Here is a 274,216-nt window from a genome sequence, read left to right as displayed (position 1 = left end):
TTAGAAATTTTTGAAATTTTGAAAAAAAAAAAAAAAAAAATTAGTACTCCCATCATCTAGTTCAAAGTATTATTTTTTTATTATTTTTGTTTGTCTCACTTTAAATATTCATTTTCTATTTTACACTAATACAAAATTACTGTTTTTCTTTTGCTTGAGTTTGAAAAATTTTGGTTTGAGTTTGATATTAAAATAATGCTCGATGAGATATTTTACGAGAGAAAAAATGTATTTTCTTTGGGAAAGATAGAGTCCAAATGGTAAAATTTGAAAAAAAATTGTCAAAAGAAATATACATTTGCTTCATAAAACAAAAATATCAAAAAACTCTTACACATTTTTACTAACTAATACTAAAATACTATTATTTTTTAATTTACTACGAAATCCTAAAAAATTCCTTCAATTTGAATATAAGAGAATATTTAATTTGATGTTTTAAAAAATAAAAAAATAAATAGTAACAAATGAATTAAAGATGATTGTGTAAACAAAATCTTATTATTATTTTTTTAATAAATATATTTTTTAAATATGAAGAGGATGACAAAAACAAAATTGAACACAAATTCTCAATCTCATTTTCCTTTCCGATTCCTTCAAGTTCGGACCGCTCAACATAGAGAAGTGAACAAACTACAGCACTTCCTCAGTATCCCCGCAGCCTCGAATTTTTACAACATTAATTACCTTATTATTCCACACAAATAAATAAATAATAATAATAATATTATTATATATCTATACTCTGAAATCAGTGCTGTTCTTCCCGGCCACACTTCTTTCCTCGAACCTCGTATATTTGTACCACTTGGCGCAGACCACATATACGACAAAATCCGCCGCCGTCAGGACAGCCAGCAGGTAATAGAACATGTCGAGACGACCTCTGTTGAGATTCCTCGGAATCCATCCCGGCAGGTCGTCGGCGGTCGACACTTTCATCACTATCGTCACTATCAGGCTGCTGACGTAATTTCCCAGCGATATTGACGTCATGCTGAGCGCGCTGCCAAAGCTCTTCAGCCCGTCGGGGGCTTGGCTGTTGAAGAACTCCAGCTGCCCGACGTACATAAAAACCTCCGACGCGCCGATCAGGACATACTGAGGGATCTGCCAGAAGATGCTCAGGCTGCTCGAATCCGGGCACTCCGGGCAGCCGGCGTCGGCGTGCTTCAGGCGGAAGTGCTCGACGGCCCCGGCGGAGAGCATGGCGGCGACGGCGATGATCAGACCGATCCCCATGCGGTGGAGCTCCGTTAGACCGCCGGTTTTTCTGAGCCGGGAGACGAGCGGTTCGATGAGGCGGCGGTTGAGGAAGATGAATGTGGCGACGCTGAGGATGTCGAAACTGGACATGCTCGCCGGCGGGATGTGGAAGCCGGCGACGGTGGTTTCCATGGCGGCGCCTTGCTCGACGAAGAGGGACTGCATTTGGGTGAAGACGACGGAGTAAAGAATGGTGCAGAGCCAAATTGGGAGCAGTCTCAGAATGCATTTCACTTCTTCCACTTGCGTCACCGAGCAAAGCCGCCATAGGTTTCGCCCGCCGCCATCCGCCGCCGCCGCCGTCTGACTCTCACCATCCTCATCTGTTATTACAGCCGCTCTGTCCAAAAACCTGCATCAACACCACAATCAACTCCAAATTCAGTCTCTATCCATTTAACACTACAAGAAAAATTCATTTTTGTAACAAAACGTTTTTGTCTCTAAATCTATTTTTTCCGTTACTAATGATATCAGAGACGAAAATAGAAATGGAATTACGTTAGCTACGTGAACTTTAGGGACGGAATTCTGTTACAAATATATTATTTTTTTTGTAGTGTAATACTCATTTATTAAATAACAAGACTCTATTTATACAGTCAATTTTAAAAATTTTACTATTAGTCCGTTACTATTTTTTTTAAAAAAAATACTATTATATCAAATATTTTTCTTCTTAATTAAAAGACTTTTTGGTCTGTATTAGTTATGTTAATATTCACAATTTTGATTGTCAATTAAATTATACATAAAAATTTTGAATTTGTTTCTTTTTTAACTCTAAACCTAGCTCTGCATTTTTTTATGAAAAAATATATATATTCTTTCTCTAAGAAAACATCTCAGCCTCTATTATTTTAATAGCAAATACAATTTTTTTTTTTTTCAAACTCATAAAAAAAACAAATACTAAATATTCACCTATTACTATTTTTTATTATTTTATCTTACTATTATAATTTTTTAATAATATTTTGTAATATTTCATTACTTTTTATTTACCTATTTTATAGTATTAAAATATAATTAATTTTTTAATTCTCATATCTAAATAAAATAGGATAATTATTTCATACCGAAAAACAGAAAATTTCGAAACTATAGCCTAATGGATTGAATCATACTACTAAATTTAATTAATTACCCACCTGAAGCCTTGGGTGTGAAGAATCTTCCTGGCGCCAATCTCCTTACCGTCGCTCCCCTGAACTTCGAACAGCTCATCATCATTCGACGGCACGTCGGCCTTCCACTTCCGACAGGCAGCAATAAACACCTGGCAGAATCTGGACAGGGGATTCCCCTGCGGCGTGAAATGCCGGTAAATAGGCGTCCCAACCAGGAACAAAACCAGCGCCGTCGCCGCCGACCCAGCCGACGCCCAAAACCCAATCGCCCAGACACCCTTATCCTCAAAGTACCCCAAAATCGTATTCGAAAACAGACACCCAAGATTCAACGCCAGATAGAAGTAGCTAAAGAAAGCAACCTTCGAATGGCTCTCCGTCTCATGGTCCTCGTCGAACTGATCCGCCCCAAAAGTCGCAATCGTCGGCTGATACCCGCCGTTGCCGAGGGCGACGAGGTAAATCGACGTGTAGAAAAGCGACACGTGTAATCTGGAGTGCGGTCCGCACGGCGCTTCCTCGCCGCCGCACCCGTTGGGCTTTACCAGAAACAGGTACGACGTGAGAGATAGCGACACTAATCCCTGTCGGAAAATTGAATCAATTATTGATTAATCGATAATTAATTAATGAAGGAATTGACGGAGGATGTAATAATGGACTTACGACGACGAAGATGGCTTGGAAAACGGCGCAGGTCTTGTAGCGTCCCCAGTAAGAGTCGCTGAGGAAAGCTCCGAGGAGGGAGAAGATGTACACAGTGCCCATCCATTTACTGATGTTGTTTGCTGCGCTGGCGTTGTCTTGACCCATCACTCGTGTAAGAAACAGCACGAGGTTTACTCCTACCCCAAAAAACGCCAGCGTCGCTAGCCCTTGGTTCACTGCACCAATTTTAAAAACAATCGATTATCTTCATAATCTCAACTTTCTACAAAAATATGAATCGAGTATGTAGAATTAATTCAACGGATTTTGATATATAATAATAATAATAATAATAATAATAATAATATGGTTGTTATTACCTAGTAGTAAGCCACCGGCAGCCCATGTTCCCGTTTTCGATCGAATGGCCGGCCGGCCGCGGCGATCGACGGATCCATCGAGAGTGTATTCTTCTTGGTGTTTAACAATTTTCTCTGCCATGTCTTGATCCTACAGGAAGAATTTTATTTTATGAGATATTGTTTGTAAAAGTTTGAATTGTGTGTATTATGTTTTGTGCAATTATTACATCATATATGCAAGAAGGAAACATGATAAAAGATATCAAAGCAAGGCGTCCAATATATTAGATCTATTACATAAGCATCTAATAATATCCCGTTTATTGATTTATTTATTTATCTATTTTTACATCACGGATATCATGTGAAGGAAGGAAGAACGACTGCTATTGCATGCTAGGAATAATATAAGTTAGTTACGTATATATATACACACATGCATACGTATACGAGTGTGTATGTATATATATAGAGAAATAACTTTTTTCCTCATGTCACGGAAAACATCGAATTAGAGGAATCAAATAGCAAATTGCGTTTGACAACGTTATAATTATATATATGTGCAAAAATTACACGTCATGTGGAAGATACAAGAAGAAATGAACTAATTAATACTTCTTGCAGAGTATGTAGCCTGGAAGCAACTATCCACTTCTTTTTGTAGTAGTATTACAAGAATTGGTTTGGACATATATCTATGTACTAATTTACACAAGTAATTTTTTTAGTTTTGTGATATTATTATTACACAAAACTCGATTTCACTTTCATGCTTCACCAAAATGGACAATCAGTTTTAAGACAAATGAAAAGCCACCCGTACCGGTCTCAACTTCTGGCCTTCTTACAACACACTAGATTCATTCCTTATCAGCATAACAACTCAAACTCCTTTCGCTATATATACATATATGTGTCCATATATATATCTATATCAAGTTAAAACAAATTAGGCTTTCATCTACCTGCATTTCTCCGATCAATTTACGGATAAGATGGAGAAACATCCTAAATTATGCTAACAATCGAATTTCTTACCAGTAAAATACTGTGTGTATGTATCTCTCGGTGCGTGTGTTAATAATTTAGATACTAACCAGTAAATTGCAGTAATAAAGTTGGATCAGCAACAGATAACGATGAAGATGACGATGAGGAATCTATTCTGGAATTATCGGAGCTGCTGCAGTGATTGATAACTGATCTGCAAAGGAATTTAGGACAGAGCTAGTGTGTGTCTGAAAATTTGGGAAACTTGAATTTGTTTCTCTGCTCTGACTCGCTTTGGCGATGAGAAAAGAAGGCCGAAACGGTGCCGTATTTATAGAGCGCGAAATTGCGTGTCGGGATTGACTATCGTCCATTTTTCAGGAATGGTTAATTATGATTTTTTATTTTTTTTTAAAAATTAAAAACAATATATATGTGTAGTATAAGTATATTAATATTACCACTTTTTTTTATCTGTTATAGATATTTGTGATGCTCTAAAATTTCCGTTCCTTTTTCTTTATTTACAAGCAAATTTATTTTAATTTTTAATAATTTACAAACATTCTAAATAACACACAGTATTTTAGGAGGGATGTAATGAGTAGATAATTAAAAATATATTAGTAAAAATAATTATCTTATAATATAAATAATTATGAATTAAGATTAAGATAACTAATTAGTTTAATTAAAATTAAAAAAAAATTAAAAAAATTAAAATGAAATTAAAGTGTATAATTTTGCAATAAAGGAAAGTGACATGGTAGGTGGGACAGACAGAAATAACAACATGACATGATATTTAGAACGGAGGGAGTACTAATATATAATTGTAAAATTGATAATATAAATATATTTGTATGTGTGTGACGACTATGAGGTGACGAAGCAAGCAATAGGGAGAGAGAAAGACAGTGATATGGGAGCTTTGTGAAAGAAGCGTGATTTGGTTGAACACATGATTAGCTATAAATGTGCATATCCAAACTGTAGTTTATATTATTATTATTATTATTTTATTATTGTTATTATAGCTGTTGTACTATGTATGTATGTATGCATTGTTGCCAACCTGTCCTGATTGCGACATTCTCGAAACATGCATGCGCTTTTGGTGCGATCTCTTTTTTCAAACACGCTTTCTTCTTTTTCAGGTTCCGCTTTTTCGGTTTTCTTCAATATAAAACGTGACTTTCTCTGCTCTGCAGTCGCGGTTCTTTCCTGCCTTTGTTACCAATTTTTGTTTTGTTCATCCGTATTACATATATATATATATATATATTTATATATTAAGTATATTAATTATTTCATTATTATCTTTTAATTTTTAAAAATTCAAAAAAAATTATCTATACAAAGCATTAGTTTTGTATCATATACTTTTTTTCATTTCAATTCAAAATATATTTTTTATTATTTTTTTATTTAAAAAAATAATTATACATTAATATCAAAATACAGTTAATTGTTACTTAAATTACACACATACTATTACATATTCAATTATTTTACATAGAAAGTAAGTGACAAAATATCAAAACCAATAAAATACTACTCCATTTGTTCTAATTCAAAATACCATTTTTATTATTTTTATAGGTCTGATTCCAAAGTATATATTTCCCATTTTAGAAAAAGTAATACATTAATACCAAAACACCTTTAATTTTTACTTATATTACAAATATATCATTACATATACAATTACTTTATACATAAAGTCAAATAACAAAAATATCGAAAACTCTTACATAATTCCACTAACTAGCAAAATACTATTATTTTTTAATAGAAATAAAATATTATTTCTTAATATAATACAAAACTCCAAAAAAAACTCCTTTAAATTGGGACCGAAGGAGAAAATATAATATTTTTAAAATTTTACGCCAAAAATTATTGTAAATATTTTAAGGTGTATGGAGAAAATACTGCATACTAGTAATTCCATAAGCCAACAACATCGTCACTGTTGAGATATTTTAGATATTCAGTTTTAGATTTAGTAGATTTATATCTGGATTTGATCTTATTCATATATTAAATTACTTAGATTTGAGCCTGTCGAGTCTGTTTTGTATTGTAGACTCCTTATTTTGATGATCAATAAGACAATTTCATTATTTTTCCCCCAAAATTTCTGATCGTCACTGAATAAGTATGTGTGCAGTTTGATTATATTTTTTTGTTATAATTTTTATTTAAGTATAGTTTAGATACAATATTTTATAAGTAAAAATATAATATGTTTTTTAATTAAAAATATAATATGTTTTTTAATATATATATATAATTAATGTACACTTAGAAAATGAACATTAATTTCTAAAATAACACATATTAAATGTGCAGTAGAACTTTAAAATAACATGCATTAAATGTTTTTTATGCAGTACTATTATTAATTATATTTTTATAAAATAATTTATTTTAGTATGTATTATGTAGCATTTGTACATCTTTTTATTAAATAGAAAATTAAATATAACTATATAAGCTTAGAATTAAAATTAATTAGTTTTTTAGGACCTTGAAAAATAAAATTGTTGTGGTACGTATATAATTATGCTAATTAATTGATAATTTATGGTGCGGTTATAATGACGTTGAAATGGAATGACCTAACTAATGATGTGACAGCATTTGAAAAGATAATACGTAGACAATTAAAGCTAATGTGGAAAATCAATAGCTGCTTTTTTCTGTATATATTGGTATTTAATACTTTTTCAATCTCATTTTAATTGATAATTATTTTTTTATGTTTAATAGAGATATTTTATAATTTTTTATTTTAAATAAAAATTACTAAATTAAAATAAATTTAACAAAGATAAATTAATTTAATTAACTATATAACATCATATATTTAAGTAGGATCTATCCAAAACTCATTTATTTATATATTTTTTCAAAATAAATATTTTTATTTATATTTAAAATTTCATTGTATAAAATTATTTTATACTTAATTGGAAATAAATAAACATATTTTTTTATTTTATTTTATTATAAAAAATTTTATTCCCTGCAAAATGATACTTATATTCCATATACTCCCTCTGTGAGTTAGACTTTTTGGTATTTTTTGGTATTTAGTCAAGAGTTAAAATAAAAATTGGAAAGTTTAGTTGTGGATGGAGGGAATATTTTTTATTGTTATATAATTTTTAAAAAATAAATTTATTTTCTAATTTTTTAATAATATATTATATTTATATTAAAATTACAAATATTATTAATTACGTAAAAAAAATAATATCATAATTCAGTACTTTTAACTAATTAAATATTATTATCTTAAATATTGTGTCACTGATTAAAATATTTGTGCTAGACGAAAGGAAGTATAATACTCTTACTCATTATGCCATGTGGCAATGACCTATTTAGTTAGAGACACAAATAGTCATTTTTTATGACACAGCTAAAAAAATAAAAAATTATTTGTAACGGGACAATAAAAATACACGTTACGTTATCTATGATTTTAAATATATTTTAAAAGTTATAGTTATTTATATATTTTAATTTTGATCTATTAATGTACATTGTAATTTTTTTTTATCTAAAAAGGTATATTTAATTATTAATTTTTTATTTAAAGTGTAAATAACTCTTTGTACATGCTCTAGTAATCTTTTTATAGACCTATTTGAAGATTTTTAAAATTAAAGCTTAGGTATAAGAATTGTAAAGGTTTATTTTGGAAAAAAAAATATTAGTTTATTTATCATAATTCATAATTCTTTTCTTTGGGTTTATTTTGATTTTAAACTATTCAATCTTTACATTATTCAATAAAAATATATTTTTCTCATAAAATAATTAAATCATTGTTTAAATAAAAATCCAAAATCCAAACTAAAATAAAATCCAAAAGTAACAAAGCTTCAAATTCTAATTGAATAAATTATTATTATTATTATTATTATTATTATTATTCATTAAGCACTTTAACTTGTTCCTTTTTATGTTTTGTCATTTGTAACATTGTATAGTTTCATTATTTCAAATAAAATATATCAAATTCGCAAAAATTATTTTTATTATAATGATTAAACTTTGAGGAAAAAAAATTGAAATGCTGACACTTTTATTTGGTTTGTTAGCCAAACAGATAATAATAAAGAATTGTGTAAAAAATATAAAAATAATAATATATATAATTTATTAATTTTTTTAACAAAATCGTGTGAAAAAAAAATATAAAAAGAACAAAGCCTATATTTTTTGGGAGATGATCAAATGCTGAAAAAATAATTTTCAGCACATAGCTGAATAACTAAAAAATAATTATATTAATTTATATCATTAAATCATTTAATTAATATAATTATACATAATTTGATTTTAGGTATTCAGCATGGTGCTGAAATATCCATGCTGATATTTTTTACTATTTAATGTGTATGATTTTAAGTAAAAATTTAATTATGCTTTCGTTTAGTTTGTTAGTCAAACTTAATTTTTTACTATTTAATATATATTATATTAAGTAAAAATTAATTATTTCCTCTTACGTCCTTCCAGAGACACTAATTATAACAGATATTTTATATATATACATATATATTATAATATAATATACTTAATTTATTATATATACATATTGAATAAAAAAAAATAACTAATTAATTAAGTTAGATCATTCAATAAAAATTATGTAGTGGCTACAAATGAATTATACATGAATGCAAAATAAATTCCAGCATAAGAACGTGCCCTATAATTAAAGTACATAATCTATTACATACTCTAATATAATGTACTATTACATCAGTGGTCTCATCTTTGTGAATCAAGAACTGCTCCCTCCATCCCATGTAATATGAGTGTATTACCGTAAATATGAGAATTTAGGTAAAGTATAATTAGTAAGTAATTAAGAAGTGCATTAGTAAAAATAATTATAAATTAAGATTAAAATAAGTAAATAGTTTAATTAAAATTAAGAAAATTATAAAATTTAAAATGCGATTAAAGTGCATAATTATATTTCCAAAAATAGAAAGAACAAATTACGTGGGACGGACGAAAATAGAAAATAGGGACAAATTACGTGGGACGGAGGGAGTATAAAATACATAATAAATAAATTTTAAAAATAAAGTCGAATAAAGCAATTTTTTCAAGTGTCTCTAAAATATATGGGCGTACAATAAAATATCATAGTGTGTTTTTTTAAAATAAAAATAAAAATAAAAAACTTATTTAATAGTATTTTATAAGTTTTTTTTTTTAAAAAAAAAAACCCATTAAATATATAATATTTATATGAAAATGAGTTATAATATATTTAATAGTTAAAATGGAATGATACATTATATAATTCATTTTAAAATAGTAATTATATTAGTAATATTCTTAATAATGACTAGAACATTAAATCATGTTGGATATTATTTAATTAAACAAATGCTACCCATTAATTAAATATGCTCAGCATATTTTTATTTAACCAAACACTAATTTGGGGGTTTAATATAAAACCCAAAGCTTATTATTGACAATGAAGACTATTGAACGAAGATCAAAATAATGGGAAAAAAAAAAAAAAACCACCTTTAACTAATAAAAAATTAAATTTTAATTTCAAATTGGGACAATAATTTAACACACATATATATTAGAATTTGAATATTTATTTTAGTTGAATAATAATTTGAATTATATATATATAAATAAATAAACGCACATTTGTACTAGTCAATTAATAATTATAAAAAAACAGTCATATTTGGTGCACACTATAGCAAATAAGCCTGACCAGAAAAAGCCTTTATTCAAGAAAAGAGCCACTTATTAATATTAATGTTTTTTTAGTGGTAGGTCACAGCTCATTAAGCAATTGCCTTTAATTAGGAACCATTTTATATATATATATTATTGCATTGCACAAATATAAATTAATATTTTCAATATAACAAAATAAATTAAAAAAATAAAATAAAAATGTATATATACGCATTTATAAAAAATGATTAAATACAAATTGTTATTTACATCAATTTTCTCAAAAACATTAATAATTTTTATATTTATTTATTTATCAATGAAACGTGAATAAGGAAACGAGACCCAACAACAATTGTCGTATCCACGTCATAATCACCATGTTTAATTAATTAATTAATTAATTATTTAATTATTTAATCTCTTTTGCCTAATTATAGAATCATATCAAAGTATGTAATGTATCGATTAATTAATTAAATTTAGGTGAAAAGCACTGAATCCATAATTGTTTCGATTAATATTTATTAATTATACTTTGTTCGATGTTTTAATATGTATTATAATAAAGTTTTTTTAAAAAATAATAAAATAAAAAATAAAAAGAGAAGAGGAAAAAGATAGAAAATTTTGAAAATTTAAGAAAATGACCAAATTAGCTTTTCTCCGGGTGACCTAACTTTGTGACTTAGCAAATTATTAAAAGCAAGACTGCATTAAATAAATAAAATAAATAATCAGTGATATAATATGATAATTTATTTATAATTTTAATTAAAACAATACATGTATTTTATATTGTATATATATTTCGTTGAATTACTACTTCATATTATGTGTTATACAAGAAAAGATACTAATGTCTAATTAATTTTGTACTAGTTTTTTAATTATAAAAGTTTGTTTGGTTGGGGTTTGAAATCGATTTAAAATAGAGTCGTGATTTGAGATTTTTTTTAAAGTAATATTTTAATATAATATTTTGTGAGAAAAAAATTATATATTAATTAAGAAGATAAACAAATTACTTTGGTTAAAAATAAAAAAAAAAATTAAAAAAATTTACTATCCTATACTAATCAATTTTGTGCTTTTTTTTTTTTTTTTTTCCCTCTTAAAATTCCTAACTCTTAGTTACTTTTCGTTATCAGTCTCTACTTACAAATTCTTTTCTTTAAACTCCCTATTATTTCAGATAGCTCCCTATTTATAAATTTATTATACAAACATCATATTTTACCATTTAAATAATATTTTATTTACTTTTTGTCCCCACTCTCGTACAATCTAAAAAAAATCAATTCATCTATTTTCAGGTGTCTATTATTTTAGTTACAAAAATTAAAAAAAAAATTCAAATGAATATTTATATTTTAAAAATTTATTTTTAATATTTTTCTATACTGTAATCAATACTTTAAATAATATTTGAAATTATTTTTATTACTTTACTGATATTTTATTCATTTGAGATATTATATCATTATAAATATATTGCATTGTTGTTTAAGGATTACAATAATTATTTTTAATTATTTTTCATAGTATGAATATTTGTATATTAATTCAATTGACTTATTAATATTATCAATAGTATATCATATGTTAGTATATAATTATTTTTTAAATATATTAGTTTTTACAACATTAATTTTTTATACTCCATTATCTATTTTGTGTATCTATAAGAGAATATATATATACTTTTTCAAATAAATTATTGCACAATTAAGTTTTACTCTATGTATTATTAACAAATTCTCTTTTTTAAACTGTTACAAATTTACATCATTAATGTTTTTTTTTTTTTTTTTGTCAATATTTATTTCATACAATTATTTATTTATTATATGTATATATAATAAGAAAGTAAATTTATAAGGTAAAAATTAAAGATTTATACATGAAGACAAAATGAAAAATACAATAGATATGCAAAATTAAATAAAGGTATTTTACAATTTTTAGATAAATAGGGAGTGAAAAAGAAAAAATTCATAAAAATGGGTGATAAAAAAGAACAAATTAATGTATAGTGAAAGTTGCCCCCTTTCTTTCTTTTTTTTTTTTTTTTTTTTTTTTTTTTTTTTTTACTATCATTGGGAAGTATTTTTCATTTTTATTATTAAATATAGGTTTCTTCACTCAGCATAATCTTTTAGCGATACGATTCCAAAAATATATATATATAATATGATCTATTATCTTTAAAATAAATCAATATTTAATATAAGATATTATTTTTATATTAAAAATACAATTTTTTTTATTTTACATAAAAAAAAATTTAGATTAAAATACTAAAAAAATAAAAATATTAATTACTATTCATCAAAATTTATATATAAAAAAAAAGACGAGTATATATATATATTATATAATAATGTAAGTAACGTAGACAAATCAATATTTAATTCGAAGCGAATTTTGAGTGCTAATGTGGCACAAAAGTCTTTTTAGTAGTACATATGAAAAGGAAGAAATAAATAAATATTCATATCTATTAAGTAGTTACAAAAAACCAAATTCACTTTTGAAATTTCCAAAATTATGGTGAAATTTAAAAAATGTCGTCTATTATTCCAAACAGTACATTAAATACACCAAACAACACATGAAGATAAAAGAAATAATATTTGTACTATAAAATATTAATATGTGCTGTTAATTTTATTATATATATATATTTATAAAACTGTCAGTTGATGTACTATATTTGTATTATATAAATATATATCTTATATATATAATATATATATTGTTATTATATGTTCGGTATATTAAATCAACACAGTACCAATCTATTATATAATAAATATAATTTGACATTTTCAAATCTACCTAGCGTGTTATAATTAAATTAAATTAAATCAAATCAATAATTTAATTAAATAAACGTAGCCAAGCCAATGGCAAAGTCGCATTTCACAAATCCCTCACCCCGACGGAACAATTAATAATAAAAATAGAATATAAGTCGCATTTGGATTAGGCACGACTTCAATGTAACTATATAGGTTATTTGTCCTAGTGTCTGTCCCATGCATTAGATACATACACGCAAATCCAATTAACAATAACCGAAAATTATTATTATTATTAATATTATTATTATTATTATTATTATTATTACTAAACATGTTTAGTATGTTAGCTATTAGATTTTTTTATATATAAAGAAAGCATAAAAATTAGAGAAATTTTTCTAGAATTTTTTTAAAAAATATATTATTATTTTTTATAAATATGCTTCGAATTATTTAAATTAAAAGTTAAATTAGAATTTTAAAATAAAAATTATACTGTTGCTATTGCTCCTATTTATTTATTGGTGAAATATTTGCCAAAAAGTAATAGTAGTAGCATAAAAAAATAAATTAATTCTTAAAATTTTCTTAATAATAGTAATAATAATAATAATAATGAGTGCATAAGGCTGTGCTTTTTGTTGGATTAAAGTTTGGGTTTTGAAGAATAAATTTTTTAATTTAATTAGTAGTTTGATAAGATATATAAATGCCTTAATGTTATTTTTTTAATGTAAAATTAAATTTTGTAAATTATATAACACTTCTTATTTTATCGTATTTTAGTAAAAATGCATAAAAAAATATATATTATTTATTGAGGGAAACTTTTTATTTTAATTTAAAATTTTTATAAAATATTTTTTTTTTTGTCCAAAATTGATGTTTGGTTGTAAATACAGACCATGCAAGTTTTATATAAATAAAAAAAAAGTAAAACATTTTAAATATTTTTTTTCAATAAAATAAATAATTGATCAACATTTTATTTTTATAATTTTTTATAAAAATTAGATAATAATTTATCTCTAAAAAACTATTAAATATATTTACCTATTTTATTTGTATAGAATCTGCATAATTAAATTCGTATTTACAGCCAAATATCAGTTTTGAACGAATATGATATTTTGTACAAATTTTACATTAAATAAATAAGAGAGTTTTACATAATAAATAAAATACATAATGTATTATACATTTTTATTAAAATATAAAAAGTGTCGTATAATTTACCTAATAATAAATAAAAAAAAATACGTATTTTATTTGATTTTTTTAAAAAAAATTAAAATTAAAATAGTCAATTTTCATCTTTACTTAAAAGTGGAACGAATTTTTCATTAAAAAAACATTATTTGTAAATTAATATTGTAACAATGTTATATCAATTTTAAAATAAAAATTGAAGGAAAATAGCGTGGTCATTTGCATCTATATTTTCTTTAAAAAAAAAAAAAAAAAAAAAGTATTCAATCACGTTTATATATAAAAATATTAAAACTAAAAATTAAATATTTACATAAATAATAAAACGGCGGTGAACTGTGCACAGCAAAAGCATCTAAAAACACAGCAGCAAAGAAGCAGTATAAATGATCCATTTCCATATGGTCCAAATACTACGAACTATTCAACTATATATGTGGATGGAGTCAATGATACTGACTGAGTGAGCTGATAAGCATAATCATTACAGTCAAATTCGACTGTCTGTCGTCTAAATAATATTAATATTAATAATGAGGTTAGTGTTATTTGATTTTATTTTCTTTTATAATGTTTATTGTTTTTTTAATGAAATATACTCTATTAATTTGTCCTTTTGGCCTAAGTATATAACTATTACTCTTTTGTACCATCATGTTAACGATATTAAAATTTAGATAAAATATAATTAATAAGTAATTGAAAAATATATTAATAAAAATAATTATAAATTAAAATTAAAATAAATAAATAATTTAATTAAATTACAAAAATTTTAAAATAGAATTTAAGTGTATAATTTTTTAAAAAAAAATAAAAAATTACATGCAACGAATGCAACGAAAGAAAATAAAAAAAATGAATATTTTATATATGAGACGGAAGGAGTGCATACAATAATGTTTTATTAAAAAAATAATTAAATAGATATAAAAATAGTAAATCAATAATTGTTGTGTGTGTGTTTGTTCATATTCAATTTGTCTATTTTATCAAACATTTACAAGTGACAAAATGAATGTTTGAAGGAAAGTTAATGGATGTAAGCTATATGGAAACTCACTCCACCCCATTTCGGTGCCAAAAAAATTTATGAGGAATTTTCATAAGCAAAGACTGTAGGATTGTAACACAACCCGACAGACTGCAAGGCTAGTTGTGAGTGAGTTTTGAGAGTGTATTTTAGAAAAAAAAATAAAAATAAAAATTGTGTAATGCTCTCACCTTTGTCCATCTTAATTTTCCATAGTTTGAATGAGTGTTTAGGATTAAAATTTAATTTAGAATTTATCGAAGATTGGAGTTAAAGGAGTTCAAACTGAAGAAGATAATTAGACTCTGAGTAGCTTTGCTATATAGTCGTTGTCCATAAGCGTTTGTGACAACGTGAACCGGTTGACGTATTTTTCAAAATAGGCTATGATAGGAGATTGAGTTGAAAGAATTGTAGTTATTTTATGTTCTGTAACTGATCAGTAAAACTTCTCCTGAATTGAAATATTCAAATCTAATCTCAAATATAAGTTAAGTGAATTTTCCGCGTTTCAAAAATTGACCCTAGTTCTAATTCACCATTTCCCAACAATTTTATCTTACAAAATAACAAGTAGACGTATACGATTAAAAAAAAAAAAAAAAAAAACTAAAGTAAACTCCACAATGAATCATTTCGCTTGTATAATTGGAATCAAGATAGTATGAATACACAACAATAAATTAAAAATTAAATTAAAAAATTATATGAAATATTTATTTATGACATCCCATACCAAATCCCATTTTTAATTCAAAAATTTAAGATTCCACCAGTCAATTGAGCGTTAGAACGTAGAGGAGAGGGCTGGAGTGGAATCAAGTTGAGTGTGTTTGTTTATGTATAAAATTAAAATACAATAAAAAGCTTGGAGTGAAAGCGAAGTTGAAAAGAGCAACCACGTATTCAATTGCCTTACGTCTTATCAATCAGACAAACACCAACTCCCAAAACAAATAAATAAAATAAGTAAATAATAAACGACAAAAAAGGATAAGTAGCTGTAGTTATCTATCTGTGTTCCCTTCCATTTTTACATTTTACAACATGATCACACACACACACTCACACTTCCGCCAGTGCTTATCCCTCTGGACACCATATTTACCAACTTGCATCAATTAAATAATAAATTAAACATTTAATAATAATAATAACATATTAAAAATGGGTTGATGTAGTTGTTGATATTATCTCACAATTGTAAAGAAATGTGGACAAAATGTCGTCTGCTTGCGGTGGCTGCGGGACTCCTGAGTCAGCAGCAGCCTGGAAATGGACGATAATTTCTGGATAATGCTTCCAACAAATACACTTCCATAGGATATTAAATACGACATGATTTTCTAACCTTGTAATGAATGCCACATTTGACTAAGAGGTACCAAAAGTAATATTGAATTACACAAATACCCTCGGCCCAAACCTGACTTATTGGGCGCCAAATATGAAATTACCAAACAAGTGAGACGTTAGTTGGAGAAACTCACTCTACTTCATCAATAATAGTACTTTTTCTTTTTCTTTCTTTTTATAATTTCAAAACTTCTATCTTAACCGAGCCTTTCCAATTGTATACCTTTTGATCTCCATTCCAATTCCTTTGGAATGGACAACGTCGATACCAGCTGCCATAATCGATACAAACATTAAAATAACTCAGGTTGCAAGAATAGCATGACAATGTGTATGTGTTATGTAATTATATACCTTGGAGTAACATTCCAAGATGTAATGTCTCCAAATTTGTTGGTGCTTCCTTATCATATACTGTCCTTCCAAGGATGACTCGATCGACAATAGAACATTCTTTCTTCTTATCAAATCAAACCCATTTCCTGGAGTGGCACATGCATTAATCTTCGAAAAATCATCTAAACAAAAATATAGTTGCACTCTTATTATTATTAGCTCATGAGGTCAAGATGATGAACTTGCATACGACTAAATATTTTGGTATCAGAATAATTAATGAACTTCGAAAAGAATTGACCATGTTGTTTAGAGTTAATACCACATTAGAGAAGATTGACAAAAAAACAGAATCGACCCTAATTATAGCTAAAACCATTTGAGAGCATATCAGATGATTCAATCGTGATAAATCGAACTCTAAAAAAAGTACACATGCAACATAGATTCAGTTATGTGTGATAATAATCCTCTCTGAGAAAAGGAAGGAGGAGGCAAAAAGAAGTAAGTTATTATGGAGGAAAGGATTGTCCAATCATCAATGTAAATATAACGATAATTACGAAATGATTCCAATGTATTTGGAGATACCATTATTGGGGTTAAAAGTCAAAAAGACATGCTCAATCAGGTGTCTTGCATTTAGCTTCTGCCATGGACAACAACTACACTTAGGGTGTGTTTACAGGATTATAATTTCTAATATTATTTCAATAAATTATATAATCATGAGATTTATTTAATATTATATTTACAATCTATCCAACCTTATCACCTTAAGAAAGCACACCCTTAATAAATAGGGAGCTTTCTAAGTCTCAAACTAATGCATAAATAAACCACAGGGAATTCCAGTTCATATTAAGACAATAACAGAGCATATTTCAAATGTAAATAGTATTGCAAAGCTGCAGAGACTATGTAGTGTGTGTACTTGTACCCAGAAACTCTGCAGGGTGTGTGTTAGATTGGTGCTGTAACTTTTCCCATCACTACCATATTTCATTAAACCAAAACTAGTAACCTAGGGTCACCTTCCTGTTTAAAAACGCCTCAGCTGATAGATATACCTGAAAATGGTCGAAGCTAGTTTTAGCAGGCACAATTGATCACACAACACACATTTTCTAGGAGAAAATGATAACAAGATGTGGGACTCTTTCATAATTATAACGAAAGTGTTTGCTAACTTAGATGGAATTCATGTAATGAAATGCAAAGGGGTGTGCAAATTATTGAAGGTTTCCATGCACAGTTATGAAAAAGTGGAAAAGGTCTGATGATATCAAATTTTCATCTGCTGCATAATATATAAATTTTCATCCTTTTCATTGTGTCAGTAAGATACTTTCAAACATGCTCACTTAGTTGCAGCACCATAATCACTGAAGCTTTAAGATTTGATGCACAGATCAATTAAGTTTAGTAAGGATGTGAGACGGAGGAAGTAATACCAATGTTTAGACAGGGTGGAATTCTTTCAAGGTATGCGCGTGTGTTCGCCACAAATCAAGGTACTGTGGAATTCTGTAAGCATTTAAATCATGATATACTTTATGATCTTTGGAATTGCAGTGGCCAAGAGCTTGTGCTATGTTGTATGCAACTCTCACACTCATTTCCCATGGCAGTAGCTGTTCATCCCTTGCAGAAAAAGGAAAAGTGTTCACTCAATTGATTTAGATGTGTGCACAGAAAAATGAAATAGAGGATGACCTGCACCACTTAAGTAATTCACATGCTGCGATGATAAAGAGCTAGCAAAATTATTATTTGAGACTTCACTAATTTGACTATTTTTTCTAAGCAGAGGAAGGAATTGTAGTGGGCAATATGGGATCAAGATGTGTAAAATAAATGTTCCATTATAAACTTATATGTCTAACCGAATCAAAATCGAAAAATGGAAATAACCAAACAATGAAAGAGATGATTTAACTGTGTATCATTAGACATTCATCTACTTCAGCACAACATCCAATTAAGTTCACAGTCTATCATTCTGCCTGCAGAGTAATCACATTATCAGCAATGTCGAGCAAAGTTCATCATCAATCCAAATCAATTGCTCGTGATGAACTGCTACTATTTCACATATATTACTCATGATGAACTCACCACAAACTGCTGAAGATCTAGCTAGTACTGATTCGAGAAGCGTTTAATGGCAATACGTTGTTCCTCTCCACACTCAGAAACAACCAATTCACTGCTAAAACCATTGGCTGCGGCAAACAGCTCTGCACGCTGAAATTCCTTGGATTCACATCATCAAATTTCATTCATTACAAAAAAACATACATGTTCTAAATGTAGTAAGTATTATACAATACAAATCAGACGCATATCACACTCATTGTTGTTCCCCTAAAACCACAAGCTCAATGCTAAACTACAAATTGAGCATAAAGCAGATTAGCAGGGTCGGGAGCGTGTTCAAAAGGAATCAGAGAACGAGTTATTACACAAAGAGCTCTTAGCAACCGCTAGTACACATCAATTAAAGAAGAACAGAGAAACAGTGATCACCTAGATCTGGTTTTTCTTCGGGAGAGTGGACATTTGCATGCAAACACCTCATCCTCAATCCAACTACATTCACAGTTCCCCTGCTTGTAAAAATACTCGGAAAGCCTCGAACAACAGGGAAGAATCTCCGCAGCTGAATCGACACGGGTAAGCGAATGATTCGACCTTTGAGAAGGCAGCGAGCGAACTGAAGTGGAAGAAGGTGAGGCCGTGAGATCAGGACAATGACAATGGCGGATGATTGGCACGTGAGAGAGCGAGAGACGGAGGCATGAGTCATGCAGTTGTCACGTGACATAGAAGGTCAGTAGTGCAGTGCTTTTTCTTGGGGGACTTTTGGGTTTTGTAATCCCCAATAAATCGTCACCGTTACTTAGATGGGCCCACTCAATTAACGGATTGGAGTCGCATTAGAATCCTGGGCTTGTTCGCTCTTTAATTAACTACAAACAAAAGATATTTATTTTTTTCTCTGTAACCTAAAATGGCCCAACCTGATTCATAGGCCCAATTAGAAAGTTACAAATGTAATACATAGCTCATTGGCTGCAATTTATATTCACTCTCTCCGTCCGTAGACACTACATCCACGTTGCCGTTTTTGTCCGTCTCACATATCATGTTACTTTTCTTTTTTGAAAAATGATACACACTTTAATCTCATTTTAAATTTTTAATTTTTTTTTAATTTTAATTAAATTAATTAGTTATCTGAATCTTAATTTATAATTATTTATATTATAGATAATTATTTTCACTAATTCATTCTTAATTATCTACTAATTACATCCCTCTTAAAATATCGTGTCTACAGTGCAGCAGACACGGTATTTGGGACGAAGGGAGTAATATTTTAGTTTAATTTAATAAAATTTAACATTTGTAATAAATTTATTTTATAGTTCAATGTACAATGTTGTTATAGAATTTACTACCTCTGTAGGTATTACCTGCTTTTTTTTTTTTCTTTTTTTCTTTTTTTTATTTGTCTGTACTTTTTATGATGTTTTGCCTGTTTGTCGGGTTGGATTTGACATTTCTTTTCAGACCCTTATCTAATTTGATTTCACTTCACTGCTTAGAGTAATTAATGTAAAAATATGTAATGTTTGGTAAAGCTATTTATGCAATTATCACTTTGTTGTAAACAATTGGAGCAATGGGTGTGATTCATACATCATTTCAAGAATCTTCGATGTGACTCTACACTCACTGCCTGTGAATATATTAGACTGTATTTACATAAATAATTTAAAATATTTTGACTCTAATTTGTTAACAATATATATATTTTTAAATATCATATTAAATATTTATATTGTCTTAAAAAATATTATATGAAACATTTAAATTTTACTGTTTTAAGATTTTTTCAAAAATTAAAAAAATAATAATAAAAAAAACCCTCTATTTAAATGAAACTTAAATAATTTATTTGAAATACAGTATAACATAAAAATTTAGATGATGTTTAAATGTACTTTAGAAGTATTTAGAAAGTTTGAGTTAGTTTGGAAATAGTAAAAACTTGATCATAATTTATATTTTTTACATCATATAAATCGATATTGAATGTTATATATTAATGTAATATTTTAACTGAAAAATATATATTTTTTTTATTTTTTAAAATAAATAATATAAAAAGGTTTTGAAAACATAAATAAACATTATAGTCTAATCCACCAAACTACTTACAAAACTTGTAAAAAAAAATTACTTATATCTTTTGAAAAAAAAAAAAACAAAAAAACATTAATAAGCAGTACCAAAAGTTACAAAAGTATTACTCCCTCCGTCCCATGTAATATGAGTGTATTACTGTGGACACGGAAATTTAGGTAAAGTATAATTAGTAAGTAATTAAGAATGTATTAGTAAAAATAATTATTATTTAGTAAAAATAATTATAGATTAAGATTAAGATAAATAAATATTTTAATTAAAATTAAGAAAATTATAAAATTTAAAATGCGATTAAAATGTATAATTATATTTCCAAAAATAGAAAGGACAAGTTATGTGGGACGGACGAAAATAGAAAATAGGAACAAATTATGTGGGATGGAGGGAGTACATTTCAAATAACCTCAAGTAAATATGAAATTTTGTATCATATGTTTGAAATTTCTAATAACAATAAAAAGAAATACATACTTAAAAAATAAAAGAATTAACAATTTCTTGACCTCATATGACATACACACAAAAATACATTCAATTTATTTTGTATATATATAAAATAAAAAAAAACTTAAAAAAAAAAAAACTAAGTCAAGTTAAGTTAGAATAATCTAGTTAAATTAGCAAATACTCTACTATATATATTTCTACAAACTAATGATCTGAATTCTTCAATGTGACACTTAGGTTGTAATTAAACAGAACACGAAGCATTATCCATCAAATGATTGGACGTGGTGTTTTGTTTTTAGTTTGATTTCAATTTAGTTGGTCTGAATATATATTCATTTAAATGTAATATTTTATGATAAAAATATATTTTTATAAAAACAAATGTAGATGTTAAATGAATTTAAAAAATAGAGCCGTAATCGGGGGCGGAACTACACTAGGGCTTGAAGGGTCACTTGACCCCTCAAGCCAAATTTTTTATAATTTTTTTAGTATTAAAAATATTAATTTTTATATATTTATATACAATTTGTCTCCAAAATTGTCTAAATTCATATATAATTTTGTCATTATTATTTATTTAAATTTATTAATTAAATATTAAATAAATTATAACATTTTGCCCCCGCCCAAAATTTAAATGCTAGTTTCGTCGTCGCTGGCTGTAATGCCTCTTCATACATACGTACATATATATATATATATATGTGTTGAAAAGTAGCAAGACATGTGGGCTGCACTTTTAACTTGGACAAGATCTAACATGTTGCACATGCATCCATAATCACGGATATACCAATACATGTCGTTGTGTTGTAACGTTCAAGTTTCAGAATAATCGAACAATTTTTTTGATGTGTTTTTTCAAATTTAAATAAAAAAAATGATTTAGCTTAAATTTTATATTTAAATAATATTTTATTTAATATTTTGTGAACATAGAGTTCAAAAAATAAAAAATTATAAACAAAAGTTTAAAAGAAACATACTATTACACTATATATGTCTAGATGTTTTTTACTATTTGAATTATGTATTTATTTTTTTTTAAAAAAAAATATTTTTTCTTTCGCAAAATATCTTACCATGTATTATATTAATACTAAACTCAAATCTTGATTTTCTGTCTTAACAAATTAATGTCAAAAAATGTAAGCACCTTTAGAGCTTGTGGCAGACATTTAAAGATGCTCAAAAAGGAGAGGACTGATGTATAGTTTTGTGGGTCATTTTTATTGTCATTACATTTTGACAGTAAATCGATGGTTTCCTCATCTGGTAAAAAGCAGACAGACAGCCAAACATGATTAGATGAGGTTAGGACACAAACAAGAATTTTTTTTTTTTTTTTGTTGTTGTTGTTGGTGTGTGTTTTTCTTTTAGTATATAAAGCTGGCCCATTTCCAATTTTATTCCAACACTTAATAGCAATGAAACAATAGCAGTTTGTTTGTTGAGGATTCACTGGATAAAATAGCCTCCACGCACTTTGTTTTGGTTCCACTTATTCGATTCAAGAATTGGATAATATTGGATTTGTTTAGACAGAATTATTTTTTGGAGGTTTTTAGAAATTTGAAAATTTGAAAAAAAAAATAAAAAATTAATATTTGATTCGATGTTTTGTGAGAAAAAAAAAAAGTATTTGATGTGATATTTTTTTAAAAAAATAAATAGAAAAAATGTGTTTGTGTAAACAGAGTTCTTATATAGATTAATTAATATTCATTGCATTCGTATAAACTAAACCCACTATAAATTTCAGGTTAATTAACTAGTCATGTCTTGTTCTTACACTAATCCACACTTTTTTAAGAACCAAAATATTAATGTAAATCATGTTATATTGTGAAGCTCCAGCTAAAATCTGTACGTCCAAGTCCTATAACAAAATTTGTAGTCTGTCCATACAATTAGGTTGTTATTTGTATATGTTTATAATGGCGCAAAATATCCAAGTGAATGTAATTTACTATATCTCGTCCAGTTCTTGTATCTTTTCTTTTAAAAAAAAATAATTCAATTTGTAACTGTATAAGTTAGTTGCAAACTCAAGTTCGACATTACAATTTAAATAAAAATTTACATTTTATAAATTTTACTAATACGAAACATTTTAGAGAAAGTTCAGATACAAAACAATATCAATATCATACTAATGTTGCGTTAGACTTGGTCCTAACAATATAAGCATATTCATTTATATTTTTGTTAACCCACAACACCAAACCATTTTGTTGTGTTTTAATTTGTCAAGAAAGAAGGTGGCATGTGAATCTGAGATTCCATTATAAAAAGAGTACAACCATTGGATGTATGTGGTGACCACATTCCAAATTATAAATATATATATATATATATTCTTTCTAATATCACAATTATATCAAACTCCTACATAAATAGTTGGTGAGTTACGAGGAGGGTTTTAGAACATAAATATTTATTTATTTAAAAACTTCCGTAGAGTTTATAAAATATTGAACTGGATAAACCTACTTTTAATTTAAATAAACACTATTATTACAACCATGCTAATTACCAAATTGGACATTAATTCCGTGCCAGTTACACACACATAAAAGTCGGTCAGTCGGGCAGGAAGAATACGGAAAACTAAGCCCGACTGGGTGATTAAAAATTTAAAATGAAGAAATTAATTATTAATAAATGAGAGATAAATGCAAGAAGAAGAGAAGTGACCAAGTAAAAATAAAAAAATAAAAAAAAAAATAAAAGAAAATAAAATAGTGTAATTGAATTGTTAATTGTGTTGTCCCACCTGATCCTGTTGTCGAATGTCCAGTGGGTTGAGTGGGAGGTGGCCTGGTGGATTATATATTGTATTTTTCTATCTCTATTTTTGTATCTATCCAAGACAAAACACCCAATCCATTTTCTGGCCAGGTCAGGTCACTAAGTCAGTCTCGATATCTCAGATTTATAAAATACTAAATAGAAAAAAAGTCAAGTCTCATATATACTGAGGGAATGGTTAGGACTTATTAATATTAATTAATCTATTTCTATTATATTAATATTAATATAAATTATATTTATATTATACTCCATTTCTATTATATTAATATAAATTATATTTATTTATATATATATATATATTAACGTTTCTGTTTTCCTCACCCACCCATGTATATATGTATATACAGGGGTACAAGTTCCAAATAGGAGTAAGTACACACTAGCATACAATGAATGCACCAAACGGACAAAACCCCTTTTCCCCAATTCCGGCCGGCACAGATTTTATTACATCCTCTTTCCCAAGTTCACATTTTTCAACAATCCCTACCCCCTTCCTCTCTCTCCTCTCTCTCTCTCTCACCAACCCCAATTCTCCCCCGCTATATATCTCCCACCATTTCCATCCCCATCCCCATCGTCTCACAACGGCAGCACAAGAAACCAAAAACAAAACCAACCAAACAGTCTTAAGCTCCAAGGTTTGCTGCAATGGCGGGGTGGGTGGTATGGGGCGTGTGGATCACAATGGCTATGGTGGCCCTGAAATGGGCTTTGCGTCGTGTCAATTACTGGCTTTACGAAGCGAAATTGGGTCCTAAAAGATTCAACCTTCCCCCAGGTGATATGAGCTGGCCTGTCATTGGCAACATGTGGCACTTCCTTCGAGCCTTCAAGTCCAACAATCCTGACTCTTTCATCTCCTCCTTCATTCGCAGGTACAAAGAAAGAAACTTGGGAATCATTTGCTGTAATGATTCTTCCATAGGATTTTTTGAATTTTCGAACAATTTAATCTCGATTACCTCTCTACTGTCTTTTTCATACATGTACGAGGTTTCTCCCAATTATTACATCCTCACGGATGACTATGCTTAGTCCCTTTCACTCTTTTTATCAATCGATTTTGTCGTCTGATTTTGGGGCAGATTTGGGAACACGGGGATGTACAAAGTGTTCATGTTCGGGAACCCCAGCATTATTGTAACATCGGCGGAAGGTTGCCGGAAAGTTCTCTCCGACGACGAGGGATTCAGGCCCGGCTGGCCGGCGTCCACCGTGGAGCTCATGGGAAGGAAGTCGTTCGTCGGAATTTACGACGAGGAGCACAAGTGGCTGCGGAAATTGACGGCGGCGCCGGTGAACGGACACGAAGCTTTGTCTGTTTACATTACTTACATCGAGGAGAATGTCATTAGGGCTTTGAACGAATGGTCCAACATGCGACAAATCGAATTTCTTACCGAGCTCCGGGGGCTGACGTTTCGCATAATTATGCACATTTTCCTTAGCTCTGAGAGCGAGCTCGTGACGAAGGCGTTGGAGAAGGAATACACGGTGTTAAATTACGGCGTTAGGGCTATGAAGATCAATTTTCCTGGATTTGTTTACTACAATTCACTTAAGGTTCTAATTCGACAAATTTTGTTTTTAATTATGTTGAAAGAGTTTGTAAGATTTTAATTGTGCTTTTATGTTCGATTTTCAGGCAAGGAAGAATCTTGTTGGTGTTGTTCAATCCATCGTGACGAAGAGAAGGATGCTGAGGAGGGATAGCTCTGCAGCAAAGAAGAAGGATATGATGGATGCTTTAATGGATGTCGAGGACGATAAGGGTCGAAAATTGACCGACGAAGAAATTATCGATATTCTTATCATGTATTTAAATGCTGGACATGAATCTTCCGGACATATTACAATGTGGGCTGCTGTGCTTCTGCAAAAGCATCCTGAAATCTTTAAGAAGGCGAAGGTATTGAGTTATGTAATAAAATTTTTTTTGATGTGTAAATTTGATGAATTCTATTGCTAAATGTTTCTTACAATTTTTTTTCAGGCTGAGCAAGAGGAGATCTTGAAGAAGAGGCCAGCTGGGCAGAAAGGTTTGACACTTCGAGAAATCCGACAAATGGAGTATCTTTCCAAGGTTTGGTTTATCCATTTTCAGACATGTTTGCTATGTAATAAATTGTATTGATGTTGTTTTCAAGAAATAAAAATGTGATCTTTCTTGCAGGTTGTTGATGAAACTCTTCGTCTTGTCACTTTTTCACTCGTTGTCTTCCGTGAGGCTAAGAAAGATGTCAATGTTAGCGGTAAGAGCTTCATTGTTGTTGTTCTTGTTGATTCTATTTGATTAGATGAATAAATGTTGTTTGTATTTATTCATAGGTTACCTTATACCCAAGGGATGGAAAGTGTTGGTTTGGTTTAGGGACGTTCATTATGACCCCGAGACATACCCTGACCCCATGAAGTTCGATCCTTCCCGTTGGGATGTGAGTTTTAAACCTTATTGAATCCTCAAATCCTATGTTGTCCTTAGAAAATGTTGTAGGTAATAATAACTAATATGTAATTTTGTATGTAGGATTTTACCCCGAAAGCTGGGCAATTCCTCCCGTTCGGCGCCGGAAGCAGACTCTGCCCCGGAAACGACCTGGCCAAGCTCGAGATTTCCATCTTTCTACACCATTTTCTCTTGAACTATGAGTCAGTACTCGTTAAATTGTTATTATTATTTCTTTAATGATGTTCGATAATTTTAAGAACAATAATTTGGTTGGATTGTAGGCTGGAGAGGTTTAATCCGGATAGCCCGCTGATGTATTTGCCGCACACAAGGCCGAAGGACAATTGCCTTGGGAGGATCCGAAGAGTCTCCTCTGTGGCTTAGATTTTGCTTTGCTTTTGCTGTTGCTGTTGGAACTGCTTCTGCAATAAGTGATTTGGAATGAAGTTTGGTGTCTGTTTGTTTTTGTTTCAGTTTCAGTTTCTGTTTGGGTCTGTCGTTCTGTGGGATGATGGTTTGGTGTCTAGCTGGTGATGTGTTGTGTATCTATCTAGCTACTGTTTATTACCGTCTCAATAAAAGTATGGTTAGCTTTCTTTGATTTCTGGTTGCCTCTAATAAAGATTTCTTAGATTTTGGCAAAGGGTGGCATTTGTTTTTTGCAGATATATTTTTGAATATTATTATTATATTAAATTGTAATAAAAAGAGTATTTATTATGTTAATTAGGTAATGATAATGTTAAGAATTATATAATGTATTATTTTAAAGAAATCCTACTCAATAAAGTTGGTCCTTATTGGGCCTTTATGCCAATGAAAAAATAGCTTCTTCTGTATGTACAAAGATTTTTAATAATGTTAAATTTTGTGAAGAAAGGTTTTTTCTGTCCCCAAAAAATGTAAAAAAACATTTAATTTTTATATATTTAAAAATAGTTAGTTTTACCAAAAAAATTGAAAAAATTCAAATTCTAAGTTAATAAAAAAAATAAAAAAAAAAAATTGATGGAGATGGTTGAGAAGAAAATCTATAAAGCCGGACATATATATATTTACCAATATCTCAGCGTTAGATCTCATTTTTCGGAAACCTATCTATCTCTACGGACATTCTTATCCATTCCAACATTTTATATAATTCTTGCCATAAATAATTTAAATGTCTGATAAAAAATCGAAAAAAGCAAAAGTAGTAACAATGCAGGCCATAAAGGAGAAGTTCAACGACATGAAAGCCATGCGGCAAGCCAAGGCCGAAGCCAGAGAGGAGGAAAAGGTACGGAACGACCTAGTACGACGCCGTTTTAAAAGTTGTGGTAAAACGTCGTTTTCTGTACTGTGATTTCAATTTACGCAGGCGGAGAAGGAGGCGGCAAAAGCGAGGGTGGAGGCGGCGCGCGAGATGAGAATGGCGAGGGAAGCCGAAGCTCAGAAGAATCTCCACGTCAGCAAAGCCGTCGAGAAGGTGGAGCAGGAGGAGGAGCGCGGCAACGACGCCGCCATGCCTCCGCCGTCTTCCGGTACTAACGCCGCCGCCACCGCTGCCGGAAATCACCACACAGCAGCTCGCAGCAACCTACCTTAATTAATTAAATCATTTTATTATTAATTAGGTGATGAAATGCAGTTTTAATTAATTAGTCATTCAATTACGTTGTTTTAGAGTTTTATCTTTTTTTTTTTTTTTTTTTTTTTTTTTGAGTGTGTTATTTGTTGTTTTTATTTTAAAAATCAATAAGTACTATTAATTTGGATACGATTTTATCATTTTTTACATTTTGACAGTGGGCCCAAATAAGTACTGGGCTTACAAAGAGTATCGGTTTGGGCCTCATAAAAAGCAAAATTACTTTATTTTCTTAACTATCATTTCTTAAATTTATAGACCAATTATAATAAATACTAATATTGTGACAAAATTATATTTATGTGTTATAGCTAGATTTATTATTATTATTATTAATTTTAATTTCTAGCATCTTTACATCTACACGTGTAAATTTATATTAACGATTTTAATTTATTTAACATTGGTTGATATTTTAATTTATTTATATTAATTTGCAAACGATTTTATTAAATTTTTTTTTTGGAGAGTTGGTTCGATTATATAATGGATCTGATAAATAACACAAGTTATTAGAGGCAAGAATCTATATTAATCATAAATAAATATATATTTTTATATAAATTAAAAATTCTATATTTTTATAAAAACTAGTTTATATTAATCATAAACAAATAAATATTTTTTTATTTGTTTATTTTATATAAAATTGTATTCTCTACAAAATAACATTTATATTGTATATATTTTATTAAAATATACTAAAAGTATTAAAATATTTAAATACATATACTAAATTTTTTAATCATATATATTAATTCATATTTTAAAAAATACCAACATCACTCAGTATAAAAAATTAATAGCATAACTTATTATTAATAACTTACTAATATTTACTATCTAAATAACCGTATCAATGGAGGGAGTGCTCATATAGAATATTCGGTTGACTTATTGTGAAACAAATTTCAATTTATACATTTCTCAAATGGTAATATTTTGGATAAAAATAATATGTAATATATTAATTAAAAAATTACTCCTAATATATAATGTGATATTTTAAACAAAAAAATTATGCAAATACATTCTAATAAAGTAGAAAAATAGGACCAAACAACATTATATTTAATTTGTATTTAGGGATAGTCTTAATAATTTGGAAAACAATTATTATTATTATTATTATTATTATTATTATTATTATTATTATTATTATTATTATTATTATTATTATTATCCATAAAAAGTACATAGAAAAAGATTGATTTGAAATGATTTTATTTATATAATCCCGTTTGATATTTTAATTTATTTATATTAATTTATATAATGGATCTGATAAACATCACAAGTAGTTAATTTATAAATTATCCTCTAATTGGTTGGGAATATGTAATAATGGTAACATTTATAATTTATTTAAGAAAAAGCAACTAACCTTTTAAATTTATAAAGTAAGTATAATGAAATAATGAACTGACCAAATTATTTACACTAACATTTTATTCTTTCAATATTTCAAATAAAAATTAATACTATTCACTTTATATAATTTTCAATAAAAATTTATTATTCCTTTTTTTACAAAACATAATGTCAAAATATTATTTAAATAAAAATTCAAATTAACATACTATTTCAAATCAATTTCAAACAGTATATAACCCAATAAACCTAAATTATTGAGTAATAAATAAAAGTAATTATAAAATTCATAAATATACACAATAAGGATAAATTAATTTCCTTTAGTATTACAAATGTAAAATTTGCGATATAGTATGCGATAAGATTGCTACAATATTTTGACAACTCGATCGATAAAATCTGATAGTTTACGGATATCTTGTTATCATTATGTAAACATAAACTACGCTAATATTTGCAAGTAGCCACATATACTCAACGATAACTTAAAATGGGCATTAATATATTATTTATTATCTTTTTATTGTTATTAATTAATATCGTAACTTCTAGACTAAAAGATATTCGATGAAATCAATACTTCCATATTCTATATTATTTTGTATCCACGCGTAAATATTTATATTAGAGATCAATTAAGTTTAGTGTCGTAAATTTATAAATTTTATTTTTAAACTATGGTTTTTCGCGGGAACATACATGTATATATTTTTAAATGATAATTATTTGAATGCATTTATATTGTAATTTGATGTAAATAATATAATATTTTTTCTTTCTTAATTTTGCTTTAGTGGTAATTATTTGAGTACAATGTACATTATTATGTATAATATTTTGATGTTACACAAAGAATTTCATGCATTATTATTAACGTAACAATGTTTATTTATTTTATTATACTTTTAAAATTATTTTTCCTATGATTTTTATTTGACTTAGGGTTTATTTGATTAGATAGTGTGAATTTCTTTATTATTAATGTATTCTAAGAAGAGATAATCATTATTATTATTATTATTATTATTATTATTATTATTTACATGATTCTATCGGATTTTTCATTTAGAATATGTGCTCACTTATAAAACAATACATGTAATTTAGGGTGTGTTTGTTGCAAGTTGCGAGTTGTTAAAAAAATCATAATAATTTTAATATTGAATAATATATTTTTGGTTATAAATTAAGTTATGATAAATTAAATTTTTTTTAAAAAATTATAATACAAATAAAAAAAAATTGCATTCATATGTAATTAATAAAAATTACTTCACCCGTCTCATTTACTGTGTGCACATTTCTATTTTCGTATGTCTATTTAGTCCGCCACTTTTCTTTAGGAAAAAAATTATATACTTTGATGTCATTTTAAATTTAATTTATAATTTTTTCAACTTTTATTAGCCTAACTAGTTATCTCAATCTAAAATTATTTTTATTATATAATAATAATTATTTTCACTAATACATTCCTAATTATTTACAAATTATATCCCTCATAAATTTTCGTGTCTACAAAGAAAATGCGGAGGAAGTACTTTATAAACTTATAGGAAATTTCAAACATATATTTGTACAATTGAGTCTTATTCAAAAAAAAAAAAAATAAAAAAATTGAAGAAATAATTAAGATGAAAAAAATAATAAAAAAAATAAAAAATGAAGGGACCTTTAATTTCTAAATTACCCTTTCATTAGTTGGGAATATATAATTATCGAAACATTTATATTTTTTTTTGCGTTATTATATTTAATATTAAAAATATTTTTATATTTATATAATATTTTCAATTTGTTTTTTTCATATTATACAAAGGTATTTTATATTTTATTTTGATTTGTATTACGTATAAATATAATTTTAATATTTAAAATTCAATATGTATAATGAATAAATCAACTAACCTTTTAAATTTATAAAGTAAGTATAATAAAAAATGAATTGACCAAATTATTTACTTGGTTGGTTTACCATACTCTTAATTAGATTGTTGAGTAATAAATAAAAAGTAATTTTAAAATAAAATATATTTATAAAATATTCATAAAAATATGAGGAAGACTAAATTAATCTACTTTACAATTACAAATATAAAATTATATAGGTGACATAATACATGATAAGATAGCGACAATATTTTGACAACTTGATCGACAAAATCTGATAGTTTACAAATAGCTCGTTACATAAATATAGGCAATGTTAATACTTACAAATGGACAAATCGACCTCGATGATAACTTAACGAGTGTTAATAGATTATATACTCTATTTATCATCTTCTATTTATGCGATCTTTTAGTATAATCGAAAATGATCATTATAAGTAATAATTTCAGATTTTTATTGCGTCCACGTGTAAATATTTATATCAACGACAATTTCAATTCAACTTAACAACGATTATTTGAATTTACTTCAACGGTACTAACGAATATTTAAATTTAACATTTTAAATTTTTAAATTTCAAAATTTGATATTCGAGCCATATTTTCAACAGTATTAACGAACATTTAAATTTAACATTCTAAATATGATATCCCAACTATATTTTTTAACGGTATTACGGAACATTTAAATCTAACATCCTAACTATTATAAATTTCAAAATTTGATCTTCGAACCATATTTTTCGCGGCATATCATTAAACCATACATTGATTTATTATAAATCAAAATTCAATTTCTTATGCTATTCTAAGTGATATTTATTTGAATGTGTTCAAAATAAAAAACAAAAACAAAAACCCTAACCCCAGATTTTCATCTCAATGTTTCTCTTAATGATTTGAGGTAAGTAATTTGTGTAAGAAATTGAAATTGATTGGTTGTTTCTTGCATACATATTATTTTTTTATATCATCATATTATTGTTTTGTATTTGCAAAAAAATTAAAAATAATAAAAGTAAAAAACCATAGGAAATTATAAAATAAAAACGACTGATAGTATTTCAGATAGAACTGACTGGGATTTCCCCGTAGGAGGAAAATCCTTACATTCGACACACAAATGCAGAAAAACATAAACAGACAGACACTAATCCAAACATGGATCGACCCTAAAACAGACAGACAGACAGACACTGATACTCATACTCATACTCATACTGATACTGATAGTACTGATACTGACACATACATATACATATATATGTATGTATATACATACATACATATGCACATATATAGGCATACAGACAAGACAGACACTACTGCAATACTGAAATTCGAAACGACCTAAAGCACAGACAGACAATAGCAATAACAAAGACGGCAACAGTTCATCATCCAGATCTATTTGGCGGCGGCGGCGGTGGAGGTGGAGGCGCCGGCGGTATCAACCCCATCGAAGTTGTTGAAATAAAACGGCATCAGCAAGCTGTCATAGTAATCCCACGAATAGCCGCCGCTGTAGCCGGCGGTGGCCGTCGGCGTCGCCGTCGGGCTCTCCATCACGTCCCACGGACACTGCTCCCAGATGTTACCGTTATCGTAGGTCGGCGTCATCGCGAAGTCGTACGCCGGCAGCTGAAGCGGAGTCAAGGCCGGAGGCGGATACTGAACCGGAGCCGGCGGGTCGGGGATATAAAGCGGAGCCGGCGGGTCAGGGATGTAAACCGGAGGCGCCGGTTCGGAGAAGAAAACCGAAGCGGGGGGGTCAGGCATGTAAAGCGGGGGCGGGAAGGAGGGAAGGTAAACCGGAGGGGGCGGGTTGGCGAACAGAACCGGATTGGGCATGGGGTTGGTGAATAAAACCGGCGGCGGGGGTGGGGCGAAGTACATCGGCGGCGGCGGCGGCGGGACAGGCGGCAGGGATGGGTCGCGGGCTCTCATGGCCTCCATCTTGGAGTTGATGTCGCGGAGCGTCTGGTTGACGACCCACGCCATGTCGGCGGCGTCGCGGACGTCGAAATCACGCAGCGCCGCCGTGCCGGAGAGGCAGCGGTACATGAAGGTCTCAAGGTCACGGCGTTTGTTGTCCTTCCGGGAACGGCGGAGCTGATCCTCCGCCTTTTTGATCCGCTGACGGTTGAAGCTCTCCTGATTGACCATTTTGCGGGTCTGGTCCATCTGGGAGAGCCGCCGGAACTTGTTGAGCACAGCCGTTGCCGCCTCCGGCGACGGCCAGACGACGGGCTCCGGCTCAAAGGGGCTGAAAATGATGGCGCAAGCTTCCACGCCACAGAGGATTGTCAGCTCCATAACTTTTTTGAGGAAACCCTTCTTCCTCTTTTTGTAAGAAGCTTTTCGCTCAGCATCGTTAGCAATGAAGGCCAATGTGACTTTCTTCCTCGTCATGTTTTCGAGGATTTTAAGGTTTTTAGGTTTTTTTGGTGTGATTTTTTTGCAGTGTCTAGGGTTGTTTATATAGGCGGGTTTTTGGGGGGTGGTTGGGGAGGGGGGGGGGGGGTGAGGTGGGGTAGGGGGGGATTTTTTGAATTTTGCTTAGTTGTGATGAGTAGGATGAAAATTGAAATGATTCTTTTTTTTTTTTTTTTTTTGGGTTACAATAAATGTGGGATTGTATTTGGTCGGAATTCTTGAGGATTCTTGAATAAATTACTTACCCTATATTGTTATTTTTGAGTCGATAATGAATTACGCGTTTTTTAATAATAATAATTATTATTATGACAATGATAATTATAATAACAATAATCATAGTACCTACGTTTTTATTGCATATGCCCATTTAATGAGGGATGACGATTTAAAAATATATCCAAATTTTGTATGGCGGGGTAATGATTATAGTTGCATATAATGGAAAATTGCAATATTCGTGTTTTTTTAAATAAATTATTATGTAATTTTGTGTGATGGTATACATAATCAAAATATGAATGACGAAATCATTGGGAAAATTTGATAATAATTTGTTTATATACTTGATCAATATTGAAATTTTTTATATATGTAATGATAGATGAAACATTATATTGGATTTTGTTTGACATTATAGAAAAGGGGATTTCGTGACTAAAATCATTGGAATTTGTTTTTGGTTTTTGAAATATACTTATTTTCCATTAATTCAAAGAATAGAGAATTATTTAATTGAACGGTCTGATTTTTTCTTTTTAAAAAAAATGGGTATAAAGATTTAAAAAATATATTGTGCCAAAAAGGAATTTAGATTTAATTGTTTATTAATTTACCTTGTATTATTAAAGAAAATGCAATTTGGTTGAGATTTTATCATGAAATTAATTGCTTATATTCAACTAACTATATATGCATTTTGTTGAAATTTTAGAATGGAAAGTCATGAAATTTATTAGATGGTTGCAACACAATATAGATGTGTTCAAATGAATGCAATTTTATCAATGTAACACCTTTCTTGTTACCAATATTTGATAAATGGTTAATAGAATTTAATTTAATTTCAAAAAAAATCATCATAGGATCGCATGCATTTTAATATGTAAATCGTTTTAGATTTTTATTTTTGAAAACCATAATACTATCCCACAAACATGGACAATATAATTAAATTTCAAAGTCTTAAAAATTATAATTTTCAAAAATAATAATAGTCCAAATCCTTTTAAATAATTGGGGTTTTGATTAAATGAATGAAAGTGTTTTTTTTTTTTTTTTTTTTTTTTTTTTTTTTTTTATATGAAAAATTACGTTGTGATATAAAAAATATTTCATCTGTCTCACATTTCATGTCACTTTTATTTTTTGGAAAATGATTACCCACTTTAATCTCATTTTAAATTTTTTAATTTTAATTAAACTAATTAGTTATCTTAATCTTAATGAATAATTATTTTCACTGATACATTCTTAATTATCTACTCATTATACCCCTCCTAAAATACTGTGTCTACGGTGTAGCAGACACGGGATGAAGGGAGTAATATTTTCTTTTATTAAATTGTAAATTTATTGTGAATGCATAAAATATATATTGTATCAATATGTACGTATATTATATTTTTTAAATAATATTTAAATAATATTTATGGATCTAATGCGAAGATTTTTAAAATTAATATTTTATTAAAAATATGATAAAAATAAAAATATAGTTAAGAATTAATAAAAATAGTGACAATTACAGTAAATAAGTTTAAAATGAGGTATAATAGTTAAATGTTAAAGATTTAATTTTGTCAAAATTAGTAACGGATTAAATTTAAGACACGGTCTAATAAAGAAAGTAAAAATAAATTTATTTGTTTTATTATTTTTTATTTTGTAAGTTGTGTTATTGACAATTTTAAAATATAAATTAATATATATGATTAAAAAATTTATAATGTGTTTAAATATTTTAAAAATCATACCTTAATATATATATATATATAATATATCATTCTATAGATAATATATTATGATATTATTTTATTATTTATCTTTTCTAAGTTGTATTATTGACAATTTTAAAATATTCGTTTGCCACTAAGGGTCACATTTAAATTTTACGTCATTGTATTTAATATTAAAAATATTTTTATATTTGTATAATTTTTTTTTTTGTACAAATGTCCTTCTATTAGTATATAACACACTAATTGAAGTATTTGTGCAATTTTGTCTTGATTTGTATTACGTTTTGATATAATAATTTATATTCAAATACCTACGCTAAAAAAGTAAATGAAATCCGTAGAGTCGGACGGAGATAATATATGATTAACAAATTTATAATATTTTAAATATTTTAAAAATTATATCTCAATAAAATATGTATAATAGAAATATCATTTTATAAAGAATAAAATTTAATATAATAGAAATAAATAATATTTATTTATTTATTTATAATTAATATATAAGATAATTTTATAAAAACATGGAAAGTTTTAAATGTGGCATTTGGCCCTGCTCATGCAATATTTTTAAATGAATTGATTTTTTTATGTGTGGTGCACAAAATTGTATTAAAAAATTGTATTAAAAATATAAAATATATTATTTTAAATTGAATATTTGATTTTTTTTAAATTTTTTATAATGAGAATTAAAATATTCTTTTTCACCTTTTGATTTTTGTAAAAAATATTTTATATTGTTTATTATTTTTTGGGGGGAGTCAATTGAAATAGTATTGAGAGAACAAAAGAAAAATATTTATTTATTATGGAGAAAACAAATATAGAAAATTTTATGTTGGATTTATATAATATAAAGTTTAAAAAGTTAATTTATATTTATTAAAATATTTTTAAATTATTAAAATTATTCAAAAATAGAATGTGTCAATTTTTATAAATAAACTAAAATAAGAAAATGTGTCCATTGTTACAAAAGAAAAAATATATTAAAAAAAATTATATTTGGCAAAATCGACTTCGATGATTATAACCTAACTAATGTTATTAGATTATATACTATATTTATGTAATCTTTTTAGTATTATCGAAAATGTTCGTTATAAGTAATAATTTCATATTTTATTGTGCCCACGTGTAAATATTAATGTCAACGATCAGTTGAATCTAATTTAAAAGTAATCATTTGAATTTAACTCAACGATATTAATGAAAATTTAAATTAAACATTTTAAATTTTTAAAATTTGATATTTGAGTCATATTTTTAACGATATTAACAAAACATTTAAATTTAACATTCTAAATTTGATCTTCAACTTATATTTTTTATAAACAGTATTACCGAACATTTAAATCTGATATTCTAAAGCTATAAATTTCAAATTTTGATATTCGAACTATATTTTTGAGCAGCAACATATATTGATGCATGCATATTATTAAATATTAACTATGTAGTGATTTATTATAAATCAAATCTCAATTTCTTATTTTCTTATGTTTTTCTCAAATGATATTTATTTGAATGTATTAAGGGAAAAAAAAGAAAAAAAAAACCCAATTTTTCTATCTCAATATTAGAGATGTGCTCAAATGAATGCAAGAGTGTTATTGGTACGGAGAAATAAGGTAAGGGAAATAAAAATAATCCCATTTGTATTGTTTTGTTGAGTCAAAAAATTGGGGGTAATTTATGATTTTATTTTTTTTGTCACATATAGAAAATTGTAAATAATTAAATATTCATGTAGTATATTTATTTTAATTTTTATTTTTAAATTTTTTTTACTGTTTAATTTTTATAATTTTTTAAAATTAAATTATTTTAATTTTCAAAATATTATATACTTTTATTTCCTCTGTCCTATTACAAAGTATCCATTTTTTTATTTTAGTCCGTCTCATAACAAAGTATTTTTAGTAACTGTACTATCTATCTAACATTACAAATACCCTTACAATTACATTTATATCACACATACTAATAAGGTTATTTTAGTTATTTATACTTTATTCTTATTATATCTCAATATAATATCAATATTTTTAAAACCACTTGCAAAAAACATATTTACTTTTTGGGATGGAGGGAGTATTATTTAAGTATTTAATTCTTATGAAATTACACCAAAATTTAATCTTACAAAATATTGTATATGATTTATTATTTAAACAAAAAATTTGACCAAAAATATTTTTTTTTTGTAAATTTTCATTCGCTAAAACTTTCTCTTGACTGATTAGTCATTTATTCTAAATCGATCCATTCATATAACTACACTTTTTTTTTTTTTTTACAATTTTCAATTAAATTATCTGTTTACCAAACAAAACAATTAAAGTCTCCGAATTCATTTTATCTGTAATTCCATTTTTCTTCAATTCCATTATCGGTACTAAACGCCTTCAAATTTATAAATGTAACCCCTTTATTGTTACCAATATTTGATAAGTGGTTTAATGAAATTTAATTTAATTTTTGAAAAAAAAATAAAAAATAAAAAATCATCATAGGATCGCATTTCTCTAATAGGTAAAATTGGTCTTACATGTTTTCATTTGTTTTTGATATACTATCTCACAACATGGGCAATACAATTAAATTACAAAGTCTTAAAAATCAAAATTTTAAGAAAAGAAATAGTAATAGCCCAAATCCTTTTAAATAATTGGGGATTTGATTAAATGAATGGAAGTGTTTATTAATAGGCATTTTAAATAATAAACATGCTATGAACATTATTGTCCAATTTAGGCCCATAATGTTAAAAGGGCCTTATGTAATGGGCCACCAAGATTTTCAAATATCTAATACCCAATAAGGAAATTAATCAACTTATGTATTAATTATGGGCTAGACTACAACCTTTTTTTTTTTTTTTCCTTCAAAAAAATTATACAATTTATAATATATATATAGTTTTAATCTCTTTTTATTTTTACATTTCATATTTATCGTTACTATTTAACTATTGCATATACATATTTCTAATGCATGTGTTAGTTTGGTTCTATATTAATAAATAAAATACATATTAGTTTTAATTTAATTTAAATTTCGATTGTCCTAATGAGACTATAATCTAATGCAAAACATATTTAATCAATATTAGAAAGCAAATTTTCTACCTTCATCACTGTTATATTTGTGTTTATTTCTGCATTTGTATTTTGATTTATATATAAAATGGTGTCTTTTTTTGGGTTTGGAAGATTTATTTAGGTTTGGTATTTAAATAATATTTGAGGCAATATTTATTTAGAAGAATTTATATATAGATATTTAAAAAATACAGAATTAAAATGCTAAAATTTGGAAATTAAATCCCAAAGAAACTTGCATTATAATAAAAATTATATACTATAATTATAGGAAATGGTGTATTACAGAAATTGTTATAACAATGATATAACATTTATTTTACAAGTAAAGTATAAAACGAATATATCTGGATTTGAGATGATTAGTGGGCAGATTAATGCTAATTAACACTAGTCAACATAAAAAAAACTTTGAAATCATGTGGTGATCTTTATGAATATATTTTATTTGCCAAAATCAATAATAGTTCGTGGAATGTGAATATATTATCAATTTATATGTTGTATTATATTAAATTAAACATGTATCATAAATTAATATTTTATGTGTTAATTAATCTTCTGTCTCGATTTATAATTATAGAAATTCAAGATTTATGGGGCAGAATACATACATATATATATATAAAGATATAATTTATTTCTTCTAAAATTTTTGATGTTATGAATATATGCATGTTTAATTTATTTATGATTAAAGTTTTGAGAAGAGCTACAGATGATATTGAACCAATCGAAACCCCAAAAATTTTATCAAAAGAAATCCAACAAATCGAAGGAAATTAAATACGATGAAAGTGCAATGTTTGTTTTAAAATCACAACCCAAAAAAAGAGAAAAAAAAAAAAAAAGCAAAGTGGAGTAACAATAATGACCTAAATTTACACGATTTTTGGGTGAAGACGATGATGTTGAAGAAAAAGATAATCTACGGCTGATATTTGTTCTGACCTTACTTCTCCTAAAACTGCTGCCGCCCGCCGCCGCCGCCGGAGGTATTCCCCGCCCACGCGCCGTCCATCGCCGGCATCTGTCCGTTCGGCATATTCAATGGCAAATTGAAGAATGGAAGCCCCAGAGACGGATCGGGGAACTGACCCTCCCCGTCACCGCCACCGCCGGGCGGCTGAGACGGCGGCGGCTGCATCTGCAGGCCGTCGTCCTCGTCGAGCGGCAGGCGTTCGTAGGCGACGTTGGTGAAAGACGCGGCGATGATGATGACCGGCCCCGACGCGATCAAAGCTCCCATAACATTCCCTCCGACGACCTGCCCCTGGCCGCCGGCGAGGTATATGGTGAGGCTGGTGGCGCCGGGCGGGGCCGGCGGCGGCAGAAATGAACCGGACAGCGAGAGAATCTCGAACCGGCCGTGTAGCGCCACGACCCCGCCGGCCGCCGCCGGCTGCCGCAGGCTGACGTTGTTGACCGTCCCGGTGCCGCTCAGGATGCAAATCCCCCGCTGCCGCCGCCGCGCGTAGGTCGCCACCGCCTCGAAGACGTCGCAGCCGCCGCTGACCTCCAGTATATGCGCCCGGAGCGTGTTGGCACTCTCGCGCGTGATTATGACCGGCGGCTTCGGCTTGTTCTTCGACCCCGGCGGCCGCCCACGCGGCCGACGCGCCGACGCGTCCCCGCCGTCGGAATTCGTGACCAGGTCCAGCCCTGGATATGAGTGGTCGTCCGTATTCTCGCCGGAAAATTGATCCCTATTGGATTCGTGGTCCTCCGCCGGCAGCGGCCGCCGCAGATGAAGCTCCGGCCGGTGGAACTGAGCCGCGAAGTGCGAAGCCGATCCCAAGTCCAAGCCAGCCATTATTACATACAACAAAAAAGTACTACAAGCACCAAATTAAAGCAAGAAAATTAAAATTAAACAAAAACAATCGAAACCCTAATAAAAAATCACCTAATATATTTATATATATAATCAAATAATCATATCAAAAGCAGCAAGAAACCAAAAAACCAAACCCTAGAATCTAAACCAAGGAGGAAGACAAAGAGAGAGGAAAGGTTGAAGGAGGAAATAGTAGAGAGAGAAATAGAAGCAACCATATGAATTAATTATAAATTAATTAATATATATTATTCAATGTGAGCATATTCAAAGATGAGAGGTGGAGTTTATTATAATGTATAATGTCTGCTACAGTGAATAAAACAACACTATATAAATATTATATTGTTAGAGCAATAAGTATGGTGTAATAATTCAGAGGGGTTTTGTACATTTGAAAAAAATATATATTTATATATATTTGGGCATTGTTGCAATAGTGATGATGATGATGATGATAAATTAATTATTAATCATATAAAAATAGGTTGTGATGGGCATTGTTAATTAATTATTAATTTTTTAATTGTTTTCTGTTCCATTGAGGCTCTGAAAAGACACAATCATATAAGTTACATACTTGCTGCATGTATAATTTAAAATTTTGAGTTGAAAGAACTACAACAAATTCATACTATTAAATAAAAATAATAATTAATCCATAACTAATCAAGTTTCTATATGATATGTTACAACAGACCATTATGTCCGAATAATGTAACTATTCAATTCACATTTATTGGATTAATTTCAATAATATTATTGCTGATAGAATACCCTATAAGCGTAATTAAACATGTCAATAAATATTTATTTAATATATAACATTACAAATATATTAATTTGTGTTACGTACGAAATTTAGAATTAGGTTAAAAGCCCAAGGTAAAAAGAAGAATGGGCCTGACAATAGGGTTGATTGAACTGGCTGAAGGACACCGTGAGGAAATCAAGGAAAATAAATTTATTTATTTATTTCTAAGGAAAATACAGGACGGAAGGACCTCAGGTCGGTAGGTCCTCAAGACGGAAAGACCTCAAGTCGGAAGGTCTTCAGGTCGGGAGGTCCGCAAGACGGAAAGACCTCAAGTCGGAAGGTCTTCAGGTCGAGAGGTCCGCAAGACGGGAAGACCTCAAGTCGGGAGGTCTTCAGGTCGGGAGGCCCTCAAGATGAAAGACCTCAAGTCGGACGGTCTTCAGGTCGGGAGATCCGCAAGACGGAAAGACCTCAAGTCGGAAGGTCTTCCGGTCGGGAGGTCCGCAAGACGGAAAGACCTCAAGTCGGAAGGTTTTCAAGTCGGGAGATCCTCGAGACAGAAAGTCGTTGAGATGGGATATCCGCAGGTCGGGTAAACTGTAGGTCGGATAGAAGGAGGAGTCGGACAAACACGGAGGCCTTTGATCAAATATAGGGGGCGGTTGATATGGAGGTCGGCCCAAGTGGGGTCGGGCGAAGAAGTAGGTCGGACGAAGGACGAAGTCGGGCCAAAAGAGCGGAAGGTCTGTAGTTGGCTCAAGGAGTGAAATATAGGGATTTTTGGTCTGCTGGGGACACGTGTCAGCATAAGAAAGGTTGGAAGACGGTTGAGAAGGAGACGTTGTAACCGTTCGGGTGACGGTTTTCAGTACGGTTTCCCAGGGAATATTTAAGGATTTGGATCATCATTTGGCAAGGCATCTTCAATCAACTTCAACAAAGCAAAGTCAGATTTGGGGATCACCACTTTAAATTTCAGTATTTTATTTTCCAGTTTAGTTTCTGTACGTTACAGTGTTTAGAGATTCCTAATCTCAGGCACTAATTAATCAAGTTTAAGGATATTTTCTATGTCTTTGAATTTTACTTTATTTTTGTTGAAAAAATACATCAACAAATTGGCGACCACAGTGGGAGCAAGACAAAATTGCTCATCCCAATTCCGGCGATAATTTCATACGTCTTAGATCCGGCCGAATCATCGGAAGGGTTATGGCAGGGTCACAACCGCAAGCATCTTCGACACCGGTGGGAGAATCCGTTCCACCACCCATTGTGCCAAATGCCGGGGAAATCCCACAACCACCAACTGATTGGTGGTCTTATGTTCAACAAATGAACAACCAGCATACCTTGGTTATGCAGAATATGTTGCGTGAGCAACAAACGAACATGTTGCGTGAGCAACAGAGTCAGTTGCAGAACATGATAGATCAAGCATTGTCAAGGGTTAGTCTTCAACCCACTCAAACGCCACCAGGAGTGTCACCGTCCGGACCACAGGCAAATTTCGCAGGGCCATCATTCGTGGATAGTACATTCCCAAGTGCCACAAATCCCAACCGAATGGATCGGGGAAAAACTCCTTTGACTTTTCCCAACAATGTTCCACTGGGACCAAGGGTTACCAATTCGCAACCGAACAATACACGGGAGGACAGGCCTGAAGGATATATACATGATCCGATTCATATTCCTGTGCAGGACCCGTTCCAGGTTCCTGATCATCAACGCTTTCATGTAGATCCTGATGAGATTGCACATATATTAAGGGATCAGTATGGATTAACTCCTCAGATGGCTAACCGCCCTGCATATCAAAGACCTTTCCCAGAAAGGATCATTCATGAACACCCTCTCCCAAGGAATTTTCGACCACCCGACTTTCATGCATTCTCAGGGGAGGACGGATCTTCCACCATAGAACATGTTGGTCGGTTCACAGCACAATTAGGAGAAGTTGGCAATAACCCTTTTTATAAGTTACAGCTGTTTGGTTTGTCCCTTACCAGAACGGCGTTTTCATGGTTTGTAAGCCTACCTCCTGGACAAATTCAGACATGGGAAGGACTGGAGATGGCATTTCACGCTAGATTCTTCAATCCTTTACCAGTTGTGTCTTTAACTGATTTACTTGAATTGAGACAGTATCCAGAAGAAACTGCTTCACAGTTTATAGAAAGGGTACGATTGATGAAGGGACGATGTCCTACGGTAATCAGTGAGAAAGAGATGACCAATTTAGTGGTCCGGAATATGCATAATCGTTTAAGAAAGGCACTCACTGCCCTGGATGTTGAGGATTTGGCAAGTCTTGCATCCAAGGCAGGACGTCTAGAGTCTTTGTTCAGAGAGGAAGATCAGCATAACAGGCGTAATAGAGGCCAACATATGGCGAGTATGGGAACAGAAACATGCGACTTTGATTTTAATCAGTCAGAAGAGATGGCAGCCGAAATCCTTTCTGGAAAACCGTATGTATGTCCTAAATTGAAGCCAATACCAGGATCTGAAGGAAAGGAGCAGCCGACCTTTGATAGTTCGAAAGCTGATGAAATCTTTGATATTCTACTGACTGACGGGCAGATCCGTATTCCAAAGGGCCAAAGACTTGCCACTAAAGAAGAAATCAAAGGGAGACCATATTGTAAGTGGCATAATTCTTTCACACACACTACAAGTCAGTGTACTCATTTTAGGAAGGAAATTCAAAAGGCCATCAAGACAGGTCGGCTCAAATACATCACTTTAGGTGTAGACCAGCAACCATTTCCGAAAGTAACAACGGCAATGGTTGACATCCAACCAAGTTCGGAAACAGGGAAAAGTTCGGTCAATAGTGGACAAACAGGGGAGCAAACTCAGGCAAGTCCCAGAAAAAAGAAAGGGAATCAGCCAAACAGCAGCCGAACGGAAGAACGACTCAAAGTTGTTGAAAGGCCAGTCGCTGAAAAATGGGACCGTCCAGACGGTTCTTTTAATGTGGAAGTGAAGGAAAAGGTTTTAGTGCGAGACCACCCGACCAGAAAAACGGGTTCAGTCGGGAACGATTGGGCTCGAAATAAAAAGCCTTTACCCGTTGATATAGATCCTCGTTTCCCAGGTATGAATCGTACACAGATTCGCAATGCCAAACGCAGGTATGCTGCAAAGTATGGGAAACGAGTTCCTGCAGTACAACAAAGAACCGACGAACAAAATGCAGCCGACCACTTGACAGGAGATCAGTTCATTAGAGTCTTTGCAGAACAAACGACCGACGAGCAGGGAGCGGCCATTCAGTCTCCAATAAGTCGGTCCAGTCGGGTCTGGTCAGGAAAGCAACCGAAGGACGGATTAGGAGCTTCCGACTATACCAAAAGAAGTTCGTCGGGACAGGGGAAAGGTAAAGGAATGGCAGATGAAATAATTAAAGGTTTTAGATGCCAACATTGTGAACGGATCAACATCAATCCATCTCTGGAAGAATTTCGTATTGAATCCTTGACGGTTCAATCTCGAAATGAGACGAAGGAAGAAGTGGTGCCTACAGAGGAAAATTCAAGATCTGTTAAATCTCGTCTGGGACCACGAATCCCTTGTCGAATGACAGAGATTAACCAGATGAGTGATGAACCGACGTGGGCGAGTCTGGTAGATGATACTATGGACGAACCTTTATGGGCATTCTTGGCAGATGACGAATTAGAGGAAACAGAGTTGGCAAAGATTACAGATTCTGAGCCTCAGTCGGAAGCACCTTCAATTGTCTTTCCTCCTATTCCAGAGGGTGCGAACTCCCATTTGAAACCGCTGTATGTTAATGCTCACATTTGTGGGAAACCAATCACAAAGGTGTTCGTGGATAATGGAGCAGTCTTTAATGTTATGCCATTGAAGACTCTCAAGAAGCTAGGGAAAGGAATTCATGATCTGTCCCCTGTGGAATTCGAAATGACAAGTTTTACAGGGCAGCCGACCAAGCCTGAAGGTATGATGGTTGCCACAATTGAGGTCGGACCAAAGAAAATTTCCACTGTTTTCTTTATTGTGGACGCAGATACTACATACTCTCTTTTGCTGGGACGAGATTGGATTCATGCCTCTCAATGTGTGCCATCAACCTTGCACCAACAGTTAATGTTCTGGGAGGGAAATCAAGTCTTCAAAATGGAAGCGAATGACAACCCATTCGATGTAACCGAACAAGTTGAAGAGTCAGTGTTTTATTCCAGTCAGGTGGCTCCGATGTCTCAGTTGTACATGGCCAGGGAATACCCAATCAAGGGTTATAAAGTCACTGGCCAGAACTCGATGTTCTATTAAAAGAACACCTTTATTGTATGGCTCATGATAAAGCCACACCCATTCCCGTATAATTTGTTTGTAATGGAAGATACAAGCTTAGAAGTATGTAGTTCTCTTATTAATAAGTTCTATTTAAAGCAGTTATTATATAAAGCAGAAAATAGTAAAGAGATTCTGGATGTTCACCTCCAAGAAGATGAACAATTTCGCTGGCCCGACTTATTAGAAAAAACAGAACCAACAGCTTCATCACAAGACCCATTATTGGAGTTTAATTTAGGAACCGAATTGGTTCCAAAAGTGATCAGGTTAAGTGGTTATTTGTCTAAAGAGCAACAAACAATGATGCTCGAAGTTATTAGAAACAACATTGATTGTTTAGCATGGGATTATTCAGAGATGCCTGGTTTGACAAGAAGTCTAATAGAGCATCGATTGCCCATCAAAGAAGGTTGTAAACCTTACAAACAACCTCCAAGGCGAATGAGTCCAGATCTGATGCCTCAAATCAAGGAAGAAATCCAAAAACTTCTCAAAGTGGGTTTCATTCAACCTTGCCGTTATGCGGAGTGGCTGGCTAATATTGTGCCAGTGGTCAAGAAAAATGGTAAGATAAGGATATGCATCGACTTCAGGGATTTGAATCTAGCTACCCCTAAGGACGAATATGTGATGCCTATGGCCGACATGCTGATAGATGCAGCAGCAGGGCATAAAATCCTTAGTCTGATGGATGGTTATGCAGGTTACAACCAAATATTCTTGGCAGAAGAAGACATTCCTAAGACAGCATTCAGATGCCCAGGGGCTTTGGGTATTTATGAATGGACAGTCATGCCATTCGGGTTAAAGAATGCAGGGGCAACTTACCAAAGAGCCATGAATTCAATCTTTCATGATTTAATTGGCAGATCTATGGAAGTGTATATTGATGATGTTATAGTTAAATCTGCCAGTTTTGACGAACATTTTAGGGATCTTGAAGAGGCATTTGAAAGAATGAAGAAGTACAAGTTGAAGATGAATCCAACCAAATGTGCTTTTGGAATATCAGCCGGGAGCTTTCTAGGATTCTTAGTTCATGAGAGAGGAATTGAAATTGATGCCAACAAGGCTAAAGCCATTCTTGATAGTCGGTCACCCAAGACGGTTACAGAAATCCAGAGTCTGTTGGGTAAGGTGAATTATTTGAGGCGTTTCATTTCTAATGCTGCTGGCAAGGTCAGACCTATTACTAAATTGTTGAAAGCTGGAAAGATTGCCTTTGAATGGGGGCCCGACCAACAAACGGCTTTAGATGCTATCAAGCAGGCATTGGTTCACCCTCCAGTCTTGATGCCTCCCAAACAAGGTCGGCCACTCAAACTTTATTTGGCAAATACATATGAAGTGGTTAGTTGTTTATTGGCGCAGGATGGTGATGACGGGAAGGAAAGGGCAATTTACTATCTCAGTAAAACCCTTACAGGACCAGAATTGAATTACACTATGCCAGAAAAAATGTGTTATTCATTGGTCTTCGCTTGCACTAAACTCGAGCATTATTTGCTGCCCAGAAGAGTTGAGGTCATATCAAAGGTGGATCTCATCAAATTGATTTTACAGAGACCTACTATGAAGGGCAGACTCATGAAATGGGCCATCAAATTGGCTCCTTTCGATCTTCAACATTCCCCGCTGAGGGCAATTAAGGGACAAGCAGTAGCCGACTTCTTGGCAGAATTCTCACAAGTCGGGTATTCTCTTTGTGATAGTGTCCGACCATTTAGTTGCTCATCATATCTGGATAATCTACAGGTCGGATGTGTGCCATATATAAGTACCAGAACATGGTTGATGTTCTTTGATGGTTCTACCTCTGGAAACAAATCAGGGGCAGGGGTCTTTTTGCAAGGACCTGATGGTCAAAAGATCAACTTACAATTACGATTGGAAGCCATGACCCATAATTCGGCAGAATATGAGGCTTTAATTTTGGGTCTGGAGGCTTTAATAGCCAGGAAGGTCCAGTCTGTAATCATAAGAGGGGATTCTCAACTAGTAATCAACCAGGTAAACAACCAATATGTTTGTAATTACCCTCATCTCCGTAGATACAGGGACATTGTGGGTCGGTTACTGACGAAAATCTCAGAAGTAATAATTGAGTTCATTCCGAGGAAAGAAAACCAACGTGCCGATGAGTTGGCTCAAAGGGCTTGTAAAGGAATTCTGGAGGATATGTGGTCGGAGATCAAGTCGGGCATAGAAGAAAAGACAGACCCAATATATGACCAAACGGTCGGGCAAGAGGCTATTGGACAGGATCCCGACTGCAAAGTTACGGTCGGGCAAGAGGCTATTGGACAGGATCCCGACTGCGAAGTTCTGGTCGAGCAGGAGACTGTCGGACAGGAGCCCGACTGCGAAACAGTGCCCGATTGGAGAACAGAGCTTATCCTGTATTTACAGAATCCTGGTGCGAGTGTTTCAATTGCGACACGATTGAAGGCTTTACGTTTTCAATTGATAAATGGAATTTTGTATAAGAGATCATTTGAAGGTTTACTTTTGAAATGCTTGGGATCTAAAGAAGCTCTAGAAGTGATGACAGAAGTACATGGTGGGATATGTGGAGCTCATCGGGCAGGTCTCAATATGAGATGGGCCATTCATCGCTTGGGGTTTTTCTGGCCAAAGATTTTTGAAGACTGCATACAATTTGCCAAAGGCTGCCAGGAATGTCAGAGACATGGAAACTTAAACCATTTGCCAGTAACCGAATTGCAATTCTTGGCAAAACCATGGCCTTTTAAATCATGGGCTATGGATATTATTGGTAAGATACATCCTGCTTCATCGAAACATCATTGTTTCATATTGGTCGCGACTGATTACTTTACCAAATGGGTAGAAGCAGTTGCTTTGAAAAATGTGGATCAGAAAGAAGTGATAGACTTCGTTTTGAACCAAATTATTTACAGATATGGTATTCCTCAGTCTATAACAACCGACCAAGGCTTGGTCTTTACAGGGGAAAAGTTCTCCAATTTCTTGGCAGAATTCGGTGTTCGGTTACATCATTCTTCACCTTATTATCCCCAAGCCAATGGACAGGCGGAAGCAGCAAATAAGATTATCATTGGGATTATAAAGAAGATGATTGAAGGGAACCCAAGAAAGTGGCATTTGTTATTGTCTCAGGCTTTATGGGCACATAGAAATACCAGAAATACGGCCACAGGGTTCTCGCCGTACCAACTTACGTTTGGCCAAGATGCTGTTTTACCAGCCGAAATTCGGGCATCATCCGGCCGAACAGAATTTACTGATAGTGATCTTACAAAGGAATACCAACAACTTATGTTGCAGCAGTTAGAAGATTTGGATGTTAACCGTCTCCATGCAATAGATCGAAGTGTGAAACAGAGTGAAATCAGAGCAAGGAGTTACGGAAAGAAAGTTCTTCACAGGACATTCCAAAAAGGAGACCTAGTCTGGAAGACCATTCTTCCTACATATAAGAAAACTGATCAATTGGGAAAGTGGTCACCGAATTGGGAAGGACCATACATTGTTCAAAAAGATATTGGAAATGGCGCGTTCATTATTGTAAATCATGAAGGTAGAAGAGTACATGATTGTATTAATGCTAAATATCTGAAGAGGTATTATCCTGCCTTTTCAGATAACAAAACTGCCTGAAACCACATATTATTCAGAACCCATTTATGGGGTTTCGAACCTACTGGAAGGTTCATTTCTGTTAGTCATCGTGTGGTTGTGAGAACTTTTCTGTCTCTGAATCAGACTTTTCATCCCAGTGAGTGGATATTAGCTCTGGTTCTTCTTCAATAAGATCTTCCAAGTCTGGTCGGTACCTTTCCCATTGGCTTTGCATGTCATCTAGATCTTGGTGGGTACGTGCTTGCATGTCTGTTAGGGCTTGATGTTCACGATCAACGATGGTCCGCAATCTTGAAAAGACTTTTCGTTGGTTGGAAAATAGGTTATCCCAACCAAGATCTGGAAGTATGTTTGCTGCGTGATTTTCGATCATTTCCATGTGATGATGGAGATCAGGGATTCGGCTGAGGATGTCATGAAGAGGTTCATACCCCTCAATGACTTTTTCCATCAGGCGGATGACGCGATGAATAGTTCTTCTACCTCGTTGGGAGAATCGGAATTTGAAGTCTAGTTGCTTGAGTATATGTAACAAGTCTTCTGCATGGCCTCCAATAGGGTGATTACCTACAAAGAAGGGTTGAAGAACACCCTCCCAGTTGCTTGATGGAACATGAGGTCGGTCATTCGCCATGTTTGTTAACACTTTCAGTGTGCCTGGGAATGTGTTTCTTGAAATGTGAGAAACAATGTTCTTTTAAAGAAGGAGTTTGGTTCGTTTCCTATAAAGCTGGGAATTGAAAGGTGATCCTTGTTTTGAGAGAAGAAAGAAAAAATGGATTACTAAGTCAGTTGTTGTTACAAAGGGGGAAATATTACAATAGTGCCCCTAGGGCAGTTTTTATCTGTGTCCATTTGTTTTCATCCCTGGATAGCCTTCTGGTATTGGCAGCCGTCTGATATCTTCTGATGAATTGGGATCGGGCTTGGGTTTTCAGCTCTTGATCCAATTCAGCCTCATTTTTGGTATACTTCTCAAGCAGATGCTGTTCATTGGTAATTTGCTTATCCAGGGTAGACTGTTCTTTCCTCAGCTCCCGCAATTCTGCCTCCTTTTTCTGAATGGCATCATCAACCAGAGCTTTCGTGCTAAGGAGACCACCCAGTCTTCCAGTAGTTTGCTGAAGGGATTCTCGAGTCTTGGTCAAAGAATTCTCCAGCGTTGTTTGATCGAAGTCGGGCTGGGGGGTTTCGGCTGACAGAAGGCCAATGACTACCACTTCAGTCTTGAGCTCTGTAAGTCTTTCCATCAGCCGATGCAGAATGGGGACGGCTGGTGATTCCGTTGGAGTGTAAAAAAGAAGGCCACCAACCGTCTGAATGAGTTTGTCCAATAAGTCGGACCTTAGTTCGGACAGGGGACGGTTAATGGCCTCAGTGAACACAGTCTGGGCCTCCGCTGGAACCGGAACAGTCGATAGGACAGCTAAGTCCGAAGGCCCCTGCAAGTCCTACAATGTCAATACATATTCCAAGGGAGTTGCAAATTTGTTCGGAGAAAATATGTGGTACCTCTGGGCGGACTGCTGTCAGTGAGGGGGGCAGCAATGAGGTCGGTCGAGTTGGGCAGACAGCTGGTATAATAGCAGCCGACTCGTCGGCTGCTGCGAATGGTCGCTGAGGTGCCGACCTGGGTCCCTATAGAAAGTAGTATTGGAAACAGTTAGTGTTTTTCGAAAGAAAAGTTATGACCTGGATTGGTTTAATCTTACCAAATTCACAGAAGTCTCCGAATCGGATGAAGACATTTCTCCCATTTCTGGAGGTTGGGCTGCCACGGGTGGTTCTTCTGCCTGCCATTCGATGGCTAGAGGGAGTGCCGCTGCTGGTAGGGCGGCTGCAGGTTGGACGGCTACCTCTAGAGCCACTGCAGCCAGGATCTCTGGGGCACCTTCGATTTCGGGATCAGCAGCATCAGGGATGTCGTTTTGAAGGTCAGTTTCGGCGAGGGCGGCTGGTTCTTCCTTTGATATAGATGAGTCTGATGCCATGTATGGCGGCCGACCCATCTGGGAAGTAGTCCCCTCGCTGTCAGAAGAGACCCCTGCTGCTGATGGGATGGGTGAAGGTGTCTGTGGAAAAATCATGAAGATGTTTGTTGTTAACTATATCAAGGTTGATCATTAGAATACTAAGGAGTGCTGGTGAGAGAACTTACTGGTTCTGTAGGTACTGCTGGTAAAGATTGTCTCCTGGTCGGGGGCCTGGCCCGACCACTCCTCGGTGCGGGAGGAAGAGTTTGCCTCCGCGTCGGGTCCTCCGCCCGATTGCTCATTGGCAAATTGGTCTGGACCAAAGGCCCGATTGAATGGTCGGTTGGTGCTGGCGTCGGTTGCTTGGTCGGTGTCACCAAGGTCGGTTCTGGGGAATGAAATGAGTAGAATCAAAGTTACGATTTAGTGAATTGGTTCACGGTGTTAAGAAACATTACCAATTCGGGGTCGGGTCCTTGCTGACGTCCTATTTATTCCAAGGTCTGCTAGTGTTTGTTGGTCGGTCTCCGAGGTCGGGGGTGTTTGCAATTGGGAAGTTTTTCTTTTGCGCGTGGGACCACCAGATCCGATTCCCGGGGCGGTTGTATGTTTTTGGGTGCTAGTATGTATCGCCGTCCCTAGAACCAGTCCTTGGGGAGGGAGGAGGACGTTCAGCAACCGACTCTCATCAGGGGATATCAGGGACCATACGACCGACCACCATTCATTGAAAGTATCTACGATCTCAGGGTTGGAGCGGAAAGGAATATAAGAATTGGAAATTATATACGTGGTGAGCTGGGAGATATAAGAAGGGATTGAATTAGGAAGGACTCGTCGGTCGGGGCTTTGAAAAATTATTTGGGGACACGCGACGGGTCCAGGGATACCTTGGCAACAGCCGAACTGGCGCGCCATGAATTGAGGTTCATAGTTAAAAGTGTAAAAAGTTTTCTGCCCTTTTTTATCAAGTTTCTTGCTACTAAAAAGAGACCTGGGTTTGAGGGCGACGTCCCAGGCGAAAGGATAGGTGGGATGAGGACAAGGCTCAGGAGTCGGAAGTGGGTTTGGTACTGGAAAGGGCCAAAAATGGTCGGGAGCATAACCCGCATATTTTTTATACATAGAAAATCGAGAGTTACTGCGGGTATCTGTTAAAATGGCAGTTATTATTGGGTCGGATGATTGGAGTTTATTGCGTCCTGAGCAGAGTCGGTTGAGGACTAATCCTAAATGTTTTTCAGACGTTGGCATAGTGGGCGGAGATCCTAAGTTAAACGCGTTGGGAAAGTAAAGACGGGACCAAAGTTCTAAAAACCAAAAAGGACCCGACGCGGCAGTGTCTAATTTCCTATTATCGTTATCTGTTAAACGAAGGCTAACCCTGGTGAGTCCTTCGAACAGATTGGCTAAAAATAGAGTACCAAGGGAGAAGAACCGACCTGACGCAATATGAATGGCCAGGTCGAGGTGGGAAGGAAGAACACTTTTGGAAGGAGAAACAATGATGTACCTACAAAGCCAGAACAGAATAAAGGCAGTATGCTCCCGGTCGGTTACAGGAGTCCCTGGAGCCCCTTGCTGGTCGGTTGCGAACTTTGTCCAACCCCATTCCTTCACACTTTGTAAGGACCATCCCGGATGGTCTTCTGATGGCTCCTGCCCATCTAGGGCTCCCATTACAGGGTCTTCACCCACGATTGGGAGATGTGCGATCATGGCCACGTCCATAAGAGTTGGGCCAAAGGGGCCTGATGGGAAGAGGAAAGTCCCATTTTCCGCATTCCAGAAGGCAGACATGGCCAACAACACCTTCTCATGCAGGTTGATAGGCATGGTGGACAGCAATATTGCTTGGTCGATTTTTTGGGAACGCCATTGGGTCTGGAAGTGTTCTGCTACTCGTCGATACCAAGCGCGATACAGATCTTTTGGGTCTGTGAGATGGGTCTTGATGCTGTCCCGGATGCGAACTGCTTGGTAGTTGGGATTGTTGATAGCCAAGGGGTTGCGAGATTCCAAAACTTCCCTCATCCGATTTGAATCTTCAGGAGTAGTGCAATATGGACGGATCGTCGGAGTTAGTACTTTCGAAGCTGAAAATGGACCTTCTGGAAGGGTTCCGTCGAAAGGAAGGGCAGGCATGTATTGATTCGCCATAGTTAGAATGTTTTGGGATTGTGATTCACACAGGCTTGTATTGCGAAGAAGGAAGTTTATCAGGAGTGTTGCAGTAACTGGTGCAGTTGCTAAGGGAGTTTTTCAAGAGGGTAGTGATTTATGAACTTCCAAACATTGATTGCTAAATGGCGTTTGAAAGTCCCTTGGCGGCGGGCAAGTTGTTACGTACGAAATTTAGAATTAGGTTAAAAGCCCAAGGTAAAAAGAAGAATGGGCCTGACAATAGGGTTGATTGAACTGGCTGAAGGACACCGTGAGGAAATCAAGGAAAATAAATTTATTTATTTATTTCTAAGGAAAATACAGGACGGAAGGACCTCAGGTCGGTAGGTCCTCAAGACGGAAAGACCTCAAGTCGGAAGGTCTTCAGGTCGGGAGGTCCGCAAGACGGAAAGACCTCAAGTCGGAAGGTCTTCAGGTCGAGAGGTCCGCAAGACGGGAAGACCTCAAGTCGGGAGGTCTTCAGGTCGGGAGGCCCTCAAGATGAAAGACCTCAAGTCGGACGGTCTTCAGGTCGGGAGATCCGCAAGACGGAAAGACCTCAAGTCGGAAGGTCTTCCGGTCGGGAGGTCCGCAAGACGGAAAGACCTCAAGTCGGAAGGTTTTCAAGTCGGGAGATCCTCGAGACAGAAAGTCGTTGAGATGGGATATCCGCAGGTCGGGTAAACTGTAGGTCGGATAGAAGGAGGAGTCGGACAAACACGGAGGCCTTTGATCAAATATAGGGGGCGGTTGATATGGAGGTCGGCCCAAGTGGGGTCGGGCGAAGAAGTAGGTCGGACGAAGGACGAAGTCGGGCCAAAAGAGCGGAAGGTCTGTAGTTGGCTCAAGGAGTGAAATATAGGGATTTTTGGTCTGCTGGGGACACGTGTCAGCATAAGAAAGGTTGGAAGACGGTTGAGAAGGAGACGTTGTAACCGTTCGGGTGACGGTTTTCAGTACGGTTTCCCAGGGAATATTTAAGGATTTGGATCATCATTTGGCAAGGCATCTTCAATCAACTTCAACAAAGCAAAGTCAGATTTGGGGATCACCACTTTAAATTTCAGTATTTTATTTTCCAGTTTAGTTTCTGTACGTTACAGTGTTTAGAGATTCCTAATCTCAGGCACTAATTAATCAAGTTTAAGGATATTTTCTATGTCTTTGAATTTTACTTTATTTTTGTTGAAAAAATACATCAACAATTTGTATTTCTATTCTAGTTTTTGTCCTATGCAATTTAAATCGAAATACTTTTTAGTTTCCTTCTAAAAATCATCATTTTTTTTTTTAGTTTAAATGTTTTTCTTTTAAATATATTTTCTAAGTGAAATAATGATATGATACATTGTTTATAATAAAAAATATATAGAAGTTGAATATAATAATTTGTTTTGGTAAAATTGAGGGATTAAATGATGTATAAACATATTATGCATGCGGGTTTAGATAAAGACTTTTCGGGTTTTGAAAATTTTAAAATTAAAAATAATAATAATAAAATTAATACCTGATATAGTGTTTTGTAAAAAAAAAAAAAAATAGTTAATGTAATATTTTCTAAAAAAATTGAATAGTGTCAAAATTATAAAATATTGTGTAAACAGTGATATTTATGAAACAGTAATTTGAATAAGGAAAATCATCTTAATCGTTACACGTGCACAAAGAAATATAATTAACAGGTTAAATCATAAATCTTATAATATGATTAACAATTCTATTGTAATTAACATGGTTATTTTTTATTTTTATTTTTGTCACTTTTGTTATAAAGCATATCATTATATTCATAGGTAAGCATGATTCTTCTACTTTGCAAAGTTTGATTAATCAATTTATTTAATTAGCAAAAAAAAAAAAATCGATAAAACAATATAAAAATGCTAAAGCTCAACTAAGGGGTAAAATATTGCTTTCACATGCACATACAATTAACCATTTAATTTAAACTAATGACTTTGGTAATAAAATATATGGTAAAAGCACGCACACAATATATGCATATTAAAAAAAATTATTTGAATATTATATTTGTAGCTTGGGATGAATTAAGAATCACTAAAAAAAAAAACCCATGATGTGATTTAAGTTAAAATAATAAAAAAAACAAGTGATATTTTTTTATAGCTTTATTTATAATTATCTTTTTAAACTATCATGACCCAAAATACAAATATAATAAGGTAATAAAGGGAAAAATAAAATCTATGTAAGGCGACATCTAATAATATTATATATATATATATTTATTCACTATCTGCATATCATCAATAAATAATAAACAATTGTAGTAATATATATATATATATATATATTACTAAACACATAAAATATGATGAATGTATATTGGGTTTTTATTATATGTATATTCAGACAAATAAATATGTAATATTAAATTAGAGGGGAAAGGTTACCTATATTATATATTATGCGTGTGTGACAATATTATATACTAAATTTATTTTATAATTATATTGATGAACTGCATTTAAAAAAAATTGTTAAACAATGTAAAAAGATTTATTGAACCACCAACAAAATGGAGGGTATCTTTCGAAAAAATTCCAAGAATGCATGACTATATTATTATAGAATTTAGCTTCAATTTTATTAGTTATACTATTTTCATGACCTCTATAAAAAGAATTTTTTTTTTTCTTTTCCAAAAAATATTAAATTGAACCATATTTGAAAAAAAGAAAAATAAAATAAAAAACCAAACTACAGACATGAACAAAGAAAGAATCTGATAGCAATAATCACGCAAGTGTTTGGTTGTAAGTTTTTATTATTCAAAAAACAGATCTCATATCTTCTTCCTCCCTCATCACTCTCTCTCTCTCTCTCTACTGTCCATCTCTCTCTCTCTCTCTCTCTACTGTCCATCTAATACACAGTCATATTAAATGAGATTCAGATTGTGCGACGACATGCATGTCGAAGCAATGAGTGGCAGCTGAATTCGATTTTGTCGTAATTATACATACATACAGACATATATACTTATTTATATATACAAATTATATATACACTGCTCACATTCATCAAAAAAAAAAAAAAAAAAATAGTATATCAGAATTTTGTCTATAAATTTCACGTAGTTAACGCAATTCTCTTTCTAATTTCGTCTCTAATATCATTAGTAACGGAAAAAAATATATTTAAAAAAAAAAAATTGTTACAAAACTTATATTTTATTGTTGGGATTTATACCCTGCTCAAGCATTTACTTTCACACATACACACGCACACATGTGGGTGTGTGTGCTGCTTTCTTCTCCATTCTGGGTGGGTGGGTGGTTAGGTTGAGAAATTGATAGATGGATGGATGTGTTAGGAGTCACGTGCGGTGCGGTGTGGAGTTGACAAGTCAAAAACGTACTTACCATTAATTGATTCAAGAAACCTATCTATCTGGTCAAACCTCTGTTAGGTTTGACCAACTGACCGGCTGCCCCTGCCCTGCCCTGCCACCTCCACTGCACATTCACACTTCACTAACAACAATTTGCCTCTCCTTCTATAAATGATTTCCAACCTTGTTTTCTTTCCTTATTAATAAAAGTTTTGATTAAAAAAAATAATATTTTATTAGTAAGTAAAAATACGTAAGATATTTTAATATTTTTATTTATGTAAAAATTAATTTTATATATATAATAATATATTATTTTTTTCGTTCGAATTTAAAGGTCTCATTTATCTTTTGCGTCATCGTACGTAATATTAAAAATATTTTTATATTTGTATAATTTTTTTGCACAAATGTAATTGTAATAGTATTATAAAGCACTAATAAAAATATTTTTATCATTTTTCCTTATGTTTTCATATAATAATTAATATTAAAAATTCAATACACAAAAAGTTAACAGACTCCTAAAGCCGGATGGAGATAGTATAATTTAAATAAAAATTTAAAATATGTTGGTACTAGTGTATAATTATTTTGTTTAAAATAAAAAATAAATAAATATTTTTAAGTAAAAATGATAAAAACAATAAAGATGATATTTTGAGTTGAGATTAAAAAAGTTTATTTTTTTCTTTAAAATATTAAATTTAAATAACTATTTAATTTTTTTTTAAAAAAAAAAACTACAAACTAAACACGAACTACTATGTGTGTTTAATAGTAATAATAATAATAATAATAATCTATGAACACCGGATTTAACCAACACTCAAATTGATTATTTAGACACATGCGTATGTTTATGACAAAGAGACAGCATTTTAGCTGATAGTTAAAGAAAGATGTGTGACATATTTTATTTTAGATATTCAGTTTCGTCCCATAAGTAAATATTTATTTGCTTTTTATACGTAGTTTTAGAAATATTAGTATTACAGTGGGATATAGTAGGAATAAAGTAGAAATAACTAAAATAACCTTAATAGTATGTGTGATATAAAAATAGTGACATTTGTGTAATATATTGTAAGTTGTAAGGGTATTTGTAATGTTAGGTAGATAATTTAGTTACTAAAAAAGAAAATAGATACTTTGTTATGGGACGGATTAAAATGAAAAAATTGATACTTTATTATGAGACGGAGGGAATATTAGATTTGATTTTATCCATGATTAGATTACTTAAATTTAAGTCTGTTTTGTATTTTCTGTATATATAAACCTCTTATTTTGATAATTAATAATATAATTTCATTATTTTTTCCAAAAATTTTTAAGAAAAAAAAAAAAAGGAAAGTTTTATCCAATCAAGGTTAGAATATTAGGTAAAAGGAAGAACAAAAGTATTACTATGAGATTTGCAGGTCACATACTTACATACATACAATTATTTAATAAATTAAATTTGGTTGCAACCTTTGCTGGATCCTTAAGTTATGCTGATGCTTAATTACACAATTTTTTTATATGATATTCTATCATTCGTTGAAATTTATATTTATTTATTTTTTTTAGATTGTGATTAAAAATTATTCTTTTTTTTAAAAATAAAATATTATTATATTTTTGTAATTTTTTTTACTATAAAAAAATAACAATTATTACTCATTTTTATTAAAATTCGTGCTCAGTCAAATGATCACACATTTGCATAACCAATGGAGTAATAAATGTACACATGTGTGGCCTGTAGTAACTATTGTAACTATTTTTTTCTATAAAAATAATTTTAATTTGAAATGTTATGTTATAGTATAATAATTTTTATTTTGAAAAAATCGTAAAAGTAATTAAAAATAAAGAAGAATGAAAAAGTGAAATGATTATTAATGTGTAGATGGTCCACCCCCACAAATTCCGGGGGAGTATGCAGGCTGCAGCCACACTGCACTCACTCTCAGTCAGTCAGTCAGTCAGTCACTCTGTCTGTTGCTCTGAATGCCCCAATTAATTAATAATCATATCCTTAATTTATTACTATCATTTACTTTTTATATTTTAATCAAATACATTCAAAATAAATAAATAAATATTTATACATAAACCATTAACGTAATTTACTTTTATATATATATATATATATTTTTTCCCTCTCGTATTTATATATTTATTTATTTTTAATACAAAATTTTAAAAATATTAATATTATATTAAATTATAATAAAAATAAAGATAAAAAATTAAATTATATTGTATGATATAAATGTAATTATATTTGTATAATATATTGTAAATTAAAAAAATATTTATAATGTTAGATAAATAAAACAATTATTTTTAAAAAAATTATTATAATTTGATTGGGTAATATACTGCGCACAAAATTTAAACAATATTGATATTATATTGATAATTGATAAAAAATATAAATAAAAATTTCTTTGCTTTTATTAATGTATTAATAGTAAAAACAGTAATTTTTATTATATAAATATTTATAAAAATAAAACTATTATTTTAAAATAAATAAAAATAATAAATAAGATTACGGGAAGCAGTATAAAGGAGATATATAGTAGTAGTGACCAGAGAGGCAATCATGTCCGTCCATCACATCACATCATAATATCATATCAGATCCTGTCCACATCAGACATCAACATCACACAATCTTAAAATATCTCTACACCACTGCATTAAAATCACAAAATTAATATGCATTTTTAATGAATATATAAACATAGGTTTTGGTCTTTTAGTATAATTTTTTTTAAAATAATTTTATTATTGATCAAAAAAGTTTATATTATATTCAAAGCAAACACACTTTTTTTCTTGCTTACAAATTTATACATATCTCTTGCTTCGTATTTTGATTTTAGAATGAATTGAAATATTTCCTTGAATTTAATATTTTGTGAAAACTTTATTTAATTTTATAAAAGATAATATACTCTTTCTGTTCATAAAAAAAAAATAAATAAATAAATTACTTAACCATATTTTATTTTATGAACGAAGAGAGTAATAATTAATTAATAAAAAAAATTAAAATTGAATTCTAAATAAATAGAAAAGGTGTAAAAGGTGGTTGATGCGTGGGGCTCGTAACCTGATCATGATTGATTCATATTTTGAAACTTTAGACATATTTTAATTTAAAAATAATATATTCATAAAATTTTGGAAACTTTCGTGTTGCTTAATAATTAATTGGTTCTAAAATGAAGCAAAATTAATAATCCCCTTGGTAAATGTAGAATTTCGTGATTCATGTGACTTTCAAGCCTCACAATTGCGTCCATTTACTTATGTTTCTAAATTTATTCATTATTTTTTTAAAGAAAATATTAAATTAAATATATATTTTATTTTAAAATATTATACTCCCTCCGTCCCATTTATTATGGACGTATTACTGTAGATACGAAAATTTAGGTAAAATATAATTAGTAAGTAATTAAGAAGTATATTAGTAAAAATAATTATTGTATAATAAAAATAATTGTGGATTAAGATTAAGATAACTAAATAGTTTAATTAAAATTTAAAATGAGATTAAAGTATATAATTATTTCCAAAAACGAAATTGATAAATTATATGGAATGCACGAAAATAGAAAATAAGGACAAATTACTTGGGATTGAGGAAGAGAATCTAACTATTGTAAGTGAAATTTATGCTTAGTTTATGTAAAATAAATACTTTTATTCACTAGTATTTTCATTACCTCTATTTAATCAATTCTTTAATAAATATTTAAACAAAATTTTAAATTAAAATTATATTTCGAATCAATTTCAAAACACAATCAAACGTACATTATTATTATTATTATTATTATTATTATTATTATTATTATTGAGTGTCTTTTACAGGCGCGGCTAAGCTTTTGTCGTATAGTGCGATTAAAATAAGGTGATGATTGAATTAATTAAGATTATTTTTCGATAATCTCAAACAAATGAAATTAAAGTCAGCATTGGCCAATCAGAATGCGTATACGGACGCAAATAAAGTTATTAATTTCTGCTAATCAATGGCTTAAGGTCCGGTGGTCCCCACCATAAACTAAACCAAACAACTATTTTACATATAATTAAATAAAAAAATTATTTCTTCTTGGCCAACTTTTGCCCATTGCATAAAATTAATTAATTAATTATTTAAAGTTAAGCCAAATGAGGCATTGTTAAGTAAGTGTCTGCAAATACCTTAAAAAACACAATTTAAAATTATGCATATATTGGGAATTTTTGTTAATATAATAGTTTGAATTCTAATATTATCATAATTTAGATATTAAATTATATATATATATATATAATTGATGGATAAAAATTTCAACTATAAAATTTTCAATTCATCTCGGAAATTTTTTCGGAATAAAATACTTAAAACAATTTGTGTGACAAAATATTTCTTAAAGACAAAGATTGTCTTAATAGTAGTTCAATAATTAAACAATTTTTAGCACAACATTGATATGATAAGTTTTCAAATAATAGCAAAAAGTTACGGACAAAGTTCAAGAAAATCATTGAAAAGTCCTCATCATTTTTCATATATTCATACATATAGCTCGAAGCAATTTCACATAGATTGTGACATAAATTTTGTAGCAATATAATAATATATTTTATTTTATTTTTTTCTAATGTGACAAGTTGTAACTATTAATTTTTAAAATCGAACCTAATTTTGTAGCAGTGGAACATTATCTTATTTATGTAGGTGTGTGTTCTTTTGAAACATAATTTAAAATTTTTATTTTGTGTGTGTTATTTTTTAATTTTTAATTTTATTTAATTAGTAATTTGAATTTAGTATTTTACAAAATTTAATGTATTTTTATAAAGAAATATAAGGATTCCAGGGTAGAAAAAACTAAAATCAAATTCTTATAGAAAATTACTTAAAATTCTTTACTTATATTTATTGATTGATTTATTTGAAAGGTAAGTGTATGATGGGCCTTCGAGATGTTGATTAGCCAACTTTTTGTGGTGATTTTAAGGTTTTGTCTTGTAATTGCAAATTAAATAATAATTCTCAGACAGCTGGCTGCGACATCAAAATTATTTCATTTACCTATATATTAATTAAATATTATTCCAATTTGTTGCTACACCCCATCCACTAAATATATATATGAAGAATTTCTTGGTGACATTATAATAAATTATTGGAAAAGGCATTTTTGGGCAAACCTGAAACGTGAGGTTGAGATTTCATTGCCTTGCACAAATTAAATTCCATTTAAAATAACAAATAAATAAAAAGAATAAAAGGGCTCAAGATTCACATGTATATCATTTTGCTTAAGAAGTATTTTGAATATCTTTCAAATCTTTCTTTTTTTATATTTAAATGAAAAAAAAATAATTAAATTAACGTGGGATATTTGTGTGGTTGAAATATCATGGATTTCAGCATTATATGTATAATTTAATTAATAATTTATTCAACAAATGATAGTATACATATACATAGATATATATATATATATGCCTTCTTGGATATTTTATTACACTTTCTGTTATATTATATGCATTACACATTAGGACATTATGTAACCTTATATTCTTTAAATTGATATACAAGTCTCAAACATTCGATTGGGCAATTAATTAACAAACCGACATAAAAGCATGTTCTTTTTTCTTTTAGTATTTTTACTATACAATTGACACGGTTTAATTTAATTTAATTTTATTTTATTTTTAATCAAAATTTTATATTAAAATAATATTTAAATTAAAATTCAAATAAAAAAAAAAAAAAAAATTCAAACTCAAATACAATCTAAACAATTTTACATTAAAATAATATTTAAATTGAAAGAAACACATTGGGCCCAAGTGTCGTTTCTTCTAGTCTAACTTTTATTGCTATAAAGGAACACATCATTGTCTCTACTTGTGATTTTGACAAAATATGTTTTCACATATATACACATACAGTGACATATATATTGTTATTATTATTTGGAAGAATTATTATTTTGTCATGACAAGAATATATATTTATTAACTTTCAGGTATTATATGTCACTACAGATAGAGTGTGCTTACTAGGAAATTTGTTTTTTTTTTTTTTTTTTTATTTTTTTTATTTAAATAATAATATATATAATGTTTTTACAAGAATTGTATAGTAAAAAGAATAAAAATAAAAATCCAAGTGAACACAATAATGTATTCTAGTTATTTATTGTATGTGTATATATACACAAATTTGGCATTCAAAAAAAAAGAAAAACTTTAGTGTACGTTTTTTTTCGAAACGATTGGGCTGACATTTAGACCTACAAAATCTCAAAAGGTCCAAATCATATATCTATTAAGCCCAATAATCCTCCATACAGGCCCAATAAGGCCCACACAGTGTTTCGCGGTTGAATTTGGATGACTAATCGGCACCGTTAATTTAAGTGGACCCCGCATAAAAAATGAACGGTTTGGATTACCCCATCATCATCACCAGGCGACGCGATTCTTGCTCCCCAATCAAAACGATCTTCCCAAATTTATGCCCCAAAGGGAAAGACTGTAATCAAACTATCAGATCTAATTGAATCTGTCAATAAATTTATAAAAGAAAATATATAAATATGTGTACATATAATATATATATAAACCCTAAAACCTCTTTTCCATGATTCCGCAGCCATTGGCCCATTCCTCATACTCACCATTGTTGTTTTTCCTGTAGAGAATAATCCAGGGAATAGCTGTAGCCTGCTTAGGAACGCGAGCGATGGATTCGTCGTCGGAAATCACATTTGACGGCGAGCAGCGGATCGGAATTCAGAAACGTTCCGTCCGGCGAAGATTCCAGGCTCTTCTAGAAGAACTGACGGTTATGAACGTGCAGTCGGTGGCTGATCGAATGGCCGAACTGAATCCGATCGAAGGAAGATCGCACTTCTGCGAAGCGGTTATGAGATCTCAGATGCAGTTTCCCCAATCCACCAACGTCTACGCCGCCCTTGTGGCGGCGATCAATCCCCGATTTCCCGACGTCGGCTATCTGGTGGCGAAGAGAGCCGCCGTCCGGTTCAGGGAGGCTTGCGACAGCCGCGACAGGGACCGGACGGAAACCGCCGCCGCGCTGGTGGCGCATTTAGCAAATCAGGCGGTGGTTCACGCCGCATTGGCGTGGGATGTCCTGATGTATTTATTGACTGTGTATCCCATGGACAACACTGCCGCTGCCGCCGGATTTTGCATTGAATGTGGGTCGATGCTGCGCGCCTCCGCGCCGCAGAGATTCACCGATATAGTGGGAGGCTTCCGGAGGTTGCTCCGGGGATTGGTGGTGGATAAGCCTCTCCGGAGGCGGATTTTGAAGCTTATTCAAGCAGATGAATCGATGTTCGAGGATTATCCGGCGATCATCTATGAACTCGATTTGGTCGAGGCCGGGGAACAGGTTACTCACATGGTGTCTTTGCTGCAACCTATTGATCCAGAGTACAGCCTCGACAGTAGTATTTCGTCGACTTCTGAGATCGCCGGCGGCGGCTACGGCAGCGACGAAGAAGTGTCTTCATGTTAATATGTTGAATTAGTTCCTATAAACGATGATAGGAGCTACAAGAACCTTAAAACATTATATGAATCAAGAATCAATTTTTTAGCAAAATCATTGGGAGCCTAACGCACCTGATTCCATCGAAACTCCAAAATTAAACGTGTATACACTCACCAATAATCACCGCAAGAACATGACCCATTGGCGCAATGGTGAAACCGGTTGCGGTCTCTCATTATAATCTTCCGTCGCGTAATCTTAGACATAAGTTTAATGACAGCATGACAATCCGGGCAAACTCGAAGGTTCTTGACAATCTTGATCGTTGTCCCCGGTTTCGTGCTAACAAGCCCGAATGCGAGTGCAAGCTTTTCACTATGAACCTCAAGCGATCGCTCTTTCTCAGCGTCCTCGATGTCGTGTAGAGCTGCCTCAGTCTGCGACACGTACCCGTAAGCCTTGAGCCACCGATTCATTTGCTCGAGCATCTCGTAAATTTCTTCCATATTAGGATGCTTCATTTCGCCAGCTCGAAATTCATGCACTCTATTATTCACTTCGATCGAGCTACACCCAGGTTCCTTTGGGACTCCGCTTTGCTTCATCATAGCCCTCATTCTTGCGACGCCACTCCAATTACCGGCCGTCGCGTACATATTAGAGAGAAGAACATAAGTTCCCGAATTCGCAAGGCCACGATCATGAAGGAAGTCGACAATTTTCTCTCCTAAAGCTACGTTTCGGTGAAGCCTACATGCAGCAAGCAATGTTCCCCACATAACAGGATCCGAATCGAAGCTCCGGCCCCAAACAAGCTCATAAGCTTCTTCTAGATGCCCGGCTCGACCTAGAAGATTCACCATGCACGAATAATGCTCAACCTTTGGCTCAACACCGTAAACATCCTTCATTGCGTTGAAAAGCTCCCGGCCTTCAGATACCAATCCCGCGTGTGCACAAGCGCTTAGAATGCTAATGAAGGTTATGTCGGTAGGGTCAAGACCGACCTCAATCATCTCCTCGAACAGGTTCAAAGCATCTCGGCTGAACCCATGAACTGCATATCCCCCGATCATTGCATTGTAAGCAACAACATCCTTGGATTTGATCGCGTCGAACACCTTCCTTGCATCGTCTAAACTTCCACATTTGCTGTACATATCGATCAGAGCAGTACCCACCCGAGCAGTAGACGATGAGTTATACCCGAGGTAAGAATGGATCCACTGGCCCGATTCCAGCGCTCCCAACTGACCACAAGCCGAAAGAACTGCCACCATAGTTGCTTCGCTCGGCTTCTGGCCAGCCTTCAACATCTGCCTGAAGAGAATCAAGGCCTCATTCGGTCTTCCGTGTTGAGCATACCCATCGATAATCACATTCCAACTCACCACGTCCCGGTCCTTCATTCCATCGAACAACACTCTCGCCTCATCAACATCCCCATTCTTTACATACCCTGTAACCATTGCTGTATACAGAACCAGACTTTTCTCAAGCATCGTGTCAAAAAGCTTACGAGCAGAAACAAGATCCCTGCCTTTTGCATAAAGATCGACAAGAACAGTTCTGACATAAACATCCGACTCAAAACCAAACTTATGAGCATGGCCATGGAGGGCTCTCAGAGCTTCCGATGTGCACGCTTTGAGGATTGTCGACATTGTAAAGGCATTAGGCTCAATGCCTTCAACTAGCATTTGCACATAAAAATGAAGAGCTTGTTTATAGAGACCATTAATGACATGGCCTTGGATCAGAGCAGTGTAGAAGTAAACATTCGGATCCGGCGTACCATTAAAGAGCGCGACCGAATGTTTAATATATCCTAGAGACGAGTACGATCGCTGAAGCTTGAAGTTCAAGATAGGGTGACTTTCGAGGCCATGGCGGATAAGGAATCCATGGATTTTGCTAAGCTGTTTGATGCTTCTACTTTTATCTATAATCAAGGCAAGTTTCTCAGGTTGTGGACTTTGGATTTGCTTCGTGTCCGCAGAAAAACGCATAGGTTGCAACAAAAATGGAGAAACCGAAGACATCATCACATTTCAGAATTAGCAAGCTGATAAAAACTGCAGACACAATTCACGGCTTGAGTTTCTTCTTAGAATTGCAAATCGATCCACATTCACAAGGACGTTCAATCCAGCACCTTCAATCACCATGAACGAAAAGTAACCATTAGAATAAAATCCATATGAGCTGAGCTCGAGTTTGGTTAGCATAAACTACAGAAAAAATCACACCAAATTCAAAGCGGCATTTCATCGAACATGTTCCGTTCAGTGGCAATCTATTAACAACATTTATTTCACGTCCCTGAAATTTCAATCTGCACTAGAATAACTAGAAATTGAACAGAAAATGATGATAAATAACTTCCATTGATACCTGAATCAATTGATTCTTCCTACTGACGCGGAGGATGAAAGGCTATTCCGCCGGGTAATGACGCTACTTGTGCTATAATTGTTGGAACGGAGATTGGAGTAACATCGCACGAAATCTTCCACGGATTACTTGTATCGAACGTGATCGGCCACAAAAGGATGAGCTGAAAGCGGCGGCGATTCCCGATGTGGCGAAGTGATGGTGGACTGAAAACTGGTTCGACAGTACGGCGGAGACGGTGGCTGTTACACCTTTTGGATAATAATATCTATAATAAAAAATATATTTTTAATTGATAGTAGTATTATTCAAATAAAAGTAAAATAAAAGATATATTTGACGATAATATTTTTATATGAAATTTATTTACTATATAGTTTGCCATATTAAAAGTAAATATATTTAAAAATATTTATTCGATTATACATGTATTGTTTTAATTAATCTAAATGATTTGATTTATAGTAAAATCCCATTTGTGTTTAGAACAATTTAAAACCCTTTGCTATAGTCTAAATCTTAATTTCAATTGCATAATAATAATACTTAAAGTTGAATCCAGATAAAAATGTTAAAGTTGACATTTTTATTTTTTATTTTTAAGCTGAATTAAAATAAACATTGGTAAGTCACTTTTGTTGAGCTACACTGAACAAACTACCCATATTATAATTACCTCGGGAGAAAGTCCCGAGACACTCTAATGATGCCTTAATCATGATTATTGAGACTTTTATATGACTAACCCTCGTTGTTTGTTTGTATTTTTATTATTTAAATTATAATATATTGTTATTATTTTTTTTTAAGAAATATTATATTCAATTTATATATTAAACATTAAAGTATAGATTCAATTTTATTTCGTCCAATTTAGAATCTAAGCTATAAAACTTTTTATTTATTTTAATTTGATATAATTGTATTAATGTAAATTTAACATATTTTTATAATATATAGTGAGATTATGCTTATTAAAAATGTATATTTTGTATTTAGACAAATGAAACTAGCAATATATATATATATATATATATTTTTATGAATTATTTATATTTTTTTTATAAAAAATAAAAATCCAATTCATTCAACGGATACAAATTTTTTGTGAAAAGCAAAATATCCCTTCTTTTTAGAAAGGTGAGAGACATCCCCTAAGGGTAACTTAGGGCATATTGTGGTTCTCTCCTCCACCACACCACTTTTAGTAAACCACAAGTCTCTCTTCTACTTTACTTTACTCTCTTCTCTCTCTATCTCTCTCAACAAACTGACTTGGAAACAAAAACATGTCATGTAATAATAATAATAAAACTAATCTTATTACCTAAAGCTATACATATAATATATACTCATATAGACAGATTTTTATTCATATATATTCTGTCAAAGAGGCGAGTCGTCCACATATGTTGAAAGCAAAAACAACCCTTTAAAAAAGAATTGCAAAAAATCCAGCAATGGGGTCCAAAATCCACCTGTGTGTCAGAGATCCAATGATGGAAGATGATGAATTCTTGAGATCCGGGACCTCCCAAGAATCACTCTCCTTTTACCTATCGAAAGAGACAACAAGTAGATGAGGAGCAGTACTGACGACCATACATTCGATCTACAATCATATCCTTACTTATATCAGATATATGGATTTCTAATAACACTTTGAACCCATCTCTCGTAGAAATTGATTCTTGCAAAATTAGGGTTTCTGTCCACTTTAGTTTCCTTCCCTTCTAAGCTCAGATTTCATATTTCAATTCAATTCCCAACAAATGAATGCCGACAATACACTCTCTCCTCTTTTATTGCAGATCTGACCGTCGATCGGACATCGATCATATCCGCCATTGATGGGCTCTGTCGGGAACCAGAACCCCTTCTCCTCGTACGACAACTACCGGGATTGCTCCCAGGGGATTTGCAGCATATACTGCCCCCAATACTGCTACCTAATCTTCCCCCCGCCGCCGCCCTCCGACGACGGCGACGGACCCCCTTTCTCGCCGCTCATCATCGCCGTCATCGTCGTGCTAATCTGCGCCTTCGTCCTCGCGAGCTACTACACCTTCGCCACGAGGTACGCCACCGATAGGGCGGCGGCTGCCGGTACTGACCTTCCCGGCGGAGGCGCGGAGGCCGCCGGCCTCAGCCACGACGAGGCCGGCCTGGATCAGTGGGGCAATCCGGCGGCGGCGCCACCCGGATTGGATGAGGCGTTGATTAAGAAAATAACGGTCTGCAAATACCAAAAGGGCGACGGCCTAATTGAAGGAACAGAGTGTGCTGTGTGTCTCTGTGAATTTCAAGAAGACGAATCCCTCAGGCTTATGCCTAAATGCAGCCACGCCTTCCACCTCCCTTGCATCGACACGTGGCTCAAATCGCAGTCCAATTGCCCCATGTGCCGCGCGGCCGTCGCAGCTTTCAGTTCGCCGCCGCCTGCGGCGGCGCCGGTCGTCAGCATGAGCGCCTACGAGAGGCCGGATGACCTGACAGTGGTGGTCGATGATGATCAAGAAAGAACCTCCGACGAGCACGCAGTTGTTGTCGAGGAGGGTTTGGAAGATGCGGAAATTGATCGAGGGAATCCCGAGCACGCCGGAAGATCGATAGCCTCGCCACCGCCGGCGCGGCAGCTCCTGATATCGGATATACTTAAGTTCGAGGACATTGAGGAGTACATGAAAGCCGAGAGCGATCATCTTTGGAGAGGCACGGGATCATCTAGTGGGAACCGGAGCCGGGACGGGGACTTGCTTAGATGCCCCGTGGCAACCAAGAAGTTTAGCCCCGGCGGGGGATTCTTGTTCGGCGCTAATGGCAATTAAATCCAGAATAGTTACCTACGTCATTTTGATTTGAATCCCGGCGGGCGCGCCGGAGTTTTGCGCCGAGCGGCGTCGCGTTGTGACATACTTGAAATTCAGTGTAGGATTGGAATATACAGACAGTATTGTGAATTGCGATTCTTGGAGATTTGATGCAGGAAATGGAATTTGATTATCTGTAGAAAACAATATATATGCTGTTGTGTTCTTGATCAAGTTGGTATTTTTTTAGTCCATAATGTAGTAGGTTTCTACAGTTCATTGTTCTGTCCACAGAAAAGTCCAAAGAGAACACAAATTGCAATTTGAGTTGTTAAGTTCTTACTACTTTCCAACTACCCCTACCCCTACCCCTGTTTTTTTACTCTTGCAGCTTCATTGATCACTAAACCATTGCAAAAGCTGATCAAGAAACCATGTCTGAAAACACCACAGATGAGTATCCGATCAAGACAGTAGTAGTCCTAGTCCAAGAAAACAGATCCTTCGATCACATCCTAGGATGGATGAAGTCCCTCAACGCCGAAATAGACGGCGTGACAGGGGAAGAATCCAATCCTCTGTCGGCATCCGATCGCATCCACTTTGGCCACCGCGCTTCCAATGTTGTCTCCGACCCCGGCCACTCATTCGAGGCCACGTTTGAGCAGGTCTTCGGCGTCACATTCAACGACGCCCCGCCCAATCCGGCGCCCACAATGGAAGGCTTTGCTCGGCAGGCGGAAACCATCCAAGAAGGCATGGCTGAAGTAGTCATGAACGGGTTCACCCCCGAATCTGTGCCCGTGTTCAGACAGCTGGTTTCGGAGTTCGCTGTCTGTGATCGCTGGTTCTCCTCGGCGCCCACTTTGACGCAGCCGAATCGGCTGTTCATACACTCCGCCACGGCCTACGGCGCCACGGCCAACGACACGAAAATGCTCGTCCAAGGTTACCCTCAGAAGACAATCTTTGAGTCCATGGAGGAGAGTGGCTTCTCCTTTGGGGTTTATTATCAGTATCCTCCTTCCACCCTCTTTTACAGGTTAACATTAATTCTTACATCGTTTAAATTCCGCGACAATTAAAAGTCATGGATAGCAATTATAAAGTATTCCTGTTTCTACAATAGGAACTTGAGAAAATTGAAGTACGTAAGAAACTTTCATCAGTTTGAGCTGAGTTTCAAGAGGCACTGCAAGGAGGGGAAGCTGCCAAACTATGTGGTAATAGAACAACGTTATTTCGAGACAAAATTGGTGCCCGGAAACGATGATCATCCGCCCCACGACATCTCCGAAGGCCAAAGATTTGTCAAGGAAGTCTACGAGGCGCTGAGGTCGAGCCCGCAGTGGAACGAAATCTTGTTTGTGATTATATACGACGAGCACGGTGGATTCTATGATCATGTCCCGACGCCGGTTGCTGGAGTCCCGAGCCCTGACGACATCGTTGGGCCCGAGCCGCATAAGTTCAAGTTTGATCGGCTCGGAGTCAGAGTCCCCGCCATATTGGTGTCTCCCTGGATCGAACCCGGAACAGGTACACAATAACTAACAAACATCAATTGTACTAAATTTTGTATAACGATTTGTGTACAGATCAAGACAATGTTGATCACCATAATCAGCGCATATGAATATCATCTGTTGATCTGATCAAGTCAGTGTGGTGCTGATTTGACTGAATCAACATATGTTATAAGGGTGATCAGCGTATATTTATACGTGTTTCATCATATGTTAGTCAGTCATATAATATATGTTGACCTGGTGAAATCAGTACTATACTGATTTGTTCGAATCAATATAATATAGATTTGCATCCAAAGGATTCTATGTAATTTCAATTTACAAGACATGTCTAAGTGAATTGAAATTAAGTACCAACAATTCGTACTTTAGGAGTATGCTATATGAACATATTATATGTGCTCCAACATATGCGACGATAGCGCTATCGGTATATATTTACACAAATTTTTATTGTTGATTTATATTTCAATATCTATATTTGAGGTGTTGTCGACACTATATTAATATTAGAATGATATATTCATTTAGTGTACTAGCAACATCAAATTAATGAATACATAGAGCATATAAAATGTCTTAACAACGGTTGATGCAGTGCTGCACGGGCCGTCGGGACCTTACCCGACATCAGAGTTCGAGCACTCGTCGATTCCGGCGACGGTGAAGAAGCTTTTCAACCTTAAAAGCTTCTTGACGAAGAGGGATGCTTGGGCAGGCACGTTTGAGTGTGTCCTAAACAGAACAGCTCCTCGTACAGACTGTCCAGGTAATCAATTAATTAGTTACATTATTGTTGGTTGGTTTGGAAATTTCGAATATGTATGTATATGAATGAGTGTTAGTTAGAATGGTTGGTGCAGTGAGTCTGCCGGAGCCGGTGAAGACGAGGGAAGCTGCGGCGGACGAGGAGGCGAAGCTGTCGGAATTCCAGGGAGAGCTGGTGCAGCTGTGTGCCGTGTTGAGAGGCGAGGATGCGAACACGGGCGTGTTCCCAGCTGGGAAGGCAGCGGAAGGCATGAAAGTGGTTGAGGCAGCTGAATACGTGGGTAGTGCCTTCCGGAAGTTTCTGGATGACTGCGACGATGCGCGGCGGAATGGAGCCGATGAATCGTATATTGTCTGCGCCGCCAAGCCGCCGCCGAAACGTCGCTCTAAATCGTTGGCGGGAAAGATCTTTTCTTGCATCACTTGTGGAAATAATTGAGGTGTAATGGCATGAAATAAAAGTATGTACGGTCTAAGAAAATCTTAAATAAAAATTTTAAAAATAAATAAATTGAAGTTTGATTGCCTTGGTTGTTTTTTTATTTGATTCGCCTTGTTTAGTTTGCAGTTCCTAAAATCAATTATATAGTTAAGAATTAGAAAAAAAAAAAAAAAAAAAAGTTGTAAAAAAACACACCATTATCATTAATATTAAACTTTGATTCATTACAATGACTGCCCTTTAATTAATTTTGATTTCAAATAATCTGTATTGTAAAATAATATTGCGAAATGAGCAATGTGAAGAAGCTAAGTATATATAAAGTAGTAAATAACTTAAATCCCTTTTCCACAGAAAAGATTTATTGTTCAAGAATCTGTTCTGCCTTCAAACATTAATTTATTAAAAAACCCATCTTTATCTATCCTGTCTCCTTTTGGCTTCTTTTATTTTTATGAGTTAGGTTGGTTTTGGTATGACATGCATAATTTAATAATTAAAAATTGCAAAGAATGAAAATTTAAAAAAAAAAAAAAAAACATATTATACAAAATTCTAATTTCTAAATTGAAACGCTGTAAAAAATTTATAGACTTACAATCAGCATGTGCAAATAAATACTTCATTGAAAGAAATTAGGTAACTTTAATGGAAGTTGGATATAAAAGCTTTTATTAGGAATACTAAAAACTTAAACCAAAATGATATCTTTGTTCTCTCTATGCTAATTATCATTATTTTGATAAAATAAAATCAGTTAATTAATGATGATGAACTCAATAGTTAAGACTTTTTATATATTTTTAAATATTTTGATCTTATTCATCAATAATATATACTTTTTTTTGAAATATTATATCAAATACATACTTTATTTCATAATAGGTTTAATTAATATTTTCTTTCTTTTTTTTTTTAAATAAAAATACTATTTACTCTAATTAGAGGCAAATATTTGAAAAACACTATGCATTTAGACACCTTGTTACTGTTTTGTACATTTTTTCTATTGTTATGATAATGTATAATTGACATTTTTACCCTTTGAAAATATATTTGTTCCACTTCAAAGAATTTTTGTGAATATTACAGTAGATTAAAAAAAAAAAAATGATATTTGTGAATATTATAGTAGATTAAAAAAAATAACAGTATTTTATTGATAAGTAAAAATATAGAGCAAAAATCACTTGTAATTGTCAATTTTAGTCTTATTCAAAAGAATTTATCAAATTTGGTCTCACTCAAATAAAAATTTATCAATTTTTGTCCCAAGATAATTGACTAGGACTGAACACGACCATGTTGGATAACTTCTGGTGATTGGGCCTCCAAGACAGCTAACACGGCCGTGTTGATTACCCCATACTTATGAACACAGTCCGTGTTCTGAATACAACTCTGTTTATATCTATGTTTATGATTTTATTATCAACACAACCATATTTTAAATCATGTTCATAACTATATTTTCAATACATCTATATTTTACGCAATGATTACGATCATGTTTTTATAGGTAGTTTATATATAAATATTTGGTAAAAAATATATTTTCAGTTAGAATCTTAAATTGAAAACCTTTCAAAACCATAAAACACAAGTATTTTGATTTTTTCTTTATATTTAAAAAAATTACTTTGTGGAGACGCATACGCAATCCTACTCATGGAGTGACAAGTAGGATGGCCCTCCTGTATTCCTCTCCACGTAGGCCCCACATTAAAATAAATAAATAAATAAATAATAATAACGGCGGAGAAAGGGACAGGCCAACTAGGAGATTCTCGGGCAGGGCATTAGGCATATCCACCAGCAATTTCAGCAATTAATTAAATAAATAAAAATAAAAATAAATAATAATAATAATAATAATAATAATAGTTGTGGGAGTATTGTTGTAATGGACACAAACTTGTAACTAAAATGATTAAATTATATTGAATATTTTTTATGAATGCATTATGCAATATTATCTTTCATTGGTGGGTTAATCTTTTTCCATAGTGATTCAATATATTACTATTATATCAACTTTTTTTCATTTCAATCCACTAATGAATTTAATGATTGGGTGAACGAATTTTAATACATATCTTGTTTAAGTTTGCAATAATATCTTAATTAGTTGTCCGGTTGGTATAACCACTTTACAATCCCAGTGTTAATAACAAGTACATTACCCCACTATTGACTCATCAATTAATTATTTACTAACATCAATATGCAATTAATAGAAAACCAATTTTGCATTTCCCCAAATTTTCCATGCAAAATTAAAATTATTCATTAAATAATAAATTACTTATTTTTTAACATACATAAAAATTAATACTAATAAATTCTTAGAACAAATACAAATATTCATCAGTTGGGAATTTTTCTATGAGTAATCCTTTTTTTTTTTTTGGGGGGGGGGGGTAGTGAAATAGTGGATTTTTTGCAGTAACATTTTTTTTTGGATTAGGAAACACAATATAATCAATTATAAAATAGATAATGTCTCAAAATTAAATCTTGAATCAAATGTGAATTTATATATGTGTGTACGATAAAAATAGTGGAAATTGATCATTTCATGCATGAAATTGAACAAAATTTGTCTTGTTCTAATAGATACACACAAGTAAATATGTTCTGGTACGTATTTATGCTTCAATATTTATTATTGTTTAAATAATTTTTATAGAAAATAATCGAATATGTATTATATTATATATATACCCATAAAATAAAACGACAAATAATACCCTTTTCAAGATTGCTGTAACACCGCTGTCCTCTTCAATATTCGATTTTAAATTTACTTAGGACAAATTGTTGGGATGGAATAAGTGCAACCCCAATAAATTCTTGTACACTTTTCCAAATGGGCCAACTCCCGAAGCGTGGTAAAATCACAGTTGTAACATTATCTTGTCAACGAAATAAGGGCAAAATCCAAAGCAATAAAAGACAAGATATTTGGTAACCCGGTTCGGTTATAACCAACCTACATCCGGGGGATTCCAATCCAGGAGAAGTTCACTAATCAAGGTTGATTATGAACTAAACAGCCCAAAACTCCTTTATCCCATACTATAACGCAAACCACCTAGGAAAATCCCTCCACAGGTATAAGTTGTCACGAACTCGTACTGACAACTAGCAAATAGCAGGGTTGCTCAGACTTTGGACGAATCTCCTGATCGGATTTCCAATCTCTTCTTCCTCCGACGATGTCTCCGGCAAGTAAATGTGACAAGCACTCTTTCAATGCATGGAGAAGGGAAGGGTTGAGGTTGAGAGGATTTAACTTACTTTCTCTCACAACAGTTCTCTCTCTCTAACCTATGCAACAACCACAAAACTTCCCACATAACAAACCAAGAAGCAGACAAACAAGGCATACAGGACAACCTCAATTAAAACCCTTTGCACGAAAGTGGAATGATGTAATCCTGCATGAATTCTGTCAAAGGTTGACCACCCCAAAATTCATTCTTTTTGTCTCTTCTAAGGTTCCCAAATCGAGAAGAGTAGACCATCAGAGTTGCAGGCAGTCTGTTGAAATGACCTGAATGGAAACAGAAAAAGGCAGCATGAGAAAAGCAAGAAGAACCATATGCCAAAAAAAGTTGGAGAAAAATATTGTTCCAACATTCTCCCCCTTTTTGGCATATGGGACTTCGCCCAATGTGCAGGAGAATCACTCCCACACCAAACCAAACAATCCAAACAAAAACAGCAGTAAGTCATCAATTTGTTACAGGCCAGCAGAAAACAAACACAGGCTACAGGCAGCCTGGCAAACAAAATGAAATAGTCAGTAGCAGGAAACAGTAGCAAAGCAGCAAACACACCAACACCATGCACATCTCATGCACATCTCTCCCCCTCGAGAGCAGATGCCAAAAAGGGATGGACGAGCAGTTCAGAGAAGCGAAGGGTCCTCCTCTTCATCAGCAAGTACAGAACCAATCTTCGGCATGAGGTTGACCGCACGGATGATTTTCTGACGATGCTCTCCCAGAGTGATGCGGATGGCAGCTTGTTCTTGCACCACTTCTTGAAGAATTCGGCGGGCTTCAAGAAGCTGTTCGGTCGCATTTCGGGGGATGTCGTCAGTAATGTCGTTGTGCAGACTGAGAATATTCGGTTTGGGCTGAAACACCTCCAGGTTGATGACGTCTTCGGCAGAATCCGGAACAATGCCGTTTCTCTTTAATAACAGCGTGATCAAGGCAGGATACGGTAGGTTCGTGCCTTCCGTTTTCTGACCGCGAGAGAACTTGACCATTTTTGACATCACAATAAAACCAAAGTTAATGTTAGGACAAAAGCGATCAATGGAATACATTAGTTTACCCATTTCAGAACCAATAGTGGTTCCATTGCTGGTTGGAAGAATGTTTTTGGAGCAGAGACGGAAAAGACATTGAAATCTCAGTGAAAGCTCAGAGGCACTGAGTCCTTTTCTACCAAAGTCCACTGACTTGCGTGAGGACAGGAACAGGGCAACATCTTTCGTGGAGTCTTTCAGAAGATCAGAGGGAAGCTCTTCAGGATTGTCAAGAGGGAGCTTTAACAGCTTGTTGATGACCCGCGGGCTTAGCTCAAAAACCTTGCCACGCACATAAGCTTTATGAAACCAGGGAGAGTCTTGATCTAAGACATGAGCAGAAAGGTTAGCGTAAAACTCCTTGACCAATTTTGGACAGTACTTCCGCAATTTGACAGCCCAGTGAAACAGTCCTTTCCGGCGCAGGTAATCGGAAAAACCAACCTCCACATGCTCATTGCTCGTGAATTTCTTTTCAATCACAAATTTTCGGTCGGCGAGAATGTCGTACTCAAACACTTCAGCAAGATCATCAAAGTGTGTAGTATCCATAGCTTGTTGTGCAGTAATGGAATGAGATCCGAGAGCCTTTTGACGAGTTTTGGACTTCTTCCCTTTTATGACTTTCTTTGAAAAAGGTCGTTTGAGCCTTTTTCGAAAAGACCCGGGAACACCAGCAGACGACTTCCTCTTTTTGGAGGGTTGTCTCTTTGACGATGATGGAGTAAACTCAGCCTCCATGGCCTGTTCTGCAGATGGTTGTTGTTCTGATGTCGCAACAACCTCTTCACTACCTTCCACCATTTTTCCAAGTAACGGAGAATCAGGGACTGTGTCTGGTCCAGGTGTTTCGGAAGATGACTCCTTATCTTGAGAAGGAAGCTGACTCACGACCTTGTCAATGAGAGCATCAAGATCTTCAGAAGAAGAACGAGGCTCAAGATTTGTACCTTCTGTGTCAACACCATGAACAACTTGTTCCGTAGGAACTTCTTCTTCAGCAACCACTTCATCTATCTGTGTGTTAGGGACCTCATGTTCAGCAACGTGTTGTGGAACAACTTCCTCAGCATCACCAGCATTTTGAACTTCTTCAGTAACCAGGGGCTCCTCAGCAACCTTTTCGAGTTCTTCAATGGGGGCTTCGCCAGCGATAGTTGGAGGCTCTTCTTCAACAGAAACTTCACTTCCAGTGATGATACCTTCATTTGGACAGACATTTTCCTCTAGAACCTTCGATTGTTCGTTCAAGGACTGTAAGGTTTGAATAACAGTGTCGTCCTCTGTTTTCTTCAGATTTCCCTCGGCCAGTGGCGGAGGATTATTAATCGATTCAGAAACCTCCATGGGATCGGGAGAGGGACTAACAGTTTCACTTCGACGACCACGACCTCTGCCTCGAGTCCCAGCACGCCCACGTCTACCACCTTCGGCTCCGGCGTGACGAACATTCCCAAAACGTGTTCGAGCCATGATTTTTCGCAAGAGAGAAAAGAATGAGGGAAAACCTTGTGACTGGAGGGGGTTATCTCCACAAACGACAACTGCCAAAGGAAATAGCCAGGGTAGAGAGACGATCAGAACACGCCTTTGAATATTCAATTACGAATTCTCCCCCTTAGTCAATCAATTCCCCAAAAGGCTGTCTTGACTCAGTAGCTGCAGCGTTACTGACAACTTTAAGTCACTTCAACTTCTGCAACTTAAATCCCTCTCTCTGGAATGATCCTTATCACCACGATTCCCAAAATCCTATTTCCAGAGTATTTGATTTCTCCCCTTACATATATAAATAAATATATATATATATATCTCCAATATTCATCAATGAAATCATAATAAATTGGAGATAAATAATTTTTCACCTATGCAGTGAAATTCAGAGAGGGCATGAACACATACCCAAGTTCCTCCTTAACTTCTCGAATCGGTCTCCATCCAGAGGCTTTGTGAGAATATCTGCTTTCTGTTCAATTGTTCCAATGTGTTGCAGATCACACACCCCATTTTCTACCAAGTCTCGAATAAAATGATATCGAATGTCGATATGCTTTGTCCTCCCATGCTGAACTGGATTCTTGGAAATATTAATAGCACTTGTGTTGTCACAGAATAGAGTGAATGAATCCTGAATAATTCCATAATCATGCAGCATCTGTCGAATCCACAACAATTGAGCACAACAGCTTCCTGCAGCAATGTACTCAGCCTCAGCAGTGGATAGAGCAATTGAATTCTGTTTCTTCGAACTCCAACTCACAATATTGTCCCCGATATAGAAACATCCACCAGTTGTGCTTTTCCTATCATCGCAACATCCAGCCCAATCTGAGTCCGTGAATCCAATAAGATCAAGACTAGATCTGTTCGAATACCACAGTCCAAGTTCAGTCGTCCCTTTGACATATCTGAGAATTCTCTTTGCAGCCTTCAAATGAGATTCCTTAGGAGCTGATTGGAACCTTGCACATACGCCAACACTGAAAGAAATATCAGGGCGACTAGCAGTCAGATACAGCAAACTCCCGATTATACTTCTGTACAATTTCTGATCAACAATCTTCCCATCATCATCCTTGGATAGCTTATCCTGTTGTCCTAAAGGAGTCCGGACAACCTTTGAATCACGAAGGCCAAATTTCTCAACCATATTCTGAGCATACTTCGATTGACTCAAGAAAATTCCATCTGCTAGCTGCTTAACTTGTAATCCCAGAAAGAAATTGAGCTGACCAATCATACTCATCTCAAATTCAGCTTCCATGAATCTCACAAATTCGTTCTTCAACGATTCAGCAGTTGATCCAAATACGATATCATCTACATATACTTGAGCAATCATAAGATCTTTTCCTTGCAGCTTGATAAATAGGGTCTTGTCTGTTGATCCTCGAACATACTTCTTTTCAAGCAGGAAATTGGACAGCCTCTCATACCAGGCTCTTGGTGCTTGCTTAAGACCATATAGCGCTTTCCTCAGTCTGTACACATGATCTGGATGAAAAGGATCCTCGAATCCCTTTGGTTGTTCAACATAGATTTCTTCTTTAATCCATCCATTCAAAAATGCTGTCTTGACGTCCATCTGGTAGAGAGTAAATCCCAAGGAACATGCAACAGATACCAGTAATCTCACTGCTTCAATACGTGCAACAGGAGCAAATGTTTCATCGTAGTCAATGCCTTCGATCTGTGTGTACCCCTGTGCAACTAACCTCGCCTTGTTTCTGGTAACATTCCCGTTTTCATCAGATTTGTTCTTGAAGATCCACTTAGTTCCGATGACATTCACATCAGTTGGTCTTTCAACCAGATACCATACTCGATTCCTTGTGAACTGATTCAGCTCATCTTGCATTGCATTAATCCAATATTCATCCTTGAGGGCATCGTCTACTGTCTTTGGCTCAACTGTGGAAATAAAACAATTCATCCCAGACAAATTCTTAAAATCAATTTGTTTACCTCGAGTTAATCTTCCCCCTTTTGGATCACCAATGACTGCATCAATTGGATGGTTTTGTGGAACTCTGGAACCATATCTTCTTGTTTCCGTATCAGATTCACTCTCTGCAGGTTGTAAGTTGGTTGTGGTAATATCGGTTGAACACTCTGGTTCTGACCAATCAAATCTGAATGAGCTCTCTGCAGCATTGTCACCAGTCTGAGGCACATTATTCTGAATCTGAGGAACATTCTGAACATCTGGATGACTCTGAATTATTTTGGTGGGAGTGAATTCATCATCATCATCACTCGGATGTATGGATTTCTTTTCCGAGAGGGCATCATCAAATATCACATTCACAGATTCCATCACCTTTTTTGTTCGATTGTTAAAAACTCTGTAGGCTCTGGAATTCAGAGAGTATCCCAAGAATATACCTTCATCTGATCTAGCATCAAACTTATGTAGTTGATCTCTGTCCTTCATAATATAGCACTTACACCCAAATGTATGAAAGTATGAGACATTTGGTTTCTTTCCAGTCCAGATTTCATACGCTGTCTTTTCTGTGTGGGGTCTGAGATACACTCGATTAATCACATAGCAAGCTGTGTTAATAGCTTCAGCCCACAAATATTTGGCAACTCCCTTGGCATGCATGATTGACCTTGCCATTTCCTGTAGGGTTCGATTCTTTCTTTCCACCACTCCGTTTTGTTGTGGAGTCTTTGGGGCAGAAAATTCATGCTTAATTCCCAATCCATTGCAGAATTCAGCAAACCTGCGATTCTCAAACTCCTTTCCATGATCAGTTCTCAACCTGTCAATCTTTGATTTCTTCTCATTCATAAGCCTTGTACTCAATTTTTCAAAGGCATTAAAGGCATCACTTTTCTCACGTAGAAAATCTACCCATGTATATCTTGAAAAGTCATCAACACAAACCAGGATATACTTCTTACCTCCAAGACTGCAGACATCGACTGGACCCATGAGATCCATATGCAACAGCTCCAGACAGTTACTGCTGAAACGTTGTTCCAGTGAGGAATGTACAGCTCTCTTCTGTTTTCCTCTCGCACAATCACCACACGTAGTAATCGGGATCTTTGAAAAATTGGGTAATCCTCTGATAGCTCCAATTTTGCTAATCCTCAATAGATTCTGTGGATTGACGTGACCCAATCTGGTGTGCCACAGCATAGATTCATCATCTTTCAATATCAATGCTTCCATTTGAGGATATTCCAGCAGGTAACAATTGTTCTTTGATCGAACTCCAGTCATCACGCATTTTTGTTCCGTATCATATACTTCACATGAATTTTTCGTGAACTTCACATGTAAGTCATCATCACAAAGTTGACTGATGCTGATCAAGTTTGTACTCAGTCCTTCAACATAGTAGACTTTCGACAACTTTGGAATTCCTTCTTTTTCAAGAGCGCCATATCCACTGATTTTTCCTTTTGCACCATCACCAAAGATAACATCTCCACTTCGGTCTTCAACATAATTTTTCAGAAGTTCTTTTTGATTAGTCATATGTCGCGAGCAACCACTATCAAAGTACCATCGATCTGCCCTGGTAGACTCTTGACTTGACAGAATCACATTGCATTCCTCCTGTTTCAGACTTTCCTTAGGCATCCACACCAATTTGACTTTGATGCTATGTTTCAGACCTTCTGTAGGCCATCGAATGTGTTTCCCATTGATAACATCCTTTGCCAGTTTGAAACACTTCTCAGCTGAATGACCAGGATACATGCAGTACTTGCAGTCAGTAGGCTGTAATAACGACGATCTGTCATTCTGAGTTCTTCTGCGATATCTGTTCCAATTTCTGTTTTTGCTCTTCTTTGGATTCTGTTTCTTTACAGATACTGAATTCTTCTCTGGAAATTTGACATCAGTTAACAAACCACCACGCACAAATGTAGTTGGTTTACTTTGAGAAGATTCACAGAATCCCAATCCTTTGTGATCACCAAATGGTTTACCAATCGAAAGGACTTCATCTAATTTTTCCTTTCCTTTCCGAAGTCTATCATTTTCATCCTTCAACTTCAAATTCTCTGACTTCAACTTCTGTGATTCAGCAGATTTATCATCAGCAATCTTTCTCAGTTTTTCAAGTTCATCCTCAAGTTTTTCTTTTTGATCTTCCAGACGATAGATTGTTTCCAGCATCTCCTTGTTCTTCACTACAGCTTTCTTCTGTTCGATTACCATTTCCTCATAGGCTTCAATCAACTCTTCAGCATCAAGTTCCCTTGACTCATCAGCAGCTTTCGGGTTGGATTCCTCATTTCTTTTACTGGTTTCACCAGCATTTGCCATAAATGCCACCACTTCATCACTTTCTGTCTGTTCCTCACCTCCAGCAGATTCACCATCTTCATTGTCACTCCATATGGCTTGATAAACTCTCTTTTCCCTCTTCTTTACTGTTGGACACTCTGATTTAATATGTCCGACTCCACCACATCCATAACAGGTAGGTTCTTGAACCGTCTCTGGTTTTGCAGACACCACAAACTTCTTCTTAAATTCCCCATCGAATCTTTCTTTTGGCTTGTTGTATGTAGTTGGTTTCTGCTCAGGGTATTTTCGTTGAGAACTGGATGTTCCTCCTCCATGATAGCTATTTCTGTTCTGAAACTTCCCAAACTTCAGCTTGGCAGCTCGTTTCTCACTAATCATTCGTGAAAGTTTACGGCTCAGCAGTGCCATTTCTTCATCAGACTCTATCATCTTCAAGTCTTCAGCATTTAGAGCCATGCTTTTGGGTGCTTCATCTTCGATATAGTTCATTTCATAGCTCACCAACGTACCATACAGTTCATCCAATGTCATATTTCTCAGCTTTGGTGGTTCATCAAGCATGATCACTTTCGGTCTGAAATTTTTTGTGAGACTTTTAAGCATTTTCCTCACCAGTCTCTTTTCTTCGAAGTGCATTCCAAGAGCTTCAGCTTGATTCACAACATCCATGAATCTGTTATGATAATCAGCAATCGTTTCATCTTCATTCATCTTCAGTCCTTCAAACAAGGTTTCAACATGATCCAGCTTTGATTCTCGAACTTGTACAGACCCTTCGAATGCATTTTCCAGGATGTCCCATGCTTCCTTAGCAACTTTGCAGTTGGATATCAACTTCGCTTGAGTTTCATCTACAGCATTAAAAATCGAGAAAAGGGCTTTCGAGTTGGCGATTGCAGCCGACTTTTCATTGAGAGTCCATTCTCTTTTCGGTTTCTTCACAAGAGAGATGTTATTATCTTCATCTTGGATGGTCTTCATGGGATGAGACCATGCAGACTCAACAGCTTCAGAAACATCTTCACCTTGTTGCATCAGGAAAGCTTCCATCTTGTTTTTCCAACTTCGATAACTTGTTCCATCAAACAATGGAGGTCTCGATGTAGATCGACCTTCCTTACTCATCTTTTCAACTGTGAAAGAATCTACTCAGCAACTTAGAGAACACCGCTCTGATACCAAATGTTGGGATGGAATAAGTGCAACCCCAATAAATTCTTGTACACTTTTCCAAATGGGCCAACTCCCGAAGCGTGGTAAAATCACAGTTGTAACATTATCTTGTCAACGAAATAAGGGCAAAATCCAAAGCAATAAAAGACAAGATATTTGGTAACCCGGTTCGGTTATAACCAACCTACATCCGGGGGATTCCAATCCAGGAGAAGTTCACTAATCAAGGTTGATTATGAACTAAACAGCCCAAAACTCCTTTATCCCATACTATAACGCAAACCACCTAGGAAAATCCCTCCACAGGTATAAGTTGTCACGAACTCGTACTGACAACTAGCAAATAGCAGGGTTGCTCAGACTTTGGACGAATCTCCTGATCGGATTTCCAATCTCTTCTTCCTCCGACGATGTCTCCGGCAAGTAAATGTGACAAGCACTCTTTCAATGCATGGAGAAGGGAAGGGTTGAGGTTGAGAGGATTTAACTTACTTTCTCTCACAACAGTTCTCTCTCTCTAACCTATGCAACAACCACAAAACTTCCCACATAACAAACCAAGAAGCAGACAAACAAGGCATACAGGACAACCTCAATTAAAACCCTTTGCACGAAAGTGGAATGATGTAATCCTGCATGAATTCTGTCAAAGGTTGACCACCCCAAAATTCATTCTTTTTGTCTCTTCTAAGGTTCCCAAATCGAGAAGAGTAGACCATCAGAGTTGCAGGCAGTCTGTTGAAATGACCTGAATGGAAACAGAAAAAGGCAGCAGGAGAAAAGCAAGAAGAACCATATGCCAAAAAAAGTTGGAGAAAAATATTGTTCCAACACAAATAAATGAATACACATAACTGATAATATACATACACATTTTGTAAAAGTGAAGAAAAACATTCATTCAAAAAAAAAAAAAAAAAAGAAAAAAGAAAACATTTCTTGGTTGGAAATCAAGAAATGATTCCAAAAGTGATCCATTCCTCTCCTATAAGTAACAAAAAACACAAACATGTAAATATAATATATATATATATATATTTTTTATTTATAAAGTAAAAAAAATATGTTTAAAAATGTATACAAACAAACATCCCCTTAATATATCCAATTGCGTGTTGAATAGCAACAAAACTGGCAATTCATGCAAGTCTTGCAATGACAACTGTAAGTTGATAGCAAATTATGATATTATTACTATTATTATTTTAATTTGCTAATTCAATAATACTAATTTAATTATAAATTAAATTAATGTCCACAAATTATTTCCGACATTGTTCTTATCGTCAACTGCAATAATTGCTCAATCCCAGAAAAGGATTACTCTTCTTCCTCTTCTCCTTCAAAAATAACAAAATATTTTAAAAATTAAAATAAAATACTAATAAAACAACCTTAAAATCTAACAAGTTGCATCGAGTGTTCTGATCTAGCCACGTGGACAGCTCCTTTTTAAATAAAATATTAATTTTTATACCAAAGTCGTAGCCCCGCCCATCGTCATGTTGCATGTAAAAATTCATACAGAAAACCGTCACACCACTTACGATCATTTTAATCAATAAATAAAAATATAATATTGATTTAGATATACGGCCAAACTTAATTTAATTGACAGCCCCAGTATAATTAATTAAGGGGCAGTTTAGTCTTTCTACACATATTTAATTTTCTTTTGGTCATACTGACTTTTTGTATTTAGCTATTTCGAGTATCGGTACAATGATTAATGGGTTTGCTGAATTTTAAATTATAACAGTATTAAAAATTATATATTGTTATTTTTTTTTTTTAAGAAATTGAAATTATGAATTTTAGTTTTAATATTTTTCTAAACACTTTGTGTATCCAAATCTTTAAAATAATAAGTAAAATCACTTTCACTTAAATTAATATTAAATATTTCCTATTATTATTGCTATTTTTGACTTTTTGGTGCAATAGATTAACGTTATGATGCCTTAATTAAAAGCTAATTAGTACAGCTAACCATATTGATTGATACTTTACAATAATGTCACAGTCATTTGAATAATTTTTTTTACTTTTTTTTTTAATCGAATAAGGGTTCAATTTCAACTTTTGATAATTTGTAGTGTATAATTTAAATTTTGTCATGTATGTGATAATTCACTATTAGAATTTATAAATAAATAAATATTGATTAAAAAAAAAGGTGTGGTCGCATCAATTAAAGCAGCTTTAATATGCCTTAATGAGTTATTAATTGGTTAATTATTTCTTCCTTAAAAATGAGGGCAACATTCTTTATTTTTCTTCACTTTGGATACTCATGTACATATATTTATATTTTTTAAATCAATAAATAATAGGATTATAAAATTTATCGTACCATAATCAGTTCAAGTAGTATATTGAATTCCTACGTATGTGTTAAAAAAATATACTTAGTATATTTTTTTATTATTTATAATAATAATAATAATTGAACGAGTCTTCACTTCCTGCGAATTTCCAAATATGCCCTCGCATGTAGCTCTACTACTTTTTCTTATGTCCACTGATTAAACAATTCATCTTCATCATCTTCCCCTACCACCCCCAACCCACCCACCCCACCCGCATATACATATATATATATGTATATAAGAAAGGAAAGGAGGAGTTTGTGAGTGTAGAGTGCGTGCAATTACAAAAGCACAGATGGAGCATAACATACGACTGCGCATACTCCTCGCCGTCGCCGCCGTGGTGGTGGCTCATCACTTTCCGGCGGCGGCGGCGGCGAGCTTCGGCAACGTCTCCACTATTCCTTTCTCAAAAGGCTTCAGTCCAATCTTCGGCGACGCCAACATCTTCCATTCCTCCGACGATCGCTCCGTCCAGCTCCATCTCAACCAATACACAGGTACATATACATACATACATATATACATATATATATATATGTAGAGTTGTGTTTCTCTGTGATTGAATTTTCCTATGGTGAAATAACAGTGTATAATTTCTTACAGGATCAGGATTCAGATCGTCGGACCTCTACAGCCACGGCCTGTTCAGCGCGAAAATCAAATTGCCGTCGGACTACACCGCCGGAATCTGCGTCGCCTTCTACGTAAGTTAGTTTATTAATTTTCGATCAATTGATGAACTCGAATTCAAATTGAAATTCGAGTATGTCTGAATTTTGATGATCGATCAGACAAGCAACGGAGACATATTCCGTAAGACGCACGACGAATTGGACTTCGAATTCCTGGGGAACATAAGAGGCAAAGCATGGCGGTTTCAGACAAACATGTATGGCAATGGAAGCACCCACAGAGGGAGGGAAGAAAGGTATTCCCTCTGGTTCGACCCTTCCAAGGATTTCCATTCTTACACAATCCTCTGGACCACCACCCTCATCATGTAAGCAATTACACAATTTAATCCAATTTAATTTAATTTAGTTACTTCTTCATCTCAAATTTGACCATTATATATATATATATATATATATATATATACACATATAGAGATTGCTTCGCCCACGAAACTAGCTCTTACTTTATTACCATATTTTCACTGTTTAGTATCCATACTTTTCAAACTTCACATGTCTGAAGAATAAAGAAAATATAAAGACAATTCAAGATCATGGAAAAATTTCCCAATTTTTATTTTTTTGTCACATGCAATGTAAGGAAGGCCTCAAAAATTGATTTTGCAAAGTTGGTTTCTTTTGCGATCATAATTTATGTATAGGTACGAGCCCGTGAGCAGAAATTAGCTAGGACAAATATTTGGACTTCTTATTACAGTGGAACCAATCCTATGCTATGTTCATCACTAATAAATTACCATCAATGTTGACAAGTACTGACTATTAGGTTCAATAATTCCTAACTAATTTATTTTATTTGCTTGCAAATTACGTTACGTACGAGACCAAATCAAATCAAATTAGAATTTTTGATTTTATATACTTCTTTATAATGGCTGTGGAATATGGGCTTAGTTTGGACATTATGAGACACGCAGACAGAACAGTAACCTAATCCCACATGTGATATTGGATAAGATTCTCTTTTTTTAAAAAAAAAAAAAAATTTCTTCGCAGTTTTTAATAATATTTTATTTTATTTTTTATTGTAGATTTTATATTGACGATGTCCCAATTCGGGAGATCGTACGGAAAGACGAAATGGGCCATGATTTCCCGTCAAAGCCCATGGGCCTATACGCTACTATTTGGGACGCTTCTGATTGGGCCACGTCAGGCGGCAAGTACAGAGCAAATTACAAATATGCCCCTTTCGTTGCCGAGTTCACCGACCTCGTCCTCCACGGCTGCACCTCCGATCCTCTCGAGGAGGTGGTGGCTCCCGCCGGCTGCGACGGCGCCGGCGACCTCCTCGACCGAGCTGACCTCGCCACAATCACTCCCAAACAGAGGCTCGCCATGAAGAGATTCAGGTCCAAGTACATGTACTACTCCTACTGCTACGACACCGTCAGGTACCCGGCGGCGCCGCCGGAGTGCGACGTCGATCCGGAGATCAGGAGGAGGTTTAAGGAGACCGGCCGGCCGAAGTTCGACGAGAGCCGGCGGCGGCGGAGGGCGGCGAAGAAAAGGAGCCAAGCTGTGAGTGCCAGAAATTATGGGAGTGAAGATGAGGTTTGAAGATAAATATTATTTGGTATAAATTTAATTGTTGTGTAAATCGAATATAAAGTTTTTTTTTCTTTTTTTTTTTTTTTGAATTTTCATTTTCATTTTTTGGGTATTTTTTTGGGATTGAATTCTTTATATTTGTATAGAGATTGTATGTAAAATAAAAATGGGGTGGAGTGATTTATACAGGAAAGTAATAAAAAGTTGTATTGTATTGTGTTGAATTGATTTAATTTTTTTTAATGGGAGGATTGTATACTGTTTTAAATATTTTTACTTCTTTTGTATTTAGAATATCTAAATAAAAAGCAAAATTGAGATTAAAAGGTAAAAATGAAATCCTTGATTTATTCCGACACGGGCGTGTTCTATCGCGTGTTGAAAAAAGAAAGAAAACAGTACTATCTGTTTAATACACGCACAGTTTAAGATTTTCCTTCCCGCGAACATCACTGTAAACATCAATCTGGTTAATGGCTTCCGAGTCAAGGGAATGTACGGACGGCGAATCCTGGACTCAGATTCGTCATGGCGGCGGTGTCGGAAGTCTACTCGCCGAAGAACTCTTTCCCGAACAGCTCAATGTCTTTCACCTTGGTCCAGACTTTAGGGATTCAACTGCAGGTCGTCGGCCGGTCCATCGTCGCAATCTGCTGTTATTTGATGGTAAAATCAGAGTTATGAAGCAAATATTGTAATCAACGCATCTATATGCTATATAAAACGTGAGGTAATATGTGTTTTACATAATTTATTAGCCAAGGAAGAGTTCATCCTGAAAAGGTTTTATACAGCATTCATGGCTGTAATGTAGGTAGCTTTATGCCACATAAAGCTAAGTTATTCGTCGTGTTTAGTCTTGTTTTTATTGGGGCATAGAAACTTGAGGACATTGACAACAGGTGTTTGTAAATGGAATGATAGCAGAAAATTTGATTATGAAGTCATAAAGAAGCCTTTCTGGATTGGATGGATGTTGTTCTCAGTCAGACCTCCATGTTCTTGATAGAGGAGGAACCCTTATACCAGCTCATGAATCGTGCGATAAACTCTGTCGAAGGAATACAGGTAGTCAGTTTGTGCCATGCATATATATAGAACAATCATAGTTTCCAATTGACCTAACAAGAAGAGAATGCAACTGATAAAACTTGGAACTCATGATACTATCTATCATAGGAGATTTTTATTTTCATTTGTAATTGGTAAAATTAGTCGGTTTTTCAGTTGTTTCTACCATGGTTATAGCTAATGAATCAGAAGAAAATAAGTAGGTTCCCGTTGGATAAGCTAAGCTTTGTCTAGATTGTGACAAGGAAGTTGCTTCGTGTATTAAGGAAAGATATCTATATCTTTGTAAATGCTTCCCCTGCTTTTTTAATTTAAATGTTAGGCAAACACCAAATCGTTTAGATGATGTTTCTAAATTTACTACGTTGAATAGTTATGGCAGAAATAGGATTCACATCTATCTCTTCTAAGACTAATTTTCCTCTTGTCGATCTTTGCATTATGAGATGTTACAATATTCCTCTATTTAGGCCTATCCTAAGTGATTAAGGCAAGACAATCATAAGAGTTAGGATTAAGAGGGGGCATGTATAACTTCCATGCCACACCATTCATTTGATGGATGCTGGCCTTACCTTCAATCTTCATAAACCTTTGCACGTTCTTTTTCTGATCATGCTGTCTTTCACTGAGCCCTTCTTCCACGTCTCCACAGAGCATGCCCTTCTTCGCACTATTATTGTTCTGTGAATCAGAATATATTTAGATTTTATATTTGGCATTAATGATAGTAGACGATTTAGTAGGAGGTTTTTACTTGATATTCTTCATACAGCTGGATAAACTGCATCTGTAGCTTTTCAGGTAAAATCTTTTGCAGCTCTTCCTTTAAAGTCTGCCAAAAAACCGAATTACATTGTGAATTATAAGCTTTCATGTAAAAAACACTGAAAAATTATCTGATCTTACTTGGAAAATGTACTCTGGAGCTACATTGTGCTCTATGAGATTTTTAATTTCTCCACGGATATAATACAGCCTGTTGAGAAGAAACAATTGTGCTGTTTAGCTTCAATTTCCTCCAACCAAATGAGTATTCGATGTGTGTTAAAAAGTACTTACTGCATTGGGCTTTGCTCTTCTACAACGTTATTAGCAATATTAGCTATTTTATCCTCCCACCCAGTTTTGATAATTTGATCTTCCTTCAAAACAGCTTGGCACCCACTTCATTATATATGCAAAATATTAGTCATAATGGAGAATCTTAGCACAATTCTGGACTTGTGAAATCATCAAAAGTTTTATTTTTATATTCCTGAATAGCTGGACATACCTGAAGTGCCAAGTGGCTTCAAAGGAGCGTATGGCTTGTCTCAGGTTATTCTTGGAGCTGTTAGCGATCTTATTTGCCAGCACTTGAGGTAATTCTATGTTTTCCTCTTTTGCTATTTTTGTCAAAACTTCAAGAATCTACCAAAGATGGGTTTTTAAACAACTTTGAAGCCAGACTGAGATTTGATAAGTTGGGAGGTTTTAAAATGTTATGCTACTACCTCTGTCACTGACGGTTCTAGGAGTTGAACAGATGTGCAGATCGGTTTTATGACCTGAAGTTTTTTGGCATCACTGCAGCAGAAGAATACCTTATTACAGCCTTCAAACTTCCCTAACATCCACCTGATATATGACAGTGCATCTATAGATAGCTTGTCTGCCTCATGCAGAATTATAGCTGCATCCATTGATAATACAAAAATGTCATTGTTCTTTAGGAAAAGGAAACACATGCTTTAAAGACTACACTAATACCTTTGCACTTTGCTTCTGTGGCACACATGGTTGCATCAGACATCAAAGGCTTCCCTTTGATAAGTTCAACAATTACATGTTTTTCGTACCCTTTGAGTTCAGAGAGGTTCACTTCGACATGATGTGGTGATGCAGTTAAATTTACTTGAATGCTAGGCACTGCTTCCCCCTGTGATCAAATAGGTTAGGTCATTGCAATGAAACCGGCTTGTTCGAGAACCATGATCCTGTTTTTTCTCTCATTAATGGAAAATGATGGGTAATTTATTACGTGTGTTCTGTTGCTACTTATAACCTTAGTTATTTTCACAGTTGGTCCTTGGTTAGAATTCTGTTTCTGTCTTAATTTTTTTTCGTTTAAATGTTGTTAAACTTTATTAATGTAACACAATTTCGTGATTAGAAATTTAGAATAGAAAGCACTTTTACACATTGAATCTGCTTGAATATCAAGCATGAATACAAGAGTTTGTGTTATGAAGTTGATGTATTGAGATGAAGTACAGTTATATTGTGTTCTTAGCTAGATGAATAAATGATACATATGATGCTAAATCAATCGAAGATATTGTACGGAATATTGAATATACCTTCAAGTAAAATGTCCTGCTTTCTTCTTTTGCCTGTGGCAAAGTATACAGGAAGTCAGACACAAATCATAAGACATAGCAAGTCGATGGAAATAATTCAATCACTGCTATTATGCGAGTCTGTTAGTCTTATTGCTTTAATCTCTTGCTTTAAATTTGAGTTATTGTTGGAGTGTGAATTACAATCTGAATACTCATTAATATTCACAATGGTTTTACTGTTTCAGGTTTCCGGCATATCTACCAGAGTTTGTACATATACCTCGACTTTGTCTTTTCCAAATATCTCCCTAAGCAAAGCCCACATCATGGTTCTCTTCCCCACGCCGGGACTTCCTTCAAATATGAAGTGTCCGCATTCTTCGGGTCGGTCATGCCAACCCCTTGCCATGGTTTGCAGTGAAAGCGCTGTGCTCCTATTGCAAAGAAAATGTTGCAGCTCAACAGGTCGATATATGTCTGCCCAGACATATTTTCTTTCGTTGACTATTGTCTTAACATCCCTTTCCTCATATTCAAATTCTCCAGCTGCCGATATCTGTGGTTGTGGTGCTTGCACAGCTGGTGGTGGAAAAGGCTGCGGTGGTGGTGGTGGCGGCGGTGGCGGTGGTGATGTTGGCGGCGAAAGCATGCCAACAGGTGATGGTAATATCTGCTGGGGTGGATACGGTAACGGCTCCGGTTGCAGCAGCACAGACCGCTCAGAATCTCTCTCCCTCAATGGCTTCTCCATTGTTGATGATATGAAAGTACCCTGACTCTCAAATTCGAGATCGTTTCTTGTCACCCTGGCCCTCATTTTCGTCACCAAGATTCCACTCTCATTGATCTTGGACGACGAGGAGGAAGAAGATGAAGTCATGAACCTTGTCTCGTTGGAGCTTTTCGTCCAGGACGAGCTCGACGAAGAATAGCTTCTTTCATGCTTCTTTGGCGCAAACCAGGAAGAAGTCCATCGAGGCCGGCCACCGGTTTTCCCGCCTGAACTGACATAGCTCTCCCTCCCTGGACTCGTTTCAGACAATTTTTGTCTATGGATATCAAGAGAAAAGTCTGTAAGACCCTTGGAATAGGGGCTGCTGCAAGCATATCTTTCTTCAATCAGTCGATTCCTTCTGTTGAATTCCAGGAGGCCTTTCTCAGTCAGGTCTGAATTAGCCTTCCATTTGAGGAGATCACTGAGCTTCTTCGGCCAGGAGATTATCGGCGATCCCGTCGATCTAGTGGTTCTTACTGACTTGCTGGAAGCCAGTATGTCGGATGGTGAATTGGGGCTGGCGATATCGATATCGGGGACCGATTTCGATCGCGGGATGATAGGACTCGGCATTGAGCAGGTGAGACTAAATGCTAATTGTTCTTTCTCTTGGCATGGTTTCTGCAGAGTGGCATATTGTGATATTCTGATGGTGACAGGGGAATACAAATCTGGATTGACATTACAATGCGGCGAATATTACAATGTTTTCAACTGGTACAAGGTTCGAACACAAACTCCACCTGTTTTAGTTTTCTTTTCTTTCTCATATTCTTACATGTTTCTTAAATTATTATTTGCATGGAATCCTGGAAAAATCTTGAGATTTGTTCTGCTTTTTTAGAGTAAATGATGCTTTTCTTAGTGGGCTTTATCCATTTAATTATATTCTTCTGCCTGTTTTGAGGGTTTGACAAATTGAGCATCGTGATCCTAATAGGAATGGCATATATGCTTGCAATTGCAACCCTTTTAATAAAGTTGGATTTTTGTTCATGAAATTTGTTTTATTTATTCAATTAGGTGTTATAATTGGCATGTCTGGCATCGTTACATACAACTAAATTGGAAAAATGTGACTAGCACCAGAGTGTTCCATGGCTGTCATTTCTTGATTTTGTATACATACATACAAGAGAATGCTTCCACAAATGCTTCACTGTGTATTTTATTAGCCATTAGTTATCTGCAGTAACCCTAATTTGATTTTTGGCAAATTATAGTATTAATTTATATTGCCCTCTGTTTCCTAGAGAAGAAGAATTGACATGCACCCTATTGGAGAAGGATCAAGTCATTTCTTTATTTATTTATTTTATATCTTGATGAATGAGTGGTAATATATAGTAGTAATTGAGTCACTGTCATTCTTGGTGATTCCGAAACTTATTTGTTTAGAAGACTTACGTGGAGAAAATAACATGAAGTGTGAAAAATCTATCTTTGGTGTGTCTAGATTTTGGAACATAGGATTTACTTGGGATGATCACCACATCTAACATTACTTTAAGGTTATGGGGGTGTGTCCTTATTCTTAGGTACCATTAGTTTTTCATTAGTTTTCTTATTCTAGAGTCACTACTTTTTTAAAGTCATTGTGATTTTTAGGGGATATTGAGTGAAATAACAAAAATGATCCATATGTTAATAGAAATATTAATGTTGGGACTGAGCTAACTAATACTAGTATGATATTGTTTGGTTGAGTTTGCACAAATTTGTTTTTGTACTTCTTACAAAAGACCTCGTAGGGAAGTTTACGTAGAACTTAAAAAGTGTTAGATCTTCGTCACTCTTCCAATGTGGAATTTGGGTTTGCACTCTGAACAACTAATAACATATAATGATAATTTACACAGCGTATGTCACTATTTGATCTAGGGAAGTTTACGTAGGACTTAAAAAAGTATTAGATCTTCGTCACATTTTTCAATATGGAATTTGAATTTGCATTCGAACAACTAATAACATATAATGATAATTTACGCAGCATATATCACTATTTGATCTCACAACATGCTATATAATAATATATATATAAGGAATGTTTGGAGTTGTGAAACAAAACACAAGTCAAATATGACTAACCTATGTAAGGATTGTAAGTTCCCAGGTTCTTACATTGGAGATATATATATATATATATATATGTATGGAGTTTTATTTCTTGATTGAATTGGTCAAATGGCTGAATTATTCCATTTGGTGAATTTCATATGTTTTGTTAATACAAAACAAATTTGTTATATATATCCAGCATGATTATTATCAACAAACATTAATCTGGTATATATATCTTAAATTCATTGAACATGTCTGTCATCTTGCATTCCTTAAACCTACTAGACCTTTGTTTTATTCGTAATTTTTTCTCAGTTCAGTTTGTTTATTCAAGAGATATCAAAATTTTATTTGGTTTGTGTTTGTGTTTTAAATTTGAATTTTTTAATTTAAATAATATTTAAATTTAATATTTTATTAGAAAAATAACTAAAAAAGGTAATTTGTGCATTGCCAAGAGAAGGCACCTCAAGACTCAACCAGGTCTTCGATAATATATTAATTAAAATATATCTAAGTAGATTAAAATTAAAAGTACATGAAAGAGTTTAATTTGAATAGGATTGAAGCCCAAAAATATTAAAATTGAAAGCAAAATCCATGGCCCTAAGCCCTATCGATTGGGCTGTTTGTTGTGATTTTGATTTGATTCGATCTTATGTGCTGTTGCTGTTGCTGTTCTTCCGGTTTTGACTCCTTTGAACAATTCATTCTCATACTGCAATGCTCTGACTGAATCCTTTTCCAATTACAATTTATTATTATTTTAGCCAATGCATTATCTTTTATCTCCATGGCGTAATGGTGAGGAGTACTTTATTACACATTCATGCTTTCTGTTGCTTAATTCTCCTCCCTTCGTTCACCCACTTTGCTCTTTGCTCGTAGGAATTTGTGTGCTTGTAGCAGTGATTGATTTGGATTTGGATTTGAATTCATTGCGCACTCACAAGGTGGTGTTAATTGATACATTTTTCATGAATGAAATCTGCAAATGCTGAATATCCTTCAAATCGATCCTTATCATTTTGTATGGCAGTGAAAAGTGCAGTCCAAGAAAGGGTATGTGTAATACAATTTCATTTCAATGAAATGGCAGCCAGAAAAGCAATCATAGAATCTCCTACCTGGTAAACAATCTGCTCCTTCTCCTTCAAAAAGCTTCCATTATTCAACAATGGCGACAGATAGATATAAATAATGTAACAATCCCCAATTCTTCAGGAGGCCAAGGTCCAGATTCACATCAGAGGTCCAGCTTCATCTCTGTGGATCACATTTCACCCTCGACAAGGTAAAAATTTCAAATAATTTCACTACAGACACACATATATATATATATCATCTTGGTTTTATTCAGGAGCTTTTGGCTAGCAAATCGGCAAAGGTATCGAACCTGTTGGAGAGGAATCCATATGAGGATCTTTCGGCGGCACTCCGCGACATCCCGGCTGATCAAGAATCGATGGAGCTTGTCGGGAGATTCTGCCACGGCTTCGAGATCAACCTGTCAACAGAAAACATAGTCCGCATCGCTTGTGTCGCGCATTACCTCGAGATGACGGACAGCCATTGCCGTGACAATTTGTTGAGCACGGCTTTAATGTTTTTCGAGCGCTGCATAGTGACGAGCTGGAACAACTGCATCAAGGCTCTCAAGAGCGCCGAGAATGTCCTCCAACATGCAGTGAAGCTCGGCCTGGTTTCCTACTGCGTGGAATCGATAATCTTGATGGTGTTAGAAGATCCCCATTTGCTCGGAGAACCGCTCGCGGATCCAAACTCAGACGACGAGGATGATGACGAAAGTGACGATGAGAATGAAAACACTCACCAGACTCACCAGCCTATCGACCGGGAGAAACTCTTTGGGGTCGAATGGAAATCCGAGGATCTAACGACGCTGTCGTTGAGACTTTATATGCCTATAATTCGCGCGATGGCTCAGCGCCACGCCCCGGAAGAATACGTAGCTGCAAATCTGTGTCAATATACCCAGAAATGGGTATTTTCGAACGTTAAAACAGGAGAAAACTTGCCAATCTACAAGAAGACTTCTTACAAGGAGACAGTCGAAGCTGTCGTAAGTCTGCTGCCTCAGCAGCGAGACGTTGTTCCTTGCTCGTTCCTGTTTGAACTGCTCCGCTACAGCGTCGCCCTGGATGTTACCGCAGATTGCAAGAACGAGTTAGAGATCAGAATCGGAAAGCAGTTAGATCAGGCAACCGTCAACGATCTGTTAATACCTTCACAAGGGTACGCGAAGGACGAGCAGTACGACACCGAGCTTGTACGACGGATCCTCAAGCATTTCTACTGCAACTACGTCGGGCCACATGCGTGCGGGCTGAACACCGTGGCTGACCTCATCGACGACTTCTTGGCGGAGATCTCGGCCGACATCGACCTGAAAGTGAGCACGTTCCTCGAGTTTGCCGACATATCGGTTGCAGCGTCGACGGGGACTCCGAGAACCTCGGATGGAATATACAGGGCCATCGATATCTACCTCGACAAGCACCGGTACCTGACAGAGTCGGAGAAGGAGGAGCTCTGCAAGGTGTTGGACTGCAACAAGCTGTCAATCGAAGCCTGCGAGCACGCCGCGCAGAACGAGAGGCTCCCGGTGCGGATCATCGTGCAGGCGCTGTTTGCGGCGCAGCTGAAGCTGAGAGAGGTGATACCTAAAGAAATGCAGAGCAATGGTGAGACGACGGCAGCAGCGGCGACGCGTGAGGAGATAGAGAAGATGGGGAGTAAGGTGATGGAGCTGGAGAGAGAGTGCAATGCAATGAAGAGGGAGATGCAGATAGAGAAAAAGAAGAGTGGGGGTAGAGTGAGAAAGAAGAAGAAGAGAGTGAACATATGGAAAGAAATGAAGAAGAAGATGGGGTGTAAGAGTAAGACAACAAATGTGGAGGACTGCAATTGCCATGTAAAGAAGAAGGTGCATCCAAGCTAAGATTTTTTTACCTCTTAAGTCGAACAATACACAGCCATTAGAGCAGAGCAGAGCAGATTGAATAAGTTGTTTGTTTAGGACAGAATCCGATCGTACTTTTCTGGAGCTTTGAATTTTTGTGTGTATGTATCTGCTGCTCATCACTCCAAACTTGGAATCAATGGCCGAAATCAAAGATAATGAGTATTTTGGTGAAATAAATTTATGAAGACATTATTATCGACTACTCATTCAACCATTATGACAAAAACGATTATGATCATCTCGACATTGTAAAGATTAATATAAATTTTGTCAGCTTTGCAAGAATGTAGCTGATTCAACAAGAAAAGCAACGGATTGTAATCTGAAAGTTCAACCAGAAACTCTCGGGATAAGAGGATCGAAGATGTTAAGACGGGCTTGGCTTAGCTTTTCGGCAGCCTAGCTTTAGCGCTTTCCAGTTGTTCTACGCAATCATCGACATGTAACAGTTTTAATACAAATAACAACAACACGAATGGGTAATTTCATGAGACTTACTTTGCTCAAAAGCTGTTGCTTTTGGCACAGTTGTCCGGAAGAATATATTACCATTTCTTTGATAGACTACCTGCATCAACAATGGCTGTTAAGCAAGTCATGGAACTGTGCTAATATGAATTTTCTACCTATTTAGGCCAGCTATCATCAAATTTGTCGAAGGAAAGAAAAAGACATACAACAAAATCTGTCCATGAGAAAGTAAACACACTAACACAAGTATATAATCAGATTCCCCTTTGTAAATTTGAAAGTATGTTCAACCTAACTCCAATGGTTTGCGAAAAATTGCATCAAACTGTTCGACTCTCCCAATAAATCATTTAATCAAGTTACATGCTGATAATATACAAAAATTAGCTCTGGTAAAAGCTAAATATTTACAGAAGTAAAAGGGTGGAAAGGAGAAGAATATAAAGCCCATTCACATCGGAAAATAACTTCAAACTGAAGCTCTTGAAGCTGCAGCACAGTCAATCTCCAAGTAAAGCTGTTAAACAAACCAAGCTAAGCTGCACTTTTGGTTTTAAACTCAAATCTAACATTTATCAAGATGAACTCAAGCTTGCTTGATTTAGTAGATAAGCTTGAGCTTGACTCAATAAAGAAATTTTTGGTTCAGAAGCAAGTTTGAGCTTTGTCGGGACTAATCAAACCCCATACCAAAGAAACAGAAAACTAAAAGCATACCCAATTTAACAACCTTTATTGAGCAGGTCATTTATCTGTATGAATCAAACTTGCTTGGCTCCAATAATTACCGAGCAATTTTCAACTCAAGCTTAGTTAATTATCCCGAAGAGTTCATATTACTAAGAGAACACGTAGAAGCTTGTAACAAGAATGACAGACTATTAATTACGAAATGCAATAGAATTTGTCTCCAGTTGTGAATATTCTTGTCACTTACTAATAGTTATACATCAAACTAACACAAATTTCTTAGTCCAAGATAGTATTTTCAAGCTTTCGAAGGGAAAACAAAATTTAGATAGAATTGAAACTTCATACAGTTGAACCTTGATGGGATTGCATAATCACAGAATACAACAAAGACATCAATGGATAATGATTGAAATAATTTACAATTGGCAATACAAGCGAAATTGAAACAATTAAAGTTTTTCCCAATAAAAAACATCAAATCCAAGACTAATTTTTTTCATTTAAAATATTAGGTCAAAAACATATTATCTATTCAAAATATCACACATCCTATTTACATAATCTCCCACAGCTATTTCTTTCCCCAAGATTTTACTATTTACAAAATAATTTAACATACGGCAACACTATCAAAACATATACGAACGAGTTCAAGTAAGAAATTCCAAGTGAAAAGCGACAGAAGATGATCAAAAAGCATAAACTAAATTACAAGCTCACAAACTCGTACTCGAGAAGAAGCAAGGCTACTAAGTTCAGCCAAAGCAACTTCATGATTCCTCACCTGCATTCGCATAATTGTAAACAATAATATCATCATCGTCGTCACAACCAGAATTTTAACTTCACTGAATTAGCGCTCCAAATAAAATTAAATCAAGTACAACGGGGAAGGTAAAAAACTTGAAATTTTTATTTTTATTAGAAAATAAACCTCCTTTTGGAGATCGGAGGCCGATTGCGCCTTCGAATCTATGGGAGCAGACATTCTCCGGTGAACCCAAATTATACCAAGTAAAAGTCGAGTTTTATTTTAACATAATTTAGATGTAATTTATAGTACTCTCTTTGGATCCTGACCCGACCCGAATATGTTTGAATACTGGTCCAAACCAGATCCGAATTCCTTTGGACCGACTCTATCCGGGCGGGTCTTGGACAATGGGCGAAAGCCCATCCATTGGACCCGACCCGAAGCTCCAACAATACCGGGACGGCCAGAAACACGGGCGATGGCCACGGTGGCGGAAGACAGGCTATGGAGGCGACACATCAAAGTGTTTTTAATTCAAAATACTCATTTATAACAGGAAGATCAATGTGTGTATGTATGTGTTTTATTCAAAGCCTGCAGCTTTTTAGACATAGCCTGCAGCTACTACAACAGATCTGTATATGCCTCATGTAAAGACCGACCTAAACTCATGGCAAGATAAGATGACAAGCAATAATAATGGAGTAGTAAATGAGAAGGAAGATAGACTGATCCAAATGAAGCACTGAAGTGGGGCTGTGTTGGATTAAGCTGCTCATGAAGTGGGGCTGTGTTGTGTCTTTTATAAGACAAGAACATTAGATTATATCTGGAAATAAATAAATACTATGATTGAGAGGAGGAAGCCACAAATCTTCTATGTTTCGATCTCATCTCTACACCTGGAAATTAGTAGAAAAAAACGTCTGCAGTTAGAGAGAGGTTAGTTGTGTAAATGAAAAGAGTGTGCAGGATTAAATAATCAGTTAAGTATCAGCTATATATACCACCAAAATTGCAACCAAACTATCCATCACACAGATCAAATGGATTCCACAGGCACAGCTCACGTTCTTCCCCCAAAACCAAAAAGGTCAGCACAATACAAACTAGTACTAGTAGTAGTAGTAGTAGTACATACCTTGGTGATTTCATTCTGCTTCTCAAATGCTTTCAGATCTCTTACCTTTCTTTCCTGTTTCTTCTGCAAAGTAGACTGCCAGGGAAGGTCGCCGTCGTAACAGGTGGAGCAAGGGGGATCGGGGCTGCTACGGCCAAGGCGTTTGCTGAAAGCGGGGCATATGTTGTCATTGCCGACATCCTCGACGAGCCAGGCGAAAAGCTAGCAGATTCCATTGGAGCCAGGTACATCCACTGCGATGTGTCGGTTGAGAGCGATGTGGAACGTGCGGTCCAGCTAGCTCTCGACTGGAAAGGGCGGCTGGACATCATGTTCAACAATGCCGGCATAGGCGGTCCTTGCGGGAGCATCACCAATCTCAAAACTGAGCAGCTGATGGCTCTTCTGGAAGTGAATCTGTTCGGGGTGGTGCACGGGATCAAGTACGCTGCGCGCGCCATGATCAAGGGGAAACACGGCGGATCCATCATATGTTCGTCGAGCTCTGCAGCCGTCATGGGCGGCCTGGCATCCCATGCCTACACAATGTCCAAAGATGCCATCCTTGGCGTCGCCAGGACAACCGCCTGCGAGCTGGGAGTACACGGGATTAGGGTGAACTGCATTCTGCCGCACGGCGTGCCCTCCGAGCTGCTCCTGGATCCCTACAGAGTGCTGATGGGGAATCCGGATCTCCAGCCAGAGGATGTGACCAAGATTGTGGGTGAGAGAGCAAGCCTTATCAAGGGCAGGGGAGGTACCATGGAGGATGTTGCACAGTCTGTCCTGTTTCTGGCGAGCGACGAATCGGGCTTCATTACGGCACACAATCTAGTCATCGATGGGGGCTACACTGTGGCAAACAATCTGTTGAGTTTCATTTACCAGGATTTCAAAGACTAGGATTCATGGTGGAACCTGATCCATGTTGTCTCCCTGATTCATTCTTTCTGCTTGCAAATAAACAATGTCAGATACTTGATTTCTTATTATTTCAAACGAGAATTTTGCTGAATGAGGCACAAAATAGAGTGCAGAAATCATATTGTGATGTAGTCACACAAATTTATTTTTTTAAAGCAAAGTTGGATCCATATATCCAAATCTCAAGTAGAAATGGTTAATGATTCACTCGCAGGTCGTCGAAGTATGGATGCTTTAGTGCATCAGCAGCAGTAATCCTTTTATGTGGATTGACAGACAGCATTTTCTGCAAAAGCCAAATACTTAGAGAGTGAACAACATTGATTTCCTAAAGAACTTAAAAAGGAAACAGATTCTTCTTAAGAATCTAAGATTGAATTTAGAGAGCACTGGCTTACAATATGTACAAAATACTATATTTTGTTCCAAATCGAGCCAAAAACTTACTTCTAAAAGGTCTAATCCTTCAGGATCGAGGCGAGGGACAATGCTCTTAAGGGTCTGTGTGGATGCAGTAGGTACTGCCTGTTTGCAAGGGAGAAAAAAAAGAGCCAGAACGCCACAAAAAGATATGGTAAACATAAAAAAATCGAATATTAAGTTGATTTATGAGACTTTGATTCTCTTGATAAAACTACCTTTGAGCCTAAATTCTTTGACAAGGCAGATGCTCCTTCTGGCCAGTAGCTTGAATCAGGCAGACCAAACAAGCTGAAAAAAGAAATGACAAAATCAAGAGACTTTCTGAAGATAGAGGCAGAAGTTGCAGTTCAACAATTTTTAACCTGACAATGAGCTGCAACATAAGAGCATCACTTGTCCCTGGAAAGAGAACTTCCAGTGTCACCAACTCAGCAAATATACATCCCACAGACCATATATCTATAGCAGAAGTGTATGGTAGGCCAAGCAGGATTTCAGGTGCCTGAAATGAAAGAGTTGCTACCTATGCAGATGAAGATCCACGTGTTACACATCGAAGAATCAATCATAAAATTTTATAGAACAAGATTCTTCAGGTACAAAAGAAACTAGAATCTCAGAAATGGTCATCTTCTGAAGTGATTACTTCTGTCGGTTTGATATAGAAAGTGAATAGTTTATAGACTTTCTAATTTATGAATTATGACAATGAGATATTTATGCTTCTAGCACACCAACATTACAGATTTGTTGCCTAATTATACAGATGGTGTCTAAGAGTTCATACCTGAATTTGGTATCACAATTTAAAACATGAACTAAGATGGTTGTACTTAAAATAAGTCATTTTCTTGTTGATAAGTACAGGATTATGTACTTTGATATATTTAATGCTTAAGATCAGACGTTCTTGAAAATTGAGTTGCATGGAAGATAATGAACCTAATGGTACTAAAACCTGTCAAAGGAAAGATAGGTGCTAATGTGAACATACATCCTCGGAATAGCTTGAAAGGAAAACATCAACTGTCCTGGCGAAACCAAAATCAGCAAGTTTTATAGTAAGGTCAGAATTGATGAGCAAATTAGGAGGTTTCAAGTCTCGGTGCCAAACTTTTTGAGAATGGCAGTAAGAGACACCTTCAAGTATTTGGAGCAGTAGTTTCTGCAACAAAACAGTCACGAAGGTTATGATGGTTTGTGCATTTCACAATTCATGAAAAGGACAATCTAAGTATGTCAATGTCCAAAACACAAGACAAAAAGATGCAAAATAAAATGTGAACTGTAATCATTGTAGCATTTCAATTGAGTTACATTTTGAGAAATCAATCTGAGTTTGACGACCAAAGCTTATTGCTTCTCTTGAAGTTGAGCCAGAAAGTATAACTCAAAGTGCAGTTAACGAGCAAACAAAATTTGAAGAATTAGCACACCTTTTCATCATGTTGAACTTTCCTTGTAAAGTTATCAATGAGAATTGTTAAATTCATTTAAGATACTGATTAAGGTATGCTTATTCCTAGATTCAGATCAGATCAATAGAGATAGATGCAGTGACAGACGAACAGATAAACTTATTTACAGATTATCTAGCATCATGATAAAATATCCACCGAAATCTTCTGCATCACATCACTACAAGGATGTCTTCTTCATATTGTACCTAAAACCTTCTGAAGGAAGAAAGAAGTTTACTCACTTTTATCACTAGTGGATCCGCAAAAGTTTCTGGATGAGCTTCCATGAACCCAGAAAGGTCATAGTCCATGGATTCAAAAACAAGACAGCAGCCAAAGTTTGCCAATTCAACATCCAACAACCTGCTCGTAAACTTCTTTCTTGAAATTACAAAATTCTTCTTTTGCTTGTTAACCATCCATTTTGTATTTATGAATATACGGAAATCCTTGAGTAATAATTGATTCTTCCATGTATAAAAAAAAAAAAAATTGAAAGGACGACCATTCTATCGTACCTAATATTTCTAGTAAAATCAAAATTTTTATGCAACATCATAACTCTGCATGGTCTTTGACCTGTACATAAGGAAATGTGATTTTCTCTGCTTGCTTCAGATTTATCTAATTTGAATTTTTATAAAATATGAAAAAGTTGATTTCATAATTACATCATCAGTAAGATATTTTAAACATTAGCTCTATTCAAGATGACTTCTACAAGGTATGGAAAAGGGCATTAATATCTTCCACTTTCTTTAATCTTCTAGTTACTCCAAGAAGTTAGATCACTATCAGGATTCAAACACTTCAAAACCTTCCTTGAAACAATGGAAAACCTTATTGTGGAATCGAAAAAGTGCTAGGTTCCGTACTCATGCCAAGTATATGGGACCAAATAAATAAGAAAGTATCACCTTACAACATTGGCATGATCCAACTCCATCAACACAGAGATTTCCCTTAAGACTTCACTGGGCAGGCCTGTGTCTCTATGCTGAAACTGAATGATCTTAATAGCAACATTTTCCCTCGTCTTTGTATCATATGCCTTAAATACATCACCGAAGCTCCCATCTCCAATCCATTGGCCAATTTCATACTGAAGATAAGAAAATAGTTAAAATTTAAACTCCCAAAATTTAGGATAAAGCAGATTTGAAAGTTCATGAAATTAAAAAGGAAGCACGAACCCTCTTCATTTGATTAGATCCAGAAAGAGTGCTACAGCAGGAATCAATTGAAAGCTGCTCTACAGAGCAATTGAAGGCAGGCACATAAAAAATATATAGATAAGAAAAAAGTTAAAATTTAAACTCCCAAAATTTAGGATAAAACAGATTTGAAAGTTCATGAAATTAAAAAGGAAGCACGAACCCTCTTCATTTGATTAGATCCAGAAAGAGTGCTACAGCAGGAGTCAATTGAAAGCTGCTCTACAGAGCAATTGAAGGCAGGCACATAAAAAATATATGAGTTTAAAAATAAAAATAAAAATAAAAACTCTTGGAATTCAAAGCGAACTACAGAGAAATTGAATAAAACTTCAAAGCAAATCACTATGTACTGATTTCTACTTTTATGCTAATGTTTACCATTCAAATGCAGCATGAACCTTCTCCAACTCACAGAACACTGCTCGTTAAAGAAATTTCAGGTCTTGGAATTATAAACCGGCATCAAATGTGCTCCGGTTTCACTCATACCAGGGGATTAAAAAATCCAAATTCTCTCTAGAGATTTTTTAAACCGAACACATTCATCAACATCACAAAAATTGGAAATGCAATGATTACTTTTAAAAGTTGAGAATCCGCGCTACGCTCAAACAATGAAGGAACGATATAGGATAATTTCCGATTTCCAAAAATATCACAATTCAATGATAAACGAAATTATGTTCATCAAAAACCTACATAAAGCCTCAAAGTTAATCCTGAAAATTAAACAACAACAAGGCGATTCGCCAACATCGGAAACATAAAATTGGCACACGATGAAAGAACATCTCCAATGCACATAGCTTATAATTCATAAACGAAGCGACGAATATAATCATTCACTCACCTAGGAACAAAAAATCGGCTCAGCGTCTCTACGTAGTCCCTTCTCCACTGAGACTGTAGTACAAACGAACAGGAAACAAACACTCATGTGTTTTCTCTATTTAACAATATATATTTATTGTGTGGAAATATTTGTAAATTAAAAAAATATACATTTAATATATTAAAATAAATAATTATGGAAATTATTAGACTGATCTGATTTTGATTTAAAATTGATTTTTTTTTTTTAAGTTTTGTTTTAAATAGTAATTTGATATTTTATTTTTACAAATGAAACACACCTATTCTTTAATTATAGAGATTTAATAATAATCTCACATTTAATTTCTAATTTTCTAGATAATTTTTTTTAATCTAATTTCATGAAAAACTCGAACATTTCTACGCAAACACTACAAAGAAATAAAATTATTATTGTATATATATTTAATTAATAGCCATTAAATTAACTATTTCATTAATTGTCATTTTAAATTTATCTTTTTTTTTATAATTTTAGATTTTAATTAAATTATTAAATTATTTTAATTTATAAAATAATACAAATAATTTATTCTATATGAAATTATTAAAAATACTCATCTCCACACAATGTAGATGTAGATGCAGTTTATACACTTATTAACACCCTATTTGCAGTCCAATAATATCCAGTGTGATGCAAGCGCTTACATCATCATCACCACCAACAGCCGGCCACCAAAATCATCGATGCAATTAATGATCATTAATACTAATATTAAAATCAGGCCCCCACAGCCACATAAAAATTTAAGTAATAAATAACCTCCTGAACTGACAGACAGGCGAGATTAAGATTACGAGTGATGGCAGAAAGTCATGAAAATCTGAAGCTGTTCAGGACATGGTCGAGTCCGTACGCGATGAGGGCCGTACAGGCGCTGAAGATCAAAGGCCTGGAGTACGACGCCGTCTTCGAGGACATCAACAACAAGTCCACCTCTCTACTCCAATACAACCCCGTGCACCGCAAGGTCCCGGTCCTCCTCCACAACGGGAGGCCCGTCTGCGAGTCCCTAATTATCCTCGAATACATCGACGACACGTGGAACCAACCCCACCCCCTTCTTCCCCACGACCCCTACCAAAAAGCCATCGCCAGATTCTGGGCTAAGTTCGGAGACGACAAGGTACCTGCTGTACTTAATTAAAATTTTGATATTCGATTCCAAATGTTTATGTTCGTTTTATTTTGTTATAGAAAAGTACTATGGAAATTGATAAAGAGTATATGCATATACTTTTTCTATAAAGTTGTCAAAATATAATTTTGAAAAAAAAAAAAAATTAATTATAAAATTTTGAACAGTTGCTGCCGTCGGTGTGGAGAGTGTTCGTGGCGCAAGGGGAAGAGCAGCGGGAAGCGGCGGTGGCGGAGGCCGCCGGAAACCTAAAATTGGTGGAGGAGCAGCTGAAGGGGAAGGAGTTCTTCGGCGGGGAGAGGATAGGGTATCTGGACATTGCGCTGGGGTGGATGGGCAACCTCGTCGGCATCCTCGACGAGATTGCCGGAATCCAATTGGTCACCGGCGAGGCATTCCCGGAGCTGTCGGCGTGGATCGACCGGTTTGCCGGACACCCGGCGATCAAAGAGCTGTGGCCCCCACACGACAGAATGGTCGATAAGTTTAAGGCCATGAGGGAACCACATGTCAAAAAATCCCAACATTTAGTAAATTAATATACGATATATATATATATATATATAGCTGTGTTTTCATGGAGTTTCTGAATAAGCAGCAGCACACACAGACGTGTTTGATGTTTGGATCATGATTACATCAATAAAAACCATTTTAAATATATATATTGATATGATTTTAATCTAGTTTGTCACTTCATTCACTGAGTTTTTACCGGTCTTAGCTAGTCGGGGTGAAGCGGGTGAAATTCCCTTGACGTGGGTCCGAGAGCGCGGAGTGACCTCCGGCGGAGGGTATACAGTATTGGACTATTAGGTTTTGGAATTAGTATTGAGCTGAATCTGTATGTAACCTTGCGGTTGTGAACAAACTTTGTTCTCTGTTTCTCGATTTATCATTGCGAATAAATTTATTTTTTGTTTCTCATTTTTGCCCGTGGATGTAGCCAACACTTTTTTGGCGAATCAAGTAAATATGTGTCATCCTTACATTTTTGTTTTTGTTTGTTATTCAATTATTAATCTTGATCTGTCACAACAATATATATTCATATTACTTTTTTTTTTAGTTAATTTTTTAATATTAATTATTATATTAAAATATAATATAAATGAAGAAAAAATGACAAAAATATACATATTAATTTCTTATAATACAAATACAATTATATTTTTAAAGTAAAACTATATAATAATATTTTTAATGTCAAATATAACGACAAAAAATTATTAGCTTACTTTTTAGCCAGACAAAGTAGTAACATTTAACTTAAAAATTTTCAATGTAAAGCAAGAACTTTATTGTATATATATTTTTATCCATAATTTACAAGAGTTTAGCAGAAACTTAATGTACTTAATTTATTGATAAAGTGATGTTTTTTTTATTAGGATTTTAAGAATGAATCATATTTCCATTCATATCCTTATAATATTTTATTGGTAATATTTACTTAAAATAATTCAATCCTTAATTAGCTGCAATCCGATGGCTTAAAGGAAACCCTCATCTTCTTCAAGTCAAACCCTATCTTGAAATTCGACTGCGCTAGATTCCCGTACACCGGCACCATCCCCTCCCGGGGCGCCGATTCAAACGCCAGGCACACAGTTCCCTCTCTGGTCATCGTAAAACAATTATAATTTCTCAACTTCAAATTGCCACCTCGGAAATGGGCAGTCATTGCCGGAAGCTTCTCTAAATCCGCAACTGTCAGATACTCGTAGCACATCCTCATCAACCCCATCGGATCCGCCATTTTCCTCAGCTTCACCTGGCTGTGGACGGCGGCCGCCAACGGTTCGTACAATTCCGGCGGAAGGTAGGTAATGGTTGTTCCAGTGTCTATGGTTATGGTGCCATCGTAATTCGACGCATAGGAGCCGTTGGATGGAGCCAAATTCAGCCGTCGATTCCCCACCGTTATTCCGTCCAGCATCAGGTGGTAGTGAGTGGAACCTGGTTTCTGCACTAGCGGCGTCGACACCACCCCCCACCCCGAAACGCCGCCGCCGAATATCATTTTGCTCATTTTCCGTGGCTCTAAACTGAACGACGCCTGTGCAAGGCAGTAGGAGAATTTGCCCTCGATCGATTTCCCTAATTGATTTATCAGCGACGCATCTCCGGCGCCGAGGCCGACGATTCCGGCGGCGTATTTGCTGAAAGCTCCCCGGTTATCATGTCCGCATCCGATGACGATGTTAGGGGCCGACAATTTTCCGACCGCCACCGTTTCGGTGGCGATTTTTCCGGCGGAGGTCGACCCATCTCCATAACTAATAGAGTAGTGACACGTGTCGTCTGTGCCGGCGCGGGACATCCGCCCCAGTGACCTACAAGTCGGCGTGTCAGCGGCGACCGGCCTGTAAGAAGACGATCGTCTCCGATCGAACAGCGGCCGAATATGGTCGAAGCTGTGGACGCAGGGCTCGCATTGGATCCAGATAAGGTTGCTGCCGGTATCAGCGGTGGCTAGGAATTCAACCGGCGGCGTGCCGACGGAGAATTTCATGAGGTATTCGCTGTCGTCGTACACGACGTCGGCGGTGGCAGCTAATTTGTGGGCGACATTAGAAGCTCCGGCGAGGAATCCGGCGCGTCTGAACGATCGTAACAAAGAATTTTTGATACGTTCTGAGGGTGTCAGGGATTGATTGAGCAAGGAATCTATGGGGATGAGATCGACGGTGACGATCGCTGCATCAATAATCATAGAAACCCTAGAAATTGAGAAAAGAGAAATTAGGGCAAAATATAAAAAGATTTTGTAGGGTTTAATGGTCCTCGCCATGGCTATGAATCTTGATGAATGGAAGTGTTTGAGAGAGGTTTGTTAATATATATATATATAGAAATGAAGGGTGTGAATTGATTGGAGATATAATGTGTCTTCTTTGCATTAATTAATATTTGCATTGCTTAATATTGTGTTTAAGTTAACTGAATTTCCAATCAATTTACACACTAGATTTTAATTTTTAGAGATTTTCCTCTCAACACTTTCTTCATCAAGATTCATGGCTATGGCGAAGACGATGAAATCCCACACAAAAACACTCTTACAAATACTTTACTCCAAACTTTTACATTACTTTTTATTATATATATACATCATTAAAAAAAATCCAAAAATATTTCATTTAAACTTGAACTTTTATTAATTCTTGTAGTTAACTTACGGGACAGCTTAAGCACCAAATATCAAACAAATGCAAATATGAATTAATGCAAGAAATCTCAGCCGTCCATTACATTCCCAATCAACTCACACCCTTGATGATATCTTCTATATAATAACTAGCAGCAATGCCCTCACCATCTTAATTTCCTTCGTCAACAGCTAGCCATGGCGATTGACATGAAACCCTATACAATAATCCTCTTCTATTTTGCCCTAATTTCTCTCCTCTCAAATTTCAGGGTTTCTATGATTATCAATGCCGCAGCAGCTAACATCACCGTCGTCGATCTCATCCCCAGAGATTTACTGCTCAATTCATCACTAACACCCACGGATCGTGTCAGAAATTCTCTGCTACGATCGGTTAGACGCGCCAAATTCCTCGCCGCCGGAGCTTCCAACTTCAGCCGCCGCGAATTGGCCGCCGCCGCCACAACCGACATTGTCTACGACAGTAGCGAATACTTCATGAAATTCTCCGTCGGCACGCCGCCGGTGGAATTCCTAGCCAAAGTCGACACCGGCACCGACCTCACCTGGATCCAATGCACCCCCTGCACCAACTGCTACCACCAGACTCAGCCGCTGTTCGATCGGAGACGATCATCGTCGTACAGGCATGTCCCCTACAACTCCCGGACTTGCACGTCGTCTGTCGACTCTCCTGGCCTGGTTAAGTACTCCAGGGGCTCCGACGACAGGTGCGGCTATTTAATCGGGTACGGCGACGGCGCGACCAGCGCCGGAGAAATCGCCGCCGAAAGGCTGACGGTCGGACAATTGTCGGTGCCTGAAATCATCTTCGGATGCGGACATGATAATCGGGGAGAGTTCAGCGAAGGCAGCGCCGGAATGGTCGGCCTCGCCGGCGGAAGTTTGTCGTTGATAAATCAGCTAGGGTCTTCGATTAGGGGAAAATTCGCCTACTGCCTACCGGAGGCGTCGTTCCACGCAGAGCCAGATTTGGGGAACCTGAGCTTCGGCGGCGGCGTTTCGGGGCGGCGCGTGGTGTCGACGCCGCTGGTACGGAAAGCTGAGTCGCCGTACTACTACCTGACGCTGGAGGGGATTACGGTGGGGAACCGCCGCCTGAATTGGGGTTCATCGAGCAGGTCGTCGGACGGCGAAGGCAACATAGTTATAGACACAGGAACGACGACGTCGAGACTTCCGGCGGAGCTGTACAGACAGGTGGCGGCGGCGGTGGAGAGGCAGGTGAAGCTGAAGAAGAAGAGGGATCCGCAGGAGTTTTTGAGCGATTGCTTCGAGGTGAAGACAAGCGACGACTATGAGAAGCTTCCGACAATGGTTTTTCATTTCCGAGGTGGGGACGTTAAGCTGAGGAATTACAATGGTTTTGTGGAGACGGGGAGGAGAACTGCTTGCTTGGCGTTTATGGCGGACACGTATAACCTGCCGATATATGGGACTTTAGCGCAGGGGAATTTCATTGTAGGGTATGACTTGGAGAGGATGACGGTTTCCTTTAAGAGATCTCGTTGCAGCAGCGAATGGTGAATTATATAATTGATTAATTGAAAGATGGATATATATTATTATATGTGGGTGATTGATATTCTAATTTAAATTGTTATTCTACTCTATGTAATAAATGTGATCGAATAAACATGTATGGGTGTACTATCTTTTTTAATTAGTGTCACATTTTATTAATGCATGTATTTATTGACAAAAATTGGGGTAGATACATAACAAAACTAACAAAGAGAGGGTTTCTGGAAAAAAATTTGATTTCAATTTGATATTAAAATAATATTTGATGGAATGCTTGTGAAAGAAAAATATATTTTTTCAAAATCTAAATAGTAAAATTAAAACTAATAAATTTGGGCTAAAGAAACGCATCGAAAGTAATCGGAACTAATATGAAGAATTTGCACGTGGACGATGAAGAATGGGTGGCGGACTCAAATACGGATGTTTTGATTCTCGTATCATGTTAAATAATTCTTACTTAAAAATTTAAACTTAAAAATACACACCATCTATTTATTTATATATTACAAACTCAACCAAAATGAATGATTGATTTAACAAGGAATGAGTGATACAAACTGCACCAATAATCATAGAAACCCTAGAAATTGAGAAGAGAGAAATTAGGGCAAAATCGAAACGATTTTGTAGGGTTTAATGCATGGTCCTCCCCACGGCTATGAATATTGAAGAAGGGATTGAGGTTTGTTAATATAGACATGATCAAGGTTTGCATTAATAAGTATTGCATTCCGTTTCATTTAGTGTTTAAGTTGTACTCTTAATTATAATAATGTTGATCAATTAGAAATTAAATAAAGTTGAAAAACTTTTTAAGAGATTTTACGGAATGTTTATTTTATATAATTAAATAAATTCATTAAAGATGTAGAATATAGAGGGCACGAATATCATTGTGAATATAAACTAACATTTTATATATATATATATATTTTTTGCCTTCAGTAACTAAGTATCTATTTCCTGTTAATCTTTAAATATTAATTATTATATCAAAAACATATTACAAATTAAAAAAAAAAAGTAACCAAAACACTACTAGTAGTGTGTTGTAATACTAATAGAAACACATTTTTTTTATAAAGTTATATAAATATAAAGATATTTTTAACGTTAAGTACATTGACACAAATAGTAAATTGATACTATATCACAGCAGATTTATAATATAGTATATGTTATGTTCTAACTCAATATATGTTATATTATATATAAAAAATATTATTTTGTACACTTCAAAATTTAACCGGGCCGATCCAAGCAGGTGCAGAGGATACGGTCCATGAGAAGGCCCATATCAATAAGGCCCGTGGTCACCATGATAAAAACATAGTTTGAAAATAAAAAGAGATTGAGGAAGTTGGAGAAAAATAAGGGATGAGAGCATTATTCGAATAAGATTAGGGAAATAAAAGGAAAAAGAGGTTAGGGACGCCGCCGGCCATCAATTCATGTTGTCCTGCATTGCGTTAATTTTTTCTCTGTAATTTTAATTTCCTTCATTATTTTTGAGACTTCTACAGTTTTTTGTAGTTAATTCCGATTTAATTTCCCAGTGTTCATTCCAACTGTGTACCTTCTTCCTTAGTTAATTTTTTTCGGTTATCGCATCCGGCGGAAACCCTACGATCAAATCAATTTCAACAGATTTTTTCGATTAAACCGTCGGTGACAATTTTTTGACGACAACAACTTCATTATACATATTGATCCGATCAAATAAGTACTGAATCCACTGAATCCATGCCCGTATAGACACATACATGTTTATTTTTCCACATTTATTAAATACAATAGAACAATAATTTAAATTAGTATTATCAATCATCCATCTTCTTAAAGTCTCCATTCGCTGCAAGGAGACTTCTTAAAGGAAACCGTCATCGTCTCCAAGTCATACCCTACAATGAAATTGGCCTGCGCAGTACTCCCATAGATTGGCAGGTTACCAGTCTCCTTCACAAACGCCAAGCACACAGTTTTCCTCCCTGAATCCATGAAAGCGTTGTGACGACTCAGCTTAACGTCGGCGCCGCCTCGGAAATGAACAATCAATTTCGGAAGTTTCTTATAATCGTCAAGCCTATTGACCTCGAAGCAATCGCTGAAAAACCCGTGCGGATCCGCCTTCGTCTTCAGCTTCACCTTCCTCTTCACCGCCGCCGCCACTTGTTCGAACAGCTCCGGCGGAAGTGTCGTCGTCGTCGTTCCTATGTCTATCGCTATGTTGCCCTCGTCGATCGATCTGCTCGATGATCCCCAATTCAGGCGTCGATTCCCCACCGTAATCCCCTCCATCGTCAGGTAGTAGAGCGGCGACCGAGTTTGCATTACGATCGGCGTAGACACCACTCTCCGGCCCGGAACGCCACCGCCGAAGCTCATTTTTCCCATTTCCGGCTCTGCGTGGAACGACGCCTCCGGAAGACAGTAGGCGAATTTGCCCCTGATTGAAGATCCTAGCTGATTTATCATCGACGTACTTCCGCCGGAAAGGCCGACCATTCCGGCGCTGCCGTCGCTGAACGCTCCCCGGTTATCAGTTCCGCAGCCGAAAACGAAGTTAGGGATCGACAATTCTCCGACCGCCAGCCTTTCGGCGGCGAGCTCTCCAGAGCTGGTGGTGTCATCTTGGTATCTGTCCAGATATTTTTCTTATTTAATTTATAATGATTTTGATTAAATTTTTATTATTTTAGGGTTTGTTTTTTTGCAAAATTTCTCCGAATTTTACTATTTGACACTGTTTTCAAAAAAAAAATTTCTCTCACAAAATATTTCATCAAGTATTATTTTTATACCAAACTCAAATTAATTTTTTTTCAAATTTATCAAAAAAAAAAACACACCCTAGATTATACTCTTTCCGTCTTCATAGTAAATTAAAAAATAATAATATTTTATTAGTAAGTGATTGTTGCAAGAAATTTTAATATTTTTATGTTTTTAATTGTTTGTATAAAATAATTATATTTATAGTTATATGTTTGTAATTTAAGTAAAAATTAAAAATATTTTAATATTAATATATGATTTATTTTTAAAAAAATATTTTTTGAAATAAAATCAGCAAAAATGGACAAACTAGCAATTTGATTTGTACCAAAGCATTCCAAATCAAACTAGTCTTTTAAAATTTTGTAATAAAATAAGAAATAATAATACTTTATTGTAAGAATTTTTATATTTATGTCATTCCACTTTATATATAAAATAATTATATATGTAATAAAATATTTATAATTTAAATAAAAATTAAAGATATTTTAATATTAATAAGTTATTATTATTTTTTAAATAGGAAAGAGATAAATAATACTCCACTTTTAGTTGAAAAGAACCTAATTGAATAGCCACACGTGTGACTGCCACCACCGTTCCTGGCTAAGAACGTCTGCACACCAGGAGGCGCGTGAGTTGACCTACAAGTCTCCGATTCAAAGGGGACCCGCCGGTATGACGACGACCGGCTCCGATCGAACAACGGCTGAGTCTGGTGGTAGCAGTTGACGCAGGGGGCGCATTGAATCCACGTGAGGGGGCTGCCGGTGTCGGCCATGGCTAGGAATTCCACCGGCGGCGTGCCAATGGAGAATTTCATAAAGTATTCGCTTCTGTCGTAGACGATGTCGGTGGTGGCGGCGGCGGCCAATTCGTGGCGGCTGAAGTTGGAAGCTCCGGCGAGGAATTCGGCGCGTCTAGAGGATCGTAAGAGAGAATTTCTGAGACGTTCGGAGGGTGTTAGGGATGAGTTAAACAGTAAGTCTCTGGGTATGAGATCGAAGGTGATGATAGCTGCATTTGTAATTACCAAAGAAACCCTAAAAATTGAGAGAATAGAAATTAGGGCAAAATAAAAATAAGGAATGGTTTTGTTGTAGGGTTTAATGATGATCGCCATGGCTGTGAATGTTGACGAAGGCGGGGGCATTTTATATATATATATATATATCATTTCTCATTTATTTTGAACTTCACTTTTATAATTAATTGATCTCGTAAAAGCTTAACTTACAATGCAGGTTAAATACCAAATATCAAACAATGCAAGTATTAATTAATGCAAAGAAATCTCAGCCGTCCATTATATTCCCAATCAACTAACACCTTATATCATTAGTTACTATTTTTATTATACATAGTATTTTTATAGTTTTTTATATTTATTTTTTTTTAATTTAAATTATAATAAGATTGTTGATGTATTTTTTCAATAAACAAAAAGTAAAATTCAAAGATATGGAAATATCTTTAAATTATGATATTAGGAATGTCGATACATAAAATAAATTAGGAAAATAAAACTACAGACTGGGAAATAAAGTGGTGATTCCAAAAGCAATTCTCTTGAATTTGATGTCGATTCAAGATGATCTGCCAGTTGCTGACCCAAATCCTTAAATATTCCTCAGAAGAGACGTTTCAGAACCGTCGCCAGCAACCGCCGTCAACCGTCCACAACGAAACGTTTTGAAACGTTGTTTGGTCGATTACGGCAACCGTCTCGCCAACCGCATAACCCATCCGACCAAATCAGAGACTAACTGGTCGCTAGACCAAACGACTCCTTGGTCGCCTCATCAAGCGATCACCCTCTGGTCTTTCCAAACGATTTAATGGTCGCCCCAACCAAGCGATTGAACTATTGTTCACTTAATTAGGCGACTGATTAACAGACCTTCGCTTGGTCCAGATTACGCATTGACCGACTCAACCGATGGCGGACCAACCGACTGTGAACCAACCGACTGCAAACTATCCGACTTATTGATCCGACCTGTTGACTATCCGACTTGCGGACCTTCCGACCTGAGGACCATTCGACCTGTAGACCGTCCGACTCGCTGACCATTCGACCTGTAGACCGTCCGACTCGCTGACTATCCGACCTGCGGATCTTCCGACCTGCGAACCAACCGACCGAGGACCAACCGACCTGACCAACCAACCTGAGCGCAAATTTTTTTCTTTTTTCACCCGACTTCGTGTCTAACTTCCTTTAAGATCCTGCTATCATTATTTTTATTATTATTGTTATTTTTTGTACCTAACAAAGATAATTTGCAATATTTATGCCTATAAATATAAAATATTTATTACTAAAATTTTATTTATTTATTTATGACTTACTTTAATATATTTTTATTAAGTTTATTTTTTTGGATTTAGATTTTTTTTTTCTTACGATTTTTCATTTTTTATTAGTGAAATTACAATATTAATTTTATAATGAACTATTTTTATTATATATAATTAATTTTTTTTTTAAAAAAAGAAAAACTTAAAATTAAGTTCCTTCTTAAACTCTTTTATGTATATATACTAGCTGGAAGACCGTGCACAGGTCAAGGTCAATGAACCAAAAAAAATTGTTATTTATTTGAAAATACATTTATAGAATTTTTTATTACTTTTATATATTTATTTTTAAATATTTTCATATTTTGGAAAATATGCAATATAAATAAGTCGTATAAAAACAAAATTATAGTACTTACTAAAATATAATTATAGAAGATAAATTATCTAATAAAATATAAACTTAAAAACCTAAAATGAATACATGGAGATAAATTTTTGCTAATCAAAATTAATAGTTCAATTTTTTTATTGGATACAAAATCAAACATAAATATTTTTTTCAAGTATAAAACAATATTTTTTCAAGTATAAACTTAAATTTATGGTAAGATAAATTATTTAATAAAAATATTAAATTTAAAAAGTAAAATGAAGGAGATAAAGTTTTATAATTATTAGTAATTACTAAATACACATGAAATATTCTTTTAAAAAATTCTTAAAATGAATGTAAAAAAAATATTGGATAATTCTTTCTACATTTCATGTGTATTTAAGAATTACTAGTAATTGCAAAACTTTATCTCCTTCATTTTACTTTTTTAATTTTATATTTTATTAAATAATTTATCTTTCCATAAATTTAAATTTATATTTTTAAATAAAGAACAATTTTTTGGTAGCACGGGTCTTCCCTAGTCTTCTATATAAATAACTAAGCAGCAATGCCCTCACCATCTTAATTTTCTTGGTCAACAGCTAGCCATGGCGATTAACGTGAAACCCTATACAATAATCCTCTTCTATTTTGCCCTAATTTCTCTCCTCTCAAATTTCAGGGTTTCTATGATTATCAATGCCGCAGCAGCTAACATCACCGTCGTCGATCTCATCCCAAGAGATTTATTGTTCAATTCATCCCTAACACCCTCAGATCGTGTCAGAAATTCTCTGTTACGATCCCTTAAACGCTTCAAATTCCTCGCTGCCGGAGATTCCAACTTCAGCCGCCAAGCATTGGCCGCCGCCGCCACAACCGACATTGTCTACGACAGCTTCAATTACCTCATGAAATTCTCCATCGGCACGCCGCCGGTCGAATACCTAGCCACCGCCGACACCGGCAGCGACCTCACCTGGATCCAATGCACGCCCTGCCGCAACTGCTTCGAGCAAACTCAGCCGCTGTTCGATCGGAGACGATCGCCGTCGTACAGGCCGGTCCTCCACAACTCCGCAACGTGTCGGTCCACAGGGCTGGTTACAAACCCCAGGGGCTCCGGCAACACGTGCGGCTATTCTATTCTGTACGGCGACGGCTCCACCAGTGCCGGAGAAATCGCCACCGAAAGGCTGGCCGTCGGACGATTATCGATCCCTAACTTCGTCTTCGGCTGCGGCGACGATAACCGAGGGTTCAGCGAAAGCACCGCCGGAATATTCGGCCTCGCCGGCGTCGCAAGAGTGTCGCTAATGAAACAAGCAGAGTCCACGATCAGGGGCAAATTCGCCTACTGCCTTCCCGAGTCGTCGTTCCATTTACATCCGGAAATCGGAAAATTGAGCTTTGGCGGCGTCGTTTCAGGGCGGGGAGTGGTGTCGACGCCGCTGGTACTGAAACCTCGGTTGGTATACTACCACGTGACGCTGGAGGGAATAACGGTCGGAAATCAACGGCTGAATTGGGGTTCGTCGAGCAGGTCGAACGAGGGCAACATAGTGATGGACACAGGAGCAACATTGACGAGCCTTCCATTGGAGCTGTACGAACGAGTGGTGACGGCGGTGGTCAGGCAATTGAATCTGAGGAGGAAGGCGGATCCGCAGAATCTGTTGAGCGTTTGCTTCGAGGTGAACAGAAATAGCGACTACGAGAAGCTTCCGACAATGGTGGTTCATTTCCGAGGTGGGGCCGATGTTAGATTGGGCAATTACAATGCGTTTTTGCAGAGCGACTCGAGAACGGTGTGCCTGGCGTTTCTGCCGGACGGCGATAACCTTCCGGTGTACGGAAGTATAACGCAGGCGAATTTTATTGTGGGGTATGACTTGGAAAGGATGAGGGTTTCGTTTAAACAGTCTCCTTGCAGCAGAATGGAGACTTAAAAAAAGATTAATAAGACTTTACAAAATTATGACAGTATCATTAATCGGAATATTTTTTTTATGAGCACACAAATAGCAGCGTCATATAATGATTATATGTTAATCAAAATACAAGTATTATGTAATTAATCTCATCATTTAAAGGAAACCGTCGTCTTCTCCAACTCATCGATCATACACTAAAATGAAATTCCGCCGGTGAACGGAAAAGTTTCCAGTCTCCGATCACGCATTTCTCAGGCAGTCTTCACGCAATATAATCACCATCCTCAGCTGCAATCAGATCGCTTAAAGGAAACCCTCATCTTCTCCAAGTCAAACCCTACCTAAAAATTCCCCTGCGCAACATTCCCGTACACCGGAAGCCTCCGATCCTCCGCCATCGCCAGACACACAGTTCTCCGGTCGATCTTCATGAAAGCATTGTAATTGCTCAATTTCACGTCGCCCCATCGGAAATGAGCAATCATTACAGAAAGTTTCCCCAAAAGGAATCCCTCACGGCCTCGTAGCACACTCTCAGCAACCGCCGCGGATCCGGCGATCTCCGGAGGTTCACATGGCCGATGACGGCGGAAGGTAAGTTACGGTCGAACCTGTGTCTATCGCAATGTTGCCGTCATTCAACACATCGAGCCGTTCGATTAAAATCAAAGACAAATCCAGCCGCCAATCCCCACCGTTATCCCCTTCAGCGTCAGGTAGTATAATTTGGACTCAGGTTTCCACACCACCGGCGTCTTTACCACGCGCTGCCCCGGTAGGGATTTGATGATTGGTTGTTATTTTATACTGTATTAATTAATATTTGCATTTCTTAATATTTGGTTTTTTTAACTTGTTTCTAAGTTATTTTTAGATTAATTAATCAAGACAATTTACTAGTTTATGATGATGAATAATTAGGACTGAAATGTGTAGGCTTTAGACTTGAATTTGATTTGTTTGGAAATTAATTTGGAAATTTAGTAAATAACTGTTTGTTTTGTTAAATTGTTATAAATAAAAAAATTTTAAGTAAGATAAAAAAAATTGTATAAAATATATAAATATAATGAATATATATAGTGTATTAATTTTTTTAAAAAAGAGATTATATGAAAGAAAATAATAGAAAGAATTGCGGAAGCTGAGAAGAACACAGCCAAAAATTGTTAATTGCATTACGCTAAAGTCCCTAGCTAGAATAAAAAATAAAATAAAAAAAAAATAAAAAGTCCCTAGCTAGAATTCCGGAGGCTGAGAAGAAATCGTGTTTTGGGATGAGAAAAACGTGTTACCATTGTTTATTTCATGACTTATTTGTAACTAAGTTTACAAAGGATCAAGTCCACACAGCTGTACTATCATTCAATCATATCCAACGGTTGAAATGCTTCCGGATCTGAGATCCCGGTCTTCCCAAGAATACTCAAAATTAATCGGAAGTCCCAGCTCTGTTTCGTCAAAAACCTGATAAATAGCGATGATGAATCAAGAAAAGAAACTCCATAGATGCACAGCTTAGAAATTCCTGCCAAGAAAGAGACTTCTGTATGGATCCATTCCGCCATGGATGCTCCAAGCTCTTCACCCTCCTTCTCCTCCTTTTCTGCCTCCTCTCCTCAAACCAGTGCGCCGCCTCCGGCTTCGGTACTCCTTTCCTTCCGCCGCCGTCAACCGCTCTCATGGCCGCCGACTTCCTCACTTCAAGAGGCTACTCCATCTTCGGCTCCCTCCTCCTCTCCATCTCCACCGTCACTTCCAATTTCTCCGGCACCATCTTCGCCGCGCCGGATTTCGCATTCTCTTCCACCACCGCAAGATTCTTGCACCGCCGCCGCGCTCCTCCGCGCCCCTCCGTCGATCTCCTCCTCTACCACAGCCTGAAGCCGCCGCAAGTCCTCACCTGGCTCTCCCTCTCCGCCGTCGTCGACGGCGACGAGCTCCCCACTTATTACAACAAGTACTGTCTTTACCTCTTCAGAAACCTTTACAACGGCGAAATCTCTATCTCTTCTTTTCAGGCCAACAGTCCCATCGGAACCGTCCATGTCCGGCAGCCCGATCTTTACGTCGACGACAACATCGCCATCCATGGAATCGACGGCGTACTGGACTTTTCTTTCGCTACAAGATGCGCCTCCCCGCGCATTCCTCCGGCGGTTGTGGGCGGTTCCGGTCTGGTGAAACGGCCGTTGGTGGACCGGGTGATCAGGAACTTGAGGAAAAGGGGTTACACTGTGGTCGCCGCCGGCATGGCGTTCAGGAGATCGGAGCTGCGATCTTTGGATTCCGCCACCGTCTTCGCCGTCTCCGACAAGAACTTGTTCGAGAAACCCGATGGCTTCCGATTCGACTTTCTCCACCACGTCCTGCCGATGCGACACCTCATCGCAGATTTCGCTGCGAATTCCGGCGGATCGGAATTCCCCACGCTGTCTCCGAACAAGACGGTCACGATTTTTGCGGTGGACGGCGCCGTCAGCGTCGACGGCGTTGCGGTTAGTACAAAGGCGATCTATCGTAACAGTAGGTTTGTGGTATTCTCCTTGACGACGTCGTTGGACGACGACGACGCCGTCGACGCTCAGGGAGAACCTCCAATTACAGACGGCGGCGAAGTTTCCGTTGATTTGGCTCTACCTCCGACTGCATTGCCCGTTGTTCTTCAGTCCGACACTTCATCTCAAGTTCCGGCGCTGTCGCCGGTTGATTATGCTAGAGAATCGATCAGTTCTCTTCCAATTGATGCTGGTTTTATGGAGGATAAATCTCCGAGCCCAGATTCCGCCGGAGAATCGATCGGTTCTCTTTCAAGTGAGGCTGCTGTTATGGAGGATATATCTCCGAGCACTGAAAGCCCTACCATGGATGCGTCTCCTGCTCCGGTGACAATTCAAAATTCAGATATTTTCCCGATGCCGTCTCCAGAGGCGGAAGAAGTCACCAACAAGCATTGTGACTTCAGCTCCGGTGATTCCCTCTGGGAAGGTGGGGTGGATGTTGATTGTGCGTCGGCGGCCGCCGCTCGGAGATTGCAGGAGGAGACGGAGACGGAGAGTTTGAGTGATGATGACGTGGACACATACGAACCGTTGGATGAATTTGGTCATCCTACAGCGGATTTGATTCAGCGTGATGAGATCAACATTGCTGACGATCTGTTCTTCTACATATGATTCTTGCCACGTGGCAGCACATATTGTTTTTTTTCTTTTTTTTCTCTTTTCCTTATTATCCTTCCTATTGCTTGTAAATAAATTTGTAAATCGAGCACAGATATTTTGCATAATGAACAAAATTAAAGAAATTTCGGTATATAGTCTCATCGTTGATTTTCCAGCACACAAACTAAATAAAAAGTAACGGTACTAATTTGCAATTTTTTAAAAAAATGTGCCATGTTATACATTTCGAAAATTAACCGCTATCCAACGGTCACAAACCGCCACTTTCCCTCCACTTTATATACAATCTTCCTTTCAGAAATCCGCCTGAAAATTCTCAGAGAAGACAAATTTCTGCTGTTGAAAATCAGATCAGTTCTGGCACGCGCCGTCAATCCAGCCACCAGTCCGCCGCGGCGCTTGGTCCTCCCCGGGCGTCGCCGCCAGCCGCCGCCGCGCTCAATCAATGGAAACATTTACTTTTGAAGAAATCCCGTACATCAATCCGTCCTCCTTCTTCCCCCCTGAAAACCCTAATCCTAATCGGAGCGTGCAGGAAACTCTCAATTACCCTAATTTTAACGAATTTAACAATATTTTGGACCCGGAGGATCCGTTGTCGGATCCTGTCCTTTGGTCCTTCTGCAACGAGATTGACGACATCGATGTGGCGGAGACCTCCGGAGCCGGGCATGGACCTTCTAAGTTGACCGGAGAGGGCTGCAGCCATGGCGGCATTGAGTTTTTCGATATTCCTGATATCTCCTTTCCTTGTGATAATTCAACGCAGACGCCTTCGTACAATTGTATTTGCTGCCAGAAACTTCGGGTGATTACTCACACAAACGGTGAGTGCAACGCCCCCCAAATTCTAGGGTTTTCAGAAAGTAAGGTTATGATCAATTTCTGATTCGATTTTCAATTCCATTGCAGGCATGACAGTGAAGCGCCTCGAAATCCATGGGCGATGGGGAGTGATTGCTCATGCGGTCCAGGAGATTCACTTCCACCATTCATCGTCGTCAAACAATCAGGAAATGGTGATGTTCGAGTAAGTTCAATCTCATCATCTTCCTGCAATTCATCCTATTACTTACAAATCTTCATTCCTCACATCAAACTCTTTCCAAAAAAAAAGTTTCCAGAAGGAGAGTATGGATACCGTAAAGAACTTCCTGATCCAATATTTCCAGGCCTGCAAACAAGAGGGCTTCTCGACATTGCAGGATCCTCTCTCGAGCTTCTATGAAGCCCTTTCTGTTGGATTGGATTGCCACCGCAACCTAAATGATTCCCTTCTCTCCCAACCTCAAAACACAGGTGAGAATATACAATGTGTTCATACCAAAATTCATCGTCAAAATTCAAACTCTTAATTAGCGTGTACATATATATATATATATAACATACAACATTTGTTTTGATTGCTTTGATAGTTCCTAGTAACCAACTCGCGACGTGGATGAGACAAACAGACGGCGAAGCCGACCAAGGCGACACTGCAAAGATCCCACTTTCTGTGCAGGTAACTCTTAGTTTCTGGTTAATCATTGTAATGTCGAACGAAGTCGAAGAGAGAATTTTAAGTTTGCTGTAAGATTTTGTCTGCTTTGGTGTCTATGTTGATGGTGAATTTCTTCAAACACAGAGGGAAAGAACAAAACATCTGAAGCTCAAGGACTTGATCGATTATTTCAACCTTCCCATAGAAGAAGCTGCGCGAAGATTGAACGTCTGCCCTACTGTGATGAAGAAAGTATGCCGAAAAAACGGAATGTCAAGATGGCCTTACAGAAAGGTTTCCACTCTTAATTCATATCACATTAATCTATACGTGTATATATATATATATATTAATATCGAAAATCAAACTGCAGATAAAAAGTCTAGAGAGGAAAATATCGATCAATGTCAATGTGTTGGATTCGAGTCGGGGAGACGATAGAGCACAGATTCTGGAGGACATACAGAAGCTTCAGCAAGAACTCGCCGGCATCTACGCAGTATTCGCCGAGTAGATTGGATTGATCGGAGTCCTATGAAAAACAGTTCACATATACAAGTAGGGCAGCAACTATATGCCTTGTGGGTGTAATTAATTAAACATCCCTTTCTTGCATTCTTATCTATGGCAGAGTCATTCTTTCTGGTCTCAGAAATGGTGCACTGAAAAATTACGACATTCAAATAAGAACAGTGTCATGAGTTACAAAACGACAATGACGACAATGGAAAATTACTCGAGGAAATAAACTAACTTTACATTCATCACCAAGAATGGCGGCTACCTCCCCGCCGGATCTTCCGCCGGAACGGTCTGCAAGCTTCAATGCTAAGATCGACGGCGGCTGCCAGCGCCATGAAGATGGCGGCATCCTCCACGCAAGTAACATATCGCATCGCCAGCTGCACCAACGGCCGGCTGCACTTGCCTTCCCCTCGCACGCGGCACCGCATCACAAACCCACCGGAAACAGGGCTCAGAGCCGCGAAATCGCCGCTGCTCTGTGGGCTCGTCAACGGAGTCGCTGCCGACCGGATTTGCCTGTCGGTATCAATGAAGAACTCCCCGCCCTTCTCCGCGCCGATCAGTATCTCCGACACGAGAAGCTCCCCGCCCTCCTGCCCGTTGGAGAAAACGTGGAACCGGAAACAAATCGAGTCGCGCATTCCTCGCTCCCGCCACGCCTCCAGCTTCCCCCACGGCTGCCAACTCTCGGCCATACACGTGTCGGGTCGAACGATCAACCACGCCCCCGGATTTGACTTCGCCACCCAATCACAGCCCCCTGAAGGAACAAACGGCGTCGTGATAAAGGCTGCAGCCACGGCCGAGCCGGAAAGGTCATGAATTTTCACCCTCCACCCCTTCCTTTCGCGCCTCTCGACATCCTCCTCGGCTGCGCCCGACCAGAAAGCGTTTGGCGCCTCCAGCTGCGACACCCTGAAAAATTTAATCGATCGATCAATCAATTATCAATGCCGGGTTATCGATGTTGTTTTCGATGGATTTCTTCACCTGTCTCGACTAAATTTGCAGCTGAAAATTGGCTGCTTCACAGCTCCTTGAAGCTGAACAATCTGAGGGCTTAATTTGGTGTCTTCTTCGAACTGAAACACGTATCGTGGATCGGGGTCTAGCTTCACTCGAACATGAAGCTCGACACCGGGTTTTCCGTTCTCCGGCCTGTTTTTTCCGATGACCTTCCAGCCGTCGAACAGAACCGCCGGCTTCCCGTCGGTCCATTCAGGGCCAACGTTCAATTTAAATGTCCCAATCTGCTGTCTTTTGATCCCGACACCACAATGTGTAGCTTTCCTCCCTGTAAAAACTGATATTTCCAACCCAGGTTGAGATGCAGAGAAGCATCCAGGCGCCAACAGGGCTTTCAAATCTGATTCATCGAGGTAAAAGCTCGAAGCAATGCCATGAGAGGCAGGGGTTGCTTCAGGGGACGACACCAATGGAATTGAGGTTGTCTGAACAGGGAATCCGCGGAGACGGATGTCGCATGTGCACGGGGAAGAAGACGCCGGAATACCACCGGATTTTGGGGCGGCGGCGCCGGAAAATCTGAGACCGAGGGAGCCGATGGATAGCCTAATAAACGCCTGTGGATCCATTACTGTCACAAGAACTTTCCCATTTGGTCGAAGATTGGTGTTCTTGGCAGAAACTTACAGACCTAAAGTGTAAGAAATCATTTTGATTAGGAATCCAACAAAAGCAGGCAATAATTTATGAAATTAAAGAAACCAGACATCGATGAAACAATACAGCAAGAATTTTACAAGAAAAGTGAAAATTTGGTGAAATTCAATTCAATTTACAATGACTCTGCACTGCAAAAAGAAGCAACAATCACAGCTACAGAAGGAACAGAATTATCCTTCAAGCTTAAAAGTAATCAATCGCATTTACTGTCCATTTCAGACATATGTTTGCTAACTTAGAAATTAAACACAAAATCTGAAGCTCTGAGCACCTCTGACCCTCAACAGAAACCCTCAAATCTGCAGAGGGTAAATCATCTTATTCATGGCACAATATTCCCTGTCCTAAACTCACTCTGCTAGTCAGCTCCAACTTCTTACATTTCCTCAACAAAACAAAAGCAATTAAAAGAGAGCAGTGCTAAAAACACACATTTCAAGACCACAGAAAACAACCAAAAAATATAAAAACCTTACCCATATCCAAACAAAACTTAAAAAATATAAAGCAATCTTTCTTCACCAAAACCCCACCCCCAATTATTAACCCACTCAAAAATTCGCCCCATAAAAGCTGCCAAACTGAGATCTCCCACAAATGAAAAAGCAAGGATCCTTTGGCTCTTTGTTAACACACTATCTTTTCAGGTCTCAGGAACAAAATGGGCTGGGCTCGGATCCACCCTTGAACTTCCATTAATTCGATCTGCAGATCCGAGAAAAACAAAAATGGCAGAGTGGGGAAGAAAGGGGGAAAGGGGTTTCGAGAAAGCAGGAAATTGGGGGTGCGATTAACGGCGGGGTTGGAAGCACAAAACACAGAGCCCAAGAACAATCACATAGACAGCCGTGGACTGGGCACGGATCACGAGAAATTTCATACTGTTTATCAACCTGTTCTTCGGGTTTAGCTTTAGCAAGTGGATTTGTGTGTGTATTCTTGTCTATGTACATTCTCGCCACTATGATTTTTATTTTATTTTTTTTTTGAAGAAAAGTAGAGAGAGAGAGAGAGAAATTCGCACACAGCTGAATCAGTGATGTGCGGTAAATTTTTTAATCCGGAAAAAAATTGATATGAATTTAGTGTAAAAATAATGTTTTAAAAATACAAAGTGTAAATAGTAAAACTTGAAAAAATATTGATAAAGAAACATACCCTTAATGCATGCATCATGTATGTATATATATGTGTTTGGGTGTTTTTAGTTTTAGTTGAGTGCATGAATTTAGGTAAGAATTGGGTAAGATTTTCAGTGCAGGATCAGTATCTGTATTGTTCTTTTAATATGCACAGATTTCCATCGCAGTCAAAACATTTTTTATGGCTAAATTGTCAGAAATAGAAAAAATAAAAATGGTATCTTTGGAGCAAACGAATTATGCATATTAATATAACAGAAATGTATGGTATATTATAAAAATCAATCTTTAATAAATAATAAAAAAATAAAAAACTCATCTTTTTATCCTTTATTTTAAATTCGACTCATCTCGTTAATTTAATTTTGATCTTATATTTGTATTGTTAAATTTATTTTTGGATTAGATTATCTTGATTAATAAAAAGCTGCGTTATCCAAATTCTACCCTAATGTTTCCAAAATAAGTAAATAAGCACATAGCTTTCAAATCAATAACAAGATTCATTACCAACGAAAGTTGGTTTCAATAAAAAAAATAAAACTCAAAATATTGTTGACTAGTTAGTTCAAACTTATTTTCAGATACGATTTAATAGATAGAAGAGCATTTGATAAGTCATAATTTCATAATAAATCAATTTATATTGGGCTTGTTTGTTTGGCTGGTTTTTCTATGTCATATTTAAATTAAAAATAGATAGTTAAATCTAATAAAAAATTTGAAGAAAATAAATACTATCAATTAAAAATAATAATGGATTAATAGCTATGGTGTTGATCAACATAATTCAGTTTCATATAGATATCGTATGATTTATTTTCGATAATTAAAAAATATATATCCATATAATATATGTTACAATTTTATTATAAATCAATTATTTATTTATTTATTTTTTATGTCGTATTTTCGCTTTATGTGCAAAGGCGAGAGGGGTGGGGCCGTGTTTGGATGAGGAAAATTGGATACAGCTGTGAATAGAGATTTTCCGTATTTTTACAGGAATAGAAAGAGTGGCTTCCAGACACGCCTCTGCCACGTGAGAATGACTTCATGCCCATCTTCTTCTAAAATAATTTATTTAATAGTAATAAAAATATTATATTCAAATTTATTATTTTTTTTTAAAATAAAATAAAATAAAGAGAAGCCCACCCATATATAATTTGTAATAAAAAAAAATATTTGTTAGTTTGGATTTTGTATAACAAATGCTACTATCATTTATTAAAATATTCTTACTTGGTAGAAGATACGCATAAATTTTGTCCACATTACTACTATTCTGTGCTGCATATGTTGTTAGGTACTTACATTATATATATATATATATATATTTATTTCTAAAATTATTGCCTTTTATTTAAAAAAAAATAAAAATATATCCCTATTGTAATAAATAATAAAAAAAAATAATCCAGACAACAGTGTTTCAACAATAATAAATTTAAATAAGTGATGAATGTGGACTTTGAAAGAAGCCAGCCTGTATTTGACTATTGTGTGTTTGGTTGTGTTTTTTTAATCTATTTGTGTTATTTTAATTATGAATTTTTAAAATAAGTAAAATGATATGATAATTTTAATAACTCGTAAATTTAAAATATATATTACATGTATTATTAGAAAAAATATTATCAATATAATTATGTATTCAGCAGCTTCATGTATTTATAGCTTTTTTCTTTTATCTTTTGAACTATTTTTACATAAAAAATCATTTGTTCTTTTATCTATATATATATATGCACACGTCTTTCCATTTTTTTTAAAAAAAAAATGTTATTTTTTCTTATCAAATATTTTTAAAATTATAAAAATCACTCACTCAAACAATATTTCAATTTTTCAAAATAATTTCATAATTTCAATAACTAACAACAAAAGTTCTATAAAATGTAAAATTCTATATCTATATATATATATAAAAGATCGTCTTTGATTGCATTGGCCATTTTAATATAATAATAATAAATGTTTTGTGAATTAAAAAAAAAATGTAAATATTTTGAAACATTACGAATATAAAAGAAAATTTAAATTTTAAAATTAAAATAAATAATGAACATGTTATGATTAAGCTGATAGAAAAATATATATATAAAATTAAAGATATTATATTTAATCATCAGCAAATCATATTTCTCTTTAGTATAATTATATTTTAGGAGATTGTTTGGTACAAGAGAAAAATGATAGCAAAGAAATAAAAGGGTTTGCTCCTGAGATTCACAAATAAAAAATAATAATAATAATAATAATAATAAATTATTTCTCTTTTTTTTTTTTCTTTTTTAGTTTCAATTCTTTCACATATGTAGAAAAATAGGAAAAAAAAATGTAAACATGTGAGAGAAAAAATTTTACTACAATTTATTTAAAATATTTTTAATTACACATAAAAAAAAAAAAATATTATAGACTTTATTATTATTACTACTATTGATTAGCATCTTTTGAAATTACTAGTTTGTGTATCTTTTGTATATATATAGATGAATAGATGCTAATTAATTTTCTATTATATTTCTCCATTGGATTATTTATTTTTACCAATTAGAAATTTCCATTTTTAATTTCTAGACTAATTTTATTTCTTTGTAATTTTATTATCACTTCCAAAAGACGTAGTGAAAAAGAATTAAAGCTTTTTTATTTTTATTTATCGAGTATTTTATTATTATGGTATCTTATTGTTTCTAATAAACCACACTGTTATGAGAAAACGAAAAAGAAAGCAAATAAATAACACAGAGGTTTTACGTGGTTTGGTGATGGTACGTCAACTTACGTCCACGGGCAGGAACCAAAGAGATTTTATTATACTGACACCCTAAACCCTAAGCCAATTTGTTATTAATTAGGATAAGCCCAAAAGGAATCCTACCCCCTTTCGTTTTGGTTTAGGGTCGGATAGACCGCTAAATCCAAGTCACGTTTCAACCACACATATTTTTTGGTCCAAAATTTTATATTCGATTATTATTTACTTAAAAAAAAAAAAAAACACAAAAACATATGTTATTAAAAATAAATAGACCTTGTAATACAAAAAAAAAAAAAAAAAAAAGCAGCAAGTAGTGGTTGGCAACATCTACAAAATTTGTGGGTTCTTTTTCCTTCTCATTGGATGGCTTTTCCTATTCATAAAATAATTGGATTTGTAATTTGTATGTCGAATAAATTAATGAAGAATGATGCGTAAAAAAAAATAAAAATAAAAATAGAATTAATACTACCACAAAAGACAAATCAAGAGGATAGAAACAAAAGACAATGTCATGTCCGGATTTTATTTAAGTTTGATTTAAATAATATTTGAAGGTAATATTTTTTTAAAAAAAATGTGTATGTTTATATCAATATATATTTATATAAAATAAAACAAATATTTCAATTAAAATTTCACTTTTATTATTGTTTATATAATATTATATTTAAATTATTATTTAAAATAATAATTTAAAGTCAAAATATAAATCAAATTACATGTAAACGAACCCAAATAATGTAAAAAATTAAAATTTAAATAATGGAATATATTATTTTAATTTTTCCTAACTCCCACCACGGTGGGTCCAAATTGCAATTATAAAAAAGAAATGACAACCAAAAAGAACCCTTTTAGCGTTACTTTTATTTCTTTAAATAAATTCACCACCAATAGGAATTTTTACGAATAAATAAATACATAGTAGATAATTATTAGGGAATAATACACATAAAAATAAAATAAAATAAAAAAACAAATATATAGTGGTAGAGGAAAAATGGATAACATTAATAAGGGTCAAATCTAGTTTTAATCCTTTGTGTTGTTTCATAAAATTTATTACTCTATTTTAAACTTACATTTTTTTTTTTATTAATTCATCAAATTTTTAAATAATTTTATCATTTGAAATATATATGTATAATAAATCACATTAAATAATTTTTTTATATCAAAATATTAAAATTTAAAAATATATAAAATCTACTAGTCTATCTTCAAATCCTAAATTGTACTCATCAACAATTAATTTGTTATGTTACATTTGAAAGAATACATTTACTTAAAATAATAATATTTTTATTTTAATATTTCAATCACATCAACCAAAAAAAAAAACATTAAACAATCATTTTCACTCTAAAATATATAAACACATACAAATGAACAAAACCCACAATTTGACCTTAATAATTGGAAGGGTTTGTTTGATTTGATAGTATAATATTTTGTATAAAAAATTTAGTTTTTTAATTAAAATTATATATTTTTTATTAAAAAATAAAAATACAACCTAATACTTTCCTTAAAAACAATAGTTAGAAACGATGGGTCCCAAAAGAGCGACTTTGCCGGCAAACATCACATGCGACTTCAATATACAAACACTAATTTCCTCAAAAATAATACTCTTTCCATTAATTCCGTACAAGACACAAATTTTTAATTTTTTTTATATATTATATACTACTCCCTCCGCCCATATACCTTCTATTTTAGAAAATTGTGTAATTAATAGATAATTAAAAATATAGTAGTGTTAAAATTAAAAAAAATAAATTTAAAAATTTAAAATAAAATTAAAGTGTGTAATCATTTTTTTTCAAAAAAAAAAGACATAAAATATGGGAAGAACAGAAACGACAACGTGAACATGATATGTGGGACTGAGGGGAATATTATCCTTTAATTTTAAAATTAAATAAATATGTGTATATATATATATATATATGCATGAATTTGGAATCCGGATAGTTCTTCTTTTTATTTCCTTACGGTGTTTTATGTAATAATGGTTTTTGTTTTTACAGTGGTCCTCAAAAGAAAGAAGGAATAAGAATGAGGAGGAGGCAAGTAGAGACACAACAGTCATTCATGCTTATGTGGGGACTGTTGCTTATTTTTATTTTTATTTTTATTTAATAATATTTTGATTTAATATTATATGAGAAAAATTATGAATATTGAATAATAAATAAGATGAAGAAAAAAACAAAAAGAATCTTAATTCATTTTTTTATCTTTTTTTAGTAGACAAAAAATATATACATATTTGATTTTTATAAGAATCACAATTTACAAAGTAAAAAATAAAAATCAAATTCTAAATAACATAACTTAAGGGGTTATGAAAATTCCCAAAAATAATTAAAATTTACTACTCCGTCCGTCCCAATTAAATAGTCTTGTTTACTATTTTTTTCTTGTCTCAAAACAATAGTCTCATTTCCATAAATAAACATATCACAGTAAAACTATCCATATTTTTTTTCATTATTATTACACAATCGTCGCTATTTTTTACACTAATATACTCAAAGGGGCAAAAAAGTTATTTATTCTTACTTTTTACCAACTATCAATATAATATCAATATTTTTTAAATCTTGTGTTCAACGCAATAAGACTATATTTTTTGGACAGAGGGAGTAGTATTTAATGTGATATTTTATAATAAAATAAATATTTTACATGATTTTTTTTATTTGAAAAGTTTAAAATTTTAATGAAAAACTAACTTGCTATCTTCTGGAAACATTACTATTATAAATAAACAATATATAAAAAATAAAATTTGAATATATGTAAAGAGAGCTTTTAATTTAATGCTATAAGAAATCCCAGCTACTGTCTCCTTTTTGGATGTGGTCTGTGGACAGGGACGCCGCCTCAATGGCTTTCCCCCCTTCCCTTTGTAATTTATAACCTAATAAATAAGGTTGAAGTTAGATATGTTTTCTTTCAGGGTGTTTTTAATTAATTAGGTAAGGTTAACTAAAAATAAATATTTGATGTGATATTAATATATTATAAATATAATTTTTTTAATAAAAAACAAACTGTTGATATAATGATTTAAATAAAAATTAGAGTTTGAATGTAATAATGTTCTAGAATAAAGTTATTTCCATTTCCTTTTGTGAATGATATAATCAAGAAGCATTGTATTATATTGTATCTACCTTCAAAAGTTACTATGCTTAAGTTGTTTAATAATTTATGATTTATTACTGTTGTCAATTTATATACTTAATTTGTATTTTTTTAACCTAAATCAAAACACAAACCAAACAAATTTAGACAAAAATAAAAATAGATTTTTTTAAAAATAAAATAAAAATAAAGATTAGGAAAGCATTTATGAATGGTCGAACCAACTGTTCTTAGAAAAGACAGGAGCACATGCAAGTCACAAGATAAGAAATGGGGTTTCAGAGCCGCCATGGATGGATAATATGAATAATAACAACAACAATAATAATGATAAAAAAGGGCAACTTGACAAATGAAATCAACAAAGACACCCTGATGTTGAGGCAGCACCAACAAGACTCCTTACAACCATTCTTGTCTGAATCCATCGATGTTTTCTATTATAGCTAGTTTGAAACATAACCAAGCCTTTTATTCATATATAGATCATTCAGACAGCAGCAATTCTACCCAGAATTAAGCTGCATAAGGCTATTGTATCCATGCCATGCGGTCTTAAATTAAAGCGAGAATCTTGTAAAAACAGGCTAATGTAAGAACAATGGTACTGTAATAAGAGCGATAGTTGGCGCCGGGGCGAGCGAATTATGTTTCCGGGGTGGGATTATCACTTCCATTTCTTGAACTTATGCTTCCCGTACATCCCGTGATTCCCGAACTTGCTGTGTTTGCCAAATTTGCCGTGCTTGAACTTCCCGTGGTGGTAGCCACCATATCCTCCGTGTGGCATGTGGTGGGCGCCGTATGCAGCTGCTGCTGCCGCAGCACCTCCCGCTAGGATTGCTCCAAATCCCGGCCCTGAGAATATAAGTTCATGCTGAACTAAAATCTCAAAGATTGGCTTAAAAAACGAATCAAGATTCGAGGAATTCAATGCCAGAAAAATGTAACAAAACAAGAATCTGACTTTCAAACAATGTATATTGTCTAATTTACCTGAATGGGAACCGGGATAGCCGGATGGGTACTGCCCGTGAGGATATGCAGCCGGGGGGTAGCCTGCCCCGGGGTAGCCAGCTGGGGGAGGGTATCCAGCTGGTGGATAGGCGTGCGGGTAGCCCTGTGGAGGGTATCCTTGTGGAGGGTACTGAGGAGGGTATGCTCCATGAGGGCCGGCGCCATAGGATGCAAGATTAGTGTAGAATCCTTTTTCCTGACTATGGTGCTTGTCCTTTCCACCTCCCATCCTTCTTCAGCTCGAACACAAACTACAGTGAATCGACAAATTTGGCAAGAGTTTTAAGCGGTGAGAAATTTAAATCCAGCCAATTCTACGCACACTCGGTGACTTTGAGAACTCATTTCTAGAGAAGACATAAAGGTTGGGAAATTCCTAGATGAGACTTGCAAAGGGGATTTGTATTAGGAGCTTCTGTGATTTCTATAAAGCTCGAAATCAGGCAAGAGAGGGTAGCAGATCAGACATGGAATATCGATCAATGCCAAGTCCAAACCTAACCATCATGTAGATTACTCTTACAATAGGAGAGTCTCCTTCAAATAGTCACAACTAAGAACAGATAAAAGATTCTAATTTGGTGATCGATATCTAATACACCAATACACAGATTCATACGATAAACCGAAACCGAAGAAACTGCAACTCGTTGCTCCTATTGATCTTCAAATAATAGAACACTCAACAACGTGAAACTATGATTGTCAAGACAAGATTCTTGGAAAAAAAAAATCAGCACCACCAAATAAGACACCAAAACACGTACTCACATGCATGAACGTAGTCATCATAAAATAGTTTGCTCTAAGCAAAATCTCTTGCAGCAAACAAGAAAACCGACATCGTACAAACCCAGTAAACAACAGCAGCCAAAGTTCCAGTAACAAACAAATACGCAGGAATCGGGAGCATTTCAAGAACTCATAAATGAAATTAAATTAAAAATTAAAAAACAAATCATCCAAGCATGAATTCAAGTTCAAGTAAGGCATACATACCTCTGGAAAGTCCACTTCTTTCTTCTCTGGAAGACGAATGGCTGAAAATAATCGTATTGGGTCACAGCAGAAGTGCTCCAATGCATTTTGCACTTATCTTCACCATTTTTCTTTCGCGTTTCTTCTACGCCTGTTCTTTATTCCATCCCTTTTTTTCTGGTGGGATTCTTTGGTCAAACAAAGGTTGACCTCTACTGATTGGTGGCTTTTTTGTTTTTGCATATTATAATTGTGACTAGAGAGCAATCAAATCTTCAAGAAAAATATTACTGTTAGGCATTCCATTCATTCATCTCATGAATTCCTTTTCTATATTTTTAGGTTCAATAATAACTTGACAATTGCATAGCTATAAGAAAAGCCACAAATCATCCAAATAGTGTGTATAATCATTTGTCTACATTTTTGTCCAATTCACCACCATTTGCATTTACTTACACTACAAAAAATCCTCCCTTTATAACAATGAAATATTAGCAGATTTCTTAACATAATTGGATTCTTTGTCAAGAAACATAATCTTGTCTGGTGAACAATGGATGCACCAACTCTTCGATGGTATCAAGGACAACAAACATTGTCAGGTTGGGTGAGATTATGTTTGTCCTCTCCTGTCTGATTTAATTACAGATGAAGCCAGAGTGGGGAAAGGAAAGGACAACCAGGAAGTAGACTATATATGTTGTATTCTATCCAAATAGAGAAAAGGACCACAAGACACAAATTTGCAGAGAGGCAAAAAGCCATGTAAATGCATCCATTTTCAAATTAACAGAAAGAGGGAACAAAACAAGCATCAAGTCTTGTCAATAGATCAAATCATCCTCCTACATAGTCTCTGTACTGACCATCAAACAACAATTTCCAGAATACCTAAAGCAAAGAGTTTGAACACACTTGGGATCAATCAGGTTACAGAGAGAGTTAAGTGGCTTCTTCTTGACAGGATTGTGGATGAAATTACCATAATATGGCTGCTCAATCAGCAGCTATTTTGTCTTCAGAAAATGCGGAGAAAGCAGCTTTGCAACCTCAAGAAACCCCACCTTATCCTTCCCATCAAACAGCTGCTTCAGCTTGGCATCACACATGATCACCCGTTTATCAGATGGGTTCTGAAAAAAGACATACAAACACTTGTATGATCACACTAAACAAAAGATAAAAACTAAGTTCGAATCATGCATGCTCATGTGATCAAATCGATGGAACAAGCCCATAACTCACCACAAATAACCAAGTTACCATAAACATAAAGGTTAAGGGGACGTGGACACTCAGTAGAATACATTTAGTCCATTTATGAAGTTCCACAAGAAGGATGTTCTTCACAACAGAAACACAGATCCATCATCTATAAAACCATAACCTGCCTCTACAAAAGATCCCCCTGATGCAAAATGTAAAGCAGCAACACACAAACTGAAACTAAAAATCCACTCGAAGTTGGCTTTGCATAGTTCACAGTGTTTTGAGCCATAGGTAAAAAAAAGTTCTATGCATTGCCACAAAATCAAAGGAAAGCAACCTCAACATTAAAGTTGGATGACAATTTCCCACCCACAAGTCATTTTTGACAGTCACGCTCACCTATGGAATCGAACACTTCTTGATTCCAAATACATTGACAGGAATAAGTAGGCAGAATCACATGCAACTTCGGTGGTACTACAAACAAATAACTAACTAAAACACACACACACAACTTACATGATATTACAAGCAAATGAGCTATATAAACCTAGATTTTCTTCTATGACCTCTGGTTTTATTCATCTTCCATTACACCAATCGCATATTACTCAAAAGGAGTGACGAAAAGTTTGGGTCCACAAAAGGAAACCTAATCACACCTTCACATGCACATTATTTCGTTTCCATTAGCAACCAATCATCACTAGTAAAAAACGAAAAATACCTAAAAAATGAGGTCAAATTATAATCCAAAGCAAAAAAATTCCTTCCAAGTTTCAACACTACCTGCAGATTATTAATCTTGATATATTCCCAAATTTTCTTCGAAGCCTGCGCACGAGATATTTGTTCCGCACCCACTATACCCTGTAGTACCGGCGAAATCGGCATCTCTTTCGTTATCCCTGAGTTTGTCACCTTCCTCTTCTTCGTGGCACTTGTCGCTTTCGAACCACCGCCGGCGGCAGCGGCCGCTAATTTCTTGGAGGCAGAGGCAGAAGCTACGGGCTTTTCAAGTGACGTACCTGACTTAGCCCCAGCAAAGAGAGCCCTGGAACCCCGGAGCAACCTAGACGCTACAGACATTGCTGAGAGGCAGCAGTGAGTGAAGTAATCGAAACAGAGGACAACGCTGTGACTGCGGAAACCCAGCGAAGAAGACGAAACCCCTATTCGATTTTGCATTTTTATTTATTTTTAAATTGAAAAAAAAAAAAAAAAAAAGTGATTCGCTGGGCCAAACATGTTGGGCTTTTAAGCCCTAATTAAATAATGGGATGACAAAAGGCAATATTTAGGCCCATTAAAAGCCCATAGTGGTTGGGAGCAGTGCTTGGTGTATCTCTCTCGTCCTCATGTCTTCGTGGGAATGGCGCCGAGCTTATCCATACAATTATCCATTCTGCCATTTCATCGTCGACCGTTGTAAGCCCACGTTACTGATTGCGGGAAGTTCTGCAGATTATTGGGTTTATCACTATCGTTGTTTTTGTTGTTGTGGAATGGAGGAGAGAATTCTGTAGGAGGGGAGAAATGTTTGTGCTGGTAAAATGCGTGGGAAGTTTGGAAGAGTAAGGATAACTGTGTGATTGAGTGTATAGGAGAAGGATGTCGTGTTTGTTGCCGCAGTTCAGGTGCTCTCCCGACGCTTTTGCAGTTAAGCTCAAGTCGCCGAGCCATTATTGTAAGTGTCGTTTTTATGATGCATTTGTTTGCGGGGGTACTAAATGATGCGTATGCAGATTATATCCTGATTTTTGGGTGAGGTTGAGCTTGGAGATGTAAAAAGGGCTGTAGGATTTGAAATTTTGAGTTTTTGAAGTTTCGGTTGCAATTGTTGTTTGTGTGTAGAATGTAGATAGAATGGATGTGTTAAATTTTATTTGATTGATTGTTGATATCACTTGGTCTCTTGAGCATGGATCGTTGTTTATCTTTTTTATTCTAGTGTATCTTCATATGCTCATGCTTGTCGATTTCTCATAGGGACATGGATCTGTTGTATCATTTTATTCAATCTGCATATATTCAAGCAAGAACTTTGGATGAATTTTATATTGATAGTGTGCTTAAAATGCAGCAAAATGTAGAGAAACTACTGATTTTCAGACGCAGTGTATTTTGTCAACATCCCCGTCAACATTGACGTCGACTAAAGTACTCGAGTTTGAGAAGCTACATTTATCGTCATTGGAATCAATTCCTAATTCAGTTCCTGATGATAGATCATGGATAACGTCGACAGCTAAAACTGCACTACTTGATCTGGAGAAGTTGTCTTCTTTAGATACTCATCCAATTCCTTCTGCCACAAACGAACCGTGGTCATATGTTGGAGCAGTCGGCCGCCATCCTGAGGTAAGTGTCAAATGCTTATGTTTAGTAGATTTGTTAAAATAACAATTAGCAAGATATATTACCGGAATGTTTTCTCACTCTTAGGGAATTATCTAAATCTCCAGCTCAAGATAACTTGCTAGAAATTTGTGCTTGTTGTTTATCACTTAACAGTAGATCGTTTATTTTGTAGCATCTGATAGTGTAGTTTGTTCTGTTCATCTGGCATTGAATTTCTGTTAACTGCCATTTTCCGTTCCTTGGACACGAGCTCAAGAAAAAAGAGATCTTGCATTGCATTTTTAGGACTTCAGGAAAAAAAAGAAAAATCAAATCTGGAAAGCTCAAGTAAGCTGATGATAATTAACATGCCTGCAGAGAAATGTTGGAGCAAATTTAGATAGAGAAACACTTCTTGTAAGTGAAGAAGCTGTTATCACTGCTGCTGCATCTGAAGCGCTGGCTCTGGCCAAGGCAGCGGTTAAGGCTGCAAAAGATGCATCTGTGATTATCAGTCCTCGTAAATCCCCTAAGTCGGACGCCACTACTATTGGAAGCATTCCTGAAACGGATGATTCAAAATTTCTGAAAGATGAGCTTGCTGATCTTACCAGCAAAGTTAGAGGTTCAAGAATTTCTGAAATTGGTTTGGGCGAAAACTCTCATCCGTTAGCAGAATCTAATGATGTGGAGCCTAGTGTTGAGGGACTTGAATTTCTTGAGGCAAAAATAGCTGTTAGATCAACACGCCAAACGGAGAGAAAAGCTAGAAGAACAAGAACTGTGGAAAAGGAAGCAGCTAACACCATTTATGTAAAATCAAGTCGAAAGAAAAACTTCAGTCTAAAGAATGTAGATTATTCTGACCCACTGTATTACTTAAGAGGGACTACATTTAGTTCCAGGTTGCTCACTGCATCCGAAGAACGGGCGTTTTCACAAGGGATTCAGGTAACTTTTCAGAAAAATGTGTTTCCTAGTTGTAATCAAGTATTTAAGACATTCCTATACCAATTTGATTCCTTGCTCCATAGATATTATGAAATTTCATTATTCCAAACCTTTCTGTTCAAGTTGTCATTCTTTCCTTACTACTGATTTGAGTTCTTAAGCCCTTTCGTCTTGCTTGGGGATATCTTTTCTCATTTCTTCATCTTTAATACCTATCTATTGTGTGCACAGAATCTATTGAAGCTGGAGAGACTTTACGAGGAGCTTAAGCATCGTTGTGGCTGCCAGCCTACCATTGCACAGTGGGCTGAAGCTGCAGGTATGGATCAGAAAACCTTGAGAAAGCAAATAAACCATGGGATCATGTGCAAAGATAAGATGATTTTGAGCAACATTAGGCTAGTTGTTTCGATTGCAAAAAATTACCAGAGCGTGGGGATGAATCTTCAAGATTTGGTTCAGGTACTTGTTTTAACAAATCTGATCATCAGACGTAAAAGTACTTCTACACAATAGAATCCGCAACAGAACTGACGGCCTGTTGCTCACTTGCCCCGCCTTACTATGTCTCCTTTTTGTCAGGAAGGATGTCGCGGCCTTGTTAGAGGTGCAGAGAAATTTGATGCATCGAAAGGTTTCAAATTCTCCACCTACGCCCACTGGTGGATAAAGCAAGCAGTCCGGAGATCCCTTTCAGACCACTCCCGGACAATCAGATTACCTGTGAGAAATTTTCACTGCACAAATTATTCTGTCTATGTTGTCTTGAAACCTGGCGCAAGAACTTACTTTCGTGCTTCGCCTGGCGTTACAGTTTCACATGGTGGATGCAACGTATCGAGTGAAAGAAGCCAGAAAGCAGCTGCTGACTCAAAATGGTAGACATCCTGATGATACAGAAATAGCCGAGGCAACAGGTCTGTCGATGAAACGGATTTCTGCAGTCTTGCTGACCCCAAAACCTCCAAGATCTCTCGACCAGAAAGTCGGGATTAATCTAGACCTCAAACCATCGGTACCACCCTCAACAAACATGCACACACATACTCAATCATTCTTCTGTTACCTTTTTCTTGTTCGTTTCTCATTTTTTTCGCTCTGCAGGAAGTGATCGCCGACCCTGAAGCAGAAACATCGGAGGAAACACTCATGAAGCAATTCATGAAGCAGGACTTGGCTAAGGTCCTCGACACTTTGACTCCAAGAGAAAAGCAGGTAATGAAATACAGGTTCGGGTTAAAAGACGGGAGAATGATGACGCTGCAAGAAATCGGGGAGCTAATGGGCGTGAGCCGGGAAAGAGTCAGGCAGATCGAAACATCAGCGATGCGGAAGCTCAAGAACAAGAAGCGAACAAGAGTCCTGCAACAGTACATACTACCATAAACCTTTCAAGTTTCTTTCTTTCAGCTCATCCCTGTGGAATAGTCGGGCCTTGATTGCTGCCCGGCTTCTAATGGTAGAAACGTCGCGATTTTTCGACCCCTCTTTTTCCCTGGAGACTATCTCTCGTGTGAAGTTAAAAGGTGAGATTTTGTGTGAATACTAAGAGCTCATTCGTGTATTGTATTTACACACATTACTACAGTACAGATGTTCAAACGTTTGTTCAATGTTGTTATAGAAAATGTTGTTCACTGTTTCCATGCATTAAACACCTCAAATATCCGATGATATGTTCCTACAACGAAAGTATGAACAATTGGGTTTTAATTTTTATTTGTATTTTTTAATGTGATGATTTGGATAATGAGTACTTAAGAATTTATAGACATATATATATATATATTAATCTTTAAAAATGAAATGAAATAGGAAATATATAATTTCTAATAATAATAAGAGGGTATTTAATAAGGGCTTTAGTGTGAATATTAGGGATTGGGGAATAGCCGTTATAAGTGGGCGTTAGATTTTGTTCCTGGAGGCGCGAGAAGCGGCCGCTCACCCACAAAATGGGGCAAGGAAAAGAAGAAGATGAAGATGGCGATGACGATGATGATCAAACCATATTCCACCATCCTTCTCTCTCTCCCCGCCGGAAATTCTCATTATCTTTTCCCAATTGCCGGTTTTCACGCCTCGCATCATCGCATGGTGAAAATTCTGGGTTTTTTCAGGTTCTTACGTATTTTCTTTCTCCTGTGTCGTTTTTTTTTTTTCTAAAAAGAAACAAACATGGATTAATTAATTTTTGCCGTGAGTTTCACTCTATGCATATTCATTCTCAGGGGTTTCCTGGACATGATAAATTTCATGATTCCAGAAGCAATAAATCGAAGAAATCATTGTTCTTTATCCGCCAATGAGTCTGAATTTCTAAATGTATGATTCCGACAATAGAAAGAGTTTCTAGGACGTATATTTTCTCCGGCTACATTGTAAGGTACACACACAATTCAATACACAGAAACCTTATACATCTTTCTCATCTTAAACCACAACCTCCGTTTTCTGGTCGTAGGTTGGAGGACTGTCGCCTTTCGATCGGACATGGCTGGAAAGAACATACCCGGATTCAGCATAGAGGGGTTAGGTACTCAAGGAGCTTCCACAACCAAGTCCCAATCGATATCTTTCCGAGTCGGGTTCCAGAGAGGATCCGAAGGGCTTCTAACTTTCGGGCGATCGCTGACATCTGGAGTGACGCGGGCAGTGTTCCCGGAGGATCTCAAAGTTTCCGACAAAAGAATCTTCGATCCTCAGGACAAGAGCCTCCTGCTCTGGAACAAACTCTTCCTGGTGTCCTGCATTCTCTCCGTGTCGATAGATCCCCTGTTTCTGTATCTCCCTGTCTTCCAAGAAGAAAACATGTGCCTTCACATGGACAACAGCTTGGCCTACACAACCACCAGTCTCCGCACCGCAGTCGACTTATTTTACATCCTCCGGATATGTCTCCAGTTCAGGACAGCCTTCATCGCGCCTTCGTCTCGTGTATTCGGGAGAGGAGAGCTCGTGATTGATCCCACAGAAATAGCGACGCGGTACATTCACCGTTATTTCTTCGTGGATCTCGCCTCGGTGTTGCCTATCCCCCAGGTCTGTGTGTATATATATATGTATATATATATCACACCAATTCATATTCGCTTCTTCGGTCCAGTTGGTTAGCGACCTCTGTAATGTCTTCTTCTTGCCGTGTGCAGATCGTGACCTTGAGGTTCCTCCACAAAGCAAAAGGCTCGGACGTGTTGGGCACGAAACAAGCGCTGGTGTTGATCGTGTTTCTTCAATACATCCCGAGGTTTCTGCGCTTCGTCCCGCTGACTTCAGAGCTGAAAAAGACTGCCGGTGTCTTTGCCGAGACGGCTTGGGCCGGTGCAGCTTACTACTTGCTGTGGTTCCTCCTGGCTAGCCATGTAAGCAATCCATCACCGGTCTATCAAACTATGTATGTATATATATGTATGTGTGATTGCCGGTGTTGTAGGTTTTCGGGGCGTTATGGTACCTCTTGGCGATCGAGCGCAAGGACACGTGCTGGAACATGGCCTGCTCGGAGAGCGCAGACTGCGACGTCAACAACCTGTACTGCGCTAACGGGGTGTCAAACTTGGAGCAATGGAGAGACATCGGCAAGATCGTGTTAGAACCGAAATGTGCAGTGAAGGATGAACAATCAAAGTTCAAGTATGGAATATACTTACAAGCTTTATCATCTGGTGTTCTTGAATCTGAGGCTTTCTTCTCAAAATACTTCTATTGCCTGTGGTGGGGGCTCCAGAATTTGAGGTATTCTTCCATCCCTGTCATCGAAAGAACACGCAACTGTTAAAGAGGCCAACAGAAATGGCGATTTTAATCTTTTTTTCATTCACAACAGCACACTTGGTCAGGGGCTTTCTTCAAGTACATATCCGGGAGAAGTTCTATTTTCGATTACGGTGTGCATTTCCGGGCTGCTACTCTTCGCGCTCCTCATTGGTAATATGCAGGTTCGTATGTTCGCCTAAAAATGTCGATGCCTAAGTAACTGGTGACATCAGAAGTAACATTTTTATTGTATTGCTACAGACGTACCTTCAATCACTCTCGGTTCGACTGGAGGAGATGAGGGTGAAACGGCGCGACTCGGAGCAATGGATGCATCACAGGGTGCTGCCGCCAGAGCTGAGGGAAAGAGTCCGGCGCTACGATCAGTACAAATGGTTGGAAACAAGAGGTGTCGACGAGGAGAGCTTGGTCCAAAGCTTGCCGAAAGATCTTCGACGAGATATTAAGCGCCATCTCTGCTTAAATTTGGTCAGAAGGGTAAGTACAGTTCAAACAAAAACAGTCGAGGCGACGCAATATCTTGTCTTAACATGATGCAATTCTTTCAGGTACCTCTCTTCGCGAACATGGACGATAGGCTGCTCGACGCGATATGCGAAAGGCTCAAGCCGAGTTTACTCACAGAGAAGACGTACGTTCTTCGTGAGGGAGATCCAGTGGACGAGATGCTCTTCATCATCCGCGGTCGACTGGAGAGCGTGACGACAGACGGCGGAAGATCAGGCTTCTACAACCGCGGGATTTTGAAAGAAGCCGATTTCTGCGGGGAGGAGCTCCTGACTTGGGCTCTGGATCCGAAATCCGCGTCCAACTTGCCGCCTTCTACGCGCACGGTGAAAGCCCTGACAGAAGTCGAGGCATTCGCCCTCAGCGCCGATGAGCTGAAGTTCATCACCAGTCAGTTCAGGCGTATCCACAGCCGACAAGTGCAGCAGACCTTCCGGTTTTACTCGCAGCAATGGCGGACATGGGCTGCCACATTCATCCAAGCTACATGGCGACGATACAGGAGGAAAGTTGCAGAGTTAGAGCATAATGAGTCGGATAAAGGGAGCACAGAAGAGTCCAGTTCAGACGGAGAAGATGGAAGCGACAACAATGATGATGAACATACCGGGCTAATTTCCGGGACCAAGACCAGGCTCGGTTCAGCCATGTTAGCCTCGAGATTTGCAGCCAATGCCATGCGGAGAGTTCACAGGTTCCGGAGCGAATTAAGCTCCGGAAAAATAAGGAAGTTGCCAAAGCCACCTGAACCGGACTTCTCAACCGAATAGTTAAAAGCAGTTTTGTATGTATTGTAAGAGTTAGAGATCACCTTGGCAATGAAGTCCGGTTGGGGATGTACCAGGGCCTGGTTGGGGCTGAGATTCGAATTCAGGTGCTTAAAGACATGACTAATGTACAAATTTAGACAGACAGCACATAATGCTTAGAAATTAATGAGTTAAGTCATTCATGGCTGCCATTTAAACCCAAACACACAAACAACTTGTCAACAAGAAAATACTGATAAGTGAAGAGTAAAGAACAGTACATTGGCGAAGAATAAATTGATAATATGCATTCACATATGAAATTCCGTGTGGATGCACATTCAGTAAATCTATTGGGAGAGAAAAGAATACGTTAATGTCGACTGAATATATGTTTAAAGGACTTAGCTTATTGATTGTATATGGTTGTTTTCCTTTCGGGACATATGGTAAGGGAATGATGCTTGAATAACAAAATTTGGAATAAGTAACTTCTGCGACTGCACAAAATCTTCGGTTGATGAAGCTTAGAAGGATCATGCTTCAAGTTCCCATTGGCTAGTGATAATCTGTTTAGGGGAAGTTATGTTTGATCAACGAGCATCAATCAGAAACGTGAAAGTGTAACTTGCTTTTATGTCGGTGGTCTTACCCGGTTTTCCAGCACTGCGCCGTCGGGAACTGTTAATCTCATCCCTGGTTGAGCGTGGATGCTGACTTTTCCCTTTATAAAACAAGCAAGAAATAATGCACCGTTAAGGATTAAATTAATGCACAGAGACATCACCAAAGCAGCTTAAATGATCTCCATTAGCGTGCAAAACCACAATGAATCAGTGTTGCAGCAGTCTTTTGATCATTATAGAAGAATGGCCAAGATCCCGGGAGTTGTAAGTTCTAATTCTACATATAATTTAATATTTCAATAAAACATGAAACTCCAATGATGCGAAACCTTGTTACCTTAAGAGTAATACCATCTCCAAACCAGACATCACCAGTGACCTTCAAGCTGTCAAGGGCAAGAACATTGGGGATGGATTTGAAACGCTTGTGAAAGTCGTTGACCTGAGAAAAGAGGTGAAGAAATGACACTCTTAAATGTAAAAGGAAGGTGGAAAAAATTAACCAAAATGACCAAGTTAAAAAGGAAAATTTACAAATTCTGGTCCTAATTCAATGGATGGGTCAGTTGGTTTTTCTCTTGCTGGATTTCGGATAAGGGTTCCCTCAGCCGAAGTGTAAATATCTGACTGCATAAGCACAAGATTTGCGAGTTACAGGCAGGTGCCAAAATTAACACGTTTAAGGATATAAAAGAATGCTCAAAATACAAGCAAATACTAACCTTCAGCAAGAATAGGTCTGATATTTTTGCAACTGGAAGATATCTTGACTTGGGAACATTTAGAGCAAAATACTGATCAAACAGCTGCCAGATATAGCAAAAGGAACACAACCTCCTCAGTAGCAAGCGCATACAGCAGAAAGGAATATATAATAAAAAGTAACTTTCTAAATCTACAATGACGTTGCTAGAAAAATGTAGAAGCAACAAATCCTAAGGATATATGAAACACTTGGTTTCATGTTCGTTACATGAGTATTTTATAATAAGTACAGTTGGTACCTTTGAAGCAGTCAATTGTTCTTTGGCAGTATGTCTAACCAAAAGTTTTGCTATGAGATTCATGTCCATCCACCTGCCAAAGATTGGAGTCATGAAAATGGGAGAAAAAGCGATTCCTTTTTTCAAAGGAATAAAAAGACTTTCCTAATGCAATGATATATAACTTACATCGTGTCAATGAATCTCCAATTTTTCTTCGGGGTCAGCATCTTCAAGATTTCAGCAAGGAAAAAAGTCAAATCAGACAACCATCAAAATGCTGATAGTAAAAGCTACATGATAATTGGGGAAGAAACACGTCAAAGAAACAAGAATCATAAGGGAATTGTGTCTGTAAGTTCCAGAGATCATCTTAATTCCTATTCCTTATATTTCATAGCATTGCCTGGCATTAAACCTAGTTCATCCCGAAGATTTTAAGAGAAGTGCTTCCCTCAAAGTACAAGTACTACAATAAATAAACAGCAGAACCATAGCCTATCAAAATACCTCAACTTTCCAAGTTCACACAATATTGTAAGAGAAACTAAAACTAGCACCTTTACAATACAAGAATATCAATCCTTTCAACAAATCCGATGATTAATGAAATGCATCGAATACGTATAGTATAACTGACCGGAGTATCCTCTTGATTTTGAGAAGATTCACTCTCTTCTACTTCTGAGGGTTTAGGCATCACCTGCACACTCATGGTGAATGGACAAGAATCAGCTACTAACAAAAGCTCAAAGCAAATGAAAAGATTTGTCAAGTTTACCTCCAAGCAACACTCAATATTGTGCTGAATCAAATGATTTAAAATTTCTGGAATGGCAGTTAAGAAAAGATTTAATTAATGTACATAGGAAGCAAGATATCCATGTCATGTGGAAATTGTGACACTTAATAAGGATACTCGGATCGACTACATGGGCAACATTGTCTGAACTCAACATTAGAATGTACTCTTTGCCCTGTTGAAAATGGAAAATTTTAGAGTAAATACAAGTATAAATAGTTGCTTAAAATTTTGCCAAAATAAAATATGGCACATGGGATGAGTTGGTGAGAATTTCTAACCTGAGATAATAATATATCAAATTTTCCGCTATCCACCAGCGGAAGGATGGCCTCAGCAAGATTGAAAGAATCCCTTCACACAACAACAGTATGTATTAATAACTTCTTGTCTTATAATGTGGATTTCTGTTGTGAGCTCAAGGGGAGTCAATATAGGCAACCCAAATGCGAAATGGTGGGGTGTGGTTGAAAGTAAGCATAACTAATTGAATAAATTATATTCACTGTATAATTATTTTCCCAACAGGATACAGCACCTAAAGGAGATACCAAACGCAAACAAGAAACAGAGCATTTTTTTTCTGTTTTCTATTTTCGAAAGATGAAGGAAATAACATACATTTCATCTCGGTTATCTTGCTCTTTAGCTGAGGGAAGCTCAAAATTGCCAGCAGTTTCTGGGTCAGGTTGGCTCTGTCCAAATTTATATATATATATATATGTATGTATCAGAGAGAGAGAGAGAGATAAGTAATTACCCCAACAAACATAGTCTTAACTGGAAAATAAGTGAGAAAAACAGATGTTGGGATAAATCCAATAGGAACATCCACAAAGAAACAAGCAATAATACCTGTATAACTGAATGAACATTCTTATCCGAGTGTTTCTCCAAGACCTATCATCGAACAAATAGCCAATTTTAAGTTTACAACAAAATCTCACCACATTTCCAGCTTCATATGCAAGGACAACTTACCTTCAGTATACCTTCATGTGTATTGACTGCATTCACTAAAACTAGAGGAATATTGCATCCATATTTAGCATTGAGAACCTATATACAGAAGGTGATTACATGGAGAAATGCAAAAAAGTAATCAACTAAATTAATGAAAATCAATGTCGCAGTATAAATAATTCAAGTATATATTATAACCTCAATTTGATTGATTATTGAATCAAGGCAAGTCAAGCCATCACTAATTTCCACAGCACACCTGCATCATACAGATGTACAATGTAATAAACGGAAATATTTGGGGAGAAGAGAGAAATCATAAAAACAATTTGCATATGATGAACCTGATGACTCCTCATACAGATATGAAGCAACAAGTCACAAACCAACCCTTAGATAATGTATATGATGAATACAGTGATATTTACATATTTCCAGAATAACAATTTGAAACAGAAATTGATTTATCAGATCTTGCCATCAGTGTACTCTTGCAAGACAGTTGACCCATCGGTTATGAAAAATGAGAACTCAAGGAGACAGAACATTAATATGAGGCCTATGAAAAAGCATGGGTGTGAGCATTAGACAAAACTAGCTGCGTAGGTGAGTGCTAATTGCCACATGATGCTGTTATTCGATGGGTACAAAACACCCCATGACACTTCATAATCAAATATAGAGAGGGGGGGGGGGGGGGAGGGAGAGAGAGAGAGAGAGAGAGAGAGAGAGAGAGAACAATAGAGACACTTACTTCGGGCCATTAAACCCAACCTGAGTCCCAAGGACATTGTTAAACTTCAACACAACAAGCTTGTCCAAAAGTTGCTTAGTATGCGAGACATCTGTATAAAATGAAACATTTTGCTTCAATTGTGCAATAAAATAAACTATGCTATACAAAACAAATGGAAATGTAAAACAATGAAACCAAGCTATCAAACTATTCAATAGGTCAAGACATCGAAGACTAAAATACGATTCAGAGTAGATAATTCAATAAATGATTGAATAAAGTATCTTCACTTACCATACATCTACTCACAAAAATGGTGAGCCAAGTCATGCAACATAAACTACCTTATAAAGAAATGAAAGTATCTTTCTCCCAGTATTCCAACAAATAAACTTGTAAGAAAATGCTTGACCGCAACATAGAGTTTGCAAGTGCATCAAGTAATTGTCTTTAGGTATTATCAACCATCCGAGTTGATCAAATGCAATTTACATAAGTAAATACTTCCTAATCAAAAAGCATCACACAAGGTCAAGAAAAACCAAGCACCTCGATTTGTCATGATAAATACTCGATCAGAAAGTGCATAATGTTTTCATTTTTTTTTAGTTAGTGAAAGCTATTTAGAATGTATCCATCAAAAGAATCAAAAGGTACAAAAACTAAAATCATAAACTGGTTAAGTCCCTCGTAGCTACAACACGTCCATAGCCTATAGCACCAACAGCCAAGAACGAAAATTAATGTAATATGTCAATTTTACCCTCAGGAATGGCTTCTATGTTTTCATATGAGAAGACAATTTTTTTTCCTGCCGCATCAGTCTGGTCTTCCGGTAGAACACCACTGAGGAACCACAAAAACAATTAATGTGGTAATAAAGCACGAAAGGAGAAATTCTTTCTAGAATCTTCAAGAGCCAAAGATATCGAAATGATTAGCTTTGCAATAGAACAGAAAGTGCAGAATTGACATGTATACCGAGCAGTCATTGTCTCATCCATGTCGATCTCAGCCTCCTTCCGCTCTTTCAAGATAGTTTTGGTGATCAAATTGCAAAACAAATACACAAACTCCACTGAATCATTGGCCGGTACTGGATAGGTTATCTTCTTGTAAGTGTCCCAGGACATGCTCGAATCTACCAATCCAACAACGGGAATCTGCAATTTGTATGCCTCCTGGATCACTGAAGTCGTCCTCTCTGCGTCGAGAATCACTATGCAATCCGGAGGCTGAACAGCGCTGAGATTCAACTTCTTGTTCCTCCCGCGGAACTTCTTTGGACTCGAACTATTCGTCAAGAAGCCTCCAAGGCGCCACGTGTTGTCGTTCTTGATCCCAGTCGTTCGCGTCATTTGTGATACTATCTCGTCGAATAGAGAGTTGGTGTTGACGAAGAGGAAGCGGGCATTGCTGCGGGCGAGATTCCCGATGAAATTGCAAGCGCTCCGCAGGCAAATTAAGGTCTTGTCTGAATCAATGACGCTAACAGAGTTGCGGGTGCCCTCGGAGAAAATCTTGAAGTGGTGACCCGTCACGCGGCGGCCGATGTGAGCGTTTGTGCTGAGGAGTTTCTGGATTAAAACCGAATGGAATGACATTTTCAGGAAAAACTGGAGGCGGATTGAAACGAAAAAATTCAATCTTTGATTCCTGCTATCAGCGCACCAATTTTCTTGAATCCACTGTGGTGCAGAGGGAAAAGGAGTTGATTAGGGGTTTGTAGATCGTAGGGTTTAAGCATCGGCGAGACGACGACGAACACGATGGATTTGGGGCCGATGCAGAGGGTACAACATCTGCAGCCTATGGTACAATTTAAGTATACTATAAATTTATACTTCCCCTAAAATATAATTTTTTATTATTTTTATTTTTTATTTTTTTTAATTGACGTGAAAAACCATAACCGGATAGGATTTTGTTTACTCGATAAATTTTTATATAATAATTTAGATGGAAGAAAATTATATATTTCATTACATACACAAATATACGATCAAATATATATCAAAACATATTAATATTTACTTTTTAACTAGTATATAAAATATATTTTTTTTATAAAATATTACATTAAATATTGCCTTCTCCTTCTTAAAATTATAATATGATTATTTATATAAATAACAACTAAACCTATGCAATTGATTAAGCATCGAAACAAATAACAATAATGTTTGAAAAAACTGTGCGTTGCATAACCTTTATGTAAGTAAGTCAATCGAACGAGTATCAATCAAATTTTTATGTCTACAAACAATCGTAAAACTGACAATAAATCATCATGGATTCTCACATCATAACCAAAAAAAATGGCAACGAACAAAGAGAACCACCACCAAAAAAAAAAAAGAAGAAAAAGAATCAAAACTGGAGGCCGGCAGAAGTACTCATTCTGTGGTTGTCTGCAACAAAAAATGGAAATCCGATCGCTGACGAAGAAGCTGCGGCGGATCAACGTCGGATATATTGATATCTTGGAAAGATTTCGATATCTCATCCATCGAAAAAGGTATGCTGCAAATCAGACATCATGCATCATTTTTTTTGAATTTTTGTCCATGTTCGAAAGCCTTGATCGAGCTATGAGTTGATTACCTCGAATCGACATCGAGCAAGAACGTGTTGTTCGGTGAGCTAATCGAATCCTCTACTGTCAGCACTTTCATTTTTGCAATGATCTGGTCACAATACGAATTAAGAATGTAATAACTTCGATGATACATAAGAATGAAAAGTTTGTTAGTCGTTACCTCCGTTGATAATCCTTGTGTTCCATACTTGTCGTCCCAAAACATGGTCCCGATTCGATATATTTGAGCAATGCCCAACACCTATCGACAAAAGAAATGTAAATGATCTCATTGTTTCGAGAAAAGATTTATTTATCAACTTTCTTTTACCGGGCAGAGTTCATTCGAAATCTCTTCGAGCGATTTGTGAGTTTTCTGATGCAAGACCTGGAAAAGTTGCAATTTTTTTGATCAAGAACACTTACTTTCGAGCAAATCCAAAGCCCAGTTAATTCTGAAAAATGCATACCAAAAAGGCCACAGCTTGTCGAATGTGTTGGAGTTCATCCCATGACGATCCGGCGCGCTGCATTATACGATTGTAAAAAAGAAAACAAACATGCTTAGATGAACTTGTCGATAGTCGAATGCTAGTATTTTCGACAGAGCCATTTTTACCTCATCTCTTGCTTTCATACACCAATTTTCAAGTTCTTGTAATCCAGCTTTCACATATTCGCCATTGCTAAACGAGCAGCATTCACGGCGAAGAAGTAAGCTGAGAAAATCGAAACAGAGTGAATTATGTCACGCTTTTTTCTGAATTATGTCGCGAAAGTTGCACGTACAAGTTAACTCTTACCTATTGAAGAGCTGCACATTTATGAATGAGAAGACTTGGCCGAAAATTTTCCGTGTGATGATCGAAGGAACCTAAAAAACAGAAAGATTAAGAATGGTCGAAGCTTCAAGACATAGGCCTACGAAAGTACTCGGCTTACGTAATTTTCAGACAGTATCGCCATCGTATGATCCAAACTATGAACTATGTTTTGCCAATGTATGCTGGAGCTCTGCTGTTTCGAAATGATGTGCGAGTGAATGTTTTTTGACGATCCTTTCACCGGTCTGATCCTCGCAGCTCGTGGCGCCTGTTTACGAAATTTTAACATATAAATCGCGAGTTTAAGTAAATGTTGGTACGATAATCTTTTGTTGAATAATTACTTGAATGCATAAACTGAGAAAGGGGCTGATCTCTTTCTTCAAACTGTCGCGAATCATGCCGTAGATTTTCTCGACACAAGCAGTTAGATGTTGCTTAAACAGCAGAGCAGGGTACTTAGCTTCGATCCGCGATTTAATTGTTGGACTTCCCTCCATTCCGCTGTATCCGCTCGATAGTCCGGTGAGTATAGACGACGATCGAACCTGTGCCATTCTACCGAACAATGTGATCGGCGAACTTCGGCTGCGCTTCGAAGACACTGCTGGTGTATTCATGGCCTTCACAGTCCTTTGCATAAGAAATAGAAGAGTCGAAGTTGTCGACAACCAGTAGGCGAGATATCTGATGTTGTCCTGATTCTGTATGCAAAGTTTTTGTAAGGAATCATGTTTTCGCAAGTTGAATATAAGCTTGGAAAACTGTACCTCTATCGATGATTGGATTGCGTGAATAATCCTATCGAATATAGCCGTTTTATCGGCTTCGAATGATCTCCAATGAATGAGTGCTTTGAAAACAACACAAGCTGCAACAGGCCTGTTCTTATCGTCGAATCGACTGTCTTCGAGAAGGCATTTGATTAAAGCGTCGTGATTTTCCTGCTGCCTATCCGTCAACGATCTTTGTTTAGAAAGGAGAGGAGGAGAGCCCTCCAAGTCCTGCAGACGCCATTTTCGATATCAATGTTTTTGCCAGTAGTCGAAAAGCTAGTTTCATAAATGAAAGTGATTCTTGATTTACTTCAGTTATCTGTTGCTGTGTTTTCGACGGTGAATGTTGCTCTGTCTGCTGGATTTCGTCGTGGCTCTGATATCCGTTGTCCAGTTTCTGCATTTTATCAGAGTTCACGATTCGCTCTACGACTACTTTTTGAGCTCGAAGAAGCTTATTCTCTGACTCCAAACCTCTGATCTTCTCCTTCAACCTGATATTAAAACTTGAAAGTATCTGTGACATATAAACTAAAGTATGAACTGAGTTTCAGAGATTAAGTTAAGAAATGTTACAGTTCCATTTCTTCGGTGAAGTCCTCTTTCGACGACTCAGCCAAAGCCTGCTGGCGAAGAATCTGATTCTCGGATTCAAGGTTCGATAAGTTCACTTCTAATCTGAAAAGATGTTAACAAGATTTAATCATAACAGAGCAGATGAATCCCGGCATTGCTAGACAAGCATTTCTTCGAAAATAAGACACCTTTCAATGGTTTCTTGCAGCCTTAAAGCTCTCATCTGCGCCTCTTCGGCTTCTTTAACTCTGGCGCGGCATTCCTTCTCTACTTCCGAATGTGTCTGCTCAAAGTCCTCCACTTTCTTCTTTAGCTCAACTAGCGCCTCCTGCAAATGTTTGCTTCGAATCAACCATTCTGAGTAAAGAATCATCTTTTAAGTCACTCAGATTTTTACCTCGAGTTCATTGTTTTGATTGGTTAATTGTGCGACCTTTGTGTCGTCAAAAACTGGTACTTCTTTAATGACTGGCGGGGCTTGTTCGATTGCTAACTTTGCAGCCTCTCTTTCATGAATGATGGTGGCATGCGCTTCATGGAGCTGTGTTTGCATATCCTGTAAGGAGTTTTGCAGTTTCGCTATTTCTTGTCCCTTTGCTTCTTCGATATCCATCTGTAAGAAGATGACAGCAAGTTTTATCTGATGTAAGAAAGGCAAAAATTTCGACTGCAGGTATTGGAAATACTCGATTTTTGGCCTATCCATCACAACATTTTTGAAGGCATACCCGCAGGTGCTTTTCAATGTCTAGTCTCCATGTTAGCTCCTCGACTCGTTTTTCTAGCTTATCCTTTGCTTCCTTAAGCGCTCCTGTCTCCCTTGCAGCCTGTGTAAGAAAATTACACCTCAAACATCAGATGTATTCTGCGCTTATTAGTAGTTATGCTATACAAAGTTCATGTAAGAAGAAATGCTGACCATCCTCAGTTTTCGAAGCTCCTTCCTCGCGATCCTCGCTCGCCACAGGCATTGAACTGAAATGCTACATTTCTTCAGCTGTTTATAGGTCGATAAAGCATGGAAACTTCGCCAACGTGTCTGGAAAAGATAAAAGTTTAACGATGAACATTTTCCATTGAAGCCTTCTTAGTTTCTTCAGCTGCAGGAAAGCTTTTAGCAGAAACTGGATTTGATCAGTTTTAGTTCACTACCTGAATTATCGTTGCGCCTTTGTCTTGTCTTCGTTGTCTGAACTCATTCCGCGCTGCCATTGCTCTCAGTCCTGTTTGAATCACAATTGCTGCTGCCTGTAACTTGTTGTAAGTTTTTCTTGCTGCACGACTGCGCGCGTGTTTCTGTATTTTGATAGAAGCATCTTCTCTTCTCATGTGTTCGTAAACATTTCTTGCAAGTCGAGCTGTTGACGAGCAGAATAAAATGTTTCTCAAAATACCGAAGCAAGTTTTTAGCTTCCTTGTAACAAAAATTTTACCTCTCCAAAGCTTCTGGATGTTTATCGAAGACTTCCTTAGGATTATAAACTCTTTTCGGGCAAGATATGTCCTGATTTGCCTCTGAATAGATTTCGCGGCGCGAGCTAAAACTTCTGCTCTTCGAGCATCTAATTCAGCCATTTGACCTGCTCTGAGAAACACTTTGCTCTTCCCCATCTACAACAGTTTAATCAGCTAAATGCACCTTCAAATGTATCGTTAAAGGCGCCGGTAAGCTGTGGTAAAGAAGTCGACGTGTTACCTGATAGCCTTTTAAGCCCATTTTGTCGCAGATGGCGCTGCAAGCCACTCTCTCGTCTGATCTGTAATGAAGAAAGCAGTAGGCCTTAAATGGAGTGATCGATGAGGCGAAAATGAGACAAGAATGTGATGTTACATACCCTTCGACTACATCCGGCGCCAGCATTCCAAACCTGTCTATGAACTCGTCAAATGTTCTTTTCGTCGGGTATCCAGCACAGCTTATTCTTATAGCCTCTAACACACCCTGCAATGATTTGCGCCGTGGTTTGTAAATAAAGGCAACAAATGATTCGATCACTTGTTTGCAATGGATGAATGACTTACGCCGCATCTTAGCTGGTTCAAGACGTTGAAATTCTCGAAGATCCCCGGCTTTAGGACCGTGTTGGGCTTGACACATCGAATATAATGTGGCTCTGTTGTGCTCAAGGTTTCCATCAAAGATTGTAGTTGTTGCTGCCATTCATATCGCAGAAATTTACGATTTTCATGTCCTCAGTTAGAATATCGTAATTCCGATTGACTCCTTACCTTGAATCGGTTGCCTATCGAAGAAAACTTGGACTGCTTTGATGTTTCCTCCGGCAACGGAGGGAAGAGACTCGCGACGAACGAGCAATTCGATTCAGTCAAGAGAGCTTGATGCTCTGCGACAACATAGTCCTTGTTCTTGTCGAGGAAGTAATCAGCTTGATATGTAACCTGTTTTCGCAAGAACATTAAAATGTACTATGAACAGAGGCTGTAAGAACTCTACAAATGCTCGAGCTTACATCGCCGGCGTAATGGTTTATCGTGAAGTCAGTTCGCGCGAGCTTTGGCTTGCTGAAGCGCTTGTGGCCTTTGTAAGTTTGGTACATCTTTTGCGCAAACGTTTCGTGTGTTGATTTCGGGAACATACTGCAAAGTTTATAGGCCATCTTTAGCTGCTATATGTGATTTTTTCGACTTCTCTGTTGCTATAGTTCTTACCAGGCTTCGTCGAGAAGGGCGATTATTCCTCCTGGTTTCTGCATTGTGTCAATATATGGAATCTGTCATTGCAATGTAATAGCTTTAGGCTTGCAGAATCGAGTAAAAGCTTTCGGCGCGCACCTTTTCGATAAGATCCAAGACGTCTTGATTGTCGACAAATTCAACATAGCTCCAGTTGATCTCCTCTTTAGTGTACTCTTCTTGTTCCATCTTGAATACGTGCTGTGTTGGTGTTTTTTGTTCGATGTAATCAGGTTATGTTCTTATCGACAAACTTGAAGCTTTCGAAACTCATCTAACCTGGTTGAAATGCTGCTGCAGCTTCTCGTTCGTTAGGTTGATGCAGAGCTGCTCGAAACTGCGATTCGCAGCTAAAAAATTACGTTGTTCTTGAAGTATAAATACGAAAATGTCGAAAGCGAATACACATAAAGACAGACCTGTTGATTTTGAAGCTCTCGAACCCGTATATGTCGAGCACGCCGATAATGCTTTTTGCATTAGGATCTTGACCGATCGAGCTGTTGATCTTGTCGACGATCCTGTCGCAGGCGTAGCTGATGAGTAAAAAGACAATGTCTGTTTATTCGAAATTTCTTACCAATCGAATAGTCGGGAGTAGATTGTCTTCGCCAACGCATCCCTGCTCGTGACAGCTGCGCCGGGATCGAGTGGTTTCGTTATGCTGCCGTCGGGAGTTACAATCACACGCTGGCAGAGAGAGTCGACGAGCCCCTTCTCGTTGCACCTGTAGTCGCCGCAGCAGCAAATGAGGATGAAATCGAGCGAAACGATACTGTTGGATCAACGAGAGTTCTTACATAAGCAGCTCCGCTGCTGTCTGAAGATGATACCGCGCCTTGTCGTCTTTGAGCTTCGAAGAGTCGACTTCGCTCCCCTTGACGAATTCGATGTTGCCCAAATGAAGTATAGCGGCTACTACTCGAAATATCGCCTCCTGCTCGTCCTGGCTAATCCCGACAATGTCCATAGCGTTTCTCGTTTCGAGGTACTCTCTTGCATCATCTACGTTCGAGACATCGTAGCAGCTACTTTGATTGAGGTAGTGAAATGTTCTTGGATCTCCTAGTTTGAGCTTTTTCACTTCCTCCGGCGGCGCGGCGCAGAGCATGTAGAAGCAGTGGTAGTTCCTTTCCGGATCCGAGACTTGGCAAACGCGCGATCTTTCTAGTAGATAAGTTCGAACTGCAGCTCCCGAGATCTTCCCCTGTTTGTCGAAGTGAATCTCTACAAATTTGCCGAAACGACTGGCGCAACGAGCTCGAGTTAAGCCCTTACTAAAGAATTCGATCGAGCGTAAGAAAATTCGACATTCGATCTTACCTCGAATTGTTGTTCTTCACTGTCTTAGCATTGCCAAACGCTTCAAGAACTGGATTGGACTGCAGAAATGCAAGATTTAGCCTTGTTCTGTGAATTCTAACATCAAGAAATGATGTAAGATTTAAGGTTTTTGATCTGTACTCACTTCCAAAACCTGTTGTTCAACTGTTCTTCCTTCTGTGCCTGATCTTCCTCCCATGAATGCAAGATATCTCATCAACATTTTCGTCGTCTCCGTCTTTCCTGCGCCGCTCTCTCCGCTCACCAGGATCGACTGGCTGCCGTGCTCATTGATGATCGCCCTGCGACAGACAGTCGAAATCCGATGATGTAATAACAACCAATGATCCTAAATGTACAGACAGTTTTACTTTTACCTGTAACATGTATCTGCAATGGCAAAAAGATGAGGACTTAGCTCCCCAAATGCAGCCCCTTTGTACTGCTGCATCATATGGATATCGTAGAGATGCGGCAGCCGCCGGAAAGGGTTCACGGCGATCAAAATGTTCCCGGTGTAAGTCTGCAGCGGCGCCATAAAGAAATATATTACATTGTATCCTACATACTCTGTTTTTTTGTCTCAGACAAAATGTCGAATACTTACGTATATTTCGTTGAGAGCGAACCGAGAGGCGAGGTTGTACAAGACACCGGGCTCGTGCAGATAGGCTAACTTGGTCATGTCGTCGACACCGGCCGGCGGCGCTTCGGTGTCTTTCGGATAAATGCTTGCAATAGCTGCAACTATCTGAAATGCATGAGAATTGTCAATCGAATTTGTCTGATAGAAGACAACATTGTGGCACCAGAAACCTCAGCAAATTATATGTTAGAAGTTTAGAAATTCGATTCAATTGGATTGAGAGAGAGGTTACAGTGTTCCCTGTTGAAGTAAGAATGGTTGCATCTGTTCCTTTGATCTGCAAGACTTGTCCATCGATCCAGGCAATTTGAGGATCCTCAGCCCATACGTGGGATCCGACAATAATGTTAACTGGAGTGCCCTGAATCATCATCATCATCATCATCAGTTTTATCTTACAACTGCTGAAAATCAAAAGAGATCAAAATCGAAAAAACAAAAAGGTACTCACCATCTACCTCTGTGTCGGAGCAGCAAGCAAATGAAAGTTGGATTGCCGTCCGATGAAGCGGTCGGAGACGACGAGGAATCGAAAATGAAAATGCTGAGCACTGCAGCCTATTATAATAATAATAATATTAATTAATTAATTAAAAAAAAAAAAGTGATTTGATTTGCAGGTGAGGATGGAATTGATGAAGAGAACAGCAAAGCATGAGAAATGGTGGAGCATCATTTCATTTGCAATGAGTGGACGTGTGTGTTTTGTTGGCTTGGTATTAAAATTAAAGCTCCCATCCATTTGTGTTCTTAATTATGGTCTTTTGTGCTGTGCATCCAAAGAGAAAAAGGTATCACCTACCTACCTAGCTCGAGACTCGACTTAATTAACAACCTTTTTCTCTTATTTTTAAAATTTCTTATACAAGAGTGCTAAATTATCGTAACTATACTAGATATCCTAGTCAACTAATTAAAAATAGACTAAATTGCACCAAATTTCGTACTCCCTCCCTCCGTCCACACATAAAGTATCCAATTACTTTTAGCGCCGTATTTAAAAAATAATAGTATTTTAATTATAGTGGGTAGTTAAAACCAGCGTGACGACATTTTTGCCTTGCTTTTTTAATGTAAAAGTAATATTGTTCTGTAAAGTAGAGGTATTTGTAAGAAAAAAAAAGAAGTATTTAATGAATGTTTACTTTGTAATTCAACATATGTATATTTTCTAAGTGGACGGAGGAAGTACTTCATAAAATTGCTTCAAATTTCAACTTCGTTCAATGAATTATGTGTTTAACTCCTCAATCATCTTTCTTTATTTAAAGGTGTTTGATTTACCCTTCCAAACCATGAATGAATTTTAAAATCTTAATCTCTAAACTCATCAAATTATAAATATATTTATTTTTTAAGAAAACATTAAATATATTTAGAATTAATTATTTTTATCAGATTTTAAGAATTTACTTTTATTATTTTGTGAGCTAAATACAATAAAAATGGATATATTTATAATTTTAGATGTTTAAAAAATGAGATTTTAAAATATATTCGCAACTTGAGCACATTTAGATCAAATATTATTAATATTTCCGATTTAATTAAATACTGAGTTTATGAAATTTTGAGAGAGTTTGATTCAATTTTTAAAGTATAAAAACAATACATAATTTTTATTAACGCAATATTATGTGGACTATTTTGATATGATATGAAAACCCTTTTTACCATTTCTTCAATGTTTGCTTTGTTCTTCCCAAATCCCAAACTTTGATCTCTTCTTTCTTTGTATAATATATATATAGATTGAAAGTCTTTTCCTTTCATTTAGGGGGTGGGGTAGTGAGTTGAAAATGTGATAGATTTGCAGGTGGGTTGGCCATTCACATGGAAATAAAGCTATCTATCTCTCCATCTATCTGTTCATTCATTAATTCCATTCTTTTGATTTCATTATTAATAATTAACTACCAAGTAACATTTAACAAAATACACACTGCACTACACTTGTCTTGCTTTCCAACCAAGCTTTCCTTTTTCTTTTCATTTTAGTATTGCACAATGTTCAGACTTGGATTGAATATTCTTTACTACATGTTCACAGTATTATTTATTTTGTGGGTGTAAATTAATCTAGGATTTTTTATTATTTAATTTTGTATCTGGGGGTGGGGGTGGGGGTGGGGGTGGGGGCAGGCATCACTCAAGTCATCGACAAATTGTGTTTTCTTTCTTAGTCTTGTTCAGAGATCTTTTTTGATCCCAACAGTTCCCCAAACCCTACTTTTTTCTGGAATTTGGGGCCGCCTAGTTTTGCATTTGTTTTGGGGAAATCATTGCTGGATCTAGTTGGGATCTTCTATTCTTTAAATTCAATTTATTTCATTTCTGTATGAGATTGTTTGTCAAATTTCTGGTCTTTTTTATGTTCTTACTCAAAATTAGACAAAAGTATTTTGACATTGAGAATGTAAAGTAATATATTTACAAATTACCGTAAAAATGAAAAGTATCTGAATATTAATTACATGCAATTAGTCTCACTAAAATAAAAAATGATTAGTTTTTAATAGAATGGATTTTATGATTAGTTTTATTGTATGTAAAATTTTTAATAAGTCACTTTGTAATCATAATACTCTTTCAAGAGGATTCACGGCATGTCCAAGCGGACGTAAGGTTGTTCACTTTGTTTTGCATTAAATTAAACTACGTGCTTCATCGTTTGTTCGGGTCCTGTCAATTTCTTTTCGTTTTATTCTTGCCAACTTACTCCTCATATGAGATATTTAAACGCATTAGCTACAACACTACACAAGTCGATATAGTATCTATATATCGTTTACGTCTATGATTACTAGATGCTCCTCTAACTTTAGTATTTTAGAGTCAATATCAGCCCAATAGAGTGTTTTTTTATTTATTAATGTATTTATTACAATTATACTATAAGACTTCTTCCGTCTGCACAATTGTTAATGAATACTCATCTAGTAAAGGATGACCTGGTAGTGTAGGGGTAGGTTCAAACCCTCAGACGCATTTATTTAGAATATCAATATTATATGAGTGGAGAAAAAATATTTTGCCTTTATTTATTTTTTTTAGAATAATCAATTTGTTGTGTTTAAAAACATATATTAAAGATACACTCGTTAAACTGTATTGATTATAACTTAAATATTTATTTTTTAGGTAAAAGGTTGTATCATATTTTTTTTCGGTATTATGTCTGTTTCGTTTATTTTGATAGTTTTACTTTTGATGCTTGATATTATTTTGAATGTTTCTTTAATTATTTTACATTTACTTTTTATTTAAAACAAAATTTTAAATTATGTTTAAAATGATAAAAAGAGAAAGAGATGTATACATATAAATTAGAGAAGTCAAAAATAAATACATTCCAAAAATTTGATCCGACATAAAAAAATTGTATTTGAACTTAAAAAAATAGGCCTTAAAATTTTCAGATCGTGTCTGCCCGGCACACTAATGAACCGGGCCGTGTCCGACTTATTAAAGTTGGGTCGTGCCAGCCCGATCCAGTTTTTAAATTAATATTTAAATTTTAATAGATTTATATATATATATATATTAATATTTTAATTACTTTACCGTAAAGTTCTTCGCTTGGGTCATGCCAAGTCGGCCCGAATTGTCACACCTAATATAAATAAATCAAAATTTTGAAACATCTAAATTAAAATTTACACCAAATTCCAAACTATATGTAATGTGTTTTTATAAAGTGTTACGAGTAAATACCACATAATAAAATAAAATAAAATACTAATATATATACATATATATAGAAACAAATACGCCAATTTTGAAAAAGAAAGCCATTCAACAGGCCCAAACTATTTGAGTGAGCTTCTGTAAGCAATATAGAGAGCCCACGTGGCTCATATTAGACCTCAAAAGCTCTATCTAATCTAAAGCCCTCTAATGGCCCAACAGAATACAGTACCGTTGCCCATTTTGGGTTGCTTTGCTCCACATTTACATTTAGGTTGTGTTTGTTTGTTTTCTATATATGAGCATATCCTTTTATTATTTCTTCCGTCAACCAAATTTATAGTTTTTTTATTTTTATTCATTAAATTTATATTATTATTAATTTTGGCATAATTGATAAAACATTAAACTACATCCGTCCTAATTGAAAGAAATCTTTTGGGGTTTTGTAGTAAATTAAAAAATAATAGTATTTTATTGGTTAGTAGAATTGTTCAAGAAATTTTGATATTTTCACCCTTATGTATAATGGCATGTTTTTAATCTAAGTAAAAATTAAAAAATATTTTTGTATTTGTGTAGATTAGTTTTTCTAAAAAAAAATAAAGTTGATACTTTTTAGTGACATATGAAAAAAATAAAAAAGAGTATTTTGAGTTATGATTGACGGAATATACAATATAGATATTATTTCGTAAAAAATTAAAATTTTATATAATACATATAAATAAAAAATCATTTATTTATTTATGATTAATATAAATTAGTTTTATAAAGAATATGAAGTTTTAAATGTATACGAAAATATTTTTTATAAGTAAAGAAATTTTAAGTAATCTTGTAGGAAAAATAATACAAATTTAATTAAACTAAATATATTTAAAATTGATAAATTTATTAAAATATATATATATATATATAAATCATCTGTCCTGGAAGGTGGTATATTTTACATTGAAAAGTTTATCAAAATACTAAAAAAAAAGGGGCAATCTAAGTACATGAGGTAAAAATCATTGATGAAATTAGTGTTCATGCAAAAATATATATATTATTTTTTAATTATATCAAGTAACTGTTACAATTAAAAAATAATATTAGAAAAATGATAAGTTGACAAATAATGTCACACAGAAAATGATTAGTTATGTAAACTTTGTTCACTTTTACTTTTTTTCAATTAACTCCGTATCATTCCTCAATCAATATCAAACTTTTCACTTTAAATGGACCCACAAAAAAAGTTAACACATTGGATAAAAAATACTTCATATTTATATAGTTAAAAAAAAAAATGACATGTATTGTTTAATATTTTTAAATACAGAAAATGCATCAAAATTATATAAACTATTATTTAAAGTCACTAAACTATATGTGACAAAATTTTAAGTATCAAAAATGCGTTTGCCGGGAGTCGAACCCGGGTCTATTGCTTGGAAGGCAATTATCCTAACCGTTGGACTACAAACGCTGGATTGCTCTCTTGTTTATTCTATTTAAAAAATAATTATATTATTTTCTATTATTAAGCGTAACACTCGAGATATAATAATAGCAACAATTAACTTAGAAAATACTCCCTCCGTCCCACCTACCATGTTGCTGTTTTTGTCCGTCTCACATCTCATGTCACTTTTCTTTTTGAAAAATAATTAAATATTTAATTACATTTTAAATTTTAATTAAACTAATTAGTGATCTTAATTTATATTATAAGTTAATTATTTTTATTAATATATTTTTAATTGTCTACTAATTATATTTATCATAAATTCTAGTGTCTACCATAACCAAGGCATCCAATGTAGGACGGAGGTAGTAAACTATATAATGTATATCTACTTTTTTATCTATTGAATAAAATAATTAAATTATGATTACTATTAATCGGCACTCTAGCAATTTACATTTTTAACCTTTTCCTAATTTGAAAAGGAATACGACAAACACCTTGGTGAAGGGCAATAAGTGCAAGAACACACTCCACACCAAATTTGTCAACTTGTAATCCAAACAACAAACATTAATTTTTTCTTGTCTTCTAACTCATAAAAAAAATACAAACTACATTTAATGCTGCCCCCATGTATCCTAATTAATCACTTTGTTCATATATAATTTTTTAATAAAACAAAATTCAGGAATTAAAATAATTTGATTCTTTGAAAATCAAAACCCAATCGAAAGTTTTTTCTCTAACAGTCAATGATTAGGTCTCAATGGCAAATCCTGTGATTAAGAATGATTATCCCAGGTAAAACGAAGAAGAAAGAGAATCCTGCAGAGTCCCAGGAGTTAAACTCCCAAAGCATGCATGCTATTAATGACTCGTCAGGATCTCGAGATCCCGGGAGTGTCCAAGAATATGTCCGGTCCACGTCGCAAGACTCTGACAACCTCATATGGTGGCGATGGCGATGGCGATCCCGATGGTCCTTTCTCCCTACCACAAAGTCACATGTCTAACTACGAAACCCACTCGCTGCAGAAACGACAGATCCCTCTCAAAATCTGTTGCTAAAATCTGGAAGTTGAAAGCGCCGGGCCGGGCCGGGCTTGTCGCCATTATCAATGATGATCCCCCCACATTCCTTCCCCATTTTCTACTTTCTTTCTTTCTTTCTTATCTCCTTCTCCCTCCTCTTCTTCTGTGCCCTTTGCTCTTTCAGTTGCTCCACTGCTCAAATAAGTCAGCCCAGAATACAAAACGACACACTCAGCTGGATTTTACGATTTTTTTATTTTTATTTTCAAATATATATTTTTTAAATTTTCAAGAACACCTCTAGAGATTTCATTTTCGAAAAAGTTCCCTTTTCCTGAGGCTACAAAAGTGCTCTGCTATTTATTGCCGTGACAAAGACCAAACGGGCTTCTTACTTCTTAGGATAAGCAAGAACTGTGTGCTCACGCCATTCAAATTTTCAGAAAAAAAAAAATCCCCCAAATGGGTTTTTCTTGTTCACGTTGAATCCACACTCAGAAAATCTTCCAAACACTTCTGAAGCTAATGGATATGAAGGTTAAATTGGGTTTCTTTCTCCTGTCTCTGTTCTTGATTCCTTCCCTTGGGACTGCCGCCAGGGCGGGCGGCAGCGCCGCCCACCGGAATCTTGAAGTGAGGAGACACTTAACCCGCCTGAACAAGCCTCCTATCAAGTCCATCAAGGTACACATGTAATAAACATAAAAATATATATATATACATATATGTGTTTTCTAATTTGTGGGTGAACACAGAGCCCAGATGGAGATATCATAGACTGTGTTCATATATCCCACCAAGCAGCCTTCGATCATCCTCTCCTCAAGAACCACACAATTCAGGTCACAATCTAAGAAACCAACCAAACAATGCTTATGTCAGCCAAAGTGAAAGGGGGGTTTTCAATTAAATTTAATTTAATTTAGTTTTCAATAACAAGTTGCAGATGAGGCCAAGCTATCATCCAGAAGGGCTATTCAGTGACAGCAAGCAAGAAACAATCGGACCAAAGCCAATAGCCCAGCTATGGCAGACGAATGGGAGGTGTCCAAAAGGGACAATCCCCACAAGAAGAACAAGAACAGATGATGTTCTTAGAGCAAGCTCAATTCAGACATTTGGCAAGAAGATCCACAAAACCATACCCAGGCCAACCTCAGCCTCCCCTGAGCCTGATCTCATCACCCAAAGTGGCCACCAGGTATTCCAAATTATTTATTTTATAAAATAAAATTGAATCCATTGACAAAAGAGATGATAGATATTTGTTCTCAATTTTGTGTGTTGGTGTAAACTTTGGAGTTTGTTTAGCATGCCATAGCCTATGTTGAAGGAGATGAATACTATGGAGCAAAAGCAACCATAAATGTATGGGATCCAAAAATCCAGCAGCCCAATGAATTCAGCCTCTCTCAGCTATGGATTCTTGGAGGTTCTTTTGCTTCAGATCTCAACAGCATTGAGGCTGGTTGGCAGGTGAGTTCAGTCGGTAATTTCTGTTTAACCAACATCTATACACTGTTCTTTCATAATTTGGTAAATTCTTTTTTGGGGGGTTAAATTAAATTCTTGAAACAGGTGAGCCCAGATTTATATGGAGATAACAACACCAGACTCTTCACCTACTGGACTGTAAGCCACCATTTTTTGTCCGTTTTCTGATCATGGACAGGACAGCTAGCTAGCAATGATCTACAAGATTCTAAAATGGTTTTATTTATTTATTTTTAACTAATTTTGAAATTGGCAGAGTGATGCATATCAAGCCACGGGATGCTACAACTTGCTTTGCTCAGGCTTTATTCAAATCAACAATGAAATAGCTTTGGGGGCCAGCATTTATCCCATTTCTGGCTACAGAGACCCCCAATTTGACATCAGCATTCTTGTCTGGAAGGTTTGATATTTTCTGCTAAACTACAATCTTGAAAGGGAGAAGAAATAATTGTTCTATCTGATTGATAGCTGTTAGTGAATAATAAAAATAAAAACAAAAATAAAAATTAATAATTTACATCATGTGACTGACAAAAGGTGTTCTCAAATCTTGGATGCATCTCCACAAGGAATCTTTGACACTTACATATGCTTTTTCTGTGTCACATTCCTCCTACCTGTCATATAATTCTTACAATGTTCTTTGTGGATAATGTTTGATTCATTTTATAATGTAAGAACAGGATCCCAAAGAAGGAAATTGGTGGATGCAATTTGGGAAGGATTATGTTCTGGGTTATTGGCCAGCCTTCATGTTTTCTTACTTATCCGACAGCGCGTCGATGATTGAATGGGGCGGCGAAGTGGTGAACTCACAAAGTGATGGGCAGCACACGACGACAGAAATGGGGAGCGGCCATTTCCCAGAAGAGGGATTTGGCAAGGCCAGCTATATGAGGAACATCCAGGTTGTCGACTCTTCGAACAACCTCAGGGCTCCCAAAGACATCGACATATTCACCGAGCAGTCCAACTGCTACGATGTGCAGCTTGGCAAGAGTGGGGATTGGGGCAATTATTTCTACTATGGAGGCCCTGGGAGGAACCCTAATTGCCCTTAATAGTTAATAATACTATTTGTCTATATATTGAAGATTTGGCCAAGAAGATAAGGTGTATATGTGTGGGAAAATGAATTGGTAATTCATTCGGACATGTATGTTTTCCTTCTTGGGAAACATCCTCTCTTTAGGACATGTTTATCAGATTTCATCTGCTTGAAGAACAAATTTCTTTCCAGGCAGGCACTCTAATTGTGCAAAATTGTTTGTGTTACCATGTATAAAAAAGTTCTAGTTGTGTGCTTCAAAGGCAACATCAATTCCAATCTTTAAAATGAGAACAGAGAATGTAAGAAAAAACATGAATCTAAATGGGGTTATTACACATGCCTGGATTCTTGATGCACCAGAGAGGCTGAATTGGCTCGGCTCCGATTCCTCGGGTCACCATTCTGTATCGCCACTCGTTCAGTCTGTCCGTTGCCTCTGCGACTCTGTTCTTCCCGGTTTCGTCGAGGTTCCCTGACCATAATGTTTCAGCCATGGCCGATGTTCTTGGCCAGATTCTCAAGTCCATGACTGCTGGATCAGCTTGCTCCGACCACAAGGCTACCTCCCCTCCCAACACCAGCTTCGATTCTGTCTTGTTCAGACCGTACGTTATGTCGTAATTGTATATCAGCTGCCATGATTTGAACGGCCCGCACCAGGAACCGCCGTTGCCCTGATCAGTGCCCGGCGGACGAATGTACAAACTGTTGTTCCCTGTAAAATCTCCATGCCCACAATCCAGGTAATAGAAATCAGATGACGAGACAATCGCACGGTAGCCGGATTCGACTATCTTCTTGGTGTTGTTTGGACCATTGTTCCATGTCTGCAGAATGACATGTTCAGGTGGAAGCACAGATGCTGTAACGTTAACATTGGCGTCCAGCAGGACATCCTCCCAATACACAACGGTTCGATTCAGGGACAAGATGTATGGCAATGTCGATCCGATGAACTTTTCAAGAACCTGGCTGAGAGTTCCATTGTTGGAGAGAAAAGCTTGAATTGCAGGATCAGTTTCCCAGCACTTTGGATTTACTTCATCAGCCCCACCGTGGTATAATTTCTCTGGAAACATCGAAACTGCATCTCGGACAACGTTTTTGACAATTTCGAAGGTTTTAGGATTCATCGGATTCAATTGTCCTGTTCCTGGCTCCGCCGCATACGGCGCAGATTCTCCCGCCGGCCACCAGAACATGTTCGCGCAAGTGACGATATCTGGGTAAGCTCCAGCCCATGATCCGGTGTGCGCTGCGAAAATCGAGATTCAGATTATATGATTTGATTATTGAAATTCAAAATCCCCAAATTCTAGGGTTTTGAAGAAATTGAATTTACCAGGCATGTCGATTTCTGGTAAAACCCTAACGCCGTGCTCCATTCCATAGTCGACGATTTTTTTCACATCCGCCGCCGTGTATGTCATCTCATCGCCGTATGCACCCTTCGACGGCAAATCAGGCTCCGACGGCACGGCGAGGGGGAACGAGTGCGAATCGGTGATGTGCCAGTGGAAGACGTTGAGTTTGTTCATGCTCATCGCGCCGATCAGCCGCAGCAAATGCTCGACGCCGTAGAAGTTTCTCGAAGTGTCGAGCATGATCCCCCGGTGGACGAACAGCGGCGCGTCGGAAATGTGCATCCCACAGGCGACCTTCGACGACGGCGGCGACGGCGAGTACACCAGCTGCGAGAACGTCTCCAGCCCTCGCATCGCGCCCCAGGCGGTCTCCGCGCGGATAGTGGCGGCGCCGCCGTCGCACGGGACGGAAAGCGAGTAAGACTCGTCGGCGCCGTGAGTTAACGGAGCGCCGGTGTCGGAGACGTCAATAGTAAGAGCAGAAAGCGGCGACGCCGACGTGACATTGAGCGGCGGATTGACGAGCGGACGGTGGTGCTCCGTCAGAACCAGGCGGAGGTAGCGGCCGACGGCGGGGGTAAGGTAGCGGTGGGGCGGGGCGGAGATGGAGAAATTTGGGGAGAGGAGGATCGCCTGAGGGGACCGCCATTGGAACGTGGCGGGCTTCGGCCAGACGTTGATCGGAAATCCGACGGCTGAGATTTGAGGAACGGCGAGTAGAAGAATTGCAGCAATGAAATTACAAAAATACCCCATTCCGGGCTCTAATAAAAATAAAAGATCCTCCTTTGCACTAATAACTAATGAATGGAATAATTGAACTGTTTGAGACTGTTATGTCAATTTATACATAAAAGTGTGAAATTTTTAAGTGGAGGTTCTTTTTGTTGTTACTAATTTGTCTTCTTGAGACTTGTCCATACATACAATAGTTACGTATGTTCAAACTTAGTTATATAATTACAAGTAATTAAAAGATATATTCATTAAAAAATGTATATAAGTATAATTGTAGTATTATGCTGAAGTGCACTTATGCGCCGGCGGGCAGTCTTAATTTATACCGTCCTTCGATTTAAACTACAAAAGTGCAGTTTTGGGGTCCATTTGGAGGACGGCTGTGGTGATTGGTGAATGTTTTCCTTATTTTATTTAGGCATAAAGATCTCCGAATTGGGTCTTTCTGCAATACTATCAAATTTAAACTGTACTTCCATAAATTATAGTATAATTATAGATTACTTTACTTCGGGAATCAATAAAACAATGACGATACAGACATTAAGTGAAAGTTGTCTATGTTTTTTAATCCCAAATTTATATTACATGATGCGCATCGATCAACTTTGATTCGATCAAATGAATATGATAATGATTTGATCGGATCAACATATGTTATACGAATGACCAACGCATATTTATATATATTTTAATAGAGGGAAGATCGGGTGTTGATGCTTATTAGTATAAAAAATTAAGTATGTTAACTTATTTTATAAATTATATAATTAATATAATTATACATAATTATATTACACTAATCAGCATGGGTGCTGATCGTAAAATATCAGCATTCAATCCTTTCCCATTGTAATATATTTATAATACAAAATATATTATATTTTATTTTATTTTATAAAATTAACATATTATACTAAAATAAAACACTAAACAAATAAGCTTTGGAATTATCGATACTAAAATTATAGACTAAAGCAAAAATTTATAGATAAATATAATTCAAATACTTTTAACATAAATATATTATTTAATTGATATTCTATTAGAGCAACTCCAACCCACTAATGCAATGGGTTGTGCCAAAATTGGGGGAGGGACTCCAACCCATCCCCAAAGTGTACAATGTTACTTTATATTTTGCAGTGTACAGTGTTACTTTATAATTTTATTTTTTTAGAAAGTGATAATTTTATTTCTTTAAGAATAATGTATAATTTTATTTTTTTAAAAATGATATATAATTTTATCTTTCGAAAAATGATATATAATGTGTAATTATATATATGGGTTATATTATAAAAATAAATTAAAGTTACGGTGTAATTTATAAATATAAAAAACTATATAAAATAATACTTCATCCGTCCCTTAACAATCTATCTATTTTAATAATTTTGGTCCGTCCCATAACAAAGTATCTATTTCCTTTTTTTTTTTTTTAAGTAATTGTACTATTTACCCAATATTACAAATATCCTTCTAATTTACAATATATTACACAAATATCATTATATAAAATAAATAAATAATGTTAATAAAAGAATTGAAAACACATAAGGGACAGATCTGTTTGTTTTTTTTAAAATTTTTATAACTACGTGGAATCCGTCGCCGCTACTCGAAAGTGTGCACTGAGTAAATCCTCTGCCGAACCAGAGCCCGTCGTACTTGTCGAACCATGAATGGTGGACACCAATAAAATTGATTTGGGCCATTGAATGTATCCCCTCATTACTTACTCCTGGATTTTATATGTCCGTTTGGGTTGGAAACCCAAATCCAATTTGATTATGGATTATTAATTACATAATATTTCTCCAAGTTGGGCTTGGAATTTTTTTACTAATAATTATATGTAATAGTGTTGTTTTTCTTTTTCTTTTTTATTTTGTTTTGTTTTGTTTTTATTTTGATTTGGATTTTTATTTTACGTAGTATTTATATTTGATATTTTTAATTGAAATAATGCCTACTTAGAAGAAATAGTATTGATTTTGACTTTAAATCAAAACTGAAGACACTCTTACTTTAACACATTTTTCATGTAGCTAATAAAATTTTAATGTTGTCAAACAAATATAGTTCGAATATTTTTATGTATAAGTTAATATATTTTAATAAAAATCATACTGTAAATTAAATAGTTTTTATGCAAGCCAAACAAATTTTATAATGAAATTTGATTATTAAAAAAAAAAAATTGTTGTCAAATATGATATTTTAAGAAGAAGAAAAAAAATGATATTTGAATATTTAAAAAAAAAATTGTAAACAAATTTACATAAGTATTTAATTATCATTACATCAAAAGTTAAATTGAGAGTTAAAATTTTTATTATGTAATATACTTAGTTTTTGATAGAAAAAAAAAATAAAAAAATATAGGTTTGTTCATTTGTATTTTAAAATCAATATATTTTTTTTATAAAAATAATCTTTTTTTTTGTAAGTATACTTGACTGAAATATGACAGAAAGTATGAGTGACAGATAAATGAATGGCAGATGATATGGATGTGTGATATGAAAATGAAACCATATGTGTGTTCTTATTAAAAATATGTTTTAATACGATGATTTCTAACCAAAAAAAAAAATGTCATATTTAATAATTATTTTGAAAAATAAATAAATTTAAAACTATACAAATAAATAAAGGATATATATTTGAACCATAATGACCGAATTACCCCTACAGTCATACAGAACTTAACCGTGCAAACCCTACTGTATAATCTATCGTTTGAAGATTATATCATCCTTTTTACATATTAATGTTAAATATATATAGATATATATATATATTTTGATGACGTGGGAACCCGCAGCTGCTACCCGAAAGTGCGCACTGGATAAACTCCTGACCGAACCTAATACTCGGCAAATCAGACCCGACGAAAGAGTCGAACCATGTGTGGCAAATGACCTGAGGGGTCGGAGGTGGGTTTGAAATATTAATGTTAAATATTATTTTTATTGAAGAGTGTCCACCGGCCATTATTAGAATCATTATTAGCAAATGAGATATTGACTAAGGCGTTGATAGACTAATAACCTGAGTTTAGTATTGGAAGTTGTTAGGATTAGGCATAATATTATCAACTACTTTGGGTCATGTCTAGAAGAACTTTTTTTATTTCATTATTAATTTAACTTAATATTTTGTAAAAGAAAATTATATAAAAAATTACGAGAAGTTTATAGTAAAAAAAGTAAATACACTTCCTTGTCTCAATTATAATCCTCATATATTGCACACTTGATTTTACTAGTATTTATTTTTATGTCAAAATGTTCACATAACAGCACAACGCATGCATTATTGATCCAAAAAATCATCATTGATTATTTTATTTTATTTTATTTTTTTCTGTGGCTGGCAGCTCTTCAAAATCCGTACCAACGCATGAATGAATTTTTGCATCAATTATCATGTGTGCATATAAATTAGCAGCCCATCAACATCCTGCATTTATATAAATTTATAAAATATTTGTAGATATGGCAGCTGTCCAATTGATCATATAGTAGTAGTATTTATTTATTTAGGTGAGGATAATAAACACAGATCTCCATTGTCTTTAATGAATATTGTTAGTCAAATCCTGCTTATATAATCTTGTTACGAAGCAGATAAGATTGTGTATATTTCAATTCCTCCTAATTGTGTATCTTAAAAGCATTACAACGTTAGATTTGATATTATTACTTGCAAGGAAGTACAAATGAAAGCAACAACCTTTGATTTTGCTCTTCCCCTTTTTCTTGAGTGAGTGTTTGGAATTTTTGCAATCTTTCCTTTGTTTAGAGTATCATTGCTGCTTTTCTTGTGAACCCCGCTTTCTTAATTATACATACATATACTTCAATTCAACTATATATAGTTTGGTTTCCATGACTTCTTCTTCTTCGTCGTCGTCGTCGTCGTCAATGGGGAATCGGATCGGTGTCCTCGAAAGGATCTCTATCTTTTTCGGGAGGAAGCCGAAACCTCTTCCTATCGAAACCTCGTTCGAGCTTCCATCGCCATTGCCGACATGGCCTGAAGGTTGGCCTCTCTTTATGATTCTCTAATTACACATAAACATTGTGTTTGTGTTTGTATATGTATATGTTTTATGAAATGAAATAATGTATTTTTTTAAAAAAAAAAAAAAATAGCAGTAAAAAAACTGAAAAAATTAATCAAAATGAACACAACTACGCATCCACGTATATGTATATTGATGAAGGCTATGTTTATAATTGTCTAGAAATTTAGATATTTTATTAGTATATATATATGTTAGAGGAAGACTTATGGTTTAGAATGTAATGATCTGATCTAGAAGTTTAGATGGATTATTAGTATATATGTATGCATATATATATATATATATATTGTAGATCTTGTGCTGATCCGATCAGGTCAAGTAAACATGATGTTAAGATAGCATGAATTATATTATAAATATTTAAAATATGTATAAATATATACTGATTATATATTGATCTGGTCAAATCAGCATCATATTATTTTGACATGATTAGCCGCTGATTCATACTTATATACATATATATATATATTGTCGAATTCTTATGATTAAGCATACATGAAATGATCACTTCATCTAAAAAAATTCTAATGTTTCATTGATATATATATATTGAAGAAAGACTTATGGTTAACAATGCGATCATTTCATCTAAAAATCTAAGATGGTTATCATTTATAGTTGTTATTCCTTGTGTGAATAAGGGGGAGGTTTTGCAACCGGTATAATTGATCTTGGAGGGTTGGAAGTATGTCAAGTGTCGACATTCGCGAAGATTTGGTCGACGCGACAAGGCGGGCCGGAGGACATGGGAGCGACATTCTTCGAGCCAACCTCGATCCCTGACGGATTCTCCATGCTCGGCAGCTACTGCCAGCCAAACAACAAGCCTCTATCAGGGTGGATTCTTGCAGCAAGAGACGTAACCGATGACTGCGACGCGCTAAAGCCACCGACCGACTACACTCTCGTCTGGACAAGCGAGTCGTCGAGGATCAAACAGGATGGCACAGGCTACATCTGGCTGCCCACTCCGCCCGACGGATACAAAGCCATGGGGCTCGTTGTCACGTCGACACCCGACAAGCCGGACTTAGAAACGGTACGGTGTGCGCGCATCGAATACACGGATTCGACCGAAAATCAGGCCTGGATTTGGGGGCCTGGTAAGGATGTGAACACTGATGGGATCAATGTATACAGCTTGAGGCCGAAAGACAGGGGAATTCGGGCAATGGGAGTTCCGACAGGGACATTCGTTGTTCGAAACAATGGAGATGGTTTGGGTTTCGACATACCTTGTCTGAAGAACATCAATGGCAGCCATAGCTCCATGCCTGATCCTGACCAGATCAATGCACTAATCCAGGCATACTCACCCGTCGTCTACTTCCACCGCGACGAGCAATACTTCCCGTCATCGGTGTCGTGGTTTTTCGAAAACGGCGCATTGCTCTACAAGAAAGGCGAGGAGTCGAGCCCCGTCGAAATACTTCCGACAGGTTCGAAGCTGCCGCAAGGAGGCTCGAACGACGATGAGTACTGGATCGATCTCCCGAGAGACGAGGCTGCAAGAGACAGAGTGAAGAGAGGGGAGTTAGCAACAGCAGAGGCTTATGTCCATGTTAAGGCAATGTTTGGAGGGACATTTACGGACATTGCAGTGTGGATATTCTATCCTTTCAACGGCCCCGGAAAGGCGAAAGTCGAGTTTATCGACGTGCCGTTGGGGCGGATCGGCGAGCACGTCGGCGACTGGGAGCACGTGACTTTAAGGATCAGCAACTTCAATGGGGAGATGAAAAGCATGTATCTTTCGCAGCACAGCAAAGGCGAATGGGTTGACGCGTCGGAGATCGAGTTTTTCGCAGCGACGAATAAGCCGGTGGCGTATTCGGCATTGCACGGACATCCGATGTATCGGAAACCCGGGGTGGTGATGCAGGGGAGCAAGAATGTAGGGATCAGGAATGACAGTGGTAAAGGGAAGGATTCGATGGACATCGGGGCGAGGTTTGTCGTCGTTAGCGCTGAGTACTTGGCGGCGGCGTACGAGGAGCCGGCGTGGCTGAATTATGCAAGAAAATGGGGGCCGAAGATCAGCTACAACAGGGAGGAAGAAATCAGGAAATTGGAGAAATTATTGCCGGGGAGACTCAAAGGTGTGTTGGAGAGATTTGTGAAGTCTCTGCCGAAAGAAGTGCTTGGAGAAGAAGGCCCTGTCGGGCCAAAGGGTAAGGACTTTTGGTATGGTGATGAGAGATCTTGATCACCATGGTCTTGATCTTCTTAACTGTAAGAATCTCTGTAACTGGAATGGATGATCAGTGGGAATGTATAAAGTTTGATTTGATTTGGTTTTATGATTGTATTGTTGTGTTTATTTTGGTGGGAATTCTTAAATTTGGCTAAGGCTATTATTATCTATTTATTATTATTATGAAAAGGAGCAATTTCATTGAAGTAAAATATGTGTGTAATATAATATTTTCTGGAAGATTGAACCTGTCTGCCACAGGACATATATTCTAAATTCTAACCCATGGGATAAAGATTTACATGAATTTTTAATTACATAGGTTTATTAAAAACTGGTCAAAAAAACTGCCAACTTCTGCACTCCAGAATCAGTTAAAAAAAGCAAAAAGAGTCATTGGTGGACCAAGTTTGCCCTTTTTTATAGTACAATATAGTTACAGTTGATCTATTCTAAACATGTAGCCACCATACATTATAATACATATATATATATATATATATTTATGTGTGTGTTTGTGGGTGTGGGTGTGTGAGCAAGCATTCTTCAGTCTGCAAATGTATGCTTTGCAGAAGCCAATTATATAAATAAGTATTGAAGCATAGGCCCTCATGGTTTGTGTCTGATTTGGATATTAAAATTATTGATTTTAAATGTGTTGCATAAATACATATATATATATATATATTATATATATAAAGCCTGCACATCCACCAATGCATGGTGATCACTGATTTGATTTCTTGTTTTTATCAGACAGCTTAGTTTAACACGAAGAATTTGTTATATTTGTTAGGGCAGGCAGGCAGGCCTACGTACAAACCATGCTCATTTCTGTCTTGGGTTTCCATCTTCATTCGTTTGATCCTTTGTTTTTGTCGTTTTCTGCAAGAGAAATCAAATAAAAGCTACTTTTATGTTCTGTGTGGTTTTCTTTTGCCAAGAAAGTGAGGTTCATCACCACACACACCCACACACATATATATATATAGATACATACATACCATCAGGTGGGTACGTAGTTTTAATTTTGGGAAAGAAAGAAGAAGAAGAAGAAGAAGAAGAAGAAGAATGGAGGAAATGAGGAGAGTGGATATAGTTTATTTTTTGAGTAGAAAAGGGAGCATAGAACATCCTCATCTAATTCGTCTCCATCATCTTTCAAGAAATGGCATCCGATTACGAGGTGCTCTTCAATGGATATATTCCATTTTCTATCATCTTAAATCTTAATTCATTCATTCTTCAATTTTCACTAACAATAGTTGTTTTGTTTGTGGAATGAATGAATTAATTCAGATGTGAAGAGATGGCTGGGAGAAGTGAGGGGCAAAGACATGCCTGATTCATTTTCATGGTCTTACAAAAGGCATGCGTTTTATTATAGTGTTAGTTGAATTTGAATTTGAATTTGATCTGAATTCTGATGTGTGTGTATATATATATATGTGTGTGTGTGTGTGTGTGCAGGAAATACAAGAGTGGGTATGTATGGCAAGACTTACTGGATGATGATCTTATCACACCAATCTCAGACAGTGAGTACGTCCTTAAAGGATCTGAGATTTCCTCCACCATTGATCCACCTGGTAAATATATATATATATATACATATAGCACGTTTGATGTAAGAATTTTTCTTTGAGATTGGATCTCTTTTGTTAATATATATATATATATATATGTGTGTGTGTGGTTCTGGCAGAGGCAGATTCTTCTTACAATGAGAAAATTGAGCAGCCATCATCGTCACCATGTCTCCAAGAAGACAAGAAAGCCACACACAAAAGCCACAATTCATCCGACTCTGTCTCACCAAAATCATCGTCCCAAATCGAAGAATCATCCCAAACTTTTGGCTCCGAAACATCCACACTGACAGAGGATCACGACTCCATCAAACTCGAAACCGCGTCAGCCTCGCCCGCCAAGCAAGAACAACAACGGCAGCGGCCACCCTCTTTTCCTCTGCCTTCATTCCCCGCCAAGAATACTGCCAAAAAATCCGATGAAACCAAGGGTTCGGCATCATCACCTAGCTCAACCAAGTCCAAGAAAGGCACATCATCATCATCATCGTCAAGTATATTCCGGAGCCTGATCACTTGTGGCGGAGTGCACACGCACGATTCAGCTGTGGTGCCGATCAATAAGCCGAAGAAGCCGAGCGATCGGGACGAGGCTAACTCAGCCGAGATCTGCAAAAGGGACAGCAGTTTTTGTGGCTCTCAGAGTCAGAGGGTGTTTGGAACTCCTTGTTGGACTCAACAGCAATGGAATGGCAGGTAATTCTTACATACATTTACTCCGATCAAATACTGACGGTGATGTCTGACTCGCGACATGTCATTGCAGGAAAAGCTTCGATGGGGCGAGGAACGATTCATCATCAAGGACTGCTGCTTACAAACCGGCAGTTGCCGGGCCGACCTGCTCGTGAGTTGTTTGTTATCCTCAGTGTTTCTTGTTTAAAATTTGAGAATTGGCTGCAAGAATAGTGAAGCAAAGTTAGTTCATTTTTTGTTACAGACAATGTGGGAAGACTTTCAGACCAGACAAGATGCACTCACATATGAAATCCTGTAAGGGAATGAAAGCTGCCATGTCCAAAGCTGCGGCTGCTGCTAATCAAAAGCAATCATCAGAAGAATCTATGGAAGTGGAGAATAAGGCCTCCTTTTCTGGCCATTCACAACCTCGTTGACTGCTCCTGCGATTGCTCAAAATATTAACAACAATGTTTTTCAATTACATTTCTTGTCTTTTCTATAGAATCTTCCATTAATCCCAGCTTTAAGCTGAAAGAAAACAAGCCAGATATATGTAAGAACATAGTTGAAATCACTTGTTTCTTTCTCAAAAATGTGAAATATGATTGCACCTAATAGAAAAACTTCAGTAGCAAGAAGAGATGAAATGATACCATGGTTGCGCCGAAAGGGCAAGAAGTCTGGTCCAAAGAGCTGGTGGCAAGTCTCCTGGGATTGTGGATCAGAACACACATCTAGTATGTCAAGCAAGATCCTCGGAGGTGTCATGAGAGGTGGAGGCCTTATCCATTTCAACTCCAGGAGGCAAATTGCCCCTGAGGATGTAAACTTTGGTTTTTGAATTTGATCAGAGAAGGACAGTATTCCAATAACTCACCCGCATAAAAATGCATCTCCGATGGCCAAATGGTTATTGTTCACAAACTCCCACCACCTGGCAATGTAGCGTCGGGCAAGAGCTGTTTCTAATATAGCCTGGATCCCGATTCTTGCCCTGGGATCTGAGAACTGCTGGCACTCTGGTGCGAGGAAAGATTGCGCACCCAGGAGTTTCTGCATTAGAGGTGGTTATACAAATCAGTCTCTGTAGTAGTTCAATACAAGAAACGAGGAAACAATGATGGGTGATTCTTGAGAATTCCAGGGGCCATTATTTACCATGATGTAAGGATGTTCTGGCATGTGATTTCGCGAAAACCACATCGAAATATGGCTTCCCACAAAGAAAGGGAAGTCATTGTTCATCAATGTTGTCCACAGGTGACGACTGTCATCCTCAACTACGTGCTCCTAATCCTGTACAATTTTCTTATTTTTTAAACATGAGAGCAAAGACAAGGAAACTCCAGATATCACAAGAAATTTTCGCCATACATCAACTGAAATGTACTCATTTTTTGTTACAAATGCATCCAATTGCCCCGGCATTCTCCAGTAGCAGCCCAGCTAGCGGTTATCCATTTGGATATGAGACTCAGGAACATATAGCATCGTGCGGAATATGCTGAGGCAACTGGATGAAAAAGATTAAAATTTTCTGACACACACTAAAAACACAAGGGATAAAAACATTGGGAAATTGGAAGATGTATGGATCAAAGCTATAAAACAAATCATAAGTAATATTCAAAGTTCAAGTAAGAAAAAACTGAAGGGATTAGAAGTCTAGAATACTCAATACATCCTAATTCTCCTACTCTTTGGTGATGGGAATGGAAAGGGGATCCATTTGTCGAAAATGGCTAGAAAAAAGGGAAGCTGCTGGTTAATAAGTTCAGGGGTAATGGAATCTTATAAAGACAGCTACTTGACATTGTACTCACTGGCAAGGGAGACAATGTCATTGCTATCTGAAATATAAGCAACCATAGGGAAATAAACAAATAAATACCCACAGCCTCATTTGATCTCTTTCCAGGCATTCTTTATTGCTGCAAGGAGATGTAAACCTACAAATGTAGCTCTCTAACCTCTAATGAGGATGACCTGAAATACACCTTCAAGAAGAAATACAGCTAACAAGCTTCTAATTTATGTAATTCCAAGAAGGAGCTACCCAAGAATCACATGCAGAAAGAAATTTTACACTTTCTAAAAGCATGGCAACATTCTTTAGCTAGTTATAACAGTAATCATTTCATAGATTTGTGAATCGGAATGGCAAATGATAAACCCAGTAAAATGAAGTACCAGATATAAACTCCAATTAATTTTATTGCTACATAACAGAACTCAGTATCGATGATCTCAATGGAGTTAATTTATTGTCCAAAAGACAACCATGACATGACATGATAGTGGAGTTTAGTAGAGCCAAAAGGTTGTTAGACGCACCACCCTGATATAATTAATACAAACACAACACCCCTCAGTTACTTCTCTGGTCTGGTGCCTGTGGGTGTGACAAGATAAGTATTAACCAAATGAACAGATTGGAATGGCTATGCTCCAAGAGAAAAAGTAAATAAAATAATAAGATAATTGAGATATTGGGACAGCTGATGCTGAAATCAATACCAAATTTGTATGGTAAAAATGCAGTAGGGGTGGAAGCTCAAAGGACCTGCAGTATATTGATATACAAGGAGTGATGGGACACCCGGTCAGTTGCTAGCCGCCAATATGAATCATCGGCCGGTTTGGCGTCTTTGCAATGTCAAACATCCCAGCATGAGCTTGTTTCTTCCTTTTGACCTGACGTAGCAACAGATGATTATCAACAAAATATCAACTACAATTTTCAAGCACTCAGGATTCTGTTTCAGTGTACACATACAGCGGCTCCAATGATCTCCTTGAGTTCGTTATCATCAGCACCATTACGCAGAGGATCCCGCAAGCTAACCTGAAAATGTGTCATATTTTCATCATGTGTATCCATCTATACATAAAATGTTCATCCCACAAAATATTGGAAAAGACAGATCAAGAAATAAAAATAAAAATTAGAAGCTTCACCTCAGAGGGGCCGAAGAGACAAACTTTAAAGTTCCCATCAGCCAGAAGCCTCAATCTATTACAGCCAGCGCAAAAATTCTTAGTCATTGATGTGATGAATGAAACAGTACCCTGATGTCCATCTATCCTGAAATTCTTAGCTGTCTCTGTAGGGTGGTCCTGAATTCTTTCAAGTCCTGTAAAGTCTTTCGCCTGTTCAAAATAAATAGGCATTCAGGTGTAATATGATACACAGAAGATATGACTATTTGGAACTGCCGAGTTCTACCTTACCACAATATCCAACATTTCGGCATAAGGCACGAGTTTTTTCACATTCCAGACATTTCCATCGAATGGCATGAACTCGATAAATCGCACATTGATTGGCTTCTCCCGAGTCAGATCAACAAAATCACATATTTCATCATCATTAAATCCTCGCATCACAACACAATTTATCTGACACAAAGAACATATAAAACAAGACCTTTTTTTATGGAGTATATATTCAAAACTAACTAAGATACATATATATTAAAAGCTAAGGCAAAAAGAGTGAAGAGTTGAGTCATACTTTGACAGGATTATATCCCATCTCCACAGCTGCATCAATGGATTTCATTACTCGTTCATGCCCTCTCCGCCTAGTCATAAATTCAAACTTGGGTGCAACAAGTGTGTCCAAACTTATGTTGAGCAAATCAAGCCCACATTCTTTCAATCTCTGAAGCTTATTTGCCAGAGTAATTCCATTGGTGGTCATAGCAAGTGTCTTTAATCCACTTAAATTTGTCAAGCGTGAGCAAATCTCTTCAATATCCTTTCTGACCATGGGCTCCCCACCAGTCAAACGAATTTTATTAACCCCAGAGCTGACAAACAGATTAGCCAAGCGAACAATCTCATCTTGTGAGAGAAGTTGGGGACTCGGAGTAAGCTCTACACCTTCAGCAGGCATACAGTAATGGCATCGTAAATTGCAGCGCTCAGTCAAAGAGATTCTTAAGTAAGTATGTTTTCTTCCAAACGAATCGACCAGAATATCAGAAACTGAATTATCTTTTGGGGAATCAATTGCATGTGTGGCAACTGAAGTCACATATGACTTCGACAAGGGACCAGGAATCTTGCCCCCAATGAAATCTCGGTCTTCACTGCCTTTACAAGGAAAATGATCTGTAATTGCACTGTTGGCCTGTAAATGAAAGGGTAACTATAAACTCAACACACCAAGAAACAGGAGCCATGATTTCAGCATATAGATATACAAATGAAACAGCCTCTTCTTAAGTGTAAATCATATACACTGAAGGAAATTCTTTAACTAGTTAACCCTTTACATTGAGTATATGGACAACAGAACAAGCTCTCACCAAGATCACATAGGTTTCATGTAAAAGTAATCTGTTCTTATTTCAAAACTAAATGAATAGACTTCCTTTACAAAGTTAGAAAGCTTCAACATACAAAACCCAACAATTTTCATGATGAGAGTACAGAAAGCTAAAAACGAACAGCCATAAATGAAATTTCAATCAGATGAACAATATAAACTATTGTAAATTTTAAGGATGATGCCTCAGATTCTCACAGTATCAATTCACTTAGTATAAGGTAAAGCGACTGCATCAAATGAAAATGCTGCTTGGATTCCAGCTTAAGTTTCATATTCATTTAGTTTTCTGAACAAACTTTTTCTTTCTTTCTTTCTTTCTTTTCTTTCTTTTTTCATTTTTTTATTTTTTATGCTACTTTACTTACATGCGCACCAAAAGAAAAAATGTAATAACAGCAAGCTTGATAAGAAAAAATTGGGTGCGCCTCACAAAAACATTTGGCAATAGAGATTTTCAAGTGATGGTCATCTAGGCATGCATTTGCTTCTACAGAGAAATTATCTGGGGAAACTGAGTCCAACATAAATCAAGAAGAATCAATTTCAACTGATTGCCCAAAATCTGTGGAGGCCACAAAATCAATGGCCAAGTTTCTTGTTAAGGGGCTGTGGTCGGTAGGCAGCTTGATGTTTTCTATGGTTTGTACTAACCATGCAAAATACGGGCACGCTCGTTAATTCGTGGTAAGGTAAAATTTCTGTAACCTAAGCCGTACGCAAGACATCGGACTCACTATCACCTAGCAAGAAAATTTTGGATAAGTAATCGGATGCGTAGATGCTGCAGGTGACCTAGTGCAGATGAGTTTCAGGCTACATCTTTACTAACTCGTTCGATCAAGGGGGTAAATAATCAATATGTCCGGCAAAGTAGACTCAAGCTCTGCTCCGTGCAAGCACTTTAACTATCCAAAGAAGCTACCACGGCCCTCGCAACTACGGATACGCGCTCGATGATGCACCATTACAAGCATACGTAAATCAAATGAACTCTAGGATAGAATACGTACTAGGGAGACGAAATTTCTGAAACTCGAACGCTGTCCGATGATTTTTGATATGCATGGCCGCATCTCGGAATCAGATGGAATTCCAACAGTAAATTCCTTGTACGATCTGAAGCCACAAATAAGACGGTGATGCTGCTGCTGAACTGGAAATTAAAGTGTAGTTGGATTGGAAGTTCGGGTTTAAGAAGAACAGCAGGGAAGGAAAGCGAGCAACAATGGCGGTTTGCAACGGAGTTCGTATTCGAAGAGAAGAGGAAGAGAAACACAACGCACGCACTCCGTGTGGATTAAAAAGGAAAGTAAGACCGTACCATTTATACGCTGTGTTTACGTTGATAGATAGGTTTCGTTTGTTTTTTCAGATAATTTTAATTTAAATATTGTTTTTACATCATTTTTTTAAGAAATATATATATTAAAAATAATAGTAATAAGTATTAATGAAATTTAAAATTAAAATTAGGGTGTGTTTGTTTGGGGGTTTGGATTTTGAGTTGGGATTTGAATAATAAAAATTTTGAATTTGAATAGTTGTATGATGTGATATAAATAGGTGTTGATATGATATTTTGAATGTAAAATTGATTTTTAGTATAATATAAAAAATGAAAAATAAGTGTTTGATTTGATGTTTTTGGAAAAAAAATTCTGATGAATAATATAAATCCAATCCAATCCCCGAACAAACACAAGACGATACAAATTTATTTTTAAATTTTACATCATTCATCCCACTTTTTTTTTTATTTAATACTAGTCCATTCATTTCCGCATAGCTTTCATTTATGTTGTAGCAATCAAATTGGATTCGTTTACCATTTATTTTTAATCGATTTTTCAACATATAATATCTTTTACAAAAATCTAAACATTAAACAAATAAGCCAAAATCAAAATTGTATGTATCAAATTGGATTCGTTTACCAAAATTAATCTACAATTATTTTTTCTAAAATAAAAAAATAATATGTTAAAAAAAAACTTTTGATTTGAAACACGTCTAAATTGTCCTTATACTATAAAACCCTTAGAACCGAAGAGTGGCTCCCGGAATAAACTTCCATCTGATAGGTACTAGATCCGTGCTCGAAACAAACATGGCCCAATTTTTACTTCAATAACTCTATTTATTATTAAAATAAAATAAAAATTAAAAAAAAAAAAAAAAAAAGACAATTGTATAGACTATAGTACATGCTCTAACCAACAAATAACCAGTTCAGCCTTGTGGTATCAAAAGCTCATTACATGAATTGAACGGTAGTCGGTAGTCTAATTTATAGTAATAATTAACCAAAAGGGCGTGGCGAAGCCTTCTTCCTGAATACAAGTAAAAAAATTCACATCCCATTGAAGGCAAGGCAAAGGCTCTACTACACCAATAATAATCAGTAGACAAATAGAGATATGCAAGCATTTCGATAACAAAATTTAGAGTATCTAGTTTTTCATTCGTTCTTTCTTTCTTTTTCTTTTTCCTTTTCTTTCTCTCTTCCCCTCACTCTTTCCCCTGAAATCCGAGATCATCGCTTACGAGCATAACAAAAATCTTAAAACAGCAAACGGCTACAGTTGAGTCCGCCTTGTATTCACAGAAAAAAAGCAGAGGATACTTCAGGCTTTCACCACGCATCGAACTAATACCAAAATAATATTGCAAAAATATTCAAACCTTGTGTAGCAGCAACTCATGAGGCTCCAATTCAAAATTGTCGGGCATGGTTCCAAGAGCCTAAGCAGTACCCGAGGTTTCATTGATCTTGACCTCTTCAGTTTTAGCCTCTGTTCGGATGTAAGTGAGGCTACGTGTTGGGGGTGGTGGAGCAATACTGTTGGACGTCTGACTTGGAGCATCAGTGGCGACAGGCTGGGTGTCGCGCTTCCACTGGAAACTTCTTGGACCGGGCTTTGTTGGCATACGACTCCGGTAGGGAGAGGGAAAACCTCGGCCAAATGGAACTCTCCCAAGTCTGGGTGCAGCAGCATAAGGAGATGCTCTGGCAACCCGAGGCCACATCACAGCAGATGTAGTTTCGGGTTGAGCAGAACTTTTTCTTACTACCTGCACACATATAATAGACACAGTAACACTGTTTATACATCTGTGGATAGATTTATAGCATTTACTGATCATAGATAATTAAATTGTCAATTGCTGATCTTAAAAAAGATATATATGTGCAGTCCATTTCGATATGTGAATGAATGAATGGGTCATATTAACATTGTTCAGCCATGTACCTTGAGAAGTCGAGACATAAAAGAGGTGCCATCCAAGGATAAAGCCTGCTCAGAAGCTTCTTTTCTCATGAATTCGATATAAGCAGACCTGAATAGGCATTCGATATTAGAATTCCACTATTTTAAAATTTGATGAGAAAAGAAAAGGAACATCAGAAAAATCGTACCCCTTTGGTTGCCCTGTGGAAGGGTCAGTCATAATAATCACTTTAAGAACTTCTCCAAACTTGTTGAAGTGTCGTAAAAGGCTATCCTTTGTGGCAGCGAAATGAACCTAACACGAGAGGAAGTGTTTCAGAAACAAAGTAAGGGAAGGGAAAGGGATAGGGATTACGAAAAAGATATCCTAATATGCCAATCTTACATTACTAACAAAGATGGTCCTTGTTTCAGCATCTTCTGTAGGTTGGCCAGTTGAGTATAAACCTGTTAGATTCAGGAAATGGTGAGGAAGTATGCTACACAAAACAATAAAGTAATAAAAGAATAATGAAGTGCAAAGGTCAACCAAAACACGAGAAAATAAATAATACCAGAAAATTGTTGTTAGAAAAGGCAGATAATATAATCAGTTGTTTGAATAAATGAGGCACAATATAGTGAATAAATAATACCAGAAAATTGTTGTTTGAAAAAAAACAAAATTCTTACCAGCAGGTGACTCAGTCTTTTGGGATTCATATTGGAGGCCAACATCTGGCTTTAACTAATACAAGGCAAATCAGGAAAAAAGAAAAAAGAAAAAAAGGTGAGTAGATCAGAGATGAAAACCGAAACAAGTGCCTGTGCACTATTTAAAAATAAGTAAAAGGTTTAACACAAACAACCAATTTTCAATCACCAAAAGACAGCATATGACAAATTCACATTAAAACTTACATTTTTAAGTAAAGCGTGTCTAAGATCAGTTTTCTCCTTCGTCAATAAGGCTTGTGGTTTGCGAGGCATTGTGCCAGCACCTGGTATCATGTTGTAGCCATCCGACTCTGATACCTTCCTCACTTCCTTATACTGAGATTTTGGGGCATCTACATTGATTGATGAAACAAGTTTACGAGACGTACTAGGAACGGATGCATGTTTACCCAAACGATACTGAGGCATTTCAGACTCAACCCAGTCTCCAGCAGAGGAGGGGACCTCGTATGCATGAGCGTTCTTGTGACCAATTACATCAACATTATAGCCGTCACCATATCCCAAATCAGAAGGCATAGTGGTGTCATCATTGAAATCTGTCATATTAACGTCTTGCTGCAAACTGTTACCATTACGTCGCTGATAAGCAAAGTGAATGTCCTCTTCTTCACCAGCAAAGTATCCATCACCTTCATCTTCTATAACACCACTTTGTTCCTTTATTTGATTTGTATTTCTTAAATTATTATCACGACCAAGTCTGTCAAACACACTGCGGGAGGGCCTAACTTTATTCACATCTTTAACAGCATCAGCCACAGCTTTAATGGCAACAGACATTGCACTGCGTGACCCAGGTTCTGTCCGAATTCTCTGAGGGCGTTCTCCATGAAAAGAATCACCAGTTGAAGTAGAAACAACAGATCTCAAACGCTTTCTTGAAGGTTCTGATGCTGTACTGGAAGACAACGAAGTAGCTACAGCATCTCGTACAGCAAATTGAAGCAGCCTACGTGGTGCACTAACAGTTGTTTGAGAAATTTCACTCTGTCGGAGATCAATGAGCAAAGTCATTAGTAAAACAAAAAAAGGAAAAATACTAATAACATAAATAGTCAGAACTTAGTGCTGGAACTATTTCTATAACTTCCACTGTTTATTTGTGGCCCAATATTCAAATGTACCTGTGCTTGTTTATATCCTTATGTTTTTTACATGGATTGGAGTATTTGTCCAACAAGTTTTGCATATCTACAAGTTTATGAAAGATTGCAAAAAGCAATCCACACTATTGCAACTCTGTTAGGCTACATGATGCAGTCCTAGCTTATAAAAAAAATTAATAAATAAATTATATCACAAAAATAAAACAAAAAAAATAAATTTAGAACATAGAGTATTTGAGAAACCAAGCCCAACAACGTAATACACTTCATTACACCTAGCAAATATGACCCCAAATGCCAAATATTTATAAATCAGAGAGTGTGCATAATGTGTGGAAATTAGATATTAAGCAAATTGACAAAAAGGAGAAATTACCTTCACTGGCCGATGCTCATCATGTCGCCTCCTTTTCTTCTCAATTGACACTTGAGAAGACAACCGTTTTGCACGACCAAGTCTATGATGAGTTTCATCCTTGACATCAGCATTGCCAGCCACAGTATTTTGAGGAATGGGATTTTCACTGTCACTTCCAACCTTCACTGAACCTTTCTTTTCCTGTTTCTTCTGCTTATCAGAACTTTTGCTTCCTATTTCAACAACAGATTCAATCTTGTGTGATTCAGTTCGTCCATTTTGCTCCTCTGCTGCAGATGTTTTCAATGCTCCTTCAAGATGAAGTTCTGGTTGTTGCACATACAAATTTAGGGAAGATTCTAGATGATCCCAGAGCCTATGTCAAAGAATAGCATTAATCACCAGGAATGATCAACTAGGAGTAATTCTGAGCCATCACAGTAAGGACTAAACTATGGCATAACCTTACCATGATACAAAAGATTCACTGTCATCTCCAAGAAAGACATCTAACTCAGACTTGGCTTCATCCTTGCACCTTCCATTTTTTAGCAAAACTATCACATATTCCTGGAGGCACAACAGAAATATAAGTTATAATCTAAGAAAATACACAAATATAACTAATAAGTGAAACTAACAATCAGTGAAAAATGTGATAAATCAGATTTCGCCTTCGAACCAAAGAGTTCATTCATAAGAATAATCGAGAGAAGTGTTACTGAAAGAGAACCAAAACACGGGAGTGAAATGGCCAAGCCAACCAACATCAATCCTCAAAAACAAAGAAATGGAAAAGAAGTAGATAATGATGATTGTTGTACGAGAGAATATGCACACATTTTCAGTTGCTGGTTCATAAATGTAGTGATTGCTAAAAGAACTACATTAAACTCACAGATGCAACCTTAGTCCAGGCTCAGTCATAAGCCATAACCGGCCTAAAAAGAACAAAATTTTTTGTGAGGTCTTGTGACCATGAAACTGAGAAGCCATGTAGAATACAAAAAAGAAACCTCAATAAGCTTTGAACAATACCCAAAACCCAAAATGCACAGCAACAACCTAATCATTCATGTCTCGTGGGAGAGGACATACAAACTAAATGCCAACTGTAAGGTAATTATAGATTAAAATAAAGATTCTGAAGAAAAAAACCATGTTTGTCCAAAGTTCTTTTCAAAGGATTGCTAAAAACTCCACAACAGTGTCAAGCCTCAAATTTTGCCCATTAGTAAGTACATGCACTCATAGCAACAGAAAAAGGAAATAGAATTCTTGCTATACAGGGAATAGTCCGGCGGCTAATTCAAAATTAGATGGGAGAGTAGTTTAAAACTGCATCTCACCATTGGAACACATAAGAGCAAGGGAAGTAAGTGTACACAACTAGGCATAATAAGAAACCATAGCTAAAAGACAGTGACAACCTCAGCAAGTATCTTTGCTTTATAAAATCTGAAATCTGGTTACCTTCAAAACATAATCTCTGTTCAATTTAGCTTAACATATTAAAAAATAACTTTGCTACCATTGGCAATCCCCACTACATCCATTATCCTAAACAGCATCTTAACTACATCGACAGAAATTTGCAAAATACAATGCACTACTCATCTGAGGAGGGAATAATTAAGGCCACCGCATATTCTAACTACAAACATATGCAACAGAGAGATCCTAATCAAAGAAATGCTCGGAATCCAAACATTGTATCACAAATTTAAAAAATAAAAAATAAAAAATAAAAAAAAAAAGATTCATTTTTCGCATTCTTCTGATCGCTCAAATTCAAAGAAACAATTGTTATTCATCCAATAATCTATTTCAAGAACGATAAACTAATCACTAGCCAAAATTTCTGTGCATACCACGAGAGTCTCGTCCGTGTAATCGCCCATGTATTCCTTGAGCTTCTCATTGATTCGTTCGCGAAGCCGCGCGACTCCTTCGCTTCCAAAATTAACCCTAAAGGTCCGATCACCTCCCTCCATTGCCGCCCAAGAAAACCCCACAAAACTATCACTAAAACCCTAGTTACAGCTCCTCCAGCAAATTATTTCAATGCTGAATCACAATCTTGGAACGCCCAAATCGAAACAAGAGAAAACCAAAATAAAATAGGCGAACAATAATTTCGCCAAAAAATCAAACAACACTACATTAATATCACGAATGAAAACACAGATTCAAAATAAAATCTAACAAACAACAAGGGCTAGCGATAAAATGATGTACGTTTTATGGAAAAAAAAAAAAAAATTGGCTCCGGGATTGATTACTGGAATTCGGGAAGTTTTTCTTGTGAGGACCGTAGAGACACGGAAAGAACCGTGATAAATTTTGGAAACCCTACGTCATCCGATTCTGCTGTAACCTGATTAAAGGGTGGGCTAGCGAGAGATGGTGTGTTTGGTTTTTATTATTTGTGTTTCTTTGAGTTTTGTTAAAATGCGTTTTGGTTATCGGATGAGTTTAAGTTGATAACGGAGGGTGTATTAATTTGTTAAATGAAATTGTTTAATTAATATAAAAATAATAAATATGAATAAAGTAAAAAAAAAAAAAAAATTTATTAATATCATAGTTATTAATTTTGGTCTTATTTAAAATAAATTATCAATTCACTTGAATAAAAATTTAGCAATTTTAATTTCAAGATGGTTGACTGCGACTAAACATGGCCGACGTGTTGGATGACTCAGTGACTGGACGTATCAGACAGCCAATATTATTATTTTTATATATTTTTATAATATTAAAAGTTGATTATTTTTTATATTATAAAATAATTGTAAAAAATATTTTTATTGAATTATAAATATATATAACAAATAATTTTAATCAAAAATTGAAAATAATAATAAATATGATTTACAATATGATTATATTGGCCTAAAATATGGTTGTGTTGAGAACATTGAATATGACTGTGTGCAGAACAGATACAGGAACACAGCCATGTTCAGAAGTGCAGAATAATCAACACCGCCGTATTGAGACCAACACGACCGTGTTGGTTGTCTGGAACGGTCAGTCACCTTCTGAGTTATCAAACACGGTCAGTCTCAATCAACCATATTTGGACTAAAATTGATAAATTTTCATTTAATTGAGACTAAAATTGATAATTTTTTTTAGTGCGACCAAAATTGATAATTATGATATTGAACAAGACAAAAAACGATTTTTGCTCATATTAATATATTATTTGTTTTAGAAAAATATTTAGTAAATAAAAGAATAAAATTATTATTCACATACTTTTCAAATTATATTTTAATATGAATATATTTATGATATTAAAAAATAAAATTTTATATTTCCTTTGTTTTACTATAATTGAAAACTTCCATATTTAAATAAATAATAATCCCTCGTACCTCAGTCCCATAACAAAGTATTTATTTTTTTCATTTTAGTCCGTCTCATAACAGTATCCATTTCTTTTTTTAGTAACTGTACTTTCTACATAACATTATAAATATCCTTACAACTTACAATATATTACACAAATACCATAACCTTTATATCACATATACTAATAAAATTATTTTAGTCATTTCTAATTTATTCATACTATATCCAATATAATATTAATATTTTTAAAATTACGTGCAAAAAACAAATGAATACTTAGTTTCAGGAAGATGGGAGTCTTTAATTAGTATATTATTCATCATGTTCTTATTTATTATGTCTATTTTTTATTTTAATTTTATTTAAAAAAAAAATAATTTATAATTTTTAAATTTTAATTAAATTATATTAATTTTAATATATAATTATTTTTATTATACGGATAATTATTTCAATAATACATTTTTAATTATTTACTAATTATATTCATTTTAAATTCACCTAACACGATAGTCTGAACTAAGGATGTCAAATGATGCGGGGTTAGCCCCGGATCTGCCTCGGACCCGATCTTAATAGGGCGGGTTCGGATCAAAATAAATTTGGTTCAGGGCGGATTGTAGATTTTGAGTTTTATACTCGGCCGAGCTCGGGGTGGGTTACGAATTTTACTATAAACCCGCCACATCCCGGACCCGAACCCGGATATTTTAATAATTATTATAATTTATTTATATTTTTATACAATATAAATTATATTATTTATTTATTTAAAAAAATTTAAATATAAAATAAATGTTAATTCTATATCAAATTTATGTTCGTAGTTGTTTCTCCTACAAGTCTCTTTATAATCAGAACTACTTTTAACCGTCATCACTACGGACTATCCTCAACATTTTATTGTTCTTATTTTTAGAACTATAATTTTTTTTTATACTTTGACGCATATTTTTTTTTTTGTATTAAATTTTTTTTTTTTTAAATATTATATTCTTTTTTAAAAAAAAAAAAAACGGGTTTGTCGGGTTGGCCCTGAACCCGAAGGATTTGGGGCGGGACGAGTCCTGGGGCCGGATTGATGCGGGGCGGGGTGAGTCTTGGATCCTAATGCCTCGACACACCTCAATTTTTTTCAATTATTTTCATTATTCCACGCTTCGTTCGTAAGACCTCTTTGATCCGAATTATATTTATAATTTTTTTTTATTTAATGTAATCATATCATCATATCATATATATATATATATATATACAACAGCTCAATGCAGATTCACTTTTTACAATATTTCTCAAATGCTGCAATCTCAAAATTTTGAGAATTTTTTTGTTTTTTTAATTTGATTTTTTCTTTTACAGTTTTTTACATGATATACAGTTTGGAAGTTTATTTTTAAGTGGGTGAGTTTTCCAAGGAGTAGTTTTTATAAGTTTTTATAGTGAAGTTATATCTGAAATTTTATCTCTTTGTATTAGAAAAAAAATTAACACCGGGAGAAGAAGATCTTCAGGCAAGTTTTTACGGAATGTTATTCTTTTTCTAAAATTTAAATTATGGCTTCTTTCAGTTCTTCCTCAAGTTCTTATATTCATTTTTATTAATTATAATTTTTGAATTTTTGTATATATTTTTAGCTCTACTTTATTTTTATTTTTAGAAAAGATTATCGAAAAGAAGATTCTTCAGGCAAGTTTTTTTCTAAAATTTAATTTATGGCAGAAGTCGGAAACTTTTACTTCTTTCTCAGGTTCTTTTGTTTTACCGTTATTTCATTATATTCATTTATATTAATTATATTTTTTTGAATTTTTTTATAATTTTTTAGCCCTTTTTTTTAATGGTAGACAAAATTTTTCTACGGAAAAGATTGCCACCGGAATAGGAGCAGGAGCAGAAGTCCATCTTCTTCTTGAAGTAAATTTTTGAATGAATTTGAATTTTTGAATAAATTTTCATCGATGAATTATCCAATAAATTTTTGAATAATTTTTTAACCCTGTTACAAAAATTTTCTACGGAAAAGATTGCCACCAGAACAGGAACAGGAGCAGAAGTCCGTCTTCTTGGAGTAAGTTTTTAAAGTAAATTTTTTAATGAATTTGAGTTTTTAATAAATTTGTCATTGCTCTCCGTTTTCTTGAAGTAAGTTTTTAATAAATTTAAGTTTTTCAATAAATTTTACACGGTGTTTTTTTTAATTTAATTTTTACTTTTTTTTCTCAAAATTCTTGTATTTTGCTGTTATTTGATTAGACAAAATTTTTCTAATTTAAATTTTTCAATAAATTTTACAAGGTGTTGTTCTTTTTATTTATTTATTTACTTTTCACTTCTTTCTCAAGTTCTTATATTTTGCTATTATTTGATTCATATTTATTTTTATTAATTATATTTTTTTAATTTTTGTATAATTTTTTAGCCATGTTTTTTATATGATAGAAGACAAATTTTTTATTAATTATATTTTTTTTGAATTTTTGTATAAAGTTGTTTTCTAAATTGTTTGTTGGATGATTCGCTAGCTTTTATTTCTAAATTTTATTTAGGTTTATTGATTTATTTTTATTGCATAATATTTTCTTTTTATGAGGTTATTTTTTGGACCGATTTATTTATGGTTATTCTTTTTCATTTTATATTTAATTATGGTTATTCTTTTTCATTTTGTATTTAATTTCTTCACATAGTGATTTGTTTTCAGGTGTTTTAGTTATTTTATTATACATTTAAGTATAATTTAAATTCTTATTAGTAATTGATCATAATTTATATTAAATTATATGTTATTTTTATTATTTTTTTATCATAAAGAGTTACAATATTGTAATTAAGTTATGGGAGATTGATTTTATTCTTTAAGTTGTAAAAAACAGAAAGAATAATAATTTTATTTTCATAATCAATCAAGTTTTAAACACATCCAAATATATGTATAACTTTTATATATATTTTAATTGTTAGTTCATAATAAATTAAAATATTATTTTAACATTAAATTATTTCAGTTATATTGTATATTTTATTCCAAAGTATATAATGTAAATTTTTGTATTCGAACAGTCTGGGTGTCTGCATCTCAGATGGACTGATGCCGACTCTATTTGGTGCGTGTGTTTGACTGATAATTAGTGAATAATGGTAGATGGATGATGGTAGATGCCAAGTATATAATAAAATATGATTATAATTTTTTTCGTTAGATTTCACCGTAGTCTTTTATTATGTAATAATGTATTTTATCTATCTATTAAAATTATGTTATTATTATTATTATTTTTAATTTCAACTGAATTTATGCAAAAATAATTTTAAAATATATTACTAAAATAAATATTGTATGATATAAATAATTATAAATTTAAAATAAGATAAAATTTAAAATATTATAAATTATTAAATTTAAAATATGATTAAAATATATTTTCTCCAATCAAATAATACTTATTCCGTTGCATATAAGATGCTTATTTTTTTTATTTTGATCCATTCTATATAGTTTTTTTTAAAAAAATATATAATTATACAATTTAATTAAATTCTTTAATTATTTTAATTTTAATTATAATAATTTTTATTAATATATTTTAAATTATTTAATAATTATATTTTATGTAAATTTTAGTATTTATTATAACATAACATTTTAACATAAATGAGGATATAAAACAATTTAAATTAAAATAAAATAAAATAAAATCAAAACTCCCAAAAAAACTGTAGAGCCCAAGTCGGTTAACGAAAGTGGAAACAGAAGAATCATCCAACTAATGCCACGTGTCCAATGACAGCCCCTTCCTGAAATGCAATAAAATTGTTAAAAACTAAATAAATAAAATAATAATAATCCATCACGTCACGCAACTCCTACCCGACCCCGTTATAATCAGCTGCGCCCCAATCAACAAAAATCCACCGCCACATCGCTTTTGATTGGTCCTAATCGATCCCATCGGCTATTGGCTGGTTGACACGTGTCCACGGAGCATGTGCACCGAGTGCACTCAATAACCGCCTCTCCCCGGATCTTTTATGTAATCGCCTCGCCCTCCCGACTCTTCCGCCGTCCGCCAGTATCGTCTCCGCCTGCGCCCGGTTTCTCCCTCCTTGGCTTTCCTGTTTGCTTCTAGGGTTGGTGATTCGTGCCTTAGGTTCACTGATTCCTGTGTTTTGTGGATGCGTTTGCGTGAGATTGTTTTTGTTTTTCCTTTGTAATGGATGGATGGATTTATTGGTTGATTTGCGATGTAGCGTCGAGTGTAGTGTGTTCAGCGCGTAGAATTGTTGTGATGTCTTCTTATATACGAAAATCATTTTGTAACTTGTTTTTGTGTTCGTGATCAGCAGGGAGATTGGAGGAGGATACTCTGACCAAAATATTCTCTTTTGTCTCCTCTGCAGACAGGTTTGTTTCGTTTCTTGACCTTTTTTTTTCCAAAAAAATAAAATTATTTCTTGTGTATTGCATTTGTGTTGGCCCGTGATGCACAGTTAGCTTCTCTCCCCGGCTGTTTTCTCCTTTTAAAATGTTGGTTTTGGTAATTCTTGCTACTCTGAAGTTAACGGAATTAGTAGTTATTGAATATTTGTTTTCGTAAAGGGGAATAGAGGTTATTGAATTTTTGTTTTTTAAATTCATTTCATGTTTTGAGTGAGTAAACTTGCGTGGTTGTTACCAAGAAGGATTATTTGTATATGGAAGTTGATACTTGAGAGTGCAGTTTAAAGAGTCTGTTGGGGACTTGGGCATGTAGATGAGATTCTTTGATTATCATTTGAGCAAAGCAATGAGTTTGAAAGACTGTGGCTTACTAGTCAGATTAAGCTGAGATTTATCAGTTTGATTTGGATTTCTCTATGGAAAAAGAACTGACAAGTGAATTCAGTGTAAGTGTAAGGGTAGGAGGATACAATCCAGATGATAATATAAGAAGTATAGGGTCAATGGTAGGATCTGTTAAAGGAACTAGGATGTAAATATCCAATTGTTATTTCCGGTTTGCTTGATACATATGGCACGGAAAAGAAGTTTGTTTATGTGGAGACTCGAGGAAAAGATATGGTTCAGCATGGAAGTCTGTTTTTTTTGCTTGGAGCTTCCATGGAAATCTTGTTTATATTTAATGTTACTACACTAGATTTTGTTGTATTGGGTCCGATAAGATTAAAAACTCTTGAGTCTAGTCGTCAATGGCTCCTTAAGAAATTCCCGAGTGCAATCTTGTGCATGCTCAAATAGAGCATAGGACAGCCACTCGCCAAGATGTGGCTCATGCCTTCAGTGAGGAGTGTGTGAATGCATGTGTCTGCGCCACACATGCTGTACTGATGGTGGTTTTCATCCTAACATCCCAAACATGTTTATATTAAATCGTCCACGTGTTTTTTCTTTCTTTCTGTTAAAAAAGAAAAAAAAAACGGTATCATTGTAATATTACATACATTGGATAGATTCAAATGTTGTGACCTAACTTGTCATTAGTTTACTATCTATGTACTTGACAGCTACGCTTTTTTATCCTACTTGTTCTATTAAGTGCATGGGATTGGCATTTACGTTAATAGTTGCGATCCTATATGATTACTTGCATTAAATGTCAGTTATGGTGGGTGTTTTCCCTTGTATTTTTCATACCAACTTTTACACTCCAGCCTATCATATAATAACTTGTTTACATCCGAAAAATCACATTTAACACCTAGATTCCATTAATAAACTCAAAAAATCCGAGAACAATCCAAAGCACCGCCGTTCTTGTTTTGTACTTAACCACACCTAATAGATTTGCAAGTTTATTTATGAAAATTTGTGATATACTTGTAATGGTACTATGTGCAATTGGGCGGCATGCCATGAACTTAGCTAGTCTTTGCACTGTGCTGCACCATTAATCGCTGATAATTATGCTCCTGAAGAGAACATATCCTTGAATGAGTATTTCCCTTGTATTTTTGTATTACCTAATATGTGTGACACCTTTTGGGTTCTTTTGTTTTTGTTTTTTGTGTTAATTTGCTTCTAAATCTTCTCTATCCTAATTTGAGAAATCATGCCTCCCCTGATGGCTATATTTTTTGGTTAAATTGTAATAAGATTTAATTCGATCATTCTTGATGGGTATAGGAATTTGTAAACTTATATCTGCACCTGAGAGTTTGCTCTATGATACGAGTGAGCATCAAGCACCTTGTCATATAGGATACTCCCTTTCCTGGTCATGGTTGCAGTTCTATCTTTTGCTTACATTCTCCTGAGTGGAATTTGTGCTGAGAATTGAGTGGCATTTATTGTCAAATTAGTTGATCATGCATTTTGCACTATCCAAAAGTCTTTAAATTGCTGCAAATACTCCATAATCTTCATTGCCTCTGAAGTGATATGATTACTATGGATCAGCATGCGACTTTCACAATATGTTTCTTGTTTGTGGTGATTTTGGTAGAGAATTGATTATTGCAGGAAATCCCCGAAATGGAGCAAAATGAAACTGGATGCCAAGCTCCTCAAGCCCCCATCCTCTGTGTCAACAACTGTGGATTCTTCGGAACTGCTGCCACCATGAACATGTGCTCCAAGTGCTACAAGGACCATGTTCTGAAGCAAGAACAGGCTGAGCTTGCTGCTTCATCCATTCAAAAGATCGTCAACGGGAGCTCGGGTGCTGGTGAAAAAGAAATCAACACTACTGCAATTACTGGAGGACAAACCACCTTGCCAGAAACAAGCGGAGCAACCCCACAAACATCTGCAATCAATAAAAACGACCAAGTCAAAGAAGGTCCAAAAAGGTGCGGCTCCTGCAACAAGCGCGTCGGCTTGACAGGCTTCAACTGCCGTTGTGGGGGAGTTTTCTGTTCCATCCACCGTTACTCCGACAAACACGAATGCCAATTTGACTACCGTTCGGCAGGCCAGGAAGCCATCGCCAAGGCCAACCCAATCGTGAAGGCTGAAAAACTCGACAAGATATAGAACTGCCATCTTGGATTAAATGTGTGTTTTTGTCTTCCCTCTGCCGACTCGGATTTGTGGTATGACTCCAAAAGGTGTCCTTAGGCTGCTGCGAAACCTCGAATATTATGTTAAATTAGGGACACATCTCTCCAACCTTGTGATCTCTATTGTTCCATCTTTGGTGCTTGTTTTGAATTCTCTAAGTGGTTCTGAAACTTGGCATGCGATAGAGGGCAAAGATTAAACCGTTTGACTTGTCTGAAAAATCTGATATGATCTTTGTTTTTCTTTTCCATTCTTAGAATTAGGGAATTAGGTGAGTGAGGTGAATGGGCTCCAGCAAGATGACAGCTTCATACTACATTGGGAATGGAATGAATCTAAATCTTGGGTGGTGATAAATGCAAATGATGGAGCAACAGTGCATGTGGTTCTCCCACATGCAGTGCAGCAATCCTTGGTAGCAACATGCTTGGTTTATTTTATTTGATCATCAATTTTATTTATAATTTATTTAAATTTTCTTTTGAGGTATTGAATTCCATATGCACAATTACTGATGATGATGTTTTATGATCTCCACTCCTCTCACCTGTTAGCTGTTTTGTGATCTACACCCTTTTTTCTCCCACTTGTGTGCCCAATTTGCATCTCTTTGGAAAGTGTGTCTTTTACTTCCTGTCATTTCATTGTGAATGTGGGTGTGTTTATTTCTGAGGTTTTGATTTTATTTCTGAGGTTTATTTCCGCAGGTACGAGAATTTAGCTAAAATATAATTAATAAATAATTAAAAAATGTATTAGTAAAATAATTATTATTTAGTAAAAATAATTATAGATTAAGATTAAAATAAGTAAATAGTTTAATTAAAATTAAGAAAATTTAAAATTTAAAATACTATTAAAGTACGTAATTATATTTTCAAAAATAGAAAGGACATGGGACGAACAAAAATAGAAAATAGGAACAAATTATATGGGACGGAGGGAGTAAAATTTTGAATTGAAACAGTGGTTTAGTGTGATATAAATATATATTGATGTAATATTTTGAATGTAAAATTAAATTTTAGTGTAATAAAATAAATAAAATTTAAATGTTTTATTTGATATTTTTTTTAAAAAAAATAAAATAATAAAATTAAAAGTAAAATTTTATAAATAACCATGACATAGTATTTTCAGATTTTATTATTATTATTATTATTATTATATTGTAGGAAAGTATTGTAAAGAAGGGAAAGCGAGAGTGGGGCCGATCAGGGCATAAGAATGCTGCGGCGCCTACAGGTAAAGAAATGGACGTTTTGTGGGCCACAGGGCTTTTGAGGGAGGGATCTGGTGTTGCGCGGGATGTGGTGGTGATATACGTCCTACCTTATCTAACTGCCACGTGTACCCTCGACTCCTCGGATGTTGAAGGGGCGGAAATCTTGACCGTCGATCTGCGGAGATCGACCGTCTGGGGTGGCTCGGAGGGGACGCGGAGATACGACACTACAGGCGTTCCTTCTCCTCCAATCGAGACAAAAAACGTGGCGGGGATATGAGAAAGGTAGTTTTGTACGCGCTTGAGTGGCACGTGCGGGGCACGGTCGAAAATGACGTGAAAATTTTGGGCGAAGAGGTCAGCCTGGGCGGCGCACGGCTGGAGCTGAGCCATTGCATTGCTAGCCTTTTTTTGTTGCTTCTTATCACCTTCTCCACTGGGAACTGCCGACGGATCCTACCCGCTGTTTACAATCGGGGCCCGCCACACGGACGGTGTGGATCGACCCTGCCCGAAACCACCAAGTGGGTGTGGGTCTACCGCCGTTTTGAATTCCCTCTTTTGCCCCCTGTGCCTAAAATGACCTGCGTAGAGCGTAGCCAACTTGCCATCCACAAATGGGCAGTTTGCTGAAGAAAAGGGAAATCGATTTTTTTCTTATTGGGCAAATTAGAAGGTTGATTTTTATTGATATTTATTTAATCATTGATGACTATAGATAATTAGCCATGCCAGGAAACACGTCAGTGTTGATCCAGAATAATCCCTCCCACTGGAGGGTAATTTCGTCAATTCAAAGAGCTGTCACTGTGATGGCCGTAATTCCTTCGGCCTTGCCGACCTACTGCCCTACAAATACCAACCGTTTCTCCCATTTCTAGCCATTTCATACTGAACCAATCCACGTTTCTCTCTCACCACCGCTCCTTCTCTTTTCCGTGAAGGAATTTGAGTTTTTGTTTTTTGTCTTGGTGTTTATTTGCGTTCAGTCGGTGCGCGAACGCTTGAATTTGTTGTGGTTGTAATGGAATCGTGTCTGTAGAGCTCGATACGTGGAGAAGCGTGTTGGTGGAGAGTTTCTGATTTTTGTTGTATATTTAGAGTTGTGATTTTTGCCGGTGATTTGTGCTTTTCCTTTGAGCGGTGATGGCGCAGAGGACGGAGAAGGAAGAGACGGAGTTTAAGGTCGCGGCTGAGACCATCACGATGTGCGTCAAATGCGGCGTTGCGGGGAATTCGGTTGCTAATAATTTATGTCAGAAGTGTTTCGGCGCTACGACCGCTGCCTCGACGTCTGCAGCTGCGTCCGCTACGTCGCCGGCGGGCGGAGGGAAACCTGTTAATCATGTGTTCTCGGAGAAACCTTTCAGATCTAGCCCGTCGTCGAGGTCGTCGCCGGGGAGACTGTTCAAGCCGGAGGAAACGAATGGAGATCTGAAGCAAAATGCTTCCACGGAGGCGGAGACGCCTCCTCCGGTGAGAAGAGAGGTCAATCGATGCTTCGGTTGTCGGAGGAAGGTAGGTTTGACCGGATTCAGATGCCGATGTGGCGAGCTTTTCTGTGCGGAGCATCGGTACACGGATCGGCACGAGTGCAGCTACGATTACAAATCCGCAGGGCGAGAAGCCATAGCGAGGGAGAATCCAGTGGTCAAAGCCGCGAAAATCATCAAAATTTGAAACAACTAGAATTTAAGTCGAAAATGAGATGACGGTGGAATTCAACGTGGGTTGAAGAAATGAAGATCAATCGATCGATCATTGCTGCTCAAATCAATGTAAGATTGCTATATTTCTATTCGCACGAAGACAACAAGGCTGAAAAAGGTGGGGGAAATTCTTCCATATTTCGTCACGAAAACCTTCATATATCACAAAAATAAAAAAGAATATGTGAGATATACATGCATTCTCTTCCATCTCCAGTTCTCCACCATCTGCTAGAGTTTGGTTTCAATATGTATGGCGATGTTCTCTGCTTGTGTTGAATAATATTTATCAACATTAACAAAGTTTAGATAGGCTCACAGGCGATTGAATCAACCGACCTCCAAATTCTTCTCCAAACCTGTGATTGATTAGAACTGTTATGCTAGTTCTTCAGAGGAACTTCACTTTTTCTCCAAATTTGCTCACATTTTAGATTTCTGCAAGACTTCTAGCTTCCTCTTAAGCATGCAAATTGCAATTAGGTCTAAATCATAGGAGCATATATAGTAGGAGCTTATTGACTACGAATTCCGTCTCTTCCTCTAATTGAGCATCAAAGCACACATGGTTTCAGTGTTCATGTTAGGTGTTTTTAGATCTATCTACGAATCATTACGCCGGCGAAGAACATCAGCCAACAGAACTGCATTATCGGAGGTATCTCCACGTCGCCAGATCATAAAACCTGGATGGAAGTAATTTGAATCGTTCCACCTTTTCAACGAGGTAAGTGTGAATGGTCCTTGAGTGTCCCCTTGGGGATCAAAGTAGTGCCATATAGCATCATCTTGGCTGCACTCGTCGCTTGATTCTATCAACTCTATAGTTTCCGGTTGAGCTGCCGGTTTCGTCGTCGGAGGCTTCTCTTGAGGGGTGGTTTTATCGACGGCGAGCATTGTTTCTTGTTGCATGAAATTTCGATCAATTGGTGACTGCATCACCCTGATCGTGCCGTTGACGACGTTACCCGCGATTTCTGGCATTGTTTCTCTGGGAATCACTGCATGCATCATGGAAGAACAAACGATTGGCTTCACATGAAACTTGAATATTAAAAGAGTAACGTAATCATAATAGGAAAGAAAAATTATTTGAAAAAGGGAATCGAACATACCCATTTGGTTCATCTGCTTGGGAGACTCGAAGGATATCATATATCCTGTATAACGAGTAAAATAAGCCATTGAGGGTTGGTTTTTGCTCTATATTTTTGCCACATTGTTTTCTACTATTTATTAGGTTGTGTTTATTTTTAAAGTTTCAAAACTTTGACATTTAACCAAAGCAATCATTTTTATTTCAAAGTTTATTTATTTACTCATAAGAAAATAAATCAAATACATGTAATTTTCTACTCCTAAAAATTTTCGAAACTTAATCGTAGTTATTTTGAAACATTACATACAACATTCATTTCATATAAAATTCCATATCAAATAGTTATTTTCATTTTTAAAAACAAGAAATAAAAAACACCTAAATTACGTAACTAGAGTATATGGTGCAACACAAAAACTAGGAGCAGCCTACACTACATCAAAGCACAAATTTGGTATTAGACTAAGTTTTGTGTACTTATGTTTCAATTTAATTCGGTACTATTCACCAAAAAAATTTAAAAAATCTTATACTCAAAATATTACATCAAAATTTACTATTTATTTAAAATATTACTTCTACTATATGTTTAAATTATATCAAACACCTAGCTTTAGATGTCATTTTTAAGTTTTACAGTTTTGAAAATAATAAAAAATTAATATTTAATGTGATTTAAAAAAAAACTGCTAGAATTTTAAAGAACATATATAAAAACAAAGCCTAATATCTATTCAACTTTGTAGTATTATCAAAACAAACTAAAACATTTTCCAAGCATATCTAAACACACTACTCTCTTCAAATTCATGTAAGGAAATTTTAGCAACTCGCAACAAATAGCACAGGAAGAAACATGTTACCGTTCACATTGTTTACGAGCATAGAGCTGTTGACATCTCCAATTGGGACCCCGAGAGCATCTGAATTTTTCAATGAAACAACAGATACTTCAGTCGAGAGATTGTGCCATAGATATATGCAATGCACGATATCTTAGGGCCCAAGTACAGCAGATCGAAACATGTGTACGTGTAATGCAAATATTGCAGGTATAAACAAGTTACCGTTGGTATTGGTGTTGGTATTGTTGATGAGCACAGAGCTATTGGCTTCGCCAGTTCGAACTTTAAGAGCATCTGAATTTTGAAACAAAAAATGCATAAATGGCATACATTTAATCTTATTGTGTAAATGGTTACGCAAACAGCACAATTAGAAATATGTTACATGAGAGCATCTGAATTTTGAAATGAACCAACAGTAACTTCAGATTCGGAAACTGTGTTACAGATGTATACATGAAATCTGTGTGCAGATAGTGCAGGTAGGAACATATTACCATTAGAATTGTTATCAGGCACAGAGCTGTTGGGATCCCCAATTCGAACTTTGAGAGCATCTGTATTTCAAAATGAAACAACATTAACTTCAAACTCTGAAAATGTGCTATGAGATCGAAAAGTAAAGGACCACAATCACTTTGGGGTGCAATTAGACAACATACTGTGCAGATCCAAAATAATGCTTTAAAAAGAATATTTTAAAGAGGAGGGGAAAAGAAGTTGCACTTCTCTTCCACCTCTCAAACTCGTCACAAATTAATGAAGCTCTTGACAAGAAAAAAAAAAAACACTTTACAGGTAATTCCTGCAAGATAGTAATGCTTTATATTAAGATTTGATCTCTAGCAAATTGTCTAAAACTAACAATCACTAGGCATGAAAGTTGGAAAGAATTAGAATGTCAAGAGTTTGGTATTATTAATCCATGCTTCAAGGAAGGATGGAGAGCAAACCTGCACTGGGGAGATTTGAACTACCCCCGACAGTTGATGCTGGAGGGGATTCCCTCTCTGGTGTCTCAGAAGGGACAACTAGTGCCTTCTTAGGTTCTTCTTCAGCAATCACTTCTGGAATCTTCTTCAATAGTTTTTCTCTCTCTGATGGTGTCTCTAGCAACTTCTTTCTTTCTCGATGCTCAAAGAATGTAACTCAAGAGTTAAGTAGACAATGGAATCAACCATGAACTGAAAGATGTGAACCACTACACACAACACCAGTCATGAGTGGAGAAGGAGAAAAAAAGCATGGGATATGGCCTTACGGGTTTCCTACTACTAGCAATAGGGATATGAAGATGTAAATCAAGAGAGTTTTGAATGAGGGGCAAATAATCATTAACTGAATCAAGGTAAAAAATCTTCTTCAATGAGCTACAGTGGTTATATATGTTGACATGGATTATTATCAAAGATCTCAAGAGTGTAGTTTTATACAGCTTGTACTTGAATATCAAGGTTACAACTCCCAAATTTTCGATACCCTTCCCCACAAAATCTATCTTGAAAGCCAACTAGGCTACGAGAAAGTAAGATCGTGTGTATTCCTCTTGAAACTAATAGAAATGCCCTAATAATGAGAAGTCTTACAAGAATAATATGGATATACAACTCAATTTGAGCTTTACCATAATTATATTCCAAACAAAACATTATGGCAAATATTGGAGACAACCACAAAAAGTGTAATATATCCTACTTTAGAGTAGATCTTCAAAGCCCTTCAATTCCTTCTGTTACTCGACACAAATGATACACGAATGTCATCAATAAACTTTGGCCAATATTCTATGTGCTTAGAACATATTACTGATAATATTACCCAAACAAAGGACTTTTAAGGTGCAGTGTAAAAGTTCCAATGTAATAACATTGGCATTTTGAAGGATATTCTTTTCTCCATCCTTTTTCATTGGCACGATCAATGAGATTTGGTAACACAGCAAGTTCTTTCTCAATCCTCTATGACAAAGTTAAATAAGAATGCATTAAAATCAACCAAAACCCAGAATAAAAAAGTAACTGAAATTAGTGATTATCAAGACAGAATGATTAATTTTGTATATTAGCAGTCAATACTATAATTATTTCATGTGTTTAGTAATATAATGCATTCATAATCACTTGGGGCAATTCAAGTATTTGAGAGAGAACCAATAAAACATAGGGGTTTAATTATGTCTCAATTGATTCCAAGATACAAATAAAATATATTTCAGTCATCTTTTCTGGTAATATTCAGTTAATATTTTTCTTCAGTTACTTTTAACAATGCTACTTGATACTCATGAGACTAAGTTCATCAATATCGTAACAATGAAACAGAATGAAGGGAAAAATAGCAGCACTTACATGATTTGTTATATCAACATGCAACATTTTGGCCTTCAATTCCAGTTCGCTCTGTAATTATGACAACAGTAAATTCAATAAATTGCAATGGTGAAGAAATGGACAAGAATACAAGTAGTAATTAAAAGTGATAATTATGTCATCTCTTGCTATGAGATAAGTGAAGATTTCCTATCCTAGATACACCAAGGCAAAATACTCGGATATCCTCTAGTTCAATTTTCCTAATCAACTGCTTCAGAGCAAAAGATTCCATGTAGTAAATGCAGTATGCAGAACTTTTCATGTACATGCATCTCAAAGTTGTAAGCAAGCAAAAGATTCATTTATGGTGAAGGATATTACAACAGTCATCTTTTTAAGCAAGCCAGCTTTTACTCTATCCTTCAAATCCTCAAGTTCCTCCTGCAAGGAATAAAAGTATGATCATATCACAATTGCTTCTGTGCTTAAAATTATTAATTCACCAAATTACATCACTATTCATAGGTTTACAGGTATACATGATTAATTTACCTCAGAAAAGTTATCATCAGAAAGTTGGGAAATAGGAATTTCCTTAAAGAAGTTTGAAACTCTTAGGTGGATTTCAACACCAGTATCGCCTGTTCCAGGAACCTTCACTACACCTGCAAAATAAACAAGTTTGAGAAGCAAACAAAAAACATAAATATGCATATATAATATGATATGCAAGAAATGAAGTGCGGAAGAGATGATTGAAACCTAGCAATTCAGACTTTGTCCAATACATAGTCACTGGCATACATTTATAGTAAGACTTTATAATTGCACAAACCTCATTGAGGCGTCATGAGGTACAATAAAATACATTTATAAAGTATTCAACAAAAAAATAAAAAACAAAACAAATATTATATTTCAAGTGCTAGTCATTAATCATATTAGAAACATGTATAGCAAGTCAATTTTCATTATAAAGTGTGTAACATCATAGAGATCAAAGAAACAGCCCATACAGGCTGCAGTATATTTCTTAGAATACGAAAGACACTAGTTTGAAAATAAATAACAAAAAGGGCCAGCAATTTTATAAAGCCACTTTCATTAACAGCTTTAACAAGCAAGAAAACATTAAGAAATATACAATCCATTGGATCATTTATTAAAAAAGGGAATGTAAAACAGTAAAACAAATGGGGGGGGGGGGGTTAGAAAAAATATTTTTATAACAAATTGATAAGAAATTGGAAAATATAAAAAGATATACTTTATATCAAATGGGAAATAGATATAATATATATATATATAAAGAAAGAACGAATGAATTTACTAGAATGCGAATAGTGCAGGGACAAGGCAACATAAAGATTTCTGACAAAATATAGGATATACGAAAATGAAAGGTCAGAAATTGATAAAGAAAACAAAGGAGATGAGTAAACTAACTTTCGTATTTTTATAAAAACAATACAATGTTATAGAGGTGTTCAATGCAAGTGACTTGCAAGAAATGCTCGTAAGATCTGAAACTGAAGGGCACCTTAACAGGAAAGCATATTACAAAAAAAGGTTGTTTTGTAGGTTTAGCAAGTAGATTGACTCTGATTAATTCACAAGTATTATAAGAAAAATTATAACAACAAAATGCCTAATCACCTGTGACTAGTTGAAGCTGGAAGCGGTTCTTTTGATATATGTCATTGGGATCAGATTTCATCCTAATAAAGCTTCCCGTTATTTTATACTCAATGCTTTCAGGAACCTTGAGTAGCTCCTGAATTAAACTTCTCTTTAGATAAATCAATTTAATATTTTCAGGAACAATAGCAGCAAAGCAGTTTCGAGGAGGTCTCAGAAACTGCTTCTGGGAAGTGGCATTGTTCTTATGATCTTCTTCTTCCGAAGTATCTAGCATGTCACTATCAGAATCACTATGGGTTTCAGCAAAGTGCTCTTTCAGCATCTGAGGTATTTTTATTCGAGGAATGGACTTCTTCCCAAAAATATAATAAAGTCTTTCATCACACAGGACTTTCTTCTTCTTTGCTGCACTTGCAAGATTGTTGTCCTTTATATACTTGGATATCAATGATGCCACCTCATGTTGAGAGTGCTTCTTTGTTGTATCCTGACCTATTGCTTCAAGAAATTCAATTAATGGCCTAGATCCCCACCCAACAAACTCTAATTTTCTTTTCTTAGCCCTTCTCTTGCTTTTCATCCAAGGTGGTTGTCCACTGGGCTCCTCCAGCCAAAAGACGTCTCCCATATTGTCATCCATTATTATCCACACAAAAGATGAATTCCTATGCAATATAGAATCTAATAGTAGCAGCTCTCCAGGTCTGCATTATTGTCACGGTAAGCTGAGCGACACCTGACACTTCACACCTCCTTCAGTTCTGTGGAAAACATAAGTAATATTTATCATTTTGCATTCTAAGAGTGAAAAGGTTGTAAATTGATTGAAACATACAAATATGGTGGTTGAGCCACTGAAAGTACATTTACAGTACTTGTAGTACTCTTTGAATTTGATAATAAAAGTAGCGTGGTAGATAAAGAACTAAATTCAACCATATAAAAATATGTAATAGTACTCCGGCTATTACTTTTATTCCATTATATGAAAATTAAAAAATAGATAATCTCAATACTCCACCCTCTTAAGTTAAAAATGTTAAAAATCATCAAAATATTAAACTTGGAATGTTGTAGGGACAAATAGCATCACACATGAGATGAGTTACAACAACATTTGAAGAGACAAACACACACCTAAGATGTAGATAGCTAGGAATCATAATTAACATAGAAACAAGAGCACGATCAAGTTCAATTAACTATCATGCTGAAAAAAGAGCGTTGTTATTGCGCTTGAATATGGTCATCCAGCTATTAATACTGTATCATATATCATTCCTTTTATAATGTTTTCTTAACATGATAATACAAAGACCAACTATGAATGGATTAACAAATAAGGAAACATATTATATACAATCTTATAAAATATATATATTAAAAACAAGTAATGAATAGCTTTGAAATACCTAACTATCAGGAATTCAAATTCATTGCTTGGGTTCATTAATATTTGAAGAGACAAATATTAAGTTGGAATATAGCAGAGACAAATAGCATCACATGAGATGAGTTACAACAAAATTTGAAAGACAAACGCACACCTAAGATTGTAGATAGCTAGGAATCATAATTAACATAGAAACAAGTGCACAATCAAGTTCAATTAACTATCATGTTAAAAACAGAGTGCCGTTAAATCATAAGTGCCGTTAAAGTGCTTGAATATGGTCATCCAGCTAGTAATACTGTATTATATATCATTCCTTTTATAATATTTTCTTAACATGATAACACAAAGACCAAGTGTATGAATGGATGAATAAGGGTACAAATAAGGAAAGATATTATATACAATCTTATAAAATATCTACATTAAGAATAAGTAATGACTACCTTTGAAATACCTAAATATGTCAGAAATTCAAATTCATTGCTTGGATTCATGAATATTTGTAGCAGTATTTAATACATACTTTCAGATCCAATGTTTGGATTCTATAACATTTGTAGAAAAGATTTGATATACATTCCTTCATAGCACCAAGTCAAACTTTGCAAACACGTCGAACACCAACAAAATAAATCAAAACAAGTATGAAGCAAAATGTTAAAGCTCTAGATAAAATAACAGACCATTAATTTTCGCCACCCGAAACTATCATAGGGATTCAAGATTTTATACAAATATATATGCAATCTTTTTTCATTGTTAGGAAATTGTTTCAATGAACTTTAGTCAAGCATCCTATAATAGTGGTAAAATCTCGCTAGTGAAACAATGTAGTTATATTGAGTCCTACTCTTCACAAATAAACTATTACTGCAACCAAACGAACCCAGCTTCAGTTGCGAACATTGACAAAATAAATCTATCATTTCCAATGTGCATCAGAAACCATGCTTGCAACCGTATGTCAATATAGTACAAAATATATAAAATCGAACAATATACATGTATGTATACATCTGATAAATTTTACACACAAACCAACAAGACCTAAAGCAAGCATAACCTGCATTACAAATCTTCTTCACATACAAGCCCAAAAGAAAGACGAATTCGAGTGAATTGCGCTTCGCCAAATATGTAATTCTAGAGCTGACAAAAACAACAAAGACTCATAATCGCAGACCCAATTGAAATATGAATTATCAGGTTCAGAAAAACTCCTGAAACGGTATCAAAACAATTTGGATAAGACGAATTCAAGCAAAAGGCAAAACGCATTTTACTGAGCTGAAACCCAAAGAAGAAACGGAGATTAAACATTAATTGAAAACTTAAATTATCAAAAATGAAAAACCGGAACATTATAACTATCACGGAAGGCGAACGAAAAGGAAAATTTGAAGTAAATTGAATTCGAAGTACGTTACAAATTCTCGAAGACGGTGAAACGTGCTGCTCGCTCAGTGCCGCCGGCGACTGTAATTTGATAGCGCCGACTGCCGCTTGCCGAGTAAGCAATGAAGGAGCCTCTCCACTGCCTCGAAATTGGTAAGAATTATTTGCATTCTGCTCCTCCATATTTATTATATTAATACTAAAAATATTTTAAATTTTACTTAAATTATAAATATATTATTTATAAATAATTAATTTATATATATTAAAAAAATATATCAAAACTTTTCATTAACTATTTGAATAAAATTTTGCCATAAGAGTTCATTTACTCAATGTCCTATAAATATTATTAAAAATATATAATATAACACGATACAATATATATTCGATTCACTCAATAATAATAATAATAATATAATAAAAAGTATTATTTTATATTATTTTTTATATAAAAAATATTCACTACTCCATACGAAAATTATCATTTTTTATTTTTTATCTTAAAATAAAATATATTTTTTTAATTTAATAATTATATTATTTATGTAAAAAGGCTAAATAAAAGTTTTTGAATTACCTAAATGGGCCAAGTTAGGTCAGGCCCTCTTAAAATTATTATTATTTTTTTTTTTTTCATTTATCTCTTCCATCATCGTCTCTTTCCTTATTTTTGTGTGTACTCTTTCCTTTTTTGTTTTTTTTTTTCTCTTCTCTCGTTTATATTTTGTTATCGTTAAGATGTTTTAACAATTTTTATTTAATCTTCTACGAAAATTTATTAAATGTTTGGGCATATGTGTATTTGGAGGTATTTTTGCACTATTAGTTGTCGCAGTTGTCAATTGTCATAACATAATAAATATTTTTATAATTTTAGATATATTATATAAATATTATTTTTATATTATACAATAATAATAATATTTTTATTTTATATTACAAATTACTATAATATTATTATTTAAAATATAATGTACAAAAAACAAGTAATAGTAAAAAATTTGGAGGTTTGGATTTTGGATTGGGATTTGAATAATAAAAAATTTGAATTTGAATAGCTATATGATGTGATGTTTTGAATGTAAAATTAATTTTTAATATAATATAAAAAATGAAAAATAGATATTTAATTTGATGTTTTTGAGAAAAAAATTTATATAAATAATAAAAATTCACCCAAATCCTTCAAACAAACGCACACTAATTGAGATTTATACTTTTTATCCTGGCATGTTCAAAATATATAATTCTTATTATATCATATATTAAGTAATTTATATACAAATACAATAATATCTTTAATTTTTTTTTTAAATATTATTTTTAATTTACTATAAAAAAAAAATGGTCGCATATATTCTTAAAATATTTAGTTGCTCTTTTTAGTTGATATAATTTTTCTAGATACTAAAAGAAAAATGAATAAATTGATGGTGCATAATAAATGTAATGCTGAATATATAACTTCTGCGTGATAGTAATTAATTTCATCCTTAATTTAAAATATATATATATATATGTTTAAAATGACTTAATTAATTTTATTTAATTAATAGTTAAGAATTAAGATGTAACTTAATAATGTTGAATTTAAAGCTAATCTCAACACATATGCAAACATGACAAATGAATTTGGACGGAAATATGCTGCACAACGTTCCGATAGTATGGTTGTCTTATTGGACCTAATTTGTAGGTTATTAAGATCAATTAAAATTTTACTCAGAGCAAATAGTAACAGTTGTGGATTTTAGCTTTATAAAAAAACACAACAAATAAATGTATAGATAGGGGGAAAATATATTATTCTTTCACAAATCATAATTACAATTTTTTTTATTTTTTTTACTATTTTAATATTCTCTAAAAGTTAAATTTTCTAAAATTCTTATACTACTAAATTAGATTTAAGAAAAAAAAAAAAAACACAAAAAACATCTTGCATCATAAAATGTGTTGTCTTGGAAAATATTATTATCTCAAACGGCCTTTAAATTAGGTTACCCTGCAAAGCTATATAGATAATTATTGACAGACTCAAATAAGCATTAGAATTGATATTGGACTTATCAAGTAAATTAAAATAAAATAAAACAATAAAAAGTAACATAAGTCGCCTTAGTAAAAGAATATACGATGAATTTTCATATTATAAAAAGTAATATGAAAATAATAAAAATTGAATGCAAAAATACCAAGAATAAACTAATGGAAGTAAAAAATAAATAATTAACAAAAGTATATGCATCTTTTTTCATATTTTGCTTGATTTTTTACTATTTTGACTCTACGATTTAATATAAGTTAAGACATTAAGACAATATACCTCTTTGATTCCTCATTTTTGGTCTTCCATCTCCCTTAATGATTTGATATCGGCCATTGATGTCATATTATTACCACCGGATATCTTTTAATACTTCTTGATGTATTAATATTGGCTACTAAAATCATATCATTGTAACTAAATAGAATGCAGATTAAATTCGTTAAGACAAATCATATTAAATGAATCATGTATAATATATAAGATCGGAATATGTTGGAGGTTTGAACTCACGACTTCATAGTTACGAGTTTACCTCGCACTACTAAATCATCCCTCATGAGATGATTTGTAATGGTATATGTTTGAATATAAAAATTCTGTTTTTCAATAATAGAAATACGTACATATTTATAGTGATATGCAAATCGTTTAAATAAAATAAGAATCCTACGAATCTCTTAAATAAGACAACTACCATAAATATAATATATTGCTTCTAAATATATTTTAACATATCTCCTTAAATTGAACAAACTTAAGTTTGTCAAAAGTGACCGAAAATAATATATTCGAGATCTTCCACGAACAAACTTGAAGTTGCCATTGATTAAAAGTGGTGTTGCCGTCCCCACTCAATCAGAGTCAAAATTAGAATTCAACACCGTTAGAGTTGAAAACAAGACTCACTCGTTCATAACGGAACTAGAGTCGAAAATATGATTCGCTCGCTCACAACAGAGTTAGAGTCAGAAACATGACTTACTTCATCTCAATAGAGTTATAGTTGGAAACATGACTCTCAACGGCATCAGAGTTGAAAGTAGAACTATGTCAGTGGAGATCGAAATAGTAGAGACGGAGACAACATAAAAATGACAACATGACCGTAGATATAAGCAAATACACCAATAAAATATAAAAATATATATGGGATATTACCGATCATTGATGTACCTGAAAAGAATTTGACTCTAATATCATATTATAATATAAAACTAAAACTCTCTATTTCAATCATAGGAATACGTACATATTTGTATTAATATGCAAATCCTTTAAATAAAACAAGAATTCTACGAATCTCTTAAATAAGACAACTACCATAAATATAATATATTACTTCTAAATATATATTAACAATATCCTTTTCACATTATCAGTGATTACCATAATAAATTTAAAAAATCAATATATGCTATATAACACAAGATGAACTACGAGAAAATATATTATTTACATTAATATAATATAAAGACAATAAAAGTTATAACAACACACGACATACTTTTATATAATACACAATATATTTCTATAAAATGTCACATACGTTTTAAATATGAATATATAAGGCATCCTCTCATTTCAAATAACATGTGTTATATGCATTAATGATAATACTATCCGGATTTTTAAATATGTGTTTTTTCTAGAGAAATCGGATTTTTTCCCAACTAATACGGTAATTAAAAGCGAAATTAGCAGTTGTTATGGTGATAAATTTAAAATTTTAGTATTGTGTTTAATATCATATGATATATTGCAAAAAAAATATACAATGTTACTATAACAAATACAATATTTATATTCATATAATATAAATATAATATAAAAATTTAAAATATTAGGTGTGTTTGTTTGAGAGTTTGGATTTTGAATTGGAATTTGAATAGTAAAAGTTTTGAATTTAATAGTTGTATGATGTGATATAAATAGGTGTTGATGTAATGTTTTGAATGTAAAATTAATTTTTAATATTTAAATAAAAAATAAATATTTAATTTAGTATTTTTGAGAAAAAAAAAAGATAATGATGCTTTTGGGGAGAAAAATTGGATGAACAGTGGATTGGAAATCCAATCCCCTTAGGGTGTGTTTGTTCGGGGGATTGGATTTCCAATCCACTATTCATCCCATTTTTTCCCAAGGGTGTGTTTGTTCGGGGGATTGGATTTCAAATCCACTATTCATCATTGTTGATGCGTTTTTTCAGCAATAAAAAGTAAAACTCGAAAATAAAGACATATTCCCGAATTTGATAGGTGAATGTCTGAAATTAGAAACTTCTAAACACGATAGAAAGAAATAAGAATAAAATAAAGACTGAAAAATAAAGTGGTGATCCCCAAAAGCGATTTTCTTGAATTTGATGTCGATTGAAGATGCCCTCTCTATACCGTACAGAATCTTTAAATAACCCCTTGAAGATACGGTTCGAACCGCTATCCGGTCAGTTACCATAACCGTTGTTAACTCCCCAAAAAATTCTCTTCTATCGACATGTACGAGAACCATCACGTCACGTCCGATTTTAAAAACCGCTCACTAGTTGAAACTACTCCCCACTGCCAGAAACTGCATTTTACCCGACCTATAGGATAACTATTTTTAATACCTAACCTTCCTATGCCCGACCCTTTGGAATTTGTCCCGATTAGGTCCGACTTCTATATCCGATCTATTTGGTCCCGACCAGGTCCAATCTTATCAACCGTCCGACTTTCTTCAATCTGACCCTCGGATTTCGACCTGATTAGGTCCGATTTTGATGTCCGAACTATTTGGTCCCGACCGGGTCCAATCTCCTCATTCGCCCGACCTAGGGGATTTACCCGACCTATTTTGGACAAATTCAAAACTCATCCGACAATCATATTTGGACTTTTAAAAGCCCATGGGACATTTCGGATGACCTAATCTTGGCAGACCCATTTCCTAAAACCTATCCATTATTTTGTGCTCAACAACCATATTTTTTCCCCCCAAAAACATCAAATCAAACACCTATTTTTCATTTGTTATATTATACTAAAAATCAATTTTATATTTAAAACATCACATCAATACCTATTTATATTATATTATATAACTATTCAAATTCAAAATTTTTACTATTCAAATCCCAATTCAAAATCCAAAACTCCCCAACAAATACACCCTTAAATATAAACTCTTTGGACCTTTAGGACGCTGGTGTGTTTTTTTAGGCCATGTTTGGGTGTTCAACTGTGAACACTATATATGGAAGTTTGGGCGCCAAACTAAATGCTTAGGGGACAGACCCTATGATCTAGTGTATAGGTTGTTGCAACAATTTTTATTATTATTATTATTTTTAATAAATAAATAAATACATCAACACACAATCATAAGGGGATTTGTTTCTTTTATAAAAAAAATTCTATTTTTTTTTTAAAAAAATAAATATACTATACATACTCATTATTTTTATATTACATACATCATCTTTATATCTTATATAAAAATTTCAAATCAAAACATAAAATAAACACATCCATGATGTTTAAATTTATTTTGAAAATAATAAAAAATTAATAGTTTATTTGATATTTTATTTGAAAATATATTTAATATAATATTTTTTAAAAAAATTACTATTGATAAATATTGTTCAAAATTTTAGGAATGCATGCGTACATAAAATGCTACATCAACAATAAATTGGTTATTTGTAATATATATTTTTTAAAAACATAAAATGATGTTTTAATATATTGTCTCTGTTTTGAAACAGTTTGATTCGATTGGTTGTGACACATATTTATTTAAAGTAATGAAAACTTGAGTGAAATTAAGTGGTTATTTATTTATTATTTTTTTATTTTTATGTGAATGGTGTATTGATATTTTTAAAATAAAAGTTAATATATACAATTAAAATAATTAAAATACATACTTAAATATTTAAATATTATATATTAATAAAATATATTTTATAATATAAATATTATTTTATAAATTAAAAAAATATTTTTATATGATATAAATAACTACATGAATATATAATTATTTATGATTAATATAAATTAATTTTATAAAAAAAAAAATTTTAAATATAAATTAAATATTTATTTATTAAAAAATATAAAAAAAACGATTTTGAGTAATTCAAATTTAAAATTTTAATTTAATTAATTTATATTTATTAAATATATTTAGGGTGTGTTCGGTTGAGAGATTTGGTCCAAATCTCACTATTCATCCAAAATTTTCTCCTCCAAAAAACATTCAAATCAAACACGTATTTTTTATTTTTTATATTATACTAAAAATCAATTTTACATTCAAAATATCACATCATCACCTATTTATATCACATCATACAACTATTCAAATTCAAAATTTTTACTATTCAAATCCCAACTCAAAATCCAAACCCCCAAACAAACACACCCTTAAAATAGATAAATTTACTAAAAAAATATAAAAGTGATAAATATGTGGTTTTAATTAGATACTTTATATAAAAACTATGGAATATTATGGCCTTTTGTTCATAACGGGCCATAATAAAATATATGGGCTTCAGAGCCCATACTTTAAGGCTTTTATTACGCTTATCAGGGTTTTATTTTGTCGGGGGTAAATATGTAATTATCAAGAAAAGCTAGGGTCTTTCTGTGATAGCAGATAGTATATATTGATTTGGCTTCGAGGAATTAGGGCTTCTTCTTAGCGGCTATAAGCTCCAGGAAGAAAGCGGCGGTGGGTTTTGGTACTATCATCGGCGGCGAAAATGGTGGAGAAAGGTAGCAAGGTTAGGAAGGAGGAGGTTGTGACGCGGGAGTATACAATCAACCTCCACAAGCGCCTCCATGGATGGTACTCTTTCTGCACTTTTATTTTTATATTTTGCTTTTCGAGTCTTACTGTGCGATGGGGATTGTATTTAGGCGTAATTTAGATCTGTAGTAGCTTATCTTTGGCGTCATCGCTGAACGGTTTCTTGTAGGGTACATGAATAACTTATGTTGTTTTATTTGCATACCGTTCAATTGATGATCTGTAGTCCGAAGCGGGGATACCTGCCTCTCTTTTGTTGTATGTGTATTCTACTGTGCTCTCTGTGTGGAGTTCTATTTACATGTGTTTATTGTGAAAGAAATTTAGCGCACGCCTCGGCAAGTTGGATTTGTGTGAAGTAATGAAATACCGATGCAGATTTAATCCGATTAAAGAGGCTGTGGTCCTAAATCCGAGTATGTTTTTTAGCTTACAAACTAGGTCCTAGCAGTACTGTGATTGCAAGTGGTATTTGGGACTCTCCAACCCGACTCTGGTTAAAAATTTAAATTGCTTAAGATGTCGATCTGTGAATTTTCTAGATTACTTTTGACTCACTTATCCTGCTGCCAGTTACTTTTAGGGTATAATATCCATGGCTGGTGGATTATTTGCACAACTGGTCTAATACAATTTCTAGTGGCTGTACAAATCTAGGATTTGTGTTGAACAGGAAGCCGATACATGTTTAAGTCCGGATTTGAGTTCTGATTTTAGCAATCAAAGAATTCTTGACCTGCCAGCAAACAGAATTGCCTGCCCTCGTTTGCATTAGATTGTTTGTATGCGAGTACTCGGGTCATGTTTTGTGTTGTCTGTTGAAGTGGATCTAGGTGCCAATATTATGGAATTCAATATATTCTTTAATATCTGTTCTATCGTGTATAATCACTATTTGGCAGCTCAATAAAAGCAAGATGATTGGCACAATGAAATCTCTTACACTTGTCTAAGCAATTTGGCTTTCATATAAATTATTGCCATGTATAACTTCTGCAGCACCTTCAAGAAGAAGGCTCCCAAAGCAATCAAGGAAATCCGGAAGTTTGCCCAGAAGGCAATGGGAACCACAGATGTGAGAGTTGATGTCAAGCTGAACAAGCACATCTGGAGCCGCGGGATCCGCAGTGTGCCGAGAAGAATCCGTGTTCGCATTGCCCGAAAGAGGAATGATGATGAAGATGCCAAGGAGGAGCTTTACTCTTTGGTGACCGTTGCGGAGGTCCCCGAGGGAGGGTTGAAGGGGTTGAGCACTCAGGTCATCGATGAGGAAGAATAAATTATCGTATTCTGTTTTATGCATTTTGATTTCAGTTTTGAAGTAAACCTTGAAAGATTATTTAGATCAATGTTTCCGAGGATTATTGTGAGTTTTATATACACTTGTTCTGAATTCAGGTTTATCTGTTATTGATGAAGTTGAAGGTTTTGATAATTGATAAGAATATAAGTATCTTTGGAATCTGAAAATTAGGGCCGAATCAGGTCAGGTCTAGATTGATTTACCAATTTTGCTGATTTCCTCTCCCTATGGTTTAATTGTTTGAAATTTAAAAATGAGGTCTTTTCAATTATTGTTAAAATATTATTTTGATATATTTGTTTTTAAAAAAATACTTGGCTAAATGAGTATATTGTTTTAGTGGGAATATTTTTATTTTTGAAAAGAAATTATTTGACGAACAAATTTAACTATGAATTAATAAAAATAATTATAAATTAAAATTAAGTAACTAAATAAATTATAATTTTAAAATATTGTAATAAAAAAATGATTATAAATTAAGATTAAGTAAATATAGGGATAAAAATAGAAAATAAGTACAAATGTGAGATTAATAAGAAAATTAAAAATTAAAAACAGAGAAAAACGAGCCTACTTTTCCTGGTCCATCACACACTATCTAACCCGACAATTGACGCAACAATCGGACTCGGCCCGGATCCGTTTCATCCAATCATTTTCAATTTTAATTTCCCCGCCCCGGGACCCTTTAGAAGAAAAACTTTCCTGGCGTGTGAAAAGCTTGTGAGGTACGCTTCTGCTGAGACATTCTGCGATCCTCTCGAGTCAGCCGATTCTCAGGTAAACTCGCCCACTTTTTTTTTCGACGCACCCAAATCCAAAGTGGCAATGGTTCAGTAGATTATCTGTTTATTCATGCTTTTCAAATATTTCTTGGATTTACTCTTGAATTGCGAAGTTACGTTGAACAGTGTAGTATATATCCGTTACTTCATTTTTGTCTAGTTTTATGTGAAACGATAGCGTTTGTAAATGAATTGTTGAACTATTAGGTGTTTTCGCTATCTTCCCGTTGGTTTTCTGGCAGCTGGGGAGTTTCTTCGTGTTGGTTTACTATTAAAGTTAAGTATTGGATGTGGTTCTTAAAATGTCGTTGGATAACACCTAGATCGAATAAATGCAAATAGCCTAAGTGTTTCTTTTATTTCACAAACTCGGTTATTTTTGGTTCAGAATAACAGAATTGTGTATGTGGAGCACTGAAAGCATATGAAAATAGAGATGATTTTGGAATTCCAATTGCTATGAATCAGATAGCTGGATAGGAGAGAGTACAGGTATTTTGTATTGGATATTTTTGGGTTGTGCTTGTTTGTAGGTTTTGAAGTTGGGTTTAGGGTTCTGCATAGTAAAATCTTGAGGTTGAATAGTTAATCTAATGTAATATAAATGTGTTGATAGGATGGTTTGAAAATAAAATTGATTTTTAATGTGATATATCTAATAAAAAAAAGGGTAAAAAGTTTAATTTGATGCTTTCAGGGAAGAATTAATAAACAGTAAAATTTGAGTTGGAATCTCACAAACAAACACAGCCTATTCTCTAAGTCAGTTGTGGAACTACTTTATGGCCGTGATAATTGCAAATTACTTTCTTGTTCCTGTTACTCTACCCTCTTTTATAGTTACAACCAGTTTGGAAAGAAAAGAATTGTTGGCATACATCAACAGAGAAGCTTTAAATTGTTTAAAGAGTTTGATCAAGTGATGCTTCTGGAAAAAAAACACACCAATAATTGTTTGTGTTAGGTGACAGGGTTTAATGTAAGCTGATTGTTCCTATTGCCTTATGGTGCTAATCTGTTGTTTAGCGTTGATGGGAACATTTGTTATAACCATGTTGCTCATCTTCGCAATTTGCTGTTGTAGGTGACCGGCTGCCTCTACGGACATGTCGAGCAGTCTGATGACCTCTCCTAATCTCGGGCATGCTGATAGTGTGGATGCAAAAACCATTTCAAAACTCAGCACTCTTTTGGTAGCTTCAATACAGGATGCAAAAGACAGGATCTCTCAGATAGAATTCATCTTTTGTAAACAGCTTTATCCAAAGGTTCACTATAATTGTCAGAGCTTTCAGAAAATTTATTCTGAAGCAAAGGTGGCTTCAGAAAAAGCATATGAAGAAAAGGAGAAAGACCTGCTGCTCCAGATTAAGAAACTTCAATGTGAAAACCAGCATATGTTGAACGAAAACCAATTGCTGAAGTCGGAGAAGGCGACATCTATTAGCAATGAAAAGCAATTGTGCAGCCGTCTTGAGGAATTTCAGCAAGACTTGAAACAGAAAAATACTGAAATAATTGAGGTCAAGGGAGTGCATAAAAATCTACAAAAGGAAATAAAAGAGCTCCAAGAAAAAAATTGCATGCTCGAGAATATGCTGAAGAAGCTGGAGTTTGAAACTGGAGAATTGCAACTAGAGCTAAATAAGAAATCTGAGGAGGTTGATTTCGAAAAGGAGCTGAAGATCAAGTGTTTGCAAGCACATGAGTTGAATGTCTCTTTGATGACACAGAAAGACCTTCAATTGAAGGAATACAAAGAGCAAACGAATGGACTCATATCCAAGCTTCAAAGCACGGAGAATCAGGTTAACGGGCTGCTTCAATTACTCAAAAACAAGAGTGAAGAAGTATGCAAAGGAAAGGAATTGCATGAAGATTTGCTAAAAAGGATTGAACTCCAAGCCTCAGAAATGATGAGCAGCAAACAAGTGTCGGATAGATATGAGAAGGAGAATAAGCTTCTTGTAGCAAAAATTGAGACTTTGATGAGTCTTGTTGACGAGCTTGAAAGAGAACTAGGAAACGAACCTGTTGAACTTCAGGAGAGGAGAAAAGTGCCACTGCAGCTAATCAAACAGATTCATTCATCTCATTCAGAGAGGATTAAGAGGGAGCCCGGTTTGGATGAGCTTGAGGAGGAGAGGAAACAACTTTTGGATAAACAGACAAACTTGCAAGATAAAGTTGATGAGCTTCAGTGTTGTCTCTTTGAGAGAATGAAACAGTCTTCTCTTCAAATTGCAGCTAAAGATTCTGAACTACAGAATGAAAAGAGTAAAAATAGATATATTGTTGCTTCATATAAGAATTTAAAATCGCAATACTGCTTCCTCTTAAAGAAATCAAATCTTACGGAAGAAAACATGCTGTCAGCACCAATTGACAAAATGGAAGACGAAAGCAAAAGAAATATTTTCAGCGAGACTCCATTGATATCACTCGGTAAGATCCACCCTTCTATTTTTCTTGTAATTATGCCTAACTCTTTCAACGATGAACTGGTGGAAATCCCTTGATTTACACTTGATTATTGATTTTTACAATGTATTGATCTTCATTCAACGATGACATGGTACATGAGTTCAGATTAGCGCTTTTAGAGTTTTGAAAATGATATTTTTGGGCTGGAAAAAATATCGTCCCGAAGATTGCATAATGCATAATGTAAAAATGGAGTTGAAAATACAAATAAACAGATGCTCAGTTATATCTTTCGAATCAAAATGTGCCTGTCCTAACTTTCTTTTTATGTCTGCAATTGCAGAAGCTGAGAATAATGGTTCAAGAGCTCTTCGAATACCCGGTGATGTAACAAAACAAATGGATGTAGAAGCAGAAACACCCGATGTGAAGAGAGGAGTCATATCCATAAAAAATTCTAGTCCCATCTCACCATCTACTTCGATCCCTCCAAATTCCCCCACCAATACAAAACCTTGCTCCACATCTGGTGCAAAACGCCCTCTTTCATATTGGAGGGACACTAGATCACATCAGAGCCGACTGGGACCTGATCCCCACGACGATTTCCTGGATACTCCTCTGGAGAACATGAGAAAGAACTTAGGAAAGATCATGGAGGATCTCCAGGAACCTGCCCCGGAAAACATGATCCACGGCAACTCTGATGATGAAACACAGGACATGAAAGCAGATGCTGGACCTCCAAAACTGTGTTCGCCGCCTCCTAAGGCTGGAACGTCCGGTTTTAAATATGTGGAGCCGGTGAGAAAGAAAGCCGAGAGGGACAATCTGAAGGGTGTTGAGTGCAACCAGTGCAAGAAGTTCTATGATGCTGTTCTCGACGATGCAGCTGCAGGAAGTGATAAGAAGAACATACGGTGTGAGCATCACGATGGAGTGTCGAGGCATCGGTATAGGTACGCACCTCCTATGACTCCTGAAGGCTTTTGGAATATTGGATTTGAATCTGAAATGGAGTAGCTTTCTTACCATAGTTTGTTCTATTCATTCATGCCATGAATAACAGGGAGAGTTTATATGCGGGTAAGGACATTGATGGTTTATTAATTTGAGATTTTTTATTTTTAGTTTTGTCAAGTGTATCTTTTTTTTTTTTTTTCCCCTAATAGTTAAACTTGTCTAGGAGTGCATGTGCTGGAAGAATAATGGTTGTAAATTTTCAAAAAATCAGTGTATATATATATATTATTTATTTATTAGTGATATTATTTATCTTGAATTTTATATACTTTTTCCATTGTAATGCAAAGTAATTTATTTTTTATTACAAAAATAATATTAAAATTTAATCTTACAATTAATTTATTTATAAAGTCAAAAAGGATAAATTTTTTTTATATTTTTAACATAGTTAATTCTCTTGTACTATATATAAAGAATTAATCAATTCAAAAAGATTGGGTGATTGTTTCTTTAGGGAGGTTCGGAGAAATTTGAGTTTGAGTTTAGTTTTTATTTGAATTTTGGGATGTGTTTGAATTTTGTTGTTTTGTGTTTGAGTTTGGTTGGGGTTTGGGAAGTTTTAATGTGTATTGATACTATGGATAATGAATAAAATAATATAAATATGTATTAAATTTAATTGATAAAATTTATATTGATAATTTGATTATAAATTTATATTATACTCAATATATATATTTAAATTTTTATTTATTTATATTATATAAAATTTTATTTTATATAAAATGAAATATATATTGTATATATTTTTTTAACTTATAATTATTATAAATATTAAATAAATAAAATATTTAAATCATATTTATATTTTAAATCAAAAAAAAAAAAAGTGCAGCCTGTCTACTGTAGGTGCGCCCGGTTTGGCGCTACCAGTGATTTTGCCCAAATCGGGCTTGGAGAAGCATACCTGGTGAACAAAGCTATATAATGTAACATATTTATATTTATTTTTTATTATCGTCCAAAAATATTTTAATATATTTTTTTTTTAAATATACAATTTTTCTTTTTTTACATATATATTTTTTAAAACCATCAAATGAGTATAATTTTAAATTATGGAATACTTTCCTCCGTTTACTAAGTATACATATTTTTTTACGTTTGATAGTAAATATCATTAAATATTTTTATTTTATATCATATTATTATTTTTATACCAAAAATTAAGAATAAAAAATCATTTTATTACTTTTAATTACTACTATAATTAAAATACTAAATTTTTTTAAAAAATATGGTTTAGTAGAAAATTCAAAATGAAACCACCACAGCATCAGAGTCGACCGGGGCAGCGAAGTAGCAAACAGAGCACGCAGTTGGCTTCCTTCCCAAGGTCCGAACTATGACCAGACTAATCAAAAACTATGCGGCGGAATAGGAAATATTATAAAATTCCGGGTCAGAAAAGAAATATCCAAAAGTTCCGGGACCGGGGCACCGTCATGCTAGTATGTAGCTAATTTTCTCATAGGTATATATAAGACGTGTTCCACGCCACTCGTAGCGCTTTTCCCATCGGTACGAATCGTTGATTGTTCTCTGCACAAGGAGGGATTGGGGACATGAATTTGTATTGTCATCGATAAGGAGTTAGGGTTTCATTTATATACACTCTCTTGATCCTGTTCGCCAACGATCAGGTAAGAAATAGCACTATCGGATTTAGGGTTTTGATGATTGTACTTTTTGATTTCTCGGAGTATTTTGCGATAAATATTACTTCGCTTATGTGAGAAATTATGTTAAACGAATTGATTTTATATTTTTAGTCGTGCGGAATCACCAGGTCTAAGGATTTATTATCGTGTATTTACTGAGCGGATCTTTTCAGGAGTTTGTTCGTATGCTCTTAAGAAATTTAGTATGAATAGATATAATATCTTTCAAGTGTGCATGATCTACTTTTGGAAGAATATGGCTCTTGGCGTTCTTTTATGAGTTTTGATTTATTTAAGTATGTATGGCATAATATTTGGGGAATCTCTCAAGATCAGCTTGGTTTAAGGTTTCTTCTTGAATAGTCTTTGTTCATGAGATGATCGTATCTATCTACTACTTTGTTGTATTTGACGTGGTTTGGGCTCATATTGGAGTTTTGACAATGTTTTCCTTTTGTGCAATTTGTACATCTTCTTCAGAACATAAGTTTATCGGAAGTTGATAATGTTGGGTGGTGCTTTTAAATTAATTTAAAGCGGTTCTGCTTTTTTAGAGTCAAACTTAACTTTTCTGTTACTAAAAAGCTTTTGAGCTTTGCCTGTGAAGCAGTGGGTACTTGTGAGCTGTGAGTCATATTTGGCGTTTAAGCAATGGATAAAGCAAAGGATCATGGATTATTTGCTAATGATGGTTCATTCATGGAGAGATTTAAACAGCTTCAACAAGAGAAGCAGAAGGAGGAGGAGAAAAAGAATAAGAGTGAAGTATTGGGTAAATCAAATTCAGGCTCTAGTACAGTTGTAACTTCGTTTCCAAAGACTGTCATTAGCAAAACAACCATTGACTTTAAGGCTAATAACTTGCGAAAACCAAATCAAGTTGCTTCAAGTGGAAAGCTTGCATTCAGCCTTAAACAAAAGTCTAAACTGTTGACAACTGTTAAGTTTGGGGAGGACGAAGATGAAGATGATAAGGATGCTGAAAATTCCTCTGGGGATGGGCCAACCAAGCGGCCAAGGTTGGGCCAACCTGACTCTTCTGATCAGTTTAAAAGACAAGTTGATGTTGGTAATTACTTCTTTCATTTATCCACTAATAACTGCCATTTCCCAATGAATGTTGAGGAAAGTAAAGTACATCAGATGTTCATTATTTTTGCTGGGAGGAGCTTTTGCCCATCATGCATGCACGATGGATTGCTTGATTTTTCATACCTTATTTTTATGGATTCCTACATACATTTTTCTTTATACTGAGATGGTTTGTGCTCCTGTTCTGTTGCTTCATGAGGTGGTGTAGTTTTAACTTTAAATTTTAAAGCCTTTTCAACCACCTGTGATTATGGTCTTTTTGTGCCATTAATTTTTCATTTTCCATGGACTAAGCCTGTCCATATTAGTCTTTCATTTGCAAGAGACCAGACCGCAGTAATTTTCCCAAAGAATTCTTCTTTGTTTATACTTTATATGATACGTAAGATGGGTGGGCCCTGTGTTTCCTTTGGGTAGATTGCTTGGATTCATCTCCAAGTCATTCATTTTCTTATTTACTTCTGGGTGAGCTTTTGTCTTCAGTTTTTCTGTCACAGCTGGTTGAAACTTTGCCTTATTTTTGGTCGGAAGTTCATTTAACCCATGACTGACTTCAGGGTAGTTGGCAAAAGTAGGTTCTCTGCTATTCTCATGCAAGCTGGTGCAGTGAGGGCAAAACATTCTTGAATTGCTTTTTATCTGATGAATGCAGCTTATACTTATATCTCTATCAACATTCGTGGGAAGAGATGTTCACTGAAAGATATGGAATTTGTGGCACCCCTGCTACAGTAATTTACATTGACTTGTTCATGCTGTTGGTATTAATCAGTTATTTAAGTGACCTGCAGCACTGCCTTCTCCGAGTGATCCTACAGTGAAGAAAGTTGCAGACAAGTTAGCCAGTTTTGTGGCCAAGAATGGAAGGCAGTTTGAGCATGTAACTAGGCAGAAGAACCCAGGAGACACTCCCTTCAAGTAAGCAAATTTATTTGTGATGACCTTTTACTTACAATTGTGTGTATTCATGATATAATTTGATGGGTTTGTATTTTTCCATTCCTTAATAATCATTTCTTCCCCCATGATTTTGGTTGCCTGTTATATACTTGTCTGGATCAATATTAAGCATTGATACCAATTGCCTTGTACTGTTCGGATGGTATTTACATTAAATGCTTTATGATGATTAGTGTTGCCATTTATCCCATCTTATTGAAAAATAGTAGCTGCTGGGTGCACCTTTAGTAATAGTTTCATTCTCAGATGTATCTGCCTGCAGATTTTAGTGTCCTGTCATCTAAGCATTAGTAATAAGTAATAGGATTAATAATGAGTAGTTGAGCCAGTTTTGTGTGGTAAGAGGATGCTGTATTTCCAATATTGGATTTCATATTCAATGAATGATTGATAAATCATCCACCGATATTCATATAATCTACTCGAATGGTGTGGATATTTTACCCCACATCCTTATTTCAAGCATTTTGGTTTCGGTGTTTGGCTCTTGTAAAATCTTAAAGAAGCTTCCATTGTGATTTAGATTACATTGAAGTGTGTTTCTTTGTTTTCTCTTTATATATATATATATATCATTTTGTAATTTTTGCTTGTCATATCTGGGAGGCTTATTTCATGTCTGCGGATGACTTGCTTTCTAAATGTTACTATACATATTGCATTTATTTACTTATTTGTTCTTTTTGAAGCCCTGGTGTATATATATTGATAGCATTTCCTGCAGGTTTTTATTTGACGAAAGCTGTCCTGACTACAAATATTATGAATATCGACTTAGTGAGGAGGAAAAGGCTTTGTCCCAATCTAGAGATTCTCAAACATCACAGAGTGGTTAGTATATGAATTCCAGATAAATTTGGTTATTAGTGAAAATTTACCAAGGGAATACTATTTAAAAATGCAAACAGTTGGCATATGCTGATGCATAGTTTTGAAGAAATAGAATGTTCCTGTAAACATCAGTAACTTAATAGAAATATTTCACAAATGTAAGGGATGTTAGCTATTTGAAAATTTCCAGAACTGTGAAGAAAAATAAAATTACATGTTGATTAGATTTTACTTCTACATGAATGGCCACGTTGGAACTAATTATAATTGAGTGATGAAGTGTTGTTGGATTCTGAACCCTTGTATATCATAAATGTCAGTTTACCATGAAATTGAAGATTGATTTTATTCGCTGTTATGGTTTTTTATGCACTTGTCAAGAGTGTTCTATTATAGTACCATCTACACATCTAGATAGCAATTTGTAGCATGATTTCTTTGCAAGGTGTAAAGAGTTAATATTCTTAGGCTCTGTACCTTTACACCAGTGACATGTGGATGTAATTTTACCTGTTAGCATTACACTAATACCTTGGGCACCGCACATATTTTTTCATTTTGCTGACTGAGCTGTTTCCAAAGACATCCAAACTGACACGTTTTGTTAATTATAGAAATAGAATATGTATCCATACTTTCTGACCTTCCAAATCTAGTGTAGATGTGGCCGAATTTTCAAATTGGCTAATTTACTTATATTTATGTCTTTGGCCCAGGCACTGGTCCAACTCCCAACTCAACAACTGGCTCAAAGAGATCACATTATCAACATTCGAAATATCAGATCCCAGCCTCAGCTTTATATGAAACCGATAACACAGGAGGTAGCCTTGCATCATTGCAAACTAGTGGCAGATATGCTATGTACATTTTGTTGATTTAGTTTTATACAAATAAAAGACATTTTTAAAATAATCAATTTGAATAGTCATTGATTTATTGTTATTATTAGAATGGTTTTGGGATGTTTCAATAAACTGAGGTGCTGTTGTTATGAATCAGCATGTTGGGTAATCTTTTTGTGATTTGAAGTGATATTTTGCAGCACCACGCATATTGGGTAATCTTTGTTCTTTTTTTTTTTTTTTTAATTTTCGGTAATGTTTGATGTTTATCTTATACTGATAGGTGAATCTAGTGCTCCATCTGGGTCAGATCCTATAGCAATGATGGAATACTACATGAAAAGGGCTGCGCAGGAAGAGAAGTTGAGGCCTCCTAAATCCTCAAAGGATGAGATGCCCCCACCTCCATCCCTGCAAGGTTAGTGCTAATATTTGTAAAGCATGTGCAATGTGTAGTTTCTATTACCTGATTCCCTTTTCTCCCTCCCCAGTTATTCAGAAAGCCATTGTTAAATTACTCCCTTGGTGAAAATTTTGTAATTATTTTGTTCAGCTCCAAAGAAAGGGCACCACATGGGCGATTATATTCCTCCTGAAGAGCTAGAGAAGTTTCTGGCCAACTGTAATGATGCTGCAGCACAGAAAGTTGCAAAAGAGCATGCTGAAAGAGCGAAAATTCAGGCTGATAATGTTGGTCACCGACTCTTGTCAAAAATGGGCTGGAAGGAAGGTATAAATACCGAGACCTTATCATAGGAGCATTCCATCTAAGGGAACTTAGTACTTGGCGTTTCTTACAAAAGTAGTATTCAATTAGGCACTATATCTAGCACCATATTGCCAATCTTGTGGACCTTATAAAGAAAAGTTGCGGTACAAGCATTGATTGCCTATCACTTTATACAACTTTTAAATTAACATCATTTGTTATGCAACATGATTATGTTTCATGATTACTGAAAATGATCAGTACCGTAGTTATGTCAATTTCGATAGTGCAAATAACAACTATGTTTTTTCACAAATTACATGGTATCTGAGGGCTACTTTTTTGACAATATTTTTGTGTATTGACAATTTTACATCTGGACTGTGTTTGCATATGCCTGACTGCTAGAACTTGCACCTGCTACTCTATTTGGTATTATAACCTGAGTTTGCACCACAGGTGAGGGCCTGGGTAGCTCCAAAAGTGGGATTGCTGCTCCAATTATGGCTGGTGATGTGAAGAAGGATAACTTGGGTGTTGGTGCTCATGCTCCGGGAGAGGTTACTTCCGAGGATGACATATATGAGCAGTACAAGAAGCGGATGATGCTTGGTTACCGTTACAGGCCAAATCCTCTGGTACAGTTTTATAAAAACACCCATCAGAAACAATATATATAAAAAAATCCATAAATAGGATATATTCCGAAGAAGCTTCTCATGCTTTATAATTTTCACTATTTGCAGAACAACCCACGGAAGGCGTATTATTAGTGTGTTGAAGCTGCAGTAACAACTGCCCCATTCTTCTTCAACTTGTTTGCTTTTCTTTGTGTTCACTGCATCTTGTGGAACCATATGCTATGCGTCCATCCTGTTCAGCTTTGTATCAGACAACTACCGGTAATTTATGCTTTTCCTGCTGGGGCATTGACTAAGAATTCATTCTTGTTCTGCATATTTTGATAACATTGCTTTTAATTTTTTATGGCATTATACTATTGACACTCTACTCGAATGAATGAAAATACTTTTCAAGATCCCGACTTAACTTGATTTAGCTGTAAGTATAGCTGAAATTCGGAAACTACCTAGAGGGTAAAATATAAATGCGACTGTCTATGCTTTGTTTTCTTTCTTAGCTTGTTTTCTTTCCCTACACTTCATATTCATAGGATGGATGTGATATATTTTGTTGTCTTGTGGTAGATGGGTCCTAAATTGGCATAGAGTAGAGTTGGAGGGGGTGGGGGTGGGTGGCATTAGGGTCCATAGTTTTCTACATTAATTGCTTGTGTTTATATTCCATTTTCCTTATGACCAATTTGGGCTTTGTCAAGTGCTTGCCACACAATTGCTCCTTTACAATGATACCATCCCTGTATTTTCATATTCTTTGGACACAAAAATAACATATGGGGTCTCATGTTTGGAACAGTTGAAGAAGTTAATGATTGTTGTGTACAAGAATGCAATAAGATCTGGAGAACTAATAGTACAATTTGTTCTAGAGTTACATTTGAGTTAGTGAAGTTAATTAAGCAATTATGACTTAGTTATTGAATAAATGAAATAATTGGACAGCTAGTGCAAAGCTATAGTAGTAACTGTGGAATGATGTCCCTATATTGTCCTTTTTTTACCTTATGAAAATTAGTCTTCTCTATTGACCAACCAAATTTAACTGATCCAAATGTTACTGAGTTTGATGCTTTTAGTCAACGCGTGTGTAGATTAAGATCTTTTTTGGGTTTTGTTTTTAGTGATAAATGCTTCTACTTTGCATCTTTCTTTCATCCTAGGCAATCCATTGTATCTCATTATATCTTTTTTATACGCAACCTTTTCTTTTTCTTTGGTATGTCGGCAATGTACATTAATCCATCTATTTTTAGCTAATGGACGTAGAATCATTGTGGCTATACAATCAGTCGTATTTAAAGAGTTTGAATGTAAATTTAGTATTGGATAAGCAAGAGAGATAAATTGAGGAGTTGAACGGTTCTCCTAATCTTTTATGCTTTAGGTGAAAAATAATTTGCAGGTTTTTTTTCTTTTTAAATAAAATAGGACATTTATCAAACTAATTTTTTTTTTTTTAAAAAAAATAGAGCCTTATTAGTGCATATTTTCCTTTTCATCCAGACGCATTGACAGTGCTCGTCTCTTTTTATGTCTTGGATTTAATATCTTTTGAATGTAATGTTTAATTAATTTAATTATTATTAGTTTTTTTATTTTTTTGAGGAGAGAAAATATTTTATTATGATCGAAAACGCGAAGCAAACATATCATATCTTTTAAGTGGCTGTGAAATTTGATCTGATTTGATTTCATTTGATCACAAGTATATATGTAACATGGCATTCATGTTACTCATTTTACGAGTCCAGCAAGATACACATGTAGACGCCCGCAATTAAAAATATATAATGCAAAAATAATAAAAAGCAATGCATACTATTAACATATCAACTGTAACATAGCAAATTAATTACTACAATAAAATAAATAAATCCTCTCTACTACCATATTTATTATATTTTTCAATTTTTTTCACTATAATAAAAGAATACAAGAAATACCAAAAATAATGATAAATCTGGTCTAGCAGACAACAGCTGACTTTAATTTGTGCGCATCCGTCACGTGTGGCATCTCCCTAGGCGCTGCCTTGGGCTTGGTATTCCTGTGTTCACACGTGCCGAGGCATCTTAATTTCCCCAATTATTAATATTTATATATTTTTTTTACGCTTCATTTTTCACTTAAAAAAAAAGACATATGTGTTATTATTATTATTATTGTTATTGTGGTGGTGGTGGGGGACCACTTTGCTACTCTTTTAATAGATTAAATTAAATTAAACTGCTATTGGACCACTCTCGTTTGTCTTTTTAACATATGTAATAGTTAATTTATTGCGGACTTTCGAATAATGACTACGAATTTTTATGTTATAAAAAAAATATGTAATATTAGTTCGGTTAGGCATGATTTGATGGCATGGGATGAATTTGGGTATAAATTTAAATTTTCAATGTCTTCAATCTTGTATGTTATATATATTTTTTCTAGCGTGACTTATTTTATTGGCCTTGTTTGTAAGTTATTAAGTTCGACTTGGGATTTACTCACAACAAAAACGACGAGTAACTATTACGAGTTTCTATATTATTATAAAAATATATAATATTAAGTACATCAATTTATGTATATATATATATAAAAATAATATATTCGACCTGATCCTGATGTTGATGTGTGTGTTTGTTTTCTAGTTTGCTTTATGTATATATATTTTTTTATAAATATATTTTACATAAATGTATCTTACATCAAAATTTATACATATTTATACAATGATTTTTGTATGAACATTGAAAAAAAAAAAAAAAACAAAGTTTCATAAATACAAATAAAAGCATTAACTTTTCTTTTTCTCTTAATTATATTTATTTTGAAAACGAGTGACCGTGACATTTACTATTTGACTTTGCAGCAACAATTATTTGAATTATTATTTAAACTACAATTAAATTAATTCAAGTTTTAGAATCTAATTTAGTAAATATACAATTAGTCGATTCTATACATAATTATCGTATGTTGATAATGAAAATGCTTGTTACCCGTTTCTTCTCATTTTTTCGTTCACTAGTTCTATTTTGATTGATCTTACCTTATTTACTTTTTTTTAAAGAAATATAATTATACATTTTAAATTTTATAATTTATAATTTATAATTTTACTTATACTATTTAATTATTTTATTCTTAATTTATAATACAATAATTATTTTTACTAATATATTTTATAATTACCTATTAATTATATATATATATTTTTATAAATTCTCATATATATATATATATATATATAGTAATATGGCCGCAAAAAATGGGACGGAATGAGTACAACTTATGGATAACATACAATTAAATAAGGACATGTTAGGAAATTCTTATTCATAATTACTGCCTTTTACCTTCACAAAAAAAATATATTCAAATGTACTAAATAGGAATTTTAATAAATATAATATTATATTTATGATTATGATATAAAAGAAAAATATTTTAATAGTATATGAATGAATTAATAAAATAATATTTTTTTGATAAATTAAATATGTAAATAATTGTAGCATATCTATTATTAAATAATATAAATTAATATTTGCGTAAAAATTTTTTATTATAAATAAATAAATAGTTTTTTTGAACAAACGAAAAATTATGTATATATTTAATAGACCCATGGAGTACGGTTAGATTTTAAAATAATAGTAGTATTTTTTTTTTGTTAGTAAAAATATGTAAGATAATTTTGATATTTTATCATTTGCATTATATATATAATTATATATTTGTAATTATATAAAAATTAAGAATATTTTGATATTAGTTTATAATTACTTTTAATGTAATAAAAAATTGATATTTTTAAATGAGATACAAAAATTATATAAATTTTTTTTTTCTTGGAACATATGTACTATATTTATTAACTATTTTCAATTAAAAAATCTAAAAAAAAAAGTATAACATAATAAAAAGTGGATGAGCAACAAAAGAATGTGTACGTGTTTTTTTTAAAAAATAAAAATCAATGTTATCTAATATTATTTTTAATAAAAATATATTATTTTATTTAATAATAACTAATGTTATAATAAAATAAAATATATTTTTCTTCTCATAATAATAACACCCAAAGAACTATTTAAATATTGAAGATCCATAAATCACATCCTAATTAATTATAATCATATATTGGGTTTGTGTGAAAAATGATATACATAGAAAAGGACAAAAGTGAATAATTCCAAACAATTGAATTGAATTTTGTTAGGTTAGGCAAAAGGCTGCCGTGAAAGGTGACCGTACAACCCAATTTAATTAATTAATAACAATAAAATTAACTTCTTAATCATGGAATTAACTATATATATTAATAATGTCTTGCCAAACTAATTTAATTAATCTGCCACAATTTTCACTAATCCAACTTCTTCAACAAATTATCAACCACTTTATATAACATTATATATATATATATATATATATAAAATAAAGGGTAGAAAAAACACATCAATTATAAAATTAAATATATTTGCGTGACGTATGCATGATCACCTTTAACCCAAAAATAAAATAAAATGTGTGACGAGTGACGACATCAATATATACAAAATCACAATAATTTTTTTTCTTAAAAAAAAGGCTCAATAAAAGTATTAAATATATATAGATAATGTATTGATGAATTGGCCTGTAAGGCAAGTTTGATACATGGTAGACTAATAATAATAAATAAATAAATAAACTAACTATAAATATAATAGGGTAAACTGTTTTTTAGTCCCGTAACTGACCCTTATCATTTTAGTTCCGTAAGTGGGGCATGTCGCAAACTAGTTCCATAAGTGAAAATTTTTCGTTATTTTAGTCCTTCAGCGCCGGAGACGCTCGCATGGATCGCCGGAGGTGACGTGTCCACCAGGTCAACGACACTTGGCTGACATGTGGATTTTTTTATTTTTTTTTTATTTTTTAATTTTTTTTAAACTTATTTTTAATTTTTATTTGTATATATTTTTTTTTCATTTGATCCAATTAAAAAAAGTAAAAAAAAAATTAAAAAAAATGAAAAAAAAAAAAATAAATCCACGTGTCCGCCAGGTGTCGCTGACCTGGTGAGATACCTGGCAGACACGTCACCTCCGGCGAGCCACGCGGGCGTCTCCGGCGCCGGAGGACTAAAACAACGAAAATTTTTTACTTATGGGACTAGTTTATGACAGACTCCACTTACGAAACTAAAATGATAAAAGAGGTCCAGATACGGAACTAAAAAAACAGTTTACCCAATATAATATAATAATAGTATATATAATTATGCATGGCTTGTAAGGGTGAGGTAACGTAGCTTAGGTTGAGAATAAATGAAATAAGTGAACACAGAAATTCCACGACACTCTTTGCTATAATAAGGCAAAACCGTAATTGGTCAAAATATGTATCAATATTAACAAACCCTATCTATAATCCATAATATATATATAATATTATATATCACCATACATGCTTCTATCTATTACATTTAATTCATCTCTAAATTGATTAGTAATAGTATTTTAATATTTTTTTTATAACAATAAAAATTAAAATTTTATAATTTCATAATATAATTTTAAAATAAATTCCCCTAGTGTAAATATATGAAACCCATATCTGGCCACGGTGTAAACACATGTAAAATAGTGGGTAAAAATTTTGAAAATTTAAATTTTTTTACTAAATATTATTATCCCTATATATACTTTTTTAACAGATAAATTAACATGATAAAATAAACACAATATTTGTATTGAACACTGAGGGTACAATCTTCATTTCAATAAAATATGTTTTATCATAAATTATTATTATTATTATTATTATTATTATTATTATATATTATTACATATAAAATATATTTATAAAAAAAATTAAAATCATCTGAAGTACTTAAAATTACCAGTAAAATATTAGTATTATTTTTTAATTTAATTGTAAAACTCAAAATAACCTTTTTAGACTGTAACACACGCTTGTGTGATGGGACATATGCGAGAGACGAATATGCGCATTTCTTTTTATATATAATTACGACTACTACTACTACAATAATTAAATAATAACTAAAAGAGGTAACAAATAAAAACTCGTATTACAGCAGCAGCAGCATCTAAATCTAATAAAAGAAAAGGATAAAAGAGGGAAGGGCAATTGAGTCATTTCACAGAAATCATGGGATGTGGGCCCCATTTGCCGGTAATGGAAATCCGAGTGTTAGAAAAAGGGCAGGAGGTGCTGAAGGAAAGGCCATGGCCGCAGGATGATAGAAATAGAATCGATCCATCCATCAGAAAGCGAATTTAACCTCCATAAATAGAGCTCCAGATTTTTGCCATTTCTGCTGCTGCTTTTTGCTCTCACAGATTTAGCAAAATTTCTTACCCATTTCTATCCAAATCCTTATTATTATTATTATTATTGTTTGCTTTTTCCAGCAGGAAAACCGTGACAGGTTTGGAAGAAGAAGATGAAATCTGCTGAATAAATTCGTTTTCCGATCTGAAGCTTCAATTAATGTTAATCTTCTCGAAAGATTTCAGTTTCTTTTCTTAATTAGTGTAAAAGAAAGATCGATTCTTGCGATTGGGTCAACGATGTTCAGCTCAGGCGAGTCGGAGAACAGCAGCAGCAGCTTTCTTCACCAGGCAAACCCTAGAAATAATCAAATCCCCAATTTCAAGTCCGACGGGGAGTTTCTGAAGAGCAAGGGCTTCCACGGCGGCGCCGGAGATTTCTACCAGGGGCTGAGCCACCCACCGCCGCCGCAGCAGCCGGGCGGATTGGCGCGGTACCGATCGGCGCCGAGCTCGTTTCTGGCGGCGCTTTTGGATTCGACGACGGACAACAGCAGCAGCGGCGATGAATCGGAGGCCATATTCTCCGCCTTCATGAACAACCAGAAGGGCGGCGATAGTACAAATAATAATACTCATAATCATCATCAGATTCAGTACCAGATGAAGCAGGAGGCCGGAGCCGGGTCGGAGCCGCACCAGGAGACCCGACCCGGATTCGGCGGTTATGAGACCGCAGTGAGCGGCGGCGGCGGCGCCATTGTTGGATCTTATTCTATGGCGGCAGCGGCGGCGGCGGCGGCGGCTATGGAGACTACTGAGAATGGATCTAATCTCATGAGGCAAAGCAGCTCTCCAGCTGGATTCTTCAATGGTAATTCTTCATTTCATAATATAATTTTTTTAAAAAAATAATTAATTAATTGAATTTCTTCATTAGCTGGTAAAGTCAGTCTGTCTGTGTTGCTTGCTTGTGTGTGTGATGAAAGAGCGTTGACTTTTCAGACACAGTTCAAATTTTGGATCCGGAAAATCAGGAGATCAAAGAACAACAAAATAATTTGGGGTTTTCATTACAATACTCAAACATATACATACATATCTATACATATGTATATATTCTTGGTTGTGAATTTGATTACTTCATCTTGACAGCTCTAAATTTGATGATGCTTTGAATTATTCTTCCTATCCACAAAGGTTCTGTAAAAGGCATATATTCCATATGGATTTTAATATTCTTAGACAGTTTATGCAATGGCTTCCATTTATAAAGTTGCGTAGCAGTACAACAATGTAAGAAATTAGGGTAAAAATTACGTTGACGATGATGACGATGAAATCGACACACTTACACATTATCTATGCATAGCATTTTTTTCTAAAAAAATGATTCTAAGTTAAAATCGATATATATGTTTTATTGACATATAATTTTTTATCAGGATTCGGAATAATGGGAGATGTTGGAAGCTACAGAGTCCATAATCATCCCAAGCCGAATCCGTCGTCGTCGGGAATGAATAGCAACCACATGAGCTTCTCATCGGCACCATCTTCGACGTCGCGGTTCATGCCGAGCATACCGGAAAACGGAAGCGAAGGCGTCGCCATTCGCAACTCTGATCAGCACAGGCAGTTGAGGAGCAGCGAGGCCTCCGCCGGCGCCGGAATCTTCCCCGACGCCTCGTGGAACACCGCCTCGTCCTTCAATGGCCTTAAGAGAAACAGAGATGGTGATGTCAAGATGTTCCCTAGTTTCGGAGGGTTGGAAAATCAGGTGGATATTCGATCTTTTTCGGTCGATATTAATGTTTTTAGTTACATTGTCGATGTTGTGATGTTCGATTGATTCGATCTCTTATCAGAATTCGGACACTAGGAAGAATCCTTCGGGGTTAGTCCACCATTTGAGCTTGCCTAAAAGCTTTTCTGAGGCTGCCGAGGCCGAGAAGTTTCTGCAGTTTCAGCAGGACACCGTGCCCTGTCAAATCCGGGCGAAACGAGGCTGCGCAACTCATCCGAGAAGCATTGCGGAAAGGGTACGTAGAAAATTCGAAACCATTTTGTCATAGCTAAATTAAAATTTTAATTTTTTGTTGATCGATTGGGATCGAACATTTTGTTCGCAGATGAGACGAACAAGAATCAGCGAAAGGATGAAGAAGCTGCAGGATCTTTTCCCCAACATGGACAAGGTAATAGAACAACAATCAATCAATCTTGTGATCTCCCACAGTTTTGCAACAAAAATTATTAATCTTTTGTCTGAATTCTTTCGTTTTTGTTTTTGTTTTTGTTTTTGTTTTCGAGCAGCAAACAAACACAGCAGATATGTTAGACTTGGCAGTTGAGTACATTAAAGACCTCCAGAAACAAGTCCAGGTACAACAACATATTAATTGACAACATCTATAAATGAGTCCCCACAATGTAATAGGAATCACATGAATCTTGTATACATACATATATATATATACATGTGTATCTATTCCCTTCATTACACGGTCCTAAGCTTTCGTTATCGCGCAGACGCTCACGGACACACGGGCTAAATGCGTTTGCGCCAACAAACCTAAGCAGACAAATCCTTCCACTTAGTAGTCGTAATCGCAACCAAATGGATCTTCACGGCGCGCGAGCTGCTGTTCTTCGCCACGTCCCGAGTCGATGTTGTGCAGAAACATCTATATTTATATCTATATCCATATATCTGTAGTTTTAGAGAAATGGCTAGACTTATATATATATATGGTTACCTTTTCTTCATTGCAGTAGTCTTTTCATGTATGGTTTCTAATTAGGTTGCTGTTAGTATTTTAGGTTTGATGAATAATTTGTGCATAGAATCAAAATATGTTGCTGTAATTTTCAGTTGTGATAAATTATGGCTGGATCCTATTAGCCCTAATTCAATACAATTTCTTCATATATATATGATCAATTTTGGGAATGGTTGATCGGGAAACCCTAATCCCCAAATTGATTTCAATCGATCAGCAGAATTGGATCAAATAATTAGCACCTTTGCAAGTGAAGGTGCTGGTAGCATCATCGTAGGCGTAGCTGTACGAGGTTGGACAAGCATTCTTGAACATCTTCGAATATGTTGTGGGAGTGCAAAGCTGTGGATTGTTGTACTCTCCGGTACAACAAAACCGAGCTTGGTTGAAGGCCAGGCAGGGGCTTTTACACCCCATTGTTGTACCATTGTTTCCGGTGACCGTTAAGATCTTCGGGCAACTCAGGTTCAGGTCGGCGGTGCACTTCACGGCGGAGCAGTTACCGGTGCCGCCGGAGGGGACGATGGAGACAGGCAGGTTGAAGCCGTCGACGAGGCTGACGTCGTAGAAGTCTTCCGGGCTGTCCAGGGTGAACTCCGCCAGGGATGCCGGCGGCACCCCGCCGGAGCCCTGGCATTCCAGAAGTCCGCCGCAGTCGCCGGTGGTGCAGTTCCCCTGCTTCCCTGACCGGTCGAAGTTGCAGCCGGTCCGGGCCCAGAAGCGGCCGGACCACCCGGTCGGCGCTGTCACGGTTATTTCTTGATTTGGCCGGAGTTCCAGGCCGCCGTTGGTCAGTTGAGGTCTCCCGGCGCCGGAGAGGATTCCGGGCCATATTGTTTGTTCACATTTGTTCTGTAGGGTGAAAACGGCGCCGTTTGATCCTGCAAACATAAATAAAATAAAAAATCAGGGCAGTCAGTGTTCTTGAACAAATCAGTTGTAAAAAAGAAAGTTAAAACGTACGAATGAATTCACCTGACAGTAAATGGAAAAAAAGGACAAGAAAAAGAGCAACCCACGATTCCATAACGATAATTCAAATCAGTGTGGCATTTCAGAATGTAGCAGATACATATATATATAGCCAGAAAAGTGTATGTATGTATGTACGTACAGATTATTTTTTGCAATTATTGATTTTCCACTTCCTTTTGGTAGCTTTCAGTTGGGAATGGCTGTGGTGTGCAGTTGGGACTGTGGTGTTCCATAGAAATGGGCAGAAAAAACGAGATTGAAAATAATTAAAAGGAGGCAAAAAGAATGAGTGTGCAATAATTGTGGATGTTCTGATATGCATGAAATCAAGAATGAGTCTATTGGTTGATCTAATTATTTGAGACATTCAAGGAGTTAATTGGAAGATTTTGATTAGTTCAAAAATAAATATTTGATATGGAGTAATAATATAAACTGTTATTGAGAATAAAATTCAATTTCTTTGTAATTTTTATTCCAATTTATTTCTTACAAAGTCCGAGTTAACAAATCTTGAATTTGTTTGATTTTTATTTGGATTTAAAATTAAATATTACTTTGATATGTATTTTTTTTATATATAGAAAATCCAAAATTTAAGAGCCAAACCAAGCTCACCCTTTGTTTTATGTAATATTTATATGAAAAATATAATAGAGAGTGACGGTAATATATTAATCTGATGTTGATTTAAAAAGAAATAAATAATGCTCATATATTTTCAAATATCACAATATATATTATATGGATTATGTCACATATTATCTCATCAGTATATACTACATTTATATTATATTAATAAATCATATTGTGTATTGTTACATTGTATGTTGTCTAGTATTATGTACAATGTTTCAGCACTCTTGAAATTGAACTAGTTAAATTGTTTAATCCACAATATGTTCGCATTATTCACTAAATAACATCATCCAACATTTATTTTTTAATTTAAAATATCCTATTAATAACTTATTTTCACCCAAGTATCTAACATCCAAAACAAAATCTGAACTAGATTAAACACACCAAAATTATAGTGAAACATTCTTGCTAATATGGACAAAATGGCTTCATATAATTGGTACAATTAGGACCTACAAGAACTCTTTGAATTGCACTAAAAGGGTTTCTAGTTGAAGTAACAAAGAGCCATGAATTAGGCCAAGTTAGGATGTTATCTCATGTGCAATGTCTACATAAAACATGCTGTAGTACTAATCAACCATCTCTATTCTTTCAATCTTTTTTTCTTGCAACAAAAATGCACCTATTCAACTTCTATTGTAGCTACCAATTATAATTTATAGCAGTAATGTAACTAACACAAAGATCCAACCTAAAAGACAAAGAATATGAAAACCAACCAAACTTAAACAATCGCGATCCGTGCACGTCAATGTTATAGGCTTCTTCAGTGCTCGCATGTGCTGTGTCGAGGTGAAGAAAGCCGGGGGATTTCTACGTCGTGTTCTAGATACCTTTCATCAACTCTAGTGAACCCACCATGCTAAACATGTAATGGTTCAGAATACTAAAATTTCAGAGCAGAAGATAAACTTAACAATGTAGCAAGATTGTGCCATTTGTGTTCTGTAGCCATGAATGAATGAAAACATACAACTTTTTATTCGCGATTAAAAAGCAAATTGAACATAAATTGAAGGAATGTAACGCATACTGTCTTGAGTTGCAGTTATTAGGTGTTCCCGTTGTTTCCTTTCAGATTAATGACTGCCAGCTCCTTCTCCACAAACTCACCCGCGCGCATTGCAGGATACTCGCTGGCTAGGGGAGAGTCGGCAAAGTGACCTAATGGTTTCAGCACTGCATCAGATGCTATGTGGGCGAAGAGCTGGATAAGACGGGAGGGGTACAGCCAGAAAATTTTGTTAGTTGTTTATGGGGGAAGAAATAAAAGAGCAAGAAACAATGTGTTTTTGAGAGTTTAATTCACCGTTGAAGATACTCTCCACAGGCTATGATTTTGCTCTGAAGCTGATTTTATTGCATCTATTGTGCGATCAGTCACCACTACTTCATGCATCCCAGCTATGCACTCTCCAGCAGTTAACCATTCAATCTGCACAAAATATAGAATGTATTACGATGTTTCTTTCAGTATTTGCTGTTTCTATAGCAACACGCAGGATTTTAATCGTAATTTGATAAATGATAATCTATTCCAGTACTTTTAATTTGTCTGTGTATAAATATGTAAAAGATAGCAAATTATTATACCTGTTTTCCGGTCTGAATGAGAAGGCAACCCAGAGGAACTTTGACTTGCATCTTTTGTCCATTCCTCAGCCAAATGTTTAGTCCTGGAAACCTACTCCTTCCATGAATGGTAAGAAAGTTGAGGTCATAATGATATCCAGCAAAAACGGTGCCCAGTTGGCCATGACGCTTTAGATTGCTTCCTGTTGGAGCAAGTAGGTGAGGCCCCTGAAAGAGAGAAGTGATCATTCTTTATGAGAAAGGTTCAGATAGTCTGATGATGAAGCAATATATGCACAAAACATGGAGCAAAGAGGCATTGCAGTTCAAATCAAAGAAAAACTCAGCATGAAACTACAGAAAATTCACATTGATTATTCAAAGACATGGATAGTGTATGACAACTTAACCTATGAGTCCAGAAAGTTAGTCCACCATAGGAGACTAGAGCACCTAACACATAAATCAATTAGATCCTCCATGCTTTCAAGTCTCAAGATTACAATTGCACATTTGGTGGGGGTGGGCCATGTAATGTAAGGGTACTATAAGTTCTTATATAGCATCGCAATTTGAATATTTCAAGAGCAAAAACTTCTTCTAAGGACCTAATACATTATTTTGTTCCATGCTTATGGACCAAGTATAATTCTCCACATGTATTTTTCTCCAAATGAATTACAGATTACCAAAACAAACTAGTAACATCACTAATTCGAAATTCCAACAGCAGCAATCTCAGAAAGAATGAGATAGAATATATATATATATATATATATATAACCTGCTTCATAAGAGATGTGAATGCGTCCTTCTCCAAGCCAAATCCAATTGCAGCCATCTCAGCCACAGCCTGGCAAGCAGATGAACAATGGAGCAGAAGTGTAAACTATGCATAAGCGTAATAACGCTGCAGAACCTGAAGGAGAGATTTAACACTCATTCACCTCTACTGCTGATATCATTTTATATCCCCATGAATCCATAGTATTCTTCCAATCAGGAAATCCCTCTGGAATGACGGGCTCTGAGTTAAGTTCCTATAAAGCTAAACAGGTCAGTATTAAGAAGCTGGACATATTTAATCACAAGCCATTCCTGCCGCAAGACCTTAAAGCTGGTTTCGGATGGGCGTGGACCAACCCTCCACATATACCGCCACTTGGGATCTGGTCCAGACGGAGCATATGGTTGAAACTCTTCTGGCATGGCTCTTAACTTCTCTTTCATTTCTTTGTCCACTAAACTACGTGGTACTTCAACTCCTTCCGGGGTTACACCGACCTGAACCAAATAATAAAAATCAAAAGGGTCGATATTAAAAGCAGAAAAGCATATAAAATTTGAATCCATTAATGCTTGCTTAATTTTCTCCATAAAAGATGTGATTGCATCACTACACTCAGGGATTAAATTCAGTAAATAGAAGAGAATGATCAGCGCCCTGCCATGGACAAAACAGTAAGCATGCCACTGATAACTATTAAAGCATCTGAAAAGATGTATTACACAAGGAAATTTCAAGACAAAACGAAGAACACTCCAAGAGTTCTAGTCAAAATTGAGCCATACGTATCAATATTCAAGAAATTTGCACCGAAAAGAGATCTAAACGAATAAACCTGGTAATGGAGGTGAGGCCGTTCTTGACTGCGCTTGAAATCGTCGGGCATTTCCCAATACTTCTCCATCATATCGATAAACCTATCATTGTCCTCCGAAGTGCACCGAGGATCTTTGACAATCAAAGCTCCTGTCTCCCTTAGACTCCGGCTGACCTCCGTGCACAAATTCTTCAGATTCAAATCGAACTCCGCTTTTCCGGCGAATTCCAAGTACGGGGCAAGATCGATTACTGGGATATCCATAGATGCGTCCCCAAACTCCCAGACAGAAAATCGAATTCCGATTGTTAGGGTTTCGACGCAAGATCTGGCAAAAACTTGTCAATGGCGGGAGAATACTTTACCCCGTGAATGCAAAAATAAAATATTCCCCCTTTTACGCTTTGAGTGTCGAATTCTGTTTCAGTACGTAATCAATATAAAAGCAACTATATCCGACATACCCAAAATTACTTCCTACTTTCCTATTTACTGCAAGAAAAAAGCGCATAACAGAAATATCGTAAGAAAATACGAAAGAAGATTTGATTGAAGACAAAAACCATTGAATGAGTGGATAATCCAAAGTGAAATTTACAAAATCATAACCCTAATGCATAGCGTAAACGTTAAACAAATCTTCCGATCCGATAACCCTAATACTTGGATCCACACCCGTATCCTACCCGGGGTCGGATCCTCTAAGCCCTCTCACCCCTAATCCTCCTCGCGAGCTGAATGTCCTTGGGCATAATCGTAACCCTCTTTGCGTGAATCGCGCAGAGATTAGTATCCTCGAACAGTCCAACCAAGTACGCCTCCGCCGCCTCCTGCAACGCCGCCACGGCCGAGCTCTGGAACCTGAGATCGGTCTTGAAATCCTGCGCGATTTCCCGCACGAGCCTCTGGAACGGAAGCTTGCGGATCAGGAGCTCGGTAGACTTCTGGTACTTGCGGATCTCACGAAGCGCGACGGTTCCAGGGCGAAAACGGTGGGGCTTCTTGACTCCGCCAGTGGCCGGAGCTGACTTCCTTGCGGCTTTTGTGGCGAGCTGCTTCCTCGGAGCCTTGCCTCCGGTGGACTTGCGGGCGGTCTGCTTAGTACGAGCCATTAGAGAGATTTGAGGAGGATTATTGAAACTGTCTTGCAGTAAGATGAGAAACGGAATTGAATGGAGATTGGTGGGGGTGTGTTTGTGTTTATATAGGAGAGGGAAGCGGGACTGGGGAAATTTTGAGTAGGGAGTGAGGAAGGACCGTTGATTGTGGGTTTATTGGACGGTTGAGATTGGATGAAGAAAAGGCGCTCTTGGTCGCGGTCATGATCCGCGTGTTTCTTCATAATCCAATGAGAATGATGCACGTGGATAACAGAAGAGTTTCTTCTTCCCGCTCTTCTTCGGAATATTTGAAAAACATTTTGGTTGACGGTGGAGGATCAATGGCGCGTGCTTATTTGTATATTAAACATTTTGTTTTTTTCCGTCGCTTAAATTTATACTTATTTTTGTTGTGGATTGTTATCAAAAAATGATATTATTTTTTTAAGTAAAAATTTATTGCATTTTTATATTTTTTTACTAGTAACAATTATTACTTATTTTTATTAAAACTCGTTCGAACATACATTTGCATAATAGAGATAATATCATTTTTTTTAAAAAAAATAATAATAATTTTACCTATTTTGAACAATATATTTATTTATTTTTAACACAATTTTTTTATTATTAAAATAAAAATAATAATATTTGCGTAATATATATTACTGGGCTAAATTGCACAAAATCCACCCGTAATTTCATAAAATTGCACCAAATTCTTCGTATTTCTAAAATTGCGTCAAACTGCCTCGTGGTTTCATAAACCCGACTAACTCCCTCAGCAGTCCTTATTTAACGGTATTTGATCTCGAATAAATTTTAAAATCATAATTTATAAACCCCTAAAATTATAAATATATTTATTTATTTTTTATATTTACCCTAAAAAAATAGTAAATATACTAAAAAAATAGTTATTTTTTTCGGATTTTAAAAGTTTATTTTTACTAGTTTTTTAGGCTAAATATATAAAAAATAAATATTCGTATAATTTTAGGGATTTAGAAATTGAAATTCTAAAATTTATTCGCAATTTGAACACATTTATGCAATTTTATGAAACCAAAGGTAGATTTTGTACAATTTAGCCTATATTGCAGTTATAAAAATATTTATACTGTTAGTAATAAAGATATTTTTATGATCTTTCTTCCAAAGATTAGAATCGTCCGACAAATGACAGTATGATTTTAAAACAGACTCTTTAATACATTTAAACTTTTTATTTAAATATTATTTAATATAATATTCTACAAGAAAAAAGAAAAAAGAAAATATTTTCTCGAAATATATTATAAAATTCAAATTACAAAAATCAATGACGAGCCTTAAAGTAAGCATGCCCATTAGTTTTCCTTACAAAAAACTAATAAAATAAATAAATAAATATTAGTAATATATTTACGACTCCAATAGTTAAAAAAAATTTCGAAAATTATCAAGCACTGAAAAAAAATAGGACCAATAAAAATGGGATATATTATTATTACCGGAAGCATTTACGATCACATACAGGCTGTCTGAGTGAATAAAGGACCGACCATCTATCCAACATCCTTCATTCTTCATTCAGATCAAAGAGCATTACTTCATCCTCTCCCTCCCTAAACCCTAATACCAATAGCTATTAGCTACCTAATATCCATTCTAAGTTCTGACATCATCAATCCCTCTTTACGTTGTTGCAGTACACAATACAATAGTAAGATCATGGCAATGGCGACAGATGCATTCATTTCCTTCAAAACATCATACCATATCATATGTACCAACACATTAAAACCACAATTTCATCCCAACCTCCCTATCCACTCCTCCCAAAATTGCTCCAACAATATATATATATATATATATATGTGAGACAATTCGATCATCTGGTCCTAACCTGAAGCTCCTGCAGCAGCACCTTTGTCATCTTCCCGTCGCTGCTCCTCCTTTGCAAACTCTTCGATCAGTTCGCGCTGTCTCTGGGTCAAGTTCCTGAAAAGAGTCAAGTAAATAAATACATGGTCAGTGCAGTGCAGTGCAGTACACGTCTAGAGCATCGTTGATGCCTGTTTTTGCCATTGGTACTTACGTTGGAATGCTAACGTTGAAGTGCACATACTGATCGCCGAATGAAAACGAGTTCCTGACTTTAATTCCTGTGTAGAAGACGAATAAATATAATTTTCATCGACATTTAATTGCACCTACAACCTTATGATAAAAATGCCTGTAAAAATCAGACCTTTTTTTCTCAAGACGACCTTTTGGCCAGGTTGAGTTCCCGAGCGGACCTGCAGGTGAAGGCAATATGGCAAAAAAAGTCAGTTAAAAGTTGAATGATTTGACTGCCAAGAACAGTAGCATTGCAGATGATAGCTTAAAGTTGCGAATCTGTCGATGATGTCCATGTAAGACCAAATTACGATAAGAGAGCTTTCTAACAGACCTTGACGACAACATCCCCAGACAGAGTAGGAACCTGAATTGTCCCTCCCAATATTGCCTGCAACGAACATAAGATTTCATGTAATAAATGCTCATGTATGGAGTTTCAGCTCATTTAAAAAACAGTTGGTGTGCCGAATTTCTTTTTGATGGTTCTTGAAATTAGTTTTACCTGAGTGATGGTCAAAACTGCATCTACATGGATGTCAGCTCCCTCTCTACGGAAAACCGGATCTTCTCTGACCTGTATCATGCATACAACACAGTATTATACTTTCAAACACTTTTAGACTGGAAAATAGTCAAAATTTGAGTAAGGAGTTCACACGATGCAACCTTGATGATAACATAAAGATCACCAGGATGATTTCCATCAGGATCTGATCCGCCACTTCGAGGAATCTTGATAGTTTCGTTGTTGTCCACCCCTGTATATAAACAATGTAAACTACAATTATCAATCAACCTTCAACGATAAAAGTAAAAACTGAAAACCACGAAGATCACATTGATTCCAAAACGCTTTTGTATTTCCCAAAAGAGCGGAACTCTAAAAGCAAACGCAATTTTCCAATGGAAACTCATGCTTATAAAGTCTAAAAGGAAACACGAATCAGTGTAACTGCCTATGTGGCTAGACCACAGGTTATCGGCTCGACACAGTCTGAACAGATTTATCTTCTTTTTCAGGGAAGAATTCATGAAGTTGCTTACTTAAATTGGTGTTTGTGGTGCAGTAAAGTCATACTAACAAGTGTCAGCAAGAAGTATCAATCACTGATTACAGAGAGTTGACGAAAGAACCAATAACTTATATATAATGATTACCTGCCATGACATTCAACTTCACTGTCTTGTGCCCTTTAACAACTCGTTTACCCTTGCAGGATTTGCAAAAGCTCTGTCGCCAACAGAACAAAATGACAAGTAGATTAGCGATTTATGCGTTGCTATTTCTAACCTCAAAAGGAATCTTTAAGAGATATTTTTGGGACTCAGGTTAAACAAACATGCCAGACAACTTTCAAAACAGTACATTTTTGTAAAACACTTTTCATTAGAACCGTTCAGTTATAGAAATTTTAATCAAGTGGCAATTACACATACAGAAATAATTTTTTTTTCGATCAAAAAAAAAAAAGGAAAGCAAATTCTATTAGAACAAAATGTTGTACCGAAACAATTTTTCCAACTCCACCACAGCTTGGACATGTAGATTGAAGTGTGAACGGACCATTTTGGGATACAATCTGAAACAAATGCAGGATATTAGAACAAATTCGCCAACTGCACCAACAATGAGATGCTAAAGGTACTAACCATGCCGGAGCCTCTACAGCGCTTACATGTTTCAGGCCTTGTCCCAGGCGGAACACCAGTTCCACCTACAAAATCAAAAAAAATTTCATTACGAATTAAACTAATTATTCCAAATGTATCGACAAAATTGAAGTATGATAAAACATTAGCAAAATAAACACAGATTTTCTGACTTGCACATTTAGGAAACACATAAGGCTTTACCACAAGCTTCACAGGTTAGATCGGTCAGGATTGATAGCGTTTTCGTGCAGCCCTGAACAGCTTCCATGAAGGATAGTTCAACTGAGACCTGAATTAGAGAGCAAAGTGTTTTAATTTATTCTCAAGATATATATATATATATATATAGAAAGAGAGTGTTGAGCAAAACCTTCACATCTTCACCTCCCATATCCCTATTGAAGATGTTGAAAATCTGATCCCCAAAATCAAATATGCCAGCGCGCAAATGAAAGCATTATTAGATTTTCAAATTTACTAGTTACAAAATATATTGCTACATAGCATTAACAAGTTAAAGTTGATAAGACAATCAAAAGCCGCCACGACCAAATTATACAAATTTAAAGCATGCCCACGCTCTACCTTCTTCCACAAGGATACCATAAAGAATAGAGTCAATAGACTACGAGCATCAATTTAATATGAAGCAAATTGAATTATCAAACATTGTACAAAAGATTTTAAGCAGCCGCCATAAAGTGATCATCCAGGTATATGATACCAGAGATCATTTACTAACAAACCCTCTTAATTCAATTCTTCATTGCAATATGCATAATTTCTTAAAAAAATTAAGACGTGGGGATGCAAAAGCAAATCCCCTCTTACTCAATGTGTAAGAAAGCATTATCACAAAAGGCTTACATCAGCATTTCGAAATATGTCCTGGAAAGGATTAAAGCCAGCTCCAAATGGATCAAATCCTGGACCTTCACCATTACCGGCCCTTTCAAAAGCTTCATGACCAAGCTGTTCAGAGTTAATGTCAAGCAACTAGTTAACCTCGAAAGCAGGAACTGATAATGTTGATGTAAATGAATGAATACTAAGTTCAAATTCCTAACCAAACTCCTAGTCCACGCATGTCTAGGATACAGAATTTGATATGGATGCACGAAAACATAGAAAAATGAGTGATTTAGCTTATATATTTCGGTAAAATTTCCCTTCCACCTTCCATATGTACATGCATATCTAAGATTAGATACTAGAATCTCTATCGTAATAATGGGGATTTAATTTAGAACTAGGGTTGCACCATTGCAAATTACAAGAATTCTGATCAAATAAATAAAAATGAAAACTGTGAGAGTGAGACCTGATCATATTGTTGTCGCTTCTCTTCATCTTTCAAGACCTACAAGAATTTGAACCATAGAAGCAAAATTAATCTGGACAGAATGGGAACTACAAAACAAGAAACTTTGTGAAACCTGAAGATCTTCACAATTTACCTCGTAAGCTTTCTGCACTTCTTGAAATTTCTTTTCGGCTTCTGGGTCACTTTTATTTGTATCAGGATGCAACTTTTTTGCTAGCTGCAGAATTGAATCACATTGCATATTTTCAGAAATAATGAATATATCTATCGGCCAAAATTTTCAATAAGTCTAAACTATACCCCGTAATAGGCTCTCTTGATTTCAGATGCAGTCGCGTTTTTACTGACACCAAGAACATCATAGAAATCCCTTGACAGATGGGCTTCAGAGGCGGCATAAGAACACATAAAAAATTGCAGTTAGGAAACAGCCATTGGGAAAAACCAGCAGATAGCCTCAATACAAAAAGAATCATAAGACATCCTCCATGAATAATTATTAGATTTGTTTCTTTCAATGATCACACTCATAAAAAATTATGCAATCCCCGGATAATAATACATATTCATCATTTGCCACTACGAGCATCTTTCAGCAAATTCAATATGCCACATATTAATAGTTCCGAATCTTCCAATTCAACCTTGTTCTTGGGCTATTTCTTGTCTACCATAACATATATCCCATTCAGAAAAACGGCATCAGCACCTACTTTCCAATTAAAGCAACATACAACACATATACTCAATTCCAAAAAATTTCAAGTCCAAAACACCTCATCCCTCCCCAAACTCAACCACAGACAAACTGCAGCTTAAAAATCCCCCATGAATACATTTCACTCAAATGAAAAAAAAAATAATAAAAAAAAAAAAAAAAAAAAAAAGGCAGGCAGGCAGGAAAAAAGAAAAGGGATGATTACCAGTGCTATGTATCGACCGTACTGCAGCAGCAGAAGAATTATCACTGAACAATCCCTGCCTCGACCAGCTCTTCTCACTTCTCACTGAAATAATTGACACAGACCAATTACATCAAGATTCTAAACAGCAACCACAAAACTCCCACACCAAATAAATCAGTACCGTTTCCCAAATTGGAATCGAAAAGACCCCAGAGTCGACTCCCCGACGCGGTGCCGAAACTCCTGCAGCCCCCTTTAAGCAGCGAATCCCACAACTGCAATCAATCAGACCAAAAAACCACAACAATAAGGACAAAATCTCGCGCGGCGTAGGTAAAAGAGGGATGGCGATGAAACGTACGGAGGGGCTCGAATTTTGAAGGAGAAACCATGAGACGGAGCGGCGGGCGAGCCGGAGGCCGTGGGACCGGACCATTGGTTCGATCTTCAACCTGCAGCAGCAAGGAATCAATGGCGTGCGTGGAGTAAAACAAAACCCTTTTACTTTAGTCGAGCGTTAACCAGAAAATCAAATGGCCGAATGATCTGAAACAGCCCAGACGACTTTCTTGGAACCTTCTAGTGGACTGGAGAGTGCGAAATTGGGTCCGACCCGTTACGTCTGGATCATCTTGTGTCCAAGATTTGTGGAGTGTGATGGATTTGATCTGATAAAATGATTCCTTTTACTTTCCAAATATATACATAAATTTCGTAGCTTTAACTTGGGCTTTACTATTAATTGGACAAGATCGATTTTTTATTGACAAGACAACATTTTTCACTCAGCAAGAACATTTGGAGGAATAATTTATTGAGGAAGCAATACAATTTGGTACATTTGATCGATTATTTATGATCACTGGCAGGGATCCAAGGGGAATCCACAGAGGCATCGATTATGTAAGAAGGATGAGTTGTCCCAAATCTCTGATCTATATCTCAGCTTCCATCCAGTCGGGATTTTTCCACAAAGTCTGTTGTAAGAAACGTTCAGTTGCTGCAAGTAGACAGCGTCGATGATCTGAGAAGGGATGGTCCCGTAAATCTTGTTATGGGAGATATCCAGCACGTCCAAGTCCTCCATGAAAGTGACCTTTGAGAAATCAAACTCGAAATTGTTCCTGGAAATGATGATAGTGTTGGTGATCTTTCCCAGGCCAAAGAACACCGAGGCATCCCCTGATAAACTGTTCCTGGAAATGTCGATTTCGGAGAAGTTGACATTCGCCAGGGAGGCTGGAATGTCGCCGGACAGCATGTTGTGGGACAGGTCGAGAGCGGGAGGCCCTGCCGATTCAGGGAAGTGACCGAACGACTCGGGGATTGGCCCTGTTAGATGATTCCGGCTAAGATCGATGGCATAGAGGTAAGGAAGTGTCGGCAGTGAAGGCGGGATGAATCCGGAGAGGCAATTGAAGGAAAGAACGAGGTACCTGAGGCTGATGAGGTTGGACAGGAAATGAGGGACAGGGCCTGATACATTAGTCCAGCTTATGACGAGGTAAGTGAGGTGATGCAATTGTCCGATTTCGGGCGGGATTTCGCCGACAAGATTGGGGAGCTTGTGGAGCCTCAAGTGCTGGAGGTGTTTGAGGTTGGGGAGGGTAATGGGGATGGTGCCATTGAGATCACTGGTGGCAATGTCAAGGCCAATGACATGATTAGTTGTCTCATTGCATTCAACTCCATACCATCCACAGCAATGGAATTTAGGGTCCCAAGTGGGGAATGGTTTGGGATCTGAGAAGCTGTTCTTGAATTGAAGGAGTGCAGATTGGTCATCAGGATGACATAGCCCTGAGGAAGATGAAGAATCTGCAGCTGATGGGGGAGAGAGAGAGTGAAGAAGAAGAAGGAAGAAGACTGTTTGGAATGGCATTTGGGATTTTATGTTTTTGTACTTTTGGTCTTTGTGGGAAGACAATTTTCATTTCATCATAATTCATATGTGCATTAATACTTATGTAGTGAATGTGAATGGAAATGGGATCTGGTCAAATTTTGTGAGCTATATTTGTTTTGTTCTGTATTATGGGCTGCTGAGAATCTTGATAATGGTTAAGTGGACCTATTTATTTTATATATATATATATTATATATTTTTAAGTGGATTTTGGGTATGAAATTGGGTTAAGACTATGAACTGTTAGATCATGATGAGTGCATTTTTAACAAATTCAAAGTTAAAAGAAATCAACCTGAATGAATGGTGTGTAGTTGCTTATGGATAATTAATAGTGAATAATGGTATACATATGTATTGTTACAAGTAGAAAAGGAAAGGAGGGCATCCCAACGTGTCACAAAATTGCACAGGATTGACACAAAGGAATGTTTTAAAGGGACAAAGAGTAGCATTACCATAAAGTAAGTTATTTATCGACGAACAAGGCTTAAGCTCCGGCGCCATTACTGAGTTGGAGAGTCATTTTTATGTTCATGGCAGCCAATTCGGCAGCCAAATATCTGAAAACGTAAGGCATTGAGACGGTTTCCATTCCCTTACTTGTCTTGCAGGCGACGCATGTGACCCTTTTCGGGGGTTTGATAGGGGGCAGACCGAGCAAAGCTTGTACTTCTTGTTTGGGTGACCGTATAAGCGTTGTGGTCAAGAGGCTGCCACAATAGGAGCAGACATCGGCTATGTGATGATCAGAGCTCGTATGGAGCCTATCGTGTAGCAGATATGCAGCTCCGTGGGCAAGAAGGGAATCCCTTTCCATTTCTCCAAAACGTACACCACCACCCCGCTTTCTACCTTTGATAGGCTGTCTGGTGATTGAATCTACTGTTCCTGTAGACCGGACCTATACATGAATATAAACAAATATTAGTTGATTGTTTGTGTGGCAGAAATGGAATGGACAAATCCTCCTCGTACCTGATATTTGTCTGAAACCATATGCCTGAGACGTTGATAATACACAGGCCCGATGAATATTTCACATGTTAGCTCAGTCCCATAAACTCCACTGTATAATACTTCTACACCATGGTAATTGAACCCTCGTTCGACTAACATAGAACCAAGGTCATCTAAAAGTGAATTTGAGTCTGATTCTGATCCATCAGACTTCTTCATTGAGCTTGAAAAAGGCGTGGCGTCAACAAATTTACCATGCAAGGAACCTCCCTACAATCATATAGAATTCATGAAATAAAATAAATAACATAATCAGAAAAACATCCCTTTCGACTTTAGATTTGCAGGTTAACAGTGGAAGAGGCTACTGTATCTTGGAAGAGGATGTTAGCCTAGCCATGGAAAATTTAATAGTAGAACCTTTATAAATAGATGTCATACCTTGGCGGCAATTGATTCTAAAAGCATTGCAATTGTCATCCGAGAAGGAAATGCATGAGGATTGATGATAAGATCTGGGCGCATTCCTGTAGTTCCCGAAAAGGGCATATCAATATCTGGCCATAGCTGAGAGCAAACACCCTTTTGACCATGCCTGCTACTAAATTTATCACCAATAATTGGATTTCTAGGGTGTCGAAACCGGATGTTTGCCTGCACAAGGACAGTTAAAACATGAGTAGCTGTAAGTTTTTTAAGCAGATACATATGGGATAAGAAAAAGTAGCTTGGAGCATGTTTTCATCAAGCACCCATTGTATTAGTATTGAAAATAGGATAGACTTTAAATTGAGTTATTCTCGGGTTTTGGAAACTTATTAGAAATTTTATGTAATCTAATTAACATTTCCTTTTCGATTTAAGCAGCAGTTTGGAGTAAAGTAAGAAGAGGAAAATCATTGAACAGTTAGAATCACACACCCTATTATCAGAACCGCTCATATGGAAAGTTTTTGTGTATAACATGCTTACCTTTTGTAAAGGCTTATCATTTTTAACATCTACTGCAACAAAATCAACATATGCAGGTTCTGAACTTTTCAGCTTGTTTGTTCTCACTGTACTTGTAGTTGCATCGTAGATGCTACAATATGGATTATTGGGCCCTATCCTCTGGAAAATGGCAATAAAAAATGCATTACTGCAATTTAGTTAACGACAGAGAGAGACTATATAAAACATATAAAATACACAATGTGATTGATATACCTGTCCAACATAGGGGAGTCCATCAGAGTCAATAAATTTACGAGCTGTTTCTGCTTCTCCATCTTTCAGGTTACTAATCCCAAATGATTTTTGGCTAGCGGCAGACCTCACAGCTTGTTCGGTCAAGTCAATAGTTTCTGTCTGAAATGAGGATGTCAAGGAGTTATACATTCATGTTTATTGTCTCCTATCCATGTTTCATAGCATGCTGCAGCTAGTTTCTTAGCGAGGTAAATTGTTACTAGAAGAAAATAAGTAACAAGTCTCAAAACTCAATCTGACGAGTTAATTTTAAACAAGATAACATAATATACAATAACCAACAGCAGGGAATCCAAGACACAAAAAACTGTATATGCAATAACCAACAGCAGGAGTATATTTCTTCAAAGGGCCAACTACCCTCTACTACAAAACCCTAATAAGACAGTGCCCCTAAAGTCCAAGGTTGTCACTGTTTTTACCTTCAATTGAGATTTAGGACTATATAAATGTCTACTTAACAAACTAAGACAGTAATATTCTATTCTCAAACTGTATCAATATTCCTCCTATAGGATAATATGTTATTCATGGGAAGAGAGAGAGAGAGTTTGTGTGAGACTTGAGAAAACACACCCTCGACGCACCAAAAAAAGTAAAAGAAAACAAATAATAAATGAAAATTGCAGCAGCAGCAAATGATTGCAGACAAAGGTGAAAAAATGAAGTGCAGGAATGAAATGTGTGCTTGCAATGGACAAAACTAAATGAGCACAAATTTTAGGCACCAACATATTCACACCATACTTTAAAATAGATAAAATAAAATGAGTAAACAGAAGCTAGACCTGGTATATATAGCCACGGCACATGCCACGATCAACAGATGATTTATTTAACACCATGGCATCCTCCATATCATATCTGCAATGTATGAACAGAACATATGAAACCACAATTTGAAAATTAATCAACAAGTTAAGGTGTTGAACTTTTACCCTGAATATGCTAAAACTGCTACAATAGCATTGGTCCCTAGTGGATAGTCATCAATATTGTATGTTTCATATGTTTTTGTGCGCACAATAGGAGTTTGAGGTGTCTGCACGACCACATTAAGAAATTAGCTCAAGAGGAAAAAATGAAGCTACAGCACATGCACACCACTAACAACAATAAATGGAGTACTGGACCCGCAGAACAACTTGTTATTATCATTAGACAAGCAATTGATTTAAATGGAACAGTTTTATACATTTTCCAGCCATTCTGAAAATTGTGATGACAAGGATATAAAATACCATGACTAACCTGGAGATGATAAAGCTTTTGATCTGCTCTATAAGCTAAAGCTTGACAAGAATAACCCATCGTCTGCTTAGCCATCTAATAAGTGTAAAAAAAAGAAAAGATGTCATGATCCCAATCACTCCATCAAAGAAAATGGACAAAAAGGAAAAGATAAAAAATGAGCAAATGATATACCTGACATTGATACATATTACGAGGACTCTGATTATGGTCAGACCATGGTGTAAGATTTGCAACAACACTCAACATTCCAGTCGGATGAATTTCTTCATGAGTAGCAGGAAATACATCTCTCCTTCCTCCATCACCACCATCGGGACAACTAATTTCCATGTAAACCTAGGCAACATTTATATGCAAATGATTATGAAGGCAGAGATTATTCACTCATTAAGTGAAAAAGAAACCTTCATCTATAAAAAGTTTGAATCATATACATTTCTCAGAAAAATCCGCAACATATGTAAACACAATCTGATGCTAACCTGCTCAAAGGGCCCAATAAACTCAATGTTACTGCTCTCTTCGGATGGTACTAGGATATTCCTCACAGGTCGAACCAATCTAGAGTCAGATGTGAATAGGTATAAGCCAGGGTATGCCCCGCCCATGCTTAGAGGAATATAGCCAACTTCAAGATCTTCAGGTATCTATCCAAAGTAGAACAATGATCAATCATCAGAAGTGTGTAACAATATATTTATTCAGAAACAAATAGAGGACAAAAGCCCACCGCTGGTGTTCCTGAAACCTTCAACCTACGCAAATGAGAGACAGCTTTTTCAACTATATCATACACAATATAACCTACAACACGACCATCCAGAAGGACTTGAAGAGCCTCAGGTGGGGCAGCTTGCAGCTTTGGTGATTGAGTCATTCCGATGCTTGCAAGAACATTTGAAATCGATTTCCTAATCTCAAGAAAGTCCTTCACTTTTCCTTTGGAATCAAAATTTGAAGTTATCCCTGTGAGCAAAAGGTAAGTGATGTTAGTTCCAAATTTCCCTCAAAAAGGACACCTAAAGTGACAAAGGTAAAGAATAGATTTGAGACATGCACTTTTCTCAAGTGACTTTATGTCCACAAATCTCACCAATTAAATGGTTTATTGTTATTTGAATAAATGTTCCCCCTAAATAAGCATATAGAGCCACTTATTCTAATGTACCCCTGCATACAGGTTCAATAACAACCAGATCACAGAAGCAATTTCCCTGACATAAATATTTTCTTTCACTAGAGTGAGTTACCGCAGGCATTCTGCAACCCTAGCCATTTCAATGCCATGTGAGAAAATAAGAGCAGAGGTTATCGAATAAATAAACATGCTTAATAATAGATAAACAAGCAATTTCCCTGACATAAATATTCTTTCCTTTCATTACATCATCAAAATCTGCTAATAATTACTTTTCAAAGAAAACCAAAAAATTTAAAAGGCAAATACTTACGACAAGTAGAAGTCATATGGTTCAGCAGACCACAAGGCTCCCCATCAGGTGTGTGCACAGGACAGAGAAATCCCCAAGACCTGCAGAGAACCATACATGAGTTTGAGAATGGGTAAACTGATAGGCATTACAAATTAACAGAAGGAAATAATAGTGTAACATAATCAATCGCCCAGCTACATGAGAAATAGAGGATTAGAACGTACTCAGGCAACAATTTTCGTACACTTGTTGTGCGTAGACCAGCAAATGCAGAACCTCGATGAACTGCTCGAAAGTGTGAAAGGAAGCGCAAAAAATTTAGCCTCTCGGCCTGAACTGTGATTCCAGCTTTCTAGCACCCACAACAAATGCAAAAAATAATAAATAAATAAGCAAAAATATTAGTATGCTTCAAACATATGTTCTCATACTTGAGCATGTATATATCCATAGTAAACCTCACATACGTTACCCTCTCTTATATACATTAGGGTCCTCACAACGAGAAACAAGGGAATGGCACTAATTCTACCTGCTGCATATCTAAACCAGTTTGTGTACTTAATCTTCCTGTCTTCAGCAAATTTTCAATCACAGCACCAATTTGTCGTGGACTATTTCTTTCTACGATCTTCTTGACATCAGCCACTGTCATTTCCCAGAGACAAGCAATTGCATATCAAAACATCAACATAGAACCAGACGAAAAAAACTTAATAGATTTTTTTGTTCAGCCAAGAAGCATCAATCAATATGATTTGCATCTAGTCTCTGATTACATATCAGAACTTCCAAAACTATCCATGTACCAAATTTGAAAGGAAACTAAGATTGAGCAGGCTAAATATATAAAAAGAAACAATAAAAAATACCACTATTGAACTCAAATGTCTTTGAACTCTTGTCAACTTCCTCTTGAAGAGCCTGTTTTACCCTGACTAACCATTCTTGTATTTTTTCCTGCAATATATGTAAATAAGAAATCGATAAGATACTGCTCTATATGCTGGAATCAACAGACAATCAAGTTACTCAACAGTCAAAACATATCTTTACTATGACCACTCCCACAATCCACATAATTAATATACTAGTCAAATGAACCATGCCTAGTGAGCCTTTTAAATGTACCTAAATTCTGCCAAAATTAAAAGCAGAATAAAGCAATAGTTATGAGGTTCTTATGAACTAACTAATTAAAATTCTAATTGTCACTTCCTAATACAGACAAACAAACTCATCAATATAACGCAAGTAATTTATACTCTCTCTAACATCCAATTTTATTCTCACTTTTTTTTTTTTTTTCTGAGGTGTCATAAAAAAAATATTCTCAGTTCTAATTCATGCCAACTTTTTTTGTACTTTCTATTATAAAAGGCAAAAAATAATCCACATTAAACCTGTGTCGAAAAGTATGGGAACACTTTTCAATGGTGGAGGGAGTATTATTTACCTTCCTATTTCTAATGAAATTCACCAAAACACTAATACTACATACTACATAGTTTAGATTTTCTGATTATATTTGCATAAGCAAACCAAGCATCCTTTAGCAAAAAATTATTTTAATTTATAAGCTTCCCATAAAGCCCACTAAAAAATGCAAAAACTAAAACTAAGAGCTCAAACTCAAATATCAGCAAAAATAATCCAATTCAGTTCGCAAATCCAATACAGCATCTATTTGGCTTACAGGCATCATCACAAAATAAAATATCATATTCTGTACCTTAAGATTATTAGTTATTAATTGTCCAGCCAATATAACCTCCTGGTTTTGTAGAGAATCTGGGTTGTCAGGCACAGACGTCTGGTCTACTAAAGAAAACAGCTTCTGCAGCATGAAGCTAATTGACATTTGAATTAGTTGCTGAATATTTATATATGCACATAGAAACAGAGAGATATACACATCTTGATTTAAAGGGCTTTGCCTGGAGAGCCTTTAGTTTAGAGAGACAAGACACAGAAATGGTTTTTAGATCAATAGAGGTGTTTGGACTCTGTAAGTACTCGCCATACAGAAGTGTCTATAAAGGTTATATTGGCCAACTTATTCCAGTTGAATAATTGTTTCAAAAAGCTTTCATGAATATTTTTGCTAATTCACTTTATTTTATTTGTAATCACAAATACCATGATGCCCCACGCACACCCTGGGCCTTATGAAATGCCTAAAGCATTTCAAAATATTAATGTATGAAATATGAAAAATTTATGGAATTTGGAAATATATCAATTAGACAACTAATATGAAAATAATTTATAATTTTCAACAAGTACGATAACCATAATACTAACATGAGTAGATTGAACTTGTCATTATTGTCATCCAGATGCACAAGTAAGTAATCCCTTAAAACTGTTTCAGCAGCCTGCATGCATCAGAAAGATGGAAAATTAAAACAATGTTCCACATGCAAGGTAAGAAATATAAGGTTGTTTCATTCAAATCCTTTCAATTAGGAAACAAAGAAGTTTGCAGTTGCTTCAAGATTTTCTGAGAGGTATATGGCAACAGCTCACTCAATAGGATTCACGAGTTACGTTCAAAAAGCATCACATTAGCGCAATATAGGACATAAACTTACAGCTCTGCAGCTTTCTTCTTTTAGCTCTTTCAAGACAGTCTTGAAATACATCCCTGAGAGAAAAAGTCAGGTGATGGCAATCAGCATGTGCAGATTATTAGAAGCCAGAGATTCAGTGCAATCTTACCAATATGTTCTAGACATTGTGCACGGGTATAAAGAGATAAATTATGGAGTTCATCCAAAATGATTTTAGCTCTTTCACCAACGAGTTGGGTGCCAACAGATCCCTTTACCCGATCAGCTTTTTCCTTGTAGCAGCAAGTTAAGATCGTATAGATTTCATGATCAGATGTCTCGATCAGAGCCTACATGTAGAAAAGGGCCAGGGAAGAACAGCATCTTAGACTAACTTTTTTCCACAAATGAAATTTATATATCATTATAATCTCACTTGCAATAGTTGAAAATTGAAAACATATACAAACATTTTTGCTATAATTTTCACACCCCAGAGAATACTATCATTACCAAAGAAACAAAATAACATGGCATACCTTCAATATGAGTCCAACAGGAAGCAAACGTTCTCTCCCTTGTAACCTGGATGAGGATCTAAATGAGTATACCATGTTTTGAGTGTAGAATCCAAAAATTCTATTTAAGCCAAATCCTCACCAGAATCCTAGCCTTGCACTCCCATTATTAAGGTAGTACAGTTTAACTGTAACTGATGACTGATCCTCCCTAACACATCTGAATGTTCAAGGTAGATGAATCGGTTATCGCAAAGCATATACATTTAAGAAGGAAAGTTAAATAGCAATGAAAATTATGCTAACTGAACGAGGATAAAAGATCACAAAAACTTGATGCAAGATCAACGGTCAATATAAACAAACCCAGATATTGGTCATTGAGCCAAATTTCAGAATGTATTAAAATTAGCAAGAAACATTCAGTTATTCATACAAGCCAGAAGTTACTGAATTTATCCATGTTGAAGTTCATATTAATTAACCCAAAGTGAGGAATAAGACATGGAAAAGAACCTTATAACCACAGCTTTATCCGTATATCCATCTCGACGGTCAGCAAATGAACTTCGTAACATGCTAGTTGGCTGAACAATAACATAAGTAGATGAGCGTAAGAACAAAGTAAGGATGGGGGTTACTTAAATTCATGTCGTCTTTCTTAATTTAAAATGCAATGTTTAATACTCATGATTGCAGAAGAGTATACTCACATAATTTCTCTTTGGCATTATAAGAAGCCGGAAAACTCTCTCAAGTCCATTTGTGATGAAGTATCTACAAAAAATTTGTGTAAGTGGGCAGATATTGAAAACTTTCCGAACCCAATGCAGCTAATGGGAAACACTCACCCACCCATTTCTGAGGGCTCCTCTTTGCATTGAACTAATCTTTTGGCATCACTTGCGGCTCTAAGATGACAGAGTTTGGACTAAAAACAAACAGATAAAATAAACCCAACAATAAAGCAAATTCAAACATGCAGATATCTAGTTATTAGACTTCATTCCCAAACCTCAGGACACAAATATTGACATAACATTTTCACTGATTTATATCTAATTTATTCTCCAAGTATATATACTGACAGCATCCTCATATTTTTTACTCAGTTTTTAAACAGCAAAATAAAAGTCGAACAGCAATGAAGAAGAATATATGAATAACAAAAGAATTCCAAAAACTAAAAAGAAGCAAAATTAACCTACAATTTTTATCTGCTTGAATAAAATGGCATCTGAGGTTTGAAATAGAAAAGCAAACTCACAATATAATTCAAGTATATAACTTACCTTCAACATAATCGGAAACTGCCCAAAATTGATTTTTTCTCTGACAGGGACTCCTCCATCGTACTGGAATGTCAAGTCCGCCATGAACTTCCCAGCATATGTGATCTTAGCTTGTCGACACTGCTCAACCACAAAAATAGCATCAATCATCTGCCACAATTGAGTAAATCTAACAACAAAATTCATTTGCTTCCCGTATTCCGCACCTCGAAGGGGTATAAAGGATCGGACATGGCTCTGGAAGCCCGCTCTTTCTGAGGAGGAAATATTTCAGGGTTTTCAACCCAAAGTATGTTACAGTTAAGAACAAACCTTCAACAGATGCACAGCCACACATACAAACTTATATATAAAATATATATATAAGCAAATTCTGTAACATACCCGACACTGGTCGCAAAAAATTAAATAACCAAAAAAGGATATTTCTTAATTTCTGTTTTAAAACAGAGTCTACAACTTCAACAGGTTTGAGATTCAGCATCATCTTCTCCAGACCATAATCCACCATATAATCAAACGATTCGATGTGGTGCCTGACAAGCTCTTTCAATGCAGTGTAATCTTTCTCCTCCGCCAGGTGCGGTCGCCACATCTTCCTCCCGATCTTTCCCTGTTCTTCCTGGTTCTTCTCCATGGGTACGACACCAAAAATCTTTACAATCCAGGAAAAGTAGCAGGAAATGAAGCGCAGAGGGTTTTAGTGGGAAGAAGCGACGAAGCGGAGGTTTAGGCGAGGGTTTTGCAATAAATACGACAGCGTTTCGAAGACCGTCGAGTGTTCACCACGCGCTTGATTCGGGCTTTTAAATATGGATCGCAGCTTTGAAACTAAAAGGCCCAAACGTTTGGGCCTCATTATGAAAGTATACAATTAAGGCCCAAAATTATAGGTTATTTAATTTTACAATAATGGGCTAAATGTAAAATAATAGGCCCAGAGGGCCCAGTATGAGATACATTTAAGATGTCGAATAAGTCCAGCCCATAATTAATCTAAAAGGCCACCATTTCTTCTTTTACTCCCTTCTCCTTTCTTCATGGCCGCCATAGCCTGTGATCCTGGCCAAGTTCAAATTGTCCAGCCCTTCGTTCTACTTGAATGATTGACCTTTGAACCATTGGCGTGGCCACAGGAATCGAATCATTGATCGAAGGTGAGGAGGAGGCCCAAAGCTGCAGAAAAAGGTAAAAGAGAACAGATTTGTGCGTGTCTGAGGAGGGTCGCAGAAGTGTCCCTATCAGATTCCCAAAAGCAAAATTGGCTTCTCGCCGTCCCCTAAAGCTCATAAAGTGCGTTTCGTTCGTCTCCAGCTCGGCCAGTCAGAGTTCCTCTGGGTCTCTATGTTCCCCACATCACGGCCGCATCCACTACTAATTTAGTTATATGGTTTGTCTCGACGTGCACAAAATGAATTTCTCCGCTCAGGAGCATTGATTTCAATTTTGCGGAAGTCAGGATTTGAATTAGCTCTATATTTTGCGTTTTTATGGCGTTTGTGAGCAGAATTGCTGCTTCGTCGTCCCCAACCTCACTCGAATCGAGAGAGAGGAGATGCTTTGCCGTCAAGCCGATTTTTAGGGTTCGTTGTGCATCGCGTTCGGAAAGGGCGTCGCCTTTCACGGAGAAGCATTCGGCCGAGAGGTACAAACGGGACAGCTGGCTGTACAACACCCAGCAGCAGCAGCAGCCGTCTTGTGCTTCTTGTCCGATTCCTCCAGATGAAGAATTTGTCAGGGATTACGACATAGCTCTGCAGCTTCCGGAGCTTAGAAAATTACTCGACGTGCTGAGAGAAAAGAGGGAGAGAGAAAATGGCGTCCGGCAAGGAGGACCCGGAAATGTTTTCTTGGTGGGGACGGGACCTGGGGACCCGGAATTGCTCACGCTCAAAGCCTTGCGAGTGATCCAGGGGGCTGATCTCTTGTTGTACGACAGGTTGGTGTCAAACGATGTATTGAATTTGGTGGGACCCGATGCTAGGCTTCTGTATGTTGGCAAGACTGCAGGGTACCATAGCAGAACTCAGGTTGGTTAAATCTGTTGAATTATTCTTGCAATTTCAGATCAAAATCATTAATGCTGCTTGTGTTTTCATATTAGAAATGGATAAACTATTAATGGATGTGGGCTTTAGCAGGAGGAGATTCATGAATTACTTCTGAGCTTTGCTGAGGCTGGGGCGAATGTAGTGAGGCTCAAAGGTGGGGATCCATTGGTAAGTCTAATAGAACCATCTTCGAAAACACATATATATTGTGCAAGAATTAGTTTTTAAGAATGGCTGTAATGATAAATTGTTGAGTTTTAGGTTTTTGGAAGGGGTGGGGAAGAAATGGATTATCTGCAGCAACAAGGCATTGCTGTTAAAGTCATTCCTGGTATGATGTTTGTCTGAAATTCGAAGCCGAATCTCGTTTTGTGTTTGATGAGATGTTGCGAAATCAGTTTCATTTTGTGGCAGGGATAACAGCTGCCTCAGGAATAGCTGCAGAGTTAGGGATTCCATTGACACACAGAGGTGTGGCGAACAGCGTCAGATTTCTCACCGGCCACTCCAGAAAGGGAGGTACAGATCCTCTGTACGTCGCAGAGAGTGCCGCTGATCCTGATTGCACTCTTATCGTGTATATGGGTCTCGCGACGCTCCCTTCCCTGGCTGCGAAGCTGATGTTCTATGGCTTGCCTGATGACACGCCTGCTGCTGCTATCGAGCGAGGAACCACACCCCACCAGCGAATTGTGAGCATTTTGCTTACCACCACAGAATTTAAAAAGTTCATTTTTGTATAACACACCATTCTCATAATTGTTTGATGTATTTTCGGTGATTAGGTGTTTGCTGCACTGAAGGATCTTGCTGATGAGATCGCCGCGCAGCAGTTGGTCTCGCCGACCTTGATCATCATCGGGAAAGTTGTAGCACTTTCACCATTATGGCAGCCTGCTGCTGACCGGACTTCTTCACTGGTGGAAACAAGATAGCAGCTTTTCTTTCGCAGGCAGAAGAATCGAGCTTCTGACTGTCGGTATACGGTCTTTATTGTATCCAGTTCTTGAGAATGATGTGCAGTTATTCTTTCATGAGTCTACCAAGAACTTCCACTTTATATCAGATCATTCGATTTCGTTTATTTTCTTACAAATCATTCATCTTCTACGAGTTAAAATGCTCCCTATGTTCGATTATATTATGTATAAGCAATGGTCAGGATCAGGATTGAAGACTTCTACTAGCACTGGCCAGAACTGCCTCATCCACATCGATCAGTTGCTACAAGACATAATTTCCTATTCGGGTTAGCTCAGTTGCTATATCTTGTGTTGTTTTGCTGTATTGTTCAGATCTCTTGTTTTTCCGAATGTATTTTTTATGTTGTATGCGCAATTCTACTTGAAGGATGTATCTTTTGAGTTATCTGCGACAAATCTGTTGTTGACATTGTCTTGTATAGTTTAGAATTGTTGCCTTTACACCGAACATTTCCATGAACGATTGTTTCTCGATGCATTGTTCGAAAGTCCAGATGACTTAGGTTGTTTTTGTGTTATCGATATCGGAAACCCATTCGTATTCTAATAAACAGCTCTATTCCATACGAGATTTCTGTTAACTGCTACAACATAAAGAATAAATGGAATGTAAAGAATACATATATAAGTTCATGTCCTTCCTATACAGCTAGCTCCCTCGTAGGAATTCAGACATCATAGACCAGGGAGAAATCAATAGAGCCCTGCTTATATTACACCATACTCTGCCAAAGTTCCTTCTTCCTCAGTACATACACAAGCAAGACACCGAATCTAGTCGTCGAAAGCCATCGTCTTGCTGCAGAATGCTCTCCCGGTGAACTGTGGGTCGACTTTTTACTAGAAGTGATTGCGCCGGTGCGAGTTTTATCTTGTTTGATGCTCTTCCGAAGTCCATTTCTTGGTTTATGAAGAACCCGGGATCGTTGCGTTGCACATGCACTCGGGAATCGGATACTTAGTAACGTCCCTCCCGACTTTGCTCGTCCTAAGCTCGGGCTGCCCCATCGAGTCCCCGTGCAAATCAAGTATGATCTTATTAAACTCGGGTTCGGAGAGAGATGCGTCCATGAAATGCGCGAGCATCTGTCGCTTGTTCGGGATTACGGTCTTTTTATGCCCCGCATAGGCTCTATATCCCTGTTTCAATCAGACACGACGAGACTCTCGTAAGCAAGAGTCCCCAGCAACATCGCATTGCAAAAACGACAAACGGTAACGACGTACCTGAATCGCGTGGCCCATGTTTCCACCGTGCGACGCCATGAACACAGTGCTTCTTTCAGCGACGATCGAGTCGATCGCAGCACTCAGGGAAGCCTTCCCGACGAACGGCTCGAGCTCCCCCGGCAATGCAAGATCTTCCTTATTGTAGAAATTCGGGAAATCCATTGTCAACGGCAGCAACGCCTCTTTACCCCCCAACGGAATCCCCCCCGCCCAATAGATCATCATGCTTTTAGGCGCGCCCAACGCTTTAAGCAACCTAATCGAATGCGCCAAAACCGTTCGAATAAAGAAAAATCAAGACCCTTTTGACCGAAACGTAATTTTTTACGAAGTCCAAATAGTAAAAAATTTCGTAGTCTCACCTTGCGACCTCCAACGCGTTCAAGGGGCAAAGACCGGCGAGCTTTCTTTCACGGTAGGTCATGTTCGAGCGCGACGTCAAGAGCTTCGGGTGTGCCTTTCTTTCATTACTTATAATCTCGTCGTATTCAGCGCTAAGCCCGGGAAGACACCCTGTTCGCACCCACACGTCTTTTTCCATCCGTAGGTGAAGGGCGAGATACGGTCCCTTGCTTTGCATTCTCTTGGTTAGCTTATCTCCGAGCTCTAAGATGCGCGGGGCAAATCGCAAAGCATGAAATGCAACCTGCAATGTGAAAAAAGTTTAGGTTGTGTTCTTTTATGGGTTTTACCTCAGATTTTTACTACAAGTTTATTTTATATTCAAAACAGCACATCAACATCTATTTATATCAAACCTCCGAAACATAAAGTGCGACGAAATAAGGTGTTGTAAGAAACCTTGCAGCGAAGCTTCTGAAGATCGGACGAGAGATCTTTGGACAGCCTCGAATCTAAGCCGCGCAGCAGCAGCACGCCGTCTCTCCTAATCTACATTACATCAAATATCTTCGAGTTTAGACAAGAACAAAGTAATAGGACAAATTCAAAATTTTCCCTCCTTTTTTATCTTCACGACATTTAAATAAGGATCAGCTGAATCGTGCCGGCCGCCTGGCCAAAAGATGATGTTTTTAAGGAGTTTTTTATGGTAATAAGGAAGACTTGTTCAAGCAAGTTATGCAAATGTAATAATGTAATGACATAAACGAGCTGCCACGATCATCAAACAATGTTGTAAATTCCCTTACACGTCTAAGATAGCGCGATCGAATCCACTCCGGCGACACATGGAGCGGAGTCCTGCTCTCGGCGACGGGCCTCGTCATCAAATGTGTTGAGGGAAGCGACGAAACTATCCTCACATCATTTGCCAGGACACTCTTGAAATGATCCAAATCGAATATATCCGAAAACTCACTGCAAAAACAGATCATTCCATCACAACCAACGATCATCAAAATTACTACAATCGAACAAGTTCAGGACAATTCAAGAAAATGGTCAAAAGAACATTCGATCAATCGATCAAGCAAATCCTTATCCACCTTTCATCTCCCCAAATGACATTGACTTGCAAAATCGGCACGACCAAAGCCGCCCCAAGAATTCTTGCAATCACAACAGCATCGACAATCTGATTCCTCTGCTGATTAAGCCCTCCTGAAACCACGACAAGAAGATACTTTGTCCTATCCCCGACAATCCCGCGGCTATCCTCTCTATACCCTCTGCTGAAATCGAGACAGGGCTTGTACCCCATCCCATCTGGCTGCCTCCAAAACGACGCCGTTTCGGCGTCGTCCTCCACAAAACTCGCCGGAGAAGAACCCACAAGCTTATCGACATTATTTTCTTGCGAAACGGCGCAGGGGTTGCGCGAAAAGGGCATTAAAGGATCGAATTTGGGCCACATCCGCAGCATAAGGAAAACACCAAACGAAAAAATCGAGAATGTAATAATAAAGCAGGGATTCTTCAGGACAAGCCTCAAATGGTTCGAGTGATGCTGCTTCTTCTTCTTCGGGGAATGCAGTAATGATTCGAGAGATGACTGCGAGATCGAGTTTATTATCTGGGAAGGGACTGAAATGTAGCTCTGCTGCTTCTTCTTCTTGTGGCTCTTCGAAACCGCCATTTTCGGACAAGAAGAAATTAAAACCCTCCTCCAGCTGCGTGTCTGAAGATTGTTAATGGAATCGATTTTTGAGCATAATGGCTTCCGTCGGAAGATTGGGAGAGGGACACGAAACCCGACGGGGAAGGGGGAGAGGGAGGAGGAGGGGAAGGCTGCTGAATAATAAAATGGAGTCAGTCGGAGTCGGACAAAGGTTGTGGCTTTTGTGTGTGGGTTTGTCAGAACGTTTGTTTGTGTGTTTTCAAAAAATTATTTACTTTTTTATTTTTATTTTGGGTGTACAATGCTGCAATAAGTATTCCCTCTGCTCTATTTATAATGCTTTCTCTTTTAATGGAATCTCTTTGTTTTTTTTTTTTATAATTCCAACGTTTACTTTGGATGTGTTTTGGACTTTCGAGTTCATTTTGAGAGTGCTTGGAGATTTTTTATTTTTTTCTTTGTATGAATTATTTTTTAAAAAAATCATCATTGTGATTCTCACGTTTTTTTTTTTTGAAATATTGTATTTTATTTATTATTATTGTAATATAATTAACATAATAAACTATATTACAAAATATTTTCGGTGATTTTGTTCTTTTGTGCTTTCAAATTTAAATCAATATTACTTATCCTTTATAATTTTAATAAAATATATACCATTTTTTTTTAAAAAAAATAAAAAAGTAAATATTTTATTTTAAATCAATTTCAAGCTAAAATTAAACAAACTCGAAATCTATGTTTTATACAATAGTTAATAAGATTGGAAATTATATATATGTTATCTTAATTGCGAATTGAATAATTAGAAACATGCAAGAAAATACATAACAAACATACTTTTTTTTTTTTTTCCTTCTTAGATTTATCCAGGTTCAAAACATCCATTTGCTTGTAAAATATAATATATATATATATATATATATACACTGAAATCATTATATTTCATATTTTTATCAAATATGTTTTGTACGGAATTTAAAAATAATAGTACTAATTATATGTAAAATTAATTGTGTTGAGTGTAATGATAAACACATTTTTACTGACTTATGATTGTTTTTAGAAATTTTATTGATCAATTATATTGCTATAAATATGTTAATTTATAAAGGTATTATTTATTTTTTAAAAAAAAATGGATAAAAAAACTAAAGAAATATATTAGTGGAATAAAAAAGATACATTCCTCTTGGACATTAAGAGTATTTATTTAGATATATTTTTGAATTTTGAATTGGTTGAAATAGAAGAAAGTGTCGAATATAACATAATATAATTTCGTCACCTACGTTATTATCTTTTTAATAATAAAAATGGATGGAATTAGTAAACACTATAAAAACAATAAAAATAAATAAATAATGTAGAATTTAATAATTTGGCTATGAAAGAGCTGGAAATTTGACATGCAAGTTAGTCGAGTCATGGCAGTATCAGCCATCACACTTCCATTACAAAGTATGTATATATATATATATATATAATTTAAATTATTTTTAAATACATTTTCTTGTTTGAAACTATATTTTTTAATAAAAAATTTTATTTCCAGCTATAGGATCGCAGTCATTCCAAAATTTGAAGTCTTAAATTAAATGTGCGTGCAGTTTGTGTGTCACATAATTGATTTAATTAAAAATAAATAAATAAATAAAATTGGTTAGTAATTTAAAATGTCGAAATTGACTTTTGATGGATGGGGATGGGCTAACAATTTATTTATAGTATAACAGTAATTATTAATTGTAATTTTGTAATGAATTATTGCCAAAAAGCTTTAGGAAAGAACTGATGACACAGTGTACTTTCAATTGGGGATTATTTATTGCCAATTCCACCCTGGCATGCAAAATAATAGTAATTTATTATTTAAAAATAAATATAGAATTAAATTTTAACAAATTTAAGATTTGACTATTTGTAGAACATTTATATTTTTCATATAATTTTGGAATGGGAATTTTGTTATTTTCCCAGTGATTAAAAGGCGTGCTTAGTGCTTCGCGGACGCCAGCTGTTGCTATATAAATAAATAACTTATATCAAATATTATTATTACTGATATCAAATATTTTTGTAAATGTACAATAAAAAAAAAAAAATCACAATTCAATTATAAATAAAGATCAGTATTTCTACTGCTGTAATAATCGACAAATTATTCGGTAATTTTCACACAAAAATATATATATGTATAAATTAATTTAAAAAGTAAATAGATAAACACGACGAATATTATTGTATTTCCAGCACGAGCGAAGTTGTCCGAGGCATAAATTAAACGTATTTTATTCAAATAAAATGAAAATTGAAAATAGAGTATATCGAATATCGTACGTTCCCCAATCCCCAAGTACAGCTGGAACCAACAAGATACACGCTGGCACCTTTTCTGACGTGGCAGACAACGACCTCCCTCTAGGGCCACCTCGGACCCCACGTAAAGTAGATACCTACGAGCCTACGACCACCTCACGTGGGCCCCGCATAAGAATGCTCTGTTTGGTTGCGGCTGTTTTTGCACCCAACCATTATTACACTCATTTTTTTGTGAAATAAATATGTACATATAAATATATTGAATCCAAATTTAAAATAAAATGGATAACTCCAATGTCTGGAATTTTCCATGTAATTAAAATAAATAATGGCACAAAGGACAATGATTGAACTATCATTTTTGTAACAACAGCAAGAATACATACACCCTATGGCTTTTGAATTTTGAATAATAAAATTTCAAATTAAAATAATTATTTTAATATATATTTACTTTAAAAAAAAAAGGTGAATTATTTTGCAAATCTATTTATCATTTTCCGTGCAAAGTACTTTTTTTTTTTTTTTCCCTTAGTAAGTTAAGATCATTTCACAACATTTCCTCGTCACCCAATTATTGAAATTTAAAGTATTATTATACTCAACAAAATGTCACATGGAAGAATATTTATGTGATGGCTGCTTGGCGGCCCACAATTTTCTTGCAAAATAATGATAATATATATATTTCTATTTTTAATTTGTGTCTAATTATATGTAGGGCCATTAATCATTTAATTAAAAATTTGGGTGCATGTTTTTGGAATTTAATTTAATTTTTCTATTTTAACTTCTTTTTTTAAAAAATATAAAAATATGAATTCCTATCTATTTATTTTTTATCTGCTAATTGGATCAAATTAAAACTATAACCAAAGTTACAAAAAAAATAAAAATAAATAAAGAATGAATGAAGATAAATGATGATGTAATAATGAGAGGGAGACCATAAAATGAAGAAAAGGGATAAGATATGTGTCCAAACTGGCAAAATTAAACCTTTTTTTTGTGTTAGAATTATTACACAATTTTTGTGCAGACATGGCCATGTTTCTGGTCGTTAGTGTTTTTTGTCCATTTTCATAGTGCTATTCTTTAAATTTATTTATTTAAATAAAATTAAAATATAGTGGAAGTATAATTATTTAGTTTGTAGAAGAAGCAATGGTAATTATATTTTGCTGTGAACTTTCCCAATTTTAGAAGGAATTGAAAGTGGACTTTTATATAATTGTGGAAATTATTTCGCAATTGAATTTGTCTAAATTTTAAGGAACTTTTTGTGTGAAATAATTCTAGACATAAAACTTGTCTTAGTTAGAAAGCAACAAATTTTTAATTTTGGTGATGTGTGTTAGAATATGAAACTGAAATTTTCTATTTCAATCATAAGAATTCGTACATATTTATAATGACTTACAAATTATTTAAATAATGCAAGAATCCTACAAAACTCTTAAATAAGATAACTACCATAAATATAATGTATATTTTTTAAATCTCCTCAAACTCAATAAATGATCGAATAAACTTGAGTTTGTCAAAAGTGACAGAAAAAAAATATAGTCGAGATCTTTCACGAACGAACTTGAATTTGCCAAGATTGACCGAAAGTGGTGTAGCCGTCCACCGGATCAGAGTCAGAATCGGAACTCAACACCGTTAGAGTTTGAAACGTGACTCACTCGTTCACAACGGAACTAAAATCGGAAATAGGACTGACTCGCTCACAACAGAGCTAAAGTCGGAAACATGACTCACTCACTCTCAATAGAGTTAGAGTCGAAAATAGGACTCTCAACTGCGTCAGAGTTGAAAGTAGAACTCTGTCAGTGGAGATCGAAATAGTAGAGACGGACGGCATGAAAATGATAGCATGATCGTGGATAAAAGCAAATATATCAATAAAACATAAAAATATATACGGGATATAACGGGTCATGGATATACCCGAAAAGAAATTGACTCTGATACCATGAAACTGAAATTCTCTATTTCAATCGTAAAAATTCCTACATATTTATATGTACAAATCATTTAAATAATGCAATAATCCTACAAATTTTTTAAATAAGATAACTACATTAAATATAATATATATTTTCTAAATATATTGTAACAATGTGCAAAGTTAATCATTGTTACAAGGAATTTTAACTCATATTTATTTGCTCTACACCATTTTTTTTTCAATATTAAATATAATGACAAATGAATTTATTGTTTATTTAATTTAAATTTACATTTACATTTGCATTTGCAATCTTACATAAATGTATAAATGGGTGATTTGAAAGCAATTTATGATATAATTCAATAGATTTTTATATTTTTTCATAACATGTATATATTTATAATAATTGTTCATTCAAATATATGAGTAACAAAGAATCAATAAGGTAATAATCACAATGTAATAGTTATATATAAAAATAAACTCATAATAAAATAACAAATCCTTGAAGATGAAGTATTGTGCAATCATTGAATGCTTAAATATTAACTAAGATGTAATCCATTTGGCTTTATTGTGTTTACTTATTAATTTGGGTGAGGATAAACAACATGTTACTTGTGCATGTTTCATCATTTCTGACATTCCCAATTGCAAATTTATTTTTTCTTAAGAAAAACAATAAAAACAAATGAATTATTTTTAAATCAGATAAATTAAGTTCAAAGTTTGTAGTCAACTAAGCATAGGATTAACACAACAAGAAAATATCAATTTTGTAATAAGGTTTTTTCATTCTTAAATTCATTTTTTCCGTTATTAATAACATTAAAGACGAAATTAGAAAGAAAATTGCGTAAACTACGTCAACTTTAGAGATAGAATTCCGTTATTAATATACTTTTTTGTAGTAAAATTTGATCCCTTTAGATCTATATTTCAGAATTTAAATTCGGAGTGATTAATAATATTTCATGCACACGAATGGTGTGTTCTTATTAATTATTTGTTTATATTTTAATTTTAATTTTTTTATTTAAATAGTAATTGATATAATATCTTGTGAAAGAATATTTTATTTTTATAAAAAGTTATAAGAGGAAATAGTAAACTTTGAGAGAGAAAAATTAAAATGAACAAAGGCAAAGACTTTGTACAAATTAATAGTTAATTACAGTATTAAACATTCGGACACACTTAAATGTGTCTGTTTGTAGTGTTTAGATTCTGAATAGTAAAATTTTTAATTTAAATATTTGTTTGATTAAATATAAATTTAATTCTAATGTTATATATTAAATAAAAAAAATAAGTACTATTTAATTTATTTTTTTGAGAGGATTATATATATATAGTAATTTTTTACCAAAATCCCACGAACAAACACATTTGTAATTATATTTCTTTGTTTGTACTAATTACTTCACCGTATGTTAAATTTGACAATAAAAATAGGCTAAATAAAAATAATTTTATTAACGAAATCACAATTAATACTTATTTTCAATCTAAAATTTTCCAAACCAAAACACAAGTAAATGTATAAAGAATGGTTTTTTACTTTTTTTTTTTTTTTTGTGATTATTTAAATTATCAATTTTTTCAATAAAAAAAAAATCAAATTGCTATCACATAAACTCAAACTACTTGGACAAACCCAAACAAACAAGTTTGCATAGTTATTATTATTATTATTATTATTATTATTATTATTATTATTATTATTATTATTATTATTATTACATCACATAGATTGACTAAGCAAGTAGTAATTAATTAAAAATTATTTAAATCTGATGCTGGTTGTTGAGCTATATAAGAATCAGTTCTTAACAACTTCAATAATGAAAATCCTTCTGGCTTAGTTGTTACTAAACCCAACTTGTAATCATCATTAATTAATTTAATTATTTAATTAATTAATATATAACTCATGCATAATAAATACATGTCATTGTCTAATTTTCTTTGCTGGAAATTAATATCTATTAAACTATTATAAATAATTTAAGTATATAATTTATAATTAATAAAAAATAAATAAATTCTATAATGTTAGCAAATTGTCCATGACTTTTTTTACATTTATTGTTATTTAAAATTGAAGTGAACAACCATATTTATTTATTTTTAAATAAATAAAACAGTTGAATGGTTAAAGTCAGGAAGATAAAGAAGTTGAACAAACTAGCAATTTATTTAACTAATTAAATTAAAAGAGTTGTTGAAAATGTGTGGGGTTTTTTTGATCTAATCCATTGTCCAACAAAGATATCAATTCTTGCAAGAAATTTTAATTTATTTTTATTTTTTTAATCGAAGGAAACAATTATTAGTAAATATTTCAATATTATTAAAAATATATCACATTTAATATATGTTTTTAATAAATATTCATCAATCTATGTTTTATATAATATATATAGTTCTACCTCAAAAATTTTTCTAATTTGGAATGTCAAATTTGTCAAAAATAATTTGTAACATTCATCCATACATATTATTTCATATCTTATCATTTTAAATACAAATTATAAATTATTCTGAATTTTAAAATATATTATATACATATAATTATCAAAATTATTGTGAACTTTTTTTTTTTTTATTCTTTAAGGTTTATTTTATTTTTCAATGAAATATTAGTACTAAATGCAATATTTTTAATAAAAAAGATGATTTAAATACATAATATTTCTTATGGAGTGTTTGGGAAACAACGTTTTGAAGAGCTTTTAGCTTATTGAACAGCTTTTAGCTGTTTGACCAGTCAAAAATCTAATTTAGGTGTTTGGTAAATTAGCTTTTTGAAAGAGATTTTTGGATCAAAAAAGCTAATTTCTGAAAAGCTCATCTACCCAACGTTTTGAAAAAGTTTTTTCATTTTAATTTTGGTTATTCCTTATTTACCCTTAAAACTTAATTATTTATTTTTTACATATAAATATATTTTTATAGCAGTATTTATTAATTATTTTTAATATATTTAATTTATTAAATTATATTTTTATTTTTTTGTAAATTTAAAATAATTACTATTATTAATTATTAGATATAAATTATTTTATTTATAAAATATATAATTTAAAATTAATTCAGATAGAAAAAAAAAAGTTATTAATTTATTTATATATTAAAATAATAATTAACATAATAAAAATATATATACGAAATATTTATTATTTTATATTTTACATAATTATTTTTCATAATAATTAACATAATAAAATAATTTTCTCGGATCTAAATAATAAAAATAAAAATAAATATT

The 274,216-nt window shown here is 35.1% G+C and overlaps 48 protein-coding genes, 1 long non-coding RNA gene and 1 other non-coding gene across 90 annotated transcripts; 24 read left to right on the top strand and 26 right to left on the bottom strand.

The window, feature by feature from the left end:
* Window positions 1-558: 558 nt before the first annotated feature.
* LOC127264431 (protein NRT1/ PTR FAMILY 7.3-like) lies at window positions 559-4,718 on the bottom strand. The gene is made up of 5 exons (XM_051293998.1): window positions 4,510-4,718; window positions 3,428-3,557; window positions 3,066-3,283; window positions 2,421-2,983; window positions 559-1,621 (listed from the first exon to the last, which is right to left on the bottom strand). The coding sequence occupies exons 2-5, from the start codon at window positions 3,546-3,548 to the stop codon at window positions 742-744; spliced, it is 1,782 nt and encodes a 593-aa protein (XP_051149955.1). The 5' UTR covers window positions 3,549-3,557; window positions 4,510-4,718; the 3' UTR covers window positions 559-741.
* Window positions 4,719-17,732: 13,014 nt separating this feature from the next.
* On the bottom strand, window positions 17,733-19,664 carry LOC127245594 (uncharacterized). The gene is made up of 3 exons (XR_007837455.1): window positions 19,412-19,664; window positions 18,337-18,526; window positions 17,733-17,952 (listed from the first exon to the last, which is right to left on the bottom strand). It is a non-coding gene; the product is annotated as an uncharacterized LOC127245594 (long non-coding RNA).
* Window positions 19,665-24,851: 5,187 nt separating this feature from the next.
* Window positions 24,852-27,421, top strand: LOC127246080 (ent-kaurenoic acid oxidase 1-like). Its single transcript, XM_051267285.1, has 8 exons — window positions 24,852-25,242; window positions 25,453-25,930; window positions 26,013-26,276; window positions 26,361-26,450; window positions 26,541-26,619; window positions 26,696-26,802; window positions 26,895-27,016; window positions 27,098-27,421. Exons 1-8 carry the CDS (start codon window positions 25,016-25,018, stop codon window positions 27,198-27,200), a joined length of 1,470 nt encoding a protein of 489 aa, XP_051123242.1. The 5' UTR covers window positions 24,852-25,015; the 3' UTR covers window positions 27,201-27,421.
* Window positions 27,422-27,926: 505 nt separating this feature from the next.
* On the top strand, window positions 27,927-28,437 carry LOC127245814 (late embryogenesis abundant protein 6-like). Its single transcript, XM_051266893.1, has 2 exons — window positions 27,927-28,095; window positions 28,177-28,437. Exons 1-2 carry the CDS (start codon window positions 27,979-27,981, stop codon window positions 28,402-28,404), a joined length of 345 nt encoding a protein of 114 aa, XP_051122850.1. The 5' UTR covers window positions 27,927-27,978; the 3' UTR covers window positions 28,405-28,437.
* An 11,527-nt stretch (window positions 28,438-39,964) lies between these two features.
* On the bottom strand, window positions 39,965-41,292 carry LOC127245120 (AT-hook motif nuclear-localized protein 23-like). The gene has a single exon (XM_051265831.1). It carries the CDS (start codon window positions 41,029-41,031, stop codon window positions 40,180-40,182), a length of 852 nt encoding a protein of 283 aa, XP_051121788.1. The 5' UTR covers window positions 41,032-41,292; the 3' UTR covers window positions 39,965-40,179.
* A 22,538-nt stretch (window positions 41,293-63,830) lies between these two features.
* LOC127245832 (pentatricopeptide repeat-containing protein ELI1, chloroplastic) lies at window positions 63,831-67,440 on the bottom strand. Of its 7 annotated transcripts, none has more exons than XM_051266955.1 (3): window positions 67,191-67,440; window positions 64,928-66,951; window positions 63,831-64,855 (listed from the first exon to the last, which is right to left on the bottom strand). In XM_051266955.1, exon 2 carries the CDS (start codon window positions 66,839-66,841, stop codon window positions 64,967-64,969), a length of 1,875 nt encoding a protein of 624 aa, XP_051122912.1. In that variant the 5' UTR covers window positions 66,842-66,951; window positions 67,191-67,440; the 3' UTR covers window positions 63,831-64,855; window positions 64,928-64,966. The 7 variants fall into 7 exon arrangements, with proteins under 7 accessions (XP_051122912.1, XP_051122895.1, XP_051122904.1 ...); XM_051266938.1 differs by having other exon boundaries at window positions 63,831-64,836; XM_051266947.1 differs by having other exon boundaries at window positions 63,831-64,809.
* Window positions 64,020-64,820, top strand: LOC127246788 (uncharacterized). Its single transcript, XM_051268351.1, has one exon. The coding sequence runs from the start codon at window positions 64,020-64,022 to the stop codon at window positions 64,818-64,820; it is 801 nt and encodes a 266-aa protein (XP_051124308.1).
* A 1,168-nt stretch (window positions 67,441-68,608) lies between the features above and the next one.
* LOC127245510 (E3 ubiquitin-protein ligase Os04g0590900-like) lies at window positions 68,609-70,230 on the top strand. The gene has a single exon (XM_051266447.1). The coding sequence runs from the start codon at window positions 69,041-69,043 to the stop codon at window positions 70,016-70,018; it is 978 nt and encodes a 325-aa protein (XP_051122404.1). The 5' UTR covers window positions 68,609-69,040; the 3' UTR covers window positions 70,019-70,230.
* A 188-nt stretch (window positions 70,231-70,418) lies between these two features.
* On the top strand, window positions 70,419-72,803 carry LOC127245493 (non-specific phospholipase C3-like). 3 transcript variants are annotated; one of them, XM_051266426.1, is made up of 4 exons: window positions 70,419-71,042; window positions 71,130-71,539; window positions 72,128-72,298; window positions 72,393-72,803. In XM_051266426.1, the coding sequence occupies exons 1-4, from the start codon at window positions 70,435-70,437 to the stop codon at window positions 72,734-72,736; spliced, it is 1,533 nt and encodes a 510-aa protein (XP_051122383.1). In that variant the 5' UTR covers window positions 70,419-70,434; the 3' UTR covers window positions 72,737-72,803. The 3 variants fall into 3 exon arrangements, with proteins under 3 accessions (XP_051122383.1, XP_051122375.1, XP_051122392.1); XM_051266418.1 differs by having other exon boundaries at window positions 72,375-72,803; XM_051266435.1 differs by having other exon boundaries at window positions 72,379-72,507.
* A 3,849-nt stretch (window positions 72,804-76,652) lies between these two features.
* Window positions 76,653-78,533, bottom strand: LOC127246782 (uncharacterized). Its single transcript, XM_051268338.1, has one exon. The coding sequence runs from the start codon at window positions 78,531-78,533 to the stop codon at window positions 76,653-76,655; it is 1,881 nt and encodes a 626-aa protein (XP_051124295.1).
* An 8,050-nt stretch (window positions 78,534-86,583) lies between these two features.
* LOC127246520 (probable xyloglucan endotransglucosylase/hydrolase protein 30) lies at window positions 86,584-88,867 on the top strand. Its single transcript, XM_051267962.1, has 4 exons — window positions 86,584-86,878; window positions 86,985-87,085; window positions 87,173-87,381; window positions 88,108-88,867. Exons 1-4 carry the CDS (start codon window positions 86,674-86,676, stop codon window positions 88,634-88,636), a joined length of 1,044 nt encoding a protein of 347 aa, XP_051123919.1. The 5' UTR covers window positions 86,584-86,673; the 3' UTR covers window positions 88,637-88,867.
* A 95-nt stretch (window positions 88,868-88,962) lies between these two features.
* On the bottom strand, window positions 88,963-93,370 carry LOC127246494 (uncharacterized). 2 transcript variants are annotated; one of them, XM_051267921.1, is made up of 11 exons: window positions 92,303-93,370; window positions 92,041-92,073; window positions 91,451-91,619; window positions 91,195-91,373; window positions 90,975-91,111; window positions 90,761-90,865; window positions 90,608-90,677; window positions 90,456-90,533; window positions 90,274-90,382; window positions 89,620-89,678; window positions 88,963-89,280 (listed from the first exon to the last, which is right to left on the bottom strand). In XM_051267921.1, exons 1-11 carry the CDS (start codon window positions 93,368-93,370, stop codon window positions 89,242-89,244), a joined length of 2,046 nt encoding a protein of 681 aa, XP_051123878.1. In that variant the 3' UTR covers window positions 88,963-89,241. The 2 variants fall into 2 exon arrangements, with proteins under 2 accessions (XP_051123878.1, XP_051123886.1); XM_051267929.1 differs by having other exon boundaries at window positions 88,963-89,277.
* On the top strand, window positions 93,254-98,021 carry LOC127246506 (BTB/POZ domain-containing protein At5g17580-like). 2 transcript variants are annotated; one of them, XM_051267942.1, is made up of 6 exons: window positions 93,254-93,377; window positions 93,457-93,521; window positions 95,747-95,811; window positions 95,898-95,988; window positions 96,083-96,152; window positions 96,219-98,021. In XM_051267942.1, the coding sequence occupies exons 4-6, from the start codon at window positions 95,951-95,953 to the stop codon at window positions 97,818-97,820; spliced, it is 1,710 nt and encodes a 569-aa protein (XP_051123899.1). In that variant the 5' UTR covers window positions 93,254-93,377; window positions 93,457-93,521; window positions 95,747-95,811; window positions 95,898-95,950; the 3' UTR covers window positions 97,821-98,021. The 2 variants fall into 2 exon arrangements, with proteins under 2 accessions (XP_051123899.1, XP_051123908.1); XM_051267951.1 differs by lacking the exons at window positions 93,254-93,377; window positions 93,457-93,521 and having other exon boundaries at window positions 95,487-95,811.
* A 12-nt stretch (window positions 98,022-98,033) lies between these two features.
* On the bottom strand, window positions 98,034-105,866 carry LOC127246530 (cell division control protein 2 homolog). Of its 10 annotated transcripts, none has more exons than XM_051267986.1 (14): window positions 105,757-105,863; window positions 105,067-105,125; window positions 104,883-104,936; window positions 104,607-104,791; window positions 103,932-104,052; window positions 103,224-103,394; window positions 102,592-102,752; window positions 102,445-102,517; window positions 102,254-102,331; window positions 100,770-102,092; window positions 99,943-100,664; window positions 99,739-99,792; window positions 98,343-98,412; window positions 98,034-98,268 (listed from the first exon to the last, which is right to left on the bottom strand). In XM_051267986.1, exons 2-10 carry the CDS (start codon window positions 105,073-105,075, stop codon window positions 102,003-102,005), a joined length of 942 nt encoding a protein of 313 aa, XP_051123943.1. In that variant the 5' UTR covers window positions 105,076-105,125; window positions 105,757-105,863; the 3' UTR covers window positions 98,034-98,268; window positions 98,343-98,412; window positions 99,739-99,792; window positions 99,943-100,664; window positions 100,770-102,002. The 10 variants fall into 10 exon arrangements, with proteins under 10 accessions (XP_051123943.1, XP_051123950.1, XP_051123935.1 ...); XM_051267993.1 differs by having other exon boundaries at window positions 100,904-102,092; XM_051267978.1 differs by having other exon boundaries at window positions 99,943-102,092; window positions 105,067-105,120; window positions 105,757-105,866.
* LOC127246594 (short-chain dehydrogenase reductase ATA1) lies at window positions 100,723-101,785 on the top strand. The gene is made up of 2 exons (XM_051268051.1): window positions 100,723-100,855; window positions 100,978-101,785. The coding sequence occupies exons 1-2, from the start codon at window positions 100,809-100,811 to the stop codon at window positions 101,783-101,785; spliced, it is 855 nt and encodes a 284-aa protein (XP_051124008.1). The 5' UTR covers window positions 100,723-100,808.
* A 669-nt stretch (window positions 105,867-106,535) lies between the features above and the next one.
* Window positions 106,536-107,846, top strand: LOC127253230 (glutathione transferase GST 23-like). The gene is made up of 2 exons (XM_051277726.1): window positions 106,536-106,909; window positions 107,089-107,846. Exons 1-2 carry the CDS (start codon window positions 106,586-106,588, stop codon window positions 107,458-107,460), a joined length of 696 nt encoding a protein of 231 aa, XP_051133683.1. The 5' UTR covers window positions 106,536-106,585; the 3' UTR covers window positions 107,461-107,846.
* Window positions 107,847-108,395: 549 nt separating this feature from the next.
* LOC127246768 (aspartic proteinase CDR1-like) lies at window positions 108,396-109,637 on the bottom strand. The gene has a single exon (XM_051268313.1). The coding sequence runs from the start codon at window positions 109,635-109,637 to the stop codon at window positions 108,396-108,398; it is 1,242 nt and encodes a 413-aa protein (XP_051124270.1).
* A 633-nt stretch (window positions 109,638-110,270) lies between these two features.
* LOC127246759 (aspartic proteinase CDR1-like) lies at window positions 110,271-111,623 on the top strand. The gene has a single exon (XM_051268303.1). It carries the CDS (start codon window positions 110,271-110,273, stop codon window positions 111,621-111,623), a length of 1,353 nt encoding a protein of 450 aa, XP_051124260.1.
* A 1,836-nt stretch (window positions 111,624-113,459) lies between these two features.
* Window positions 113,460-115,524, bottom strand: LOC127246751 (aspartic proteinase CDR1-like). The gene is made up of 2 exons (XM_051268289.1): window positions 114,965-115,524; window positions 113,460-114,261 (listed from the first exon to the last, which is right to left on the bottom strand). Exons 1-2 carry the CDS (start codon window positions 115,522-115,524, stop codon window positions 113,460-113,462), a joined length of 1,362 nt encoding a protein of 453 aa, XP_051124246.1.
* A 2,165-nt stretch (window positions 115,525-117,689) lies between these two features.
* Window positions 117,690-119,030, top strand: LOC127246742 (aspartic proteinase CDR1-like). Its single transcript, XM_051268277.1, has one exon. The coding sequence runs from the start codon at window positions 117,690-117,692 to the stop codon at window positions 119,028-119,030; it is 1,341 nt and encodes a 446-aa protein (XP_051124234.1).
* Window positions 119,031-122,506: 3,476 nt separating this feature from the next.
* Window positions 122,507-123,555, top strand: LOC127246735 (uncharacterized). Its single transcript, XM_051268265.1, has 3 exons — window positions 122,507-123,027; window positions 123,113-123,230; window positions 123,318-123,555. The coding sequence occupies exons 1-3, from the start codon at window positions 122,646-122,648 to the stop codon at window positions 123,553-123,555; spliced, it is 738 nt and encodes a 245-aa protein (XP_051124222.1). The 5' UTR covers window positions 122,507-122,645.
* A 525-nt stretch (window positions 123,556-124,080) lies between these two features.
* Window positions 124,081-126,848, bottom strand: LOC127245293 (uncharacterized). Of its 4 annotated transcripts, none has more exons than XM_051266106.1 (4): window positions 126,371-126,848; window positions 125,199-125,865; window positions 124,438-125,123; window positions 124,081-124,345 (listed from the first exon to the last, which is right to left on the bottom strand). In XM_051266106.1, exons 2-3 carry the CDS (start codon window positions 125,801-125,803, stop codon window positions 124,448-124,450), a joined length of 1,281 nt encoding a protein of 426 aa, XP_051122063.1. In that variant the 5' UTR covers window positions 125,804-125,865; window positions 126,371-126,848; the 3' UTR covers window positions 124,081-124,345; window positions 124,438-124,447. The 4 variants fall into 4 exon arrangements, with proteins under 4 accessions (XP_051122063.1, XP_051122072.1, XP_051122043.1 ...); XM_051266115.1 differs by having other exon boundaries at window positions 124,443-125,123; XM_051266086.1 differs by having other exon boundaries at window positions 124,081-125,123.
* A 6,427-nt stretch (window positions 126,849-133,275) lies between these two features.
* Window positions 133,276-135,122, bottom strand: LOC127245311 (glycine-rich protein A3-like). The gene is made up of 3 exons (XM_051266128.1): window positions 134,982-135,122; window positions 133,962-134,233; window positions 133,276-133,823 (listed from the first exon to the last, which is right to left on the bottom strand). The coding sequence occupies exons 2-3, from the start codon at window positions 134,209-134,211 to the stop codon at window positions 133,633-133,635; spliced, it is 441 nt and encodes a 146-aa protein (XP_051122085.1). The 5' UTR covers window positions 134,212-134,233; window positions 134,982-135,122; the 3' UTR covers window positions 133,276-133,632.
* A 607-nt stretch (window positions 135,123-135,729) lies between these two features.
* LOC127245316 (upstream activation factor subunit spp27-like) lies at window positions 135,730-137,350 on the bottom strand. The gene is made up of 2 exons (XM_051266141.1): window positions 136,962-137,350; window positions 135,730-136,096 (listed from the first exon to the last, which is right to left on the bottom strand). The coding sequence occupies exons 1-2, from the start codon at window positions 137,259-137,261 to the stop codon at window positions 135,971-135,973; spliced, it is 426 nt and encodes a 141-aa protein (XP_051122098.1). The 5' UTR covers window positions 137,262-137,350; the 3' UTR covers window positions 135,730-135,970.
* Window positions 137,351-137,531: 181 nt separating this feature from the next.
* On the top strand, window positions 137,532-141,109 carry LOC127251708 (RNA polymerase sigma factor sigB-like). Its single transcript, XM_051275574.1, has 7 exons — window positions 137,532-137,859; window positions 138,256-138,533; window positions 138,891-139,463; window positions 139,695-139,925; window positions 140,046-140,186; window positions 140,278-140,478; window positions 140,568-141,109. Exons 1-7 carry the CDS (start codon window positions 137,784-137,786, stop codon window positions 140,847-140,849), a joined length of 1,782 nt encoding a protein of 593 aa, XP_051131531.1. The 5' UTR covers window positions 137,532-137,783; the 3' UTR covers window positions 140,850-141,109.
* A 677-nt stretch (window positions 141,110-141,786) lies between these two features.
* Window positions 141,787-144,517, top strand: LOC127246724 (putative cyclic nucleotide-gated ion channel 8). The gene is made up of 7 exons (XM_051268254.1): window positions 141,787-141,811; window positions 141,928-142,505; window positions 142,613-142,825; window positions 142,897-143,198; window positions 143,290-143,401; window positions 143,481-143,717; window positions 143,789-144,517. The coding sequence occupies exons 1-7, from the start codon at window positions 141,787-141,789 to the stop codon at window positions 144,515-144,517; spliced, it is 2,196 nt and encodes a 731-aa protein (XP_051124211.1).
* A 261-nt stretch (window positions 144,518-144,778) lies between these two features.
* Window positions 144,779-150,407, bottom strand: LOC127251637 (UTP--glucose-1-phosphate uridylyltransferase-like). Its single transcript, XM_051275453.1, has 18 exons — window positions 149,588-150,407; window positions 149,370-149,452; window positions 148,625-148,715; window positions 148,069-148,129; window positions 147,889-147,966; window positions 147,763-147,807; window positions 147,529-147,602; window positions 147,189-147,261; window positions 147,025-147,082; window positions 146,887-146,933; window positions 146,746-146,808; window positions 146,295-146,335; window positions 146,127-146,199; window positions 145,845-145,928; window positions 145,657-145,749; window positions 145,460-145,564; window positions 145,149-145,220; window positions 144,779-145,065 (listed from the first exon to the last, which is right to left on the bottom strand). The coding sequence occupies exons 1-18, from the start codon at window positions 150,208-150,210 to the stop codon at window positions 145,033-145,035; spliced, it is 1,797 nt and encodes a 598-aa protein (XP_051131410.1). The 5' UTR covers window positions 150,211-150,407; the 3' UTR covers window positions 144,779-145,032.
* Window positions 150,408-150,782: 375 nt separating this feature from the next.
* On the bottom strand, window positions 150,783-158,678 carry LOC127260050 (myosin-12-like). Of its 2 annotated transcripts, none has more exons than XM_051287735.1 (34): window positions 158,475-158,678; window positions 158,256-158,384; window positions 157,985-158,128; window positions 157,755-157,900; window positions 157,523-157,679; window positions 157,378-157,436; window positions 156,855-157,301; window positions 156,635-156,781; window positions 156,474-156,575; window positions 156,334-156,391; window positions 156,154-156,255; window positions 156,031-156,068; window positions 155,832-155,958; window positions 155,590-155,760; window positions 155,383-155,514; window positions 155,057-155,302; window positions 154,794-154,971; window positions 154,513-154,718; window positions 154,280-154,399; window positions 154,089-154,187; window positions 153,758-153,973; window positions 153,549-153,688; window positions 153,361-153,462; window positions 153,095-153,278; window positions 152,779-153,012; window positions 152,353-152,712; window positions 152,127-152,276; window positions 151,988-152,058; window positions 151,804-151,903; window positions 151,655-151,711; window positions 151,516-151,572; window positions 151,366-151,446; window positions 151,211-151,293; window positions 150,783-151,129 (listed from the first exon to the last, which is right to left on the bottom strand). In XM_051287735.1, the coding sequence occupies exons 1-34, from the start codon at window positions 158,475-158,477 to the stop codon at window positions 151,003-151,005; spliced, it is 4,773 nt and encodes a 1,590-aa protein (XP_051143692.1). In that variant the 5' UTR covers window positions 158,478-158,678; the 3' UTR covers window positions 150,783-151,002. The 2 variants fall into 2 exon arrangements, with proteins under 2 accessions (XP_051143692.1, XP_051143772.1); XM_051287815.1 differs by lacking the exon at window positions 158,475-158,678 and having other exon boundaries at window positions 150,784-151,129; window positions 155,057-155,117; window positions 155,196-155,302; window positions 158,256-158,396.
* Window positions 158,679-163,112: 4,434 nt separating this feature from the next.
* TRNAG-UCC (transfer RNA glycine (anticodon UCC)) lies at window positions 163,113-163,184 on the bottom strand. The gene has a single exon. It is a non-coding gene; the product is annotated as a tRNA-Gly (tRNA).
* Window positions 163,185-164,339: 1,155 nt separating this feature from the next.
* On the top strand, window positions 164,340-166,889 carry LOC127260258 (uncharacterized). The gene is made up of 7 exons (XM_051287986.1): window positions 164,340-164,882; window positions 164,954-165,040; window positions 165,145-165,399; window positions 165,510-165,674; window positions 165,777-165,830; window positions 165,949-166,095; window positions 166,379-166,889. The coding sequence occupies exons 1-7, from the start codon at window positions 164,724-164,726 to the stop codon at window positions 166,754-166,756; spliced, it is 1,245 nt and encodes a 414-aa protein (XP_051143943.1). The 5' UTR covers window positions 164,340-164,723; the 3' UTR covers window positions 166,757-166,889.
* Window positions 166,890-167,063: 174 nt separating this feature from the next.
* On the bottom strand, window positions 167,064-168,958 carry LOC127260189 (beta-hexosaminidase 2). The gene is made up of 2 exons (XM_051287918.1): window positions 168,089-168,958; window positions 167,064-168,001 (listed from the first exon to the last, which is right to left on the bottom strand). The coding sequence occupies exons 1-2, from the start codon at window positions 168,864-168,866 to the stop codon at window positions 167,064-167,066; spliced, it is 1,716 nt and encodes a 571-aa protein (XP_051143875.1). The 5' UTR covers window positions 168,867-168,958.
* A 3,444-nt stretch (window positions 168,959-172,402) lies between these two features.
* LOC127245994 (hypothetical protein At1g04090-like) lies at window positions 172,403-175,247 on the top strand. Its single transcript, XM_051267152.1, has 2 exons — window positions 172,403-172,898; window positions 173,589-175,247. The coding sequence occupies exons 1-2, from the start codon at window positions 172,745-172,747 to the stop codon at window positions 175,151-175,153; spliced, it is 1,719 nt and encodes a 572-aa protein (XP_051123109.1). The 5' UTR covers window positions 172,403-172,744; the 3' UTR covers window positions 175,154-175,247.
* A 797-nt stretch (window positions 175,248-176,044) lies between these two features.
* On the top strand, window positions 176,045-177,845 carry LOC127258227 (protein SOSEKI 1). The gene is made up of 6 exons (XM_051285033.1): window positions 176,045-176,327; window positions 176,441-176,510; window positions 176,612-176,730; window positions 176,847-177,426; window positions 177,497-177,577; window positions 177,671-177,845. The coding sequence occupies exons 1-6, from the start codon at window positions 176,213-176,215 to the stop codon at window positions 177,843-177,845; spliced, it is 1,140 nt and encodes a 379-aa protein (XP_051140990.1). The 5' UTR covers window positions 176,045-176,212.
* A 435-nt stretch (window positions 177,846-178,280) lies between these two features.
* LOC127258121 (GTP 3',8-cyclase, mitochondrial-like) lies at window positions 178,281-183,059 on the bottom strand. 2 transcript variants are annotated; one of them, XM_051284924.1, is made up of 8 exons: window positions 182,758-183,059; window positions 180,926-181,546; window positions 180,643-180,738; window positions 180,370-180,561; window positions 180,188-180,256; window positions 178,786-180,105; window positions 178,570-178,707; window positions 178,281-178,464 (listed from the first exon to the last, which is right to left on the bottom strand). In XM_051284924.1, exons 1-6 carry the CDS (start codon window positions 182,818-182,820, stop codon window positions 180,022-180,024), a joined length of 1,125 nt encoding a protein of 374 aa, XP_051140881.1. In that variant the 5' UTR covers window positions 182,821-183,059; the 3' UTR covers window positions 178,281-178,464; window positions 178,570-178,707; window positions 178,786-180,021. The 2 variants fall into 2 exon arrangements, with proteins under 2 accessions (XP_051140881.1, XP_051140795.1); XM_051284838.1 differs by having other exon boundaries at window positions 180,643-180,810; window positions 182,758-183,058.
* A 1,004-nt stretch (window positions 183,060-184,063) lies between these two features.
* Window positions 184,064-189,582, bottom strand: LOC127258021 (uncharacterized). 2 transcript variants are annotated; one of them, XR_007840209.1, is made up of 10 exons: window positions 189,033-189,581; window positions 187,631-187,731; window positions 187,180-187,537; window positions 185,878-186,684; window positions 185,650-185,704; window positions 185,363-185,424; window positions 185,166-185,272; window positions 184,999-185,086; window positions 184,430-184,819; window positions 184,064-184,339 (listed from the first exon to the last, which is right to left on the bottom strand). XR_007840209.1 is itself a non-coding variant. In XM_051284724.1 (9 exons), the coding sequence occupies exons 1-9, from the start codon at window positions 189,153-189,155 to the stop codon at window positions 184,490-184,492; spliced, it is 2,031 nt and encodes a 676-aa protein (XP_051140681.1). In that variant the 5' UTR covers window positions 189,156-189,582; the 3' UTR covers window positions 184,064-184,489. The 2 variants fall into 2 exon arrangements, 1 of the variants encoding a protein (XP_051140681.1); XM_051284724.1 differs by having other exon boundaries at window positions 184,064-184,819; window positions 189,033-189,582.
* Window positions 189,583-194,504: 4,922 nt separating this feature from the next.
* Window positions 194,505-197,762, top strand: LOC127257823 (zinc finger A20 and AN1 domain-containing stress-associated protein 4-like). Of its 4 annotated transcripts, none has more exons than XM_051284409.1 (3): window positions 194,505-194,650; window positions 194,864-194,924; window positions 196,980-197,762. In XM_051284409.1, the coding sequence occupies exon 3, from the start codon at window positions 196,992-196,994 to the stop codon at window positions 197,490-197,492; it is 501 nt and encodes a 166-aa protein (XP_051140366.1). In that variant the 5' UTR covers window positions 194,505-194,650; window positions 194,864-194,924; window positions 196,980-196,991; the 3' UTR covers window positions 197,493-197,762. The 4 variants fall into 4 exon arrangements, with proteins under 4 accessions (XP_051140366.1, XP_051140536.1, XP_051140458.1 ...); XM_051284579.1 differs by having other exon boundaries at window positions 196,963-197,762; XM_051284501.1 differs by having other exon boundaries at window positions 194,512-194,650; window positions 194,867-194,924; window positions 196,963-197,762.
* Window positions 197,763-199,617: 1,855 nt separating this feature from the next.
* LOC127257744 (zinc finger A20 and AN1 domain-containing stress-associated protein 5-like) lies at window positions 199,618-200,761 on the top strand. Its single transcript, XM_051284231.1, has one exon. The coding sequence runs from the start codon at window positions 199,891-199,893 to the stop codon at window positions 200,422-200,424; it is 534 nt and encodes a 177-aa protein (XP_051140188.1). The 5' UTR covers window positions 199,618-199,890; the 3' UTR covers window positions 200,425-200,761.
* Window positions 200,578-209,293, bottom strand: LOC127257454 (uncharacterized protein At5g08430). Of its 5 annotated transcripts, none has more exons than XM_051284041.1 (13): window positions 209,169-209,293; window positions 208,810-208,895; window positions 206,366-207,111; window positions 205,262-205,374; window positions 205,091-205,150; window positions 204,746-204,796; window positions 204,285-204,355; window positions 203,351-203,541; window positions 202,895-202,954; window positions 202,620-202,691; window positions 202,416-202,475; window positions 201,569-201,613; window positions 200,578-201,454 (listed from the first exon to the last, which is right to left on the bottom strand). In XM_051284041.1, exons 3-13 carry the CDS (start codon window positions 206,988-206,990, stop codon window positions 201,057-201,059), a joined length of 1,746 nt encoding a protein of 581 aa, XP_051139998.1. In that variant the 5' UTR covers window positions 206,991-207,111; window positions 208,810-208,895; window positions 209,169-209,293; the 3' UTR covers window positions 200,578-201,056. The 5 variants fall into 5 exon arrangements, with proteins under 5 accessions (XP_051139998.1, XP_051140048.1, XP_051139883.1 ...); XM_051284091.1 differs by having other exon boundaries at window positions 209,174-209,293; XM_051283926.1 differs by lacking the exon at window positions 208,810-208,895.
* Window positions 209,294-215,866: 6,573 nt separating this feature from the next.
* On the top strand, window positions 215,867-217,429 carry LOC127245770 (60S ribosomal protein L31). Its single transcript, XM_051266802.1, has 2 exons — window positions 215,867-216,033; window positions 216,994-217,429. Exons 1-2 carry the CDS (start codon window positions 215,948-215,950, stop codon window positions 217,271-217,273), a joined length of 366 nt encoding a protein of 121 aa, XP_051122759.1. The 5' UTR covers window positions 215,867-215,947; the 3' UTR covers window positions 217,274-217,429.
* A 448-nt stretch (window positions 217,430-217,877) lies between these two features.
* On the top strand, window positions 217,878-221,639 carry LOC127251867 (protein gamma response 1). 4 transcript variants are annotated; one of them, XM_051275984.1, is made up of 5 exons: window positions 217,878-218,080; window positions 218,293-218,361; window positions 218,474-218,577; window positions 219,170-220,530; window positions 220,853-221,639. In XM_051275984.1, exons 4-5 carry the CDS (start codon window positions 219,192-219,194, stop codon window positions 221,530-221,532), a joined length of 2,019 nt encoding a protein of 672 aa, XP_051131941.1. In that variant the 5' UTR covers window positions 217,878-218,080; window positions 218,293-218,361; window positions 218,474-218,577; window positions 219,170-219,191; the 3' UTR covers window positions 221,533-221,639. The 4 variants fall into 4 exon arrangements, with proteins under 4 accessions (XP_051131941.1, XP_051131857.1, XP_051131777.1 ...); XM_051275900.1 differs by lacking the exon at window positions 218,293-218,361; XM_051275820.1 differs by lacking the exons at window positions 218,293-218,361; window positions 218,474-218,577.
* Window positions 221,640-223,021: 1,382 nt separating this feature from the next.
* LOC127265957 (SURP and G-patch domain-containing protein 1-like protein) lies at window positions 223,022-228,670 on the top strand. 3 transcript variants are annotated; one of them, XM_051296046.1, is made up of 9 exons: window positions 223,022-223,178; window positions 223,807-224,265; window positions 225,080-225,206; window positions 225,973-226,079; window positions 226,796-226,903; window positions 227,208-227,342; window positions 227,478-227,654; window positions 228,093-228,271; window positions 228,380-228,670. In XM_051296046.1, the coding sequence occupies exons 2-9, from the start codon at window positions 223,848-223,850 to the stop codon at window positions 228,404-228,406; spliced, it is 1,278 nt and encodes a 425-aa protein (XP_051152003.1). In that variant the 5' UTR covers window positions 223,022-223,178; window positions 223,807-223,847; the 3' UTR covers window positions 228,407-228,670. The 3 variants fall into 3 exon arrangements, with proteins under 3 accessions (XP_051152003.1, XP_051152074.1, XP_051152157.1); XM_051296117.1 differs by having other exon boundaries at window positions 223,024-223,178; window positions 223,782-224,265; XM_051296200.1 differs by having other exon boundaries at window positions 223,027-223,178; window positions 223,804-224,265.
* A 5,820-nt stretch (window positions 228,671-234,490) lies between these two features.
* On the top strand, window positions 234,491-237,484 carry LOC127258311 (transcription factor bHLH130-like). Its single transcript, XM_051285143.1, has 6 exons — window positions 234,491-235,423; window positions 235,995-236,329; window positions 236,418-236,591; window positions 236,682-236,747; window positions 236,866-236,934; window positions 237,082-237,484. The coding sequence occupies exons 1-6, from the start codon at window positions 234,850-234,852 to the stop codon at window positions 237,148-237,150; spliced, it is 1,287 nt and encodes a 428-aa protein (XP_051141100.1). The 5' UTR covers window positions 234,491-234,849; the 3' UTR covers window positions 237,151-237,484.
* Window positions 237,485-237,544: 60 nt separating this feature from the next.
* Window positions 237,545-238,431, bottom strand: LOC127258478 (pathogenesis-related thaumatin-like protein 3.5). The gene is made up of 2 exons (XM_051285344.1): window positions 238,308-238,431; window positions 237,545-238,213 (listed from the first exon to the last, which is right to left on the bottom strand). Exons 1-2 carry the CDS (start codon window positions 238,357-238,359, stop codon window positions 237,546-237,548), a joined length of 720 nt encoding a protein of 239 aa, XP_051141301.1. The 5' UTR covers window positions 238,360-238,431; the 3' UTR covers window position 237,545.
* Window positions 238,432-239,815: 1,384 nt separating this feature from the next.
* Window positions 239,816-242,551, bottom strand: LOC127258393 (uncharacterized). Its single transcript, XM_051285255.1, has 7 exons — window positions 242,147-242,551; window positions 241,635-241,808; window positions 241,472-241,564; window positions 241,309-241,377; window positions 240,546-240,752; window positions 240,262-240,387; window positions 239,816-240,159 (listed from the first exon to the last, which is right to left on the bottom strand). The coding sequence occupies exons 1-7, from the start codon at window positions 242,390-242,392 to the stop codon at window positions 240,004-240,006; spliced, it is 1,071 nt and encodes a 356-aa protein (XP_051141212.1). The 5' UTR covers window positions 242,393-242,551; the 3' UTR covers window positions 239,816-240,003.
* Window positions 242,552-242,652: 101 nt separating this feature from the next.
* Window positions 242,653-243,297, bottom strand: LOC127258541 (histone H3.2). Its single transcript, XM_051285455.1, has one exon. It carries the CDS (start codon window positions 243,238-243,240, stop codon window positions 242,830-242,832), a length of 411 nt encoding a protein of 136 aa, XP_051141412.1. The 5' UTR covers window positions 243,241-243,297; the 3' UTR covers window positions 242,653-242,829.
* Window positions 243,298-244,689: 1,392 nt separating this feature from the next.
* On the bottom strand, window positions 244,690-249,868 carry LOC127244899 (chaperone protein dnaJ GFA2, mitochondrial). Its single transcript, XM_051265493.1, has 19 exons — window positions 249,739-249,868; window positions 249,578-249,668; window positions 249,398-249,491; window positions 249,235-249,318; window positions 248,612-248,694; window positions 248,445-248,528; window positions 248,309-248,347; window positions 247,855-247,959; window positions 247,358-247,402; window positions 247,189-247,276; window positions 246,985-247,049; window positions 246,840-246,914; window positions 246,493-246,565; window positions 246,001-246,092; window positions 245,837-245,908; window positions 245,666-245,722; window positions 245,462-245,510; window positions 245,309-245,375; window positions 244,690-245,211 (listed from the first exon to the last, which is right to left on the bottom strand). Exons 2-19 carry the CDS (start codon window positions 249,650-249,652, stop codon window positions 245,112-245,114), a joined length of 1,347 nt encoding a protein of 448 aa, XP_051121450.1. The 5' UTR covers window positions 249,653-249,668; window positions 249,739-249,868; the 3' UTR covers window positions 244,690-245,111.
* Window positions 249,869-249,954: 86 nt separating this feature from the next.
* On the bottom strand, window positions 249,955-251,222 carry LOC127244907 (polygalacturonase inhibitor-like). 2 transcript variants are annotated; one of them, XM_051265512.1, is made up of 2 exons: window positions 250,653-251,222; window positions 249,955-250,565 (listed from the first exon to the last, which is right to left on the bottom strand). In XM_051265512.1, the coding sequence occupies exons 1-2, from the start codon at window positions 251,096-251,098 to the stop codon at window positions 250,076-250,078; spliced, it is 936 nt and encodes a 311-aa protein (XP_051121469.1). In that variant the 5' UTR covers window positions 251,099-251,222; the 3' UTR covers window positions 249,955-250,075. The 2 variants fall into 2 exon arrangements, with proteins under 2 accessions (XP_051121469.1, XP_051121462.1); XM_051265505.1 differs by having other exon boundaries at window positions 249,955-251,218.
* A 196-nt stretch (window positions 251,223-251,418) lies between these two features.
* On the bottom strand, window positions 251,419-261,113 carry LOC127244992 (DNA-directed RNA polymerase I subunit 2). Of its 2 annotated transcripts, XM_051265630.1 has the most exons (27): window positions 260,809-261,113; window positions 260,589-260,671; window positions 260,383-260,502; window positions 259,942-260,021; window positions 259,804-259,867; window positions 259,607-259,677; window positions 259,233-259,310; window positions 259,112-259,157; window positions 258,742-258,922; window positions 258,615-258,667; window positions 258,325-258,398; window positions 257,753-257,870; window positions 256,893-256,980; window positions 256,553-256,668; window positions 256,245-256,372; window positions 256,039-256,118; window positions 255,318-255,553; window positions 255,070-255,234; window positions 254,759-254,923; window positions 254,585-254,659; window positions 254,272-254,375; window positions 254,122-254,197; window positions 253,292-253,432; window positions 253,055-253,195; window positions 252,524-252,736; window positions 252,101-252,352; window positions 251,419-252,026 (listed from the first exon to the last, which is right to left on the bottom strand). In XM_051265630.1, exons 1-27 carry the CDS (start codon window positions 261,017-261,019, stop codon window positions 251,613-251,615), a joined length of 3,573 nt encoding a protein of 1,190 aa, XP_051121587.1. In that variant the 5' UTR covers window positions 261,020-261,113; the 3' UTR covers window positions 251,419-251,612. The 2 variants fall into 2 exon arrangements, with proteins under 2 accessions (XP_051121587.1, XP_051121595.1); XM_051265638.1 differs by lacking the exons at window positions 260,589-260,671; window positions 260,809-261,113 and having other exon boundaries at window positions 259,946-260,021.
* Window positions 261,114-261,502: 389 nt separating this feature from the next.
* LOC127244756 (S-adenosyl-L-methionine-dependent uroporphyrinogen III methyltransferase, chloroplastic) lies at window positions 261,503-263,823 on the top strand. Of its 2 annotated transcripts, none has more exons than XM_051265242.1 (5): window positions 261,503-262,412; window positions 262,521-262,601; window positions 262,695-262,764; window positions 262,848-263,125; window positions 263,219-263,823. In XM_051265242.1, the coding sequence occupies exons 1-5, from the start codon at window positions 261,873-261,875 to the stop codon at window positions 263,366-263,368; spliced, it is 1,119 nt and encodes a 372-aa protein (XP_051121199.1). In that variant the 5' UTR covers window positions 261,503-261,872; the 3' UTR covers window positions 263,369-263,823. The 2 variants fall into 2 exon arrangements, with proteins under 2 accessions (XP_051121199.1, XP_051121208.1); XM_051265251.1 differs by having other exon boundaries at window positions 261,507-262,412; window positions 262,524-262,601.
* A 166-nt stretch (window positions 263,824-263,989) lies between these two features.
* LOC127244747 (O-fucosyltransferase 20-like) lies at window positions 263,990-266,955 on the bottom strand. The gene is made up of 6 exons (XM_051265232.1): window positions 266,095-266,955; window positions 265,798-265,966; window positions 265,448-265,537; window positions 265,009-265,292; window positions 264,644-264,902; window positions 263,990-264,556 (listed from the first exon to the last, which is right to left on the bottom strand). Exons 1-6 carry the CDS (start codon window positions 266,682-266,684, stop codon window positions 264,323-264,325), a joined length of 1,626 nt encoding a protein of 541 aa, XP_051121189.1. The 5' UTR covers window positions 266,685-266,955; the 3' UTR covers window positions 263,990-264,322.
* Between the last annotated feature and the right edge of the window lie 7,261 nt (window positions 266,956-274,216).

This window comes from Andrographis paniculata, unplaced genomic scaffold (genome assembly GCF_009805555.1).
Source record: "Andrographis paniculata isolate CXL003 unplaced genomic scaffold, ASM980555v1 Contig10END, whole genome shotgun sequence".
Classification (NCBI taxonomy): Eukaryota; Viridiplantae; Streptophyta; class Magnoliopsida; order Lamiales; family Acanthaceae; genus Andrographis; species Andrographis paniculata.
The sequence above is the reverse complement of the archived record's forward strand: the minus strand, read 5'-3'. Positions and strand labels throughout refer to the sequence as shown.

Bases quoted from the DNA above. Each gene is read 5' to 3' on its own strand.
- LOC127264431 (XM_051293998.1), bottom strand. From the start codon at position 3,548: ATGGCAGAGAAAATTGTTAAACACCAAGAAGAATACACTCTCGATGGA. The intron at 3,284-3,427 runs GTAATAACAACC...AAATTGGTGCAG, and splicing joins TGCCGGTGGCTTACTACTAG to TGAACCAAGGGCTAGCGACG. The intron at 2,984-3,065 runs GTAAGTCCATTA...ATTTTCCGACAG, and splicing joins TCCAAGCCATCTTCGTCGTC to GGATTAGTGTCGCTATCTCT.
- LOC127246080 (XM_051267285.1), top strand. From the start codon at position 25,016: ATGGCGGGGTGGGTGGTATGGGGCGTGTGGATCACAATGGCTATGGTG. The intron at 25,931-26,012 runs GTTCTAATTCGA...TTCGATTTTCAG, and splicing joins TTTACTACAATTCACTTAAG to GCAAGGAAGAATCTTGTTGG. The intron at 26,451-26,540 runs GTTTGGTTTATC...TCTTTCTTGCAG, and splicing joins AAATGGAGTATCTTTCCAAG to GTTGTTGATGAAACTCTTCG.
- LOC127245814 (XM_051266893.1), top strand. From the start codon at position 27,979: ATGTCTGATAAAAAATCGAAAAAAGCAAAAGTAGTAACAATGCAGGCC. The intron at 28,096-28,176 runs GTACGGAACGAC...CAATTTACGCAG, and splicing joins AAGCCAGAGAGGAGGAAAAG to GCGGAGAAGGAGGCGGCAAA.
- LOC127245120 (XM_051265831.1), bottom strand. From the start codon at position 41,031: ATGGCTGGCTTGGACTTGGGATCGGCTTCGCACTTCGCGGCTCAGTTC.
- LOC127246788 (XM_051268351.1), top strand. From the start codon at position 64,020: ATGGATTCGTCGTCGGAAATCACATTTGACGGCGAGCAGCGGATCGGA.
- LOC127245832 (XM_051266912.1), bottom strand. From the start codon at position 66,841: ATGATGTCTTCGGTTTCTCCATTTTTGTTGCAACCTATGCGTTTTTCT.
- LOC127245510 (XM_051266447.1), top strand. From the start codon at position 69,041: ATGGGCTCTGTCGGGAACCAGAACCCCTTCTCCTCGTACGACAACTAC.
- LOC127245493 (XM_051266418.1), top strand. From the start codon at position 70,435: ATGTCTGAAAACACCACAGATGAGTATCCGATCAAGACAGTAGTAGTC. The intron at 71,043-71,129 runs GTTAACATTAAT...TTTCTACAATAG, and splicing joins CCTTCCACCCTCTTTTACAG to GAACTTGAGAAAATTGAAGT. The intron at 71,540-72,127 runs GTACACAATAAC...CGGTTGATGCAG, and splicing joins CTGGATCGAACCCGGAACAG to TGCTGCACGGGCCGTCGGGA.
- LOC127246782 (XM_051268338.1), bottom strand. From the start codon at position 78,533: ATGGCTCGAACACGTTTTGGGAATGTTCGTCACGCCGGAGCCGAAGGT.
- LOC127246520 (XM_051267962.1), top strand. From the start codon at position 86,674: ATGGAGCATAACATACGACTGCGCATACTCCTCGCCGTCGCCGCCGTG. The intron at 87,086-87,172 runs GTAAGTTAGTTT...ATGATCGATCAG, and splicing joins GAATCTGCGTCGCCTTCTAC to ACAAGCAACGGAGACATATT. The intron at 87,382-88,107 runs GTAAGCAATTAC...TTTTTATTGTAG, and splicing joins TGGACCACCACCCTCATCAT to ATTTTATATTGACGATGTCC.
- LOC127246494 (XM_051267921.1), bottom strand. From the start codon at position 93,370: ATGCCGAGTCCTATCATCCCGCGATCGAAATCGGTCCCCGATATCGAT. The intron at 91,620-92,040 runs GTATATTCAATA...ATTTGATCACAG, and splicing joins GCAGGACATTTTACTTGAAG to GGGGAAGCAGTGCCTAGCAT. The intron at 90,678-90,760 runs GTAAGTACTTTT...TCTTCTCAACAG, and splicing joins GAAGAGCAAAGCCCAATGCA to GCTGTATTATATCCGTGGAG.
- LOC127246506 (XM_051267942.1), top strand. From the start codon at position 95,951: ATGGCAGCCAGAAAAGCAATCATAGAATCTCCTACCTG. The intron at 95,989-96,082 runs GTAAACAATCTG...CCAATTCTTCAG, and splicing joins ATCATAGAATCTCCTACCTG to GAGGCCAAGGTCCAGATTCA. The intron at 96,153-96,218 runs GTAAAAATTTCA...GGTTTTATTCAG, and splicing joins CACATTTCACCCTCGACAAG to GAGCTTTTGGCTAGCAAATC.
- LOC127246594 (XM_051268051.1), top strand. From the start codon at position 100,809: ATGGATTCCACAGGCACAGCTCACGTTCTTCCCCCAAAACCAAAAAG. The intron at 100,856-100,977 runs GTCAGCACAATA...TCTGCAAAGTAG, and splicing joins CTTCCCCCAAAACCAAAAAG to ACTGCCAGGGAAGGTCGCCG.
- LOC127246530 (XM_051267978.1), bottom strand. The intron at 104,792-104,882 runs GTTCGTGCTTCC...TCTTATCTTCAG, and splicing joins GATCTAATCAAATGAAGAGG to TATGAAATTGGCCAATGGAT. The intron at 102,332-102,444 runs GTAGTTTTATCA...CCTTGCAAACAG, and splicing joins CAAAGAATTTAGGCTCAAAG to GCAGTACCTACTGCATCCAC.
- LOC127253230 (XM_051277726.1), top strand. From the start codon at position 106,586: ATGGCAGAAAGTCATGAAAATCTGAAGCTGTTCAGGACATGGTCGAGT. The intron at 106,910-107,088 runs GTACCTGCTGTA...AATTTTGAACAG, and splicing joins CTAAGTTCGGAGACGACAAG to TTGCTGCCGTCGGTGTGGAG.
- LOC127246768 (XM_051268313.1), bottom strand. From the start codon at position 109,637: ATGATTATTGATGCAGCGATCGTCACCGTCGATCTCATCCCCATAGAT.
- LOC127246759 (XM_051268303.1), top strand. From the start codon at position 110,271: ATGGCGATTGACATGAAACCCTATACAATAATCCTCTTCTATTTTGCC.
- LOC127246751 (XM_051268289.1), bottom strand. From the start codon at position 115,524: ATGGCGATCATCATTAAACCCTACAACAAAACCATTCCTTATTTTTAT. The intron at 114,262-114,964 runs GTTCTTTTCAAC...ATATCTGGACAG, and splicing joins ACGTGTGGCTATTCAATTAG to ATACCAAGATGACACCACCA.
- LOC127246742 (XM_051268277.1), top strand. From the start codon at position 117,690: ATGGCGATTAACGTGAAACCCTATACAATAATCCTCTTCTATTTTGCC.
- LOC127246735 (XM_051268265.1), top strand. From the start codon at position 122,646: ATGGAAACATTTACTTTTGAAGAAATCCCGTACATCAATCCGTCCTCC. The intron at 123,028-123,112 runs GTGAGTGCAACG...ATTCCATTGCAG, and splicing joins GGTGATTACTCACACAAACG to GCATGACAGTGAAGCGCCTC. The intron at 123,231-123,317 runs GTAAGTTCAATC...CCAAAAAAAAAG, and splicing joins CAGGAAATGGTGATGTTCGA to TTTCCAGAAGGAGAGTATGG.
- LOC127245293 (XM_051266086.1), bottom strand. From the start codon at position 125,803: ATGGATCCACAGGCGTTTATTAGGCTATCCATCGGCTCCCTCGGTCTC. The intron at 125,124-125,198 runs GTGAAGAAATCC...TAAATTTTTCAG, and splicing joins TGCAAATTTAGTCGAGACAG to GGTGTCGCAGCTGGAGGCGC.
- LOC127245311 (XM_051266128.1), bottom strand. From the start codon at position 134,211: ATGGGAGGTGGAAAGGACAAGCACCATAGTCAGGAAAAAGGATTCTAC. The intron at 133,824-133,961 runs GTAAATTAGACA...TTATATTCTCAG, and splicing joins CTATCCCGGTTCCCATTCAG to GGCCGGGATTTGGAGCAATC.
- LOC127245316 (XM_051266141.1), bottom strand. From the start codon at position 137,261: ATGTCTGTAGCGTCTAGGTTGCTCCGGGGTTCCAGGGCTCTCTTTGCT. The intron at 136,097-136,961 runs GTAGTGTTGAAA...GTCTTTTTTCAG, and splicing joins TCAAGATTAATAATCTGCAG to AACCCATCTGATAAACGGGT.
- LOC127251708 (XM_051275574.1), top strand. From the start codon at position 137,784: ATGTCGTGTTTGTTGCCGCAGTTCAGGTGCTCTCCCGACGCTTTTGCA. The intron at 138,534-138,890 runs GTAAGTGTCAAA...ACATGCCTGCAG, and splicing joins CAGTCGGCCGCCATCCTGAG to AGAAATGTTGGAGCAAATTT. The intron at 140,479-140,567 runs GTACCACCCTCA...TTCGCTCTGCAG, and splicing joins ATCTAGACCTCAAACCATCG to GAAGTGATCGCCGACCCTGA.
- LOC127246724 (XM_051268254.1), top strand. From the start codon at position 141,787: ATGTATGATTCCGACAATAGAAAGA. The intron at 143,199-143,289 runs GTATTCTTCCAT...CATTCACAACAG, and splicing joins TGGGGGCTCCAGAATTTGAG to CACACTTGGTCAGGGGCTTT. The intron at 143,718-143,788 runs GTAAGTACAGTT...CAATTCTTTCAG, and splicing joins GCTTAAATTTGGTCAGAAGG to GTACCTCTCTTCGCGAACAT.
- LOC127251637 (XM_051275453.1), bottom strand. From the start codon at position 150,210: ATGTCATTCCATTCGGTTTTAATCCAGAAACTCCTCAGCACAAACGCT. The intron at 147,967-148,068 runs GTTATAATATAT...TTCTGTATATAG, and splicing joins CAATAATCAATCAAATTGAG to GTTCTCAATGCTAAATATGG. The intron at 146,336-146,745 runs GTCAGTTATACT...GAAATCTTGAAG, and splicing joins AAAATCAAGAGGATACTCCG to ATGCTGACCCCGAAGAAAAA.
- LOC127260050 (XM_051287735.1), bottom strand. The intron at 152,713-152,778 runs GTACAGTTTTCC...CTTTGCATACAG, and splicing joins CAATCCAATCATCGATAGAG to AATCAGGACAACATCAGATA. The intron at 151,904-151,987 runs GTAAGAGTTAAC...CGATTTTCTCAG, and splicing joins AATGTGCAGCTCTTCAATAG to CTTACTTCTTCGCCGTGAAT.
- LOC127260258 (XM_051287986.1), top strand. From the start codon at position 164,724: ATGGATATGAAGGTTAAATTGGGTTTCTTTCTCCTGTCTCTGTTCTTG. The intron at 165,400-165,509 runs GTATTCCAAATT...GAGTTTGTTTAG, and splicing joins TCACCCAAAGTGGCCACCAG to CATGCCATAGCCTATGTTGA. The intron at 165,831-165,948 runs GTAAGCCACCAT...TGAAATTGGCAG, and splicing joins GACTCTTCACCTACTGGACT to AGTGATGCATATCAAGCCAC.
- LOC127260189 (XM_051287918.1), bottom strand. From the start codon at position 168,866: ATGGGGTATTTTTGTAATTTCATTGCTGCAATTCTTCTACTCGCCGTT. The intron at 168,002-168,088 runs GTAAATTCAATT...CGATTTTCGCAG, and splicing joins ACCAGAAATCGACATGCCTG to CGCACACCGGATCATGGGCT.
- LOC127245994 (XM_051267152.1), top strand. From the start codon at position 172,745: ATGACTTCTTCTTCTTCGTCGTCGTCGTCGTCGTCAATGGGGAATCGG. The intron at 172,899-173,588 runs GTTGGCCTCTCT...TGTGTGAATAAG, and splicing joins ATTGCCGACATGGCCTGAAG to GGGGAGGTTTTGCAACCGGT.
- LOC127258227 (XM_051285033.1), top strand. From the start codon at position 176,213: ATGGAGGAAATGAGGAGAGTGGATATAGTTTATTTTTTGAGTAGAAAA. The intron at 176,328-176,440 runs GTGCTCTTCAAT...GAATTAATTCAG, and splicing joins AAATGGCATCCGATTACGAG to ATGTGAAGAGATGGCTGGGA. The intron at 177,578-177,670 runs GTGAGTTGTTTG...TTTTTGTTACAG, and splicing joins GTTGCCGGGCCGACCTGCTC to ACAATGTGGGAAGACTTTCA.
- LOC127258121 (XM_051284838.1), bottom strand. From the start codon at position 182,820: ATGCGGCCATGCATATCAAAAATCATCGGACAGCGTTCGAGTTTCAGA. The intron at 180,562-180,642 runs GTAAGGTAGAAC...TATTTTGAACAG, and splicing joins CCGAAATGTTGGATATTGTG to GCGAAAGACTTTACAGGACT. The intron at 180,257-180,369 runs GTGAAGCTTCTA...ACACATTTTCAG, and splicing joins GTCTCTTCGGCCCCTCTGAG to GTTAGCTTGCGGGATCCTCT.
- LOC127258021 (XM_051284724.1), bottom strand. From the start codon at position 189,155: ATGGAGGGAGGTGATCGGACCTTTAGGGTTAATTTTGGAAGCGAAGGA. The intron at 187,732-189,032 runs GTATGCACAGAA...TTGTGCCTCCAG, and splicing joins ACACGGACGAGACTCTCGTG to GAATATGTGATAGTTTTGCT. The intron at 185,273-185,362 runs GTAAGATTGGCA...CTCTCGTGTTAG, and splicing joins GGACCATCTTTGTTAGTAAT to GTTCATTTCGCTGCCACAAA.
- LOC127257823 (XM_051284409.1), top strand. From the start codon at position 196,992: ATGGAGCAAAATGAAACTGGATGCCAAGCTCCTCAAGCCCCCATCCTC.
- LOC127257744 (XM_051284231.1), top strand. From the start codon at position 199,891: ATGGCGCAGAGGACGGAGAAGGAAGAGACGGAGTTTAAGGTCGCGGCT.
- LOC127257454 (XM_051284041.1), bottom strand. From the start codon at position 206,990: ATGGATGACAATATGGGAGACGTCTTTTGGCTGGAGGAGCCCAGTGGA. The intron at 205,151-205,261 runs GTAAATTAATCA...TATTCCTTGCAG, and splicing joins CTGATGATAACTTTTCTGAG to GAGGAACTTGAGGATTTGAA. The intron at 202,692-202,894 runs GTAATATGTTCC...TTCAAAATTCAG, and splicing joins GCCTGATAACAATTCTAATG to ATGCTCTTAAAGTTCGAACT.
- LOC127245770 (XM_051266802.1), top strand. From the start codon at position 215,948: ATGGTGGAGAAAGGTAGCAAGGTTAGGAAGGAGGAGGTTGTGACGCGG. The intron at 216,034-216,993 runs GTACTCTTTCTG...TAACTTCTGCAG, and splicing joins CACAAGCGCCTCCATGGATG to CACCTTCAAGAAGAAGGCTC.
- LOC127251867 (XM_051275820.1), top strand. From the start codon at position 219,192: ATGTCGAGCAGTCTGATGACCTCTCCTAATCTCGGGCATGCTGATAGT. The intron at 220,531-220,852 runs GTAAGATCCACC...CTGCAATTGCAG, and splicing joins GACTCCATTGATATCACTCG to AAGCTGAGAATAATGGTTCA.
- LOC127265957 (XM_051296046.1), top strand. From the start codon at position 223,848: ATGGATAAAGCAAAGGATCATGGATTATTTGCTAATGATGGTTCATTC. The intron at 225,207-225,972 runs GTAAGCAAATTT...CATTTCCTGCAG, and splicing joins CCAGGAGACACTCCCTTCAA to GTTTTTATTTGACGAAAGCT. The intron at 227,343-227,477 runs GTTAGTGCTAAT...TATTTTGTTCAG, and splicing joins CCCACCTCCATCCCTGCAAG to CTCCAAAGAAAGGGCACCAC.
- LOC127258311 (XM_051285143.1), top strand. From the start codon at position 234,850: ATGTTCAGCTCAGGCGAGTCGGAGAACAGCAGCAGCAGCTTTCTTCAC. The intron at 236,748-236,865 runs GTAATAGAACAA...GTTTTCGAGCAG, and splicing joins TTTTCCCCAACATGGACAAG to CAAACAAACACAGCAGATAT. The intron at 236,935-237,081 runs GTACAACAACAT...GTTATCGCGCAG, and splicing joins ACCTCCAGAAACAAGTCCAG to ACGCTCACGGACACACGGGC.
- LOC127258478 (XM_051285344.1), bottom strand. From the start codon at position 238,359: ATGGAATCGTGGGTTGCTCTTTTTCTTGTCCTTTTTTTCCATTTACTG. The intron at 238,214-238,307 runs GTGAATTCATTC...TTATGTTTGCAG, and splicing joins TTTTTTCCATTTACTGTCAG to GATCAAACGGCGCCGTTTTC.
- LOC127258393 (XM_051285255.1), bottom strand. From the start codon at position 242,392: ATGGATATCCCAGTAATCGATCTTGCCCCGTACTTGGAATTCGCCGGA. The intron at 241,378-241,471 runs GTGAATGAGTGT...TCTGCTTGCCAG, and splicing joins AAATGATATCAGCAGTAGAG to GCTGTGGCTGAGATGGCTGC. The intron at 240,753-241,308 runs GTTATATATATA...TCTCTCTTTCAG, and splicing joins TCACATCTCTTATGAAGCAG to GGGCCTCACCTACTTGCTCC.
- LOC127258541 (XM_051285455.1), bottom strand. From the start codon at position 243,240: ATGGCTCGTACTAAGCAGACCGCCCGCAAGTCCACCGGAGGCAAGGCT.
- LOC127244899 (XM_051265493.1), bottom strand. From the start codon at position 249,652: ATGGTCCGGTCCCACGGCCTCCGGCTCGCCCGCCGCTCCGTCTCATGG. The intron at 248,695-249,234 runs GTAATCATCCCT...CCGCCTCTGAAG, and splicing joins ACGGTCGATACATAGCACTG to CCCATCTGTCAAGGGATTTC. The intron at 247,403-247,854 runs GTAAGCCTTTTG...TTTGGGGATCAG, and splicing joins ACATATTTCGAAATGCTGAT to ATTTTCAACATCTTCAATAG.
- LOC127244907 (XM_051265505.1), bottom strand. From the start codon at position 251,098: ATGCCATTCCAAACAGTCTTCTTCCTTCTTCTTCTTCACTCTCTCTCT.
- LOC127244992 (XM_051265630.1), bottom strand. From the start codon at position 261,019: ATGGAGAAGAACCAGGAAGAACAGGGAAAGATCGGGAGGAAGATGTGG. The intron at 254,660-254,758 runs GTATATCATTTG...TACACTTATTAG, and splicing joins GTAATATGTATCAATGTCAG to ATGGCTAAGCAGACGATGGG. The intron at 253,433-254,121 runs GTCTAGCTTCTG...TCCTCATTTCAG, and splicing joins GCCGTGGCTATATATACCAG to ACAGAAACTATTGACTTGAC.
- LOC127244756 (XM_051265242.1), top strand. From the start codon at position 261,873: ATGGCGTTTGTGAGCAGAATTGCTGCTTCGTCGTCCCCAACCTCACTC. The intron at 262,413-262,520 runs GTTGGTTAAATC...TGTGGGCTTTAG, and splicing joins GGTACCATAGCAGAACTCAG to CAGGAGGAGATTCATGAATT. The intron at 263,126-263,218 runs GTGAGCATTTTG...TTCGGTGATTAG, and splicing joins CCACACCCCACCAGCGAATT to GTGTTTGCTGCACTGAAGGA.
- LOC127244747 (XM_051265232.1), bottom strand. From the start codon at position 266,684: ATGGCGGTTTCGAAGAGCCACAAGAAGAAGAAGCAGCAGAGCTACATT. The intron at 265,293-265,447 runs GTTTCTTACAAC...TTCACATTGCAG, and splicing joins TTCAGAAGCTTCGCTGCAAG to GTTGCATTTCATGCTTTGCG. The intron at 264,557-264,643 runs GTACGTCGTTAC...TGATTGAAACAG, and splicing joins ACATGGGCCACGCGATTCAG to GGATATAGAGCCTATGCGGG.